The 241,505-nt window shown below is 43.5% G+C and overlaps 4 protein-coding genes across 6 annotated transcripts; 1 reads left to right on the top strand and 3 right to left on the bottom strand.

Annotated features, from left to right (window-relative positions):
• Positions 1-9,339: 9,339 nt before the first annotated feature.
• On the bottom strand, positions 9,340-35,020 carry Slx4 (SLX4 structure-specific endonuclease subunit; the record flags this gene model as incomplete). The annotated part of the gene is made up of 15 exons (XM_035448086.1): positions 9,340-10,417; positions 10,809-11,216; positions 11,810-11,912; positions 15,362-17,580; positions 18,361-18,527; positions 19,945-20,094; positions 20,912-20,997; positions 21,387-21,594; positions 22,139-22,503; positions 22,631-22,833; positions 25,282-25,494; positions 26,302-26,491; positions 29,979-30,206; positions 31,860-32,265; positions 34,937-35,020. Coding segments are annotated over 15 exons (5,382 nt in total), but the record flags the coding sequence as incomplete, so codon positions are not given.
• Positions 34,934-70,688, top strand: Dnase1 (deoxyribonuclease 1). Of its 3 annotated transcripts, XM_035448046.1 has the most exons (12): positions 34,959-35,211; positions 50,288-50,491; positions 58,278-58,661; positions 66,489-66,629; positions 68,070-68,217; positions 68,493-68,581; positions 68,745-68,828; positions 69,191-69,306; positions 69,583-69,695; positions 69,770-69,924; positions 70,223-70,319; positions 70,496-70,688. In XM_035448046.1, the coding sequence occupies exons 3-12, from the start codon at positions 58,600-58,602 to the stop codon at positions 70,547-70,549; spliced, it is 1,059 nt and encodes a 352-aa protein (XP_035303937.1). In that variant the 5' UTR covers positions 34,959-35,211; positions 50,288-50,491; positions 58,278-58,599; the 3' UTR covers positions 70,550-70,688. The 3 variants fall into 3 exon arrangements, with proteins under 3 accessions (XP_035303938.1, XP_035303937.1, XP_035303936.1); XM_035448045.1 differs by lacking the exon at positions 50,288-50,491; XM_035448047.1 differs by lacking the exons at positions 50,288-50,491; positions 70,223-70,319 and having other exon boundaries at positions 34,934-35,211.
• On the bottom strand, positions 70,636-102,081 carry Trap1 (TNF receptor associated protein 1). Its single transcript, XM_027424025.2, has 18 exons — positions 101,927-102,081; positions 94,825-94,989; positions 94,152-94,234; positions 91,568-91,708; positions 88,385-88,456; positions 86,847-87,007; positions 83,837-83,946; positions 83,280-83,353; positions 82,426-82,581; positions 81,352-81,472; positions 80,596-80,665; positions 76,822-76,969; positions 74,567-74,752; positions 74,120-74,258; positions 73,442-73,527; positions 72,719-72,864; positions 71,015-71,087; positions 70,636-70,883 (listed from the first exon to the last, which is right to left on the bottom strand). The coding sequence occupies exons 1-18, from the start codon at positions 102,012-102,014 to the stop codon at positions 70,782-70,784; spliced, it is 2,121 nt and encodes a 706-aa protein (XP_027279826.1). The 5' UTR covers positions 102,015-102,081; the 3' UTR covers positions 70,636-70,781.
• A 3,202-nt stretch (positions 102,082-105,283) lies between these two features.
• Positions 105,284-232,829, bottom strand: LOC100770451 (histone lysine acetyltransferase CREBBP). Its single transcript, XM_027424024.2, has 31 exons — positions 232,479-232,829; positions 201,925-202,637; positions 173,811-173,987; positions 157,092-157,332; positions 155,718-155,831; positions 147,392-147,634; positions 145,800-145,902; positions 145,180-145,326; positions 144,424-144,541; positions 143,594-143,765; positions 143,107-143,151; positions 141,128-141,252; positions 140,240-140,428; positions 139,290-139,703; positions 137,637-137,816; positions 136,705-136,894; positions 133,219-133,337; positions 132,165-132,404; positions 131,692-131,780; positions 126,617-126,697; positions 124,524-124,580; positions 120,334-120,411; positions 119,969-120,036; positions 117,091-117,241; positions 116,524-116,670; positions 115,823-115,936; positions 114,713-114,878; positions 114,284-114,451; positions 111,897-112,058; positions 111,316-111,597; positions 105,284-110,100 (listed from the first exon to the last, which is right to left on the bottom strand). Exons 1-31 carry the CDS (start codon positions 232,561-232,563, stop codon positions 107,956-107,958), a joined length of 7,323 nt encoding a protein of 2,440 aa, XP_027279825.1. The 5' UTR covers positions 232,564-232,829; the 3' UTR covers positions 105,284-107,955.
• Positions 232,830-241,505: the final 8,676 nt, after the last annotated feature.

Here is a 241,505-nt window from a genome sequence, read left to right as displayed (position 1 = left end):
ACCTGAGTTCAGATTTCCAGCACCCATGCAAAAGCCGGTATATAGTGATATGTGCCTGTAAGCCTGGTGCCGGCACAGAGACAAGCAGATCCCTGAGCTCACTGGCTAGCCATTGTAGCCAAACAGGCTCAATGTCTCAAAAGGAAAGTGATCAGGAGGACACATGATGTCCACTTCTGTTCTCCATAATACATATACAGGCATGTGCATCTGCACACATCACACAAACACACAACTAAACACAGAGACACAAATTGGGAATAAACAGTAATGAGAAGAGCATTATAGACAAAGGAAATGTTTAGATAGCAAAAGAAAAAAGGGGCTTGCTTCAGTGCTTAAGATGCTTGCTGCCGTTCCAGAGAAGTTCAGTTCTCAGTAGCCACATCAGGCAGCTCACAGCCCAATTCCAGTTGGGCTCTGAGGGCACCTCCACAAATCTGTCTATAACTCCGGCTGGGCTCTGAGGGCACCTGCACACAGCTGTCTGTAACTCTGGTGCTAGGATCTTCTGGAAGAGCAGCCAGTACTCTTAACCACTGAACCATGCCTCCAGCCCCCAAATAAATCTTAATAAATAAATAAATAAATAAATAAATAACTGGGCTATGGTGGTACACATCTTTAAGCCCAGCACTCAGGAGGCAGACTGCAGGTGGATCTCTGAGTTAGAGTCCAGTCTGGTCTACAGAGTGAGTTCCAGAACAGCCAGAGAAACCCTGTCTCAAAAAAAAAAAAAAAAACAAAAACAAAACAAAACAAAAAAAACCCTCAAAATCAATAAATAAATATAAAAATGATGGGTATATTTCATAGAAATATGTGACTAAGATGTTGAAAAGAACAGTCTATGAATCACAAAAGAAAAACACTGAACTATTAGTTTCATCTAATTGGCAAACATGAACCCATAACGTGTCCCTGACAAGAATGTGACAGTATTAGGAATCTTTTTCTTAGGACATATTTATTTTTATTTTATGTGTTATGAGTATTTTCCTGCATGTATGGTCACCATGTGTGTGCCGTACCTGTGGAGGCCAGAAGAGGCTGTCAGGTGCCCTGGAACTGGAGTTATGAAAGGATGTAAATCGTCCCTGTGTGGGTGCTGGGAGCAAATCTTGAGTCCTCTGCAAGAACAGCAAGTACTCCTAACTGATAAGCCATCTCTCCAGCCCCCAAAATCTTAACACATTGGTGATAGAAACGCAAACTCATATAAAAATGATGGAATTTTTTTGTAATGCTGGGGGTGGGTCCTCTCGTACATGATAGACAAGCTCTACCACAGTGACCACATCCCCAGCCCAAACTACAGCTTTTAATTTGTCTGTAGAAATTCTACTTATGGGAATTAAATTTCGTGTGTGTGTGTGTGTGTGTGTGTGTGTGTGTGTGTGTGTGTGTGTGTGTGTGTGTGGTGTATGCACAAACATGTGTGAGTGAGTACAGATGCCTGTGTATGTGTGGAGACCAAAGGAGGACATCAGATGCCCTCTCTATCTCCTCTTATTCCTTTGACACAGGGTTTCTCACTGAATCTGGAACTAGGCTGGTGACTGGCCAGCCCCAGACATCCCCCTTTTCCACCCAGCTCAGCACTGGGTTTTATACACACAGCCACACCTGGCTTCTTACCTGGGTGCTGAGAATTTGAACTCATGTTCTCAAATGCTCTTACTCTCACTGAGCCACCACCCTAGCCCCTGCTTGTGGGAATTTATCTTAAATAAATAATTAGACAGATACTCAAATATGCAACTATAAGAATGTTCATAAAACATTCACAACAGGAAGAAGTTGAAGGAGCAAAACACTAAATTTCTATTCAAGAAATTGATAAACATAAATTCAAAATACTGTAAGGTCATAGAGTAAAGTAAGGCCAACAATGTGTCAAACTAGAATAATGCACACAGTGTCCTCTTTATTTTGAGACAGGGTCTCATTGTTTGACCATGGATGTCCTAGAACTCACTATGTAGACCAGGTTGGCCTCCACCTCACAGAGATCTGCCTGCTTCTGCCTCCTGAGTGCTGGGATCAAAGGTGTGTGTCACCATGACAGGCTTCACAGTATACTTTTTATCTTTTAATGTCATAAAATTTTTTGGTTTTTGTTTGTTTTGTTTTTTGAGACAGGGTTTCTCTGTGGCTTTGGAGCCTATCCTGGCACTCGCTCTGTAGACTAAGCTGTCCTCGAACTCACAGAGATCTGCCTGCCTCTGCCTCCCCAGTGCTGGGATTAAAGGTGTACGCCACTACCGTCTGCCTAACATCAAAGTTTTAAAACACCTTATTTTAATGTATAATTTATATAAGTGCATAGTTTTGAGCGTAGTAAATGTCAATACTTTTTGTGTATGACTGGGAGTTAAGCTAGAGTCTTGATCATGGTAAGCAAGGGTTCTACCAATGAGCTATAGCTTCAGATCTACAATACATTTTTATATTGAAAAAGTTAAAGTACAGAATACAGGGGCTGGAGAGATGTTTGGAAGTTAAGAGTGCTTGCTGCTCTTGCAGAGGACCCAGTTCAGTTCCTAACTCACATCAAGTGGCTCATAGCCACTGTAACTACAGCTTCAAGGAATTCATTCCCCTTTCTGGGCATCTACAGGCACTTGCGAGTACATGTGCATACATATACACAGACACATACATGCACATAAATTTAAAAATCATGTTACTTTAAAAATTAAAAATTATAATACAATTATCACAGGATTTTGTCTCATTATAGGAAAAAGCTGTAGAAAAAGCTGGAAATATATTGTAGTGGTGCTAAGGAGTTACCCCTTATTTTATGAATTTTAATTACTCAAATTTCACTAACAAACACTGCTTCTTCCTCACACTTCAGTAGATTGCTTACACAATCATAAAAGTAATACACACTCATTAAAATATTTGAATAATACAAAGACTGAATATCTTACTTTTAAAAAAAGATTTTATTTATTAAAGTATACAGTCTTCTGTCTGCATGTGCCATGCATGCCAGCAGAGGGCACCAGATCTCATTCAAGGCGGTTGTGAGCCACCATGTGGTTGCCGGGAATTAAACTCAGGACCTCTGGAAGAGCAGTCAGTGCTCTTTAATCTCTGAGCCATCTCTCCAGCCCAAATAGCTTCTATTCACCAAGCATAATGTTTTGTTTGATGGTTTAGGTTTTTTGTTGTTGTTGTTTTTAATTAGGATGGGGCTGGCAAGCTGATGTAGGTTTTTCTTGTTGTTTTTAATTTATTTTAACTTTATTTTATGTGCATTGGTGTGTAGGTGTCAGCTCCCCTGGAACTGGAGTGATAGACAGTTGTGAGCTGCCATGTGAGGCTGGGAATTGAACCTGGGTCCTCTGGAAGAGCAGTCAGTGCTCTTAACTGCTGAGCCATCTCTCCAGGCCCCATTAGGAGTTTTTAAAAGTGCTTGCTGCAGCTGGGCAATGGTGGTACACACCTTTAATCCCAGCACTCAGAATGCAGAGGCAGGTGGATCTCTGTGAGTTCAAAGCCAACCTGGTCTACAGAGTGAGTTCCAGGACAGCCAAGAATACACAGAGGAAATCCTGTCTCGAAGAAAAAAAAAAAAAAAGAGGTTGCTGTACAAACATGACAACCAAAGTTGTATCCCTAGCTCAAAGAAGAGAACCTACTCCTGAAAACTGTTCTCTGATCTCCATATGCATGTGATGATACACACGTGTGAGTGCATATACACACCACATAGCATAGTAATAATACATAATATTAAATAATAAATAATATTTATTATGTACAATATTAAATAATATACTATTATTAAATTAAAATTAAAATAGTATATTATAAAATAATATACTATTATTAAATTAAAATTAAATTAAAATCTGTCATCTGAGATGACAGATTGGAATGCACATACAGAATTATCACAATGATGAAAGAATTTAAGTCTCACTATTCACAGCTATGATTGTATACACAGAAAATTCAAAACAGTCTATAAACAAACTATTAGAAATGATGTATGAACTTGACAAAGTCCCAGACACAGGGCCAGTGCTTACAAACAGTCCATTCTATTTCTATTTATTAGCAACAATCAAATCAAAACTGAAATGTTAGGATATCACAAAAATCAAATGGGAATGAACTTCACAAAAAGTCTGCACCTTCTACACTAACACTGTAGAACATCACTGGAGATGAGTAAGCACCTGCTAGAAAGACCTAGGATCCTAGGATGTTTTTGACAGCTTTATTCATAATTATCTAAAGTAGTAAAACCAACCAATATCCGTCAACAATAGCATGGGAAACTTGGGAACACGAAAAGGCACAAACTGCTGTCCCAGTCTACCTCACAGACGACCTCACGGCTTGCCACAAAAGAATATGCTCGGGATTTCCATTTCTAGAGAGCTTAAAATCAGGCCAAACCAATCTGAAAGGATAGATGTTAAAATAATCACTCTTGTGGTGATTGCTTCTGCCTGAGAGGGGGCATAAGAGACATCTCAGGTACCAGTTTCTACCCATTGATCTGAGTGGTGATATAAACATATGCACAGAGCCACTGAGCTCACTTTCCTTTGTGTAAGGTACATTTTGACTTTCAAAATCGAAGTTGGTAACTGTAAAAATATAAATGTAACACACACACACACACACACACACAGAGAGAGAGAGAGAGAGAGAGAGAGAGAGAGAGAGAGAGAGAGAGAAGGAGCAAATGAATTGATGCAATGTCATGTCATGCTTTCTGGTAGGTGCTGTCGGGCCATGGGCCAAGGCTAGACACTGCTTACTGTAACCAGATACCCACAGATGCTACCTTAATGCACTACTGACCAACAGGATGAGGATACCTTGCTTTGGGAAGGCCTAGGCTATTGCTTCTTGGCTCTGACAGAGCATTATGTCTGGTTCTGTTTCATGCTCCTCTCCCAGGTCTGCAGTCCTGGCCTGGGCCTGCTGACTCCCTTCCAAATGGCTGCATTGCCCTGCCTACCTTGGCTTAGAAACCGGGTAGGGCTTACTATGATGGCTGCCACCTGGGATGCTCAGATCTCTGGCCACAGTACTTTAGTCTCTCCATATTACCAATCCCTCACCCTCATCCAGCTCCCAAGGCCTGACCTGGCACCATGGCAACTATTTGGCTCCTGAGATCAGTGCCCTGAAGGAAGAAGTAGCCCCGGCCTCCTAAGGAGACACTTAACTTCCCTACCTTGGAAACCCAGCACAAGATTAGATACAGCCTTTGTGGGGTGGCTTCTCGAGTCAGGATTGAGGAGCCCGAGGGCCTGGGAGCCTGTCCATGGGGTGGATACCACAGCTAACACTCCCCATGTCCAACATGCAGCTGGCTCTGCAGCAGGGCCTCTTACAGAAGGTCTCCCATGGTTAACAGTCTCAGAACAAGTTTCAACTACCCCCAGGTTATGGCTAGGAGAGGTCCTAGGCGAGTGGGTACTTATGGAAACTAGACCTGGGAGCTGTATGTACCACCTCCTTGACCTTTGGGGCAGGTACTGGAGTTGTTACTCCACTTACAGACAGGAACTGAACACAGAGAAGAGGGTCACCTACTTGGAATCTGCAGCCTGGGAGGGGCAGGGTTCCAATAGCGTTGCTGCTCACTTGTGGCAACCTGCAATGCATCCTCTTCTCCCCATGCCATCAACCAAGGCAGGGGATCTGGGCTTTCTCCCCTAGAACCTGTCCTGGACCTTTATCCTAAGGCACATGTGAGTTTATTCTAGATGAAGCATCCAGGCCCAGCAGCTCCCGGCATCCAGGGGTTAGCACTCTGGAGTCTCCCCATGTGCAGAGTGGTTCAGGCCTTAAGAGACCTACCAGCTGTTCCTCCTCCCCAGCTCCTGCACTGATGTGCTCTGGGCTCTACTTACCTCCCAGCCTTTGTTGCTGCTCCAGGGTGCTAAAGTGGGTGCTCAGAGGGCTCCATCTGCATGCTCCTGGGCTCAGCTCTGCCCCAGGTGGAATACCTTGGATGATCAGTAGCAGGCTAACTGAGTCTGGAGCCTTGGCCTGTCCAGTGAAGAAACCTTCTCTGAAGGGATCAGGAGAGTTTACCACACTGTTCAGAGCAAGGAGTGACAGACCCACCACATCCTGCAGTCCCCAGGCGCTTACCGGCTGTCACTGCATCTCAGCTCCTCAGCCCTTCCTGTGCGGGGCTCCACCTCAACCTTCCTTCCTGTCTAGTTTTAAAAGCCAACAGCATTGCTGACAAATCAGTGAGCTGGTTGGCCCTAGGCTCACCTCGTTGGTTCTGTCACAGTCCCCAGAAGTCTAAAGTGTGGGGAAACGATGTTGGGTCTCCATTCTGGGCCTGAGTATCCATCCCTACAGCATGTGCTCAGGAGGTGGTGCAGTGCCAAGACTGCCGTGTCACCAGCCACCCACCGAAAGCACACCGACTCACCAACAGGTGGCGGCTTTGAGGTGGGTGGTGGGAAACCAAGTGAGCAGGGAGGAAGTCTGCACCTGGCTTTAGGTCACGCCACTGAGACAACTAGGGGGCTGCAATGCCTGTACATTTGCAAGCTTTGATACCCTGTGACTCTCCTTTTACTAAACCTCTTCCTTTTCTCCCAAGGTCCTTCTGGCCTGGCTCTAGTCTGTGTCTTCCTGTGAGTCACTGAGCCCCAAAGACAGTCACCTAGGTCCTGAAACAGCAGAATGCAACCATGGACAGCAGGAAGGTCACCCTTTAGCCCTGAAGGTGAGCCTCAGTAGGTATTCTGCTCTGGCAGGAAAGACAGGGTAAGGAGATGGCTCAGAGTGAACAAAGAAGAAAAGTTGCAATAACTGAACTGTTTAGAACATCTAGTAACAGGCAGCAAGCCATTTAATGCGACGCCACTGAGGTGAGTTAGGTGACAAGGTGGTAGCCAAGTGACAGGGGCCTTGGGGCTCTTCAGCAAGCACCTAGGAGCAATAGTCCTTGGAGTCTGTTGGGTTCAGGTGCTGGCAGCAGCCTGCACGCAGAGACACATAAGGCCCTGTGATTGCTACTTGTCCATCTCCCATTGAGGACTTTGGTGGTAGGTTAGAAATGCTGCTTCAGGACACCAGCTCTTTGTCTTCCTTTCTGAGCACACAGGAACATGCCAGGCACTGGAGGACACAGCAGTTAGGCTTCAGGCAGACAGAGCATAGAATTGGTGGCTGCAGTCCTGGCCAGGTGGGGGCAGCAAAGGTGCCTGAAACCAGGTACCTACAGGATGTTGGAAAACACAGGGGTCTTGTGAACCTCTGACACTTAAGAGGCCCAAGAGGATCAGCTGCTTCCTCTAGGGATTTAGCAGGAGAGGAAATAATCTCCTCTCTGAGGATTGTGGGGGAGCATCCCAGTGCTAGCTCCATCCTCACCTCCCAGTAATGGTCACAGCCCATACATGAGCTATTCTGCGTTCTCTCTCTCTTCCTCTCTCTCTCGCTCTCTCTCTTCCTCTCTCTCACTCTCTCTCTCTTCTCTCTCTCTCTCTCTCTCTCTCTCTCTCTCTCTCTCTCTCTCTCTCTCTCTCTTTCTGTGTGTGTGTGTGTGTGTGTGTGTGTGAGCACGTGTGCATGCATTCTTCTGGGGTCATCTTCATTCTGAGACTTTCTGTCCCCTGGGAGCAGGACAGCAGGACAGGAAATGGTCTCAGTTCTTCCTAATTTGGGGGGTGTGAAGCTTCCTTCCTGCAGGTCCTGGACCTTTCCCTGTGAGCTCCCTTACCTGGGCCAGTGGTTATCTATTCAAGCTGGGTTGTGGCTCAGCACAGGCTGCTTTAAGAGGACAAGCCTAGGCCATGGCAAAGGCTGGACCATACTGTGACTGTATGGTTCATTTGTGTTCAGTGAACATTGTTGTGGGGCTAAGTGCTTTCTTCTTGTGCTAACTCTATGAACGAAGGTGGTTTCTGGAAGGGAACTCCCCCTTTATTCAACAAGGGGTCCCTGTGCCCATGTGGCTTCAGTCTCACTGGAGGTGTGAGGCAGCCCTGTGTTTTGGTTTCCTCTTCAAGTGGCTGGCCCAGTGCTGTGATTCTGGAGCCAGTGTTTTCTTTGTGGGAAGGTTGAGGTTTTTTTTCCCCCAAATCCCTGTTTACCTACTAGTTCTGGATGGTGGTCACACCTTCACTGCAGTGGTTCATTTTAACCCTCCTCCAGAAGCAGCAACTATTCACTGTTGTTTTAGAACAAGTGAATGATGCTGAATACATAGGTTTAGGGGTTCAAGGCTGTCATTTGGCTACCCATGGCACACATGTGCAGCCTTAGCCAACTGCTCAGTACTGCTGGCTGCCAGGAGCCAGTGGACCCAGCCTGGCAACGCGGTGAGGAGGTTGACTCAACCCACTGGCTGTCTCTCTGCTTTTAGCCACCCACAGCTTTTTGACTTGACTTTTGAATTTTATGGACAACCTGGCCTCTTCACTTCTTGTGGGTCATGGACATCCTCTGAGGACAGCAGGGTCCCCTGCTTCTTCCCAGGAGGGACACACAGAGGAGCACATCCCAACCACAGCCTGTTGAGGTCATAAGACCCCATGTCTGTCTTGACAGCCCAAGCTCACTTCCCTCCAGGTTCCTTCTGCCCTGGGGCAATGACCCCATTACATCCTTTATAGGAGAAACCACACCTTCTAACATAGGCCAGAATCCCTCTTCAGCCTATTCAAGCTGCCTGCCCAGGATGTCAGAGGCCAGAACTGATTTCTTTCTGCCTGGTCAAGGCCAGGACACACATTTCACAGACACAAAGCTTCGTTTTCACCTCCCCAAACACTGCTGGCCCCTAAGGTCAGTTCACAGACCTTTCCTAGGAATCTGAACTTGATGTCATCCTAAGGGCCCAAAGGTACTTCTTTCTTGTTGCAGTGCTGGGAACTGAGCACAGAGCCTTAGGTATGCCAGGCAGGTGCTCAATCACCGAGCCACACTCCAGCTCTTGAAAGAATGGCTGGCCGATCTTCCCTGTGGTCACACACAGTTCTACATCAGTGCCAGACACCCACTGTGCTACAAGGCAAAGCTGACTCAGTAGGTCTGTCCGGACCAGCCTGGCACTTGTGACACTCCGGATGAGACTCAGGCTGTCCCCTGGTCTGCTTCCCTGAGCAGCTGCAGTTGAGTGCCAGTGAGGGCACCATTAGTGTGAACATAGGGACAGTGAGTGTGCAAACAAGTATCTAGGTCTGTTATCTAGGAACCACAGAAAAGTGGGCAATAAGCAGTCGTAGCACCCCAAGATAAGAAGAGGTGCACAGCCATTGGTGGGCAGCAGAGTGGTGGGGCTCAAGTCACCATGTTTCCCATAAATTTCCCAGAGAGGAACATCTACACTTATTTATTTTAAATAAAGCCTTGTTTTTATTGCACTCATATAAAACAACTTCACTGTATTTAAAACAGACAAGGACATTCGCAGGCTATGGAAACCCAAACTTCTTTTTTTCTGACCCTCCCCAGGGTCCACACTGCTTCTGAGTCAAGGAGGCTTAACACACATGAGAGGAGCCCAGAAACAGCATGCTTACTTTGGAGGTCTTCATAGCTGTGCTGGGCCTTATTCATAGTCCTGCTTAGAAAATGCTGGTGACAATGACAAGTATCTGGGCAGGCACTAGGTCAGAGGAGCACCTGTGATGGATTGGTGCAGGCTGCCCTGGGGGCTGGGGTGGCTTGAATGCTGAGAAGGCAGGCTGGGCCTCATGCTCATCTCAGAATATACTACTAGGACAGCTGTGCTTGGATGTAGTGGACACAGAGTGCCAAGTGAAGAAAGCCTGGCGCTTGCCCTGGTCAGCTGGTACGGCCCACTGACTCTCAGAACACGTAAGATGGGGAATCCTGCTTGGGCCAAAGGTGGGAAAACTGGCACTGACTGAGGGGGCAGAGGCGGGGAGGCTGTAATTTACCTGGCTGTAGATCCAGGAATAACACACAGAGCTGGTCAGGAGAGAGAGTATGCTGGGGACATTGTCCTTTACAGAGATGCAGGCTGATATACTGAGACATTACCCGCAGAGGCCTGACTGCACTGGGTGTCCAGGCCCTCTGGCAGATAGCCTATCATTTCTGATCCTTTTTCTTTCTGCCCAGGGGCTGCCGTCGCTTCTGTTTCAGCTTCTCCTTTCGGGCTGCGGCAGTTGTGAAGGTGATGCACTGGGCATCTAGGATGTCCAGGAGCTTGCCCATGGCCACAGGGATCCCCTCCTGCTTCAGCTCCGCCTGTAGCTCAGCCAGCTCGAGAGGCTGGTATGTTAGAACCTTCCGATACAGGGCAGGCTTGGAGCAGATATAGCGTCTCACTGCCTCCTCTGTGTCTGCGGCCCGGAGGGCAACCTGTGATGCACTGACCCCCTCCTCCTCGTCCTTCTCTTCACCTGCCGACTCTAAGGCAGCTCCAAACTCACAGGTGGAACTGAAAAGAACGATGATCATCTGTGACACCCTTTGTCTGCAGCCCTCAAGACCAGACACCCCTCTGAGGGAGTGGGTGCTCCCAGGGCTCTGTTGGGCCTCCCATGTGACGAGACTCCTGATGGTGTCCCACAGGTTTGTGGTTTCTAGTTCTCTGGCTGGGCCAGTCTAGATAGGATCCCCCTTAGCCAAAAAGCTCCCACATATAAGGAAGCTACAGAGTTTCAAAGGCCTGTAGGGACTCCAGGAGTGAACCTTTAAACCATGTGGGCTTCCTACAGAGCCCAGGAATTATGGGCTTTGGACACTAGCTATTAGGCTTTCTTGATGCCCTCTCAAACCCCACTACTCAGAGGACACATGATGTTAACTGACCCTGCTGCGTCTGTTACCTTTGAGAGCTAAAGGAGTTGTCACTGCCATCCGCAGAGGGTTCCTGGGAGGCTGGGAGTGCGGTGTTCCCATCAGGGCCTGAAGGCAGCTCCCCAGCTGGCAACCTGCTCAGGTGGGAAATACTTGCACCACGCTGTTTCTTTCGATATTGAGGGCTCTTGCTCTTAGTGGGACCCTTGGCTCTTTGAGTCCCAAGACCTGCAGTGGCCTTGAGCTGGCTATAGCTTCCTGACCTTGAAGACTTGTAGGTCTCAGTGGGAGGGGCTTGGCTGCAAGATACCTCTGGGGGCACCTGGGAGGACTGGATCTCATGCTCCGAGTCTGACTCCAAAGTTTGGTGAGTGTACTGGAAAATCTCCTTCAGTTTTAGAACCATCTGGCGTTTGGGCAGAGCACGGACTCCAAACCTGCATGTGGAAAGAGGTGGACTTCAGAGGTCAACAGTGCAGCTATTTCTGCAGAGGGGCACAGGGCTTTATTGGATTAAAATCTTAGAGCCTGACTTTCAGGCACAGTCAAAGCTGACCATCTGGCCACGTGCCAACTAAGCTTGCTCTAAAGGAGATCCATGCCAGAACCCAGAGTGCCCAGAGAAATGGCAGAAGCATTGGCTTCACCAAGCACTCAGGCTGAAGAGCAGTACTTGTTAGAATGTGACAGTTTTCACATTATTTTAAAAAATGAAGTCTCCTTACTTGGATGACACTGCTAGGGTCCCATGTCTACCACTATAGAATATAAAGACCTATTTCCTAGGAGTAACCCACAAGAGCCTCATGTGTTAGCTTCTTGAGCTCAGCTCTGGTAGAAGCGAAGAAAAGCCCAGCATCCACCCTACTTAAGCAGACACACCCTCTGCAGAGAAGCCTGCAGGACTTCCCACCCAGGCTCAGGCCAGCTCATCTCCCAGACTTGAAGGGAGGTGTTGGGTCAGGCTACTTCCTGGCCTAGTTATTCCCAGGAGATCACCTAAGAAGAAACCTGGAGGAACACTACCAACCTGTCCAGCTCTTTCTTCAGCACTGGGGTCTCCATGATTGAATACCTTGGCATTGGAGTTATAGGCACTTTGGGGGGCAAGTTCTTTTTCCGGTTAGCACCTTCTGGATAAAACATGAGAAGCATAGGTCTTACCATGAGAGGCATGGATTTGCTACCACTTCTTGTCTTGGAAGTGTCACATGGGAAATGCTAGACCCCAATCAACACCATGGTCAAGGTGAGCATTAATGGCCACCTTTGCCATTTGGAGTTGTATCTTCCCATTGGGAGGAGTACACAGCAACTGTGAAGAACCATGTACACAACGCTAATGTCTGGTGCACAGGCTCCAGGGCCTCTTAGAACAAACAGCCCAGCACATGATCTATCGTAATGGTAAAGAGTGACCTGGTGAGCAGTGTCAGCATCAGACGACTGGCAACATTAGCAGCACTGATACCTTTCAAGCTTAGACATCAGAACTTCCTAGTTCATCAAGGAGAAGACAATGTAGGCTGCTGACATGGTTCAGGGAGTGGGTAATGGTGCCTATCGCAAGCCCGATGACCTGAGTTCAATCCCTGGGAGCCATATAGTGAAAGGAGAGGACCAACGCCGGGAGTTGTCTCCTAACCTCTGCATTCACATGCACACACAATAAATAAGTGAAAGAAAAAATACAATGTAATTCTAATTGGGGCAAGCATCTCTCCAAAGAACATGCACAAATGGCCACTAAAAACATAAAAAGATGCTCAGCGTCATGAGCCATCAGGTAGCAAAATACAGTGCAATACCACTTCACAGCCACTAGAGGGGAGAATAGGAACCCTCACCTCACACATTTCTTGAAGGGTGTGTAAAAGGAAGCATTATGGTAGTGGGAGGGGGGGGAGCACGTGTGGCAGCTCCCTATGACCCAGAAATAAAAATTATGTCCACACAAAGCAGGATTATTCATAACAACTCAAATGTCCACCAATGGCAAGTGGAAATCAGATATAAGAAGGAAATAAAGAAGAACCTTGGAAAACTTGTGCTAGGAAGCCAGTTATGAAACGGTATGACTCCCCTTAGAAATGCTTTTGGGGGAGGGTAGAGTGGGGAGAGAGATGGCTCAGCAGTTAAGAGCACTGGCTGCTCTTCCAGGGGTTCAATTTCCAGCACCCACATGGCAGCTTACAACTGTTTATAACTCCAGTTCCAGGGAATCTGATACCCTCACATCAATGCACATAAAATAAAGTTATAAAATTTTTTTTTTCTCAGACAGGGTTTCTCTGTATTGCTTTGGAGGTTGTCCTGGAACTTGCTCTGTAGACCAGGCTGGCCTCGAACTCACAGAGATACAACTGCCTCTGCCTCCTGAGTGCTGGGATTAAAGGCGTGCACCAACACCGCCCAGCTATAGATTATTTCCTAAAAAAGTATAAAAATGCTTTGAGGTGGTGCTGGTGCACACCTTTGATCCCAGCACTCAGAAGGCAGAGGCAGGTAGATCTCTGAGTTCAAGGCCAGCCTGGTCTACAGAGTGAGTTCCACAGCAGCCTGGGCTACAAAAAGAGACCCTGTCTTGAAAGACCATAAGAAAAAAAAAAAATTAATAGAAATGCCAGGTGGTGCAAAACCCAGACATTTAGACAAAAGTATTGCTTCAACTCTCAGGACAGCCTGAGCCAAACAAACAACAAACAACAAAACACCTGCTTACAACAACAGGCTTCAGTTAGAAGCTCACACTTGTAATTCCAGCACTTTGGAAGCTGAGCCGGGGAGGGGGTAGGGGAGTGGGTGCCCCTGTAGCAGGGCAGTGGGGTGCTGGGGTCTCAGGTGATCTGAAACCACTGAAGGTCAAGTGTGTCAGCAGCTCAGGGAATATAGGAAGGAAGCAGCAGGGTTCCATGTGATTTCATTGTGGTACAGAGCTATTGTTCTCCCTCCCTGCCAAGAAGCACTGAATGACTGAGACACACTGGAAGTTAACACTCTCCCACATTCTCTTCACTCAGGCTTTTTTGTTTGTTTGTGGTACTAGGAGCCCACCATGCAAGCTAACTACTCACTGTATTGCACACTAGCCCTTAAAAAAAAAATGAGATTGATATTTAAAAAGTTTAGAGTGAACAACGCAGTACCACTTAGTATTTACAATATTGGGCAAACTGGTTCTAAACCCAAAAAAGACGTTGTACGAAATAAGCAGGCCGCCTCCCCTTGGCCCCAGGAACCTTTGGTCTGTGTTGTACTGCTCTGGATTCTATACATTCAATAGAAAAAAAAAATAGTGACAATTTGTGACTAGCTTCTGTCACTTTACCATCACATTTTAAATCTCACAAGTATAGCACACTCAATCATTACCTCACTCCCTTTTATGACTAGGCAACTTTCCACTGTGTGTACAGGTGGGATTCTGTGTAGCCATTCATCTGCTGGAATGCATTAGGGTCTCTCACCTTCTGGCTACTGTGAATGACTACCTGAATCCCAGTTTTCTATTATTTTGGACAGACAGATGAAAATAGAATTTCTGGGTTCTATGAAGTGACTCTTGTCTGTATGAGAGTCTGTAGGAGGTGAGGGTACATGTGGAGGACAGAGGTCAACCCTGCATGCTGTTCCTCAGGAGTTGTCCACCTTCCTTAGGAGACAAGGAACCTTGGGCTTGTCTAACAATTCTCCTGTGCTGGCTGACCAATGAGCCCCATGGATGTTCCTGCCTCCACGCCACCCCCCTCACCCCCAAGGCTGGGATTACAACTCCTTGGCCATGCCTGGTTTTCTAAATGGGGCCTAGAGATTGAATTCAAGCCCTCATGCTTGCACTTTAAGGACTGAACTATATCCCTAGCTGTATTTTGTTTTCTCTCTCTCTTTTCTTTTTTCTTCTCTTAAAAGACAGGGTTTCTCTGTGTATCCCTGGCTGTCCTGGAATGCACTCTGTAGACCAGGCTGGCCTCAAACTCAGAGATCTGCCTGCCTTTGCCTCCTGAATGCAGGGTCTCATGTAGTCCAGACATGAAGCTTGCTATATTGCTGATTATGACTTTGAACTTCTGATCCTCCTGCCTATATCTCCCAAGTGCTAGAATCACAGGCATGTGTCATCACACCCAGGTTTGTATATTTAAATTCTCTATACACCTGGTGCTGGGATTGAATTTAAGGGTCCCATGTATGCTACCACTGAGTTGTAGCCTTAGCCCATTATTGAACTTTTTAAGGAACCACACTTTGCCATCTTAGGGTACAACTGTGATGTTTGTTGACAGCTGTAACCTCTGGCTTCTGGATCAGTGTTCTGGAGGTGGGTTCTCAGAAAGGACCTTTTAATCAGTGCATTAGTTGAGACACGGGCAGGCTTAGGAAATGCTGACTTGCTGGTTATGAAGTATATCCTAGGGAGCCAGCCACTTCTACTTTACAGGAAAGTCTGGGAGGGAAAAGGAAAGGTTTTGTTCGGATGAGTAAGTCCTTCAACATTGCTAGCCCCACTTTTCACCCCAGACCTCCACATCCCATTAGTGTAAACAGAAAAGGACAAGACCTCTCAGGCCTCACAGCCACTCACTTGGTGTCTCTGGGCTGCCTGGCTTCCAAGATCTGGCACTCAGCATTTGGGCCTCAGGTGGGGCCTCTGGAGAGTGTTGCTCTTCCTCGTCCCAGTCATCCCACAGGGCCGGGCTCATGAAACTCAGCTTGCTGCTCCCTGGAGAGGCAGCCTGTGAAGACTGCTCAGGAGACTCTCTCAGGGCACCACAGCTTCCTCGGATGGGAGTGGTGCCCAGGAGCCCTGGGGAGTGGCAGTCAACGCTACGCAGGGCCTCCTGGGACTGACGGCTTGGACTACTTGTGGTCAGGGGGCCAGTTCGCTCCAGATTCAAGTGGTCAATGGGAATTGGTGAGAGGGGTTCATCATGCCAACAGCAGTCACCCATGGGGACCAGGGGGTCACCATCTGGCACAGGGCTGCTGTTTCCTAGATGGGAAGCCACCTCCTGCTCATCATCACTGTCCCCAACTTCTACCACTTCATCAGTTGCAGTCTGGTTTGGCAGGCATGGCCTAGGTGATGAGTGTTTCTGGGGCCACCTGGTAAAATCAGGGGTAGGACATGGCTGTAAAGAAGAGCGTTTGTGGCGTCTAGGGTAAGGGTGGGAAGGGCTTCTGTAGGCCTGTCTCCCACTGTCGGAAGGTCCTTGAGTAAGAGGCAGTTTACGTGACATGACCACTGAGAACTTCTGGGCTGCTTCCTGCACAGTCCTTTGATCTATGGAAGGCCTGGGTGTGAGCTCAACAGTCTCATCTGGTGGGCTCCTGGCCTTAAGGCTTAAGATTTGGGTCTGTGATGAGCAATCACGGCTCTTACAGGGCCCTGGAGTAGCAGGCACCAGCCAGGAGGTGTCTGTAGTGCTGTCCTCATCCAGGCTGTTCTTCTGGCTGCAGAACAGCCAGGGGATCTCTCTGCTTTGCAGGGTGGACTGATTTTCCAGCTGCCCCTCCTCTCCCCTCTGTAGCCCAGCTTCTCTCTTCGGTGGGCTTTGGAAATGCTCTTGCTCTTCATCAACATCGATGATTGAAAACAGTTCAGACGAGCTGGGGCTAACTTCTAGAACTTTCCTAATTTCTGGGGATTCTTTAGAAACCAACTTTGTCTTGGTGTGCTCTAGTTCCAGCTCCTCATCTGAATCCAGTAAAAGGATAACCTCACCCTCTTCCTTCACATGACACAGAGGATTCTGGGCCCTGGGACTCAAGTGTTCAGGTATGGACTGGGTCAGGTCAATGGGTGGAGACTTTGCCGGGGAAATCAGGGTGCCCCTATTTCTGCGTCCCAACATGGAACTACCTCGTTTGCCCTTCTGGTGGCCTGGTTCTTTCAGTAATGTGAGAATGCTGCTGTCCCTTCTCTGCTTAGCTGGTGTGACTGGAGACAGTGAGCTTGGGGATGCCATCTTGGAAATGCTACTGTGTGACTGGGACACTGATGGGGACAAATTGCTTGTGTGATAGAGATGAAGCTGTGACTGGCTGGGACTTCCATCTACAGGAGACTGAGACAGGAGGAAGCAGGGTGCCTGCTCCACAGCACGGGAACGGGCCACCTCTGCCTGCCTCTCACTAACAGTGTCACTCTGCTCTTCATGATCAATTGTTATTTTTGACAGTTGAGATGATTTTCTTTGAGCTGATGCAAAGAGCTGTTTGTAGTCATGGGCCTTGGTGGGGTGCAAAGTTGAGCACCCTTCACTCACCTGGTGGCTCTCAGGAGGGCTACAGGAGCTGGGCTGGCCAGCTGCCTCCCTTAGTGCCTCCTGGACATCTGCTTTTTCTCCCCAGGCAAAGCGCTGACCCTGGGGTGGAATGGAATCTCTTTCATTTTCCCAGCTGACCAGCCCAGATGACTCCATTTGTTCTGTCTGTCTGTTACTCTGGGCACCTGCTGGGGAAGGCTCAGAAATTGGACTGACCTCCCCGAGTTGGTTAGCATCCTCATCTGTGTCTGCCGCACTTGCCTCCTGGAGCAGCTTCCTCTGAGTGGCTGCGAATTCATAAATTTCTTCCATTTCTGCTTCATTCACTTTTTCTCTGTCTTCCTCACAGACCTCAGGTTTCAACAGTGTCTCTGCTTCCTCCTCCTCATCTACCCACACTGACCTCAAGAGTTCCTGGAAATTCTCCGCTCTGCTTTCGCAATTCTCATTTTCCTTCTCCTCCTGTTGCTCTCCCTCCAAGTCCGTCATGACAGGCACTTGTTCACACAGGTGAACAAGGTCATGCACACCAAATCTGCAATAGCAGGAGGCACTATATTATCGCTGCTCTGTGCGGGGCACCTGCTGGCACCTGGGACTGGTAGCCAGAGCAGACCTCATGTAGAGGAACAGGATGTGTCTCTGTGGTCTTTCCCCTTGTGTAGGAACACCCTCAAGTCATGGCTCTAGATAGCAGCCATGGTGCCTAAACTATACTGCTGACAAAGTGAAGGTGTGTCAGGTGAGCTGGCAATCACAGGAGCTGGGAGGGCTATAAAACCAGGCAGTACTGAGAGTCACTCAAGACCCTGTGCCTGAGAAAAACCACATGGACAGAATTATTGGCAGGCTAGCTAACCACCTATCAGAAGGCTCCAAAACCCAGTCAGTATATCTCAAACACCCATCGCTGAGCTGTCCCTTTTTCCAAAAGGCACCCAAGAATTTACACAGCCTGAGATGGGTGAGGCTTTACCCCAGAGGTGTTTAAGCTTCGTTAGGAGGAAGAATGCCTGCCTGATGCTAGGTAACTCTTATAGGAACAATTAAGGAGCTATATTCTATGTCTAAGGGTGCTAAGGCCACAGGCTACCATCTCACAATGCCAGTATAATTCTCCCCAATTAGCTTTCCATACCCCTGCAATCGCCCATTCTAACCAACTATATCATGCATTTCTCAGGGTTGTAAAAATATAATGAGATTCTGACAGGCTCAGCCTTGACCTTTGACAACCCTGCCTTGAGCTGTCAATCTCCCAATGCATGCCATCAACTCTAAAGGCTGTGGAGTATGTGTAAAGTAGAATCCCAACCTCAGGGCCAGGGAACGCAGATCAGGAGCCAGGCTGGGAGGCATGTCAGTGTCTGCCATGTAGAGATAGTTCAGAAATGCCTGGGCGGCCTCTGCGCTCACATCGCTCAGCAGGATGCGCTGGGTCAGATCCCCATCCTCCACAGCAGAGAAGCCTTCAGCATTTACCTGATGGCAGGGAAAACACAGAAAGCTTATAATCTGGAGTGAACAATGGTCCATCTTTAGCCTCTCAGGCAGTCTGAGATCCTGGGGTTTGGGAGAAGTCTTGTGTATTTTCTTAGCCAGATTCTATAGTCTGGACCTTTGTTTCCAAAACCATATGGTGATGTATGTTTAAATAATAGGTTAGTTTCCACTTGGCAGATGTATCGTGTATTCTAGGCACATCTGGTTTGTGTGGTGATATTTGTTTATGATCTAACAAATAAAGCTTGCCTGAAGATCAGAGTGCAGAGCTAGCCTCACTAGTTAGCAATAGAGACCAGGCAATTGTGGCACATACCTTTAATCCCAGCAACCAGGAGACAGAGGCAGACAGATCTCTGAGTTCAAGGTAACCCTGGGCTACAAGAAATTGATCCAGTCTAAAAGAGAAACAGAGCTACAAGAAATTGGTCCAGTCTAAAAGAGAAATAGAGCTCACACAAAGGTGATCCCAGCACTTGGGATCCCACGCCTTTAATCCCAAAATAGGGAGAAAGGAATGATATGGCTGGGCAGGAGAGAGGAATATAAAGTGGGAGAAGACAAGAGCTCAGTGCAGTCTGAGCAGCAGTCAGTCTGAGTAGATAGTCTGTGCAGTCTGAGGATTTGTAGAGACAGATGCAGTCTGAGGCATCAGTCTGAGGATACAGTCTGAGGACAGGATGGCCCCTTTTGTCTGAGCATTGATAAAGGTAAAAACTCTCTAGTGAGCCGGACATTGTTGGCGCACACCTTTAATCCCAGCACTTAGGAGGCAGAGGCAGGTGGATCTCTGTGAGTTCGAGACCAGCCTGGTCTACAAGAGCTAGACAGGACAGCCTCCAAAGCCACAGAGAAACCCTGTCTCGAAAACCAAAACAAAAAACAACAACAACAAAAAACTCTCTAGTGGCTGGCCACTCTGCTTCTCTGATCTTTCAGCTTTCATCCCCTTATAGCTGACTCTGAGTTTTTATTATTAAGACAAATTAGAATTCATGCTACATATTTGGGCCTGTGAGTTGCATGAGTTCTAGTATAGAAATGAATATGCCCCAGTACATTTGCAGATGATAATATCATATTGCAGTATTAAAGGTTGGACATGCTTGTGTCTAGAACTTTCTGACAAAGATTGAGCAGTCTGTGGATAGTATACTACATGGTAGCTCAAGCTTGTAATCTCAGCACTTAGGAGACTGAGGCAAAAGGGTCCCAAGTTTCAACAGAGAGAGAGAGAGAGAGAGAGAGAGAGAGAGAGAGAGAGAGAGAGAGTAAGAGAGAGAGAGTGAGTGATTGGGAGATTCCATGAAGATGCAATACTAGTGAAGGAAGAAGGAAAACTTACTTTTTGAAAAAAAAAGGGAGGAGGTAGGGCGCCAGCACCCTGTATGCTTACATGCTGAATAAGAAGTGGACATCGGGCATAGAGAACAAACTTGTGGGCATAAAACACCTCTCCGCTGTCAATCTGGAACTGGACATCACTCAGGTGTGGATTATTAACCATTGTCCCAAAGTCAGACACCAGCAACCCAAGAGAGGAGAGCTGTAATGGGAGGAGGAAAAGAGGGTTGTCAGGTCCCTCAATGCTTTGCTAACTGCCAAGGGAAGACCAAGGGCCAGGGCCATGCTTTCCTCTCCAGGCTGTGCACATATGAGGCCTGAGGGTCTATCTCTGGGTTACATTAAGGACCTCATTAAACCAGAATGACAAATGCTAATTGCTTTCTCAGGTTCCATATTACGGTGTGTTGCCTGACCTATGGTAGGAAGGCACAGTGGTGGATAAAGGCATCTTCACAGCTCCTAAGCACAGCAGGATACCTGGTTCTCAGAGTAACCTGATGCAAAGGACCACACCCTGAGCCCAAGCTGTTCAGAAACCCAATACTTGTCGATACACGCAGAGACATCACCAAGATGGTCCTCTGCATAGGTAGGTCCTTATGGAATGACACCCACTTTATGGAATTCCCATCTTCCAATGCCATTCATTACCAACAGAGTACATTGGGTTGTGAGTTGGAGCCCACCCCATAATCCATACAAAGAAGGGGCACAGTGAGTGCCTAATGGAGGAAGGAAATCACTAAAGAAGCAAACACACAGAACAGATGCCCAAATGAGGTGGTCACTACGGGGGCAGTAATCTCTGAACCCCTCAACAGAGCAGGCTGGAGGACTGGCTGCTGAGGAAACCTACAGTGTCCAAGCACAGCAATGACCCAAGAGGGGAGGCAGGAGGCCAGGGGTTCTCAGCTCCAGCAAGGGTTGTCAAGGTATGCCATTTGGGATATAGACCACAAAGCCAGGGCAGAGCTGACACATTAACTTGTACCATAGAAGTAAGTCTTCACACTTACTGAGGCGTGGTCACTCCTCTGAAGGGTCTTCTTAGATGGCAGGACAAACCCAGTCAGTGGAAGGCTGCTGGAACCCAAATCCAACCCTGAGAAGAGGATGTATAGATTAAAGAGATGTCACCTCCCAAGCAGGCAGTGTTGACCCTAGGCTTGGCTAGACACGTTATTTGAGGGCATCTTCACTTAAAGTAACCTTCTCCCAATTATTTCTACCCATTTCCATGACAGAAAGGTCAGAGGATTGTAAACAGACAAGATTAGCCCAGGAAGCTGTTTGGCTAAAGCTTAAGGAAGATTGTGAGATATACAAATGTGTGTGCATCACAGTCATCTCTGAGGAAAACACAGAACACACCCTACACCACCTTCTCCACTGAACTGAGATAAGCACAGAGCCTCACAACAGCCCATGCTCTACTCCCACAGACCCCCTCAGACTGCATGGGTAGGCCCAAGACATCACCCAGTGTCTCACCTATAGGAACTCCCAGACTGCTGGGCAATGGGCTGGCGCTCATCCCCTCCTCTGCCAAGTCCACAAGATCCTGAAGAGCTTGATGCTCCCTCTGGCTGGAGGACAGCAGCTGGGTCTTGGGGCTGTGGCTCATGGGAGGGCTGCTGTGGAAAGCAGGTGGCCTTTGTGTACTTGGCTCTTGCTGCTTGGGCAGTGGCAGCTCCTGTTCCTGAAAGAAGGTGAACAGTTAGTGACTATGTGTTATTGTTACTGACACACTGCCACAGCCACCCTACACATGCACAGCTACATCTAAGATTGCAGATAGGGCAGGGCCCTCAAGGGAGGTCAAGAGCAGCCAGGAACCTGCAGTGTTGGCAGCTTCTGTCATGGCTCAGGCCTACCTGATGCCTCCAAGTATGAAGAAGGGGCCCCAAAGTAGCTCACTTCATGTTATTTAAATGGCCAAGGCTGCTAAATACCAAGGCAGGACCACCTTTAGCAGAACTGTCTAAAGTATGTATTCAGGACCTAGGTTCCAAGGCTCTATCTCAGACAGATTTAATAGTTGGACAGGAGTGGGCCTGGACTTCACATTTTAAACAAGCTTTCCAAGAATATGCTAAATTTGGGGAAACAAAATCCTTTTTTTCTTAGCAGAAGTCCTACTGAGTTGCCACAGACATGAAGTACAGCCTCTGTTGCTTCAACCCTAATCTGTTTATTAGACTTCTCCTCATCCAACCCTGGTATCTTGTTGCTAGACTACCCACCTCTTTCCAAAGTCCATCCAAATGTGCGTTAGGAGGAGCAGAGCTCACCTTGGGAGGCCGTTGGGACACAATTAGAGGAACCAGGCTCGCTGTATAGAAGGACTCCTCAGCCAAGGCTCCTGTGAGGGCACTGCGCTGCCACAGAAAGTTCCGCTTTCCTTCAGGCAGCTGCAGACGCCAGCCTGCATGTTCCAATTCTTCCTGAAAAATCCTGCTGGCAGGAAGTGGCGGGGTGCAGGACAGTTCCACTTCCTCTGATAGGAGCTGGGCGACACGATCCTCAATCTGTCTACTTGTGGTCTCAGAGTCCTGGGTTAACAACTGTGGGGGACACACCGGGGGTTTCTTCCTGCGACCTTTCTTCTCTAGAGATAAACAGAAGTGGCCCAGTCAGAAGTGGCTCTGACCGCTCATCCCAGCAGCTGCTGTGATAACTCTCAGCCAGCAACCAGCACCAAGCTCTCCCCAGGCCTCTGCTCCAGCCACATGTACCTGCACCTAGCCTTATCTTCTCAGAAAAAGCATTTTCCAATCTCAGTGGGGGCACAGCTGGACACTGCTCCATCTCAGAGCGAGACAGAGCCATGGCCACCAGGAGATCTTCAGATGGAGCCTCGGGCTTGTTGATCTTCCACCTCTTCTCTGGCTCCTTCTTGATGCTGGCTCCTTTCCGTTTCAAACCTCCAACATGGTTGCTGAAATTAAAAGATAGCCACAGAGAAAGGTCAGCAAGTGCCTCTGATTCTGGACCTCTTCTGTCTTACAGAAAATAAGAGATGGATGTGTCTGCCCATTACAATGGCAGAACAATTGCTTGGGCTTTCACTGTGCTGATTCTATTTTTAGTGTGCTCATTCGACCCAAACTAGAAATTTAGCACAGTCCAACAGTGGAGGGCCTGGGCTCTTTCTTGGTCATCAGCGGTACCTGCATACCTAGATGTGGCTAAATCCTCATTGTCTATAGGTCCAAGAAGGCTCTCTGTAGCCAACAAGTTCTGCCCTGAAACTTCAGATGCCCCCAAGGCAGTCCTGTCCACAACGATCCTTCCCCTCCTGCAGGAGGACTACAGTGACATTCTATCCAAAGCCCAAAAGACAAGGCTTCCAGACTCTGCTGCCACAAAGCAGATGCCCTAGAGTTGACCTCTCTCTGCCTTACAGAAGGCTTGCTCTCTGGCTGGAAAGAAAAATCTACTGTCTGAGCGAGCCCCAGCAGCTGGGCAAGGAGGAGGTGTGGTAGGAAGCAACTCTGAGAGCCTGCCCTGCAGCTGCTGTCACAACTCAGATTTTTGCAAAAGCTCAAGCTCTCCCTACACAGGGAAAGTCGGAGTTCTTAGGTGTGGTCTTGGAAAGTAAAACGATCCCCAACTCAGCTAATCACAGGCAAGAGAGAGGGGCACCAGCCAGTAGCCAGGAGTTAGGTGTAAGAGCAGTGCTGATGCTGCACCCTGTGCCACAGGCAGGGCCCGGGCTTAGAGAAATCAAGTAAGGAATGCAGAAGGCAAGAACATACTCAGACCAGCATGGTGCTCTAACCATGAAATTCGGAATATTCCAAAGTCCAAATGCCTTAGCTTGGTCTCAGTAGAGGAATGTTCAGAGCCCCCTTAGAGAAAGTCCAATGTCCCTTCAGGGTGTTCAATCCCCAAAACTTTCTATTCACCAGCCTTCTAGAAGGGCCCGTATACATCTACTTTCACTATCTGGAAGCATTTTTATTTATTTATTTTTATTTATTTATTTTTTTCGAGACAGGGTTTCTCTTGTGTAGCTTTGGAGCCTATCTTGGCACTCGCTCTGGAGACCAAGCTGGCCTCGAACTCACAGAGATCTGCCTGCCTCTGCCTGCTGGGATTAAAGGCATGTGCCACCAACGCCCAGCTGGAAGCATTTTTAAAGTAAACATGTTTAATCTGTAAGATAAGCAATAGATTAGATGTCTAAGACCTCAAACTTCCTGCCCTACAGTACTAGTATGGATGCACTAAATGTAGGTAGACTCCCTGGCTTGGAGAACCCCCTCTGACCATGGTGATCTCAGCTGTGGCCCGGCCCAGCAGCTAAAACCCACATCCAAAGCGGTGACAAGGATAAACATTTTCCCACAGAAGCCTGGTACTCACGCTATCTCTGTTCCCTGTATGCCTGGCGTCTACATACTGAGGACTGCTTCCCAGTTGTTAAGGGAGCCTCCTATTTCAATACATAAGCATTAACTCATGCAATTAAAAAAATCATTCTTAGGGGAAAGAGTGGGGGGTAAATATGAACAAAAAAACATCGTATGGAATTCTCACAGAATAATATATAGTCTTACAGTTCTGCCTAGTCAACTCTTGGAACTGTGCTGAATAATTTGACATCATAGTATGAAAATGAAGCTACACTAACATAGAAACATGCTGCACAACCACAACAGGGGAGTAAAGCAAGTACGACATGCTTAGATGCTCTAGAGTGGTCTCTGCAGGGTTATGGGACTGGCAACATTGAAGGAAGGACCTCAGGAAGCAGTGGCAATTCTCTGCATGGGTAGCCCCATATGCATGCAAAATCCTTGTGCTCGTTGATCCTTCTTCAACCATGAACAATTTTCTTATATGTCCCATGCCAGAATACAAGAGAGCTAGTTCTCTCCAATACTATATAACAAGCTTTTCAGGCAAAGTCTAACTGGAGAGAAAACACCATTGTTTGGTGATGGGGAATGTCCTTCTGTATATGTTTGTCTTATTGGTTGATAAATAAAGTACTGTTGGCCAATAGAAAAGCAAGATAGGTGGGACTAGGAGTCGAGGAGGAGTCTGGGAAATGTAGTAAAGAAGTCTGTGATGCAGGCAGGAAGTGACATAGCAGGCAGACTCAATATAAGCAGGAAATCTCTCTCTTGCTCTTCCTCTTCCTCCTGCTCTCTTCTCTGCTCTGGAGCTGCCATGTGATCCCAGCAAGACAGGGCACGTTCTGCTGGCGTCCTCCATAAGATAAGTCTTATGATTATGCTTGATAATTAAGACTGAGCTAGCAAGTAAGAAATCCTAGTCATTGACCAGCAGCATTTATACCTAATATAAGTCTCTGTGTGTTACTTGGGACCTTAACATGGTGGGCAGAACTAGAGTTTGGTTCCTTCATCTGTCTTACCTGGGTACCAGAGTGCTGCTGGCTGCCTCAGGCTGAGCTGTCTGTAGCCTTACAGCCTGGAGCAGGAGCTGGGGACCCACTTCCATCTTTACTGCACACTGTTTCAAGTGACTGATTCGGCTCTTGGAGGTGAGGAATGGTTTACCACATATTGGGCAATCAGGGATCTGAGGTGGAGCAGGTCTCAGTGCCTTTTCTGCCTCATCAAGGCATCTGCAGAAGTCAGTAAATACAGAACCCTCTCAAGTAACATGGACTACAGCAAATGCTTAATCGGCATCAACATGTAAATGTTCCCCAAAAGCTGATCCCCTCACGCCATCTGCATGTCTCCTGGCAGTCAGCCTCAGACACTAAATTTAGGTATGTGTCAGCAAAGGTGCCTAAAGAATTTAAGGACAGACAACATAGACTTACCTTACAATCCAACAATTCCACTCCCAAGTATAAGCCCCAAGGAATGAAAGCAAGTGTTCAAACAAATCCATGAAACACATGTTCACAGCAGCAATACTATAAAAATCCACGAGGTGTAAACACTAATGTCTGGCAATGGATGAAGGTGCAAGTGTGCAGTCTAACCACACAATGGGCTACTATTTAGCCATTAGAGTGGTGTTGGGGATGACACACTGACAAACAACACAGAGATGAGCTGTTAAGTGGAGGATGGACAAATATTGTGTGATTCCACGTATGTGAGTACACAGGTGGTAGTTGTCAGGAGGAGGAAGGGGACAACACATGGTGACTTCCAAGGGGGAAGGATGTTCCTTTTGGAGGTAATGAAAGTAATCCAAAAGTGATGGTGGTGACAGGTGCACAAAAGTCAAGGACTTGTGTCCTTAAGTGGATGAAATACATCACGAGGGTTCAACCTCCATGGGTTCAGAAAAAGGGGTATGTTAGTGACACTGAGGTGCTATCCTAATGCAAGGTATCAATATTCCCACTGGTACTATCAGGTCACTGGAATTTGGTCACTGACACAGAAGAGGGGGTGGCCCTTGCTGCTCCTACCTGTTCACATGCTGCTCCCTCCGAGTCACATTCATTGCTGAGAGGTTTTTCTGACACATTTGGCAGAAGAACAACCCCTTCTCCTCCAAGCTGTCATGATGGGAAGATGCTTCCTCCCTTCTGAACTCTTGCTGTAAGGCCAGGGCCATAGCAGCATCACTGTCTGTGGCATGGAGCCTGGGTTTATACTCTGTGGAGTGGAGAAGCATCCAGATCCATGAGAACAGACAGGCTCCATGACCTTCTACCCCTCTGTCTTGTCTACAGCTCTAGCATCATGGGCACTAGGCAAAGAACAAAGAAACTAAAACCTAGCATCACTCTGCAAGTGTGTTTACCGGCATTGCCTAGGGAGAGTGGGCACTGGGCAGGGGGACTCTTGGATTAGCTTTTTCCATACTTTAGTGTGCATACAGATCACCTGAAGCTTGTTAAAATGCAGGCTTTGATGTGTGGAATCGTGCTGGGGACTCCACCTCTTCGAATGCTGACCTCTTCTTATCGATTATAAAAAAAGAATCAGGAAAAATGCCCTTGACAATCAAGAACTCTATTAGCAGCTGACACAGGATGGAGTGATTCTGGCCTTGAGATAGCTCAAAACGTGATCCTGGACTCACAGAGAATATGCCCACTCTCCAATTTCTTGACTATTACTTCCATCTACCACTCTTGTCACAAGCTAAAAAACCGTACAACTTCTTTTGGTGCCTTATTTCTTTTGTGGTATTAGAGATCAAACCCAGGACTTCACACATGATAAACTGCACCACCGAGCTACAGCCCCAACCCCAGCTCCTCTTTTTCCTAAACAGAGAGATGGTGTGTATTACTTCTTGCCACATGCTATAAGGGCTGATGACTCAACAAGATGTCCAATCATTGCAGCCTGAGAATCCTTAGAACTCTCAAAGACAGCAAATACAGTACCCAGAGATCCCATTATTAATTAGCTATTAATTAATAATTAGTAGGATTTCCCACTAGTGTTTCTTCCAATTCCTTTAGAGCAAGTGCACATGTATATCACACATATGTGTACATGAGTGTACATGTTGAGAGACAGAGTGTGTGTGTGTGTGTGTGTGTGTGTGTGTGTGTGTGTACATGTGTGTAGGCCACAGATTGATACTGAGTGTCTTCCTTGATCGCTCTTCACTTAATTTACTGGCGCAGGGTTTCTTCAGAACCTGGAGCTCATGAGTTCAGCTAGTCTAGCTAGCCAGTTAGCCCCAGGGATCTCCTTTATTGGTCTCCCAAGCCCTGGGATTACAGGTGGGCCCTCCATACATGCTCAGCTTTGATGTGGGTGCTAAGGATCCAACTCCTCATGCTTATGTGGCAAGTACTTTAACCAGTGAGCCTTTTCCCCAAACCCCCTTCTTCTCCTTCTGTACATAGTCATCAGAGATGAAGATCCACGATGCTTATAGGATCACCTGACATTATGAGCCTCTAGGAACACAAAGTTCACAGCCCCTTTTAAGAGAGGATGCCAAACTGTTTAACCTAGAGCTGGTGAGACCTCTAGTTTACTTACAGTGCACCATAAACAAATAACCAAGCAAATCTAAAATGTGGCAAATTATGAGCCAGTTAATTAGTCTGGACTTTTCAAAAGTTAATGTAAAAAAAAAAAAAAAAAAGAACTATTTTACAGTCTGAACTAAGGAGATTTTATTCAGAGCCGGGTATGACGCTCAAGCCTATACTACTATGTGGACAGGGGTAGAGGCAGAAGGATTAGCCCTGAGTTCAAGGGCAGCTTTGTTTACATAGTGAATTCTAGAACTACATAGCAAAGTCTTGTCTGAACCCCATCCCCAAAAGACTATTAGAGCTAAAACAATACACAGCATGTGAACTTTGTGCAGGAAAAAAAGCAAGCTACAAAAGATAGCTTGGGGCTGGGCGTTGGTGGTGCATGCCTTCAATCCCAGCACTCGGGAGGCAGAGGCAGGCGGAGCTCTGTGAGTTCGAGGCCACCCTAGAGCGAGTTCCAGAACAGTCTCCAAAGTCACAGAGAAACCCTGTCTCGAAAAAACCAAAAAAAAAAAAAAAAAAAAAAAAAAGATAGCTTGGGCTGGGCTGTACAGTGGTGGCACATGCCTTTAATCCAGTACTCGGTAGGTAGAGGCAGGTGGATCTCTGTGAGTCCGAGGCCAGCCTGGTCTACAGAGTGAGTTCCAGGACAGGCTAAAAAGATAGCTTAGACAACTGGGGAACTGTTACGAAATTGGGTTGTGCTTTTGTGAGAAAATCTAAGGGTAGCATGTCAATGATGTCAAAGCATCATTGATAGGTATAGAGACACAAAATACATAAGGCAGGAGCATTTGGAACCATTCTGGGTCTAGTCTGCTGCCCAATTCCATAATCATGAACAAAGCTAATTAAGATGTGAAAAATTAGCTAGGCCATAGTAGCACCAGGGCTACACAGAGAAATTCTGTCTTGAAAAACAAAACAAAACAAAAATAAGGATGTGAAAAACTATACACAAAAAAGTGTGTGTATGACTAAATGTTACAACTGTTAAATCTAGATAGGGCACATAAAGCTGCAGTTCTCAACCTGTGGGTCACGACCCCTTCGGGAGCTGCAGATCAGATATTTACATTATGATTCACAACTGTAGTAAAATTACAGTTATGAAACAGCAACAAAATATGGTTGGGGTCACCACAACATGAAGAACTTTATTAAAGGGTGTCAGCATTAGGAAGGTTGAGAACTGGCATAAAGCAGGACTTCCTGTGGGCTTTTTTGTTATTTTGTTTTGGTTTTTGGGGTGTATGTGTGTGATGTGATGTGTGAAGGCCATTGCCAATGTCAGGTGTCTTCCCCTATGGCTTCCCACCTTTCCAGGGACCATCCTGCCTAGCTTTCAGTGTGAAGATTATAGTGTGCAGCACCACGCCCAGTCAGAGATGCTGGGGATTTGAATTCAAGTTCTTGTGCTTGCTTACACAGAAAATACTTTATACACTGAGCCATTTCCTCAGCCCCTACTGTGGTTAAAACAAAAAAAAAAAAGCTTTCTGTAAAAGAATAATTTAATAATAAGAATTGGGAGGGGGAATGGAAAGAGAGGAAGGAAAAAACGGAGCAAGACCATGTAAGAAGTCCAATAAGAAATTAGGAGCTAAAACCCAGGCGGTGGTGGCGCATGCCTTTAATCCCAGCACTCAGGCAGGTGGATCTCTGTGAGTTTGAGGTCAGCCTGGTCTTCAAAGAGAGTTCCAGGACAGTCTCCAAACTTACAGAGAAACCCTGTCTCGGAAAAACAAACAAACAAACAGAAATGAGCTAAAGAGATAGCTCAGTGGTGATGAGTGTGTGGTGCTCTTGCAGAGGACCAGAGTTTGGCACCCAGTAGCCATGTCAGATAGCTCACTACTGCCTACAATTCTAGCTCCAAGGGATCCAACATACTCTTTTGGCCTCCACAGGCACCTGACTTCCATAGATATACCCCCACACAGATATACATATACATACATGTAATTAAAAATAATGAAACAAATAGTTCTTATAGGGATAGTCCATTCCTCCAATGCGGTGGTGAAATAAACATCAGACAGAGAACCTATATAAAGAAATGAGGCGAACAGGGTTCCTTCTATTTCCCTTTTTTATACCGTCTTGTCTTACAAAGCAGAACATGCTCACCATACCGTTCTCGACCACCATCTCCTCTTGAGGGCTCCTTGGGACATTTTCTTCCATCGTGGTCCTTAGGGAGGACTCTTCTGAAGTATGTCTCAAGCGCTCAGGGTCTGCTCTCTTGAACTGCTTCATCCGTTGGAGAACCAGCTCTGAGGCTCTGGGTTTGGAGGGACTTGGCACACCAGTCGTAGTGAGATAGGGTGGAAGGGGCCGGGAGTCGCCATTGGGAGCACTCTCTGGCAAAGAGGAAAATATTCACAGCATTTGTTCTACAAATGTCCTTCCAAAATGTCCTTTACCAGGCAGTTCACCTCTGACCCAACTTGTGTGAACAGGACCTGTTCATGCACTCACTGTAGCAAGGAGACATGTATCAATGCAGGGGGATACTGGGTTCAGCAAATGCTGATGAGCTTGTGGTTTGATTGAGGGGTGATGAAAATGCTCTCAAGTTAGGTAGTAGTGGTGGTGGTTACACAACTCTGAATGTACTAAAACACTAAACTGTACATTTTAAGAGTGAAATTATGGAATATGAGTAATATCTCAATAAAACTCATTAAAAAAATACTAATAGCAAGTGTTTCTTTCTAGACCAATTCTTTAACTTGAGACTCATCTATGGCCTTCTGTGGAGATTCAGGAACCCCTGAAGTTACGAGCCAATTTCACACATATGTATGTGCAAATACCATGGAGCTTTCACCAGCTGCTCAAAGGGAGCCTGAGTGCCCAGAGGGCAGCATTACGTAGTCCTTCAGCAGTCTCCAGGGCTCAGACTCTGCACCCATGTTAGAAAAAAAATGTCCTCTAGAATAAAGAAGAGAAGGTGAGGAAAATCAGAAACAGAAATCAGGACCCTGAAGAGTGAACACATCACACGTGCAAGGCTGGTTTTCAGTTCTGTGTGAAGAGGCTGAGGATGCCAAGGGTGACAGGGCAGGGACCTTGAACCTCTGGTGCACCCTCTGAAAGCCTCCTCAGCCTAACCAATTGGCTGGCCCATTCCAACTTACCTAACTTAGAATTAATTCATAAAAATACGAAAGTGTCATTATTTTTATGCTGACACCACTACTGTCAACTATATAAACATTCACGGAAAGCAGACCACATACTCATACAAACTCAGAGAAGGAACGCACACATAGAATTGAGCAAAGTATGGTCCTTGGGCAGCCGTGTTTTTGTAAATTAAGTTTCACTGGCACAAGGCTATTAACTATTCACCTATTCACTTCCACATCATCTATTGCTGCTTTCTCACTATAGCAGCCATTAAGCACAGTTGACCTCCCTACTAGGGAAGATCAGTCTAGAAGTACCTACGAAGTCCCTTTTACAAAGTACACTATCTACATTTAACCTGTGTACCCACAATGTGCTTCAATTCAGCTATAGATTAATATAGTACCCAATACACAGTAAATGCTATATAAATATTGCTTACACTATATTGTTAGGGAATAAAAACAAGAAAAAAGTCTGGACATATCAAGCACAGACTATTTCTTTTCTCAAATGCTGAGTATATGACAGAGGGTAAACCTACAGATTTGGAACCCACGACAAGGAGGGCCAATTATAGTTGCAGCACAAACTATATGATCTGTAAAAACAGGGTATTTACTCTCTAGCCTTTTGTTTTGTTTTGTTTTGTTTGAGACAGGATCTCTCTACATAGCCACAGCTGTCCCAGAACTCAGTATGTAGACCAGGCTAGCATTACAACTCATAGCCCCTGCCTACTGAGTGCTGGGATTAGAGATGTGTGTTATCTGGCCTTTTATAGCAAGTTTTCTGAGCCCCAGTTTACAGCAGCACACATCACTTGGTTCCCTCTCCAAAACCGTATCTGGCGGTAGGTCCCAGTGGGCCCTGCTGGTTACCTGTCTGAATGCTCTGTGCTCTTTCATACAACACAGGCTGTGGGATAGGAGCAAGGACACCTCCCTTTCCATTCACAGGGAGAGCTGGGTCCCCTTCTTGGGATTTAGGTGCCCCTTGCTTTTTAGTCCTAGAGGCCTGGCTGCCTGATGGAGGTTTCTTCTCTGAAGGGCCTTGAAGGGTTTTGCTCCTGGTGGCAGTTTGCTTGGTTTCTTTCAGCTTGCCTCTTTTCTGAGTGCTACCGGCAGCCTTCGGCTTCCTCCTTTCTCCTGACACTTCTTTGGTTCCATTTTTTTTCACCCTTTGGAAAAAGCTGGCACAGAGTTCTTTGAAATCATCATCTGACTCATCCATCATGTGACCCGTTTTAAGGTTTTCAGGCTTGTCTTTAGTGGAGTGAGGATGGATCTGGAAACATGTCCACAGAGAGGAAACTCGTGAAAAAGCCCACTTGGGCCTTACCACACTCCGTTCACTAGGGCTTCTCTTCTCTATGATTTACTCAGAGACTTTGCACAGCTATGAACAAAGTACTGTTTTCCTCTCCATAATGACTTACATATCTTTCTTCAATTGGGACCCGTAGTTAAACAAGCTTAAAAACTTCCCTCGTTAATATTCACAAGGGAAGGAATATGTTGCTGTCCAACTGCTGCCTCTGAGACAAAACACATGTGAACTGATTCTCCATGATCTCCATAGTGATAAAGAGTATGGGTTCATTTAATTTCGTATCTGTGGAAAACCAAAAGCATCTAAGTATAATCAGACAGCTATTGCTAGGTCATTTCTCCCAGGAAGGTACAAGAGCATGTAGGGTATGGGGAAAGTCTCCAAGGTATAGCCTGGATAGAAATATAATTGTCCCACAGTATGTCCCAGTACAAAGCACATGACACAGAACACACGCACACGCATGTACAATCTAGAAGCCTGCAAATGCATAGTCTCCAGGCAGGAAAAAAAAAAAATTGTGTATCTTGGGAATGTGCTTTTTACTGAAATTTGGAGAAAAACATGAAGGCCAGCTGCCACAAAATAAATGTTTCCCAACTACAGGGAGCTTGTGTCTGCACAGTGGCCTCAGATCCCCAGCTATCGCTTCATCAGCTGGTAAGGGTGTCAGCAAATGCTGTAAAATGACTGAAATAAAGAGATAAAGGAGATTTGGTGGACTTTGCAGAGCCCCCATTGAGGGCACTACCCTGCCTGGAGAGTGGTGGGTGGATGGGGTGGGGGGTAGGCTGGGGGTGGGGGAGGAGGAATGGAGGGAGAGGGAGAAGGGACTTACATGTGAAACAAGCTTGTTCCCTAACTAGAACTAATAAATAAATTAAAAAGAGAGAGAGAGAGATAAAGGGTATGTCCTTGCTTGTATACCCAGGAGAGAACAGAAACCACTCTTTTTTAAAAAAAAAAAAAAACTGTCTGCAGATAAAGGTAGGTTGGGCCTTATGGGCATGAATGTTTACTGGGATACAGAGTATTGGGGTTCAAAACTCAAAACACAATTATCTAGGTCTAGGGAGATGGCTCAGTGGGTAAGAGTGCTTACTATACAAGCATGGGGACCTGATTTCGGATATCCAGCACCATGTAAAAAAGCCAGGTGTGGTAGCACTCACTGGAAGGGGAGACAGAGACAGGAGAACTGCTGAAACTTGATGGTTAAGCCAGTCCACTTGAAAAACTGCAAGCTCCAGGTTCCAGTGAGAGACTGTCTTAAGAGGCTAGGCCAACAGTGATAGAGCAGTATACCCAATATTCTCATTGGGTCTGGGGGGAGGGCAGGCACCAGCTAGCACGTACACATACACACTCTCAAACAAACACACACACACACACACACACACACACACACACACACACACACACACACACACCTCCCTAAATAACCCAATGGCAGAAATCTATCCATTCCAAATTTTAGTCATGCAATAATCTTAGAGGAGTTTCCCCTACTCCTTCACATGGGCCTTGCCCCCCCTCCTCATTCTGTGTTATCACACATGACTGTCACAGTGACATCTGTCACAGCTTATAATCATTTGCAGGGCATAACACTTATTGAATGCTTGTGTACCAGACACTAGGCCAAACGCTTCTTAAATCTCTAATTCATTTAATCCTTATGGCGATACTGAAATACAATCTACCATCATCTTTTCTTTAGATCGAGGAATCTGGCACAGGCAGAGTGAGGAACAGTTTTGAAGTAGCAGGGCAGAGATTCTAGGCAGTGTGGTTCAGGTTTTAATCCTGTTTTTATTCACTGAATTATCTGTTAATGAAGTTCAGCACATCAGTTAGATACAGATTTATTTACTTTGTATTTTCTTTGGTTTGTCTGGTACCCAACTTGTAATAAATGCTAGGCAACTATCTGTTGAATTCACGAACTGCAGAGTTTGATACTGTGGGAATGAAGAGAAACGGTAGAAGGGAGAGGTCTGCAGGGAGAGAGAAGTTAGGCACAAGGGCCTGGAACACCAGGCAAAAGCAAACTGAATTTTATCATGCTAGAGCTGTGTAAATGTCACATTCATTAGTGTTGACAATCTCTGCTGACAATCGAGTGATAAGATGTCCCTCTCCGGTAGGTGCTCCACCAATATCTGGTAGACGACATAAGAGATCCCACCAGGCTTCAAGCTTCCAGAGGGCAGGTGACTCCTGCCTCCTCAGCACCCTACCAGCCGGCAGACGTCGAGGGAATGAATGGATCCGGGGGCGGGGCGGACCCTTCCCGCTTACCCCTGCTGAAGACCCACCAAAGGAGACTGGGGGCCTGCCTGGGAAACGCCCTGACGGTCCCAAAGCCAGACAGATCGCTGGACTGCCCGGTGGTCATGATACTACTGTCCCCACCTCCCTCGGGGCGGGCGCTGCCCCTGTCTACCGAGCACACTGCCACTCCGCCGTGGGCCGGTTGAGAGCCAGTGGCCGCTGGCGCCTACGGACCAGACAGACGCCGACCGGCAAGAGAGGGGTACCGCGGAAACTGACAGCCCACCCCCACCCGCGCCGGGTCACTAGCCCGATGCCCGGCTCCTCCTACCTCCCCGCGCAGCAGCCGCACCTTCTCAACGGAGAACCGCGGGACTGCGCCTGCGCAGAGAGGCTTGCGAGCAGCGAATGACGAGTGCGCAGGCGCAGAGCCCGCGCGTGCGCGAAATTATATGTGTGTGGTGTGAGGGGAGTTGAAGGGGGAGCGAGAGTCACTTTCCGGTGTTTCTCTGCGGCAGCGAGCGCTTCCGGACGGCGTGAGGCGGGGCCGGCCGGGGATGGTGTCTTGCTGGCTGCACGGCGGTATCGCGCGCCGAATGAATTCTGCTAAGTGCTGTGGAACCTCGGGTAAGGGTAGTGACTGTCACGGTGTTTAAAGAAGTGCGGTGGCCGAGCGGAAGGGATGCCTCGTCGGTTAAGAGCTGCTCTACAAGAGGTCCTGAGTTCAATTCCCAGCATCCACTTGGTGGCTCGCAACCATCTGTAACTAGTCCCATGGGATCCTGTGCCCTCTTCTGGTATGCAAATGCACATGCAGACAAAACACCCTTACACATAAAGTACGTAAATAGATCTTTAAAAATAAATAAATGAAGTGCGGTGGCATCCGCTCACGGGGAGCACGGGTGTCTGGCTAGTGCAGCCTGGTCGTGAGAGGCCCCTGTGAAGTCATGTGAAGAGTTCCAACTTCACCCGGAGGTGAAGGCCCTCATACATTCCAGGCACACTCTCTACAATGAACTACATCCTCAGCCCTAGTTCTGAATGTTGGAATTCATAAAGAGTCTCCTGCTTCTGCCTCCCGAGTGCTGGCATTAAAGGCGTGCCCCACCACACCCATCTAAAACTGTTCGATTAGGACTGACAGAGGAGACTTGCATCTCCAGGCATCTCCAAAAGCAGAATTGTTTGTTAATCAGAAGGACAAAAGGGCCACAATCTCTGAGGGAGCAGAGACTGGATGCATGTGCCACAGGGGACTTGGGGATTTATAGGACAGTAAAGGTTAGCTCCCCCACAGACTGAAAGTGGTAGATACCAGGAGGTTTTATATGTGGATTCCCGAATCAAAAGCTTCCACAGATGTCAGTCAAGTCAACTTTTCTGCCCAAGTCTACCTGAGGTGTTTAGGCCATTCTAGACCTTGTGGGCAGATAAAAAGAAGGCTGCACCCGAATCTACTGCTGTTTCAGCTACTGACTGTAGCTCCGAAATCATTGCCCCACAGGTCACCCGCTGCCCAGGCAGAGGTCCTGAGGGATAGCATCCAGCCAGAACCACCTTTTGCCACTGCAGTCAAATGTAGTTTTTAACTAAATCTCTCATTCTATTTGCCAATAAAGACTTAGGAGTCAGATGATGGGGTAAAAACCTGCTAGCTCTGCGAGGCTGAGAAGCAACTAGCTGACTTACCTCTTTAGCCAGAGACCCAGCAAGAGTGTCCTTCCACCACCCCAAACCAAAAAAAAAAAAGACGCTCAAAGTCCCTCCCTACTACTTCCTGTTTGTCTCTGTTTTCAGGACTCCCTCTCTCTATTACTACTTCCTGTCAACTAGTTGCTGACTCTGCCTCTTGACCCAGGGGTGATTTTATTTAATTAACACAGTCTTGGGGTTTTACAGTGTGATTGAATATCCTGAAGTATTTCCCCCTTTTTGTCTAAATAAAAATGAAAGGTTTTAACTCTTAACACAGTAAAATTATATACAATAAGAACAATTATCAGGTAAAATTAAATTTACAATGTCCAGTCCATTTGTATTTGGCAACTTCAGAGAAACTACTCTACTATCTAGACTATCTTGGTGAGTCCTAAGTTTTGTACCTGAATCACTTTCTATCATAACTTGTATTACCTACCTAGAAATATCTTTTTAGACTTTAAAACATTTTCTGAGATAAACAACTTAAACTTTTATGTCGCTCAACTTTTACAAAATTTCCATCTCTTTTGTGAATTTCTTTTTTGAATTTGGTAACAAAGAAAATGGTAAAACTATGACTATCTAGTCTTTAACCCCATCAGAGACCTGAGAAAGATAAAATACTACTTGAGTAAACAAGTGTAGAGAAGGCAAGTTCCAAAACTATAGAAATGACAGTCAGCTGGCTGCCTGGACAGCCACCCAAGGTTCTTCTGCAATGTTGGGATCCACCTTTGGCCTACAGGCCCAGAATATCCGACAGACTTCTGTGAAGCAGGAATTTTGAAGGACTAACCTACCTAGTCTTGGCAAAGTTCAGCAGTCAACTTCCTTTGTGTCCTGCTTGTCCAATTTGGACAATATACTGTCAGGAGTTGAGGCAAGAGCAATTTCTTACCCAGCAGCTAGCTTTGCCACATAGAAAGCAAACTCCATATGGAGGTTCTTCAGTGCCCATCACCTTCTCTAAAGTAGATTGGTGTTGCCAGGAGCAGACAGAATCTCAGTCATGAAAATCCTTATTAAAACATCTTAAATTCCATTTTCTGTAAATTTCTGAAGTATTTGTAGACCACCTATCTAAAATATATGTTTGACTTTGAAAACATACCTAGTATGATTACAAGTTTGATTGTTATAGGTGACTACTAACCTGAATTTCTTAATTATCTTAAACAGTTTGAAATAGCAGCTTTCAAGGACCAGAACTTTACATTACATTTTAAAATAGGCTCCATAGCTACAATACCTGGAACAAGAGTAGAAGCATATATATGGCATGTTGTAACAAAAATAACCTAAAATTTGTATCAATATACAAAAATCTATACCAGTGTAAAATATTTGAAACTAGTGGTTGCTTTTTAGTTTAGAAGTAGATTCAAGGGGCTGGAGAGACAGCTCAGTGGTTAAGAACACTAGCTGGTCTTTCAGAGGTCCTGAGTTCAATTCCCAGCAACCACATGATGGCTCACAACCATCTGTAATGAGATCTGGTGCCCTCTTCTGGTCTGTAGTGATACATGCAGACTGTATACGTTATAAATAATAAATCTTTTTTAAAAAGTAGATTCAATAATCTACCCTTTATCCTATCATTCCTATATCTCCCCTTTTTTCAACACTAGATAGAAGAGAAAGAAAGAGAGAGGAAAGAAAAAGAAAGAGATCCCTGAATCTAACCTCCTTTGCTTAGTCTTTTCTCTGACATGATCAATAACAACTTGTAACTGCCCCCCTCCCAAACAATGAAAAACATCGATAACCACCAAATGATTAAAAACCACCCATCCCACATCTCAGGAATGTGGTCATTGTATTCTTAAAATTTCTTCCTGTTGTCTGGAGGTGACAGCAACCTTAGCAGGCCCTGAGAAAATTGTGATAATGGTCAAGTCCTAGAAGAGCTAGCTGTATTGTTTGTTGTTCAGTCTTTGTGTGATGGGCAAGTACAGGGCTTATCTAAAGTCCTGGCTGGAGTAGTCTGTGAGGCTGGACCTGAGCAGTTTGTAGTCCAAAATTGGTCTTTGGGTAGTGTTTGTCAGCTTAGTGGCATGACCACAATCCAGGTGAATCCAGTGTTGCAAACTCCCACCATCATCTTCTTGGAGACCTCAAAGGTTATTCTTAGGAATGGTCATGGTTTTTGTAGAAAATTTAAAACTTTTTTTTTTTTTTTTTTTGGTTTTTCGAGACAGGGTTTCTCTGTATAGCTTTGGAGCCTATCCTGGCACTCGCTCTGGAGACTAGGCTGGCCTCAAACTCACAGAGATCTGCCTGTCTCTGCCTCTCGAGTGCTGGGATTAAAGGTGTGTGTCACCAACGCCCGGCAAACTTAAAACATTTTAAATGCCCTTTTCAGCAGATCTCTGAAAGGTTAGAGGACTACAATCTATATGTACATCCAGAGCACACAAACTTAGCGTCCAGTTACCTATTTCATACTTAAATCTGAAAACCACATACAGGAAGCTAGACGAAACTCATTTATAGAAATAGTTAGTACTCTGTATTACTACTAATATCCCCACAGAAAGTTTTTTTTTTGTTTTTGTTTTTGTTTTTGTTTTTTGAGACAGGGTTTCTCTGTGTAGCTTTGGAGCCTATCCTGGCACTCGCTTTGGAGACCAGGCTGGCCTTGAACTCACAGAGATCAGCCTGCCTCTGCCTCCTGAGTGCTGGGATTAAAGGCGTGCACCACCAACACTCGGCACCCGCCTGGCTCTTAAGAAAAGTTTTAAAGAGTCAATTATGAGATTAATGGCAATAGAATAGTCCCTTAATTAGTTTTATTTTCTTCTATCCTGTACCAGGTGGCTCTTCTGACATGAGACAGGAATTTGGGATTTTCATTTAACAAGCATACATGAGTTTAGAGAGGGAGAGAGCCATGTTCCAACTCCAAAGCCAGTTTTTGTTGTTGTTTGTTTGTTTGTTTGTTTGTTTTTGTTTCTTGAGACAAGGTTTCTCTGTGTAGCTTTGTAGACCAGGCTGGCCTAGAACTCACAGAGATTCGACTGCCTCTGCCTCCGGAGTGTTGGGATTAAAGGCATGTGCCATTACTGCCTGGGGTTCCAAGCCAGTTTTGACTTTTAATTGAATTGGGACCACAAAAAAAGACCATTTGCCTTTTATTGTAGAGAGCAGCAGAAACAAGCATTTGGGAAGATTATGAAAGTCTGCCCTGTTGGAGGTATGATATACCATTAGACCAATTTCCTCTTTTATTTTGGACATTTTCTCTTGATGATCCATCCTTCTTCAGATGTCTCATTTGTTCAGTAGTCTCTGGATACCTTAGCTGAATGCTTTTGTTCTCCTGGAAAGACAAAAACAAAACCCTGCCCCAACTTTTTTGACAGGTTTTGGCAACAGAAAACATATTGTCTTTTAATTTAAAATTTTATTTTTATTTATTTTTTTGAAATCTTGAAATTAACCATTGATATGATATGACCACTCCATGATATGGTTAGGGGAAAGGATTTTTAATTTAATTTTTTTTTACATGCCAATCCCAGTTCCCCCTTCCCTCCTCCCGCTCCCCCTACTTTTCCTCACCCCACCCCCCATTTGCTCTTCAGAGAGGGTAAGGCCTCCCATGGGGAGTCAACAAAGTCTGACCCATCACCACGTTGAGGTAGCCCCAAGGCCTTCTCCCCTGTGTCTAGGTTGAACAAGGTATCTCTCCGTAGGAAATGATCTCCAAAAAGCCAGTTCATGCACTAGGTATAGATCCTGGTCCCACTGCCAGTGGCCTCACAAACTGCCCAAACCACCCACTGTCACCTGCATTCAGGGGGCCTAGTTCGGTCCTGTGCAAGTTGCCCAGCTGTCAGTCCAGAGTTAGTGAGCTCCCACTTGTGGTGATATATTATTTATGATTTATTAAAGCTTGTCTAAAGATTCAGAAAGCAAAGTCAGCCTCAAACTGTAGAAATCAGATGGTGATATACACCTTTAATCCAAGGGCTCAGGATTAAGAGGTAGACGGATCTCTGTTAGTTCAAAGCCACACTGCACTACACAGAATATATCCAGTCCTAAAGAGAAACAGCTCACACAAAGATGAAATCAGAACTTGAGATCACACACCTTTAATCCCAGCATTAGGGAGGTATATAAGACAGGAGCAAGGTCTCAGAGCTGAAATTCATTCTCTAGCCACATTGAGGATAAGAAGACACTGAAGTCTCAGGATTCTCCAGCCATGTCGAGGAGAGGTTACAGTCTGAGGTTTGGTGGAGCCAGGATCCACCTTTCATTCTGAGGTAGAGTAAGAGCTAGTGACCAGCTGCTTTGCTTATCTGATCTTCAGCCTGTAGCTTGAACCCCATTATCTGTCTCTGGGTCTTTTATTTTTTGTGCTACACCCACTAGTTCAGGTCAGCTGTTTCTCTGGGTTTCACCATCCTGGTCTTGACCCCTTTGTTCTTTTATTGCTCCTCCCTGTTATTCTTTTGTTTAAAAAGAAGAAAAGAGAAATATTGAGACAGACATATTGACTATAAGTTTATTATAAGGCAGAATGGGTAGACTAAGAAGAGAAACAGGGGTAATGGCTGACCGCCATGGCCGGTCGCCATAGAGAGAGAGAGCACACACACAGAGAGAGAGACAGGGGGAGAGAGAAAAAGCGCGAGCGTAAAGGGGCAGAGAGAGAGAGAGGAGTAAAGGGGCAGGAGCCTATCTTTTAAAGGGGTCCTCTGCACCTGTGTGCAGACTTCTTTCCCATGGAACCTTGGGCTGACCAGGGTATTGCCTGAGTGGATTCCACCAGGTAACAGGGGCAGGCCAGCATAATGCCTGAACCTTTCATTCCCACCTCTACTTATTATTAAAAAAGGTGGGGTGTTTAGACATGGCAGGTTAAGGAATAAGGGCTCCAAAATGTTATTGTTTTGTTTAAAAAGAAGAAAAGAGAAATACTGCGAGACAGACATATTGACTATAAGTTTATTATAAGGCCCGGTAGAATGGGGAGACTAAGAAGAGGAACAGGGTAATGGCTGACCGCCATGGCCGGTCGCCATAGAGAGACAGAGCGGGAAACAGAGAGACAGGAGACAGAGAGAGAGAACAGGGAGAGAGAGAGAGAGAGAGAGAGAGAGAGAGAGAGAGAGAGAGAGAGAGAGAGAGAGAGAGACAGAGAGCGTAAAGGTGCAGGGGCCTATCTTTTAAAGGGGTCCTCTGCACCTGTGTGCAGACTTCTTTCCCATGGAACCTTGGGCTGACCAGGGTATTGCCTGAGTGGATTCCACCAGGTAACAGGGGCAGGCCAGCATAATGCCTGAACCTTTCAGTTACAGTCTGAGGTTTGGTGGAGCCAGGATCCACCTTTCATTCTGAGGTAGAGTAAGAGCTAGTGACCAGCTGCTTTGCTTATCTGATCTTCAGCCTGTAGCTTGAACCCCATTATCTGTCTCTGGGTCTTTTATTTTTTGTGCTACACCCACTAGTTCAGGTCAGCTGTTTCTCTGGGTTTCACCATCCTGGTCTTGACCCCTTTGTTCTTTTATTGCTCCTCCCTCTCTTCGACTGGACCCTGGGAGCTTTGGCCTGGTGGTTAGTTGTGGATCTCTGCATCTGCTTCCATCAGTTACTGGATGAAAGTTCATATTTGTCTTTTTGGGTCTGGGTTACCTCACTCAGGATGTTTTTTTCTAGTTCCATTCATTTGCCTGCAAATTTCAAGATGTCATTGCTTTTTTTTTTTTTTTTTTCCTCTGGGTAGTACTCCATTGTGTAAATAAATGTACCACATTTTCCTTATTCATTCTTTAGTTGAAGGGCTTCTAGGTTGTTTCTGGGTTCTGGCTATTACGAATAATGCTCCTATGAACATAGTTGAGCAAATGTCCTTGTGAGTGTGTATCCTTTGGGTATATGCCCAAAAGTGGTATTGCTGAGTCTTGAGGTAGATTTTTTCCCAATTTTCTGAGAAACCACCATACTGATTTCCAAAATGGCTGTACAAGTTTGCACTCCCACCATCGATGGAGGAGTGTTAAAGGAGGAGATTTTTATTGTAGCTATGAGGAAGAGGACAACCAGAGGCATCTGGAAGAGTCCAGAGCAGAGAGAGAAAATAGTAGACAACATGGCCAGCAGACTGGATCTGGCCAAGAGAGAAGCAGGAGCAGAGTAGGGGAGGGGCAAGAGATGAAGACAAAAGAGAGGGCCAAAGTAGAGCATAGCCAAAATAGCAGGGTAATAAGGAGAAACAAGTAGTTGCAGGGAGGGAAGCCTTTGAGCTAGGAAATTGGGGGCAGACAGGACAAGGTTGAGAAGAGCTTGGATGCTACCCTGGACTCTGAAATGTATAACAGGTACTTGAGATACTGAAAGAGTCTGAAGGCCAGCATGCACTTTGGTATGCTAATAGACACCACAGATGGCCATTTGTGCCTTCTGCCTAAAGTAAGGGAAATGACTTCTTTGGGTAGGGGAACTGGCTTCACAAGTTCCTGAAGGATGCTGGCTTTTGCCTAACCACCAGAATTTTGGGAAATGGAGTTTCCTCTGGACCTGACAGTGCCAGCCAGGGCCCGGCTTGTATCAGTCCCACGCTACAGAGGCTATCTATTCAGGACTGAAGTCTTTGGGGCTGAGATCGGAGCCAGCCGAATGGCCCTGGGTCCATCCCTGAGTTGGGGAGTGCTGGACCCGGAAACTCCTAGATACTCATTGGTGATAAAGACGAGACACAGACATCTTGTCATCTCAGGAGGGCTCTCAGTCCATGCTGGAAACTGAAGTCTCCGGTTTATTCAAGCATCCTCTTAAACAGCTTTCCAACAGTGGGGATGACCACAGAAGACATCTACTATCATGTATAAAGCTGATATCAAAACATTCTTTTAATTCAAGAGGCACCTAAGCAGTCTCTAGGCATGTAAGCAAGTTCTCCGAATAGGTGCTGGCACACTCAGGGCCTAGGTTTGTTATGTAAACTAGGAGACATTCTCCACTGAGGCCAAGCTATAGGGGGGAGGGGGGGAGGGGGGAGGTGTGATTAGCCAGACATCTGAAAGACAATGGGAGACTCAGGCTCCTGGAAATAGAGCAGAGGTTTGGACCCCAAACTTTATAATCGATATTTTTTGGACCCCCAACATGACAGTATACACTGGGGGTATTTATTGTGGCCTTATTCCTTGTTCAAAGACAAAACCTCAAAACTGAAAGCAATCTTAATGCTGTGAGTATGGGTACAATAGAGTAATAATAGATTCTGTTATGGTTAAGTAAATGTTACTTTTAGATTTTTAGGGTTTTTAGATTTAAAAGAGAAAGTACACGTGGTACATGTGGGGGCCAGACAAGGTTGTCTTCGTTAGCTTTCTGATGCAGTGATAAACACAATTACTAAAAACAACTTGAGGGAAAGGGTTTATTTCACCTTACAGCTAATTGTCTATCATGAAGAGAAGTCAGGGCAGGAACCTAGAGGCAGGAACTGAAGCAGAGGCGGTCAGAACTGCTGCATACTGGTTTACCTCCCATGGCTCACTCAGTTTGCTTTCTTACACAACCCGGGTTGTATAAGACCACTTATACTGCCCACATTGAGGTTGTCCCTCCCACATCAATCAGTAATCAAGACAGTGACCCACACGCTTGCCTATAGCCAACTGATAGAAGCATTTTCTCAACTGAGATTCGTCTTTTCAGATGATTCTAGCTTGTGTCAAGTTGACAAAAACCTAACCAGCAAAGGTAGCATCCTATCCTTTGGAGCTGAGGTCACAGGCCTTTGTGAGCTGCTCAGCATGGTTGCTGAGATCTGAACACTGGTCCTCATGATAGAGTAGCAAGTATTCTTAGTCAATGAACCATCTCTCCAGCCCCAAGGGCATTTTCATTGTTGAAGGAACTCTGGACATCTCCATCGTGGTGCGCATGGCTCTGGCATACCATGTCCTTCTCTCATTCCCTCTGCCTTGCTAAGAACCACTAGATTACATTCCTAAAGACAGTCCCCAAGGTCTATCCCTTTATTGGCCACCCACTTCCTCCTCCTGAGGCTGACTACCAAGGTCCAGCTATTGAGGTCCAACATTCAGAAGCCCCCTTTGGTTCACCAAATTAACATGCCCAATTAAAATTAAACACTTCATCCTAGCATGGGGTTTTCCCCCTTACCTTTATAAACTGCCATTTGCCTATGTGACACATCTGTCTCCACTCTGTCCAGAGGCAGTCCTTTAGTCCTTCTGAGACAGGGTTTCTCTGTGGCTTTGAAGGCTGTCGTGGAACTAGCTCTTGTAGACCAGGCTGGTCTCAAACTCAAAGAGATCCATCTGCCTCTGCCTCCCGAGTGCCTGGCGATTGCTGCTGTTTTTCTGCCTGAGTCAGAAAGCAGCCACATTAACTTTTCTTCCCCACTTAATAAAGGATCTCTGTGGAAACAGGTGTTTGGGTGTGGTTTGTTCCTAATCCAGGGTCTTGGAGGGAGCCCCCTCTGTGCAGGACTCCCCTTCAGTTTTTGCTAAATTTTTACCCCCTCAAGAGGCTGAATCAGGTGTTATTCTATTGACAATAATTGGTATGCCATTTTACTCATATTTTGTTTTGACACAGAATGCATTGTGAAACATTTCACTTTCTGACTATTTGAATAGTAAAGACTGGTCTTTCAGTTTTGTTTCACAGTTCTTTTATTGAGGAAGCGTCCCATCTATCATCTTGTAATAGCCTTCTATTACTGTTAATTTTCTTTATTAATGTAGTCTGATTTACTTGTTTGCTGTTAATAATGCCACCTCACACACACACACACACACACACACACACACACACACACACACACACACCCTAACTATACTGATGATACTCTAGAGAGCAGGGCTCTCGTAAGTATCCCCCCCCCCCACTTCTTCTACGGGTCTGGGATGGGAACTGCTCAGTGTGTTGGATTTTGAGTTGGGCCAGGAACTCCCCAGCAGTCGAGGGCCTTACTGTCATGTTCTTTCTGGGGTAGGAGTTTCAGGGATTTTTACTCCTAAGAGGCCATGTGGACTATGAGGTTCCACTCTACGACTGCCATAGCCAAATTTTATCATACCAGGGAATGAACTTGATGAAGTAGCTGTTGAGGCAATGCCAGTTCCAGCATCAAAGGTGGTAGGTAGAGTGGGTGTCATTGTTAAGTCCTCTGGTGCCTGTGTCACTATCTTCTTGATGTCACTGTGGTGGTTTGAATGAGCATGGCCCCTATAGGCTCATAGGGAGTGACGCTATTAGTAGGTGTGGTGTTGTGGGAGGAAGTGTGTCATTGTGGATGGGCTTTGAGGTTGCTCAAGTCAGGCCCAGTGTCACTTGATAGGGGATGTCCTTCTGTTGGCCAATAGAGGCGGGAAGATAGGTGGGATGGCAGAGAGGGGGTTTGAGAGACACCATGTTTCCGGCAAAGGAGTAACAGGGTGGGACCCTTCTCCAGTAAGCCAAGACCACATGGAAATACATAGATTTATAGAAATGGCTTAATAATTAAGGCAGAGCTAGCCAATAAGAAGCCCTAGCCATTGGCCAACAGTTTATAATAGTTAATAAGTCTTTGTGTGTTTATTTGAGGTAGAGAAGGGCGGTAGGACCTGGTGGAACAAGTAACTCCAGCAACAGTCACTCTCTCTTCTGCTGCCTGCTGATTCAGAAGGCTCCTTCTCCAGCACCATGCCTGCCTGCATGCTGCCATGCTTCCTGCCATGATGATAAGGAACTAAACTTCTGAACCTGTAAACCAGCACCAATGTAGTGTTTTCCTTTATAGGAGTTGCAGTGGCCATGGTGTCTCCCCATAGCAACAGAAACCCTAAGACAGTCATACTTGGCAGCTTTCTCCAGGTGGCAAGGCAGATCTGTGATGGACACATTGCAGGTGGAGACTGGCTCTGCCAGTGCATTGCCTCTTGTCTCTGGTCTGACTGTCTCTTAGTTTCGGCAGTGCCAATAGGTATAGGGATTGTGTTCTGGGCATTCAAACATCTACAGTCTAAGCGTGTCCTAGAATCATTTAGTATTTTTCTGTAACTGTCTTATTTAGCATAATGAACTCAAGATTTATCCATGTGAGGGCCAGTGAGATGGCTCAGTGGGTAAAAGTGCTTGCTGCCAAGCCTGACAGCCTGAGTCTGAGCCCCTGGAACCCATGATGGAAGGAGAAAACTAATTCTTGAAACTTGTCCCCTGACCCCCACATGCTTGCCAAGGCACACAAATGCCCACTTGTGCACTCCCCCCCCACATACACACATAATATACAGACATGTGTAGTTGCTTATTTTTTTTTTTTTAACTATTTGGAGAGCCTGCCACCCAGATCTCAAATAAATACACACGGAAGCTTATTCTTTCTTATGAATGCCCAGCCTTAGCTTGGCTAATTTCGAGCCAGCTTTTCTTGACTTATCCTGTCTACCTTTTGCCTCTGGGTTTTTACCTTTCTCTATTTCCAAATATCGTTTCTTTCCTTCTTGCTCCTTGCCTGGCTGTGTAGCTGGGTGGCTGGCCCCTTCTTTTCTCGTTCCCTGACCTTGCATCTCCCAGCTTTCTCCTATTTATTCTCTCTGCCTGCCAGCCCTACCTATCCTTTCTCCTGCCTAGCTATTGGCCGTTTAGCTCTTTATTAGACCAATCAGGTTTTAAATGAGCAAAGTAACACAGTTTCACAGAGTTAAACAAATGCAACATAAAAGAATGCAACACATCTTTGCTTCATTAAACAAATATTCCACAGAATAAGCAAATGTAACACATCTCAAACTAATGTTCTACAACAGACATGTGCATTCATATCATAGCATGTATCAGAAGATCCTTTGTAAGTCTGAACTTAATTTCATGATGTATATATCAAGCTCATATTTGGTTGTCCTTATATCTATAGATTGACTTTGGGTTATGTAACATTTTAGCTATTGTGAATAATGCTTTTTTTGAACATGGGTGTAGAAATACCTCTTTGAGACCAAAAAGCAGAATTGCTAGATTATCATTCTACTTTAGAACTCTATAGAAAAATCACCATGTTATCTATCCCCAGAAGGGCCTTACCATTTATAGTCCCACCAACAATATACAAGCATTGCAATTTTTCTCCCTCCCCTTTCTCTCAAACAAAGTTTACACGGCATCAGTTTGAATTTTTTAAATATTTTATTTATTTATTATGTATACAACATTCGGCTTCCATGTATATCTGTACACCAGAAGAGGGCACCAGATCTCATAACAGATGGTTGTGAGCCACCATGTGGTTGCTGGGAATTGAGCATCTCTGGAAGTGCTCTTGTTAGACCCTCAGAAAGCTGAGGCTTCCAGAATCTTAGCCCAGGACGGCGGCCACCCCAAACACAGAATGGAGGCGAAAGCTTGATGCAAATTGCATGAGGCTTTATTGTAGTTTAACGAACTAACCCCATGTTAGCTCGGGTCTTTCACCCACCCGCCATGGCAGATGGCGAGAAAAGACGGCTCCTTGGGTCTCCCAAAAGATCTTATAGGGCAGCGTAAGGGGAGTGTCTAGGGGTACGCACAGGCTTACGATTGGTGTGCCTCCAGGCTTGGAGGGCTTGCCCTGTGTTGATTGGTCAACTGGTTGTTATGGCTCATAGGCCCTCCCAGGGTGGTTGCTATGCTCTCTACGTCATTGTCGTGCGCTTGTCCGTAAAGCACACCCAGGGTCGTAAAGCATAGCGCCACCAGCTAACTTCCGATTGGCTCCTTGTCATGAGACAGGCATCTGACTTTCTAGTGACTAACTTCTGATGGGTTCCTTGTCACGAGACAGGCATCTGACCTCTACGTGACCAAGGCAGGTTTATGGCAAGCATGTGTTCGGCTGTAATGGCTGCCAAAAGGGAAGCCGGTTCCTTCACTCTTAACCTCTGAGCCATCGCTCCAGCCCCCGGTTTGAATTTTTATTTTAAGATCTGGATGTGGGTGCTGGAGAGATGGCTCAGAGGTTAAGAGCACTGGCTGCTCTTCCAGAGGTCCTGAGTTTAATTCCCAGAAAATACATGGTGGCTCACAACCATCTATAGTGGGATCTGATGAGCTCTTTTGGCATAAAGTTGTACACGCAGATAGAGCATTCATACATAAAACAAACAAACAAACAAATAAATCTTAAAAAGATCTGGATGTGATGACACTCGCCTTCAATCCCATGGTGACACTCACCTTCAATCCCAGCACTTGGGAAACAGATGCACTCAGGTCTCTGTGAGTTCAAGACCAGCTTGGTCCACACCAGTCAATGATGTACTTACCTAGACCCTGTCTCAAAAAAAAAAAAAAAAAAAAACACAAAAAAAAATAAGCAAACTTTTTATTTTAGTTATTACTACAGTGTGCGTGGGAAATGGTTGTATTCACAAGCCCGAGGTCAGAGGACAACTTCAGGTAGTCTGTTCTTGTCCACTACTATCTTGGTTCTGGGGATCAAACTCATGACATTAGGTTTGGTACCACAGTAATAGTTCCGGCTTCATAAAAAGAATTTGGAGAAAAAAAACCAACCAAGCAAACAAAGTATTTGGAAGTGTCTTCTCCTTGTCTGTTGTATAGAATAATCCGAGTAGTATTGGGGTTAGTTCTTTGGAGGTCTGGTAGAATTCTGTGCTGTATCCATTTGGCCCTGGGCCTTTCTCATTTGGGAAATTTAAAATTACTGCCTCTATTTTATTGGTTATTATGACTTCATTTTAATGATTCACTTCATTCTGATTTAATTTTGGTTGGTCATATATATCTAGAAATTAGTCCATTTCTTTTAGATTTTCTAGTTCAGTGGAATATAGGTTTTTAATTATCTCCACTTTTTCAGCCCTGGTTTTGATCAGGCTTCCAGGTGCCTTAAGTTACTAACATGAGATTCTCCCATCTTTAGAGGTAGCCAATGCTATCAACTGCCTCAGAGGACTGCCTTTTTGTTCCATAGATGTTTAGTGAAACTTGATGATGTACCGGAGGACTTGGGAAGCCAAGAACAAACAACACTCCAAAAGAGTAGATGAAAAGAAATAAAGTCAGGGATGAAATTAATAAAGTAGAAATGAAAAAGAAGAATACATGAGTTGGTTCTTTAAAAACATTAGCAAAGTTGACAAATCATTAGCCAAAATAATGAAAAGAGTGAGGCCCTGCACTAATACCTTCAGAGATGAAAGGGAAGCCTTGTGGTGTTACTGAAGAAATTCAGATACTAAGGGCTTACTTAGGGGTGGGTTCAAGATAGGCTTCCTCTGTGTGTCCTGACTGTCCTGGAACTCACTCTGTAGGCCAAGCTAGCCTCGAATTCAGAGATTTACCTACCTCTGCCTCCCAGTGCTGGGATTAAAGGCGTGTGCCATCACCACCACCTGGTGGCTAAGGCCATACTTCTAAAAATTACTCTTTTATGACTTTGTTGAAAACTGTTTCCCCTTCTTCTTCTTCTTCTTCTTCTTCTTCTTCTTCTTCTTCTTCTGCTTCTGCTTCTGCTTCTGCTTCTGCTTCTGCTTCTGCTTCTGCTTCTGCTTCTGCTTCTGCTTCTGCTTCTGCTTCTGCTTCTGCTTCTGCCTCTGCCTCTGCCTCTGCCTCTGCCTCTGCCTCTGCCTCTGCCTCTTCCTCTTCCTCTTCCTCTTCTTCTTCCTCTTCCTCTTCCTCTTCTTCTTCTTCTTCGTCTCTTTATAATACCCCAAAGTTCCCACATGTTCTCTTTGTGGGTTCTTAAAGATTGATCCTTTTCTTTTACTGTGTGATTCATTCTTGTACCTTGTCTTCCAGACCGGATAATCTTTCTTTCACTTAATCCAGTCTTTTGGTACATCTTTCTTTTGAGTTTTGTTTGACATCTAAGTTCTTCATCTAGAGTTTTATTTCAGTTTGACTTTCTTTCAGAAAGTATTATCTCTGTTAAATTCCATTATCATATCTTGAATTGTTTTTATTATTTATTTCATCCAACTATGTTTCTGTAGTCTTCAATCAGACATTTATTCGTGTTCTCTTTCAGTTCTGTGATGACCAGTTTTAAACTAAAGTCATCTGAAAAGAGTGACCCTCAGTTGAGAGAATGCCCCACCAGGTTGGCCTGTGGACAGCCCTACCTGGCATTGTCTTGACTGATGATTGATGTTGGAAGATCCAGCCCACTGTGGATGGTGCTGCCCCAGTTGGTGGTCCTGGGTACTGTAACAAAGTTACGAGGAGCAAGCAAGTAAGCAGCATGCCTCCATGGCCTCTGCATCAGTTCTTGTCCTTATTTCCCTGGATGACAGACTATGAGCTGTAAGATGAAATAAATGTTTTCCTCCCTAAGTTGACTTGGTCACGGTGTATTATCACAGCAACAGAAATCCTAAGACAAGTTCCTTGAACATTTGTATAATTGCTATTTTTAAATCATTGTCTTGTGCATTGGCTAAATAGTTTTTCTCAGGGGACGTTATGGTGTGGGAGGTGCTAATTTCTGGAGGAGAAATACTGTTTTAGTTATTCATGTTGTGTTTTTGTGACAGGGCCTAGCGATCTACAGTCAGGTCATTGGTGGTGTTTCTTGGCCTTCGTTGAGTGGGTGGTTAGATATTTGTTTGCTTTTACCCCAACCTGTCAGGTGTGGACCTACTGAATGGTGTTTGGGATTCAGTCTTGGGGCCACTCTGTGAATGTGCTTCTGTGGTTTCAGCTGAGCTGGACCCAGTGCAGCTTCTGAGTCAGGAGCAAGCCTGCCTCCTGTGATGATTCCTGCTGCTGACCTCCAGAAGTCCAGAGAACTCACTGGTTTCTACAGGCTGGGTGGCAGAGGCTGGGGTCCCATGAGAATAGGTGGTGCTCTGTGAAGGTAGGGCACAGGACACAGCTCTGTCCTAAGGTGGAGGTAGGTGGGGTCGGGGCCAGAATGGGGATCTGCTGGAGTTGTGGTCACAGGACTTCACACAGTCCTGAAGTGGCAGAGTGAGCAGGGTCCTCCGTGTACTTCTGAGGTCTTTCTGCTTAATTAATTTACTCATCTAGTGACTGATTTGGAGTGAGTGGGGTTTTATTATTTAATTTTTAGTTTTTTATATATTTTAGATATTAACCCCCTGCTAGGTGTATCATTGGAACCAATTTTCTCCCAGTCTTCTGTATGCTCTCTTCATTCTCCTAATTGTGTAGAGGTGTGTGTGTGTGTGTGTGGTGTGTGTGTGTGTGTGTGTGTGTGTGTGTGTGTGTGTGTGTGTGTGTGTGTGTGTGTGTGTGTGTGTGTGTGTGTGTGTGTGTGTGTGTGTGTGTGTGTGTGTGTGTGTGTGTGTGTGTGTGTGTGTGTGTGTGTGTGTGTGTGTGTGTGTGTGTGTGTGTGTGTGTGTGTGTGTGTGTGTGTGTGTGTGTGTGTGTGTGTGTGTGTGTGTGTGTGTGGTGTGTGTGTGTGGTGTGTGTGTGTGTGTGTGTGTGTGTGTGTGTGTGTGTGGTGTGTGTGTGTGTGTGTGTGTGCGCATGTGTGTACCTGTGTGCAAATGCAGGAATGTGTGTATGAAGTTGTGTGCAAATGCAGGAGTGTGAGGACCCACAAAGATAGCTCTGCTTCACCTTGGCTCAAGGTCAGAGAGTTCAAAACTGTCTTCCAAGGTTAAAGTCATAAAAGTCATAAAACCTAAAGGTCTAAGGCATGGCTACTGTAGGATGTTTGGATCTTGGTAGAGGATATCTTATCTAAATAACAACAGACTTGGTCTGAGATGTGGTTACTCTTGACCCTCAAGGCTGGATAATGGGAAATTGAATCTAAGGTGTGGTTACCAAATGTTTGGAGGATTAAGGGAAGAAAGACTGTTCCTTATACATGATAAAGAAGTCTTTTGCCATGTTCCCCTTTTGGTTAAAGTATTTAAGAATGGTGAAGAATAAACTTGGGGTGTTCAATATTCACTGGATTTCCCTCCCGACTCTGTCCTGTGTCTCTGTCTTTTTCTTAGCGTCTTTACCTGCTGTTTTTCAATCCACACTCCCCCTCTCAGGTACAAACAGGGCGAATCAGCTGGATCCAACCGAAGCCCCACAAAGATGAGCTACAACAGACTGGTGCCGAAACGTGGGGCTACTACACATGGGTTAAGACATGGGAATGTGTGTATACCCCTGTGAGCAAACGCAGGTTTGTGTGTTTATACCGCTGTGAGCAAACGCAGGTTTGTGTGTATACACCTGTGAGCAAACGCAGGTTTGTGTGTACACCTGTGAGCAAATGCAGGTTTGTGTGTGTACCCTGTGTGTGATTTCAGGCATGTGTGTACATACTGTGTGCAAGTGCAGGCCTATGTGTATACACCTGTGTGCAAGTGCAGGTATGTGTGTGTATACACCTGTGTGCAAGTGCAGGTATGTGAGTGTATACCCCTGTGAGCAAACACAGGTTTGTGTGTGTATACACCTGTGTGCAAGTGCAGGTATGTGTGTGTATACACCTGTGTGCAAGTGCAGGTATGTTTGTGCATACACCTGTGTGCAAGTGCAGGTATGTGTGTCTATATACCTGTGTGCAAATGCAGGTTTGTGTGTGTATACACCTATGTGCAAGTGCAGGTATGTGAGTGTATACACCTGTGTGCAAGTGCAGGTATGTGTGTTTACACCAGCGTGTGAACATAGGCATGTGTGTATACACCTGAGAGTGAAGGCAGGAGTGTGTGTATACATCTGAGTGTGAAGGCAGGCATGTGTGTGTACACCTGAGTGTGAAGGCAGGCATATGTGTGTATACACCTAGGTGTGAACACAGGCATGTGTGTGTGAAGCACCATGTGTGGAAATCAGATCACCTCAGGTGTTGGTCTTGCCTTCCACTTTGAGGCAGGGTTTCTTTATTGTTTTTCCACTGAATAGCTCCTGAGTTTCCCAGGGAGTTCTCTCTCTACTGCTTGACTCCATGCAGGATTCTGGGATTCAGGATGCTTACACTACTGGCTTTTATGTGGGTCCTGAAGATTCAAATAGAAATCCTCATGGTTGTGTGGCAAATACTTCTACCCACTAAGCCGTCCCCAGCCCATGCAGAGCTGCTTGGTTTGGTTTGGTTTGGTTTAGTTTTCAGGACACGGTTTCACAGTGTAGCCCTGACTGTCCTGGAACTCACTTTGTAGGCCAGGCTAGATTCAACTCAGAGATCAGCCTGCCTCCGCCTCTGCCTTCTGAGTGCTGGAATTAAAGGTGTGTGCCACCATGCCTGGCTTGAATTGATTTTTGTGGAAGATAAGAGATAGGAAACTTTATGTGTGTGTGTGTGTGTGTGTGTGTGTGTGTGTGTGTGTGTGTGTGTGTGTATGTGGCTCTAGAACATAGTCTGAAATCAGTCAGTGTGGTACTTCCTGTTCTTTCTGCTCAAGATTGCACTGTCTGCTCAGGATTTTCTGTGCTTCTGTATGAATTTTGGGATTGTTTTTCCTATTTCTGTGAAGAATATCATTAGAATCATGAAGGGGATTGCATTGAATCTATAGATTGCTTTCAGGAATACAGCCATTTTTATGACATTGATTCTGTGATCCATTAATATGGAAGGTCTTCAACTTCTTTAGTGTGAAAATTTTCGTTACAGAGGTTTTTCTACCTTCTTGGTTTATTTAGTCTCAGTTATTCCTAGGCATTTTGTTTTATTTTATTTATGAGGCTATTGCAAATGGAATTGTTTTTTTGATTTTGAGACAGGGTTTCTCTGGGTAACAGTCCTGGCTGTCCTAGAACTCACTCTGTAGACCAGGCTGGCCTCAAACTCAACAGGGATCTGCTTGCCTCGGCTTTCTGAGAGCTGAGATTAAAGGCGTGCGCCATCACATCTGGCTGTTTTCCTGAGTTCTTCCTCAGCATGTCTGCTATTGGTGTAAAGAAGAGTTACTGATTATTCTATGCTGTTGTTGTATCCTACTCTTCTGAAAAGGTTTACCAGATCTAAGTGTTTTCTAGTGGAGTTTTTAGGATCCATTACGATTGAATCATCTTGTGTAAGTAGAGGTAATTTTTTTCTTGTTTGTGTTCCTTTTGCTTTGTTGCTCTGGTTAAGAATTCAGCTACTATATTGAATAATAGTGAAGAGGTTGATAGCCTGTTTTGTTAATAATTTTAGAGGAGATACTTGTAATTTCCCCCATTTAGTATAATGTTGACTGTAGGTTTGAGTCTTCAGTGAAGACAGTAGAGGAGATGATTTATTGTGTACATAGCTAGTTCTAGTATGGGCAAGATGGGCCTCTCAGGAGGTCTCAGCAAATACATGGTGCCAGAAGATATAGACCCACAGACAGCAGGTGCAGCCCACAGCTGTATCTACACCCCTGCCTCCAGTGGTCTGTGCTACCCCCGTGGCCTCCTCAGACACACAGGGTTCTTATCTTACTCTGCCTCTGCCTCATCTTGCCCCTGTGCTTTGTGTGGCTCTCCCATTTGGCTCTTATGCAGAGGTTTCTAAGTGCTAAGGACTAGAATAGAGCAGTTTTTTTTTCTTTTTCTTTTTTCTTTTTTTTCTTTTTTTTCCGAGACAGGGTTTCTCTGTGGCTTTGGAAACTGTCCTGAAACTAGCTCTTGTAGACCAGGTTGGTCTCAAACTCACAGAGATCCGCCTACCTCTGCCTCCCGAGTGCTGGGATTAAAGGCGTGCGCCACCAACGCCCAGTGAATGCTTTTCCTTATGTATGTCTGTTCACTACTTGTGTACCTGGTCGCTGTGGAGGTCTGAAGAGAACATCAGATCCCCTGGGACAGGAGTTAGTTGCTGCTGACCACTGTGTGGGTGCTGGGAATCAAACCCAGGCCCTCTGCAAGAGCAACCAGTGCTCTTAATGGCTGAGTCACCTTTCCAGGCCCTGTGCCTTCTTTTTCTATTTCAGATATTACACTTTCTCTGAAGGAGTCCAGTTGGGCCTTTCATACTTTCACATACTCCTCTACCTTCTCCAATATATGAAACATAGTTACACTTAGTTTCCATGCTGGTCCTTTAACTCTCATTTCTAGATCAGCTTTCAGTGAGTTTTAAAAAGTGCTTTATGACTCTGAGTTGTGTTTCCTCTGAAAATTTATATAGCAATTCTTAGTTTGTGGCCTCTCAGCTCTGAACGTTCCCTGCATTGCTTGCTGACGCTAGTCTTTATCAGTGGAGGGCGCTAGGAGAAAGGGTTTCTTTTGGTTCTGTGTGTGTTGTTAATGCTGTCCTCTGATTCAGACTGGCATGTGGGGCCCGGGGTTGCCTTAGGCATGTTCCATATGACTCATTTGGCTTCTGGCTTCTGGTAAATTCTGAGTTTCGGAAACGCTGATCCTAGTGTGTAAGGACTAACCCGCATGAGGCTGGAGAGATTGCCCAGTGGTTAAGAGCACTGGCTCTTAGAGGACCTGGGTTCAATTCCCAGCACCCACATGGCAGCTCACAACTGTCTGTAACTCTACCTCCAGGGGATCTGACATCCTTGCACAGACATATATAGGGGCAAAATACTAATGCACACAAAGTAAAAAATATACAAATCATTAAAAAGAAAAAGAAAAGAAAAAAAAAAGAAGAAGAAGAACCAACCTGCCAAAGATGGAAGAGGTGGTTTCAGGACTGCACAAAGTCTTTTTTTCCCATTTAAAAAATTTTTGATTTCATTTTACATTCCAACCACAGTTCTCCTTCCCACACCTCCTCCCGCCACCCTTGCCTTCTCCTACCTCCCTCACCTTCCCCCTAGCCCACCCCCAGTCCACTCCTCCTCACAGGTAAGGGCTCCCATGAGGAGTCAATAAAGTCTGGTACAATAGTTTGGGGCAGGGCCAGGCTCCTTTCCTATGCATTGAGCTGAGCATATGGCTGAGCATAGCATCCCACCATAGGGAGTGGGCTCCAACAAGCTAGCTCATGTACCAGGTTTGTATCCTACTGCCAGGGGCCCCTCAGCTAGTCCAAGCTTCACAACTGTCTCCCACATACAGAGGGCCTAGCCTGGTGCCCTGAAGGACTGCAGAAAGTCTTATTTTATTTTATTGTTTTGAGCTCTAAATTTAGAGCTGTGGACAGCTTGATGCTCACTATGTGGACTGGACTGGCCTCAAACTTATGGAAATCCTCACCCTCTTAAGTGCTGGGATTATAGGTTTGTACCACCATATCCAGCTTACAAAGCCCAATTTATTGGAGACTTTAGTAAGCAGAAGTGTGCCCTGGATATTGGAAAGCTATTGGCAGGAAGAGGAGCTTATATGCCAAGCTAAACAAAGAAGCTGCAGCCAACTAAAACACTCTTGGTTTTCTCAAAGACTCTTGACATATTCAAAGGTCAGTTAAACAGTCCAGGGCCAGCTAGATGGTTCAGTGGGTAGACTTGTCACAGGTCTACCAACCTGATCCATTTCCTGGGAGGAGAAGAGAGAACCACTCCTGTGACTTGTACTGACACTCACATGTACAGTGAGGCATATCCATGCCTGTACCCATACATACCTTATACACACGATGATCATAACTAAACATTTAAAAATGTTTAAGGGGTTAAGAAATGATGCAGCAATGAAGAGAGCTTACTGCTTCCAGAGGGTCCAGATGTGGTTCCAGCCAAATATCCAGTGCTGACAACTGCTGTAATTCCAGTTCCAGGGGATCCGCTGCCTTCCTTTGGCCTCTGAAGGCATTTAAATGCACTGGTGTATGTGCCCATACAAACACATGCATATGCATCAAATAATAAAATAAATAAAGGTTAAGAAAAAAGAAGAAACAGTTTGGATGTTGGTGGATGGCCATCTTAACAACCTTGTTCATCCTGTAGAGGATAGACTGAGGGACAGGATCACACAGTAGGCATGATGAGAGTTACAGCCAAGATGTCTACAGCCATCTCATATTGGATTTCTATACGTAAACTTCTCCCCATACCAGGGTGTCTTTGTCTTTCCACCACTCCTATTAACAAACTTCTGACTAATTTTACTAGCATTTTTGTAGAGAGTTCATGGCCACCTGCCATCGCCTACAACCATCAAGGATCTTCATCATTCAGTGGGGAGCAATGTCATCCCCTTTGCCAAATCTGAATCCTTTCCTTGGCACCTGTCTCCATCCTGAGGTGTTCTGTGGAATTTTCTTTTGTTTTTGCCTAGTTTTCTGTTCACGTTTAATAGTCCTCTATATGAAGCCTCTGTTGTTTGAAAAACTTCGTGATTTCTGGGTTCCTGAGAGGACTCTTGCTAATGACCTGCTCCTCTTATTGGGTGTTAGAATTTTAAATTGTTGGTGACGAAGTTTGTTGTGTTCCCTTAAGCAGTGTTGGGTTTTGGCTTGGCAGGCAGTGTCCTTGATCTTCAGCAACTTGCTTCTAAGTTTACTCAGGTAGTGCAGAGCTGCCTTGAGTCTACAGTTAATTTACTGCATTTCTAAGGCGACACCCCTCTGGGTAGTCTTCTCACTATGTGTGAGTTGGTAAGGTGGCTTGTGGGTACCCAAACTGTATTTATCCTGCTTTGCTTTGACTCTGGAGACTGTTCATCTGTTGCTTTACAAAAACAAAACAAAACTCCCGTTTTTTGATGTTTGCCTCACTCTTGTGTGGTTTGACACAAGAGTGTTAACATGGTTAAGTGTTAACAAGGTTTAAGTCCCAGCTATAGGCTAAGGGAGCCTTATGTAGACCCTGACCCTGGAGCACTAAGCTCTGTGTACCAGCTTTCTCTCCAATACTTTGTTAATTGTAGCCACTCTAGTGCTCTGAACCCTGCCTCCTGAATTCAAGGGCCCCCCACTTCCCACACTGAAGTCTGGAACCTCCTTCCATCTGGAGCTGCTGACGTCAGGCTCACTCACAGAGCTCTCTGTCTACTCTGTTGAAAACTGCTGCATCATTTATGCCTCTGCTGTCCAGTGGTCCAGGATCTCATGGATGCAAACAGAACAAATGAGCCAGTGTGTCAGGATTGTGATAAAAATTAAAAAACAGGTAGTACCTATGGGCTAAGATAACTAATACTACTAACACTCCATTTTCTTCTTTCATAACCAGCCACCATGTAAATGGGAATTGTCAAGATGTCTAGAGAGTGGTGTGGCCTCCCTGCCAGCTCATCTTTCCAGCTTGCTGCTGCTGCCATTGATGAGCTGAGGAGCCTCTGGAGATTAACCCTTCCCCCGGGAGCCCAAGCAAGGGAAGGAGCTATTCTGATGAGTTCTTGAAGGCAGAGCTACTGCCTTGCCCCAGCAGCCCCACAGATCTACATGTCTGGCCAACTCTGGCTTTGGGTGGCCAGAAGACAAAAAGCTGGACCTACCCTAACTCCCAGGTACCCTTGCTGTTCCTGCCTAAGGTGGAGAAGTGCTAACCCCTGATGGGCAGCTATGCTTCCACACAAATCACAAAGTTGAGAGTACAGAATACCACGCTTGCAAGGTGAGTGGCCATGGATGCATGTCGAGATGATGGGAGAATAATGCTGCTCCTCGGAGCTGTGTGACTCCATCTGGAGGTTGACACGGGGCAGCTGCCTTTTCCATTTTCCTCTGGGGGTGCCTTCCCATTGCATAGCCGGAACTCTGTGCTTCAACTCCACTTGACCCCAAGAGTAGTACCCAGACCTGTGGCTGGAGCATAGAGCTATGTCTAGGCCAAGGGGCTCTATTTAGGCCACCTCAGTGATGGTTGGGAGTTGGGATAGCTTCCTGTTGCAAGCCCTGGGGGAGGCTATCATGTGGCCTTGTGAAATGCTGAATCTCCCACAAGCTTCCCCGGAAAACATGTCTTGTGTGCATGTCCCCAACCCAGAAAAAAGGTTAATTAAGAAAAGAGAACATGACAGCTCATGGACAAGGGGTATGAGAGAAGAACTCTGGGACCTGGGGAACCATGGTCTCCCCATACCTGAGGCTGGACTGCCTGTGCTGGGGCTACATTGCTTCTCTGTTTCAAAGAGCATAGAGTGGCTGGATGTGGTGGCAAATGCTTTTAATTCCAGCACTTAGGAGCCAGAGGCAGGTGGATTTTTGTGAGTTCAAGGCCAGCCTGCTCTACATAGCAAATTCCAGGCCATCCAGGTCTACATAGAGAAAACTTGTCTTTAAAAAACAACAAAACAAAGCTGGGTGGTGATGGTGGCTCATGCCTTTAATGCCAGCACTTGGGCAGTGAGTTCGAGGCCAGCCTGGTCTACAGAGCAAGTTCTAGGACAGGACCCTGTCTAGAAAAACAAAACAAAACACCCCAAAATGAAAACAACAAAACAAACAAAAAACAAGAGTGGAGACCAGAAGAGCTAAGGACAGGGCTAGTGTGGGTAAGTCTAAGATCAACTGCCTTTCCCAGGAAAGACTGAGTGCAGTTAGACAAAAAGTGGCATGCACTAGCCTGAGGGCAGTGGCTAGAACTGTGGTGGTTATTATTCAAAGAGGCACTGTCAGCACTGCCATCAGCCTCAGGGTTGCTGGCCAGTACCAGACTCAAGCTTAGGTGTAGGAAGCCTACCGCTCCACAGAGATGGGCACATGGCTCCTTGATGGGATCTGTTGCCCTACAGTTCTCTGCCATTTACCCAGGGGACCACATTAGGGTCTCCGCTTTCTCGAAGCATCTCCATCTGAGCATTGTCTAGGGGCCTCCTTCACCCTCTCTCATGTTATAACCATGCCTGGCTGTTCTGCAGTTACCCTGGGTTGCTTGTCCCCCACCTGGACTGCAGACACGGAAGCCTAAGAACAGAGGACTGAGCTGTCATGCCTCACGCCAGGTGCTTACACTGCCATCTGTGCCAGAGCATTGCCGTTTCACACAGGAAGGGTCTTCTGGCCCTCCCTCCACCCAGTGGGTTTTGGTGTTCTGTGGTGTTCCAGGTACATTACCCATGTCTCAGCTCTTGTGAGCTTAGATTACCCTGTCACAGTCACTGTCCCATAGCTGTGAAGAGACACCATGACTAAGACAATTATTATAAAATAAACCATTTAATTTAATTGGAGGTTTGGTTAGTTTTAGGGGTTGAGTCCCTCACTCATGGTGAGGAGCACAGCAGCACGCAGGCAGACATGGTCCTGAAGAAGCAGCCGAGAGCTACATCCTGACCTCAAAACACACCCCAGTGACACTTCCTCCAAGGCCACACTAACTCCAGCAAGGCCATACTTCCTAATCCTAATCCCTTCAAACAACTCTACTCCCTGATGGCTAGGCATTCAAATATATGACTCTATGGAGGCCATTCGTACTCTAACCACCACACTCCCTCTGAGGACAGGACTGGTCAGTCACAAGTGTGTGTGTCAGATGCCATTAGTGGAGAGAGAATAGAAGTGGGACAAGACATGCAATGTGACTTGGATGGTATAACATTAGCACCTAGACTACTATTGTACGCCTCAGAGGTACAGCTCTGTGTCATGTGCCCACTGGGAACACGAGCTCTCTTCTTGCCTGTGGACTTGGGCTGCAAGGGCACTGATTTCTGCAGCATTTTTCTCCATTTCCATGTTCCCTAAAAGCAGAGGGCAGAAAGATGGCAGTAGTAGTGGCAGAGCGGGTTGGGGGTGGGGGGAGGGCCTCAGCAGGGTCTGTCTGGGGTGCCATTGGTCTCACATGTCATACAGTTAGTTGAATTTGCTCACTGGTATGCTGGGCTCAGCATGACTGGCCAAGCGCAACCGTGCGGCAGCTGTGGGCTCAGCAAACCAGGTGCTGTTGTTCTGGGGAATTTTCCACTCTGGGTTAATGGCATCCCAGTGAGCAGGGCTGTTGAGTCCATACTGGGTCCTGGGCCAAGGGCAGCTTGCTGAACTGAGGAGTACCTGGGGCCTGCTCTGGGAACAAAGCAATGTCATGGCAAAGACATGGCTGCTGCCTTCGCCCCCCACCCCCCCTTTTTTTGTTGTTTTGTTTTTTTGGGACAGGATTTCTCTGTGGCTTTGGAGGCTGTTCTGAAACTAGCTCTTGTAGACCAGGCTAGTCTTGAACTCACAGAGATCCACCTGCCTCTGCCTCCCAAGTGCTGGGATAAAAGGCATGCGCCACCCCCCCCAGCTAATAATTTATTTAACTTTATTTTATATGCATTGGTGTAAATGTGTCAGATCTGGAGTTACATATAGTTGTGAGCTGCCATGTGGGTACTGGGAATTGAACTCAGGTCCTCTAGAAGAGCAGCTAGTGCTCTTAACCTCTGGGCCCTCTCTCCAGTCCCCCTGGATGCTATGTCTATGGGACCAGTGCACATTGACCCCGAGAAGTACTCAGTGGCTGAGAAGATGTGGCCCTGGGGCTATAGCAGCTACCAAACCCCTGGAAGCTTCTGGCCAGTGTCACCCAAGTGGCAGGTGCGATTTGGGTACCCCTATTGCTCTCTGCCGGGTTTCTCTTTGTCCCAAGACAAAAGACGCTTTTCAGGCAGCACTGGAAGGAGCAGAGTGGACGAGCTTGTTGCTCATCCATCTTGCAACTTTGTCTGTTGCAAGACTTCCACAGACAGGACAGGCATGGTCTCTGACTCAGGAAGCTGCTGTTCCCAAGAAGCTTGCTGGAAACAAGAGCAAACACTGCTGAGCAGCTTAAAATAAATAGTCGACACGGACGATGAGAAGATGGAAGTGGGGCTGTGTTGAGGATGGGGATGGGGACTGCAGGGAGAGTATAGTTTCTCTAGAAGAGGTCACATTTAAAGCAAAACTGGAATGACAAGAAAGGACCTAGCTCTCAAGGTTGACTGGAAGGCTTTGAGCTAGAATCCAGTAGGTTATGGTAAGCATTGGATTACATGGAAGGGACAATGAGAACCTGACAACAGATTTTAAGGCAGAGAATAATATGATCAAGCATCTGATTACAAATTTATGAGGTGTTCTGGGAGCCCTGTGGACTGTGGGCGGGTGCCTCTGGAGAAGCTGAGGGGGAGCAGGGACCTAGGATGGCCTCAGGGGTTGGGAAATCTTGATGGTGGAACCACCATGATTGATGGGCAGGGAGGGTGGGAGTACCACTTAGGGTCCATTATGATTGGAAGGGAAGGATGCCCATCAGAGGTTAGCGAGGCAACCCTATCCCAGGAAGGTCTGAGATGAGGTCCCTGCCTCAGGAAAGCCCAAGAGTAGTTCCCGAGCAGCCAACACTACCTCTAACCAATAGCTCTGAGTCTGGACTTGACAGCAGCTGATTAAGAAATTCCCTTCCAGGGCCGGAGAGATGGCTCAGAGGTTAAGAGCACTGACTGCTCTTCCAAAGGTCCTGAGTTCAATTCCCATCAACCTCATGGTGGCTCACAACCATCTGTAATGAGATCTGGTGCCCTCTTCTGGCCTGTAGGGACATATGCAGACAGAACACTGTATACAGAATAAATAAATCTTAAAAAGGAAAAGAAATTCCCTTCCCCTTGGTCCTCATCAGTTTGCACTACTCCCTGTCATCAAACTTACATTCCCTATGCCCAGACCCCACCTGCTTATCATTTGCCAGATTCTACCTCTCCATATCCAAGGAGCTCTCTATGATGAAAATCTCAAGGTTAAATAATTTTGAGTTTTCATTTTCAAGTCTATTTTTTGGAGGCCACAGTGTATCTGCTTGTATGACTCAATATTTTTCCCTTTTAAGGAAATAAAAAAATTATTTTGAATGAAATATGAGTGACCACATCCCAGGAACACAGATTCAGGTTCCTCAGGGTTTTTTGATTTATGAAATTTAAAAATTAGTTATGGAAAATTTCAATATATCCACACCATAGAAATGAAGGATAATTTGCATATCTATCACTCAGGGATACCCTGCCAACCTTATCCTGCCACACCGAAGCTCATGGAAAACTGTGTAACCCCAGTGCCATTAACCAAACCTGGAATTCATACACTTGTTCATCATTCACTAGGACCCATTCTTTTTTGTTTGTTTGGTTTTTTTTGTTTTTCGAGACAGAGTTTCTCTGTGGCTTTGGAGGCTGTCCTGGAACTAGCTCTTGTAGACCAGGCTGGTCTCGAACTCACAGAGATCCGCCTGCCTCTGCCTTCCAAGTGCTGGAATTAAAGGTGTGCGCCACCAATGCCTGGCTTTAGGACCCCATTCTTCGTCTTTATTTTTTCTTGTTTTCAAGACAGGGTTTGTCTGTTAATAGCCCTGGCTGTCCTGGCACTCACTCTGTAGACCAGGCTGGCCTCGAACTCACAGAGATCCATCTGCCTCTGCCTCCCACGTGCTGGGATTAAAGCATGCACTACCACTGCCTGGCCAGTCTCCATTCTTTTAAAATTTATAATTAATTTTGAATACAAGAGGGACTTAAATTTAGAACTACTTGTTGCCTCTTTTGTGTGTGTTGGGGATGCCTCCAATTTTGAACATGCTGGGCAAGTACTCTACCACTGAGCTAAGTTGTTTTGTTGTTGTTGTGTTTTTAAACATTTTAAGACAGAGTCTCACTAAGTCACTGAACTCAGTACGGCTCAAGCTGACCTGGAATTTGATACTCCCATGTCAACCTCCCGAGTAGCTGGGATTGTAAGCCTATACCTCCAGGTTTGTCACTTGTCTCAAGCAGTTTGTCAAATGTTTATAAGATCAACAGGATTTTTTTTTTACAGGATCTAAATGTCAACATCATAGTTATCAGTTTATTTCCAGTTTCTTTTTACTATGCTCTCTCATTTCTCTTTGATGAAATTTATTGGTGATACGTCCTTAGCGGGTGCTTTTCCCAATCTGGTTCAGCTGTGTGTCTTCACTCTGTTCCATCTCCTCTATTTGCTATAGACTGGCATTAGGTACAGGCACAGGTGTGTCCAGAATGCATCCTCTGGCCTGCATGCATCCCAGGGCATCTGTGGATGCAGCCCAACACATTTATAGACCTGTCATGTCAGTGTTACAAGGTTAGACACTCCTGATAGAGGTCAAGGTTGTCTGGACCCAAGTCATTCCTGCATGTCACTGTGTTCTTCAATAAGTAAGTGTGGATGGAATACTAGCTGCCTTCTGTGATGTAAGTGGCTCCTGACCCTTGGTCCTTAGTGGGTTCAAAGTCTTCTCCCTTCTTATCTCTTATCTGTGGGGAGACTTGCCCTATAGATAGCGGCACTCAGTGGCACCACTATGAAAATGGTAGGATCAGTTGCTGAGTCTTGGATCTTGGATCTTGCTTTGGAGAAATGTTCATTCTCTACCACCCCCCCCTTGAGTCAATTCTTTTCCAAACATTTATGTGTTTGGAAACAGATCTCTGGTTGGTATGGCAAGTGCTTTTCCCACTTCCCACTGCTGATCTTATGTCAGTGCAAACTCATGTATTAAATACAAGTAAAATGCTTATTATATGGCAACAGTTCTTAGGAACCGTTTATGATACAATTGAGAAATGAGTATCAAGGAAGGCAGGATATGTGACCCCAGTCCAGGCCATGCCTAGATCACTTAGGTCAAAGCTTCCCAGGATGCCTCAGCAGACAGCACATACTGTATATTCAGTAACAATACTTTAAGAGGCCCTTAGGTCAAAGGAAATCACTAACAGATGTATTTTTAAAGAGTCAGGCAACCCAAACAGTATTTATGGTACAATTTATAGTAAATATTTGGAAAAGTTAGCAAACATGAATTTTTATTATTATTGTTTTTGTTGTTGTTTTTTAAGACAGGATTTCTCCTGTAGCCCTGGTTGTCCTGGAACTCACTCTGTGGACCAGGCTGGCCTTGAACTCAGAGATGCACCTTCCCCTGAGTGCTGGGATTAAAGGAGAGTTCCACTACCATCTGGTGATAAACTCTATTTGTAATCATAATTATTCCTGGGATATATCTACTTGCCCGACACGTTGATACTACCATCCTTGTCTTGGTCTGCATCAATGTATTCAGTAACTGCCACAACTGAGACCTGCAGACTGACACAGAACACTAAAGGAAGGAGTAAAGCCCTTGAGCTCACTGGAGCTGCTTTGTGTTCCTTCTCTAGCAAGGGTCGTGCAGCACCGCTGTGGCTCAAAGCCTGACCTGGCCTGCCCCACTGGAGCTATTTGTTTTTGGTCACAGTGCTTAAGAGGATTTGTCCCATATCCTTTGACTTGGCTCATTCTTCAACAAACCATTGTTATTTGCTGTTTTCCCATTCAACATCAGTAACAAGAGTAACTTAAAAGAGAATATTGTAGATTAAGAGCTGACCTTCAAAAGCTCACCTGATCTGAAAGAGTTGCCAGCTTTCCTCATAGCCACTGGCTGTCAACACACTTCCTTGTTGATGGGACTGAATTTCCAGAAGCCCTAAGATGCTTCCACCTTCCATGGTGCCTATTCCTACATCTTCAAAGTGGGCTCTGGCATGGAGGAACGTACCCCATGTCTTCCTCCTGACACTGGGCATGGCAGACAGCATACAGATGTAAGAGCCTGTTTATCCGGGGGAGTTTCCACTTCCCTCATTTTGTCCTTCTAGTCCATCCCCAGGGACAAAGACAACCCACCTGGCCTACAGACCTATATACAAGAGAGAAAATAACTATTATGCATGCTGAGTTTTGAGGCCACTGACAGCTGTAGCTGACACAGAAGAACACAGGAGAGAAAGATAAGTGAGGATGTGTAACACCCCGGAGGCCTCTTTCCTTCTAAGAGGGGTAAACTCACATTTAACTAGCGTTATGTTCATTGACCCTCAAACCACAGAGCTGGCAGAGAAGCCCTTATCCCAAGTGAATGGTCCCTCTTCAAGCTCAGATGGACCCAAGCTGAGCTGCTAGGGAGCCCTGTAATGGGGGCCACCACATTCAGTTGGTGCCCAGGCCCACCTGTTGCTGCCTAAGTCCTAACCTTTCTGCTGCTGGAAAGATGGTAGGAGTACCTGGGAGCTCTCAGGAGCAGGGAGTGGGTGACAGGCTAGTCAGTACCCTAACCCTACCACATGCTGGGAACCAGAGGGGTGGGGCCCTATACTGAAAGCCACACCTGCCAGATTTTACTAGTCCAAGCTACCTTTCTGAACACATTGGCTACCCCCCAGGTCTGGTCCCATTCCTGCCATTGGTCTCTCAAATGTGTGAACAAAGTAGAAAAATATGAGTTGTGTTGAGTCACCAGGTGCCACAGCAGCCTTGCTGGGTGGGTGGGAACTGAGTGTTGGCACACTTAAGTCTGTTCAGCTTCAAGTTGAGAACTGAAGCACAGGCATGCATAGTTTTGAAGTTATGAATGGGGCTGGGTCATAGTTGGCTTCCCAGCTCTTCATAGCTAGCACATGCCTGCCTGTAATCTCAGCACAGGTCCCAGAATGTGCAAGGTGGAGGCAGGAGGATCAGAAGATGAAGACCATCTTGGGCTACATACACATCCTGAGCCACCCGAGACCCTGTTTCAACCAAAGATTGGTGATGGGGTTTCTGGCAGCTGCAGAGGCAGGTGGGTGACTCCATGTCTGAGACTGTCCACGTGAGAGACACAGGGGCAGACGTGCATCAGTGCCACTGGGACATTGGCCTCCTGGAGGCGTCTTTACCTTTGTACTCTTATTAATTCCTTCTAGGCCTGCATGCCAGGCACCCTGGCCAGCTGGCAGATCTGCTATGCTCTGCTGACCTTAACCTTTTCAACTCCTGCCCTCTAGACTACCCTGTTCCCTCTAGGCTCCCCAACCCTCCTGTAGCTACCCACTTCTCCCTGGGTACACAAGTTCTTCCTTCCAATGAAGGTTCTGTCCCTGTAACATGGTAGTGTCCTTGGAGAGCCAACCCCTCCTGCATGGAGCTTCTGATGGAGGGGTAACGATGGCATCCCAAAAGATGTCCACATCCTATTATTTGGCAAAAGAGAACTTTAGGGAGCTGGGAAGAAGGTTAAGTGGGCATGAGGACTGAGTCAGATCCATAGCACTCATGGAAGATTTGTGTGGCAGCATGTGCTAGCAATCACAGCACGAGGAGACAGATAGACAGCTAGGGGGATTCTGGTAGCTTGGGAGGTGAGGGGTTGGTCCTAAGCCACAGAGTGGAGCAGCTGCCTTGGGAATCCATGTACAACATGTCTGGAAGTCATTCTCTAGTTACAGACCAGACACAAATAGATAAGCCAGCACACCTACCGCCCATACCTGGTGGTGAAGACAGAATGGGCAAAGGGCACTATCAGGCACTTTATAACCATGCACAAACATTATCAGACACTGCTTTTACAGCTGCAAGGAGGCTGTCTGTCTGCTAAAGTCAGCACGTGCTGTTGGCTTGCCCAGGGCCCCAGTGGGATGGCCACATAGGCAACCCCATTGTTCTGTGCTCTCAGGTGAAGGGCACACACGTGCCCTGGAGAGGTCATAACTGCCTGAACCTTTAAAACTGGCAGGGCAGGGCAGGGCAGGCTGGCAATGCCTGAGCAGTGACCTGGAGTGCTAGCAGCTCCGCAACTGCACACTGCTTTTTGTTTTTTTCCTTCATACATTTTGTAAAAAGAATTTTCCTTTAAAAGTAAAAGGAGAAATTAGTATCAGAATATCCCAGGTCTTTGGCAGAAATCTCACCATCTTTGCCGGCATCTCCATATCAGGCTTGGTCATCTGTGGAGTAGGCTCTCTTGTTTATCAGCCAGTCCCAGAGTGGACTTGGGGACTCACCCCACCAACAGAGCAGATCTGTTCTGGTTAGTGCTATCTCCTGTGATTACACCCAGGACTGGCTTTCAGGTGAGTAAGAGAGGAAACCTAGGGTTTTTCCTGTGGTACAAGGTGCAGGGAAGGATTGATGTCTTCCAGTTGGTGTTTACACAGCATGAGAACAGGATGGCTTTGGAGGTTAAGATGAGGGTGGCAAGGTCACTGCTTCCTCCTCCTGACCACCCACAATCTCGCAGGATGCGATGCACAGGGCTAATGGGGGTGCTGTTCACCCTGGTCAGCCTGCTGCAGCTGGCTGTAGCTCTGAGAATCGCAGCCTTCAACATCCGGACTTTCGGGGAGACTAAGATGTCCAACGCCACCATCTCTAGATACATTGTGAAAGTAAGTGCAGGTGCCCATGCCTGAGAGCAGACAGACCCCAGGGAGAGGTGGACGCTTCCCCAAGGGCCACAGAAGCCAATGAAATTCAGGCCTTACCAGTACCTGGGTGATGTCAGGGTTGTCAGCCCAGGTCACTGTCACACTGCCCATGGCTGGCAGATATGTGACAGGCGTGTAAGCTACAGCTAGAACTGTGCCATGAACAGCAGCAGCAGCTCTGGCTGTCTGATGTCCACCCAGCCTGTCTTGCTAAGTTGTTGTGACCCTGCCCCCAGATCCTGAGTCGCTATGACATCGCTGTTGTCCAAGAAGTCAGAGACACCCACCTGGTGGCTGTTGGGAAGCTACTGGATGAACTCAATTGGTGGGTGATAGTGCTGGGGTCCTGGAGTGTGTATATTACTACCACTTACAGGGGAACAGCCTCATTCCCTCACTCCCTTTGTTCTCCATGGATGGGACCTTGCTACCAGCTGCCAGGAGGTTCCCTTTATGGTCTCAAAGGATCTTTGGATTCCTTTATCCAGGGACAAACCTGATACCTATCGCTATGTGGTCAGTAAGCCGCTGGGCCGCAACAGCTACAAGGAACAGTACCTTTTCTTGTACAGGTAAAGTCACGCGCTGTCAAAGTCTGAGAATACAAGCACAGGATGTAGACAGTACCCAAAATCTGTACTGCAGAGGCTGAGGGTGGTCTGGAAGCCCAGGGTATACCTCTTTCACTTGGGAGGCCCTTAAAGAGTACGGTAGCAATGTATACTACAGGGCAAGAGCAGAGGGCCACAGGATAAGGTAAAGGCCAGATGATGCCTCTCGCAGCTTGTAACAAGACAAGGACTTGGGTTAGCCTTGTTGTGTCATGGTGAGTAAGTATACACCTAGTCTCTCCTGCTCCCAGGACAGTAGCTTCTAGAAGGCTGGAGAGAGTGGCTCCCAGCCCTGAAGTAAATTCTGCCTGGTCTTTCCTTAGGCCTGACCAGGTGTCTGTTCAGGACAGCTATTACTATGATGATGGCTGTGAGCCCTGTGGGAATGACACCCTCAGCAGAGAGCCGGCCATTGTCAAGTTCTTTTCCCCATTCACGGGTGAGTGCTGCCACTTTCAGCCCTGCCCAGGCCAAGTCAGAGTCACAACTTGCAGCTCACACTCAGACCTCTAGAAGGCTGTGGCAGGGCTGCCTCAGCTCCCAGTGCTCTCAATTTGCATTCAATTACAAGGATGATGCCTATCCTCTGAGAGACTGTCACACACTCTATTGCTGCTCCACAGCTAAGCCAGGTCCTGCATGAGGGCCCCAGTATATCCTCAAGCCAGCTACAATCCAGGCTGGTCTCTAGATACCATGTCTGCTGTCTCCTCAGAGGTCAGAGAGTTTGCAATTGTGCCTCTGCACGCAGCCCCAACTGATGCTGTGACTGAGATTGATGCCCTCTATGACGTTTACCTGGATGTCCGACAAAAGTGGAACCTGGAGGTGAGACCATCCTAGGGACAGTGGGTTCTATTGGTCCTGTTTGTCACTGGACCAACAGGCATGTTTCCCCGTAGGATGTCATGTTGATGGGAGATTTCAATGCTGGCTGCAGCTATGTCAGTTCCTCCGAATGGTCTTCCATCCGCCTCCGGACAAGCCCTGTCTTCCAGTGGCTGATCCCTGACAGTGCGGACACTACTGTCACATCTACACACTGTGCCTATGACAGGTAAGCAGCCAGGATGTGCTTGGCCAACCTTAGAATCAATGGCCAACCAACCCTTCACTCCCTGTCTCCTATTCAAATGAGCAGAAACTTTGGCTCACAGGGTCCTAGTTTTCTTGTCAGAATGGCTGCTGGTGATAGGGTCCCATCTGGGTATCCCTCACATGCTAGTTCCCACCAGTGCAGGGCCCTCTCTTAATGCTCCTGGGTGGATCAAGTTTAGACCCCAGGGCCTGGAAACCGTTATCCAAGACTATGTGAAGCAGAGGGTGACGGAACCTTGTCCTTTGGCGTCCTGCAGGATCGTGGTTGCTGGAGCTCTGCTCCAGAGAGCTGTTGTTCCCAACTCTGTTGGTATCTTTGACTTTCAAGCAGCATACGGCCTTACCAAGCAGCTGGTATGTGTCCTTCCTTTATGTGGTTTAAGCAAACCGACACTGTGACTGTGACTGTCAGGACACATGAGATGCGGGTGGAGGTGGTTTAGGTCAGGAGCAGCAAGGATTCCCTGCCTGCTCACTCTTTCTGGGGTGGAGAAGTGTGCTCTGACCTCATGCCCTCCCCACCTCTGCAGGCTGAAGCCATCAGTGACCATTACCCAGTGGAGGTGACACTCAGGAAAACCTGATGTCATCAAGCAGCACAGCCATATGCACAGACATGTGTGGTGCTGCTGCGATCCATTGTCCCAGGACAGACAGAATGACTACCATATGGACTAAGAAATCCGGTTTAATTGAGGTAAATAAAGCTGAGCTCAAGCAGTGGCATTATCTGTATATCAAGTCCTTCCTCCCCAGGCAGCTCCATCTGTCACCTGAGAAGACCTGGGTTGCATACTAGGCGCAGTCTCTGGGCTGTCAATGTTTCTCTAGGGCCTTGACCAGAAGGTCGTTCAGGCGGCCAACCATGGGCCGGGGGTCATCAACGAGTCCTGCTGCTATCATGGCGTTCTCATAGATCTGAAACGTAGGAATGGGACAGTAAAATCAGGATGGGGGTTCAAGTCCAGCCTGACCTACATGTGACCCCTAGGAAGAGAGTAGCTTCCTACCCGCAAGGCAGACAAAGAAATGCAGTCAGTCCTCCTCACCTGATCCACCAGCAGCTGGGCCAGCTCCGGCTCCCGCTCTCTCAGCTGACTGAGCTTCTTTATTAGTGTGTGCCTGCATCACAGAAACAGAGAGGGAAATCAGCCCAAGTTGAGCATCACTAACTCAGGGATTCTGTTGTTATGATTATTGGAACGCTAAAAACTATAATGTGTCTAGACTGTCTAGCATAAAAAAATACCCAGATTCTAGAAGTTACCCAGACAACAATCACCATAAAAGTGCCAGCATCACCGGGTGGTGATGGTGGAACCTTTAATCCCAACACTTGGGAGGGAGAGGTGGGCAGATCAAGGCCAGCCTGGTCTACAGAGCTAGTTCCAGGACAGCCAGGACTACACAGTGAACCCTGTCTTGAAAAACAAAAACCCCAACTGACCACAAAGCCTAAACTATAGAGCTTTTTAGAAAGAATTGATTCCACAGAAACCCTAAAGTACTAAGATTTATAAATTTGATTGTAATAAAAATCAAGATCTTACTGTCATCAAAAGATACCTAAGACAACAGACATTTGAGTTGGAGAGCTGGCTCAGAGGTTAAGAGCACTGACTGTTCTTCCAGAGGTCCTGAGTTCAAGTCCCAGCAACCACATGGTGGCTCACAGCCATCTATAATGAGATCTGGTGCCCTCTTCTGGTGTCTAGGCATACATAGATGCAGAATTCTATACACCTAATTAATAAAAGACAACAGACATTTGAAATTAAAGCCAGGCACAGTGGTGTACACCTTAATGCTGGCACTTGTGACACAGAGGCTGGTAGAGCTCTGTGAGTTGGAGGCCAGCCTGGTCTACATAGCAAGCTCCAGGAAAGACATCACTACATGGTGAGACCCCCATCTCAAACAAACTAACTACAAATGAACACTAAAGAAGAGAACCCAGTAGGAGAGAAGTCTGAGAAGACAGGTTCTATGTCAGATCAATAAATGCAAGGTGTTCACCCCATCATGAACCTGGGAACTCTGTGGGAACAGGGTAAAGGCAGCTCACACTGCCTGGACCACCAAGGACCGTACAACCTAGAGAAGTGTGTGTTCATAACAACCCTGTTCCCAACAGCTCCAAACTGGAAGCCACACAAAATGTCTGTCAAACAAGTAAGCTGTTCTAAGGTGGTTTAACACAATGAATGTTACTGTTGAAAAAAGTACTCTGCCACGTATACCCATAACATTAAAAATGGCAACTGCTGCCAGGTAGTGGTGGTACACGCCTTTAATCCCAGCACTCGGGAGGCAGAGGCAGGCGGATCTCTGTGAGTTCAAGGCCACCTGGTCTACACAGTGAGTTCTAGGATAGCCAGGACTGTTACACAGAGAAATCCTGTCTTGGGGAAAAAAAAAATGGCAACTACCAAAAGTGGCTATAAGGGCACAGAGACGGCAAAAAATAAAACAAAAAACAGGCAAAGTGAGAAAATGTCAGTTTTGTAGTTTAACTCAAGGAAACAGAACTCTAGTAGGAAAATGGGAAACAAATTAGATCAGCAATGTTCTATTTAAACTTCCAGTGAGCACTTTTTAACTTCTGCTTAACTCCAAGGGCCTTCTCTTAGAGCCATCCTTATATGGCACACAAGCATAACATCCACGCTTTGTAAATGCTCTCCAGACAGAAGATCCTGGGCGCAAACAATCTGTAGGAGCCCTCGACAGCTGTGAGCTGGACCTGGGCATACCTGGGGTTGATCTCCAGAGTGGGTTGTAGCAGTTGAGCACGTTCCTCCTGGGTCTTGGCCAGCTGCTGCATTCGCAGGAAGTGGCGAGCAGCCCCCATCTCCAGCACCGTCACCATGGCAGGGTGGGTGTCCAGGCGGAAAGTCACCTGCAAGCAAGGCCCAGGATGAGGAAGAACCTAGTAGTGAGGGGCCCAGGGTTGACAGGGTCTGAAGTTAACCAGGCCATCAGGTACAAGGCAGACTGGCCCGATGGTGGTGGCACCTGCTTCTATATCAACTGCTCCAGTAATTTGTCCAGGTTGTGATAACAAAGATCACAGCTAGACATCTAAGGGGTATGGACTTGGACTGGCTCTGATCCTTCTCCCCAGTGGCTAGGAGACCAGAGCCTCAGCTGTCAAGTGAGGCCTCTTCATGACAGGAGGCACAAACACGAACCTTGTGTTCCAATGAGGCCCTCAGCAGGTAAGGTCAAGAGGAGACAGAGGCGGCTTTTTGGAAGCACCCGCCCTGAGACCTAAACCTCACTGGGGTCCAGAGACAGTAGACTGCCAGGCTTGAGAGTGACAGTGCCAGGTAAGACAAAGCTTTGACAGTGAGATGCTAGTGCCTAGTGGCGTTCCCACCCGGCTTCAGTGCCTTTCCATGGATCCCACTAGGCCAAGTATCTCAAGCTAGAACAGTCAGGCTCTGCAGTTCCCAGTATCTGCAGGGAGGCTTTACCTTCACGTTGGTGACACGAGAACCCAGTGCGTTTCTCATCCAAGCCATTAGCTCTTCTGTTTCCTTCTCAGGCAGGCATTCACCAGCTGTACAAGAGAAGTGAGTGAGCCCAGGGCCCACTAACCACTGTCTCACTCTGTGGGCTCCACTTAGCACATTCCTGAGCTATTGCTAGCTATATTACCTCACCAGAACCAGGGACAGAGGCTCTTGGAAATGCCTTTCACCTTGAACAAAACCTGTGGTCGTTTCTGTCCTCTGCAATTTTTTTAGGACTTTAAAAAGAAAAATCTGAATCCAACCATGGCAGTACGGACTGTAATCCCAGTACTCGGAGCAGTGAGATGGGAGGATAAGGAGTTCATGGCCAGCCTGGGCTATAACACCTATCTTTAAAAAAGGGGGTGGAGTGGGGTGGGAGCAATTCCACCTCTCTCCAAAAGTCTGGTCAATTGCAGGAACCTCCACAGGAGGAGCATCAGTAATGCATGGACCCTAGATGTTCCCACTGCTTGTTAGGATTTTCCCAAGCAGCTTCCTGCATGGGCTGGTGAACTAAAATTCAAGTGAGAAAGAGAATGCTGTGTTCATGGCAGGTCAAGATGGCCTTGGGGGATAAGTGACAGTTTCCTGCACAACATTCCCATGGGACCATTCCCCACAGAGATGGGAGTCAACCTGGAGATGTATCCTCAAACTTTTCCTCCTTATAGTGGTCAACGACGATGTCTGTCTCCACAGAGATCAGCTTCTTCTTGTCGAATTCCCTCAGGTGCAGCAAAGTAAGCTCATCAAATTGCTCGTAGCAGAAGAGTACCTGCGGGTGTCCAGGCCTATTAGCCCAAAGTGCACAGGGGATGCTACAGACACCGGGGTTCTGGGGCCTGAGACACAGCTCACCAGAGCTTCTAAGAGAGGCTCTTGCTGACTTGGTGACAGATACACACATTATTCATCTACCTAATGACAGGCACATCACAGACAGGGGACTGCCTTACACCACACAGCCCTCAAACACATTCAGTCATTTTCTCTTATGACGAGTTGGGAGTTAAGCCCTTCCCTTAGAGCTCAGACCCTCTAAGATACCATTCTTGGACTAGCTGCAGGCCGGAGTCCACCCACCTCTGTTTGTTTCTGCTTCATGGCCTCGTAGTACGGTGAATGCTCAGCCAGGTGACGGTTAGGGGCACACAGGTAATAGATGTTGCGGGTGCCAGCCTGCATTCGGCTGGCATAGTCTGATAGACTGGTCAGCTGCCCAGCAGGCAGGGCTGAGGACTCATACCGTAGCAGCTTCGCAATGTCCTCCTGCAGACATGGGTAGATCACTGCTTACCCCAGGGCCAAGATCTGAGCACCATCCCCAACTCTGATTTGTGGTAAAGCTTGCAGTTTTCTGGCTCCCTGGCCTGTCCCCCAGACATGATGATGTATTCAGAGTTTCAGACAGGCCCATGAGTCCCACTGAAGACACATATAAGACCATGGGAAAACTTTTTAACCTAGGTGGCCTAGGGCCTCCAGGAGAGCTGGGCAAACTATTTCAGGGTAGCCAGCCTTATTTATGGCAGACACTACACTGGGGCCTAGTAGCTTCTCTCTGTTCTCAGTGGCAACTGGACCCAGACAAAAATTTTACATTTCTCAGCCTCCTCAGAGCCAGGAGCTTTCATGGTACCAGTTCTGGAGTATATAGCAGAGAGAAAGGCCTTTAGGGAACAGGACACAGATAGGACCAATGCAGCCCACACAGGCTGTGCAGAACAGGAACAGCAATAAAGCAGGTCCCTGGAGCTGCCAGCTTGGATGCTACCATATCTAAGCCACTGACACCCCTGACCATCCCAGCACAAGAACTTGGGGAGATGGTGTGAAGAACAATTGAGAATAGATCCAAATGAACATGCTATGCCTTAGACACAAAGTAGACAGGGGCAGATAGAGATAGAGGTTTTCAGATCTGCCAAGGCAAGGTGTAGCCACACCCATATCATACAAACACAAAAGTGAACTCAGCATTTGGCAAAGGCCCTGGCCCAGCAGATGCTACTACATGCTGTTAGCTGGAGAAAGGCTCGGTGGTTACAGGCGCTTGTTGCACAATCTTCACAAGGGCTGGAATTTAGGTCTCAGCAGTCACACAATTAGGTGTCTCACACACCCATAGCCCCAGCTCCAAGTTGGGGCTTTCTGGCTTCCAACCAAGCTGAGAAAATACAAGTTCCCAGTTTAAGGAGATATAGTGCCTTAAAAAGCATAGATGGGGTGTCACAGAAGGCCACTGACACTCTGTGGCCTTTATGGGTGTACCTGCATACATGTATACACACACACAGGTGCGTACATAAATGAATAAATCTTGACAACTGGGATCAATGAGAGTGAAGGGTATCATACTGGGTCATAAATGCTCCCAAGGACTCATGAGCAATGATGCCCAAAGCAGCAGTATTCACAGCTGAGGCCTTGAGAGATGGCTGGATCACAAGGGCCCCAGCACACTCATGAGTTCATGACTAAATGGGGTCCAGCTGGAAGTCATTGGGAGTGTGCATTAAGGGTACATCTGCCCACAGCCCCTTCCTTTCTCGTCTGCTTCCTGTTTCCACATGCTCCTAAGGCTTCACAAAAGTCCTCAAACATCAAAGGCAAAGGGTCACTGGGTGAAAATAACTCTTCCCCTCTTCAAGCTGATCTCATTGGCTCTTTGTCACTGTGATGGACAGACAACAAACGGTATTGCTCAAACCTGCTGACAATCTGGTGGGAGACGGCCCAGAGAAGATCCATGGAGCCTGCCTTGGCACCTGCATACCAATGAGCTATGAATGGTCTTTAGGGTAGTGACATCCATGGATTTTTTGTTTGTTTGTTTGTTTTTTCAAGACAGGGTTTCTCCATAACTCTCCATCCCTGTTAGTTTCCCCTCACTGAGAAAAGACCTAAGAAAATCAACTTGAACAATTAACTGAGGGGAAGCACTCATTCTGAGTATGGGTGGCACAATCCCATAAATTGGGGGCCCAGGTAAAAATAAGAGAAAAATAAGATAGTCAGAAAACACAGGAATTCTCTATCTGGGCTCTGGACTCCAACCACCCCCTGCACCCACCCAACTGAAACCTCTGTAACCAAGAGCAGATTGAAGCTGCTTTCAGTTGCTTTTGTCAGGTATTCTGTCAGTCACTTGAATTTGACCAACACAGTTAAGAACATATACTATCTATCAGGAGACCCAGCCTAATGTTCCAAATGCTGACCCTTGGCAGCAGAGGGCAGGTGTCCATCTGCCTTAACACCACATTCAGTCCACAGCCCTGTGCAGTTTCCTCTGGAACAGGGATGAGGTTGACCGATAGGACCAGAAATCAGCCTACCTTGATGTTTTGCTCTGCAGTGGTCACAATGCCCTCCCTCATGAACAAGCCATAATCTTCAAAAAATTTGGCGTATTTTTCAGCATCTTTTTTACTCTGGTCAAGGAAGAACTTGATCAGTCTCTGCTGTAGAACATCCCGGAGTTTCCTACAGAACAGAAGTTACTGACTGTAAACAGGGCTTTCTGTGAAGTACCAGGGCCATGGGTGCATGAGAAATGCACACCACACCAGAAACTGAAGAACAGGCATAGCAGCACACCTGGAGTCAAATGGAAACTATAGAATAAAAGGGACCCTGCACTGCCCCCAAATGAGAAACACCCTACAAGAAGATGACAGTATAAACTTCGAGAGGACAACCAGTAGCGGACATCTTGAGAAGGTGTCTGTCTACCCTGAGCACCGGCAGGGATCACGCATCAGAAATAAGGAGAGTGACTTCCACTGTAGAACATAACAAAACCATTATGAACAGGCTCAGGGTTAAAATGAAGCATGCAGTGCTGAAGCCACCAGAAACTGCCGTCTAACCATCCTAGAGAGAGGAAGGAATGTCTGTGTTAGAAAACAAGCCAGGCAGTGACACACGCCTTTGATCCCAGGGCTCAGGAGGCAGAGGCAGGTGGATCTCTGTGAGTTTGAGGCCAGCCTGGTCTCCAGAGTGAGTCCTACCTAGGACAGCCAGGGCTATACAGAGAAACCCTGTCTCAAAAAACAAAACAAAAAAAAAAAAAAACAAAAAAAACAAAAACAAAAACAAAAAAACAAAACCAAAACAAACCCAGGAGAAGCCTAATAGGGATAAGTTACAGCACAGTATGTATGCACGCAAAGGCTGAACATACACTGCAGAGCTCCTTGTATTTAGGTCAGTACTGTATGTATTATACACCCATAACCTGGGACATACTGAGTAGATTACACATAACCTGTGTAATCTGGCAAAGTTACAACATTATTCTGCAACCAGGACATTTTTACTGCATTATCACATAAAGCCCTAAAGCAGTTTTATATACGGGGTCAGGGTCAAGTGCACAGGAGTGGGCTTTAGTAAGGGATGGTTACTGTCTTAGTTAGGTTTTCTATGGCTGTGATAAAACAGAGCCATGAACCCCAGTGCCTGGTGTGCCGGGCCAGCACAAGGGGCACAGTGAGGCTTGTTGAAGGGAGAGGAATTAGCAGAAAGGCAGTTCCAAACCAGAATAATATAAGAATGCAATACACCCGACAGGAACAGAGTGTTCCCTGAATAAATTGGGCAATCAGGCCACAGTCCATATAAGTGATAACATTTTTTTTTAAGATTTTATTTATCTATTATGTATACAACATTCTGCTTCCATGCATATCTGCACACCAGAAGAGGGCACCAGGTCTCATAATGGATGGTTGTGAGCCACCATGTGGTTGCTGGGAATTGAACTCAGGACCTCTGAAAGAGCAGTCAGTGCTCTTAACCTCTGAGCCATCTCTCCAGCCCCAAGTGATAACATTTTTAAATACTATGGAATACTATAGAAAGGGGTTGTCTAGCATGTATGAATCTCTCAGTTCAATCCTAATACCACTTTAGAAAAATTCATAAATAAGTGAAATACTGAAAATTTGTTGAAGATTTATACTGACAATCTTCTAAATAAGAAAGTACCCTGGATTTGGGAAAGTAGCTCAGTGAGAGAATACTTGCCTGGCAATAACCAGTCCTGTAAAAATGAGCAAACTAACAAACAAACAAAAACAAAAACCCCAGCTGGTAGTGGTGGCGCACACCTTTAGTTTCAGCATTCAGGAGGCAGAGGCAAGCGGATGTCTGTGAGTTTGAAGCCAGCCTGGTCTACAAAGCTACACAAAGAAACCCTGTCTCGAAAAAACAAAACAAAACAAACAAAAAAAGAAACCCCAAAACAAAAACCCAACAATAAAGTGTGCATATATGTACAAACTAACATACCTACCACTTCATATGATACTCACTGAGAGAGAGCAAGAGTCATCAAACATAGAGAAACTACAAAGATATCCCTTTACCCCAGAGAACATCACAAATCAAGGGACAAGTCAAAATCCTGCCCCACCCACAGGAGCAACCTCTTTCTTTCCTGAAAGTACCCCACATTTCCAAATGCAGGGCCACTCTACAGAATACTGGCCTGATACCACAAGAAACCCTCTGGGGAGAGCAAGTGACTGAGACTTATTTCCCTGGGCTTGACATGACCATTGCCACCAGGAGCAAAGCGGCAGTCAGCAGCTGTGGCAGTGCAAAGACTAATGTACAACAGACAGCTCCCCGCCGTGGTTACTGCTCCTTTTCCAGGAGAGAGGGTAACAAGACTTTCTCAGGACAGAAGCCAACCCTCCCTTGAGATTCCAACCATTGTCCTGCCACAGCCACATACAGGCTGAGGAAAGTTGACTGGAGTGCACTTGAGTCGCCATGCTCCTATGATAAGGTGACCCAATTTTCCCCACTAAGCAGAACCCAACAGTCTCTATTTTCCTTGTCGGCTCCCTGTCTAATCCACCATTTTTTATGTCTCCCAGGAGATTTAACATCACACAAACCTGCTTGCTCACAACCTGAGGGTTGAAAACTGTAGACCCAGCAGGGCTTGAGGACAGACAACAGCAAGGACAGAGCAATGCCAACAGCTGGTTCTAAGGTTCTACTGAGTAGAAAGAAGTCTTTGTAGATTGGAGACACCCCAGTACACAGAGGAAAATGGCATCAGGAAGACAACTCTGCCGGAGAGGGTCCAGAGCAGAAATGCTTTAGCCTACTCCCTGGCTCTGATTGGTTTTACATTCTGGCTAAGGCGACTGCTTCTGTATGAGATGAGTTCAGACCACCCAGCCTGACAAGACACGGTTCATGGTGGAGGATGAACATGACTGCTCAGTCAGACTAGGGACACTGAAGCACAGCCACTTCACTTCCATACAAGAATCAGGCCTGATGTCCTAGTTTCAGAAGAGCTTCCCAGATCCAAATCAGCTCTATGCTTGGTTCTAGGGTCACCCTTGTCTCATCCAACTCTGACACATTGTGACTAGAATCGCTCCAGCTATGGCCATACCTAGGCTGGATGCAGGGGTTGGGCCACAGTTGGTACCAGTAATTCATCAAAGATAGCCCACAACCCTCTTCATCAGTGGAGAGCAAGGCAGCACCCATCCTTAGGAGCTTCCGCATACTCAGAGCCTGTGCCTATACGAGCACCTTCACTGCCAGCAATGGAAAAGCACCATTGTGGGGTCTGGAGCTGCCCTGCACTGTGGGCACACATTCTGCAGTCTGGGGTTAGCAGCATCAGAGAGGGCTGAGAAAAAGGACCAAGTTCTTTCTTCATTCATTGTACAGTTGTATTTAATGGGAAAAGTAACTTGTGTTCCACCCTAAGAGCCTGGAATATATACTACTGTGCAGTTGTTACAAGTGCTCCCCAAAACATTACTGGGAGTGCCTGTGACCAAAGGGAACAAGCTGAGGCACCCGTCAGTACAGCTCAGCTTGGCCCAGGCATAGCTCCACTGTTTCTAGGCTCAACCTCAGTAGTGGCCCAGGCAATCTCAAATTCTTCCTGACAACAGTTGCTCAACAGTAAACCTCAGAGGTCAGGACACATAGAAGGGCAGAAGGGATCCTGCCCTCAGGCCTCTCTTTGCCCTTTGTTCTTGGCTCCTGGAAGCTACACCTAGGGCAGAAGGGTAGAACCAGTAAAGGACAGCCCTCATGAGAATGCCATGCCAGTCGCCAGCAAGGCTTACCGGATGAGTGCGCTCTCCTGCAGGAGTTCTCGGCTGAGGTTCAGGGGAATGTCCTCACTGTCCACCACACCTGAGGAGACAAGGAACATCAGAGCCCTGTACCAATGGGACCTCAACATTACCTGAGGTCTTCACATTCTGAACTGACTTCTCATTTCCTGGCCTCATGCGAGCCATGGGTGGTAAAAGAGGGGCAGGAAGAGCAGGGGAACACTGCTTCTCAGTCCTGCTCACGGGTGGTGGGCAGTTCAGCAGTCCCAGGGTAAAACTGTCTCAGGGCAGGACTGGGCCGTGCTGGGGGTGGTGCCTGTTGGGGCACACAGCAAACACATCCTGGCATTCAACTAGTGTGTAATCTCAGAACTCGGGAGACTGAGGCCTGGGCTACATGTAAGAAAAAGTTTCTAACTGTAATGTGGATAGTGTTGGTCTCTGTGATATGAAAGTGAATGCTGAATTCTGTACTGAACTATAATCTCAGGTCCACCATAACTCAGGCGTAAATCTGAAATTCAAGCCAAATTTCTAAGCATGAAAGAACTCAATGTCCCTCCGCCGACAGGATCAGACAGGACAACCAGGCTGTTTCCGGGGGAGCCTGCCCTCCCTGCCTACTCCATGCTGAGTCCTGCCGGGTGAGGATGGTTTGAGAGGCAGCAAATGCAAATGCAGGGGGTAGCATGAGGACATAGAACCATGATACTTAAGAACACTGGGTCACTGTCCACACCAGAATTTGGGTGGCAGCAACAGTACCTCGAACGAAGCGCAGCCACTTGGGCAGGATATCTGTAGCCTTGGTCTGGATAAGGACCTTGCGGCTATACAGTGCCACGCTGGAGCCCAGCTCCCTGCTCACGTCAAACATGGATGGTTTCTGGAAGAAAGGAAAGAATATGATCAGGTGGTAACACTAGAATCCTCCAGATAAAGGGAAGGTAGGACTGAGGACAGCGTGGTAGAGAGCCAACACCTCTCTAGGCCCAAGTGAGAGGAAGAGCGTGCCTATTCCTCACCTGTGTCAGCTCTGCTAGAATCTGTAGGGGCTCTGGAGGGATGGGGCACCCTCCCCAAGCTGCACCCAACAGAGGATACTGAACAAGTCTTTTATGTCCCCAAACAGTCACATGTTACTAGGAGTCAGAAACAGCAAACCAGCCAAAGTCAGCATGCATTTCCCCACCACCATTGCAAGATGGGGCCTGGCCATGGTTTTTACATTTTAAAAATGATTGTGGGAAAACATGAAAATCTCCTGACACATGAAGACATGGAGTTGAAACTTGGGCATTATAGGCCTGCAGCCTCACTGGTCCACTGAAGCACCAACTGTGAGTTGGCAACGCTCACACTGGGATCACAAAGCCAAAACCCTGCTGACCCTTAGAAAAAACCCACTCTGCCTCAGCACTGGCTGCAGTTGTGGTGTGAGCTGATCTAGGAAGTCCCACTGAGCATTCAGCATTCCTGACATCCATGGATGTCAAGGGTCTTGCCCGAAAACCTCACTCACAGTTAGGGAGGGCCAGGGCCAGCCCAGCCCTTTTCCAGAGAGCATTAGGATCTGAACGCTGCCCAGGGACCATCAAGGGAAGGCAGGGGAGTAGAACTTGACTAGGCTTCTGCACTGCAGACTTGGCAGAGCGGTTGTTGCAAACCAGGGAGGCAGAGGGGAAGTGGGAGCAGCAGTGGCCTGCAGAAGCCTCAACTGTGCAAAATGGCAAATATACACTAGCAAGTCTATGCAGCTCTTCTGCAGGAACGACCTGGGCACCGTGAGTTAGTCAGTCCTGGACCCAAGGCTATGCTGTGAACAGCCAAGCACCTCACCGTCTCTGGCACATAGAAGATGCTGCGGATGTTGAGTGGTGCGTCCGTCTTGTAGTGCAAAGTGAAGCGGGGTTTGTCATAAGCCTGAGCAACGTAACGGTAGAATTCCTTATGCTGCAACTCGCTTATGTCTTTTGGGTCCATCATCCAGATGGCCTGAAGATTGATATCAAAGGAAGGTGTCATGTTCAAAACATGTTTCTCAGTGAGTGCACAGGCCTGGGATAAGACGCACAGACAGTCCAGCAGGGATTAGGAAGCCCCCACACTGGTGCAGGCTGATGGTGACATAGGGAATGAGATACACAAGGCTCTGGAGCAAGAGCCCCTCCCTGTGACACCAGGCTGGGAAGGACTAACCAGGGGACCAGACATAAGTATACTCAGCAGAGACAACAAGCAAGCTGATAACAGGAGATCTATCCATGAGATGGAATACTACTCAGTCACAAAAAGGAACAAGGCTATGCCTGCCACAACATAACTCCACTGATATACAATGCCCAAATTAGGCAAATGCAGACAAAGTTGATTGTGGCTGTAAGGAAGGTCTGGGCATAAGAACTGCTAGTGGGGACAGGCCTGCTTTCCAGATGCTAGACGTGTTCTAAAACCAGCTGTGAAGGTATAACTAGCTGTACAAAACAAGTACCACTCACTAAATGCACAAAGTGTGTATGTGTGTGTTGGGGGCACTTTGTGATATTTGACATGCCTCAAGAAAAACTGCCTGTACCCCTAGCTCCTATCAATCCTGTGATTGTAAGAAATGTCCCCCTATTTCATCTCTCCCTCTACATTCTTGAGAGGGTTTCTGCTGCTGCCTGAGCCTCACAGGCAGCCCAGGGCCTCACCTGCAAAGTGTTAATCCGCCTTCCATTAAGGTACAAGGGGAAGCTGACAAAGTTACTGTACTTTGTCACCACATCTGGAGGAGAAAGAAACACAATGAAGACCATCAACTCTCCAGTGAGGTCTTGCCTGTTCTGTACAAGGCAGGTAGATACAAACCTTTAGACAGGCACAGACCCCTAAGGTCAACATTCACCATGGGAACAGGGAGCCACCTGGTGGCAAAGGATCTGCTCAGAGCTCTCAAGAGCTCTCAGAGTCAAACAGTGGCTGTAAGTACTCACTTCTCCCAAGCTCTCAGAAGGCCTAGCTTTAGAAGGCTCTGCCCAGAAAGCAGCAGAGTCCCAAGATCTCAGGGCATGACAGACAATCCCACCAGGAAATGACAGAGGGATACATAGCCCTGTCATCAAGATGGCTGAAACAGGGCGGGTAGGAGCTTGTTTTCCACAGCTGTGGCAGCTGAGTAGGAGGCTGAGTCCTCTCCTGACCCATTAGTGCTAAGTAAGCCATACCCCTCACCCAGGCATGTCTGCCTTGCAGGTCTGGCTGTCCTTACCTTGTACCCGGGACTCGTTAGCAAAATCCTTGCAGTCTGACTTGAGGTGGATGATTATTTTGGTCCCAGGTCTAACTCCTGAAGCTTCGGCGATTTCAAACACTCCAGAACTAAAACATGAAGGAGAGCAAAGTTATCTCCACAGCTTGCTGCAGACCAAGCCCTGTGTGGCAGATTCAATTACACCCTTGGGATTTTTCACAAGTGGAGCCCACATTTGAGTGTGGAAAAGGCTTTCCTTTTTTATACAGAATCTTGCTAAGTTGCCCAAGCTGGACTCAAACTCATGATCCTCCTGCATTAGCATCCTGCATGCTGGGGTTACAGGTCTGCACTACCACATCCAGCTCTCTAGCTTCTGACTCTGGCAAAATCCCTGTCACTGAACAGACATCAGGGTCAAGGACAGCTGCAAATTGTTACAGGGTATGAGTGCTGGTACTCCCCTGTCATCCAATCACCCTTTATGAGAACCTCCTGGGCATGTGACTGAAAAGTAGGCCTAACTCAGCAGAGGATTCTGGGAAAGGGATGATTCCATGTGGCAAGGGGACACCCCCAAGGTGAGCAGAAATCATTTCAGAAATGCAAGTGGAGGGAATGTCCCCTATTCTGCCCCAACCCTTCCCTGCTAACATTCACTATGAACTACTCTCAGGGAATTTGCTGAAATACAAACTAAAGAAGGGTGTGTACAGATGGAATTAAAAACATCTAATTCAGGGCAATCCATTTTAGAGTCCCCTGCAGGGAGCTCTTACTCTACTTCTCAATAAATCCTTGCTAGTTTGCCCTTAAACAAGCAAACAACAAAAACCCACGTGACCCAGAAAGACAAATGTCTTCTGTTTTGTCTCATTTGTGGATATTAGATTTGAATCTTCAGTGTGTGCTCATTCTGGAACACCCACAAGGTCAGGAAATTAGTAAGGAGCCATAGGCATGGTAGACAACAAAGGAGGGAAACAAAACATAGTGGCATAAAGGGTTAAATGGGAAGGGGAAGAAAGGAGGGTAGAGGAGGGGATACAGGGAGATATAACTAACTCTAAGGGCATTTCAAAAAGTCCTATGGACATCTACTACTTACAGATACTTCCTAAAATACACATACATACATGTAAAAAAAGCTTAAACACATTTACCCTATAATGAGGCAACAATGTCCCTACTTAATACACAGGGTAACAAAACGCCCAGTGCCAGGAATAGGTTACTTCTTCTGGAGCTAGTGAGGTTCCACAGACTCCCTCTTCACTCCACCAAATATTACGTTACTGCCAATGCTCTTGGTTACCCTTCAAAGTTTACAGTAGGATCTTACTGCTGAAGACACCACATGATGCTTGATTTCCCATGCTCTGTGACTCCTTATGTGGTGTCTTCAGCAGTAAGATCCTGCTTGTGGAACAAGATGTTATCTCTCAGCTATTCCTGCCACCATGCCTATGCTCCACTATCATGGACTTGAACTCTCTAAAACCATCAGCCTAAATACAGGCTTTCTTTTATACACTGCCTTGGTTGTGATGACTGTCACAGCAATACAAAACAGTAGATGGCGATTAACACAGAGACCCACAACTGTTCAAAGAGCAGAGAACAGGAGACTGCAGAACGCTTAGCCATAAACTGGACATCTACATCACATCTCTTCCTCCTAAGGCTCAAGGGTCACTGTTGAGAGGACGGAAAGACTGGAAGAACCACAGGCAGTTACATATGAATCCACAGAGGATGAGACAGCAGGCACAAGACCGACAGAAGCTGGAGCCAGACAAAATCCCAGCTTGGGGCAGGGTGGGAACTAGCTTAAGGAGCTATTTGAAATTGAGAGCTGCTCAGAAGGGGAAAAATCACTTTTAAGGTCATCTGGCAGGTTGACCACTATGATGGCATCCAAGAATATATGAGCAGCACAAACTGAACTTGATGTGTTAAAAAAAAATGAGAACACAAAGTTGGATGGGCTGGGATAGGTGTGGGTGAATATGACCAAAATACACTGTATGAAATTCTCAAAGAACTAATAAATATTGAGAAAATCAGAAATCAAGTTTTGAAAAACAAAAGCAAGCTTCAGTTTGGTTGAGGCACTATTCTCTTCAAACACAGTCTGAATTTATTTCACTGTATCACCTTGTCAGACATCACCCCCAAGTGTATATGGGAAAAGAAAACTATCTAAGCGGACACTGTTCTTGGGAACAGAAGAGGGCAATGAGGTCAGCTCTGTCTTGGGAAAGGCCCCCAATGAGCTGGGTAGGTGACTGTGTCAACATCAGAAAGCAGAAAGGTCAGGAGGGAAAGGGGGGCAGCACCAAGGCCAGGGAAGGCTGGGTGCAGGCAAGGGCACCATAGGAAGGCCTGTTTTTTCACTGAACTACCAAGAGCCTAACCCAAACAGGACAGCACCACAGGGCACAGTGACCCATGCCCGAGGCTACTTGGCTTCCCAAAGCAGGTTTCATATAAACAGCCCACAGACTGTACGATTTTATCTTAAGAAACTTCCAACTCTCTCTCTCTTTTTAAAAAATCTAATGATTCTTTTTTTTTTTTTTTTAAGATTTTTATTTACTTATTATGTATACAGTCTTCTGCCTGCATGCCAACAGAGGGCGCCAGATCTCATTCAAGGTGGTTGTGAGCCACCATGTGGTTGCTGGGAATTGAACTCAGGACCTTCTGGAAGAACAGTCAGTGCTCTTAACCGCTGAGCCATCTCTCCAGCCCAAACTTCTAACTGTTGCTGGATGCAGTGGCCTACATCTGTGATCCAAATACTCAGAGCTATGGCAAGAAGACTGTTGTGGGTTCAGGGTCAACCTAAGCTACACAAGGCATTCCATGATAACTTGTGCTAAATATAAAGATCCTGTCTCAACACCCGAGTCAACTCTGCAAACTTCCAGGAAATCTCTAGTTTGCCTGCCAGATGACATTAGACTCTTAAGTGCCATGAGGGAAAGAGACATTGCCCATGTGAACTAGACCCCTTCTTACTTACCCATCTGAAAGCCACTGGTAACCTGGGCTGTCTGGGGCTGCCGAGCGGGAATAGACTTCAACTTTGTCAGCCACCATGAAGGCTGAATAGAAACCCACTCCAAACTGGCCAATGATCTTGCTGCTGGTCTCTGCCTGGTTCTGCAGTGCTTCCAGGAAGGCCTGTGGTGGCAAAGACTGTTCAGACAGGCTGTGCTGTGCCCGGCACGCTCCTCTAGCATGTCAAGAACATAGTTAGCAAGCACACTGACACCTCTCTACCACACTATATTCTCATAAATGACTAAGTCAACAGAAGCTGGAACAAGTTGCCCAAAGCCATCCAGCTGGGCCCAGGCAGGTACAGGGCTGTACCCTATTTATATTGCTCATTGCCAACAACTTCAGAAAGGAGAAGAGGCAACTTGATCTTGTGGGTCAGAAGGCCCAGAGGAGTTGCTACAGTTGTCTTGTGTGTTATATCTCCTGGGCTTTAAACCTTGTGTACAAACCTGGAACCACTGTTCCTTGGTGCCCAGGACCAGGGTAGAAGATCCATGGATGCTAAGCATCTTCTCTAAAGTAGTTTCTATATAACCTACACTCTCCACCACATACTGAAGACCAGCCCTGCTCACAGTACCCAGAGTATAAATAGTCAGAGTGTACTGTTTAAAGAATAAGTGTGCTCAGGACAGGTACCACTTTTTAAAAACACTTTCACTTTGGGGTCCCATAGACTTAGAAGATGAATACATGCTTCTGCAAAACATCCCAGTGCCTGGTTGGCTATTCTCACATTGCCATTCCACTGCTCTGGCCTAAGCTGGCTGTCTAGCACATCTTGCAAAGATCTGTCTTCTATATACATGCAACACAGCAGCTTCTGGCACATCTTGCCAGTGCAACCAATGAGCTGACTTTACATCTCATTTTGTTTTAATTCACAGCTGGTCTCTGAGATACTGCAGACTACCTTACACAAAAACTCAATAGGGAACTTCATGGGCAGAAGTAATAATTCAGAAATTTTTAAAAGAAGAAATTCCTGTGAGACTTATTTGTCTTAGTCATGGTGCCACTTATACAAACAGAAAAACCACACAGGATGCAGAGAGCAGTGTAGACCATATGCCTCTGCTGGGGATCCCAGGACAAAGACATTTTGTCTTCCCAGCACAGCCTCCATCACACTGGGAATAAAATGATGACTAACAGCTGGCTGTCCTTGGAACCACTGCATGTGTAGGCAGAGTGGCCCAAGATCATTCTTCAAAGCAATGCTGCTTGGGAGAAGTGTCCATCTCTGCTGACTGTCTGGGTCAGGCCTTGTAGCTCAGAGGGTGGCTGAGGGCTAATTTGAAGACAAGTGTCAGGAAATGGAATGGCTCCTCCTGGACTTAGACAGGCAGGCTTCAAAGTGTTTGTTCACTATGCTGCAGCTCTGAGCAAAGTGTTCGTTCAACCTCTGCAATAAAATGAGACCACTAACAGAAAACTCTCAATGGTTCCACAGTGCCCACCCTGGAGGGGAGGGACAATGCTCTAGGCTATACCCACCTTTGACCCCGATCTGGCGATTGTTCCTAGGTTAGACACCAGCTCCTCCTGTGTCATCCCAATGCCAGTGTCCTGAAGAGAGAGATACTATTACACACAGCCCCTGTGTAGCTAGGCCAAAGCACATGGACAGTACCATATATACTGATAGATAGCCTCCATGACAATGGCTAGGCAGGGCTGAGGAAGTATACTATAAGCTTATCGGAGTCCAGTCCTGTCAGTTTACAGTATCAGAGAACACCTGAAGGGTCAGGACTCAACACTGAAAACATCCCAGGCCCAGGGTGCAGCTCAGTAGCTTAGCTCATTTGTGGAGGGCCTGGGTTTCATCCTCAGCCCTCAAACATAAAACCAATCCTGAGAAGAAGGAACAGAGTCAGCAAGTCAGTAGGTAAACATCCAGTTCTCATCACTGAGGAACACCCTGGCCACACCCATGCCAGGCTCTGATCCATCCTCTAGTGGCTCTTCTGGCCCAGAACAATAGTGAGGGTCCTCTGGGGGCAGTTTAATCCTGCAAGCAGGAAGGACTTCCTGCAGGTCCCTGGTCAGTGTATTCCTGGAGCAGCTGCAAGTCTCATGTGGGGCCACAGTTCTTATCCTCCTACAGCAAGCCTTTGCTAGATCCTGTGTCCTCCAAGGGATGGTGCCAGCAGCATTCGAAGGTGAGTAGGTCATGGGAACTCTTCCCTTAACCCCAGATCAGTGCCCACAATAAATAAATAAATAAACAAATAAATGTGAAAGTAAAAGTCAGGTGTGGTGATTGACACCTGTAATGTCAGTATTTGGAAGGAGGAGGCAGAGGATTGATGCATGTTTGAGGCCAGCTTGGGATTTTGATGGATAATCTGGATGTCAGCAGATAGAGACTGGGAACATGTTCTCAGTGGAAAGAACAACATTGGCAAAGTCCTAGAGAAGAGCACAGTTAAGCATCGTGGCATGCTCAAGGTCAGGTTCCACCCCTGGGAACACATAGACACACACCAAACTCACACTCAAAAAAAAAGAGGCCTAAGGAGCCTACGCACATGGTATCTTAGGCTGTGATGAAACACCACAACCAAAAGGAACTTGGAGAGCGAAGGGTTTATTTCACTCACAGTTCCATATAACAACAGTTCATCATCAAAAGCTGTGAGAGCAGGAACTCAAGCCAGGCAGGAACTTGGAGGTAGGAGCTAATGCAGAGGCCATAGAGGGGTTGCTCATCATGGCTTGCTCAGCCTCATTTTTTACAGAATCCAGGACAACCTGCCTGGGGTGGTCCCACTCACAATGGGCTGAGCCCTGCCTCATCAATCACTAATTAAGAAAATTAAATCCAAGAACACATCAGAAAAATCATCCACCAGGATCAAGCAGGCTTCATCCCAGGGATGCAGGGATGGTTCAACATACAAAAATCCATCAATGCAATCCACCATATAAACAAATTGAAAAAGAAAAACCACATGATCATGTCACTAGATGCTGAAAAAGCCTTTGACAAAATCCACCATCCCTTCATGATAAAGATCTTGAAGAGAACAGGAATAACAGGAACATACCTAAACATGATAAAAGCAATATACAGCAAACCAACAGCCAACATCAAACTAAATGGAAACTCAAAGCAATTCCTCTAAAATCAGGAATAAGACAAGGCTGACCACTCTCTCCATATCTCTTCAATATTGTACTTGAAGTTCTAGCTAGAGCAATAAGACAAGAAAAGCAGATCAAAGGGATACAAATTGGAAAGGAAGAAGTCAAACTTTCACTATTTGCAGATGATAGTTTACATAAGTGACCCGAAAAACTCTACCAGGGAACTCGTACAGCTGATAAACACCTTCAGGAAAGTGGCAGGATACAAAAGTAACTCAAAAAAATCAGTAGCCCTACTATATATGGATGATAAACAGAATAAGAAAGAAATCAGAGAAACATCACCCTTCACAATATCCACAAACAACATAAAATATCTTGGGGTAATGCTAACCAAAAAAGTGAAAGACCTGTACAGTAAGAACTCTGAGTCTTTAAAGAAAGAAATTAAACAAGATACCAGAAAATGGGAAGATCTCCCATGCGCTTGTATAGCTAGGATCAACATAGTAAAAATGGCAATCTTGCCAAAAGCAATCTACAGATTCAATGCGACCCCCATCAAAATCTCAACACAGTTCGTCACAGACCTTGAAAGAACAATACTCAACTTTATATAGAAAAACAAAAAACCTAGGATAGCCAAAACAACCCTGTACAATAAAGGAAATTCTGGAGGCATTACCATCCCTGACTTCAAGCTCTATTACAGAGCCATAGTCCTGAAACCAGCTTGGTATTGGCACAAAAGTAGACAGACCAATGGAATCAAATTAAAAACCCTGATGATATTAACCCACATACCTACAAACACCTGATTTTTGACAAAGAAGCTAAATTTATACAATGGAAAAAAAGAAAGCATCTTCAACAAATGGTGCTGGCATAACTGATTTGGACATGTAGAAGATTGCAGACAGAACCATATTTATCACCATGCACAAAACTTAAGACCAAATGGATCAAAGACCTCAACATCAATTAATCCACATTGAACCTCTCAGAAAAGTAAGTGGGAGGTACCCTTGAACGAATTTGTACAGGAGATCGCTTCCTGAACATAATACCAGTAGCAGACATTGAGACCGACAATTAATAAATGGGACCTCCTGAAACTGAGAAGTTTCTGTAAGGCAAAGGACACAGTCAATAAGACACAAAGGGCAGCCCACAGAATGGGAAAAGATCTTCACCAACCCCACATCCGACAGAGGGCTCATTTTCAAAATATACAATGAACTCAAGAAGCTAGCCACCAAACACAACAAGCAATGAAATTAAAAAGTGGGGTGCAGAATTAGATAGAGAATTTTCATCAGAGGAATCTAAAATGGCTGAAAGACACTTAAGAAAGTTCTCAACATCCTTAGCCATCAGAAAAATGCAACTCAAAATAATTTCCTTCTCTTCTGCCAGTGCCTCTAAGCTTCCTAAGGTGGGTGAGTGAATGAAAGCAAAAGTCCTCAGATTGGAAGAACGGTCAGTACATCACTTGGGTCCAGCCATAACTGCAATGCAGGCCTCCTTGAGTCTGTTCAGCCTGGTTGTTTCTTGAGGATGAGCTCAGTAATGCTAGAAAAGAAGTACCTGGATGGTGATGGTGCCCTTCTCAGCATCAGTCTGAAGATGAATCTCCATCTCTGGCAGTACCTGGCCTTCAGACACCAGCTTGTGCCGCAGTTTCTCCAAGGCATCACTGGCATTGGAGATGAGCTCTCGAATAAACACCTGGGAATGTGAGCAAGGGGCAGGAAGACGAATGGCAGTTACTGCTGAGACTACAGTGGCTGCAGTCAAGGACCTGCATACAATACCCAGTCTTCCACAGTGAAGCCTGAAATGGACTTACACAGGATGGTAAACATTCTCCAAATATCTGTCTCTCTTACTCTATGAGAGAGACACTGGTAAGCCAGGTCCAGGGGCAGAGGCTTGTAGTCTCAACTTCTTAGGAGGCCGAGACAGAAGACTGTGAGTTCCATACATGAATGCAAAGAAGCCTGGGTAATTTAGCAAGTCCCTCCCTCCCCCAAAGGAGGTGAGGCTGGGAATGCAAGCAGAATATTTGCCTAATGCACACAAGTGCCTGTCTTTAATCCTTGCCACCATGGAAACAAAAACTGCGGCTTCATTTCATCTCATGAGGACCAAACTCTAGAGCCTCGATCTTCCATAGAAAAGGAGGTCAGAGCCAAGAAATCCTCTCATGGTGTGAAAGCGCCTTGATTCCTCACAGAGCAAACAGGAGATGAGGAGGCGGATAACATGAGATCAACAAGAGCGCTTCCTGAAGATCCTTTAATTCTGTAAAATGGGTGCTATTCTACTTCAAAACCTTAGCATTAGTACCACCGAGCAAGGAACATTTTCCCCTTTTCAGGTTTTTCTTTTTTTTGCTAGAATTACAAGCATGTAAAAGCACTCTGCTGGTAGTAATTTCTTGACCTTTTCTAAGTCTTGTCATTCCTATATGGATTTCGTTTTGTTGTTGCCACTGTTTTCGAGACAAAGTCTCTGAGTAGCCCAGGCTGACCTCAAACTCATAATTCCTTTGTCTTACTCCCCGAAGCATTAGACTACAGGCCTGATTCTCAGCACCCAAAAATGAGCGTTAATCTCCTGAAAAAGAACCTCTAAACTTAAATGCAGGGACACATGTCTGTAATCCTAGCACTCAGAGCTGGACGTGGGGGAAGCAAAGTTCAAGGGTGGGAGAGAGGCCATCTTCCAGGAATTTTCCAAATGGCAAACACAAAGGAAAAGAGAAGCACCAGATACATGTACTCTAGGCCTTTTAGAAAACATGGGCTGTTCTTTGGCCACACACATGCAAGTGTACAAAAACGGTGCTACTGTTGACATCAGGAGATAGTCACTGTTCAAAAAGGAATGCCCCATAAATGTTTACTGTGGCAAAGCCAGAGTCTTACAATGTCACCTAGCATGCTGTTGGCATTGTTGTAAACAGGTACGGACAAGCTTGCGGTCAAGAGAGCCTATGTGCATACTGAACACGCTAAGCCTTCAGAGAGCTGAGGCGGCTTCCAGACATAGGCGATGGAAAATGATCAAAGAGAAAGGCACCTAGGTTGAACTGAAGTGCCCGCTTACTACACCCAGACAAGCAAAGACTAACAGGAGAAGCCTGAGCTGCCAGGGCCTGTAAAACTCCCTGAGCTCCCAACGCTGCCCCTCCTCCCCCCTTGCTCAAAAGCCAGGGGTCCTGAGTATCTGGAGCCCTAATGGACATTCCAGGTCAGGCTTAAAGTGCAAAACCAAATGAAATCCCTACTCTGTATTAAAAAAACAAAACAAAACAAAACAAACAAAAAACTTCCAGGTTAGGCTAGTAAGATAGCTAAGTAGGTAAAGGCACTTTCTGCCAAGCCTGATGACCTGAGTATGATCCCAGGACCCACACAGTAGAAGGAAAGAATCCACTGGCCACTTCATGAATACTACTGAGCATACATACACCAAATAAATAAATGCAAGAAAAAAACTAAGTGAAAGGCCATCGTCCCCTGTCTTGGAAAAAAGAAATAAAGTTCTAAGCTGGGTGTTGGTGGCACTTGGGAGGCAGAGAAAGGCAGATCTCTGTGAGTCTGAGGCCAGCCTGGTCTACAGAGTGAGTTCCAGGACAGGCTCCAAAGCTACAGAGAAATTCTGCCTCAAAACAAAACAAAACAAACAAACAAACAAAAAAATAAAAAGAAAAAAGAAACGGAAATGCAAATAACATGGAGCAGTTTGTAAAAAATAGAAAAACAAAGTTCTTTCATAGCCCTCTCTGGTCTATACCACCCAGGCACAGGCCTCCAAGTACAGTGGAAGTAGATAAACACAGGGCTTCACAACACAGCAACAGTCCCACAGAAACAGATCCAAGTAGATGTCTATGCCAATATTTGGGAGATTTAAAAATTATCAGCAAAATTTAATTAACTCCCAAAGCTGATCTGGCCCAAAGAACCATCTGGATACACTTATCTATGAACCAACATAGAACTCCTCTCCTTTAGTGGATCCAGAGTGGGGCCTGTCCTCAGCCCAGGTCTTGCACCTTCTGGCAGCAAGCATAGGACTTGGATTTGGCACTCTCCTAGGATGGCGTGGAAGCAGCTTTGCCAGACCCTTGACTAGCTTGAGGAGTGATTCACATACATCTTACCTCTTTTTCTGAGTACAAGGAACGGGCCACAATGTCCAAAAGTTTCTTTGTCTCTGCCTGAAACTCATGTTTGGAGACAGAACCTGGTAATGAATCATAGACACAACCAATAAAATTGCATTTCCATTTTTGTGGAAGAATATGCTACTATGTACCTTTTGAAAGAATGTTTAAGGTTCTGACTTTTAAACACAGAGGAATCTCTAAAGAGAAATTGACACTTAAACACTCTCTCAGAACAAAGAACCATGTGGAAAGTAAGTAAGGGTCCAGTAACTATTGAGGCTGAGTTCCCAGAGTGTGTGGCTGGGAGACTCAGGCTGGCCTTAACTACCGGGTTCTACAGTGTATTCTCCAAAAGAATGTACTCTAATAAATTACTCAAAAAGCAAAACTATAAGAAAGCCTCATTTGTCAACATCAACAGTTCTGTCCTTGTTTCCACCAAAATCCCTGGAGCTGGCACTTGGGCCTGAAAATAGCCTTCATGTCCTGTGTCACCTGGGGCAGAGTTCCCTTTCAGAGATTACTACCAGATGTGTCTTTAATCTCCTGTTGGCAGCTTCTTCAGATGACCACTGGAGGGAGCAAGCAACAGTTGCAGATGAAAGGCAGGAGTTGGAGGAACTGAGATGGTGGACACTTCCTAGAAGACCTAAGTCTCTAGGCTTACCCTGCACAGCCTCAGTGCTGTTGATGATGGAGTGCAGGGCCTCTTCCTTCTTGTCCTCTGCTGCCTGTGTGCTGTACAACTGTCCTGTAGAGATCCGTGAAGCCAGGCATTGTATGCGGCCCTTAACCTGGACTGTGGTCCTCTGAAGATGCAGAACGGGCTTTCCTGAAAAGAAAAATTGTGAAATGGATGGGAATTACTATTTGAAGCAGACGTCCTACCTCATGCACACTGTGCCTATGTATTGGAGACTAAAGTGGATCTAAGCCCAATCACTGCTTGTGAGGATGAAGGCACGGCTGCTGGAGCAGGAAGTCTCAGCGGCCTTCCCTCACATGCTATCAAAGGCATTTTACCAAAAGGCACCTGATTGCTCTATGGTTAGCCAGGAGGGGATTCAGAATTACTTTTGTAACTTCCTGGCAAGCCTGGTGGATCCTGAAACCTCTGGCATAGAACTAGGTATGAGGGGTATCCATCATCCGGAGCCTTCATGGCCACAAAAACCTAGCCAATGCTGTATTTCAGGCAGAGCCATGGACCTAGCCTACACCTCTCAGCAGCCGCAAGGGCCAGCAGGCAGGGTATTGGCATTGCGTAGTAGACAATTAACAAGTAAACGTTTCAGGGATACACAGTCAGTCCTCAAGACAGTCTGTGAACATCTAGACTGAAAGAAGGACCCTCCTGTTGGCTACTGCTCACCTTTAATTTCTAATACAGAGAAGGAATAAAGAATATACAGAAATGAGTAGAGCCAGTAAGATGGCTCAGTAGGTAAAGATGCTTGCAACCAAGCCTAATGACCTGAATTCAATCCCCAGAATCTACACAATGGAATAAGAGAACCAACTCCTGGAGTTGTCCTCTGACTACTCACATGTGTGCAAAACACACAGATGCCCACACATACACACAAATGTAATTTTTTTATTATTTTAAATAATGAGTGTGTGTGTGTGTGTGTGTGTGTGTGTGTGTGTTGGGGGGGGGTGTCTCTCTGAAACACCATGGCCGGCAAAGTAAGGATCTGTGAGGGGCAAGAAAGCAATCTAGTTCAATACAACTTAGTAGCTGATGCTGTTTCAAACTTCTGGAGTCTGACACTGGGCAGTCTACTGTAGGCGTGTTTTAAGTACAGTACAATTTGGGGAAAGGTTTCTGCTGAAACACAAGGAAGCATAATTAGATCAAAACTCTTCTCAAAGTACATGTTCCTTTTTCCATGGAGATGTGTTCTAGAGAGAGGCAACACGTTACCTTAAGGGCCTGGGGAGGATCTGATGTGGTCTGTCACACAGATAGTGTAGTGTGTCACTTGGGCTATTAGCCACCTTCGGTCCTGCTTGTGGGAGCTTGGCATGACCTGGCCCTACAGATAGTGCAGACCCCAGGGCTTTCAACCACCTCCATTCCCAGCCTTTTGGGTGGGAAAACAGGAAAGACAACACCACATGTTTAACATTTTGAGTTTCCCTAGTGCTATCTGTGAGCACAAGGACCTCTGCAGTCCCAACATCTGTGTGTGAGTTATGTACACATGAGTGTACGTGCCCAGAGGCCAAACAAAGGTGGAGTTACAGGTAGGTGTACTAGGAACTAAACTCAGGTCCTTTGCAAGAGCATTAAACATTCTTAACTGCTGAACCATCTCTAAATACACTTTTTTTTTGTATCCTAGAGCCACAGTAATGTGAACAAGTTATTGTGCCAATAAACACAGTAAAGCACAGCAGCCAAGGAGTCTCACACCTCACTGAAAGATGACTGCAGTGACTTGTGAGGCTGTGCATATAAACTTCACTCAGCGTGGTAGTTTCAATGAAAATAGCCCCTTAGGCCCCTAGAGGCTGGCACTGTTGGGGGTTGTGGCTTTGTGGGAAGAAGCATGTCACTGGGGGTGGGCTTTGAGGTTTCAGAAGCTCAAGCCAAGCCTAGTGTGTCTCACTGTCTTCCCACTGCCTGCTGATCCAGAGGTAGAACTCTCAGCTACCCTCCAGCACCATGTTTGCCTGCATGCCACCAGACCTAATTAAACGCTTTCCTTTATAAGAGTTGCTGTGGTCATGGTGTCTCTTCACAGCAAAAGAAACCTAAGACACTTGGGAAGAGTGGGCTTTGTTGAATCCTTCTCTGAAGAATCTCTACAGAGATGTGATGCTGGAAACCTCTAAGAACCTCACTGCTATAGGCTATAAATAGGAAGACCACAATATTGAAGAACATTGTCAAAGTCAATGTCAAAGACATGCAAGGTATATCATCTGTCACTCAGGATACAGACCATGTGAGTGAGCATAAGAGATATGAAAGAAAAGACAAGAAACAAAAAACTACCCCGTCTCCCACAATAGTTACAAGATATGTAGTAGTCTCTACTGTGGGTAGACTTGGTGAATGTGATACGAGTTTGCAAGTAATTAGTTTTCTAGTATGATTTTAAAAAGTTTTTGAAGATGGCCATAATGTGTAAAGGCCTGAACCAGAAAATGTCATTTTTACTGCAGGTGACAAAGCTGACCTCCACAAGGACTGCACACACACATGCTCAGCTTGGTAAATCTATTCACCAGCCCCAGTTGTCAAGTCTGAAACTGAGGTCAAGCACACTGTGAATGAGTCTGGGTTCTCAAAGCTGGCAGCAGAAGTGGGAAGGGCTAGGACCTGCAGCACTGCCCTGGAGTGAAGGCACCACTTGGCCATGAGACAGACCGGAAGCAAAAAGCCAACACAAAAGTGTGTGTGTGCACCTGTGCAAGTGCACCTCACATCCATATGCACTTTCTAAACCCGACTACTGACTGATAACACCCTGGGAGCAACAAGCACCATCAGGCTGGGGCCTTCTTAAACTGTTTTAACAGTCATTCTGGAAAGCCCCTTTCTTAGAAATACACTGGTCTTGGGCAAAGTGGAATTACTCTGCCATCTCCCAATAAAAGGAAAAAGTTTACCTGTGTGGTAAACACACAGGTGACCCTGGAACTCTGTGGTTTCAGACAGTAATGAAGAACTCAGCAATGAGGGGTGAGTCAGGACAACATGTCCAACTTGAGGGGACTTTCAGTGGTAGAACCTGAGATGGTCTGAGGTAACAGTAAAATCTCAGGTAAAATGATAACAATAACTACTATAGACTTCAGTCTAGCAAATAATAATCTATAATTTGATGACAGGGGAGAAAGGATAACCCCCTTTTTTATAGGAAAATTGTCGTGGAACAATGGAAAACAAATAGAAAAATCATAATACTCATCTGTGACAGATAGAAATTACTGACAGATGTCAACAAACAACAACTACACAATATTCATGTATTCTGAAAAAAAATTTGCTGATTTCAAAGAGAAATTCAGTAACTTTTAACTGACTCCCACATCAGGAGACCTGCCAACACCATGATGCAACATACTATCCTTTCAGTATTGTTTTGCTAAAATTGCATCTCCATCTAATCATAAGAAAACATTAGCTAATCCGTAAACAGAGAGACATCCTAGAAGACCCCTGGCTGGAATCCCTCTCAAGGGTTGCAATCCAGACAGACAGACTGACTTAGGGAAGCTCAGAGATGACAGAAGACAGAGGAGATACAACGAATATCAGAAATATAGGATCAAGAGTTCAAGGAACAGCCTGAGCTTCATGAGACCCTGTCTCAAAAAAGATTTGAGTGGGTCGGCAAGATGGCTTAATGTATACCACACAAGCCTGGTGACCTAAGTTTGACCCCTGCAACCCACATAAACATGGGAGAAAACTGTTCTCTCTAAAGTTCTTCTCTGACCTCTGCTCATACAATAATAATAAATAATTTGAATGGTGCATGGTTGTAATACTAACATTTGGAGAGCTAACACAGAAGGACCCTAAGTTTGAGGCCAGCCTGAACTACATTAGGGAAACAGTCCCAAAATAGAAAACAAAACAAAACAAAACAAAAAACCAAGCTCCATCTACAGCCTGTAGATCAGATGTGCACTCAGCTGCTGCTTCAGTGCCTGCCTACCTGGAACCATGCCCCCACCATGATGGTTATAGACTAACCCTCTGTAACTGAGCCAAAAATTTGTCCATCATCTCTGTGAAGGGAACTAATGGACAACTGAACATACTTCCTACTGCTAGTGTGGGTGACATGGCAATGCCAAGTTAAAACAACCCAGAACTAAGAAAAAGGTCCATCCAGCTGTGGCAATTTGACAGCAAAAGTCGTATAGTAGAAGAGATGGGGTATGCCTTTATTTTTAAGATAAAAGCAGAGGATACCGTAAACAATATAGACAAGTTGAAAAATTCTGTCATCATAGGTCCAGCTGCAAAGGAGTGTGCAGACTTCTGGCCCAGAATTACATCCAATACAGGCAGCATTGCGTGATTTTACAGTGTATTTTGTAAAATATATCCATTAAGAAATCTTTTCTCAAAAAAAAAAAAGAAAAAAGAAAAAAGAAAAAAAAAGAAGGGAGGAGGGCAACCCAGATTTGATTTCAAGTTAGCTGAACTTTCTGTGACTTGAAGAATAAACTAACAATTCAATAGAGTATCTGAACAAGACACTAAACACATTATCTGCACAATATTGGTCTTCATGTTTCCCCCACACCTTAAAGGAAAAGCCACAAACCCTAAAGGCAGGCCACAATCTCCTGTTAAAGTACTGGGTAGCTTGGAGCTCAGAGTAGCTCTGATAACATGACTCTGACATTGCAGACGTGTACATACACAATCACACACTTGTAGCTAGTGTCCACGATGTTTGCCCTAGCTACAACCACATCTCTCTTTCCACATGAATTGCTTCAAGACCTGGCTCAAGGCCTCTTATGTTGTCCTGCCAGGGCTCCTTTTGCCCACTGTTGACAGTAATCTCTCCCTATTATGAATTCACCACTCATTTTCTATGGTGCTCATTTAAAATTATTGTGGTGTGCTGGTTTGGGCATTCCTTCTATTAATTTGTTATCTCACTAAATTAAAACAGGGACTCGGTTTTATTTCCTGTATCAAATTCGCACAAGCCAAAACATCTATTACAAAAGCAGATCTTTCTCCAGCCTGAGACTATAAATCCCTGCAGTCACTGAGTTCCAGCCGAAGCAGTTTTTCGTCCAGGGATATAGGACACCCTGCAGAGGCTGTTCAGCCCAGCTTTCAAGGGAAAAAAAGTCACTTGACTACAGGAGCCACTCAAGTGAGCTAGAAGAGAAAACACATGAGCTATGTATGGGCTTCTCCTTCCAAAGGTCACCCACCTTTCCTATAGACCTGTAACTGTTTTTACAAGAGCTCTGCTTCATAATGGCACCTCAGAGGTGAACAGTGTTCTAAGTTGTGAGATATGCTGGCTGTTTTTCTGGAACTACAAATCTCAATTAGATCATCTCTATGACACAGGTGAGAACTAGTTTACATGGAGTGCTACTTGCTGTCTGGCTGAGTTGTATCTTACCATGACAAATTTATTATAGATAACAACAGTGAACTTAGAATCACCATCAAAGACAGAATTTAGGAACACTGGAGAGACAACCAACCTACCAACTAACAGCAGTGGGTTCTGGAGGGCTGATACATCAGAGAAGGAGCCAACACAACATGGAAGCAGACTGAAATCAGAACTTTAATGAAGTCACTAAATTGCCCATAGAAAATGTATAATTAATACATATATACATACATACATATATATATTTATTTATTTTCCTCCACTGGAGACCCAAAGAGAATTAGTGCCACCACAGGAAGCCAGAAAGTGAAAGGGAATCTGAGTCAGTGAAAAGGAGCATCACGTTTCTCAGATAAGCTTCCGAGAGACTCTAGAATCAGCTTTTGTTAACAGACTGGGTGGACTAGCCAAAGCTGAGAAGGTGTTTGCAGAACATGATGCAAGATACAAAGAGGAAATCATAGAGAAGATACCAACCAACTGTTAAACAAGTAAAAACAGTCTTTCACAGGTATCCATGTAGATACAAATCACAGAAGGTATCCTCTACAGTGTCCTCTTTTTAGTATTCTTGGTAGTGCTGGGGACCAATTCGGGGCCTGTGCAAGCCAAGCACAAACTCTATGTCAGTGTTACACCATAGTCCTTAGAGCACTGGTTTTTCTGTTTGTTTTTAAGACACATTCAAATGCTGGAGAAGATACTATGGAACAGACAGTTTTGCTATTAGAGGACATATACATAGACAAAAAGTATTTGAGCTCTAGGCACTGTGGCACATGCTTATAATGCCACCACTCTGGGAGGCGGAGGCGGAGGCATCTCTGTGAGTTTGGGGCCAGCCTGGTCTATGTAGCAAGTTCCAGGCCAGCCAGACAACATCGTGGAAACCCATCTCAAAAACAAATGAATAAATAAATCGAGATGCAGTTTGGCAAAATCAGCTAACAAACAGGCACCCTGAAACATCAATCCTGAAACTGAATATATGTTCCTAAAGATTTAAGCACTCACTTAACTTTTACCACACTGTTGTGTTCAACAGAGCATTTAGTAGAGGATGAACACTAGAGAACTCCGAACGCCACTGTACAGGTATATGCTAGTATGAAAAGTTGTGTAAAGAATGCTGGGAACTTTGAAGAATATTCTTCAGCAGAGTTTATACTTGACTTGGGCCCTTTTATGTAAAAATAGCTGTAAATACATATAGCTTGTGTGTATATAACGCTAATGCCTTCACCGTTACTTGAGTGCGGGGCCGGAAAGGACAGATTAGGGTCCTTCTCTCTCTCTCTTTCCATTTCTTGTTATCTTTTAATCCAGGCCCTAGGGATGCAGGGACCAACCACCCGGAGTTCACTGACTTTCTGTAGTCCGGGGTGCGACTGGTTTTGTTCGCCGTTTCTACCTCAGGACTTGAGCTCTGCGGGAATTGAGCGTGTGCACAGCTGCGCGCAGCGAACGAGTGAACCCAGGCGCGGGGGACCGCAATCAGGAAAGCCAGGGACTGACCAGACCACGCTGGGGGTGCCCGCGATTCGTCTCCCTAGAAGCGACCGCACTTCCCTGCCCCCGGCCCAACGTGGAAGCCCCGGTGCTGTGCGGCCTCCCACCTCAGACGCCGCCTCTGCGCTCCTGCACGGCGCTCACCTCGTCGGACGCCCGCTAGCGCGGGAGCACGCAGTGTAGTCTGCAGCCCGCGACCCCACAGCAGCACAGCCCGCAGCTCGCGCGCCATGCCTCGGTCCCAAGAGCCGCAAACAGCCAAGAGGTGCGAGGGGGGCCTTCCACGTGGCGGCGCAATGACGTAATAGCAAGCGACAGGCTAGGGCTGCCCAAGGCTCTGCCTGCGCGGGAACAGGAACGGAGCAAACCGCAGTGCAGGGGCCCAAGGACCAGACTTTTTGACCTCGGATGTCACTGACAAGGTCGTGGAGTGTGTCGGGGTTGTGCCCCTGGGGCTGCGGCTGCGGCTGCGCCTAGGCGGGAGCACCTCATTCTAGAGATACCCAGGCTGCAGTGTGGACGCGCAGACCTACCCCCACCTCACACCCACCCCCCGCCGCCCCATGTGTTTCTATGCGTTTGGGCCACTGGCAGAGTCTCCTACAGCAATGGCAAAAGCTACAGTGACAGAGATTTTAGGTCTGACTGTTAGTCACAAAAAAACGTGAACTCAGTAACCAACACCTCCAGAAACTGTACTTACCCGTTTATTGTGACTTTCTCCCTACTGGAAGTTTGTTTGGGGATCCAGGCCATAAATCTGGTCTCTAATGCCTGATTCAAATTCTCTAGCCACTTTGTAAAACAGATTGCTTGTTTTGGTCCTACCCTCAGAGTAAGTTCCAGATGGTTCCTTTGTGACAGGTTCTCACTTGCTAAATATATTTTGCTATGATCAAATTTTACAGAAACGTTAACGTGTTTGCTTAGCTTGCTACCAGACACTAGTCCCAACTGCTGGAACAAAACCAGTTACTTAAGATTTGTAAATGGCCGGGGGTTGGTGGTGCACACCTTTAATCCCAGCATTAGGGAGGCAGAGGCAGGCGGATCTCTGTGAGTTTGAGGCCAGCCTGGTCTACAGAGCGAGTTCCAGACAGACTCCAAAACAAAACAGAGAAACCCTGTCTCGAAAAACCAAAAAAAGAAAACAACAAAAAACAACAAAAATAACCAACAAAAAAACCAAAACAAAACCCAGCGCAATTACCTCTTGGATAGACTTGAAATTTTGGCAGAGGGCATGTTTAGTAATGCTTCTAGGTTGACTGTGTTAAGGATAGTTCCCACATTCTTGACTTCATAGACAGAAAACAGAAAAAAAAAATGGGCAGATCTAGGACGCCAGAGATGACTAAGTCTGTAAGTACTTGATGCCCTGGTGTCCACAGGAAAATGACAGGGTAATGTGTGCCTGTAATCTCCTCAGTGCTAGAGAAAGAGAAGAGAATCCTCGGGTCTTGCTCAGCAACTAATCTACCTAAATCTGTTAGCCCCAGTTCCAGTAAAAAGACCGTTTCAAAATGTAAGGATGAGAGTAGCAGAGGAAGACAAATTTCATTGAGCACCTGGATGCCTAACAACTATCCCCTCTCTCCAGCCAGCTCCGTTTCTGGGGGGCCCATATCCTTCACAACCAACCCCACTTCCTCATTAGAGTCCTTTCCTAGATCCTTCCAATTGGTTTCTAGCCTCTGCCTCTAGCCCCCCCAGGCATCATCACCTCCTCTACCCAGCCTGGGTCCCAGTCATGTCACCACACAGAATAGCTTCCCTGGATATGACTCCTAGAGGAATTAAGAAGCCTCATGTTTCATTCCTTTAACTCTTCATTTTGAAATCCTCTCTTCTGTCAGAGCTGACAGAACATATAAGGAACAGCAGATCTGGCTGAATGTTTAGAAAGGTGAAGTGACATCTGGCAAAAAAAAGGGGAACCTGGGCTTTAGTTAAGGATGTAGATATAGGCTCTGTCCATTGTAAACCACCTACATTCCAGGTAAAGCAACCCTAGGCCCTCCTGTCCGTTCCAAGGAAACCAAAGTTTGGATCTATGTATCTATGTATTTACCAAGGGCAAGGAACAACAGGAAATGACTCCCCACAAACTTTGAGGGCCTTCTGTACACCCTAGCCCAAACTACAGTGGTTGCCTAACAGCGGTCCATTTCAGACCTCGTGACATTTGCCCCTTGTCCAGCCTGGTTCCACTTTCCAGCTTTGGGACTTTTAGTAACTTCTTTTAATGTTCACTCCAGGAACGAACACGCAAAATTTTCTTGTCTTAGTGGCCCCTATCTGTACCAACATGAGGTGTCCTGGGCAGTATCAGAGATAGTAAGAGTCCTGGCTTTTTGACCTCGGAGAAAATACCCACGAGATGTCAGTCCTCCTTTGCACACAGCAGACTTTTCAAGGACCTTGTGTTCAGATTCTCACTCGAGCTTAGAACTCTCCATATCATTCTCCCCATAGAATCCTTTTATCTGAATTTCACGTTAACCTACATGTATTGAAAATGTCAGCCTGCAGGTTTCCTTGTGACAAGAGCCATGGAATACAAGATGAAAGGCCTTAATGGCCATCTCAGTTTCAAGCCTCTAGTAGGAATTTTGTAGAATGGACAGTGTGGTCCACCAAGGGGCTCAATTCTGTGGATACTAGGCTCATCTGACTCCCTCTGAATTTTTTAGTTGAAAAGTGAATTATCAAAGATTTCTAACAAGTCCTCTATAAACTGATGTGAGCATGAAGAAAACATGGTTTTAGGCAATTTAGATCAGCTGCAGACCCAACCACCAAAACTCCTTGGGAGTTTGAGTTCTGCACCATTTCTTCAGTATGTTATCATTGACAGTTCCCCACCCTGCACCTACATGAACAATGCAGGTAAAACACCCAATACCCATCAAGCTCTTGTGTATCATCAGTCCCAGATGGGCAGACTTATTCCTACATTCCCCAGGCTTGCTACAGTGTCTGAGCACTGAACTGCTTCCCAATATACTATCCTGTATTGTTATTTCCTGGCATCATGGTGGCTACCAACACACAATCACCTTAATGAGAAATATTGTCCTTTTGTTTTAAAACAGCAGCTTATTTTGTCATGCAGCACTAAAAATGTTGATTCAAATGCAACCTTTGCTCCTCCCCTCTTTGAGACAGGACATAACACTGGCTGTTCATTAATTCCCTATGAGGATCTCTGGGTTTGATGTCTTCCAGATTCTTCTTGTTCTAGCTCTTCTGGGATTAAAGGCATGGGCTACCATGCCCAGCTGGCCCCATTTAATGGAAATCAAAAGGAAGTTACATGTCTTCACCCCAATTGTGCAGAACAGTATGTTATCTGTGGACATGACATCCAGTTCTTAAATGCTAGAGTTTCTAAGAGAATCAAATGCATGCAGGGTTGACACCAGACATCTTCAGTAGTTCAGTGATCCACAGGTGAACTAATGCTAAGGGGATCATTAGCCAATCGGAACCACCTTTGAATCCAAGCAGTTTTACCAGCTTTTATTATAAACACCAGCACATTTCAAGTTCCCTCTTTTTGATCACAAATATAGGACTTTTTTCTTCTCCTCTTAAGTATACAGCATGAGACACAGTGTCTGGGCACTCCAGCTCTTACAGAAATTTCCTTAGGACAAACTTAGGGATATTATCCACAGCCCACACCCTCAGCCACATCCGACATCCAGATGGACAACTGCACAGGATGCAGACTCCAAGGAGGTTGGTACATAGCTTTGAACTTCAGGATAACTGAAAAGGATGTCCCCATTGCCCACATGAAAAGGCTGCACAATGCCAAGTGCCACCTTCTGAGTGGGGCTGAGCAGCTCTTCTGAGGCTCCAGTTCCTCTTGTTTGAACACATGGCTTGGGGCTTCCCAACTGGCAGCAAAGGGCATTCTGAAGAGAGCCGAGAATGTGCAAGGACCCATCAAATTGAGCAAGGACGGAGCATCACCTCTGGAGGACTTGGGACAGGGCTTAGTTGGGGATGTTAGATGATGGTCTATTCCTTACCTGGTCTTATCCACAGTATTAAAATCCAAGATTCAAAATTCTACATTCAAAACTCTAATCTTGAAAGGCTTCCTCAAATTTAGATTTCCAAGTATCAAGAATTTTGAAAATACTTCTGTGAACTTAAAAGGCCAAAAGGAAGGCTATTTGGGTCATGATTTCTAAATTTAGCTGCCCCCCACCCCCATCTAGACCACCTTTTTGTTGGAAGACAGGTATTTAAAAAAAAAAAAAAGTTCCCTGGGAGCAGTAGGCTAGGGGTTTAGTTCCCCTGTCAGTGGTCCTCCTATTGGATGTGACATTTACAGTATTCAGGAGCTACCATCCCCTGCTCAGGAAGGGCACCTGTAACTGGACTTCATGAGTGGGTAAGACCATGAAGCAGCAGCCCCCAGGGTGGCACCAGGCCTGCAAAACCCAAATGAGGCCACGTGGGGCAGGCTGATGGAGGTAAGCTCCCTGTTGAACTTTAGGGGAGGGGAGGTCAGGAACCACCTCAAGTCCCTGGAGCACCCTTTGCATTGATTGTGGGATCTGGGTAGAGAAAGGGGGGCTGTCTGAAAAAAAGAGGGGGGGGGCAGGAGCCCTCCCCACAGGGGCAGCTGGCCAACAAGGAGGACAAAGAGTGGGCTGGAGGCAAAGTGCTGTTTCTGACCCAGTGGTGATTGTCCCTCTTGGCATGGGTGACATTCACCTGTGAGTACTGAATATGCAAGGCAATGCTGAGCTGCCTCCTCTCTGCACAGACTCCCCCCACCCATTGGTGGCCACAAGCCTGGGATATTCCCAGCTGCCACCCACACTGCAACCATGACTGCAGCCCCGACCTCTCCACTCTGAGCGAACAATCAGAACCATGTCTTACAAAGAACAGACTCCAAAAATATATATAAATAAATAAAAACCTTAAACATTCTTACAGGGATCTTAAAGAACAGAATACATGTTAAAAACTTCAGTAATTTATATCAATTTTAAGCGATACTTTATATACAATGGGGAAAAAAACACATGCATAGTCCAAATACAATGTTGAAAACAGCATTTTCATAACAAAAAAACCCCCGAACACTAAGTGTTAATACCATGTACATGAATTCAAGAAGGACCACCCTTTTTGTCTGTTGCACACAGTTTATTTAACAATATGATATAAGAAATGAGTTGGTATGTTACCATTCTATACAGTGATTGAATCTTCTTGAATTTTCTTATTTATAGTAATTATAGCGCTTGCATGATTTACACTAGAATTGCTTTTCCTCATTTCAAGTTTCACAAGAAGAAAGAAAAGAATGCTTCTTCTCTAATAACATTAGCATGGTCTAAGAGAGTGATCATCCCTATTTTTGTCTAAAACCAGTTTTATCAGAGAAACAAAGCAACAATTTCTACATCTGCAAGACAAGAGGTTGGCTTAAGCCAGCATGTATAGATAAATGTGTGTGGGTGTGTACATGTGTGCACGCCGGAGTCAATTCCTATTGTCCAGGGGTAATACTTGGAGATGCCCACAGAGTTCACTATAGAAAAAAATCTTCCCGCAACATCAGCTCGTTATCGGGACACATTATAAGATGCATTATTTCTGGAACCAGTTTCTGAGTATTATTTTTCTTTTCACTTTTAAACATAAATGTTTAAGTCTTGAAAATACAAATAAAAAATATGAATATAATGAACTTGTTTTTCCCATTAAAAAAAGGCATGAGTCACCAGCAATGACGACAAAAAGAATCCAAACAACCCCCCACCCCCCAAAACAAAACAGAAAAAAAAGAGAAAAAAGCTGAGAGAGAAAGAGAGACCGACCAGATATTTAAATCAACTGGTTTTTAACAAAAAATATATTCTTTGTATTGTTTTAGACATCAATCCACCCTTCCATGCTTGGGAGTCACAGTCCATCTAGGCGTAATAAAAAGAGCCCAGACGCCTGGATTTTCAGTACAAAAAGTCCAAGAACATGAAAGGGGAGGGGGGAAAAACAAAACAAAACAAAACAAAAAAAAAAAAAAAAAGAAAAAAAAAAGAAAAGAAAAAAAGAAAAAAGAAAACAAAAAACCCCCAAAAAATAATAAAATAAAATAAAATCCCAAAACAAAAAACCAAACACCCAATGCTCTCATAATGCTACAAACCCTCCACAAATTTTTCTAGTGTGTCTCCCGTGGTATCACCAACCAGGGACAGTTCACTGGACAGCGCGCTCCTGTTGGGGGTATTCAGCTGGGGGAGCATTGCACTCTGTTCGGGGTTCCCCAGGTGTCCCTGATCCATGGAGCTGGCCATGGTGACTGCGAGTCCGGGGTGGGGGGAGCCAGTCTGGGGTGAAACATGGTGTGGTGAAGGCTGGGGCTGTATCCGTGGTGATGGGCTGGAATGTGGAGGCTGGGATTGGGGCCGTGGAGACTGGACAGGGGCTGGAGACCGCACCTGGTTACTAAGGGATGTGGCGATCTGCTGGCCGGGGAGATGCGAGGCCTGTGGCTGTCCTGAGAGCATGTGCTGCTGGGGGCTCATGGGGTTCGGCTGGCCTGGGGACCCAATCTGCTGCTTCATCTGCTGCTGCTGCAGAATCCGCTGCTGTAGGGCCTGCTGAATGCTGGGGGTGCTGTCTGCCCCCAGCCCAGGCTGCCCCATTTGGCCAAGTTGTCCCATTGGAGCAGCCATCTGGCCCATGGAGCTACCCTGGATGGGGAGGTGCTGTTGCATACGTTGCTGCTGCATGGCTGGGGCGTAGCCTCCAGGTCCTTGTGGCTGCTGGAACTGGCCATGTCCTGCCATGCCCCCGGCCATGCTGGCACTGCTTTGTTGCTGCTGTTGCTGCTGTTGCTGCTGCTGCTGTTGGTGCTGTAGCAGCTGTCTCCTAACCATTTCTCGGTACTGTGGATTCATGTTTGCCATGTTGGGGTTGTGTCCAGGGTTCATGATGTTCAGAGCCTGTCCCTGGGGATTCAGGCCTCCCATCGCCTGTTGCTGTGGAGGCACACCAGGCCGTGGCACACCAGCTTGCATTGCATTCAGGTTCTGCAGGCTGGGCTGCTGGTGCATGCCGGGCTGGGGCTGCATACCAGGCTGGGACTGAAGTCCAGGCTGGGGCTGCATGCCAGGCTGATTGGCCACATACTTGGCTGTGCGCTGTTTAATGAAAGCTGCCATTAGCTGTGGGTTTGATTTGAGGATGTTCAGCACCTGCTGCTGCTGCTGAGGGGAGCTGGGCGACTTCAGGGTCCGAAGCAGGTCTTGCAGGGCACTTGGCGAGATGCTCCTTGGTGGCTGCACATTGGGCATCCGTGGCCCAGCCACTGCTGCCTGGGCCTGCATAGACATCACAGGCCTGGGCATGCCTGGCATTGGCTGCTGCTGGGGGATGGGTGCCTGCTGCCATTGCCCAGGTGGCATGCTAGACATGACAGGCCCACTGACTTGGTTGGGACGGGGCACATTCAGGCCCACAGGGGCCATCTGGCTCCCTGGGGTTCCCATACCTGCACGCCCTGGGGGCATGCCATTGTTGATGTTTGCTCGGTACAGATGCTGCTGCTGCTGGGCCTCACGTTCAATTTGCCTTGCTGCTTCTACTGCCGCAGGTGGGGGCTGGGCAGGAGGTGGGGGAGCTGGCACCTGGTTGGTAGGCTTCCCAGCAGACACTATCGTTGGGGGCTGAGTCCGGGCTACATTAGGGAAGCCAGCTGGTGACATGTTTACAGGTGAAGGCTGAGGCTGGGCAGGGGGCTGTGGTGTTTGGGGTGTGCTGGGCTGCTGTGTGGGGGTCCCAGGTGGTGCTGAGGTAGGAGAAGGCAAACTCTGCTGAGGCACATTGCGGGTGTTCATGGTGGCCATTCGACGGCGCATGAGCTGGGCCTGCTGCAGGCGATGCTGGATCTGCTGCTGGCGGAGCTTGTGTTTGATGTTGAGGCAGAAGGGCACAGGGCATTTATTTTCTTGGCAGTGTTTGGCGTGGTAGCAGCAAAGAGCAATGAGCTGCTTGCATACGGGGCATCCTCCATTAGTCTTGCGTTTACAACCCTTGGTGTGCTGCACTACTCGTTTCATCTTCTGGCAAGATGGCAGAGAGCAGTTGGCATTGCGACACTGGCAGGCATGGACCAGGGACTGGATGCAGCGTTGGATGCTGAGACGCCGGGACTCCTGGGGGCTCTTGGACTGTGGCTCACCTTGACTGCTGCCCTCATCGTCTAGGCCCAGTCCCCACTTCACCATTTTATGGGTGTGGCTCTTTGTGTTGTAGCAATTGATACAAAGGTCATAGTCCTGTAGAGAAGCAAAAGGGACAGACCAACATCAGCATAGGCCTAGAATGAGCAGACACCCTTGGGCAGGGGAAATAGTTAGGCCTGAGGCTTGAGCAGTTATTAATGATACCCTTCCTTCTTTACTTCATGTGCTTTGGGAAAAGCATCAAGACCTCCCCTTGAGACTTAACAGCAAGAACTAAGAATACCATGGCCATTTATTCCAAGTACTACCAGAGGATATGAGACACTATCCCTGGGAGAAATGAATCAAATGATCCTTCCCCAAAACAGATAGCCCAAGTGGCTGAGAGATACTTGAACTTAGAAACTAAAAAGGAAGCATTAAATCTGAAGAAGGATGGGGGCTTGGGAGATAGTTCAGCGGGTAAGAGGATTGGATGGTCAAACATGAGGACCCGAATTTGGATCCTCAGCATTCACACAAAAATCCAGTGCTTGTATCGCAGCACCAGGCAGGAAAGAGGTAAGAGGACTGCTGGGGCTTGTGGGTCACCAGTCTAGCTAAGGTTCAGTGACAGATGTTTTCTAAGGTTATGAAGTAAAGAGTTACAGAACAACTCTCCTCTGGCCTCTGTATGTACACACAAAAATAGTTTCCCTACACACATACCACCCACATCCACACATAAATCTAGAAAGAAAACACAAAATCCTACACTTTGTGAAATAGAAAGAAGACAGAGAAGCCTGGAGAAAGCTAGAGGAAAATAAGAATTTAAAGGTAAGAAAGAAGGAAGGGCTAGGCAGCCTTTGTTTTGCCCAGGACAAGCTCTGCATGGCTGAAGACAAGCTACCCATGGGGCAGGAGACAGTGAGCCTGCCAGTGGCATACTCGACCATCAAGTCTTCTGATCACATGCTGATCATGCCACTGGACCTCATCAAAGGTGCCAACCTGCAAACAGGGCAAAATGTGTCCCTAATCCCTTAGCAAGGCTAGGAAGAGATAAATACACCAGGATCCCTGTAGAACCAAAGTGTCTCGGAGTGTCTTTCTACAGTCAGGATGCCTCAGTACATGGACTGTAGCTGTAGCAGACAAGAGCACAGGTAAGAGGACAACAAGGGTGTCACTCATGCCTGGTTCCCCATGGTGAGAGACACAGTACAATGTTGTGCACAGATGTTAACACCTGCACCCAATGCTGCAGAGGACAATGCTAGAATACTACCTATGGGGGAAGGCCAGGAGGGAGGTGATGGGACTTACCTCACACACAGTGCAGTGCCAGCGTGTCTCTACATGGTGTTTGCACTCATTGCAGGTATAGACAAAGCGGTCCTGGCCCTGTGTGTGCAGTTCCACCAGCATGCACAGAGTGGACCATTTGGAGCGGCGTAAGGAAGAGAACTCCCAGTGCTTGTCTCTAGCCAGGGTGAGGAAGGCATCACGCCCATCCATGAGGTCACAGCTGAGCAGGGGGTCAGGGTCCACGATGGGGGGCTGAGTGCTGATAACAGGCCCAGCATGCAGATGAATCACAAAGAAGACCTGAAAGGAGGAGCCGCATTAACCCCACAGAGAGGCAGACTGTGCCAAGGGCTGGGCCACATATTCCTATGTAATAGGAGGCTAACCACACGCAGGGCCTGCTTGAGGCCCCGGTTTCCTGGGATGGAACATAACTGATGACAAGCCACACAATATATTAACAAACTACTGTTCCACCTTCTATAAAAGATTTCTACCAAAGATTTGCTTCTACCAAAGATTTGCACAGGAGGCCTGGTGCCTGCTGTTCCTCTCGGTTCTGAGTATTCCCAGAACCTCCCATAAGACTATGCCACTACCTCCTTATGTTTCTCCATGGTGGCATACAGCTTCTGGGACAGGTCGTTGGACACATTGGGCATGCTGGGCTTCTTCTTGTTGGCTCGGCTAATGCTGCTTTTGTTTTTGTTGGTTTTTTTATTGTTCTTTTTCTTGGCATTCTTGCTGTCACCTTGACTGCCCTGTAATGACATGCAAAACTGTCACAACAACATCCATTTCCTGGCTGTAGAGACCCCATATGTACCTGGGCTGCATGCTGCCACTAGACTGGCACCTTGTATGTCCTGTTATTCAGAATCTAAGCTTAGATTCTAAGAGGAAGTTTTCTTACCACTCCTCATAATTCCCTAGACAGGAGTGCCATGTTGTTCCATCCTGTATGCTCAGCACCTGCTTCTTTGTCTTGGGTAGGCCTGCTCATCTGTATGAATTTTCAAAAGACTGGGGGAAGTTTCAAATGGTGGGCAGCACCAAGAGAAGCATGCACACTCAGCTGACTTTTCAGGTCCCACTCAACACTTGCACTAGGTAGAACATATCTAAGCTTTCCTTGCAACCCGTTGTTACTACTTTGCTGAGGTCTAACAGGGATACACTCCCCAATTCAAGTGCTCCAATGAGCCTAATATATGAAAATAACTTAGAGTATTAACCACTTAGAAAACAACATAAAAAAAGGTAATTAGAGCCGGGTGTTGGTGGCGCATGCCTTTAATCTCAGCACTCGGGAAGCAGGTGGATCTCTGTGAGTTTGAGACCAGTCTGGTCTACAAGAGCTAGTTCCAGGACGGGCTCCAAAGCCACAGAGAAACCCTATCTCCAAAGACCAAAAAAAACAAACAAACAAACAAAAAAAACAAACAAACAAACAAACAAACAAACAAACAAACAAAAACAAAAATACAAAAGAAACAAACAAAAAAAACCCACTCATTTGATCTGACCAAGAGAACTTCTTTATCCTGTAGTACTGCTGTGCTGTGCACCAGTGACTCCCACAGATGGACCCACAATCCACTTCCTCAAATGATGCCATCACTGCTGTCCTTTACAAGCTCAGACAAATGGTTCTGAGTCAGGCTACCTTTACTCTGGGGCCTGGCATGGCCAGTGGCCTCCTGGTCACTTGGTCTCCACTGCAATGTACTCTGAGTCAGCCATTTTGAATATGGCCTCTCTTCTCCAGTTTCCTTGGGAACTGTTTTGCAGTAGGGTAAGAAATCAAACCATAGTAAAAACTAGCCAGGTTACTGAGAGGGTCAAAGGACAGACCAATTTGTAGAGGCTCCAGTGAGAGAAAGTCAGACAATAGGGACAATTTGGGAGTTTTTGGGAACCGCCAGGACACAAACTCTTGTTTGACCCTGGTATGTGCTTTCTCTGTTAAAGCTGTCCTTTTGAAGACATAGCTCAACATGCACAGTGCTTGGCACATTGTAACCATTCAACGAATCATATGTGCCCTGAGCATGCATGCTGATGCGAGGCTTCAGGTGTTGCTACATGCTGCCAGCACCTCCAAACCCAATGGGGCCCAATCTCGGCCACTTCCTTTGGAGCAACACAAGCCACTCTTTGCTTCTCTCTCATCAAAGTGAGTTCCAGCTATACACATGCCACAAACACTCTCCACAGAAGTCACTGCACACATCTAGAGAACCTATAACTATAACCAATATAAGCCACTGTCAGCTCTACCTGGCAATAACACAATGCCTTGTGACCTTCAATATAAAATATTTCTTCCTCGTCGTGGAAGACTCCATCCCCTGTAACTCAAGTGGGATTCCAGCTCCTATGTCAGTTTCCAAAGCTACCCTCAGTCCTCCTGCTGTCTTCTATACCTTAAAATCCTTTCTTCTCAGAGTTGCCCCATCACCTGAAAACACACGATGCAGCTCTCCAGGCACTTCCTGTTTCTCCTAGTATAAAATACCTCTTAGGGAAGGGACATGGTCTTGTTTAGTTTACTCTGCACTCCTGGTACACAGGGGTAATAAACAGTGAACAGGTTGAGAGCCAAAAAAAAACCCCCCAAAAAACAAAAAACCAAACCAAACCAAACCAAAACAACAATAACAAAAAACAAACAAAAAAACAAACCGCAAAATGAGTAGTTGCCACAATATGCAGTCCAAGGCTTGGAACTTCAGTTTATCTGGGAAGTAACTTTCATCCATCTCCATGTAGTGTCCTGGCTCCAACAGAGCACCACCTTCCCTCCACTCTCTATGTCTAACCATGGTACCCCATAGGAGTATCTCTTGTATAGAGACCCCATACCCACTTACTGCTGTTGATGGTGATGCCCTACATGCATATGAGAACATCCACAGAAAGAACCCAACAGAAATGTAGTTTCCAGCCTGCCATTCTGGTGGCACAGCTCTAGTGGGGGCAGTACCTCAGGGGTTTCACTAGCTGCAGTACTCTCTTCTTTTTTCCTCTCTTCTTCTTCTTGTTCTAGCTCCTTAATGCTTTCTTCCAACACATTAGGCCAGAAATCTCCCTCAAAATAGGGCAACTCCTTGGCACTCGTGAGCCTGTCTTCATTTGCTTGTTTGAAGATGTCCTAGGAGAAAGCAGAACAGAGGTGAGGTGAAGTCCTGTACACTACTGGGGATCTCACACACAAACCAGACATCAACTGACTGAAAGGCCAAATGCTCTGACCAACTGAAAAGTTGTTTCTGTAGTTTCATCAGATGCTTGAGGCTCTGGTTTCTATGTCTTGTAATTGATCATAGTCATAAAGCACATGAGTGCCAGAGGAAATACACAAAACATGTTAGCCAGCTGCAACAAAGCAAACGCCTTCCTTCAACAGTAGTACCTTATAGTCATTAATGATCCTCTCTGCAAATGCCTTGTCCAGCATCTTCTTGTACCACTCCTGTAGTCTTTTGGGTTTGGGGATTTTCTGATCAGGTGGGTGGCAATGAAAGATGTAGTCATCTCCTTCACTTGGGGGACAGGCCCAGATGTGTCCTGTCACATACCTATAAGACATATATGAAACAAGCCAGACAGAAGTGTCAATTACTCTGATCTACTTGTGAGGCAACTGCAGCTTAAGAATAGGAACTAAAGCAAGGACACAAATTAAAATGAGGGAAGATGAAAATGAAAGAAATGAATATAATCCTGCTTGTGTAGGTCTTAGAAAACATGTGGGCTCCAACACACGTGTGTATAAACATTACCTTCATCATTTACAAATTTAACCCAAGATTCGGCATTGAGCACTTTATTCTAGTACACGCATGGAGCTGAGCCTTCCAGGGAACATTATAGAGATGTGAAGCACTAGCTTCTTGCCTGCTTCCTCCTGTTCACTGGAAAGGCAGCTCAGGCAAGTAATTCTCTATAGAGGATTCATGTCAAGTAATCTTATTCTCTCTGTTCAAGACACTTCAGCAAATTTTTTTTTTTTTTAGGTTTCAGAAAGCAATGTGACAGGTATGGTATATAAACACATAGTATAAGAGAAAAAAGACGCAAAGTGTATGTTCAGTGAATCCCAATGAAAGACCAGAAAAGACAAATGTATACAGAAAGTAGATTAGTGGCTGTCTGAGGGCTGAAGCAGGACAGGGAGTAGTAGCGGGGGCACAGGGCTCTGGTGAAGGAGTGAGAGTGTGCAGAGACTGACTTATGGGAATGGTTACACCAGTCAATAATGTTAAAAATAACTGACTCCAAAACCTGAAATAGGCAAAAACATGTTATGTAGATTTTGCCTCAATGAAGTGAAAGAGAATGAAAAGCAAGCTAACACAAAGGTAGATACTGCTCTTTGGGGTCAGACATGTGGGAGGCTCAGCAGACTTCTGAACCCATCTCAATATATTAGAGTAAAAACACATAAAACTAAGAGAGAAAAACTTACTATTTCACAAAATAGACAAAACGTTTTTATTGATTCTGAATAATTGAGACTCACCCCAATTTCTTCACATACTCTAGATATCCAATGAGGATCTCATGGTAAACAGCTGTCCGGAGGCAGCGGGGCCGGAAGAAATGAATACTGTCCAGATAAGATATGTACACACGCCTGCAGGGGTGGGTGGGTGGGGTGTCATTTGTCTTTTTAATTCAGGGTATGCCTCAAGCTTGAAAGCAAACACTAACATCCAAAAGCCCCCAGAAATAGGTTTTGACAGCAGTCACACAGGCCATCTAATAAGATGTGAAAAACCCTTATCACAGTTCCAGCTGAAAACTAACTAAAGTAACAGAAATAATTTTCTACTGTCCAACAAAAGAAATGGAAACTTTACCCAGGGGAGCAATTTGGGAGAAGCCACTTCTTTTCCCCTCTCACTCAAAATCCAGACTAAACAAATTAACTGGAGATGCTTGGTTTGAACAAGGGCATCCAGCTGTTGCTACCTTGGCTTCCCAGTGACCATCTTGATGAGCCAAAACAAAACTAGGGCCATACACAAGCATGTCACACTACTACCAAGACCCTTTGTTTCCTGACAGTTTATAGGAAAACAAAACTAATTGGTTTAGTCAGGAAACTGTGACTATTTTCATCTAGTACTGAAGCACACAGCTCTAATACACCTGAGCCTCAATCTGTTACTATCCAACATGGGACTAAAAGACACATTTGGAAGTAAGAAGGAAGACTACCTTGTATTTGGCGGGGGGCAATCAGAGCCATACTCTTGCACATGCATCCCAAAAAAGCAAACATCGACTCCATCAATCTCCTCGAAAGCAAAGAGTGCTTTGGTTCGATACGGGAAAGATTCTGACATTTCTCCAGAATCCACAAACCTGAAACAAAAACCAAAGCCTGTTCTGTGTAGAAGATGCAGGGCAACAATAGCCAGAACATTTGCAGGGCTATGATGTAGTAGTTCTTGTTTTTTTTTTTAGACAGAGTTTCTTTGTAGGTTTGGAGACTATCCTGGAACTTTGTAGACCAGGCTGGTCTCGAACTCACAGAGATCCGCCTGCCTCTGCCTCCTGAGTACTGGGATTAAAGGTGTGCGCCATCCACCGCGCAGCTGCTGTAGCTCTTCCTGATCCTGTTTCTTAGGCAAGAAAGCCATCTCTGATAATAAATTGGAATTCAGAAAAGAAGGTCTCGTGCTAGTTACCACAAGCCTCAGCATTAAGGACATTACACTTGAAGCCCTACAGAGACAGGAGTGGGACTACTCCACAGTTTAGGGCAGAAGAAAAAACACAAACCTTGACTTCATCCCTGGCTTGACCTCCACCGTCTTGTCTGAGCTGGCCACCACTCTGACAAAAACCTCCCCAGCCTCAGGGTGATTCTGGCGCCGCAAAAACTTATTCACACGGTCTTCCAAGTGGTTTCCCAATCGTGTGGTCTGAAGCCCTAAAAAGTTCAGAATGAACGGAGTTAGGCTACTGCTTCACTCTGCTATTTTTCTTCTTTTTTAAAAAAATTTATTTTTATTTTATGTGCTTTGGTAAAACGCCTGCATGTATGTCTGTGTGAGGGTGTCAGATCTTGGGAGTTAGACGGCTGTGAGCTGCAATGTGGGTGCTGGAAATTGAACCCTAGTCCTTGGGAAGAGCAGCCAGTGCTCTTAACCATGGAGTCATTTCTCCAGTGCCCTCACTTTGCTATTTTCAAGGACTAATGAATGCTCTCTTAAGTACAGAAGAGCTCCATCCTGTGACATGAGTGTCTTATGAAGGAAAGCAGATATGGGGCCTTAGGCACTTTGCTTCTTGTCGGCTATTTATCTGTTCACATGTTTTTGCCCATTTCTAACAGTAAGGGACAGGAGAGACAAAAAGATGGCCTGAATCTGACAGGACCAAGGACAAGAATCTTGTCCTTTACCTCAGTCTTGGCTAGCTGAGTGGCAGCCTGTGGGACGACCCTTGCGCCCTGGAGCTATGCTGAGCAGAAGTCTCCTGTGTGGAGGGCTATGGCTATCTCAATGGTGCCAACAGGCAGACTACTTACTGCTCCTGTACTACACTTCCTCAAGTGTACCTAATACTTGAGGTAATAGCAACAAGGAACATGGTACACCCTTGGCCCAATCAATGACTAAGTTTCCTTCCACTTAGCTCAGTTGCTGGTGGACTGAAACTGTTAACGGAGCTTAGAACACCCAAGGACCAAGTCATCAAGCATCAGTCAAGGAATGCTTGCTGCCTTCTGAGTACAGTGCTCACCTAGGAGGCAGAGCAGGCAAGACATTAGCCTCAGGCAACCTCATCTTGGTGATGAGGCCATGTGACCACTGTGACCAAAGCTACCAGGAATAAACATCAGTATAGAGAATTGCTTTCCAGGGAAAGAGGACTAGCACATGAAAGTTATAAAAGATTCATTGATTATAATAATGAATGGGTTTTGGAAGTATGGTGCTGGGGAACTGAACCCAGGATTCAACATATACTAAGTAGAGACACTCTACCTCCGTCCCCTGTATCAGATGATGGACTCTCCTGCTTCCTTTTGTAAAAAGGCAGGGTATCTCTCACTATGTAGCCGAGGCTGGCATTATAGGCATGAGCCACCATAACCAGCTTAAGATGATAAAATTTTAGATAAGTTTTCTTCTTCATTGACTTTTTTTTGTTTTTGTTTTCTTTCTTTCTTTTTTTTTGTTTTTTGTTTTTTTTGTTTTTGTTTTTTTTTTTTGTTTTGTTTTTTGTTTTTTGTTTTTCAAGACAGGGTTTCTCTGTACTGCTTTGGAGCCTGTGCTGGAACTCATGCTGTAGACCAGGCTGGCTTAGAACTCACAGAACACCACCAACACCCGGCCTTCATTGACTTTTAAATATTTTCTACATTCATGAAAATTGCTTATAAAAATAAATCTAGGGGACCAGAAAGATGGTCCAGTGGTTAAGAGCACCTATTCTAGCAAAGAACCTGTGTTCAATCCCAGCATCATTATCAGGTACCCCACAGCCACCTCAAACTCTAGGTCTAGGAAATCTCTAGCTTTGGTTTTTTGCTTTGCTTATGTCTAGGAAATCTAACAACCTCTCCTGGCTTTCATGGACACTATACACACTTGATGTACATACAAACAAGCAGGAACAAACATATACACACAAATTTAAATATAAATTAATATTTTAGAAGTAAATCTACTTAAAGTCCTAGAAGATTCCTTACTAATGTCTCCAGAGGTATCTAGAGAATTTATAATTCATGTAAATTTCATTTTCTGTAATAAATACACCAAGAGTGGTGCTTTGAAAGTATATTAAGATCTGTCTAAAAGGGTGGTTTAAAAAGAAAACAAAATCCAATAGCAAAAGAAAAAATATCCACAGATTTGTAAAATTAAAAGTAAGGTGTGGATTTGAGATCTGTTTTACACTTCAGTGGCATCACACTTCATAAGCTTGGTCGGGCTGAGCTCTGTGCCCAGCAATCTTCAGGGCTAAGTAACTGTTCTAAAAAGCACAGCTATAGGCACAAAGGGTTTCATAAGACCACCAATCTCCCATGCACTGTGGGACTTGCCAGCCTTGCCCCCAGGAGACAGCCCCGAAAGCCTGTGACGGCACCTTTTCTGCACAGGGCTCGTGGTTCTGAGCTACTAGAGAGGTATCTGCTAAAAAATGGTCTCAGTTCTGAAATTTACTTTTCCTTTTTTCTTTTTTTTCCCTATTTTTCTTTTTGGGTTTTTTGAGACAGGGTTTCTCTGTGTAGCCCTTAGCTGTCTTGAAACTCCCTCTGTAGACTTAGGTTGGCCTTGAACTCACAAGAGATCCACCTACCTCTGCCTCTATAATTGCCCACCTAAAGCTTTTTCTTCTCAAATTTACTTTCTAAGCTTTCTAAACTGTTACAGAAAACATGATCAGATCATAAAAGGATCAAACTGAGTTACTCCAAAGAAAAAAGCATAAAAAAAGGACTTACGCATGAAAACCACTGAGCTCTAAAACATTACAGTGACAGGTAACAACAACAACAACAAAAAAATAAGAGAGAGAGAGAGAGAGAGAGAGAGAGAGAGAGAGAGAGAGAGAGAGAGAGAGAGAGAGAGAGAGAGAGAGAGAAGAGAAACTACAGCAGTTGCAAGTACACAATCCAGGACACAGAAATCTTCAACAAACTTACTCTTAGCACTGAATTTGTTTTCTTTCCGAGGTCTGCCAGTTTTCTTCAAGCAGTTGTCACACACAAAACTGTACAACAAATAATGGGTGTGATCAGATTATAATCAACACTGAATGTTGCCAAACCAGTGAATTGGAGCACTGGAATACTATGTTGGAAGTTTAAATCACATCATTGTGAGGAGACAGACGGCTTTGATTCTACAATTTGTAAAGCACACAAACAGAAGATTTAAATTTAGAACCAACTGCCACCTCCCTTAATTGCTGAATTTTGCTGACAAGGAACAAGACTCAGCACCACAGCCACCCCCCCATGACTTGTGCACAGCTCCCCCTTCCCAGAGATCACAGCTTATCACTCACCCTGAAGGCCAAATGATGTCATAGTGTAGAACGCAAATCTGATGCATCTTCCGGCCACACTCTTTGCAGTCAACAAAACTGGGAGATAAGAAAGCACAATTATACACCCAAAGTCACACATCAACAGTTTTTGGCGGGAGCTTGAGTATATGGGCACACACTGTTGTCTGAGCTGTTTTTTAAGAGCTCTGATATCCAAGCATGTGCTGACTAATTCAGAAGTGTTTTACATGCTTACCTATGTTAATTTTCTTATCCAAGACACAGGACTCTACTCCTGCTTTTGTCCCCCCTTTTGAGTAAATGAGGTCTGGCCATGCAGTCCAGCCTGGCCTTGAACACATGATCCATGATCCTTCTTTGGTCTGCTGAGTGCTAAAATTAGAAGCCTGCACTGCCATTTCTGGATTTTCTCTCCTTTTTTGTACACTGTGCCATTTTCTTTTCTCCCCATTTCCTTTTGCAAACACAATGTCTCTCTCTCTCTCTCTCTCTCTCTCTCTCTCTCTCTCTCTCTCTCTCTCTCTCTCTCTCTCTGTGTGTGTGTGTGTGTGTGTGTAGGGCATATATGCACAAATGCAGGTGTATGTACAGAGGTAAGAAGACAGCTTTGTGGAGTCACTTCTCTCCTTCTACCTTTATTTGGATTCTTGGGAATAAAATCATATTGGCTTGTTTCCTCAGCAAGTGCCTTTACCACTGAGCAATCTTACTAGCCTATGAAACTTTAAAAAAAATTACTATGATAAGCTGAGTGGTGGTGGTGCATGCCTTTAATCCTAGCACTGGGGAGGCAGAGCCAGGCAGATCTCTGAGTTTGAGGCCAGCCTGGTCTACAAAGTGAATTCCAAGGCAGCCATTCTTGCATTCTGGGTTTTACACAGAGAAACCTTTTCTCAAAAAAAAAAAAAAAAAAAAAAGAGAGAGAGAGAGAGAGAGAAAGAAAAGAAAAACACCAAAACAACAACAAAAAAGTAAAAAGAAAAAAATTACCATGATAAAGGTAAATTCCATAGTCCAGTAATTCTAATGTTACTGTGCACTTTCAGGACCCATTCTTTATGTAATTTTCGTGTACTTAAATGGGCTCAGGAAACAGAATAGTAGTTTCAGTTTTATAAATACTCGCTCCTAATTTTCTGATTTTCCTCACCCTACCCTCCCAAGGCTACAAAAAGCAAAGTAGCTAGATGAAAGCAGCCTTACAGTCCCAAGGAACAGGAAACACCTGCTCCAAGTTAGTGACAGTTAGTCCAAGGCATCAATGGTAACAGAAAGTGGACAGGCTTCCCTGAATATACACTCAGTCTCCTAGAACTACTTCCACACTGCTCAGTTCAGCTATAGCCACTTACAAATGCATTTTATTACCAAGAGACTACTGGAATAGGAATTCTCAATACCAAGATATCCAGTGGTCAAACCTTTAGCTTTTTAGTTTACTGTGTCACTGCTACCAAAATCCACATTCCAGGAAAATTGAAGGCACCAAAAAGCATCCCAGTTTCCTGGGAGAGCCAAGCCCTTGATAATGACTGGCTGCTTCTTGTCCCATCATCCTGCTGCCACACCTGCTATATAAACATTCAGCCAGGGTATGTCCTAATCAGCCTACCTGCTGCTGTTCTCTTTAGAGAGGACACACGTGTAACATTGTGAAATGGGGAGTATGACTTGGTTTGGGCTACTAATTAATAGCCATGGTGGAGGTTCCCTCCCCACACTCTACCTGGTCATTTATGGCCTGCACTGCATTCTTCCAATGTTCATCCCATAATATCTGTACCTACAATCTCTGAAGTGTGCTTGGTTGGCCTCTGCTGAAATGAAAGGTCAAAACAGTGTAATTCCCACAATCTCTCTAAAGAGAACTTGTTCAGTTTTTCCCTCCATTGCCAGGAAAGGAAATATCAAGTATGTGCCTGTGATCCATTCCCCTTACTATGAAGCTTTCCACCTCACAGTATGGCCCCTCTTTTACCTCCAACAGTCCTACTTTAGTTGAGCCCTGACTTCCTGCCTAGGTTCTACCTAAATCTCGCAGGAGTTCCTAGAGATACTAAAGACTGAAATCATATGACTCATGTTCTCCACTCAAGGGTCTCGGTCTCTCTGTTTTCTTTATGAATATGATCTCACTAAATAGCCCAGCTGGCCTTGAGTTAGTTATCGTGCCCCAGCTTCTCAACTATTGGGAATTTAGGGGAGTACCATCACACCCTGCTGCAGAGGTTCACTTTCTACACTAGACTCAAAGTTGCTCTTCAAAACTTACCCAGCCGGGTAGTGGTGGTACCCACCTTCATTCCCAGCATTTTGGAGGCAGAGGCATCAGATCTCTGTGAGTTTGAGGCCAGACTGGTCTATAGAGTGAGTTCCAGGACAGCCAGAGCTGTTACACAGAGAAACCCTCCAAAAACAAAACAAAACAAAACAAAAAACCCCCAAAAAACAAACAAACTTACCCAGTATAGATTGAATGGTATAAATGTCAAACAGGTTAAATTTATTAAATGTCCCTGCTACTACATCACATGGGAGTGGACCTTTACTCTCTGGCCTGACTGGCCAATCATTCCCATGATGTGTTTTGAGTATCTTGTGTTCTTTCCTTCCTTTATGCTCAAAATGTTATGTCCCTCTCTCCAACACATGCTTTTTGATAAGATTCACCAACTCTAAGAAGCCCACCCCAATGGTAATGCTGTTGTGCTCATGCTAAAAGCTCTCACCTATGGAACCATGCACACCGTGCCTCCTACTGCCTGCACTCATCTGCTGCTGCAAAAAAAAATCCCTTAAAACCCACAGAAGGGAGCTGGAGAGATGGCTCAGTAATGAAGAACACTGGACCTGAGTACACCTCCCAACAAACATGGCAATTCAGTCATTTATAACTCTAGTTTAGGAAGATCTAACCTATTCTGGCCTCTGGGTTATCAGGCACACATGTCCTGTATATAGATACATTTAGGCAAACTCTGATACATATAAATAAAACAGAGGAGGGGGGACAGACGGATGGATGGACAGACGGACATATGTACCAGCATTCATTATTTAATGTAATCCTGTCCCTAGGTATCAGATAGGACAGAAGAAGTAACTTTCCCAAAGAAAAGCTGGATCTCCAAATGTTACCTGGGAGGGAAGTCAGTATCTTCCATTATAGCAGTTTACCTCTCTGAAACTAGGATATTTGGGGCCAAGAGATCAAAGCAAAACTGAGAGACCCGTCCTAAGCTTTAAAAGCCAACTTTGAAATTGAAGCATTCTCAAGAACAAGGGCAGTGTTAAGAACCACACTATATTTGACAGAACAGATTTTTTTAAAAAGTGGTTTTTAAGATGTTTTCATTTTAGACTCTCTCTGGGAAAATATCAGCACTTCAAGCAACTGCCTGTATTCTTCGTAGAATCATACTTAACAGTCCTTAAAGATGCCATGACCAAACTTTAGAGAAGTTCCAATGGCACCGAAATACCACAGTCATGTGTCTTCCCTCCCTCCTTCCTTCCTTCCTTCCTTCCTTCCTTCCTTCCTTCCTTCCTTCCTTCCTTCCTTCCTTCCTTCCTTCCTTCCTTCCCTTGGCTTTTCAAGGCAGGGTTTCTCAGTGTGGCCCTGGCTGTTTTAGAACTCCCTCTGTGGGGCACCACCACTGCCAGGCTCATCCACATGTTTATGGACATGAGTATTCTATCTACAAGTGTGCTTTTATGCTAAAGAGGGCATCAGACCCACTATACATGCTATGAGCAACCTCATGGTTGCTGAGAACTGAACTTGGGACCTCTGGAAAAGCAGTGCTCTTAACTACTGAGCCGCCTTTCCAGCCCTTTACCCATATAATTTTATCACTATTAACATCCAGTAACTGGAGAATGTGTTACAAAGACCTTTATTTTGAGTTTAGATAACTTCCCATAAGAAACACTTTTATTATTCTCCTATAATCTAATCACAAGAAATAAATTCCCCCATCTAAAAATCTAAGAAAAAAGAGCCATGTATAGTGACATACACCTTTAACACCAGCACTTGGGAGGCAGAGGTAGGCAGGTGTCTGTGAGTTTAGGACAGCCAGGTCTACACAGAGAGAACCTGTTTCAAAAACAAACGAACAAAGAAAAGAAAGGAAGGAAGGGAGGAAAAGAAAGTTACACATATATATGTATGTATATATACTCACGGTTCAGGATCTAAGGTATCATTTTTCTTCTTTTCAAACTGATCCTTGGAAATCGTCCTTATTTAAAAGAAAAAAAAAATAATCGACTCACATATACTTCTCTACCAATTTTTTTCTTAAAATATTGTCCCAAACTACTATAAATAAATATGTTTGCCTTTATAAGACTTAATTCAGATTATGATGGCAAAATTGTGTTGAGATTTAAATATGTTTATTTTCAGTCAAGTTCATATGGTGAATAGCTACTGAACTGGACATTGTTTAAGATCAGAGCTGAATGCCAACACATCCTCAATGAAAGGTGAGAATCCACCAAGGATTCCCACTGTGGAAGGCTGGAGTATTTGGGTTTCAATCCATGCATATGTGAATTACTTCTAACACATAGAATTATATAACTTTTTGTTACGGTTTCTTTAAAGAAAAGAAAAAAAAGCACTTACATATTGTGTGTGTGAGAGAGCATGTGTGGAAACATATGTCACAGTGCTCCTGTGGAGACCAGAGCACAACTCTATCAAGTTGTTTCTCTCCTTCCACCTTCATGTGGGTTGCCAGGTTTGCAATGAAAGTGCCTGTACCTATCGATCCATTTCACTGGTCCCTTTCTGTATCTTTTGTTTTTAATCTAAGTGACATACAAAAACTTTAAAAAGCTGCACATATTAATGGTATACCACATATCTGATCCTTGCGCACACTGCATAATGCTTAAACTAGGCTAACCATACTAACCACCTCCAACACTTACCTTTTGGAGGGGGGTACAAAAAAAACTTTCAAAATCCTTCCTTCTAGCTTTTTGTAAAGTACAGTATATAATTGTTATTGACAGTCACCATACTGTGAAAGAGCAACCCACATTTGCTGATATCTAACTGAACCTTAGCATTTATTGATTAGCTTCTTCTATCCCTGTGCCCTACAAGTCAATGATTAACTTCAATTAGATCAAAGAGTTAAGATGACAAGGGTAATAAAATCATTTCTGGAGCACGACTTTCCTGCCTGTGAGACGTAGTAACTCTGGGGCCAGAAGCATGGAAGACTGAGGGACTCGGTGTGCAGAAAGGGAAACAGGCTAGGGAAGATGTGCAGGTCAGCACGCCTTTGGGCATTTTACAAATATAAATGAACTAAGTACCTATTGTGATTTTCATTTCTCCTGCTGTGGTCTGGTTATGCTGCCACTCAAAAGGAACTTCATCAGAAGACAAGCAGGGATATGCAGGAATAAATTAACAGGCATGCTGGACCCAGCTGGGGAGCAAGAGTCAGACCACCAGCAAGAAATGATTGATATTTTTATGTTATATTGGAATGTGGATAGAGGATTGGAATCTAACCTTTAGAAGCTCAGTCACTTAAAAGATAAAGGTTGAAAAGGTAAAGATTTTTGTTGTTAAATTTATAGAAAAATTATTTTATTTATTTTTATGTGCACTAGTATATTGTCTGCATGTATGTCTGTGTGAGGGTGTTGATGCCCTGGAACTGGAGTTACAGATAGTTGTAAACTTCCACGTAGGTGCTGGGAATTGAACCCAGGCATTCTGGAAGAGCAGACAGTGTTCTTAAACTCTGAGCCACCTTTCCAGGCTCCCCAAACTCATCTCTGTAAGTCATAACCTTAAGCTTTCACTCCTTCCCAAAGTCTCATGGATAGTTCATAATGTAAAATCCAGCTTGTTTTTTTTTAAAGGGCGGTTCTGTTGGTGTTGATATGTACACAAAGCTCATTTTCTGTGGATAAGGCTATCTGGCTTCTTAGGTGTAAATGAAGTTAGAATTTTCAATTGAAAATTTACCCACCACCACCACGAAGAAAGCTATTTGTTAGTGAAATGTACAAGGTCAAGAATTGAATGATTCCTGTCTGGAATGGAATAACATGGAGAACTAGTGTTGCTATTTGGGTGACACCTATATCTTTAAGTATAAATATCTATGTCCGTGCAACCATGTTTCCATTAAATGTGGGTATAGTTAATATGTGAAGAAAAAACACAAATTGCACAAAACTCAAAATGGCACATTCTGGATTCTTCTTTAGTGATGAACTCAAGGAAGTATGGCAAGATTGTACTTACGTCTGAGGTTGGGAAGGGTCGTCACCCAGGGTCACATTCTCGCCCTGGATCTCTGTGAAACACTTCTCACAGAAATGATACCTGTCAGCAAGAAGGCCATACTTGGGTGAACTGGTCCATCACAACATACAGCCACCCAAGCAACGAAGCCACCAATCAGAGCAGGGCAGAGCACCACGACGAAGGGGGGGCGTTGTTGGTTGATTGATGGGTCAGTGAGGACAATGAAAGGAACAGGGGGGTAGGTGGGGAAGGGCAGAATTAGAGAACAGGGAAGGGAACAAATAGCACAGACACAGAGGTAAGACGCAAACACCAGACAACACAAAGCAGAAAGCCAAGGCAAAGCATTGATTAGCATTCGGTCTCATTGCACGCATCATAGGCCATCATCACTAACAACGACAGGTTTGGTCCGGCTCCAAGATGCAAATGCTTTCAAGGAGTTAATACTAGGATTGCATGGAGCCTAAATTTAGAAATCTGAATTTTGTTATAAAATCAAATATTGAGCCAGGATTTAAAATAGAAAATTTTACTTTGAACAACAGTATAAGAAAAAAGCCTTTAAAAAGCAAGTTAAACTGGAATAGCTTCATTTTCAAAATGGAAATTTTATGCTTGATAGCATCAGAGGTTTTTATTTCCAGTGTTAAGCCAGATCTTCCAATGTGTGACAATGCTGAGCACCCAGAAACATTTTTTGTTGTTGCTGTTTATTCGTTATTTTCTCAAGTTAATCACTGTTAATAATAATTGTGTTATAATACAAATGAAACCAAATCCATATTCTAGACAAACACTTAACGGAAATGCAGTCAGGGTCAAAGACTTTCCAGCCATTTATTAATAAGAATATTCAGAGAAAAGTTGTGATATATTGTATAAACAATACAATATATGCAAACCCACAAACAATTTTTGAAGCTTTGGTTCACTTCTAAGCTGTGATTTGAATTTTGGTACTGGGACCAATCATTCATGAGATACAAGGTGAATGACTGTTCTGACTTGGTATCAACCCAAGTTAAGCAAATTTAGAGAGTTAATCTTTAAGTAGCACAATCTGCATTTGAAAAATTATTCATCATCCCAATTTCTTGTGTGATAATAATAGAGAGCCTGGGCTCATGCTGTTAAGTGACAACAATTAAAATAAAGACTATTAAATGTTTGGAAAGGACACGAATGAGAAGTTAACAAAAAGGCGGATTCTGCATAAAACAAGATGAGCACACAAAAATACTATAAAATAAACAAGCTGAATGGAGATAAATTACACAGGCAAATAGATGAGCATAAGCTAGCAGCAGCAGTACAATAAAATGCGGTTTAGTGCTCAAAACTACATCTACAAGATACCAAGAAGGATTAGTATTAGGGACACTGATGAGACTTGGGACACGGGCTGAACCCCAGTGCAGAGGAAGAGGTAGTAACTATGCTCTCACTCACTTGCTCACTCATCACTCACTCCCATGCTCATTCATTCACTCACACAGCTACAGAATGAGACATGAGGCATAAGGAAAGGCCCCCACAAGTCCCAGTTTTCATCTTCATTAGAACATTGAGCATTTTGTCCACAGATTTCACTAAATGACACATACAACCAATTTAAAGCATCAAACTTCATTCAAAGCATTCGTAACATTTCCAGTTTATCCAATTTTTCACATTCTGTTGATAAACAGGGCAAATTCACTGTAGATGATGACTAGACTAATAATAGTTTCTTGCCAGGACAAGAATAAAAATTGACTACAAACAGTTTTGAATGAACCATAGTAATGCCCTTGCCTTTCACTATTTTGTCAATAATTCTTATAGAGACTTAAAAAAACAATCTTCCACATACAGCAGGGCATGGCACAAGCAGACATACCCTCAAGACAAGAACATACACAACTGGGGGCCAGCAAGAACTGCTATACAATTTTAAATAAAACCACCACAATCACAAGTGAGTCTCAGTGACTTTAAGAACTTCGAAAAACTCAGCATTTTCAGTCAGTATTAAAGCCTCACAACATGCAGGACATATGTTTCTAGTGGCGGGGACTAATGCACTGGCAGTGAAAATTACAGACAATCAAGCTGTTCATTAAAAAGGTGAGAGGACAGGGCCCATAACCTCACTTCATCAACCTTCACTGAGATGAAGACACTGATGAAACAAGTCAAGTCCTCGATAACAGACGTGATGTAGACGATCTTACTATGACAAACTCTACATTTATTCTCCCTAAAAATAAAGGTTCAGAAGTTCACTTCTTCACCCTTAACAGCCTGGATAACATTTTGTCTTGTGTGAAGGAAGTAGTGTGATGAATATGGAACTGTGAAGGAGAAATACTTCATGTAATCTGATGATAGTGCAAATCTGGGTTGCTAAGTTAGTACATGTAACTATATGATTTAGCTGTTTAATGCATGATCTTTTCAAATGCAGATTGTTTTAAGTACTCTATCAGCATTTACAAACTGAGATATCAATAGATAAATTCTACATTATCTTCAGATAATTATTGGAAAAGCTGTAACACTTTCCTAAAAGTGAGTTACATTCAAATTTTAAACGTGTAGAAACAAGTGAAAATGTAAGCACACACTAACATAAACATTAAAAATTTCACTTGTTTAAATGGCCTGTAGAATGTTTTACTGATTTAAGGGAGAACAACTATATATTGAAACACAATAGTGTTCATAGTCAATTTAAAAACAAAAGATAAACAATCAAATGTTTATTGTTGAATTTGGCGACTGCTTTCTTAGGATTACAGGGTATTAATAATCAATTCATATGCTTTTCTAAGAACAGAGGGTACAAAGCTTCTGAATTTATCAGACATAGGATACAACTCCTATACTTTGATTTTAATTCAAGAAAAATCACTTTTGTTTAGTGGAGTTTTACACAAAAATAAAATTGGGCATTTCAGGACTTCCAGAGTAGACCTGGTGTTTGTCCTCTATCACTAAACTTTCCTGACCTACCAGTTTAAGTTATCTTTAATTACTCTCAGTGGATGGGCCCAGATCTGTGTGAGTGATCACAAGCAGAGTCCCTAAGCACCCAGGAACAATGCAAAGGTCCAAACACTTAAGAGACAGTGGGCAGTATCATGTTTTCCTACCTGACCAAAATTGTGTATCAGGCACAGTATTTTTTTTAAGGCATAATTAATATTAATCCATACAATCTTGTAACTCTAGAAGTCAGGTGCTGTGGCAAGCAGATCAAGTTTGAGGCCAGTTGCGCTACAGTGAGACCCTGTCTCAACAACAACAACAACAACAAACAACAACAACAACGCAAAAAAAACCAACCAACCAAAAACCAAACCAAACCAAACCAAAACCAACCAGCCAAATAAACAAACTTACAACTTTATATAGATCACAATGGTATTCAAAGTACATTTCTATGCATTATTCCATTTAAGTCAGGACAAGAGCCTGTTAGGGAAGATACTATTGGGTCTGTACCTAAGGCAAGGTTAAGTTTCATACAAAATGAGATGTGCTAAGAGTGAAAGGGCTAAAAGAATAAATGGAGGGGACAACTCCTGCATAATACATGGTCACTCTGAGAGGATCCCACTATGAGGGTCTATCCTTTCAATTTTGTCTTACAATATTTCTACTGAAAGGTTGAGGGTAACAGACAGAGCATAATCATTGTCCTGGATTCTATCGATAGCACTAACAGCAGCAAACAGTATCACAGATCACAAAACCAAACACCTTGACAACCCCCGCCATCACAAATCCCTTCTATTTAAGAGAATGGGAGTGTTTAGATAGAAATTAAACTATGATGTTGTTTTTAGCAAGACAGGTTGTTCAGGCTGCACTTCTACTAAGAGATGACCCTAAGCCAGGGTAAAGAACAGTAGACTGATCGCACAAGGCTCAGGAGGCTTCCTTTTTGATTTTTTTTAAAAATGTATTTATTTGTGTGCACATACATGCGTGTGGAGATCAGATGGCAACTTGAGGGAGCCAGTAGTCTTCTTTTATCATGTAGACCCAGAGATCAAACTCTGGTCATCAAGCTGACAACAAATGCCATCTTGTCAGCCATCAAGTTCTTCTTATGGAAAAAAAATAGCATTTGTATAGGAGCTCTTATGAAGATAGTTATATTTTCTTTTAAAATTATAAGTATAACTAAAAAAAAAATACTTAAGAAAAAAATTTCAAAATTCCAAATTTGTCAGGCCTATGTAAATGTACCCCTGAACAAGTCAACAGCCCTGCTTTGACTTTATTATGGCCCAAATAAGAAAATGTCTAACTATTTCAAGCACCAAACCCTGATGAAAACCCTCAGGCCTAAGACAGAGAACAAGTGCAAAGCTTGTTGGTCACACAGAGGCTCTTGCTGCTGGCTCACTTACACTGACTTTAGTGTAAGTCATAGTTTCAAGGTCTCATAACACAACTGACAAAAGGGAATTTAATTTTTACTTCATCTTAGCAAAAAAGCAAGTAAGCATTTAGGAATTTAATTTTCAAAACAAGTCTCAAACTATAAAAGTTATTTGTGTATTATGCATTTGCTGTAGAATAAAATGCAAGTTTCTATTTTCTGAATAGAATCTTAAAAGTCATTCAGGCTTTTCAAAGGTTAGTCTCAACTTTGGTCTCTTGGCTACAGTGTCATATTTCAGGTAATTACTATTGAGCTACAACTCAACTCAGGGTAATATGATTTTTTATTATAAAAACATGCTGCTACTTTTTTTTTTTTGAGACAGGGTCTCTCTACATAACTCTGGCTGTCCTGGAACTCACCTTGTAGACCAGGTTGGCCTCAAACTGAGAGACCTGCCCACCTCTGCCTTCAAGTGATAGGATTAAAAGTCTGTGCTACCACGGTCAGCATATGTTATGTTTTAAAATCAGGAGACCAAGGAGCTACCTGACCAACCAAGAGGTACAGAAATTTTGGTACCTTTAATAGGAATTCGGGACATAAATAACATGTCCAGGCTATGATCAAATGCACAATCCTTGTCTTAACACCTTCCTTTGCTCTGGAATACAGGGACCTGCATGGTGCTTACCTATTCTGATAGCTGTAGTAGGCTGCATCGCGAGGAATTGTGCACAGCTGCTTCCCATAACAGCACAAAGTCTGTGGGGAAAACTCATACTGCAAAAACAAGGAGAAAATACTAAACATATATTCTATTACCACCCTCAAGTATTCTAGCATGCTATGAAGTCACACGGAGTTGTTAAGTTACTAACTAGAACACAAGGTAAAATTCTAACAATGTTCATAGCTACTTCAAGACACTTTTGAACTTAATATGACAAAATTGGAATATCTTTGGTTTCACATATTTCACACAGATACAATGGGCACAGGGCAGTGAGAAAGGCCTGCCAGTGAGTACCTCTCACTTTGACCATGGCATCATGTCAAACTACACTATACCCTAGAGCTTCTGAGCACATGTGTATAGTCAGAATCTTAGCGTAACACCACTTTGGCCAGATTAACCAGAAAAGTTTGTTTCCCAGAAATATATACCTTTCGTCCACAGCAATATCCGAGAGACTGCATAACAGGGTCAATTTCTTGCTCAAAGACTTCTGCAAGTTTACTGCAAAATTTATACACCCGGGATGTCTTTCGATTATATAGCCAAGCATTGTTGAACATAAGCCAGACATCATCCACATACTGCCAGGGTTCTTGGTACTGCCCTGTATCCAGCTTCCGTTTGATGGTAGAAAGGTCCATAGGATTCTTCACAATATCAAAATAATCCTAAAAATAAGTCAAATCTGTGAGTGAATCCCCTAAGTTGTACAATAAAAGGATCAGACATTCTGTTCCCAAGAATGAGAAATGGAAGTAAAAAGAAAATAATCCCAAATATTTCTCTGATTTGACTCACTCAATATGGTAACTGGTATGTGCAAGTGTGATTAAATTACTGCAAAGGCAAAGTTAAAAAAACAAAATTCAAGGGATTATTAGAACATAACTTTAATGAAAAAGAGGATTTTAATTTACTGAATAAAACTGGTGAATAAATTCATCAGAAAATGTATACTTCTACAGATTCCCTTTGGTTTATATAAACAACATGCAATTTAATGATTAACACAAACACCAACCTCAAAAGATATGGCCTTTCCAAGTCTCTCAGGGATATCAAATGGGCATTTAAATTTTTAAATTTTTTTTTTTTTTTTTGCTTTTTCGAGACAGGGTTTCTCTGTGGCTTTGGAGGCTGTCCTGGAACTAGCTCTTGTAGACAAGGCTGGTCTCGAACTCAGAGAGATCCACCTGCCTCTGCCTCACGAGTGCTGGGATTAAAGGTGTGCGCCACCAACGCCTGGCTGGCATTTTAATTTTTTAAGCCAATTTTACATACACTTGTACACAAAGCCTCAAATATAAAGGGGCTCTGTGCTAAAGCAAGTGGGCTGAGCACCAAATGCTTCTGTTCCACCAATAACTGCTGACAGACACAATTTTTATATTAGCGGAAATCCTCAAAGCAAGGTAATAACCGATTTTAAGAGATGAAACAACAGATACCCAAAGTTATAACCCATCTTTCATATTAACTTACTGGGATTCCTAGGAGCTGGGGATCTACAGGTTGCCGAAAAGGTAAAGACTCTGGGTCCTGTCTGTAGAGTGCTTCTAGAGTTGGCATAAGTGCCTGGCGTAGCTCCTCGGGTTTAAAGACTAGAGGGAGAAAACATCAGGAAGAGAAATTACATAATGGGTGCTCAGACACATCTAATATCACATCCAAGCTACAAGTCCAGTAGCTTCTACTTCCCAGCCACAATTCTTTCCAACATTCACCATAGTAAGAACCCTTGAACTAGAGGTCCAAGTTGGGGTTTCTGAACATAGTAAAGTGGCCTTTAAATATGACACTCAGACCATGAGACAAAATACAGCATGTAGGAGTTTGTTTTAATAAAAATTCCCAATCTTCAAATATTGCTGTTAATTTTCAATTCTGCTACCCTGATGAAACTGGGCAGTAAATAAAGCCATTTCATTGCAGGGGCCTTTTATGAATTCTCTGGTGATGCTTTTCTATCCTTGGCTTAGTTAAATTCAACTCACTTGAAATAAACTATCTGTTGCACCCTCATATACAAATGTAAAAAATAACTACAAAAACAGTAAATTTCTAAAAGTTCCATAGTGTTTCTCCAACATTTGTCAGTGCCCACTGCCCTCACCTCTTAGCCATCACAATTCCTACTACCTATTCTGTTTATTGCCATTGTGCCTTTAATTCCAGGGCAAGAGGACTGACTGCTTTGAGTTCCAGGCCAGCTTGGGCTATGGAGCCAGACCCTGTCTCAAAGGAAGTAGCCAGCCCCCCAAAAAACCAAACAAACAAACAACAAAAAACTAAAAGTAAATAAATAAAATGGCTGTCAAATACTTTCAAGACAGGCCAGTCTTAAGAAGAAAATAAGAAATCCTACTCTAATCCTTAGGGTGGAGGTCAGTGTGTCATAACCCTTGGCTTTTCTTCCACAAAGAAACCTGAACAGACAAAAGTGTATCAAAACAGATCTGATGACTGGTGTTACAAATGATCCAAACTTTGTGGGTCTTTTTTTGTATTTTACTGTCTGTGGTGTCAAATGCCTTTAATACTAGCATTTGTTTTCGGGTGTGTGTGGGAGGGAGGGGGGATGGGAGAGCAAATGGATCTCTGTGAATTTTAAGGTTGGTTCCAAGCCAGGCTATACCAACCAAGCATAGTGAGATAAAGTAACAGTTGTGCCATGGCATATATCTGCTGTCACTTCTGTTAGGGGGTCTAACTTGGATTTTACCTGTTTATTTTTTCACATGAAAGTTTAAAGGTTAAGAAAGAAATTCAACTTAACATCCTTACTTTAAGCATGTCAACAGATGCACCAAGGTTCACCATAATTTATCCCCGCTAGAGCAGGGAAACATCAGGTCTCCTGAGCACCTTGTGACAGACACTGCCTTTTCTGCAGGACACCTGACTACTCTGGCCCTTGTAGTACTGGCTCAGGGTCTAGATGAGCAGAGAAGACTCCCTATTATAACATCTCCAGGACTCAGCAACACAAAGATCCACTCAAGCATACAGACATATTCCTAGTAGCCTTGTAAATAAATGAACATTCTTGCTTTATTTCTGCTAACTTCATTCTTCTGCTTATAAAACAGTTACAAAGGAGCATCTGGTTGGTTTTTTTTTTTTTTTTTTGGGTATGTGTTTTTATCTTCTGAGACAGGGACTCAGTATGCATAGGTTAGAATTGACTACATAGCCCAGGTTGGCTTTGAACTCATTATTCTACTGCCAGTCTCTGCAAATGCCAGGATTATGGGCTTGTGCCACAATGCCTAACTATATCCGGTATCCTAGAGAAATATGGTGTTTCATGTGTTTGTTTCAGGTGTTGTGTGTGTATGTGTGTGCATGTGGAGGACCAAAGCTGATTTCTTGATTGTTCTTCACCTTATTCATCACATTAGGATCTCTTTACGCAGAGCTTGTAGGAAAGGCTAGTCTAGCCAGCTAGCATGTTCCAGGAAACCCCTTGTCTCTTCTATTTCCTGAGCACTAGAATCATAAGTAAGCTAGCACAGCTTCTGTGGAGTCTGGGAGTACTGAACTCTTGTCCCAATGCCTGTTGCATGTGCAATCTCCAAAGCCCCTTAAATAATTCTTTATAAGAAAACATTTCATTAAAAGCTTTTTCATTCCAAAAGATAAGGGAATGATAAATTATGATCAAAATTTCTACTTTCTATTAGTCAAGGTCTCAAAATGATCTTTACCTTTTTTAATGACCAGACATATGAAAAGCAAATAAAATTCAAGTTTTAGTCTCAAAAAAGGAAGCTTTTATTGCCACACAGCCATGTTCATTTATTTGTATAAAATCTGCTGCTGCCTTTGAAGAGATTATTTTTAACAGAGACCTTAGGATATATGAAGATTGAAATACTAAAAGGCATGCTTGACAGGATATGCTCTACTTCCTAATTTGGGAGATCTAGTCCAAATAATCAAAAACCCTCTGGAACCCTAAATTATAAAAGAAGGTTTTTCCTACTTTGGATCTTTACTGCCTCAGCCACCAACATTCTCTACACTCTTTCTCAAATGTGCCTGTCACCTGATGCTGTTAACTTCCAATGTCCAGGTCACCAGGTTAACCAAGGGTCACTTGACAATCTTCCAACACCCTATTGCTTCTTACTGTGGACACATCTTAAATGGAGCACACCTAATTTTTACTTGTCCTGAGCTAACCTGGAACATCTGAAACTTCATATTCCCACTCCACGCCATGTCACAGCAGCTATACTCCCTACATCAGCAGAAATCTCTAGTTCACACACACATGTAGTGATAGCACAAACATGCTGACAGTGATCACTGTTCATCAGGTTTTTGTTTGTTGGTTGGTTTTTGGTTTGTTTTTTTGTTTTTTCAGGACAGGGTTTCTCTGAGGCTTTGGAGGCTGTCCTGGAACTAGTTCTTGTAGACAAGGCTGGTCTCAAACCAGATCTGCCTGCCACTGCCTCCCTAGTGCTGGGACTAAAAGCGTGGGCCACCACTGCCTGGCTTATCAGTTCTTTATACCTGAGACAACTCATGGCTGATCACTCAGCAACAGTCTGTTGTTCTCATTTCCATATATATATATGTCCTTGAGTGTGTGCAGTGTGCACACTTCTGAATGCATTCATGTAGGCCAGGAGGACAACTGGTATCCTGCCTCATTCCTTTAATAAGTCTTATACTGAACCTGTAGTTAGCTGGTGGCAGGCAAGCCCTTCCTGTCTCTGCCACCTACAGTGCTTGGGTTACAGATGCACAGGTACAGCCACACCCAGCCTTTTACTCAAGCCCAGAAAACTCCCTTACAACTGAACCTCAGCAGCCCCTGCTGTCTCCATTCTCAAAAGTAAAACTTAGAAAATGGCAAACAAGGAACACAAAGTGGAATTTGTAATCATTTTCCTGTCTCAGCTTTCAGTCTTTGGTGTGGAAGCACAACACATTCCCTCCGTTACAGAAAATGTGACCTACTTTTTTTGCGTGGCTGGGAAGGGGATGTTGACTGTGAGGCTGTGCCATTAGCACTGCTTTCCTCTTCCTCTTTAGTTTCCACTTTTACTTCGGGTTTCTTTTCTTCTACTTCCATTGGTTCTGACTTCTGCTCTGCTGTGTCTGTTTCTTCTTTTACTTGGGAAGACCCTTGTAAATCCTCTTCCATCATCTTGAGAAAAACAGAGTCACAAAAGACAGATAAATGTCAGACTTACAACCTAGTTGAGCTTTACTCTTAAAGTCTCTTTGCACACACAGGCTTGCTAAGTGTTCCCTTAGTTAAAGGTACATGTACTATTCCCCCCCTCAGTCCCCCAATAGGGAAAGGAACAAAATACAGCACGGGTTGCAATCACAGTTCTAATTAAAAACTTTTCCAAAATAAAAGTATGTTTACATGGCTCAGTAAAACATTGATACATCTAGTTCGGAAGTAAAAGAATCTTAGAAAATTGAAACAAAGATGAAAATCCTACACTCTGAAATAGTAGGATATGATACTTGGACTAACTGGAAAGAAAACGTCCTACCCGAGGGACACAACATTGCACATTAGGTAAGACACTGGCAAGACATAAAGGAGTGTAAGTGTACTGATGACAGAGTTGCTCATCTTTTGAGAGGTATCAGGTATCTAAGGTTTTATTTGCAACTTTCTGATTTTTGAAATAACAAGCAGAGCAGGCCAAACAAAACCACAAATTCAAAGGCTGGATGCAGCTCTTGGCCCCTGATTTCAACTTCTGCCATCAGTTAGTAAATGAATATATCACCCTTTCTGTGAAGAACTAGAAATGAATGAAGAATATCAACAAAAAGATTTCTAGAAAATTCAAAGATGAACATCCAGGATATGTAGGTGAAGCTAGCACATACAAGCCATGTACTGCCACCTAGGGAACAACATCTACCTCAGACCGAGGTTCCCCCTTGGATTCACCAGGATCAGGCTCAGCATCATCTGTCTGAACTTCTGTCTTCATTTCCAGCATGGGTACCTCAGGTCCTGGCTGCTGGGAACCGGTTTCAGCACTGGTCACAGAGGAGGGAGTGGGGACCCTATTATCAATGCTGGCTGCTGCCTGAGAGAGCTGCAAAGAGATCATAATCATTGTTCGCTGTAAAGCAGGTAACATCGATGGCCTTCAGCTCCTGCCCTTCTGTATTTCTCTGTACAACCTCAGCACCTAGTAGAAACACTAAATGACAGAAGCTCCCAGAAGGAGCTCTGAGGAAGTCACTTCCAGAAACACAGTTTACTCCTAACCAAAAAAACCAGAGCTAAAAGAACAGTTTTCTAAATTCTAACATGAAATTATTCTCTCTTGGCTTTCTATTGGATTATTTTACCATTACTTCCCTTCACTAGCATTCAGGCTTATGGAGAAAGGCAAACTATAAACACCTAAACAGTTATTAAGAGACTGGGAAGTAATGGCCTATGTGAAGCAGAATATCCAACAAGCCTGTGTTAATGCAGAACAGTGATGGTGGTGGGGTATTCAAACACTCCATGGCCATGGAACAGACTTTACCCAATGAAGTACTACATAAACTAATAAAGGAGATAAAAAGATTAACAAATCTTTTACAAGAAATGTTTTTTGAGGATATAGGGTGCAGTCAGTGGCAGAGTGCTTGCCTAGTGTTTGCAAGGCCCTGATTCGAAAACAGGAAACATAACTTATTTAGAGATAAAATGCACAGTCAGAATAAGCATGAGAAGGCAAAATAATAATGCCATCTTTGGAACTGTCATTGATTTTGTCATTCTACAAATATCATGAGTAAGAATGAAATTAATGCAAATCTGGGAGGAGGGGATCTATAAGTTAGACTTAAGAAAACAATACTAAGATTTCTGTATTTCTAGAAAGGCACTTGGCTAGGCACTGGCCAGTAGGCCTGGGATGACACAGGACACATCTCCCATCCTTCCAATGCCACCTACATAGAGGAATGGGCTGTTTAGTGCCACAGAAGGTACAAGACTCGCTCTGCTGTTTCATTATGAATAAGAAAAGTTTCCTATCTGAAAGAAGGCTGATTAACCAGGTTGGCGGACCTATAGTTTGGAGCGTAGCATTTTACCAAAACTACAACACTAAGAACAAAAACTATTAAAACCTGGACAATATTAATCTAGGACAGAAAATAGGGAAAATAATTGTTGCACATACAGTATAAGAGTTCTATCTATGTTGTGATATATCAATGACTATTAATTTCTGTAAACTACTTTAACCAAGGGTAATTGTAAGGCATGCCTTTAGGGACAATAGGAGAAACAAAATAGCTCCTTGCAGTTCCATTAGGGGACACACACATACATTTTAGCATTAAGGCAAAATGTTACAGCATCCTGAGAGAGTTCTGGTTTCTCTGTCTCTGTCTCTGTCCTTCCCTCCTTTTTCTTTAAAGAAAAGGTCTTACTTTGTAGCTCTGGCTAACCTCATGCTTACAAAGATTGCCTGCCTCTCTGTTCCAAGTGCCTGACAGAACATTCTTATGAGAAGGTAGCTTTAAGAGTTTGGCTTGATAATGACAGACTGAAAGAGGCTCACCGGTGTGCCAGGAGGCTGAGTGTGCACAGGTGTTGGTTGCTGCTGTGATGACTGGGGGGTAGCCACAGATGGTGGCTGCACTGGGGTTTGAGGCTGTGGAGTCACCTGGGCCTGTGCTGCTGCTTGGACCGTAGGGGTACTCTGTGTTTGGGCAGCACTGGGCACTGAGCCAGGAGTTGGGGTAGGGGTCTGCCCGGATGACACAGGAGTAGATGGCTGAGTGGGAGCTGCTGGCTGGGGAGGTGTCATCCCAGGTGGTGTTGGATGTTGGAGAGAGGGCATGCCAGCAGCTGTGGAAGCAGGAGGAGGAGTTGGGTGCAACGGTGATTGTGTCACTGGTGGGCAGGGCAGCTGGCTGGCCTGGGGTGCCAGCATGTTCAAAGGATTAGGAAGAGCACCACCAGGCACCTGGCCCTAAAAGAAACAAAGTATGTTAGAACTACTTTACCCAATTAAAAACATAAGAGACTTGAAGAAATTTTAATCAGTTTCTTAATTACTTCTGCTAGTTTCATAGGGATGCTACATTTGTACAAATTCACAAAGTAAACATTTATACTATACACCATACCATGTAAAAGTTCACTCACACTAAACTGCTTCTCATACTTGGAGTTGTACAACTATAATATCTGGCTACAATATTCACGTTTACTTAGCTTACTGACTTCATGTTTTGTCACAACTACTTGTAACTTAAGACCACTGAAAAGGGTGGGGGGCTAGTGGGGTGTTGCGGGGGAGGGGAGAAGAGATTGACATGTGAAGCTATATGAATAATTAAAAAAAAAAGGTTTTCCTAGAAGGAACAGAAGAATTAAAAATTACAGGACAAAGTGGAGAACAATGAAGAGATATATATTCTAAAACTCTAACTTCTATAAAATAAGACAGAATCTTGTCAGAGAGGATGGAGCTACACAAATACTAGTTGTCTAGGCCAAATGTACCTGTGAAACGCCTGTCTGGGCTGCTGGCTGCCCCATACTGACACTGTTCACACTCATTGCCCCACTGGTTGATGGGAACTGGTTCTGTGGCAGAAACTGGTTCTGAGTGGGTGCCTGAGCCATCATGTTGTTGGCATGGGTGCTCATCATGTTTGGAGGCTGAGGCATCCGGGAAGGAGAAATGGCCATCTATAAGACAAGAATCAGAGGTGCTACAGTACAGAAGCAATAGGCTAGAGTCTTCAAGATAGATATACAATGCAATGGAAACCCAAAGCCTGACACACATAGTACACTTTGGTCTTAATGGTCAGCACTTGGTAAGGACTCCTCCATTTCTAGGCACTTTTCTTTCTTCCTCCCCCCACCCCACCCCCCCCACAGGGTTTCTCTGTGTAGCTTTGAAGCCTATCCTGGCACTTACTCTGGAGACCAGGCTGGCCTCAAACTCACAGAGATCCGCCTGCCTCTGCCTCCCGAGTGCTGGGATTAAAGGCGTGTGCCACCAACGCCTGGCATCTAGGCACTTTTCTACACTTTCTTAAGCACTCTCTTGAGTAAGTCATTGAATTGTCCTCTGAATGGCAATCAATAGCATGATATTCATTTAGATATTCATTTAGAATTCAATCATGCCTTTAGTCAGTTGAAGGCTATTTCAGGAGGGCAAACTCAAGTCAACAGACACTGACAATATGAGCTGTTGGTTTCCTGTTCCACCCTTGACATCAATCCTCATTATAGCAACAGTTTTGTTTGCTTGTTTAAGAGAAACAAAGGAAATAAAACATAGCTCAAATTGAAAGCAATAAGCACCCTAGAATTCTCAGATGACCGTGGAAGATCCCTGCTCAGAGAACACTGTATTGAGCAAGGAGAAGCACTTACACCTGGAACTGAGGCCATGCTGTTCATCTGGACAGAGTGGTTCATGGGGGAGGCTGCACGAGGTCCCATTGGAGCTTGTGGCAACTGGACATTTCCAAGGGACATTGGGTTAAATGAATTCATCCCTGCAAACAGTTATGACAGTTCATTAATGAAAGCATAGACAAGAAAAAAAATACACTCAAATAAATTCTAAGACAGAACACATGGGTAACAGACAATAGAAAGGAACCTATAAGCAAATCAGAGCAGATGGTAATAGCCTTCCCATATCTGATGGGAGCAGTGGGTGGGAAGGTCGGGAGAGCTAGGGAATAGATGATGACATGAGGACAGGTTGGAACAAACCAAACTAATGTGTGTAAAGCATGGAAGCAGACAAGGAGGCCTTGTGAAGGAATGAGGTTGCCCCATCTACACAGGAGATATTTCCTAAGACTACCTGAGTGCACCCCCACTTAACAACCCTAGCAGCAATTAGCTCACATTATTCCAGGCTTCCAAGCGTCTTGGCTACGTAGATACTATTGTTAGAATCTGTGCTAAGACTCAAATGAGCATCTCAATTTTGCAAGTAGCTTCAGTAGTAAGTGCCCAAAGGCTACCCTCAGCCTCCACTTGTTTGCTGAAACACACCAATAACAAAGGCTCTGTTGGGAAGTATCTTTCAGATTACAGGGACTAGTTCATAGTAACTTTCTATAAACTAAGCAAATTGTGGGCTCTAAAAAAATCAAGTTGTTCTTCTATCCAACACTGTAATATAAAAGAATTCTTTAAAGTTTTTGAGAGACCTTGCCTCACCATTGCTATATTCACAAGAGGATCTTCTTATACTTTCAGTGACTGTCCAAAACTGCCACCTTCAAATGGCCAAATTCCAATAAGGCCCAAGTGGACTTTCCAGGGAGCTTATAACATAAAAGTCTCCTCTCCATGACAATTTTGTGCAGATACTGAGAAACAGCATTGAAAGAAACCCACATTCTTAGGTACTGATATTGCCAGCAAGAAAGTCTGGCAAGTACTGACCCAGAGAATGTCTCTTACCATCTGTAGCTAACTAGTTATCTTGTCAGATCCCAGCTCAACTGTGGCTCCCTATCTAGATCAATGTCCATGTACCCATAAGCATTTAGCTACACTGCTATGGCTCAATTTTCTTAACCACTTGACTTCCTCTACCCCTCAAATCTAATACATCCAAACAAGTTCTTGGCAAGTTTATTCAGTGTCTGTTTCAGTGTTCAATAACACTGTTACAACTTCAAATCACTTACCTGTCCCTCTCAAACTGCAATGCCTTACTTTACCATCTGGATAATGTCCCCACTTTATTTCACAACTTGGAGCAATACCCTGATATTCAAGTCTCAGTATGTCAAGATCTAAAGAGCGTACAAATACCCCCTAGCCCTGAAGCCTTATCTACTCCAAATGACCACAGAATCTTGAATTGAGCGATTAATGGTTTAGACAGCTATCACTACTCCAGCCAGGCATGGAGCTATGCACACAGCCTCCTGTGGTTGATAATTACTCAGCAACTTCAATCCTGATGGCCTGAAGCAGCACTGTACCTTCTGAGTCCCCAAGTACTTGAAACCAACTGGGTTACAGACTCTCAGGCTGAATATTCAGAAAGGCCTTTTCCTTCCTAAAATATGGCTCTTTTTATAATCTCCTAATAATGTCTCCCCTGTTTGTTTTTGTTTTCTGGGGGGGGGGGTGTTGCTAGTCCAAAATCCTATTTCTGACCTCTTTGGAAAAAGCTCCTCTAATTTCCAAATTTTAAAAAACAGGCTAACATTATTTAGTGGAATTATTTAGTGGACTATGTTCTTATCAGAAAAGAATGGAAAGTGCAAAAAAAAAAAAAAAAAAAAAAAAAAAAAAAAAAAAAAAAAAAACAAAAGGGAAAATGGGGGATAATTTGCTAACATTGAAAGTTAAAGTAAAACACGGCTGACAATAAATACCTTGAGAAACCTGCATTCGATTCACTGGCAGAGGCAGTGGCCCATCTACAAGGGAGAAAAAATTAATTAATTGAAAGGGGGGTGGGAGTTATAAACAAGTTAAAAAAACCCAATAACTTAGCAGCAAAGCCTTTAAGAGGCCTTCCTATACCAAGCAGTGGTAGCACACACCTTTTAATACCAGCACTTGAGAGGCAGAGGTAGGTAGATCTCTAAATTCAAAGCCAGCCTGGTCTACAGAGTGAGTTCTAGGACAGTCAGTGCTCTATAGAGCAAACCTGTCTCAAACAACCAAAAATGAAGAAAACAAAAAGAAATCTTCCTATGAGGGAGGCTCAATGTCCTCACAGGACACTGCCATACAGAAAGCTTCCAAAGCACAGACTTTTGGAGAACACAATTGTACATTCTTAGACATATACCCCAAAGACAGAAGGAAAACTAAGCAGGCAGGCTAAGAGCTGGTAAAAAGAAATACAGTCCTTACTTGGAGGTCTCACAGACTGAGTTGGTGGAATCACAGGGGGCTGAGCCCCAGGAGCTGGCAAAGCTGGCTGGTTACCCAAGATGCCTTGCTTATGTAAACGTGACCTCCGTTTTTCTTCTAGTTCTTTTTGTATTTTATAGATTTTCTCTGCTAATAAATGGTAGTACTCATCCTAAAAAAGCAATAATATTCAATATTAAGGAACTGAAAAATCTAAGAACCAGTCATTTATTTTTATGTTCTAACTAGCAATGAATGAACTCTTTTTATTCATTCATTTATTCACACATTCACATTTTGCTGCTGGGGATCAAACTCAGGGCCTAAGAAGGCACTATACCGCTAAGCACATTTTAAGTACATTAACAAAGGTTCGACACATTTAATAAACCAAAGAATCACCACCCCAAATTCCTAGTGATGTCAGCATACCCTTTAATTTCCACTTTACTGAACTAGTGACTTTACTAGATACGACCAGTCGAAGGTGCTAAATACAGTTGTTTATTTTTTCTGCACAAATGAGCTTTTTCTTGGGTATTCACTGATACTGGCAATAATATAATAGAAGAATCCTAAAGAATACCCACGGTGAAAAGAGATGACCCAAGGGTACATACACTTTATCTAATGCATCCTCTGTCCTCCTATGATATTTGTGCTTCATTCACAAAAGGGCTGTACAGGAATCTCATCCTTACTGGGACATGTCTGTTCAAAGTCTCAAGGTAAGGAGTCTCCTATATCACACAGATTCTCCTAATTATGGGTAAAGAACTAGACAAATATCATTTCCCACCTATAGGCTCAACAATTGCTTGACAACCTACCCTGCTGTTAGCAGACTCATACATGTCCCCCTCTACTTTCTTAGCATAGGCGACCAGGTTCTCCATTCGGCGATCCTTCAGAGCTGCAGGATCAGGAGTTGGGAAGATGGCTTGGACACTGAAAGGACAATATACTAGATCAACCTACTTTCAAAGTGGTCACAGCAGAACTCTCTTTGCCTTGTGCATGAACAATGGAAACAATACCAACCTTTAACCTACATAATAATCACAAATGTGTTATATCATTTTATGAAAAGTATGATTCCAAATCTCTATTTTGAAACTGTTCATTGTAAACAGATCAAAATAAGGAAGAATCTATAGTTGATTCACTTCAACTTAGGAGAGGTAGTTTGAAACATTACTTTCTGTATGTAAAATAACTATGTGGTCATACCATACATATTCACCAGAGCCAAATTTCCCCCAAGTTTTAGGGAACTCTATAACTAGTCCTAAGTAACTGAACACACGTGAACTCAAAAGCAAAGAGGATAGGTAGGCTTCCGGTCACGTCTCTAACTGTCTGATGCCAACATACAATAGGGCCCAGAGTCTGGGAAACTCAGCCTTCCTAGGACTCTCTACAGTGGGGATTGGTTTCTGAAACAAGCATGGACCCTTTGCAGCTAAGAGCTATAAACTGGGATTCAACATGCAAAGGAAAAAACAAAACCAAACATCTATGCACCCATAAAGATTCAACAATGCCTCAGCCACAAAATGTGAATCTGACTGATGAGGGTAACGTACAGTTTATGCACTAGATGGCTCCTCAGGTCCTGAGTCACATGTTCATGCCAGCTTTTTCGAACACCGGTGCTGGAAGGAGGTGCTGCAGTAGGTATCGTGCTGAGGCTTCCAATGTTACCAGAGTTCGAGCCATCATTCATTAGTGGACTAGAGAGGGAAATAAGAACACTTCATCCAGCTACTCAAGTGAATCAATCAAATACACTCAACCTTCTTCAACAATATGTGACTTAAAATGTTTAAGAGAAACAAGTAATGTATATCAACCAGAATTCAATCTGTTTAGTTGGTTCTGTTTTACATTTATCATTTAAAAAGAAAGAGAGGCTAGACAGACAGCTCTGCTGTTAAGAGTACTTGTTTCTCCTTCAGAGGATCAGATATCCACATCAATGGCTCGCAACAGCTGGTCACTCTAGTTCCATGGAATCCAACACCCCCTTGTGGGACTCTTTCTCCCCTCCCTCCCGCTCTTTCCTGTCTCTTTAAAAATATGAGAAAAGAAAAAATAGCATGCATTCCCATTCATTCTCTGCCACATGTGGAGTTTTGTATAATTCCCACCCATTCTTATACCCACTTGTTCTTCAGAAACGATCTATTTGAATCTTTAGTCTTACTTGGTGGCCCCCAAGGATGTTGGAAGAGCTGATTCTGAAATCAAGTTTGGTGGCTGCTGATCTGTTGTTATTCCACCTGCTGGAATACTCATGGGGTTGTTTCCTTTAAAGACAAAGAAAAATGAAATCAATCCCTACACTATACACACTTCCAAGTTCCTATAATGGCTAACCAAGTGACTACATAAAGAACTCAGATGAAGGATACCAAGATTTAGTAGGACTCTGGAAGCTACAATTTTCAATTGTTGACTAACTTCAACAAATTCCACTGTCAATTTTTCCCATTTTTACTCTACAGCCTAAATAAAATGTGTCTGGAGGTTGGCTAGTGTCCTAACTGCATATGCTACAGAGAAAATGATCACTGATCATGTGCAGTCTCCAACTTTTCTGTTTCATTAATATCAAACTCTCAACAACTACACTGACCTTTCTGGAACATACCTATGTATTGGGGTTGTTCTTACATGTCAGAAAGTAAACTAAGTTTATGGGAAAATTAGATTGCCTATAATCTTCATATTAAAGAAAAAGATGCAACTGAGAAAGATTAATAGGATTTCTCAAATTTTACCATAAAACAGAAGGAGAGTAGATAGAATTTGGGTATTAGGGTTTCAACCCATTCTCCCAGCCATTATTAATCGATAACCATTTAGGTGTTTTCCAAAAGTAACACAGAGGTGATTTTAATTGGTCTGTCTCTGCCCCGCCCCCTTTCTCTCTCTCAGCAGTGCTGGATATCAAACTTAGGGCTTCATGCACACTAAAAAACAAGTGCTCTACCACTGAGCTACATCCCTGTCCCTTAAATGACTCACTAGTGCCACCAATCACAATTTCATTGATAGCACTACCCACACTGTGAACACGTGTGGTTAAAAGAACAGAGGGAAAAAATGTTCAAAAAACTAAACCAGCCTGGCAGTGGTGGTGCACGCCTTTAGTCCAAGCAGAGGCAAGTGGATCTCTCTGAATTCTAGACCAGCCTGGTCTATAAGAGCTAGTTCCAGGACAGCCTCCAAGCCACAGAGAAACCCTGTTTCGAAAAAACAAACAAACAAACAAAACAAAACAAAAAACCAGGGAGTAACAAAAATTATGGTGATTATAAACAAATGTGTAAAGCTGGCAGACGATGGGCTAGGGTGACCAGAGGAAATACTGTTCTACCCAGCAACAGATGACTGCTTCTAGCCTGATTCTACAATGTATCTTTCAATGATGGGAGCCCCACAAACAAAAAGACATGGTGGAACCCTCCACAGTCCCTCCACAAATAAATGGTGTAGTCTTCCCAGGTTAGAGTCTCCATTCTGAGCCACAAGGATGACCTTTAATAAACTGTCAAGACAAAGTGATACACACAGAGCAAATCATTGCATTGGTTGAAAATGAAGTAAAAACAATCTTGTAGCATCTTCCCTGCAAACATACACCTCAGGTTTTCTCTGGAAGGTCATTAATCCAAAGCAATGAATCTGAAGTCAAAACATAAACCGAAGCCAGCCTTGGATTCCAGCAAGCATTGTCATCTTTACACTGGATCTGGGAGAAAGTTAGTTCTTGAGCACTCCTCCTTGACTTACCTAGGGCATTGAGAGTCCTCATCTGCTGGTGGGCTGGAGGCTGCGCTGGTTGCTGGCCAGGAACCTGAGGCTGCAGCTGTGTCTGGGGCTGGTTCATGTAGGGGAGTCCTAGAGCAGCATAGGCCCGCTGCATGGAACTGGGGTCTATAGGATTTGGGTTACTTAAAGAAGTGGCATTCTGTTGCCCTGCACCAACAGAACCAATTGTGTTTTGAATTCCACTAGCTGGAGATCCCAGGATGGCTAGAACAACAAACAGACAGACACACAAGCAAAGACAGTAAGTAAAAGGGAGATGGCCCACAAATGAACTGTAAATAACGTGAGGCAAATATGTCTTTCAAAGACTAGGAATGTAGGCAAAGCTTTAAAGCTGAGTTCATCTATTTTGTCTATCAAGAGTTAAGGAACAAAAATCTAAAGTAAATCCACCGTCTATGTTTAAAAGAAACAGAACATAAAATTGAAGAGACCACTTAGGAAAAATTAGTATATATTAAAATCTAGAGACACCTAAAGATTCATTTATTTACAAGGAGTGCCAAATGTATGACAAGGCAAAGTACATCATTCTGCATGGCTCAACAGCTACCTCTCAAGTGATGGAAGGGGCCTTCCTACAAGCTGGTGTCCCCACCTATCTCTTGGTGCTCACCTCTGTAAACTGAGAGCAATAGCAAAGATGAAACCTGGTTGGCCAATTTTTATTCAATAAATCTATGATGTGATCTTCTAAATTACAAAATGACCTATCTCTAAACTCACTTGTGTAATGACTGCATTAGCAGCAAGCCTTTCAAAAAAGACCTTCACATAGAACACTTGTCTAGCAGAGCACCATGCTAGGTTGTACTACACTTGATTTACTGATAGATCTGGCTAAAATTAACAGATGGAATGGGGCTTTAAGATTCCACATGAGCTTTAATTTATCTAGGTGCCACCTCAGTATCCCTGATATTCAGGACCTAGATGTGACTCATGTAGCTATCAGCTACCATGACCCAAGCCCAGAAGAAGTATGCAGAACAGCTGTCCCACCCTGGGAAATTAGAAGGAAAAACCACTACCTACGTAAGGAACTCATCCTAAAGGACTTCAGATGAAATGACCTAACTTGTAATGCTCATTTCTTGGGTCATTTCAAGTCTAACCCAGATACCCATTCACACAATCCATACATTTGGTGAATTTTCTATTGCATAGGTTTTCTGTCACACTATTTATTATAATATTTAAGAAGTACTTTCTTTTAAACTTGTACAAAGATTAGATCATGTAAGAAGTATAAAATCATAAAGACATGCATTATATATTAAGCTTATAAAGTTGATGTTTTATGACATATGAAACATTCACAAAGCATTTCTTTCAACTAGTAATATTACAACTCACATCTATGTGAGTATAATATACAACTGAAATGCTTATCAGAGCAATTTAATTAAACTGAAATGTGTAAAAAAAAAATTGGTAATTACCCATTCCATACTATTAACTTTTCCAATAAGGACAGTCAGATCTCAAATTCATTAACACTCATTAGATACAATTAAACACAGCAAACATCTCATCATTATAAAATACATTTCCCAAGGTACACCTTGACAAGACTGTATTTGAAATTGTCAAGTATAATACCTTTAAAAGTATATTAAATATTTAATAGTCCCTGAAACTATAAGTCATGTACCCATCATATTTCTTCAATTAGCATGGTAATTTTTCAGTTATTACAGAGAAAAAGAAAATAATCACCCAGTGTTTCTGTGTATGATCAAATTTACAGGCTTCTCTAGTATTTTTATTCTCCTTCTCTTTTTCCTTTCTTCACCCTCCCCACCTCTCTCTCCTCTCGTATCTTCTCACATACATTACTCAAGTGTTCATCCCCAACCCAGAACAGATTACTTTCCTCTCACCTTAGACATAAGAAAGAACAAACAGTGAGTGAAGTATCCAGGATCTGAAGAAACAGTGTGTGTACATTGCCTTTCTTTCTAGGTGAAGATGCAATGGCTGTGCTTTAATGACTTTGTCCTACTATATACTTTCATCTGCATAACCCAAAATGTCATCATCTATTTAGACAAAATGCCCACCCTAGAATAAACACCATTCCTAAACCTAGAACCACATATGGGGTAAATAGTCTCATTCACCGGAGCCTCTCATGGGTGCTATTGATATGGCTACTCTATTTTCTGTTTATGTTGAAAACATGTTTCCTAAATATAAATATTATAATTTTGAAACAGAATATGCCTAGCAGAAAACACGGACACATTTGGAACCTGACACTTTCAACAATCCAGAACCAAGAAAAAAGAAACTACAAACAACAAACTTGACACTGAAAAACAACTCAACAGGGGATCCAAACAGTGCTACTGTATGAACAGCACTAACATCTAGGGGGTATGAACTGACAGCAGAGTCATATCAAAGTGGCAACCAGTGTTCCATATCCTTCTCTAAATTCCCATGGGGCCCACTGGGTCTGTATATCTTATATCATAGTTCCAGCATTCGTACTACACCCTAGAAGGCTTCCTGATACAGTGGTTAGCGCATAGTCTATGTACTCCATGAGCTTAGACTTGATGGGAAAAACAAGAGAGCTCTAATAATCCCCCAACACACACCAAACCACAGCTTGAGACTTGAATCAGAGAAAATCTTGTTCACCTCATCCTTCCTAATCATTGCTGAAAGTTGGGACTGACTCTGTAAGGCTCGGTCTACTCTTCACCTACTCCAGCCCTCAGGCTCGGTGTACTAAAAGGGCTGAGTGGTAGAGTTTACTCTTCTACTGCCACGTGAGGCCATGTGAACTGTTACAGTATGCAGGGCAGGGGATTTGCAGCCATCTGCTCCTTGCTCCGCACTCTGAGCATTTTGAGGATGAACAAGAATGAAGAACATTACAGGGAGCAATGCTCACCTACTTGCATCCCTGACAAAGAGCCTTCTATATACAACAACTGAACATGTTATTGACGACGAACTACTTGGTCTTTTTCCTTCTAAAATTTAATGCTGTGATACACACGTCACCATCCCTTAGATGTCATATTACACCCTGAGGAGTTCCAATATGTTGGCTTTAACTATCCTAGTTTATCAGGTGGTGTACCTGAACCCAGACACATCTTTGTGGGTTTTTTTTTTTTTTTTTTTTTTTGGTTATTGGTGTTTAGGTTTGTTTGTTTGGTTTGGGGATGATGATGACTGAGTTTCACTAAGGAGCTCTGGCTGGTCTATAACTCACTATGTAGCCAGGGTGGCCTGGAGTTCATGGCAATCCTCCTGCTTCAGTTGCCTGAGTGCTGAGATTACAGGCAAGAGACATGGTATTTGGCATGTCTTTGCCTATTCTAATGCATGCTCAATTTGTTCTCTGCCTTACTACTCCTTTTTACTGTAGCTAAAGCAGGAAGTCATAGATTAACAAAAGGACAAAAAAAAAAAAAAAAAAGAAGGAAAAAAACAAAAGGACAAGTTTATTGTGGGTTCTGTGTAAACCTCAACCATCGATATTTGATAGGGATAAGGCAGTCTTTCCCCTGTGAAGTATGTGTTGCTAACTTAAAACATTCAATTAACTAACAAACTTCATGCTCTAATAATAAATATGGGCTCAATTTGGAAATTCAATAAAAACTGACACAAATTAAATGTCAAACCCTATCAGAGTAGTGCAAGACAGATGACAATGCAAGATACTCTACTCATTCTTACATTACTACAGAAAAAGCCAGTGCCAGGTTCTTTCAGTTCTGTACATATCTCTGCCCAGTGGAAGGAACCAACCACCTCATCAGTCTCTCCCTGTTCACAATACAGGACACAATAATAAATAGGAAGACTAGAATGCCTAAGTTCTCAAAGGTGGCTTTCCTCAGAAGCCAAGAGACACAAGAGGGCAAGGCTAGGATAGTGAGCTCACAGCTCTCTCCCTCTGTAAAGCCATCCAGGCTCTATCTTTCCAACCCAATCCATCCCAGTGTGTTAGAGGCATCTGGAGACTACAGTGGAACTGACAGCCTGGTCAGGCAGAACCAGGAGGTGCTATATGAAAGGGCTGCCTTCAAGTCAGTGTAACAACAACAACAAAGTGTTTCAAGCAGTTCAATATGTGCCTAGAAAAGGGACAAAGAGCCACTATCCCAGGAAGTAATGCCCAAGGTAATGAGGGCACTGGAACAACAAGCTAGAGGACTGCTGTCATAGTCACTTCGATTGTTGTTCAGTGGTTCAGTCCAAGTCTGGGGCTGTCCTGAAGCACAGGTCTAAATCCCTGTAGGTTCAGGTAGAGAAGCCAGGGTCTTTCTTGGAGAACATCTCTATCCTTCCCTATAGCTCTGACACAGACCTGGCCCTTGCAGGCATCCCAAGCAGCCAGATTCAAGATTTTAATGCATACACCAAGTACTGGAAAATTTGTTAAAAATACAGACTCTAATACAAGAAGCCTAGATGGGTCAAATGTGAGTAACAAGAGACTTGTTGGTTCCAACATAGGGACTTGAGAGCACATGTCACACAGAATCTACTAGAGTCAAAGCCAGGACTGATGATTGAAAAACTCTAATAACTGAACAACTATTTCTGATAGGCAGCTAACTCATCATTATAGTTTATATAAACAGGAAAATCAAACAGGCCCCAAAACAACAAACAATATGGGTTTCATTTCAAGCAACATCATGTTAGTGACTTAGGGTAATTCTTCAAGATTCTGTCAGTAGAGACATAAATCACAGCAGTTTGAGAGTATGGAAAAGTGTGTCAACCAAGGATAGGGCACTGGTCAGTATCTGTCAGACATGTGTTCAGAAGGTAGAGCTTTGGCATACCTTATGGTAACTCCACAGAGTGAGCCTCGGAACAGCCCTATGGTCTTTAGAAACTTGCACAGCCCACCTGAGCTGCTGGCACAGGTATCTCTAAGCCCAGTGTTTAAGTCACTGTTCTATTGTGAAGAGACACCATGACCATAGTAACTCCCAAAAAGGAAACCGTTTAATTGGAGGTTTGCTTACAGTTTCAAATGTTGAGTCCATTATCCTCATGGCAGGGAGGTAGCACACATGCACAACTAGCTAAGAGTTCCACATACAGATCAGACAGGCAGCAGGAAAAGATACTGAGTCTGGCTCCAAACCTCAAAGCCTACTCCAGGGACATATACTTCCTCCAATAAGGCCATACCTACCCCAACAAAGCCACATCGCCTAATCCTTTCAAATACTGCTAATCTCTGCTGACTAAGCATTCAAATACGTGAGCCTATGAGAGCCATTGTTATTCAAGCCACCACACCCAGTCAGCTTTATTCCCAGACTGGCTATCTACTTAGATGGCTGGCTGCCATCTAAGATGTAATTACATTTTTTTTTTTTAATTTTATGTGTATTGGTGTTTTTGCCTGCATGTATGTCTGTATGAGGGAGTCAGATACCCTGGAACTGGAATTACAGACAGTTGTAAACTGCCATGTGGGGGGTGCTGGGGATTAAACCTGGATCTTCTGGAAGAGCAGCCAGTGCTCTTAACCACTGAGCCATATCCCTGGGTTGATCCTGGGTTTCATGAGCACCACTTTTCTCTATGAAGTAGTCTAAACATAATCTGATTCTCCCCATAAGGACTGCACAGAGTACTTCTTGCCTACACTTGGTCCTTTATGAGAGACCATTACCAGTTTTTAAAAATATGACAGAGCAGTAAACAGAAAAATCCCAGAAAAGTTACCACCCTAAACTAAAAGTTAAGAATGAAACTGAATTAAACTCAACAATGGTGGTTTGTTTTTGTTGTTGTTGTGTTTATTTTTCTGAGGGGACGTAGTCCATATAGTCTAAGATGGCCCAGAATTCATAATCCTCCTGCCTCAGCTTCCAGAGTACTAATGTATATATTTCAGTGAACTAGAACTCAACGTGAAGCTACTAAAGGGTTGGGTATAGAGCCAAGAGACCACACTCAAATTTGAAATGTAATTTAAGAAGCACTTTGGCTAGAGAAATGGCTCAGTAAAAGTGCTTACTGCTCAATCAACACTGACATTAAAAAAAGCCAGCTGTGATGGAGCCATGTGCCCTGGTGCTGAAGAGGCAAAGAAAGACAGATTCCAGGGGCTCACTGGATAATCAATTTAGCCAAAACCATGAGATCCAGGTTCATGAAAGACTATCTCAAAACAAACAAACAAACAAACAAAGGTAGAGTGATTACAGGAAGACACCAGATGACCTCTGGTCTCTGAAGGCTCACATATAAGCAAAAGCACCTGCAGACACATGGGCACACAAACATACAATAATTAAAAATTTAAACAACATTTAATTTTTTACAAAGTACTTTTATCCCACCATACATTAAAAAATACCAAAACTTTGTGCAGAGAAAATCTCAAGTCTCCCTGTGACTTTTTATCATCAATCCCGGGCAACACCTCATGTTATGACTAGCAAAAACACTGTGGTTTACCACTTGAGAAAGCATGCACTGAATCAATTTTCACACTTAGACAGTTATAAGATGTTAAGAAAACCAAACCACACTTTACTTTTCTCTCCCTCTTGAATAAAAACCACTAAGTATTTCTTAAGAGAGAAAAATCAAAGGTTTCATACTAGTATGTACATATTAAGCTTAAGAGATCCCATACAAGTCACACCCCTAAATTAAAAGTTAAGAATGAAATCCTAGTTCATTATTCATGGAATTAATATCATAGAAGTATAAACTCAACAATACATTTGTTGATACACCAAGAGTCTTACCCCCCCCCAGCACCCTAAAGTATAAGAAATTTCACCTCTACCATTGGGGGGAGGGGCTTACAATAAGCTGAAGGAAAACCAGACTTTATTTCACTACATGTTATCCCAAATATTTAGGTTAAGACCCAGTGTCCTAGAACTTCATTGTATATAAGAGATGTTCAAGAAAATTGTGTATTAAAAATTCAGGGGTTAAGAAGATGGCTCAGTGTGAGGACCTGCATCCAAATCCCGAGAGCCCATGTAAAGACTTGTATGGTAGCACCAATGGAATCCCAATACTCCTAAGGCAAATGGGAAGTGGAATAAGAAGAATTCCCTAGAAGGTCACAGGCCACCTAGCCTGTATAGCACAAACAAACCACAGAGACCTTGTTTCAAAACAAACTGAAAGGTGAGGATCAACATTCAAGGCTGTTCTATGACCTGCATCACAAGCTGTGGCAAGTGCCCACACTCAAACACACATGCACCCCATCCCCAAGAACAATTTAACTGATTCAAAGAAACTTAATAGTGGTGCCTCAGTAGGAGAAGATAATGCCCCAACCCTCCCCTGCTTTTTTCAATGAAGCATCCTGTGCAGTGTGAGTCAGCTTATAGGAAGTAAAGTTGGATTCATAAGAGGAGATCAAACAGCCAGCAATGGCACCCCACTCCATGGCACTCTTAATAGCCAGCCCAAAAGAAAGCAGCGCATGTTCACCAGGCAGAAGGGGACCTGTGAAGATATTCAAGAAGATATTCTAAGTGAAGAACACTTAGAACATCAGGGAGGAGTAGAGATGGTCAAAGATGAGAAAGACTGTACCATCCTGAAAGATCACTAGAGGAGGGCATGCCTCCAACTAGAGGATGACATGGACCCAAGTGCACTTCCTAGATGTCCAAATGGGGAACATATCCAAAGACTACAATTTAGCTTCTGAAATGAAAGCAAAAAGTCTTAAAACTTCCTAATGCTCTGATGTCTAAAAAGAGCAGGGATCCAGGGGCCACATGCAGTAAAGAACTGGTCACACCGAGGACTACACAGATGATTCGGAAGACAACCAAATGATGGGGATGAGCAGGATGTGTCAAACATGAGGCTGAGATTCCCAGTCTAAAAGCTCAATAAATTGTTATACCAGCTGATATGGGAACTACATAAGCAAACCTTTACCAGGCTCTTAACACTGATATAACCTAAAAGGATCTTCACCAAAAAGGTGCCCCTCTATTGCCCCTATGTCACTGTCACTGTAGGTGACCTGACATTCAAATCTTCATGCTAAGTATTTGTCAGAAAATACCAAATCTTCCTGACAGTATCTGATGGAAGTGACTTTATTGTTTTGCACTCCTTCAAGGGCGTGGCCATGGCTATCCACAAAGTTCACTGGAAGCCCATCTACCCTCTGAGCTCAGCTGCACCTATCTCACCCAGCAGGATGTGCTGGTGACCCTTGCCCACTACCTACCTACTCTCAGCATTCTCTTAAGAACAGTTTCTATTCTTATCTCCAAGCTTCTCTGCCCCCGTGCTCACTTACTTTGTTGGTTTCGCTTGTCACTGGCATTTTTCAAAGGGAGGCAAACAGGACAGTCATGTCGTGTGCAGTTCTTCCAATGAGAGATGATTTGTCGTGAAGATGCACAATGGGCAACTATGACCAGAAAAACAACGAGATGTTATTTTTCTATCCAAATCGTCACACTTCAATTACACCTAAATTATAATGCCAGATTCCATTAAAAAAAATGGTAACAAGTGTAACCATAATACAGTACAGGCAGTCCTTAACTTACAAACAGGCTGTCCAAAAGTTTGTAAGCTGACTGTCAGTAATTCCAGCCAAAAACTTCCCATAGAAGCAATGTTATGAATGATGGGTGATTAAGGTTCTGCCCACAAAACAGAACAAAAGCTACCATCCTCTGAGATACTGAGCACCTACAATGAAAGGCAGAATAGAGTTCTACATCACTACTAAAAATAAAAACATTAAATTATATTTAAGGATGAAAACAGCTAAGAACTACCACTGAAGAAACACAGAGAAGCCAATGAGAAGTCTGTAGAAATTCTGAAAGGAATCCAGGGGACTTTGTAAAGTGCTCAGAGATAGTAATTGACCCTAAAAATTTCCAGTCTTCATGTTCTGAAGTCTAACCTTCCACTGTTCTGTGTTTCCATCATGATCAGGATTATTCCATTGATTCACAATGGCACCACGGGATAGAGGGAGATCAGGGAGCTATTTCCCCGAAGGTTTATGAAGCAAGAGAAGAAAGAGTACAAGAAAGCACGGCTGTTAACAGGAAACAAGTCCTTCAGTGAAACTGGGGTGCATGGTAATATATAATAGAAACTTAAGAGAAAAAAAAAAGGAGAGCACAAGATGCATGTGGCTGACTTCCCCCCTCCTTACAGATGATGACTTGGATATCATCAGAGCAGCCTCATCAAGACAGAGGGCAGAGGAGCAAGGCAGTGGGCAACTGATAGCCTGAATCCATGAAACAACCACAAGACGGATGCTGTGGGTGCAGGGAAAGTTGTATGCCTGCCTGTGTGTATTTACTGCAACAGACAACCATAACATAGACATTAACAAGGAGTACTCAAGAAGTGACAGAGAAGTCTTTTGTGAAAGGAAGAAGAAAAAACAAACTCAGGGCACAGTCTCATGCAGGATCAGCTCAAAGCATCAGAACACTGAATCAACCTGCCTCCTCAGCAGGTGAACTTTTCAGGGACAGCTGACTGTCAGATGTGGAAGCTGTGGGAACAACATATTCTGGGTCACACCAAAAGGAGGCCAGCATCTTTGCCATGCGGGCTTCCAAACCACCAAAGCTGCTGAAAATAACAAAGGGAAATTACACCCTAACAACAGCCACTAGGTTTAGAAAAGGGCACTTACCTTGGCAGGCTTTCCCGGCCTGACAATGCGTCATGTGGTTCAAAACATTTTTCATGGTTCGACAGTGAGGGAGAGAGCAGGCCCGCACCTCTCCATTCGCTTGCTCTCGTCTCTGGCATTTGTGGGCGTGAAGCAGTAGAACCAGCTGCTGCTGTATCAGTTTGCGCTTTTCAGGATCTGCTGTGGGGCCTGTTGCAATTGCTTGTGTGGGAACAATTCCCACTGATGATTGCAACTGGGACTAAAATAAAACAAAGTAACAAAATATCTTAATAAGTTTTTAGAGTTTTGATTCACTCCAATTATTAGGAAAGCTCCTGGACAACATGACCAAAAGAACTGGGAGAGTTTTCTTTAAATCCACCAAAAACTTTGAGAAGATCCCAAATGCAAAAATCAGCTTAAGTCAGATGTAAAGCTGATTCAAGTTCACCTGAATACAATTAACATCCATTGACAACAATAACAAAAGGGCACCTGCTGTGGTCTGCAGCAACACAAACTCAACCCATCCCATCATGAGCACCATCAGTGAAAAGTCATGTGTCAGTTGACCCACAGGAGCAAAATGCTGACAGTTTTATTTGGTTCAACCCAATGAAAAAGATTGCCTTGGTGAACTGCACATAGCTAAGGATAAGAGCTGCCTTTTGTTTGATAGGTGTGTCTTTGTGGCACCTTGCATTGTTTATATTTCATCTTAGCACACTTAGAGGAGAACACAGTTTGATTTCACTGTGGTCAGTACCTTTAAAAAGGCATGATAAACTTACTGGAAACATAACATCTAGTACGTTTTAATGCTTTCTTAAGAAAGAAATATTTTGTCTCTCATTAAAATTTCCTCTCATGACATTTTCTTTTCTTTTTTTGATTTTTGGAGACAGGTTTCTTTCTCTGTGTAGCCCTGGCTATCCTGGAACTCACACTGTAAACCAGGCTGGCCTTGAACCCAGATAACCACCTGCCTCTGACTCTTGAGTGCTGTGATTAAAGGCATCTGCACCACTCATAATACTTTTTTCAAAAACAAAAACAAAAAATACTTGGCAACCTGCTACAAACTATAGAAACTGAGTTGATTTGTTTTCATCTGTCTTAAGTCTGCCCGGTAGAAATAACTCTTATATAGGTTAAATGGAAAAAGAGCCCTGTGGGGGGCTTTTTTTTTTTTTTTTTTTAAACACAAATTACCAACACTCTTCACACACATACACAGATTTACCAAAAAAGAGAAATATAATGTCTATAATACATACTGTACCACCACAGATCAAAGATTTCTGGTCCTTTCTGAGTACTCTGATATTCCCAATATGAATCACTAGTTTATAGTCTCTATTTTATTTTAGATTTTTTGGTTTTTCAAGACAGGGTTTCTCTGTGTAGCTTTGGAGCCTATCCTGGCACTCGCTCTATAGTGCAGACCAGACTGCCTCGGACTCTCAGAGATTGGAATGCCTCTGCCTTCCTAGTGCTGGGATTAAAGGTGTGCCACCACCAACTGGACATACATTGGAACTGGTGAGATGGCTCACTGGTAAAAGCACTAGCTGACAAGCCTAATGGTCTGTGTTAGAACCCCAGTAACAACATGGTGGGAGGAGAGAACCAACATACAAGTTGCCCTGACCTCCATACATACAAACATAATTAAACATAAACAAAAGTTTAGTTGGGTTATTCATTTATATATGAATGCTTTGCCTTCATGTATGTCTGCACCATGTGTATGCACACTTGGTGTCTACAAAAGTCAGAAGAGTACATCGGAGTTGTGATGGTGCTAGGAATCAAATCTGCATCCTCTGCAAGAGCAACAAGTGCTCCTAACTACCTAGTCATCTCTCCAACCCCAATTTAGAATTTTTTTGTTTTAAAAAGAACCATAACCATGTATTCACAATTAGGAGGGTATGTGTTCACATGTGTGTAACGAAGCCAGGTGTTTTCCACCTTATCTAATAAACCCAAGCTGTAGTTTCAGGTAGAATGCCTGGTCAGTGAATTCCAGGGATGGTCCTGTCCACCTGGTAGCACCAGCACCAGGCTAAACATGGGTTTTTAAAATGTGGGTCCTTGGGATCTAAACTCAAGCACACATCTAGGAACTTTACTAACTGAGCCACCTCCCCAGCACTGGGCCAATTTTTACAAAGTTCCCAGGAACCGGAGGGCTGATTTAATTGCTTCTCCCAGGTTGGCGTTTATTTAATGAGCAACAGAGGGCTTCAGGTGGGCCTAGAATCTGTCAGAAGCATTTTTCAGAGTCTCTTTCAGCTTACATGTCTAGTCTCTATTGCCCAGACAGGTACCAAGAATAAAGTGAAGGTGCTGAGACAGAACTATCCCTTTAAGCACAGAGCAGGCTTTTTGTGGGGGAAGAGATCTGTCTTAGGTACAAGTACCCAAGTTCAAATGCTAAGAATCCAGGGTAGAAGAAGAGAATCGGACTTCCAGAAGTTGCCTTCTGACCTCCACACATGCATCATGAGATAGCATGAACACAACTGCATGTAACTGCACCCACACAAATAATAAAATTTTAAAAAGAATATGGCAGATTTTATGCAATTTTTCACAACAGCTTAGAAAACTTTGAAAAACAGTTGGGAGAGGACACAATAGCACTGACTGTTCTTCTAAAGGATGGAAAGGGGGTTTGAATCTTGGCACCCACATACCTGTCGTCTAACTTCAATCCCAGAGCATCAAGGCACATGCATTCATGTGCAGGTGGACGAGCGTTCATTTTTTCAAAAAATATAGGGGAGCTGGGTGTGGTGACACACACCTTTAATCCCAGCACATAAGAGGCAGAAACTGGCAGATCTCTTGTGAGTTTGAGTCCAGCCTGGTCTACATAACAAATTCCAGGACAGCCATCGAGACCCTGTCCCAAAAGGGAAGGAGGGGGAACTATATTGTCACATACTGAGAAATATTCTAGCTATAGATTTTTAACTTTTTCTTTTTACTTATGTGGGGAAAGGGCATGTGCGGAGTGCAATGCCTGTGGAGTCCAGAGGAGGGTGTTAGATCCTTGGAGATGGAGTTACAAGAGGTTGTGAGCTGCCATGTGGGTGCTAGGAACTACACGTGGTAGTTAAAGTAGAGGGTCCCAGCTGAGGGTGGGAGGACAACTTTTGATCCCAATGTTCACCACAACTCAAGCACAGTGGCTTACATCTGTAATTCCAGTGCTCAGGAGGCTGAGGCAAAAGGATTAAAGTAAGGTCAAGGCCTGCCTGAGTTACAAAGAGAGTTCCAGGGTAGCCTGAGCAGCAGAGGAAGACACTGGAAACATTACACTATATTTAAAGTACTTGAGAGGACTGGCAGATGTGGCAGCTCATTGTAATTCCTTCCTCAGAAGGCGGAGACAGGGGACCCCCAGTGCAAACTGGCTAAAAATACCGACTGCCTCAAAAAGAATTAAGTAGAGAGAGCTCAAGGAAAATTCCCTTACTGATATCAGCCTTAGTCTTCCATGGACAAGAGCACAGAATTGAGTGCACACTGGTATACCCTACACAAACATATGCATATAAACATGCACACATACTACACATGCATACATAAAGTAAAACAAAATAAAAATGTTACAAAAATGCCAATCAAACTGGGAAGTGGTGGTGCACATCTTTAATCCCAGCACTTGAGAAGCAGGGGTAGGTGGGATCTCGGTGAGTTTGAGGCCAGTCTGATCTACATAATGAATTCCAGAGACCTTTGGTCCAGTAGAGGAGGACATGGAGGAACTGGACACACATCACTGGAAAAAAACCTAAGATGCTGGGAAACTGTCTGGCTGTTCCTCAAATAACAGTATATTACTCAATAACTGCACTCCTGAGAACATATCCAAGATAATTAAAGGACATGTTCATACAAAAACATGTAAAAAGGTTCACAGGAGTATTATTTATAATAGCTAGAAAGACAAACAACCCAAGTGTTCATCAAGGGAAGAATAAAATATCGTCTATTCAAGCTGAAATATTTTTCTCACCATTAAAAAATGATACATGGTACAATATAAACTCTGAAAATCTTAACTCAATGAAAGAGGTCAGGCACAAAAAAACAAAAACAAACAAAAACAAAACAAAAAATCCCATACATACACTGTATGATTCCATTTGCTTTATGTTCATGAATGAATAGGAAAAAGAACATAGATGTAGAATTGGCTAGAACTGAGGAGGATTCCAGAGAATTGGAGAGTAGATGCTAATGGTATAGGGTTTCCTTTTGGGATGATGAGAATGTCTCAAATTGACTGAGGCCATGGTTACACAAAACCACTGATCTGAGTACTTAAAAAGAAAATAATTACATAATACATGAATTGCATCTTAACAAAGCTAGATTTTCGTTTGATTAATTTTGCTGTTTTCAGACAGGGTCTCACGTAGTATAAGGTGAGCTAATCCTGCCTTCCACATCCCAAGTGCAGGAATCATAGCTGTATCTCTCCATGCCCAACTCAATAAATCTGTTTCTAAAACTTTACTTCACTGATCAAAGTCATCAAATAAAACAGATACTTTCTACCTATCAATACGGACAATACAGAAAACAACCACCGTAGTTACTGAGGATATGTAAGAAAACTACTTTGTGTTCTGGTAAAAACACAGCTTAGAGTAATGTTTGAAAGACAAACTTCCAGACTTGGGTAAGAACATCTATCAGAGGAAAACGTGTGCATTCCTCCTGGTTGTAGTGTAAGGGTTGAGACGATGTCTGCTGTAATCCTGGCTGTTCTCTTGAATCTGCCTCTAGAATGCTGAAATTATATGAAGGTACCACCATCACCAACTGCATTTCATCTTCCCCTCCCTGTTTTCCTTTTCTTCTTAATGGTACTGGGTACTAAACCCGGGGCCTCATGAATGTTAAGTATGTGCTTCATGACTGAGTTACACCAAAAACCCAAAATATGCATTCCTTTGGCTCTGTAGGCCCACTTCTTTTAACCCACTGCTAAGAAAGTAACTTTACAAAAATGTGTTACAATTTATACATAAGATTAATTACTACCTTGATAAGTGAAAAATGTAAATGCCTGTAATAGATGGCCAAAAAACTACTGTCACAGGAGTATACTGAAAGAGTATGTAGCCATCAAAAATATGACAGACCTCAAATAACCTAGTTAAAACCAGGTGGAGTAGAATAGCTCAGTCAGCTTTGTCTAAATTTCTGATAGAGAAAAATTAGAATACAAAATTACTATTACTATTACTTAAGGCAACAAATAATAACATCAAAGTAGACTTGTCAGTTTTAACAAAAAGCTACTTAAAGTATATTTAGAATTTAGAACAATACTAAAGTCTTTCACACTTTACTTGTTAGAGCTGTGTTTGTATCTTTTTTGAGAAAAACCTTGACAAAAATGATAGTTCTATAGTTCCATCACAGTAGGAGGATCTTTTAGGTAATTTCCCAAAAACTAATGTACTTCACACACACCCCTGTTCAAAGTACAGAGAGTGTTAGTAGAGTGGCCAGTCACAAATAGGGCTTCTATATCAGGGATTGTCGTGGAAGACAGGTGGAAATACGTTAAGAGCCAGAATCTGAGGATGACTACAGTCTAAGGTAAAACTGCGTCTTCTGGACATGAAAGGACTACCACACCCATAAACTCAGAGAACATGGTTGCTAGCACACAATCAAGCCAGTCAACATTCCAGCATGATGTGTGAAGGGGTTCATGAGTCCATACTGAAGAGCTATGGACAGTTGATGACTTCAGGGAGTTCAGGCTAGTTTTCTAAAGGATGTGGTACGTCAACCATACTTCAGTGGGAGCATATGAGATCACTAAAAAATAAATAAGACACTAAGTTGAGGAGTTAGGGAGGGGGTGAATGGAAAGTTATGGGGAAAGTGTAAGAGTGAGTGTGTGTGTGTGTGTGTGTGTGTGTGTGTGTGTGTGTGTGTGTGTGTGTGTGTGTGTTATCAATATATACTGTTAACAAATTCACAAAGAATTAATAAAAATGCTTAAAAAGTCTATAAAGAAAAGTACTAGAAGATGAGTATTTAGTAATGCACAGGTGTAAAAGCCGCATTAGTCAGGAAACCTAAGGCAGTAAGCTCTACCCATCATCATTACTCTTCAGACAGGTGCCACCTGGTTCTGCTCAGACACTTGCTAAAGAGCACAGGCATTTCTATGGGTTAAAGTTCCAAAGGACCACTTTACTGGTTTACACTGATGCTTACCTAATATTCTGAAATTAATCTTCAAAATAAAGGTAAGACATTTAAGAAGAATAAACCTCCTGGCTAACTATCATGCCAGAGAGCACAGTGCCACAAAGACAAAGTGTGAGACCACACTTCATAGAAATTAACACTCATAGCCAGGAGGATATCTGAATTCCAGTCCAGTCTGGACTACCCCAAGAAGGAAAAGAGAAGAGAGAGAGGAAACAGAGAGAGGAGAGAGACAGAAAGAAGGAGAGGGGGAGGAGGGAGAGAGAGACTAGTTTTCACTAAAGAAACTGCAAACAAGGGGAAAGACTGGAAGGGTATATCATAATTTGCAAGTAACAACGAAGGGTATTACTTTTCTTCCTCTTCATCTTACAAGTTCCCAGTGACAGGATGAGTTCAAGGTGCAATAACCACTGGCTCATGTATTTATCCATTCTCAAAGCAGGAACTTACTCAGGGATCCCAGATGACAAGAAAAGCTGAGGTCAAGAGGCAAGCACTTTGGCTAGACTGTTAAGAGGCTATGTCACCGGTGGACCCCATCCTGAACCTCTTTGCTGTCTTCTTTCACAAGGTCAAATCTTGTATGCTAAGAAACTCCTAACAGGACAGCCAGAAAAATCAACTCAGGTAAAAAGTGACCATGTCCCTAAATATTAATTTTATTATTAATCAAAGAAATACAAATGAAAATAAAGATGACGTTGGGTATTGGTGGCGCATGCCTTTAATCCCAGCACTCGGGAGACAGAGGCAAGAGGATCTCTGAGTTCCAGTAAAGCATGGTCTACAAGAGCTAGTTCCAGGGCAGCGTCCAAAGCCACAGAGAAACCCTGTCTCAAAAAACCAAAAAGGAAGGAAGGAAGGAAGGAAGGAAGGAAGGAAGGAAGGAAGGAAGGAAGGAAGGAAGGAAGGAAGGAAGGAAGGAAAACATGGTGCTGGGGATCAGGTACACAGCCATTTCTGGAAGGCAATTTAATGGGCATTCATAAAAAGTCTTAAAATTAATGCAAAATAAGTATCAATTTTCATTTTATTTGTAGGTATGGGCACCACATACATGACAGTGTCTATATACATGACTTGCAGAGGCAGAGGCAAGAAGAGGACATCAGAGCCTCTTCTGAGAAGTGGTTGAAAAGCACTTCATGAAGGTACAGGGAACTGAACTCAGGTTCTCTGTAAGAGGAGCAACTGCTCTTAACTACTGAGATGTCTCTCCAGCCCCTAAATATACACCTTTTTAAAACAAGAATTAACTCATATGAAATTGGTAAATATGCAAGAAGATAGTTAAGAGCACTGGTTTGCAGATTCTAAGCTACTGAGAAACATCAACAAAACTCACTGACGCAGATGCATCATGACATGGCCCATTCACGCACCATGGATGTCATTAAATGTGACCATATGCTCTCACATGTTTTGGCAGGTAGTACTCAGTTTTGACAGTTTTTGCTTACTTGTCTTTTCTGCAACCTGGAGGAATGAGCCAACATTGTGGCAACATTACAAGAAACTATTTACCTGAGTATGGATGCTGATAACAATTGACAGCAGGAAGCTATTTCGGAACATTCAATGACCAAAAAATTAATTCAAAATCAAATGGTAACAACCCTGTAGTCTGTCTGGCAGTGCTCACTTTGTCACATCACATGACTCCACTGTAGTAACTTCAGCTCTGAACACAAAAGCACTTTGCACTGCAAAGGCCATCATACCAACTCAACACCAAAAGTACCTGAACACCTGAGGCTCAAGACTGCATGATTTTACTGTACATACTAACTTTTGTTCTTTAATTACAGAACGGTTGATTATTTTCCTTCTGTCATTCCTCAGTAGTAATGTTCTAGAATGTATTTTATTTAAGTGTATGGGTGTTGTGCTTGGATGTCTGTCTGTGTACCACTTGTGAAGAGTAGCAAGCAGTGTTTTTTACTTCTGAGATGTCTCTCTAGTTTCAATGCATCAGAATGTTTAAAAATTGAGTTTCTGGGCAGGGCGTTGGTGGTGCACGCCTTTAATCCCAGCACTCAGGAGGCAGAGGCAGGTAGATCCCTGTGAGTTCGAGGCCAGCCTAGTCTCCAGAGCGAGTGCCAGGATAGGCTCCCAAGCTACACAGAGAAACCCTGTCTCAAAAAACCAAAAAGAGAGAGAGAGAGTTTCTGACTTCCGTTCCAATTTAAAAAATTCTCAAATTAAATATTGGTGGCTCACACCTTTAATCTCAGCACTTGGGAGGAAGAGGCAGGTAGATCTCTATGAGTTCAAGACCAGCCTGGTCTATAAAGTAAGTTCCAGGACAGTCTCTAGTGCCACAGACAAACCCTGTTTTGAGAGAAAAAAAAGTTTTAATTTTAAGTAAAAATAAACAAGCATTTCTATTTCATTTATATGTAAATTAACCTCCATTTTCATAAATGGTAAGACTATGTATGTATACCACAAAATGGTCGAAAGGTAAGTTTATAATCTTATGTCATCAGAAAATGCTTTGTACACCTATTTTATACACCTAAATTTCCAGGGTCACATGAACATTTCTTGAATGAAATAGGGGTTTTGAATGGAGAGGTGGCTCAAAGGATAAGAGCACTGGCTGCTCTTCCAGAGGTTCTGAGTTCAATTCCCAGCAACTACATGGTGGCTCACAACCATCTGTAATGAGACCTAATGCCTTCTTCTGATGTGCAGGCACACATATAGACAGAACACTGTATACATAATAAGCAAATAAATCTTAAAACAAAACAAGCTAGTTTTCTCCCTCTACATACCCACAGACCCAAGCAGATACATGCAGTTAGCTCTGATTCTCAGGTGGCTCTTGAGATCTAGCCACCCCCAAACTCCACATGCCCTTGCTTCTTGAACATTCCACCAACCACCTGGTAACACAATACTCTGTAACTTCACTTAGAATCAGAAAATTACTTTAAAGTAATTTAAACTTTACTGGGGGAACAAGGGGAAAACACTACAACACTGCTTTCTCCTACTCCCTCCAGGATCCTGTAACCACTGATAATGCAAAGGTGAGGATTGAAACAAAGTGCTCATCAAATATACACAACAATCAAGGCCCAGCGTTGTGGAACATGCCTTCTTCAGTAGTAAGAAGACTAAGGCAGGAGTTCCAGGCCAGCCTGTCAAAACAAAACCACCACAGCTATTACCTAGAAGAAGGGAAAAATCCCTTACAGACAATAAATGACACGTGGTAAGAAGGGAACATGTCTATGCACATCTCCTATAGTCTCTACAGAAAGATATCCAATCTTTGACACTGTAACATGATCTTGCCATCTACAAACTTGTTGGACTACATTCAAGCCTATCCTGGGATACACGTGGCCCACAGACTGCAGGGTGGACCTGATTATGCAAATCACCGCCATATTACTTAAACCAGAAACAATGAAAATGCTAAGTAAATAATCCTAGTTATATCATATTGTTTCCAGAAAAAAATTACGAGAAATTTTGTACGTGGTACATACAGGCACAATTATAAGGTCTTTATTTTCCATGCAAGAGGCGCTGGATCCACACAGATGCAGGTCAACTGTACTCACAAAGTAAATGCTGGCCTCAATTCAGTCCTTGTCTGCTAAGCCAGTTCCTTCCAATGCCCAATCATCAGAACCATACTCAAGAGAAAGAAAACAAACATGGCAAACAAAAGCTGGGGGAAGTAAGGCAAGTCCATTCCACAGAGCACATCTGGCCACCAGGCTAACATTTTAGTGGACAATGGTGCTTTATTTTAGGTCAGCTCTATTAAAGGGGCACATATATAACTGCAGACTCTTATATAAAAGAAAGAACTACATGGTCATCTATTTGAGAAGTATCTGAATTACATTAGAGGGGCTTAGGTATCATAATCAGGGAAATAAAGCAAGAAACACGCTGAAGCTTCACAGTGACCACAAAAACAGATATCTTGTCTTTTTTCCTGGAGGATTCAGAATCTGGTAAATCAGGCAAGGCTCAAGATGGCCCATCACTGACATGCACACTGAGTACTACTTACTGAAGCCCAAGACATAGTCCAAGAAAGTCTAGCATACATGTTTAAGCACTCCGATGCTACCAGCAAAATCTTTGTAACCACTAGGATAAGCTAGGAAGCAGAGCTACAATTCTCTTCTGTCTGAAAAATCCTCTGGCCAGCCACATTTCCCTCTCACTTAAAGACAGATGTCCATCAGAAACTGTCCTGGCCATGACTAAACTACCTCGAAATTCTAACACATAATCAAATTTTAACACTACACTCGTGAGTAATTTTAAATGAGCTAAGCAGCATACCTGATGAATCTGCTACTTTACATCCTTAAGAATGCTGAAATCTCTATAGTGTTGTTTTAAATTTTTCTTACTTAAAAAAATTACATATAGGAACTTCCTATCAGAAACTAACCTTGCAAGGACCTTCTGGGCCATTAGATGCAGCTCCTCTATTTCTTAAACATGTTCTGCCTAAGACAAGTCCCACCTCAAAGACTGTTATATGAAAATGGCTGCAAGCCCAATCTAAAGCTTGGGGAAAATGTCACTAGGAATCACATGCTTTTCTTGAAAATGGAGAGCAACACCCTGCTCCTTTGCGCATCTCAATCCTCAAGAGAAGGCCCCCAAATACCTCAAAACCAAAATACAGATTGGCAACATATAGTCTTTACTCCTGAAAAGAAAATTTCCCTTCTTTTATCAATAAATTATAAATAATTTAAAAATCTTTAGACCCATATAAAATGTCCTAGATTATACAGTAAATGTTTAATAATTACTTCAGTCTTATTAGTTTATGAAAATGTACAACAGTATTCATACAATCTGTAATTAAATTTAATGTAATTAAATCTAATACACATGCTGATTTCAAACATATCTTTCTGCAGAGAAATGCACAAAAAAATTCCTTCTGAAAATGAAAAGTCGTTAAGACCTGTCAAAAATCTACATAAAGAGATTATACATTATAAATAAAAAAGACTGGAGAGATGGCTCATAAGGTAAGAGTACTGGCTGCTGAAAGTTCAGGCATTATGCTGGCCTGCCCCTGTTACCTGGTGGAATCCACTCAGGCAATACCCTGGTCAACCCAAGGTTCCATGGGAAAGAAGTCTGCACGCAGGTGCAGAGGACCCCTTTAAAAGATAAGTCCCTGCCCCTTTACGATCTCTGTTTCTCTGTTCCTCTGTCTCTCTGTTCCTCTGTGCTCTCCTGTTTCTCTGTGCTCTCTGTTTCTCTGTGCTCTCTGTTTCTCTGTGCTCTCTGTTTCTCTGTGCTCTCTGTTTCTCTGTGCTCTCTGTTTCTCTGTGCTCTCTGTTCCCGTTCTCTGTCCCGCTCTCTATGCTACTCTGTCCCCCACCTATGCTCTCGCTCTGTCTCTCTATGGCGACCGGCTGTGGCTGTCAGCCATTTACCCTGTTCCTCCTCTTAGTCTCCCCATTCTGCTGGGCCTTATAATAAACTTATATAGTCTTAAGTCTCATGTCTCAGCAATTTCTCTTTTCTTCTTTTTAAACAAAACAATAACAGCTGCTCTTCCAGAACACCCAGGGTCAATTCCCAGCACCCACATGGCAGCTCACACTATCTGTAACTACAGTTCCAAGGACCCAAAACCCTTCTACAGGCAAAACAAACACCAATGCACATAAAAGCAAAACAACAGCAACAAAAAAAGTAAGTGTTGGTGGATCATGCCTTTAATCCCAGCACTCAGGAAGCCGGTGGATCCCTGTGAGTTAGAGGCCAGTCTGGTCTACAGGGCAAGTTCCAGGACAACTTCCAAAGCAATATAAAGAAACCCTGTCTTGGGGGGGTGGGGGGGGGGTGGGAGAGAAGACCAGAGGCAGAGCTACAATGAGATATACCTGAAAATTTAAGAACATGCTTATTTACTCTTAGCTATATCCTCAAGAATGAACTCTACTTACATTTTTACTAGGGTCTCTAGTCTCTAACACTTTGGAGCTCCTAGCACCAAAGCACTGGGGAGTCATGGAGAGGTGATTCCAAGGTCTCCAAACATATTTCCATTAGTAGAGGATGAACCTTCTCAGGTTGGCTTTCATGTTCTGATGTTCTTTGGCCCTTCTCTTAAAAGTTTGCTGATAAGGGCTGGAGAGATGGCTCAAGTGGTTAAGAGCACTGGCTGTTCTTCTAGAGGTCCTGAGTTCAATTCCCAACACCCACATGGCAGCTCACAGCCACCTTGAGTGAGTCTGGTGCCCTCTGCTGGCCTATAGAGCACATGCAGAATAAGACTGTATACATAATAAAATCTTAAAAAAAAAAGTTTGCTGACACAAAATCCATGGTCCACATATCCCTTCTTAAGAGATGAATTACTCCCCTACCTTTTCCTTTGCCATCTCTCTTCTCTTCTTGTCCCTAGCTTGGGATCTATCTTCCTGGGTGGCATCATAAAGCTGCCACTACACAGTATCATGTGTGAGCTGGTGACTCCAAGATGGTCAGCAGCTGCCCTATTTATTCACAAAACCCGCCACTTTCCTACCATCCAGTCATTTATACCTTTCCTTTTACAGCTCCGTAAAGGATTTTCTACCAGGACAACTTCTTAGGAGATAATCTACCCAAATGACAACCCTGTCTTGTTTCCTAATCCACTGTGACTAAACACATCCAGGACACTAGCTCCTTTAGCCTCCACCAAGTAGGCTTGAATGACTTAAAAACTGTAGCTCATTTCCCTGCAAAGTGACAGCCCTTCTATTCTGTACCCTCACCCCATCTTTTTAAAAATATATTTTTAAGTATCTGGGTGTTTTGCCTGAATATATGTGTACCACTTCCATGCCATGTGTTTGTCCATGGAGAACAGAAGAGGGCATCAAATCTCATGGAACTGGAGTTACTGATGGTTCTGAAGTACTATAATGGTGCTGGGAATTAAAACCCAGTACTGAGGAAGAGGAGCTAATGCTCTTAACTGCTGAGCCACTGTTCAAAAGCACTGGCTTTCCACCATTCCTACAAATTTCCACCTTTTTATCATGGGGAGGGGGGGACCTAGAGGTGGAATAACCCTTCACAGAGGTTGCCTTAGACCACTAGAAAAAAATGGATATTTAAATTATGATTCATAACTATCAAATTTACAGTTATGAAGTGCCAACAAAAATAGTTTTATGGTTGGGGGAGTCACTACAACATGAGGAACTACAGTTCAAGAGTTACAGTATTAGGAAGGTTGAGAGCCACTGAACTAGGGTCTCCTTGCCTTTGGGTCTTCTCTGATGCTTCCACCTAAGAAGGTCTTTTCGTCAATCTTAAATACTGCAAGGAGCACAAGCCGTTGGGGTTTTCTAATTGTTTTCCACTGAAGAGCAAGCTCGACTTTCCTCACAAGTCTCCTCTAGGTATCCTCTCATACCTGGCCCATAGCAGAGCCCAGCAAACATAAGAGTCAAACAAAAGACTGCATATCTTTCCATTCTCAACACCAGACAGAAATGCTGAAGCCATGTAGGAAGAAGAGAAAAGAGCCCCTTGGCCTATAGCTATGAAGCTTCAGTTGTCCCATGAAGAACTTAACCTGTGTAATTTGCCTTCAGTTTCCCTAACCCCAACTGTTTGGAACCAAAGATTATTGACTCCTAAAAATTATTTCATGTGCTGGTTAGTTTTTTTGTCAGCTTGACACAGCTCAGGTCATTTTGACAAAAGGGAACCTCAATTAAGAAAATGCCTCTGTAAGAGTGGCCTGTGGGCAAGTCTATGGTCATTTTCTTAATTAGTGACTGATGTGGGAGGGCCCAGCCCAATGTGGGTGATGCCACCCTTAGGCAAGTGGACCGTAGACCTGAGTTGTATTTTTAAAAGGCACACTGAGCAATCCATGGGGAACAAGACGCATTATTCTTTCATGGATTTGCTTCTGTTCCCGACTCCAGGTTCCTGCCTTAAGTTCTTGCCTAGGCTTCTCTCAATAATGGCTTTTGGTCCTTTACCACAGAAATATGAAAACCAAACTAAAACAACTCTCAAAGTATAATTCACCCCATCCCCAGTTCCCCCAAAAAAGAAGGTACATATTTTTCTTTTCTAATGAAACAGATCTAGTTTTTTTATATCGATGTTTCCTTGCCATGTGAAAATTCATGCATTTTAAGACACCAGATATAATGAAGAAAATTCAAGAAAGATCACAAAACACAGTCAAGGAACTGCAAACAAACTATGTAAGCACAGGCTAGTGAGGCCATTCCCAGGGAACTCAGGGCTGTTAAACATCTCAATATAATTAAAAACTCAAAAAAAAAAAAAAAAAAAAAAAAAAAAGGAAACTACATGGCCATGAACAAGTCAGGTTCCCTCAGAACCTCTATTTCCTTTCCATCAAATGGGAACTGTTAATGATACCTCTCAAGAAACCACTGCAGGAATGAGTTCATTTTCACACTGAAAAAGATGCCATGTAGCCTGTGCCTTGACCTCTTTACTAGTCCCACCTCCAATGTTCCACTGAAGGCTGTTCCCAGATGCTCAATGACACATGGCCTGACATGGCCTGGTCCACCATGTGCCTCCAAAAAAACAGTACAGGCCAAGGACCCAATTTACTTTCCAAAGGACATCTATGAATCTTTCTCAAAAGTTCACATGTGCCTTTATAGGAAAGGTGCCCTGACTACAGCTTTTATAAACAAAAATGCTTCCTTAGTTTACTGTGATTTTTGAGGGGGGTCAAGGGAACAGTGTTGACCGAATTCCTCTAAGATTCTAGAAAATAAATGAATGAGACAAGACATACAGCTACGACTCCTCTTGACCATTCTTCAAAGCAGGAGTTTCCAACATGGACAGAGGTACCCTAAGGAACACATTTTGTCAGTGCTTGGAGATATTGGATTGTAACATCCAGGACAAAGGAAGGGCCATGGGTAGTGGCCAGGGTTACTGCCAAACATGACCATATTACCAAGGTTCTAGGTGGTCCTGTAGTAGAACACTGGTCACTGCAGAGGCTGAAAGGAGCCCTGCTGCAGTCCTGCAGGGGAAGGTAAGGTCGTTTGCCCAGCCCTTCTGTGAAACCCTTGACCACTATAGCAAGTTTAGGTCTCCAAAGTAGCAGCCAAAGCTGGCAGAGGAACCTGTAGCACCAGGTTCTGTCACTCTGTAGTAGTGAAGCCAGAGAAAAATTGAAAGAGGAAAGATAGGAAGCCATTGGGTAAAGGATTCCCTGTGTATAAAACAGAACACCATGGAAAAAGCAAATGTTCTCACGGAGGAAGCCTAAATGTGTGCCTGGTTACCAAACAGGCACAGGCAATGACAGCTGGGCCTGGACTTTATGCCACTGTCTTCTCAGGGAGGACTAAGAACAAACCACCAGAGAGGCCAGGCAGTATGGGTGTGGGTCCCAGAACCCAGAGGCTAATAACATTGCTCCCATAACCCTGGACATAACACTGGCGACCAAAAGCTACTGAAAGGAAAGTAGGAGAGCTAAGGGGATTGTCATAGAACAAAGAACAGAAAGTGATCAGTGGTTTTGAAAACAGGCAGGTCTACTGAAAAAAAAAAAAAAAAGTGTTAGCACAATGTTAACAGTGATCACCTCTTAACACTTTCTGAATCTACACTAAATGAAGAAAAGGCCTCAACACTTGGTTCCCAAGAGCCTCAGAACATGGCACACTGTAAATACTGTAATTCTCTTAGTTCTGAGAAATACTAAGGTTAGAGAAGATCTGACACGGAGAGAAAGATAAACACTCAGGAATTCCTTGTACTTATATTTCAAAATTAGTTTTTCAAGGCCAAAAGCCAACTTTCTAAAAAAAAAAAAAAAAAAAAGACATGGTTAGTTTTTTTTTTTTTTTTGCTGAGATTTGTCAAATCATTACTGTAGAAGTATATGGAAATATGGAAGGTTCGCTGTCACCAACAAACACAAGGAAGAAGAGAAGTGATTGCTGAAGGGTGACCAGTCACCACCTGCACACTATGCCTTCAGCAGCTGAGATGTACCACTGGGGACCAGAGGCACTAGCCACAGACAATTCCTGTTGTAACTAGGAACTCTTAGTGAGAAGCAAGAGGCAAATTCATCTATCAAGTCAGACCTAACACCTGCTTCATAATTCTTGTAATACAAATGTCTTTTGTTTGACTGTAACACAAATCAAGCTTCTAAGGCAGCTTCGACCCATTAATAAACAGCAAGGTAAGCCAGTCTTAATGATACTCAGAATTTTGTAAAGGTAAAATAGTTCACATACATGATTCCATCAACAAAGGAAATCTGGGAAGAGCTGCTCAATCAACCTTCCCTATCCCTCTTGTTGCTAGCTCATCAAAGAAAATGTAAAACTCATTGTGCTTTTTGGCTATGTGGGTTACATTCCTATCACCAATGGCACACTCTCAGCACCATAAAAGTCATATACAATCATCCACCAAGACCCGAAGCAAAGAAAACCAAGGGCAACTTACCATATTTGGCACACTGGTGACTGATGTATTCTTGATATCTGTAGGAAAAGCAGGCAAACTATTGACCATGCTCTGTTTGCTGGATAACTGGGGATTCACTCCAGTGGCTCCCATCTGCTGCCCTCCAGTTTGACTAAAGGGTTGTCCAAATGGACTTGTGTTACCAGTCATTCCCATCTGAAACAAAAAACAGGAACAATCAGCTGTCATGACACAATCATACCAAAAAACAAAACAAAACAAAACAAAGCAATCAGACTTCAGAAATGCTTGCCTGACCCATTGATGCCAAGGTATTATCTCCTATGACCCCTTCCTCCAGTTATAAATAAAAGCCTCATTATCAGAGTTCATTGGTAGAATTGTAAAAAGTTTCATTTAAAAAGTTAATGTGCCAGGCAGGAGTGGTGCATGCCTTTAATCCTAGCACTTGGGAGGCAGAGGCAGGTGGATCAATGAGTTCTAGACCAGCCTGGTCTACAAGAGCTAGTTCCAGGACAGCCTCCAAAGCCACAGAGAAACCGTCTTGGGGGAGGGGAAAAAAAAGTTAACAATACAGACAGAAAGCTAACAAAGTGACTTAAATAATTCTGGGGTGTCCTAATTACCAGCCCAGAAGAGACCATCACCACTGGGCAAGACCCTGTCCAGCACAAGCCAGTCTTAGACAGCAAAGGCCCTGACTTGATGACTCTGGGGGCTTCTTCAGCTAATCTTTAAATTGGTCACTAAGTGCTTTGTTTCTCTCAGGATCTTCATCAGATTTTAACCAAGTTTCAACTAGCTCAAAATGCCGAGTAAGAACACAATGGAAAAAATATGTGGGCTCTGCATACATAAAAATGATCAGGAAAGGAAGGTGAAGGTTGAGGGAGGGAGTGACTGAATGCAAATTCACAACAGCAGAGACTGTATCAACTATTATTACACACGCTGTATATTTTCCCCAATAGAGTTGGCTTTTTTTTTCTCCTTTTAGAACTAAGGTGAAATAATACCAACAATCAGGTAGATTAAGACAAAGTCAGGAAGTGGGAACTCCCACCTCTGCCTCCATGGGCCAGCCACACACAGTGCTGGGCCAGTTTCCTCATGTCCAATTAGCTCAAACCTCCTTGAGTATACGTGGGAGTCCCCAAAATAGTGCCCAAATAAGTACCCAGTCCCCTTGAGGATGAATAAAGAAACAGGGTGCTCAAGTTACCCATCTCTTTTTCACAGAGCTAGAATATTGCTTGCTCTATATGTCTGGCATCACATTCTGCTTGATATTTAGACTGGGAAGAACAGGGAGACAAAGTTCCATTCAAGAAATCACAACTAAGCTAGCTGGGGATATAGCTCAGTGGAAATTAGTTTCACTAAATGTTCTAGGCCATAGGTTTCATCCCTAGGAACACACACTGGTTAAGTTCTATCTAAGAAATCACTACCAGCCTCAGCTGGTAACTACCATGCCACTAAGCTCACTCTATATATTCTTCCATGGACTTCAATCTTTTTGCTTCCAGGGTCACTAGATCACTTAATTTCTTTTAGCTCTAAAAGTCTAGATTGCAAACAAATCCACATGCAACACAATTAACTCCAACTGATGTCAATAATGCCTATCTACCAAAGGGGCAGGGAAGGGGAGCTTGCTATGTGCACCTGAGCTTTCTTATCTTTCTGAAAGTGAACCCATTCTAGCTGCAACCTTTGTACCAGGTATTTAGTGTGAGAGTAACCTGAACCACAAATCCTCTACTAAACCCAGGAATGAGGCTCAACCCTGAGTTCAGGAGAAGTTAAGGCAGTAGCTACAGGAGTATAAAGGGCATTCCTGATCCTAACAAGACTCCTTCTATGTCATCTGAACTCAGAAAAACAAACAGAATTATATTCTCAGAAAGCAACACACTAAGTGAATTCAAGTAGCAACTACTATTCTGATTTTTTTTTTTTTTTCCGTAACTCAGGACATTATAAGCTTGGTGGAAAAGTGCTTTAGCAGCTGGACCATCTCACTGGCCCTGAAACAATGGTCTTAAAGGCCTTGAATTTGAAAAGCAGTACAAAAACTCACAGAAGTAAAACCAAACATTTCTGGGCACATGCTTTCTTTCACTCACCCACAATAAATCCACCCTTACTGTTCACCAGTATCTGCTATGAGCCAAGCCCAGTTGAGAATGTGTAGAGAGATTTTTCCTACTCTCCAAGGGACTTGGATCCTTATATACTTGAACTTGACAATCATAAAAAAAAATTAACACTGGCTGGACGCTTCCAACTTAATTAGAATACAGCACCAAGAACCAAAGTAGATAGCATGTATGGGAAAGGGCCATCATATGCCCCTGTACTGAAGAAAGAGACCACAAGTATACAATAATAAACCTCCCCAAGGGCTCTATATGATTCTGAAAATATGTGACCTATTCCTCAAAAAAAAAAAAAAATTCTGTTTCTGAAACTGTAAACATTCCTGATACCATTCTAAAAATCACCTTGCTAAGGCAAAAATCAGGTGTGTATATCTGGTCAGATAGGTTAGTGTTTGCCTGATTAGATTCTGGCACTTTCTAACTGGCTGATTTTAATGGGTAATACTGTGTTTTGAAACATGCTCATGAGTGTCTTTAGTGTCTTCAATCTCTACTCCAATTACTTCCACCCCTTTCTTCAATTTTAAATTACTAAGATATAATCTTGCTGTGTTTATTGCCTAGGCTGGCTTCAAACTCATGATCTTCCCATCGCAGCCTTGTGTATACCAACACACTCGGTTTTTCTCAGGAAATTTCTTTATATCTTTTCTCCTTGGCAAGCTGACCATTTCAGCATGGCTTTAATTCCCAAAGGGTAAGAATCATAGGCAAAGTCTAAGGTCACAGACAGCATATTGCAGGCATCCAGTTCAAAGGAACCCACTACACATTTTGAAAGTTAAGGGCAAAAGTCCCATCCTAAGCCTGTAACAAAAAGAAATGCAGACTCCAGAAGTCCAAACTTGAGTATCAGGCACCATGCCCATTTGTGGCACCAACCCATTCTTACAGCTAAAGAAGCAGACAGAAGTCTCCAAGGGGCCACCACAAATCATCCCATCTTAAAAGGAGTGACAGATTAGGAGAAAATCAAAGGCCTCAGCTGAAGATTTAGGAAAAAGCCATTTTACTTTTAGAGTGACTAGATTTCTGGATTCCCAATTCTGTTATCTACTCTTCATTGATCAAATCAAATTATCTATAGCCCCCAAGTCTCCAGTGCTTACAATCAAGCAACAAAATTGAGATGTTTAAATCCAATAGGTAATCAAATCTACTTAGTACTTTAAATTCCTGATAAAAAGGCTTATGCCACTAACCAACCCTAACTCTTGAGGCACAACCCAAAGCAAAAAAAAAAAAAAAAAAAAAAAAGTGTCAGTGATGATGACATTTATCTGGAACAAAATATTAACAGAAGAATGTTGGTACTCTCATTTACCAGTACCCATATGGTAATATGCTTTTACTCTATCTCTCCAAGTAATGCCCTTGAAGTACTTAATTCATTTCAATCTCAAACCAGAAAAGTTAAGTACAGTAGGAATCAAAATCAGTAACAAAAACTCTCCTAAAGTGAAATCTATTAATGCTTCACATCTCTATCCACTTGCCATGAAAAAGCACTGTGGTCATGTATGCCAGTTGGCCATTCAAGAATCTGCTTATCTGGTAATGTCTTTCTTTACTAGGAGAATAAAACTATGTAAACTGCAGCACCTGTGAGTGAAAAATGAGCACAACAGATAAGGCAAGAAATTCAAGTGCTAGACCTAAGCCTGCATAGCCAACGTAGGATACCCAATGAGAGAAGGGACTGTAGGCCAAGGAGAATAACCTTGCAAGTTTTGCTCACTGACACAAGAGCAGTTCTGGCAAACTGCCAATAATCCAGCCACCAGCCAGAAACTGCTCAGGTCCTGGGCTGCACAATGACAGCCTCCAAAACAATGGAAGAAAGGGTGGGCTATCTTCCTTCTACACTGACAGACACCATCATAGACAGATAGTTATCTGCCACAATAATATTTATGCCAATCCATGCTGAGTCTGTCTTGGGTACAAAACCAGGAGATCTTCCCTCCCTCAAACATTTGTCTGACATTGAGTGTACTTAGTGTTTAGGAGGGAACTAAATAAATGACCACTCCAAGACATCACCACTTTAAGAAGCCCTCCAGAACAAGAGCATAGATCAGCCCTAGAGAAAGCAAATCACTAAAGCCGGGGCACAACAGCACAGCATGATCTGGGGAGCACCAGGAAAGCAGCTGTCCTCGTTTTATCTTCTAAACTTTGGAAGTGAAACTGTCAGTTAAGTACTGACTACACAAGCATTGAGGATCCACAGCACCGATGTAAAAGCTGTACACAGTGGCATGCACCTGTAAGATACACCCACACCAACACATACATATACCATGTACACAAACAAATAATATATATACTATATAACATTTTATAATATACGAAAATAATATACTTTCAAGGTTCTGAGTTCACCTGGTCATGCTAAAAAAAAAGCTGAAGACACTGTAGAGTTGACTTTTACAGGATGGCAGTTTTCTGTTTGATCACAACACAGACGGGAGAACAGTCTGGTCATAAATATTTTCTGCCTTACTTTCTAAGCCAACAAACCTTGGTGCAAGACCCCATTATATCCTAAACTAGAGACACCTCTCCCCCCCAAACCCAAACAATCCTGGGCACCAGAATACTAACCTATTGGTTGAAACAAAACAAAACAAAAACTCAATTTGCTTCAATGGAGAACAAATACTATACCAGCTATAGAAATATTAATAAAACAAGCTCTGGGCTCCAAAAGAACACAAAGCTTCTCTTCACTGCATTAACCAAGAGAGCATCTTAATTGTTCACCATCCTCTCCTAACTCATCCTAAGATCTGTATCAAAAAGACAATAAACACCTCTTACCCATAAAAAAGGTTAAGACACAGGAATTCAAAAACTAGAGGGTTTAAGGCACAACGGCACTGCTATTGAAAAGGCAGTGAGCCAAAGGCACAAGTGGGTCACTGCAAAGGAGGCCCCCTCCCAGGGCAGGCTCTACAGCAGTGGTATGCCACAAATGACCTTCTTGCTTCTCTGTAGGATGGGAATGCAAAGAGGCATTTTCTCCACATTGAGGCCACACCAGTGGCAGCTTCCCTCCCAAAAGAGCAGTCCACACTACTACACTGGGCTGAAACAAATGTGCAGAGACAACTTGAATTGCCAGTAGGGACAGGACACATGGTGGTGTGTGCGTGCATGTGTGAAAAGATACACTATTAGATTTTCAAAGGAGGTCCACTAGAATTCCTAAGAGCACCTATAAATGAATATTGCTTGCCTATGAGAAAATGAACTCAGAGAACAAGCAACTTCTCCTGACTTCAAAGAACTCCATGCCTCAAGTAAGAGCTTTACTACTGCTCAAGAAGCCAATCATTCTGTAACAAATGAACTCTGATTTTCATCTCCAGATGACCACTCAAATACTCAAAGGAAGGTCCAACTCCAACAAAATGCCAAATTGGTATGACCAAAGCTACACACTTAATGGAACAGGCTATGTGACCAGCAGGAGGAAGGGGATAACAAGCAGACACATGCTATCATGCAGGAGCTCACAAGGTCAGCAGGGCCATGGGGAATGCTCTGTGACAAGTGCTAAGTTTGATATGATTTCAGTAAGACCACAAATTATTTTTTGCAAAAGTCATAATTTTATATAATTTTATATATACGTAATACCATACATAGCACATGGAAGAAGTGAGACCAAAAAACATACAGAAAAATCAAATATGACTTTCAGCAATAAGCTACCTGTCACTTCATAGACAAGGGAAAGGTTGCCTAGGAATATCAGGAACATCAGATATCAGCTCAAGTCCTCACTCTAAGTACCATATACCCAATCCTACACCATGAGGATTGTCACCTCCCCATTGCACAGAACTATGTCCTCTAAGCACAGAAGACTGAAATGAGTACCATTGGACAGAGACACTGGCTCTGTCAACAAGGAGCTGGCAAACCACAGCCAGTGGGACAACAGCAGTATAATGCCTGATGCAAAGGGGCACAACAAATGTTAGCATACTCCCCCACAAGTAAGATGTCAATTACAGAGACAGTAATTTCTCGTAGCCAAGCCTGTGAGCTTTGGGGTATTAGCTTGATCTGAATGGTACTCACACTTGCTATCTGTGTGACCTTTCTTGGGCAATTTACTTAAGTCTCTCAATGCTTTGGTATACAATGGAGATGAAAATACCTCCTTCTAAAGGCTATGTGAGGACTTTAAAAAAAAATAACATTCATGAATTCCAACTCAAAGCTGCCACACACCAAGTATGCTAATGTTGGCTATTCGTACTCTTCATGATTATTCTGAGGGTTTGGGGTCAAATTACACTAAATATGAATGGTTTCTTTCCAAAGTTTGCCTACAATAATAATAAAGGAACAGTTTTGAGAATATCAAATGATTGGGAGCAGTTTACATACAAATACATACTGCGTTTGATTGTGAGACAAGTTCTGAGAACCATGAAAAACACTAGGATGAGAGCACTCTTAGGGCTTACTACCTATAGAAATACTATGAAGAAAAACTTATTTTTTAAACTGTCCCAGTAAATTACAAATATTTTCAACTTAAACTTTGTTCATTTCAACTTAAAATGTATTAAGAAGCAATTGGATATCGTGGCCCACACCTCTGGTCCCGGTAACTGGGAGGCAGGAGTATCAGATTATGCTATATAGGAAGACTGTCTCAAGAAAAATTAAGGATCAGAATATACTGGCATAATGCACATTAGCTGAAATTTGAACCAAAACTTAAACAGGGTGACTCCTGCTTTCATGTGGGCACAAAGCAACTCCACTTAGTGTGTTTTCAGTCTGAGCCAACAGGTTAGTTAAGCGGACACTTTCAACCTTTCTCTATGCAGTGGAATACAAATAAAAACCACAGATTTATATAAGTTTTATAAAAAAACTATGATTCAGCTGGGTGGTAGCAGCACAAGCCTTTAATCCCAGCACTAGGAAGCCAGAGACAGGTGGATCTCTGTGAGTTCGTGGCTAGCCTGGTCTAAAGAGCAAGTTCCAGGACAGCTAGGGCTATACAGAGAAACCCTGCCTGGAAAAACAAAACCAAACCAAAACGAACAGTAACACCAAAAATATGATTCATATATATGAAACAAAAAACTGTAAATAATTTAAGAAGCAGATATCCATTCTAATAGAAAGAACTATAATTAACCAAGACTATGGCTAGATCGTTTGTAAAGTCAAAGCATTTCTCTCTTGGCAACCCACCACTGCTGGAAAAAAGCCAAGAAGAGTAGTTTTCATGGAACAGCATGACTGTATTCAGTCGGCAGCTATCACCCACTTGCTCTTGGAATCCTTCCAGCACCTCAACTTAATGAATGGGAAGTTAAGAGACATAAACCAGTAAGCATAATGTCATAGGCAGCACATTCACCAACCAGAGCACAACTGGGAAGTAGAACTAGCTAAGCTGACACAGGCATTTAACAGTCCCATCCTGGTAGCACTGAGGAAGACACAGCCCCAGATCTCAACACTTGATGTCAACAGTAAACCCTACTTGCAAAAGTTTCCTTTGGATATGACTTCTATTAAGGAACCATGACAGGGCAATAAGAACTACAGGCCTAGGGCACCAGAATTTTTTGGTGATGAAGCCAGCACTCCACAACCAGTGTTATGCCTCAGCAGGCCATCCCTTCAGGATGCAATCTATGTTAATTCATAAGCAAAACACTGGGCTGGGGGCAGCTGGAAATTTGTAATCCTGCTCCTAACTAGCCACATGGCAGGACCAACCTCTAGCCTCCAACCTTAACTTTTCATGCGTAAAACAGGAACACTCAAGTGACCACACTGGAACTTCCACAATTCTTTCAAATTATAAGTCTTATGCCTTTTTAAGTTTCAATCATTGTTTAAATTACATGACAGCTTTATACTCCTGGGAAATGCAGGTATTCACAGTGAGGAAAATCTGGCAGGTTTGGAAGGGCCTTATATCAGCGATACTCTTGATGTGGCCAATAGCCACTATGAAATATAACATAGGGTACATCCTATTATTTACATGGCACAGGAACCAGGATTCCACAGCTTCACATTCTCTGTACTCTTGCCCAGAGTACTTTACAGAAAGCATGGAGTATAAGACAAAATAATCCAAAAGAGGGCAAATAATCCAAATGTCAGTGAGTTGTTTTGCCTAATTCCATCAAATCCTTATACCTTTTTAAGGCTCCATCAAATCCTAATAATTTTTTAAGGCAAAAGAACAGCCTCTTCAGGATTTAGCAGTCCTTTCCATCCTGGCCCACAGAAGCAATTAAGAGGAAGGAGAAGAGATAAATGGGAGACATGAGGAAAAATATCATTCCCTTTACCAACACAAATTTAATTCACATTGTAGATCAGCTACATGACATAGCAGAATAGATCATCATTGGGTAAACTACACATGTGCCCTACAGATATGCCATCCTTCACAATTCACAGTCTACTCAGTGATGAAAATGACAAATGGACACTAGGAGGGCTCAAAGAAGCAAGGTAATGTAAGTATCAATAAGACCCAGAGCAATGGGAAGAAGGATGGGTAGAATCCAGAAGAAAGCAAGCACAAGATGATGTACCTCTGCTACACCAGGGCACAAAAGAAGAACAAGTTCACTTTTAGAAAGGTATGTATTTTCATATATATGTTCTACACATTTGTACCGACACATGTTCTGGATACCCAGAGAGGCTAGAAGACTGTCAGATCCCCTGAAGCTAGAGTTACAGGCAGTTGTGAGCTGCCCAAAGTGGGTGCTGGGAACCAAACTCAGGACCCGTGAAGAGCAGCAAGTGTTTTAACCTATCTCTTGGGTCCCAAGAACAAGCCCTTAAAAAGAGGCTGGTTAGCTTTATCATGACAGTGAGCGGACAGTATGTGAGACAAGCTCTGAGAGAAAGCCATAGGGATACAAACAGGTTCTGTGCTGTTCTCACCTGGCAAGCTTTATACACAACAGGAGGGATGGAATGAGTAAAGGTAGACACAGAACTCTAAATAAATGCAATCACCTGAAGTGTAAAGCACACTTCTAAAATTCTGTAACATCAAATACTGAACTGTGACAAGCCCTATCAAAAAGACCATGGACAAATGACAATCTTAAATGGGCTCCTGACAAGTGATGCCTGCTTGTCATAGGCCTCAGAGGAAGCTAAGAGGCTTTAGCACCTGACACATAAAGAGACACAGAGAAGTACAAAAAGAGTGGGGAAGAATTAAGGGACTGGTGAGGTAGAGAGATGACTCTCATAGTATAATCAGTATCTGAGGGCTGGCAGAGAGAAACCACCCTGTAAGATTAAAAAGAAAAAACCAGAACACAACGTATATAATCTCCAAGAAACATATACAGAGCAAGGGTTGGGGGTGGAGTGCAACTACAAAACATTCAGTGATTATCTGGAGGGTTTTTCTCCTTTCTGAAACGGTATTTTATGCATTGTTAGTGCTGTGTAAGGTATGTGTATGAACAGAGTGCTTTGTGGAGGTCAGAGACAACGTTGTAGAGTCAGTTCTCTCTCCTACCTTCATGTGTGTTCCAGGGATCAAACTCATGTATTCAGGTTTGCATGGCAAATCCCTATTGAGCTGTTTCAAAGTCCCAGTTCTTTTCTTTTAAAATTTCAGTATTATTTAAAACATCTTTACCAAGTATTTTATCATAAGAAGTTGTTTTTTAAAGTCATTTTCTACTCAAACACTCTAACTGCCCAAAATGACAAAATGATCCACTGTTTGTCTGCACAGCCATATTTAAAATATTAACTGAAGCTGTCATCCAGCACTAAATACAACTAGGTAAACCAAACTGATTATGGCTCAGAGATTACACATTGCTTTAATGTATTATAGTGTGACTAGAAAAACATCTGAATGAGTGAGGCTTGCTCACCATTATCAGATCTTTACCACCAGCCTTTGCAGAAAAGGTAGGAAGGAGGGAAGACAGAAACAAGTATAATCAGGACACCAACAGTTGTGCATTGCTCAAACAGCTTATGTTCACTGCTTCAGCAATCGTGTTGGCGCTTGGTACAACAAAGGTGCAATTATCACCACAATCTGAACTCTGGCTCAATTCTGGCAGCCAGAGATGCTGCTTCATTAGGAGTTATTTGGTACCTGAGCTTTGGACGGCTTATGAAAGAGAATGGAGTTGAGGATTTGCCTGAATATACTTAGCTCCCAAGGTACCATTACATTCACTAAACAATAAACAAATGCAAAAAGGAGCCACCTTATATAAGAAGCACTCTTCCAGCAATGAGAATTATTACATTCCCCACCTGCTACTGCCTGCCTATTTACTTATATCTATCCATCCATCCAACCATCCATCCATCCATCCATCCATCCATCCATCCATCCATCCATCCATCCATCCATCCATCCATCCATCCATCCAAGACAGGGCTTCTCTGTGTAGCCCTGGCTGTCCTTGAACTCAGATCCACACGAAATCACAGAGATCCACCTGTCTCTGCCTCCCAAGTGCTGGGATTAAAGGTGTGCTCCACCACTGACAAGCTTCCTTCCACCTGCTTCTAAATTTAGCTCTGTGGCCATACACACATTTAGCAACCAAGAACAAAGTATCTATTAGTTATCTTTCAGAAGGTACTATGGAGTGGTAAAGGCACTATGCAGGAGGGACAAGTATTCTCAAGACCACATTAACAGACATAACCCAAAGAAATCACATGGGTGCTTTCATCTGATCAACTGGATCTCTAGATAGAGAGGATTCCCATACAAGAAGTCAGGCTCAACAGACCAAACCAGAACTGGGCCTTGAACACCTGCTATAAAACACCAGTAACGTTCCACATCATCAGCATCAAAGAGAACATGGTAAGACACACACACTCACATGTGCACATACATATATACACACTACAACCTCCTCATCCATATCCTTATCTCTGTTTCCCATTCCTGCTCAATAAGAACACCTACTCATGGCTAAGAATATATATTTCCACTTGCCATCTGAAAAAGACATGCTAACTTCTGGTTTCTGACTTCAATGGGACAGCATATAGGAAAATGCTCAGAAAAACCACAAGACCCTGTACAATCTTGAGGTGGCTTTATGATTTTCTTTCCAAAAATAGAATGTAATATATTTCTCTAAGCAACCAGGACTCTCTGAAATGAACACTTTAAAAAGACAAATAAAAACTTAAGTCAGAAATGTAGTACTGCAAAATTATTACCCCAAATGCCAAATAACTTATTTAAATAAAAACCATGATTCTTTTCAAAAAAAAGAAAAACCAACTTAAGTCAGGCGGGGCGTTGGTGGTCATGCCTTTAATCCCAGCACTTGGGAGGCAGAGTCAGGTGGATCTCTATGAGTTCGTGGCCAGTGTGGTCTACGGAGAAGTTCCAGGATAGGCTCCAAAGCAACACAGAGAAACCCTGTGTGTGGGGGTGGGGTGGGGGGTGAGGGGGGTAACAGCAAGACAATGTTTGAAGTCTGCATATCCAGGATTGCCTTTCTATCTGTGGCAAGGATTTAGGCTGGCCTGTGTTCCAGCTCATTCTTTATTTCTTGGCAGAGAAATACCAAATAAGTATAGCTCAGTTTCGAGCACATGAAGTTTCCACTTGGAAAATACAGAAATTACTGCAATCCTGACTGCAGAGATTGTGTCATCTTTCAAAAGACAAAGGCAAAGAGCCATAATCTTATCCTTAATACATAATTTGCAGATATATAGTCCCAGAAGTTTGACATTACCCTCCACTGATTATTAAATATTGGCAATTGCTAATAAGAAAATGTCACTAACATTAATTCCCTGTTATTTTCTTTAGGCTGGTCTTGAGCTCACAGAGATTCACCTGCCTCTGCTTCCTGAGTGCTGGGATTAAAGGCATGCACCACCATTGCCCAGTAAATGCCTAGTTCTTAACATGGAATGCCAGAAACTTTTAGAAGCTTATCAAAAAGAGCTCAAAACTCTCTGTCCATAGCCAAAATAAGACAATTTCTACACAGACAGAATACACCATAAATCTAAGATAAAGATAAATAATCTAAGATAAATCTAGTTTTTAAGTATGTATGTTTTTGTGTGAGAGACATGGGACTTTAACATGTAAGTCCAGGTTGGCCTTGAACTTTCAGTCCTGTTACATCTGTGCTGGTGTATACCTAAAATTTCAAAGAATGACTAGGACAAAATATCTCTTGTTGAAATTCACCCACACCACCTATTTGAACCAATTAAAAGCAGCAAAATTTTCACTTGAAAATGTGATTGTAAACCTTCAGAAGCAGAAAGAACACAGAAAACATTAATAGGGAAAAACCCTAATAATTCAAAAAGTTATGAACAAAGTTAAAATAAATCAAGTCAGTGTGTGTAATCCCCCCACCCCCCAGATAGGGTTTCTCTATATTGCTTTGGAGGCTGTCCTGGAACTCACAGAGACCCACCTGCCTCTGCCTTGCCAGTATTAAATTGCTGCACCACCAATGCCGGCCCAATTTGTATAACATTTAATGGTTTCAAAGGTTTCTGTTGTTGTTGTTAGTTTTTGGTTGTTGTTGTTTTGAGACAGGATCTCACTATGTAACTCTGGTTGCTCTGAAACTTGCTATGTAGACCAGGCTAATCTTGATCTCAGAGATCTACCTGCCTCTGCCTCCTGAGTAGAGATTAAAGATGTGTGCCAGCAAACTCAGCCAATACCAAGTTTTTAAATAAGATGAAACATGTATATTTTAATCTAAATTTAATGAAAAAACTATGAAGAGACAAATCTGTGGGAAAAAAAATCATATAGACATTCACCTTAAAGGAGAGGGAACATAATCCACCCTAAGGTGTGTGGCAGAAGAAAGGAAAAGAATGTTATAGCAGCGGAATCTAAAGATCAAAACTCTGCCAAGCATCAAGAGCAACATCATATGTGATGAGTAATGTTGACGGATGAGTGCACCCTTGATGAGATGAGAGGAAAATAGCAATGGAATGAAATGACTTTCCTACAAAGTCTTATGACTCTATTCTTTAAAAAAAAAATTAGATTTTATGTATATCAAATGTTTTGCCTGCATGTATGTATATGCACCATGTGTGCCTAGGGCCTGTAGAATTCGGCAGATCCCATGGAACTGGAGTTACAGGTGGTTGGGGCCATGTGGAAGCTGAAAACCAAACTCTTGTCCTTTGCAAGAGCAACAAGTGCTTTCCACTGAGTCATCTCTCCAGTCTTTATTTTATCCTTATGAGAAAAACATCAGAGAAATACATTCAGCAATATCCCTAATCAGTTTTCAAAATGTCAAGGTCATCAAAAACACAAGAAACAATTAAGAAAAATGCCGCTTCTGAGAAAAATCTAAAGAACTGTGATTATTACATGTGGTATAATATCTCCAAGATGGACTCCAAGAATAGGATATAAAGAAGAAGAAGAAGAAAAAAAATCAAGGAAGTCAGATTCAAGTATTGCTGTCAACTGGTTCAATAACTGTGAATGGTTAAGAGGGAAGGTTTGGTGGAATAAAAGTGAAGAGAAAACATGGGACTTCCATGCTACCTTGAAAATCTATGAATCTAAAAGAGCTCTCTCTCTCTCTCTCTCTCTCTCTCTCAATACAGACTACTTTAAAATGAAAAGCAAACTGACAAAAAAAGAGATAAATATCAACAGGCAATAATTTTGAGGAATAAAAACACAGACATTGGTTATATTATTCTGTGTTGTACTTTTGAAAAGGTTAAAAACCCTTGAAACAGGTGAGGCTGGAGAGATGGTGCAGTGGTTTAGAATGTATACTGCTCTTGCAGAGGACCTGGCTTTGCTCCTTACCACCTTCATGGTGACTCCTAAAATCTTGTAACTCCAGTTCCAGGAGATGAATACCCTCTTCTGGCCTCTGAAGGCACCAGGCTTGGCATATCCATACATACAAGCAAAACACTCATGCAAGTAAATCTTAAAATGAGAACAAACAAACAAAAAAAACCACCCAAAATGTTACAAATTAAATCTCTCTTTGTCATCACAATATAAGAAAGATAGATGACTCAGCAGTTAAGAGGACTTGCTACTCCTGCCAAGGACCTCGGTCAGGTTCCTCTCTAACTGCAGTAATGGCAGGGATCTGATGCCCTCTCTTGGCCTCCATAAAAACCACATGCACATGATACACAAAAGTAGGACATACATACATACATACATACATACATACATACATACATACACACACACACACACACACAAATATTTTTTAAAAGACAGATATTTAGTCAGGCATGTTAGGGCACACACCTTTAACTTTAGCACTCAGGAGGCAGAGGCAGGTGGATCTCTATGAGTTTGAGAACAGCCTAGTCTACAGAGTGAGTTCCAGGATAGTCAGGGCTATGTAGACAGACCTTGTCTCAAAAGAAAACAAAACAAAAACCAAAGAATAAAAATACATATTTCAGAGGCAGATTGTTCTATTGACTCAAAATGTGTAGACATTAATTATGGTGGTCTCCTGCATTCAATACAACATATGTACTTCTTGAGAAAAGTCTACCTTCATATATATGGGCCTTGCAAACCCTTATTGGCTGAATACATACTTCAACTAGAGAACCATGACCTGCTCAGATGCCAGGCAAATCTCCATGCACAGGGACTCATTTCTTTAGACTGTAAGCAGTATATCCTTTCACTATAATGAAAAGTATTCCTGAAAAATTACTATCTCTCAGCTATATTTTCTCCAAATTTTGCAGAGGGGGAAACCTGTTCTCTCTCTCTATATATATATATAGACATTACAAGTTTAAAAAAAGACATTAATAATTTTATAGAGAAGTGGTAAACAAATAATTTTTTTAGACTCCATCACAGGTGGGATATAGGTATACATCTGCTACTTTCTAACGTACAAGCAGGACTGTGGCTCAGAAGATGTTACTCCTTGTGTAAAGTAGATGTATCACCCACCTCAGAAGGTTATTAAACACAGGACAAAAACAAACAAATAAACAAAAAAACCATTGTTTGCAGAACTATCAGCACAGTACTGGCATAGCACCTTCTTCCTGCTGACACCTACCATAATTCAGGAAGGGTAAGTAGAGTAATTTAGGAATATGCTAAAAATTTATGCATATATATATATGCAAAAAATATTACACCAAAATAAGCATAAAAACCTCCAAGTGTTTTTAACTTAGTGGCAGATGGATAACAAATTACTGTCTACAGTAGATTTAACTCTTTCTAAAATATAGAAGAAACATTTTGGAAAAGTTGGTTATCATGTTTTGGCTAAAAATACATTGAGAAAAGCACAGCACTTTACAGGTTTATACATTAATATTATTCTGTGGACAACTCAGAAAATAGAAATCTGTAAAGTGTGAAGAGTGCATCACTGTAGGCCACTAACTGCAATCCATGTTGTATGTTCATGTCATCAAACAGAGTGTCCTTGTAGATACTACATCATCAGCCCTACCTGGTGTCTGTTCAAGCTGGTTGCAGGAATAGAGCACTCAGGATGTGTGAAATGAACAGAAGTAGTACAACACTGGAGACAGACCATCTAATTGGCCTAATTTTCAAAGCTTTGTTGACTATCCCAGGAATTGAATGAGACCCCAAAAGACTATGTTCAAGGCTTCTTTCAAGACTTGCCATAAGGAAGGGCAACACTAGCCTTCAAAGGATCAAAATTAACTAACAGAATAAAAACTCATATTCCCCAATAGAAAACAACAAACCACATTCAGTAATATGTCATCCACTGTCTACGCAGTCAAAACTTACTGGGCATGCAAAAAGGTTCTGGAACTAGCTCTTGTAGACCAGGCTGGTCTCGAACTCACAGAGATCTGTCTGCCTCTGCCTCCTGAATGCTGGGATTAAAGGAGGGTGCTACCACCACCCAGAGCAGACAGAATATTAATATAGCTGAGATGAATATCTTATAATGGTTTCAATTTATCAGAGAAATACAACCCAAAATGCATATTCACCTAATGAAAGTTTGGGTATGGTGCCATGTGCCTTTAATCTCAGACCTTGGAAGGTCTATGCTTCCTGCTTGTGGTTTGAGAAGTGAACTCTTAGCTGTTCCTGCTGTCATACCTGCTGGCTGTTGCTACACTTTGCTGCTATTATGTCCTAGGATCATAAGCCCTTTCTTCTATAAATCTTGGTCATGATTAATTTTATCACAGCAATAGAAAAATAACTAAACAGAAGTTGATACCTGGGAGTGAGCTACTGCTGTCAAAGGCCTAACAGTGCTACTTTTCAGAAGAATGTAGGTGACCTTGAACTCTGTACTAGAACTTAATGGGACTCCTAGTAAGAGCTTGGAAGACAGTTACGTGTACTGTGGAGGCCCCTATTCAAGAGGTCTCAGAGAAGAACTATATTAGCAACTAGGCTAGAGAATGTTTCTGTGATATTTAGGGGGGAAGAGAAACAGAAAACTTAATGGTACAGCTAAGGCTCGTGCTAAAAGGAGAGATTAAAGAGAGGCCTGATTTGCAATGGAATAAAGAGAAAGGTGACCTTATGGCCAGATCCAACACAGATAAGCTTCCAATTTGTGAAAGGAAAAGGCCTAAGGAATCTTCTGCTCCTAGAAAGAAACAACAAACAAAAGAATACATGATTCAATAGGGCCAGGCTCCATCCCAAACTGGTAGGCAATCTTATAGTTATCCTTTGTTGATTGCTTCAGAATCAAGAAAGTCAAGGGGTCATGGAATCTTCCTCCACGGTTTCAGAAAGCTGCTAAGCTAGCTACATGTCAAGTCTCTGCATGGAGGACTTGAGAGGCCAATGTGTGAAGATATGGAAGTGATGCCTGAGTTGCAATGGAGACCCCAAGATGTTGGTGGTGCCAGAGCCACGGGACATCTGCCAAGGAGAGCTGTGGGGGTAGGGGCAAATTGCAGACAGCAAGCTGAAAAGGCAAAACCATTTAAGTCCTTTGACAGGGGACATGGAGCTAAAGATTTGACATTTGCTTCTGTTTCAATCTTGCTTCCGTCCATCCAGTATTTCCTAACTATGATGCCTTTATTCCTCCTTTAGAAATCTAATGTATACTTCTGTAATGTTTTATTTTGGAAGTATGTAATTTGCTTTTTGATTTGACAGGGATTTGGAATAAAATATTGTGGAGTCTCAAAAGAGATTTTGGACTTTTAAATAGTGCTGTGACTGTGAAAGATGATGGGGGCTTTTGAACTGGAACTAAATTCTTTTACATTATGTTATGGCAACCAGACTATGGGATCCAGGAGTGGACTATGGTGGTTTGAATGAGAATGGCTCCCATAGTATCAGGCATTTGAATACTTGGTCTCCAGTTGGTGGTACTGTTTACGGAGGTTTAAGATATATGGCCTTCCTGGACAAAGTATGTCACTGGGAGTTGCTTTGTGAGTTTAACGAGTTGTGCCATTCTCAGTTTCCTCTCAGTTTCCTCTCTGCTTCTTGCTTGCGGTTTGAGATGTGAGGTCTCAGCTGTTCCTGCTACCTGCTGCCACAATTCCCTGACATGATGGACCCTTATCTCTCTGGAATTGTGAATGCAAATAAACCCATTCTTTTATACAATGTCTTGCTCAGGGTGTTTTGTCACTGTAATAGGAAAGTAACTAATACAGGGTGTGTTGTGAACAATATTGTAAGTTTGACAGCACCCAGAATCACTGAAGAGACAAGCTTCAGAGCAGATCTGTACTGGATTTTCTAAATTAGCTCCATTAAGATGCAAAGACCCACCTTAAAGCAGGAAGCACAATTCCATGGGTGAGGTCCCAGAATGCATAAATAAGGAGAAAGCCAATTTAGCATTTGCAGTTATCACTCTTCTCTTCCTGACTGCAGATGCAAGGTGAGCAGGTGCCTCAAGGTCCTGACAGTATGATCCTGGAACCATGAGCCAAAATAAACTCTTCCTTGTTTGAATTGTTTTGTTGGGTGTTTGATGCAGCAAAGAGAAAAGTAACATGGGTTGAAGGGAAGTACAAAGGAATTTTCTGGGTAAGAGACCTGTCCTACATCCTGAAGGACTTGTTCATTCTAAGTGCTTATATTTCCAAAAATATAAAACATTAAAACCTTTTAAAAATTAGCAATAGTATGTCTTTAATTCCAGATCATAAGAGTTGGCTTTTAGTTGACAAAGAGGATTACTTAACTAGTCGTCACTCATTCCTCTTACAAGTATGGGTCTCTGAGAGTTATCAAAGAAATCTCCATTGTTGCTAATATGCCAAACATTCATTCGGGTTTAATTACAGAGAACAATCAGTTAACTAGAAAAAAGAAACACTGACTTGAATTTTGACTTTAAAAAGACACATAACTATACATATTAAGTGAGCCCTGTAAAGGCACTTTGCTGGCTAGCTTGATAACCCAAGTTCCATCCTGGAACCTACACTGTCAAAATAGGGAACCAACTCCCGTACTATTGACTTCCACACTCAAGCTCACACACACTACAAATAAATATAAACAAAAGACGAGTAGGGATAGAATTATGAGGTGTTTTTTTTGTTTGCTTGTTTTGTTTTTTTTTTTTTTTCCTGCAGAAAGACCCATGCTTTCAACTTTTAAAAATAAAAGTGGTGGCACACGCCTTTAATCCCAGCACTTGGGAGGAGAGGCAGGCAGATATTTGTGAGTTCAAGGCCAGCCTAGTCTACAAATCAAGTTCCAGGACAGGTGCCAAAATTCACAGAGCCAACAAACAATTTATGAATTAAACAACATTCTCTGAAAATGTTACAAAAGTCTCATTTAGGGCTATCTCATGTCCTACAGCAAAGTAGCACTCCTCAATTTCTACAAAAACAAACACCTAGGCAGTGTGCTAAGAGCTGCTCACAGACATCTCACGCATAAGTATTTCCTCTCATAATTGACACAAAAGTTCTTGGGGGTAGGTACTATTTTATATCATGTAAAAGATAAGAGGGAGATGGAAAAGGAGAGAGACAAGCAAAGTGATTTTCACACAGATAACAATTTGGAGCCTTCGTACATATGAATCCAGGCAGCTCACTTCAGAGTCCAAGCTCCACTCTTGGGAGTCATCTTCTGCAGTTATGGGAGGGTACCTGAAACTGCTTTGCCCTTCTGCCCAAAAGCTGCTCCTCCATTGGCTATACACATGCCACACTGCTCTGTAATTCACCATGAGAGGGAGTTTCATTTTACAATCTACTTATTTCTGTTGTGGTTTTCTAAGAGACCAAATTATTATTTTTTTTCTAAATAGAAAATGCCATTTTATTTGCACTATTTTTAAATTGAATTATTTTTATGGGGGGATGAGTGTGTATGAGTGAATGTCTGTGTATATATATACGCGCCATCATGTTGACATGGAGTTAGAGGAAAACCTCCCTTCTTCTACCATGTGAGTCCTTAGCAGGAAGCACCTTTACCCAGTGAGTAATCTAGCTAGCTTCCTTTCTTTACATTCTCTAGAGGAAAAGATGAGATATTACATCAAAGTGAAAAGCACCAGATAAATATACAGTACTGTTTTACTTATTACTGATCAGAGATTCCCAATTGATTCCAAATAAAGAAGATGGATTACCTGTTCCTTCAAAACAGCCAACTTGATTCTTCTAATTCTTTAATAACTACATTCAGTTAATCTATTCATTTAGGACATAATTCTCAGAGTGCAATTTCTGACTGGAATAATTAGGTTCACCTTGGGAGAAATTGTTAAAAATGAAAATTCTCAGGCTACACCTCTAAACTGCTGAATCAAAACTCTGTCTGGCTCTTGGGCTATGTAAGGCCCAGCTTTGATTTTAAACTACTGGTTCCAGATGACTGTGGCTGGAACGCAGATCCATGTGAAAACGTTTACTCTAGGAATAGGAAGAAGACTCCCAGATAATGTCAAGCACCATCTTTTCTGGATGCAGTCTTTAAAAAAAGGAAAAAAAAAATGCAGTAGCTGAACAGTCTCACACACCAAAAAGAGCCTCTTACTTAACACTGTATGAATTTTTTTTTTTTTTTACTGTATCTCTCTTATTTTAGTATCTTTTCAGAGTGTGAGGGGAAAAAATTGATTTCTAGAGTGACACACAAAAGTAAATTTTTACTAGCCTTAAATCAGACTCACCCAGGCGGTGGTGGTGCACACCTTTAATCCCAGCACTTTGGGAGGCAGAGGCAGGCAGATCTCTGTGAGTTCCATTCCAGACCAGCCTGGTCTACAAGAGCTAGTTCCAGGACAGCCTCCAAAGCTAGAGAAACCCTGCCTCAAACCTCCCCCCATCCCCCCCAAAAAGAAAAAAATCAGAAAGACTCTGGACCACTTGACCAGGTTTGCTGGTCAGCTTTTATTGTCAACCTGACACAACCTAGAGTCACCTGAAGAGGAATCCTCAATTAAAAATCAGATTGGCCTATGATCTATGTCTATGAGAGAGTGTTGATTGATAACTGATATGGGAGGGCAATGCCATCTCTGGACAGGGACGGTCATGGCTACATAAGAAACCTAGCTAAACATAAGCCAGAGGAAGCCAATCAACAGTGTTCCTTCATGGTTTCTGCTTCATTTTTGCTTGAATTCCTGACTTGATTTCCCCAAGGAAGGACTGTGACCTGAAAGTACAATCTGAAATTCTCCTCCCCACTAAACCTCTTTTGGTCAGCAAAAGCAAAGCAACAGAAAGCAAACTAGAACACCAAGTAATACAAAACATTTTCCACTCTCTTGCGCAACCTTCTGCACAAAGCAACATCTCTCAGCACCTAATCACACAAGTGTCTGTGTTGTTTCTAATCCCACTGAAGTTCATCTTTTTTGGTTTCCTTCTACATGCAGGCCAAATATTTGGATTATTTTCAGTAGCAAAAGTGACACAAAATAAGCTGGGCAGTAGTGGTTTCATGCCTTTATTGCAGAGACAGGAGGATCTGAGTTCAAGGTCAACCCTGTATACAAAACAAATTTCAGGATAGCCAAGGCTATGCAGAGAAACCTTGTTTCGAAAAAACAAACAAACAAACAACAAAAAAAATGGGGTGGGGGAGGGTGCTGGGGGCTGGAGAGAAGGCTCAAAAGTTAATAGCACTGACTGTTCTTTCAGAGGACCCAGGTTCAATTCCCAGCATCCACACGGTGGCTAACAACTATCCATGTAACACCAGCTCCAAGGGATCAAATACCCTTCAACAGATACACAAGCAGGAAAAATACTAAATGTACACAAAAATGAAAGTAAAGCTCCCCAAATAACAGTAACACAACAGGCTTTGCTATAGTCAAATGGAGAAGTGATTTTAGTTTGCTCCAGATTTTAACTGTGCCACACCTTGTTATCACTGCCAGTTTCTACTCACGGTTTTCCTATCATAACTATTTCTTGCTGGTAGTGCTTACCTATAATGACAGACCTCAGCAAGCTGAGGCAGGAAGACCCTGAGTCACAGGTTTAGCCAGCTTAGGCTACAGACTGATACCACAAAACAAACAAACAAACAAACAAAAAACCCACAGGATTTTCTTAGAGTCACACACAATTATATAAGTAGAGGGGAAATAACCCACAATCAAGAATGCTTAAGAATTATAAGAAATTCTTAAAGGTTATTTTTTATTTAAGTCTATATCTGTGTGTTTATGGGTGTCAGCAGAGGCCAGAAAAGGACAGATCCCCTGGAGCTGGAGCTACAGGTGGTTGTGAGCTGTTTAAATGAGTGCTAAGATCTGAACTTGGAAGAGCATCAGTGCTCTTAATTGCTGAGCCTTCTCTCCAGCAAAGAATTAAATTAACTTTAAGATAATAATTTCTGTTAAAATATAAATTGTACAACTGACCCATGGTTCAGACTGCATAGCTCATGATTAAGATGGCTTAAAGTCAGGCTGAGTAGAATACAAGAGGGTTCTTCAACTTACTAAGATTATGTGAAGTTATTCACTGTCTGAACCGGTTCTATGGAATTTAAATGCCCTTACTGTATACACACACACTTTAGATTTATTTTATGTGTATAAATGATGGCCTGCTAATGTACCTATATGCACCATGCACATGCAGGGTGCCCTCAGAGGTCAGGTCAGAAGAGGGGATTTGATCCCTGGAAGTGGAGTCATACATAGATGGTTGTAAGTCGCCACATAGGTATTGGGCATTGGGAATTGAGCCTGCTGGGTCCTCTGCAAAAACAGAGTTTCTGTGTTGCCACTGCTGCAGCCCAATACATATATTTTAATGGGAAATAAAAGAATGGTTGGGTTTTTCTTAAAATCAGAGTAAATTTATACTTTCCTGGAAAACACAGAGTCAGCTACATCAATTCACAAGTCCAAAAAACAGCAAACAGCCAGAAAGTTGACAGATTTCAAGTCAGCCTTGAGAGGATAAGCCCTATGATTTCACAGAAAGAAAGACAAAGAAAGAAAGAAGAGCTTCAGGTCCCCATGCTTGTATAGATGATACCGTTCTAGGAACTAATAAATGTCAATACTACTTAAACTGTCCAGGAGGAGACAGAAGAAATGTCTAATCTCTCTTTGATTTTGCTAACACAACACTAAAAAAGAAAACCTGAAAAATACAAAAAGAATCACAAGTCAATCTTACTGATAAATAAGAAACAAAAATCCTAGCCGGGTGTTGGTGATGCATGCCTTTAGTCCCAGCACTCACCCTGAATCCCAGCACTCGAGAGGCAGAGGCAGGCAGATCTCTGTGAGTTTGAGGCCAGCCTGGTCCAAAGTTGAGTTCTAGGACAGCCTCCAAAACAATACAGAGAAACCCTGTCTCGAAAACAAGCAAACAAACAAACAAACAAACAAAGAAACAAAAATCCTAAAGGAAGGAACTGGAGAGATGGCGTTAGTGGCTAACAACACTGGCTGATCTTCTAGAGGACTTCAATTCCCAGAATCCACATCAAGCAGCTCACAGGAAACCTGGCATTTTCTTCTAGTCTCCCAGATCCCTGTACTAACATGCACATATGCATGTGATTACCACTCAGAAGACAGAGGCAAGCAAGACCAGCCTGGTCTACAAAGTGAATTCCAGGACAGCCAGGGCTACAGAGAAATTCTGTCCTGAAAAACCAAAATAAATAAATAAGCTAATATAATCTTCATTTTTAAAAATCCTAAAGAAACACAGATAATATTCAGCAATTACCTTAAGTTATAATTTTTAAAACTATGATTCAATTTAATATGAAGAAACTTGATAAAGTAAAAAGATCCTATAGTAGTTACCACAGAAAGAAATAAGTATAATAAAACCTAACATTTAACACAGGAGACTGTGCCCTAATTTTAAAATACATGGCTGCCTCTCACTGTAAATTAAGGCTTGCATTCCACTTAAAACACCAGATAAAAATTTCCATTCAAGTTAGAAACAAAACACAGATGCCCAAGAGCATAAACATCAATAAAAATATCGACAAGAAGACAAAAATATCAATAATGCAAAAGATGTCTTCTTGAAACCCCAAGAGAAGCAGCTGGAGAAGTACTTAGATGAAGAGAAGTTCATAAAATGGCCAGACTAATGATATCTGCACATTAACACCTAAATTAAAACAGCCAATTAAATAATGAAATGAAACTTGCCCCCAATAAGCAAGAAAACCCAAAATAAAACAAACAGCAACAAAAGTATACAACACACAAAAAAATCACTTGTTAAGAATCTGTTTTCTAGGCCGGGCGGTGGTGGCGCACGCCTTTAATCCCAACACTCGGGAGGCAGAGGCAGGCGGATCTCTGGGAGTTCGAGGCCAGCCTGGTCTCCAGAGCGAGTGCCAGGATAGGCTCCAAAGCTACACAGAGAAACCTTGTCTCAAAAAACCAAAAAAAAAAAAAAAAAAAAGAAAAAAAGAAAAAAAGAAAAGAATCTGTTTTCTGTTTTCTGGGTTTGTCCCCATTGCCCCACCCCACCCCCACCCCAGGCAACTTGTAGAGTACACATCATGTGTAGAAGCCAGGGGGCAACATCGGTTATCACTCCTCAGAATCGGGTCTACCTCACTTTTCTGAGAGGGTATGGCACTGGACTCATGCTCTGCAATCAGACTAGGATGGCTGGCACCAAGCTCCAGGGATCTGGTTATCTCTACCTCCCTAGCCCAGCCTGGGTGCCAGGGATCAACCTCACATCCTCATGCTTGTGCAGAAAGCACATTAACTGACCAACCTATCTATCAAGATGGAAAAAGTTCTCATGTTTACCTAAAATAGTGGCCCTTATCCCCATTTGCCATGAAAATCATATGAGGAATAGAAAGTATAACCATGTTCTGGTCATAACCTAAAGATTCTAACCTAGTTGGTCAGCAAGAGGTTCAGACATTAGTGTCGTTAAAATTCCCCAGGTAATTCTCTAATCTGTGGCCAGGGCTGAGAACCACCCTCAGAAACAAAAGTTGAGTGAACAGTTGGGATGACTTTCTGGAACAGATACAGGCAGAGATCAGTAACTAACGCAAAACACATAACAGAGGGAAGATGGATGACTAATATCTAAATAGATTGAACCTTGACTACTATCACTTGGGGGAAAAAAAACAACACTGGATTACTCTTTGGTGAGTCTTTGTTTATTGGGAGGCAGGAATTCTTAAGAGCATGGTGCTAGGGTTGGGGGTGCCCAGAGCCTCATGCTTACTAAACAAGTGCTATGCCACAACCAAAAGTGAGGTCAAGAAAGATTCAAGAAATAAGAAGGAAACATAAGAGAAAACTTTTCTCTTACCTTTTTTAGAAGAAGGGGGCAACAACACATCTTGCTTATATTGTCTATGTTGGTCTCCAACTCCGGAACTCAAGCCATCCCCTTACCTCTGCCTCCCAAGTTGTTAAGACTACAGGTGTCACCACAACCAACACAAAACTGTATTTATAATTTGGAATAGGGAAAGTACTTTTGAAAATGATATACAATCTAAAAGCAATACAAGGAAAAAATGGATGTTTCCATACAAACTGAAAACACACACCTGACAAAATATGTGACAGTCACACTGTAAACCTGTTGAACTAACTTGATAAATTAAAGAGAGGGAAAATATCTACTAAAAGTCTTAAACTTTTAATACATAAAGAATAAGGTCTAGCTCAGTGGTAGGACACTTGCCTAACATGTGAATACCTGGGATGGATCCCTAGCACTAAGCAAGCAAGCAGACACACACTCGTGCACACACACATGTAAAATAATCTGAGAAAAACAATTATTTGCAAATCTATGAAAACATCCTAAAAAAAAACAATTTGACTAGAATTACAAGAGTAACAATAGTTTTCAATAATATCTATCTTCTTTTTGAAGTTTTCTTTTGTTCTAAAGAAGGTCTAACCATGTAGTCTGGCTAGCCTAGAAATTGCTGTTTATCTCAGACTGATCTAAATTTTGGCAATAATCCTCCTTGCTTTGTGAAAGCTAGAATTACTAGAGTACAACATAACACTCAGGCTATATCTGTTTATTTAAAATGTTAGTATTCTTTCATTAAAAATTCCCCCATCAGGACTGGAGAGACAGCCGAACAATCTAAGCGCATTGGCTGCTCTTCCAGAGAACTTAAGCTCAGTTTCCATCACCCACAACAGACACCACATATCAGACTATAACTCAAGCTCCAGGGGATCTGACACCCTCTTCTTGCCTCTGCAGACACTCAGCTTGCATATATACCCTGAGATAAACATATACATAAACTTAAAAAAATTAACTACACTTTAAAAATTTACCCATCACTTACCCACTTACAAAGATATAAATGTACAAAATATGTATAAAACAAAACTACTGCAACAGTGAACACTGAAATAATCTAAGTCCACAGAGCACATATCCTATACCAAACCAGATACTACTAGAGTCCTGTGAAGAATGACAAACAAGGAACCATATCCAACTTAGATTGTTAACTTATAGAGTGGTTGTCTAGACCTTATGGAATGTGTAATAACACCAAACCTCATGTTTAATGAAATGTGGGCTTGCATTTTGTAAATAGGAGCTAGAGGGGTGCCTGAAACTAAAAGCACTTGTTGTTCTTGTGGAGGACCTGGGATCGATTCCCAGTAACCACATGGCAGCTTGCTGTAACTCCCGTTTCGGGAGATCTACCACTCTCTTGTAGCTTCCACGGGCACTGTACACGCGGTACACAGACATACACACAGGCAAACATCCATATATAAACAAATTTCTTAAAACACTTTTTTGTAAATACCAGTTTTAAAGGAACCTCATAGGCAGGCATAATGGCAATCACTGTAATCACAGCACTTAAGCAGCACATGCAAAGGGCAGTCACAAATCTGAGGCCAGCCAACTTTGCACATCAGTTCTAGGTCAGTGAGAGTTACAAAATGAGATCCTCTCTCAAAAAGCCAATTGGGGTCCTCCATAATTTAAGATTTTTCAATAATCCTGGGACCAAAAAGTTTGAAAACCATTGCATTATGTTAGTTGTATGTTTTGAACATAATCCCAATTCTCAAAAAAAAATTTCTTTTTAAACTGAGCAGTTTGGAATATGAATAGAAGGGTCCAACAATGGATCTACCCACAATCAATAAGCTCATTAAAACTCTCCTTCCAATCTAACTGTTAAAAGGGTGTAGATGCACACTGTACCCTCTGCCAAGTATAACTACATTCTCCCTCTACTATTTAAAAAGGTAAGTGCAATTTTAATGTTGGGAATCACTTCACTTTTATTTCTAAAGTTAAAAAACAAAACAAAATATCTTATCTATGGTAGCTTCAAGACTTTATGCCAGTCTGCCCATGTTCTCCTCAACTCTCCAGGAAATTGTATTCTCATTTCTCCTCTTCCCTTCTTTAGGACTAATGAAATTCACAGAACAGCCCTACCTGCAATTTGTTGCACCCAGCAGCTGCCATTCAAAGTCTTAGATCACAGAGCCTAAGTTAAGGTTTGGTACTTCAATGGCAATCAGCCTGTTTCTCTTTCTGTACCCTTCTCTAATCAGAATCCACCTTTTTTTTTTTTTTTTAAGCTGTATCACATCTATCTTGTTATTATCCTTCCCTCTAAGTAAAGATCCTGTTATACAGGCTAGCCACAAGGCTGGTGTCTGTAAACTCCAGCCCAGGCCTTTCTCTAGAACAGAGATCAAGACCATGCAGAACTATCTGGAACTATCCAGAGAGTTATGAAAGTCCAGAGTGTTGGGCAGCATATGTTCAGTATGCTAGTCAGTGAGCCAAACTCTCCAACAAGCTTCCAGGTGATGCTGGTACTGCTGGTTTGAGAATGCCCACTTTTGAGAACCATTGCACTGATGTTTTCAATGGGGCACAAGGGTCTACAATCCCCCTGACTCTACTCAGTCCCTCTCCATTGTGCCAACAGTTGACCATTTCAAACATACCGTCTTTATGAATAAAATGGAGACTGTGACAGTAAACATATTCCCAAGTGATATAAAGAAAAGAGCAGACAGGAGAATGTACTTCATCATAAGTAAATAAACATCCTTTACCAGACCCTCCCTAGCATTAAAAAGTTGATTCTTAGCAGAAACTGCCCTTTAACCATGTGGTTCCATTTCTACTTATTTTCCTCAGAGGCTAAAAACTGGCAACCAGTAGCATACATTTATAATTTCAGTGCTTAGCTGGCTGCAGCAGGAGGTCCCTGAGTTGAAGACAACCTAGGCTGCACAGGAGTTCAAAGCTAGTTGGTCTACACAACAAAATATGAATTTTTTTTTCATTTTAAATATAGGAGGTGGAGATTTTTTATCTGAAAGGGACTCCAAAAAAAACAAAACTGTCTCTTTCATGTGACATGTGCAACTCTCAACAGAAGATAAAAAAAGGAGCCATATAGTCCCATATTGCCATGTTACTTGAGAGGAAATGCCCACCATCAGTCAAGAAGCACTCAAGCACTTCAGCTCACTTACCTTGGTCATGCCTCCTGCCTGTGCCGTGTTCAGTCCAGCATGGCTAGCCATTTGTGGGGAAACCTGTGTCAAGGTCTCAGCCAGAACACTGCTTGTGGCTCCCTGCATAGCTGGAGCAGGGTAGGGCATTCCAGCTCCCCTTCCTCTTCCAGCAGCCCCAAGTGATCCATTCATGACTTGAGCCTGCCCTTGTTGAGCCTGATTCATTAAGCTATGGCCAGAGTTACTATTGAGAAGGCCTGGGTGGGTCTGGTTGAAGTTAGCATTCATGCAGATTCCAGGTCCAGTCTGTGATGTGGCAGGGCTACTGGTCACCAGCCCCACTTGCTTTTGTGCTTGTGCATTCAGTGCTTGGGAGGCTGGGGGGGTGGGCCCAGAGGTGCTGGCTGCCTGTTTGGGCAGGCTAGGGGTTGATGAGTCTCCCTGGTTCAGAGGGCTCTTGCCCATGGCACCCAGGCTGGCCATGTTTGTACTGTTCGGCTGCCCCTGAGCCTGCTGGCCACCAAGGCCCTGTTGCACAGGGCTGCTGGCACTCACATTTCCTATCCCTGGGTTGATGCTAGAGCCGCTGCCTCCTCTAAGAAGTTCCGATAGTTGTTTATGTTTGGATGCAGCATCTGGAACAAGGCTCCCACTGTTTAAAATGTTTAATTCTCCATTAGGAATCAGCTCATCAGGAAGATCATTTTCCAAGTCAAACAATGATCCAAAATCTAGAAATTAAGCAGAAATGGCAATGAAAATCTAAGAAAACATAACAGCTCTCCAACTGTCATGTTACTATGATCTTAATATAATGAAGCACTTCAGATAGACTACTGGTACATCTTAAAAGTAGTATTGCCTGGCGTTGGTGGTGCATGCCTTTTATCCCAACACTCAGGAGGCAGAGACAGGTGGGTTTGAGGCCAGCCTGGTCTACAGAGAGAGTTCCAGGACAACCTGCAAAGCAATACAGAGAAACCCTTTCTTGAACCCCCCCCCCCCAAAAGATTAATATCAAGACAATCTGAAACATCATTTGGGGTGATTTAAAAAAGAGAATTTTTTTTAATTAAGGAAAAAGGGAACATTAAACAATAATTTAAAAGGGCCAAATTTTTAAAAATTATATCCTAAAACAGTATGGTATTAAGAAAAACTCAAATATACAAAGAATAATGAATCTTTAAATATTCACTAAATTTAAATGTTAAGATGCAAGCAAAGATGGGTGTGATGGTATATACATGTAATCCTAGCACTTGGCAAAGGGAGATGGGAGAATCAGAAGTTCAAAGCCAATCTTGGTAATTATAAATATATAATGTTCAAGGCCATCTTAAGCTACGTGAAGTATCATATAAAAAATAATAAGGGGTGGGTAGTGCACACCTTTAATCCCAGCACTCGGGATAGGGACACCTATGGGATTAGAACAATAGCTGGAATGTAACTGGTCAAAAATAAAATTAGGCATACTAGTGAAACAGTGAGGTTGTGAAGGCAATGTTGAGTTTGGGAGGTTTTTGTTCTTTAAAAACTGCCACCTGTTAAGAAATTTAAGAGCTTTTCTTCCAGGGTAGCAGATCATACTCTCCTACCACCACCACCTTTCACTGTAGACAAACCCATGTAGCTCTGAGGTGGCTGCTTGGGAGTGTCCTTTGAGGAAGGGTAGCATCTTCCCTGGCCACAGGAGGGAGACTGGTCAGATAAGTCAAGCACCACCGCCACATTCTGGTGCAGGAGACATAACCCCACTCAAGGAAAGCTGAATATCTTGTTAGCCAAGATAATATGTCAAAGGTTTTTCTTCCTATTAGCAAGAGTTGCTGAAAAAGAAGTCTCCCTTTTCATCACCAGATTTCTCCATGAGCCTCTAGAAATCATCTTGCAACCAGGAAAAGTCATCACCATCCATCTACACTGGATGGGCACAAAAAAAAGGGGGGGGGACAGGACTTTTTTTTGGGGGGGGTTCAAGACAGGGTTTCTATGTGTGGCTTTGGAGCCTGTCCTGGCTCTCACTATGTAGACCAGGATGGCCTCGAACTCACAGAGATCAGGCTGCCTTTGGGATCAAAGGAGTGTGCCACCAATGCCTGGCAAGGAACAACATTCAAACTGGTAGATGGATCTGGAGAGATGGCACAGTAGTTGAGACCATACACTGGTCTTCAGACAGAATCTTTGTCAGACGCTCCTAAGAGCCAGTAACTCCAGCTCCAAGGCAATCTAATGCCCTTGGCCTCCACAGGAATATCCTCACACACATGCACACACCCACCCATATTCACACATAATTAAGAAATAAGTATTTTTAACAACTGAATTGGTAAAGTCTGAAATGCTAAATTATCCAGCCCTGAAACCTTCCTACCTTCAAGTGTCTTGTTTTATGAGAAAATACACTTTGTAAAGTTAAAACCATTTACCTTGAATCTTAATTCAGCTGTTTTAGCCAACGCCTCTGGGTACATGCTATTTTCTAGCTATTAATACAAGACAGAGCTTCCAAGTGTGGTGATACATTATTTTATCAGTAATCCTTCTGTATTCTCTCTTGGCTGGAAACCATACTCTAGCTCCACTCAGATACTCAACAGTACCTCACAAGTTTGTCCCTGCAGAACTAACAAGTCCCTCTTTGACCCCTAACATTCTCTGAACTTACTAGCCTAGCAAGCCAATTCTACCACATAACTATACTAAATGAGATACTACATGCAGAATAAACACACACATGCATGTGCATTTTGCAGTACTCAAGATTAAGCTGTTAACAGAAAAATTCCCTTCCCCTAAGGACTTCAGTATGTATCGCTGAAGAGTATCCTTTTATACAGGATTACAGCACACTTGTCAAATTCAGGAAGAATAACACTAAGTTACATTAATATACTGACCCTATTCAACTTCATGGTTGTCCCAATGACTTTTATCATGTTCCTTTCCCTTATTAAAAAAAACCCATTTAGAATCCTAGTATATTTACTCGTGTCCATGTCATTTTGGTTAATCTACAAAGAGTCCTTAGTCACTGGTTTCCGTAAGTGACTTTTGTTTTGTTTTTCAAGACACGGTTTCTCTGTGAAACAGTCCTGGCTGTCCTGGATCTCACACTCTGTAAGATTCACCTGCCTCTGCCTCCCCATTACTGAGATTAAAGGTGTGAAACTCAGTAGCCGCCGCTGCAGCAGCCACCACCAGCGCGAGTGACATTTCTAAAGAATTAAGGCTGGTTTTTTTTGTTTGTTTGTTTGTTTTGTTTGTTTGTTTTTAGGCAGTCCTTCAGATGGGGTACCTAAGAGGGTCCTAACTGGATTGTCAATTTGAAGAAAGAAATATGATCCTTGAAAAGCAGACAACCCAGAGGATTCTCTTGTTTCCCATTGAGTGCATCCATAGCTCTTAGCTACAAAATTATCTGAAACTAGGAGATTCACTAAGGTTTCCATATACAAGTCATACAAAACACAATTTAAGTGTTGGGAAAGTAGTCTGGTAATAGAATGCTTTACATACCATGTATGAGATCCTGAGTTTGCTCTCCCACCACAGCAAAGGGGAAAAAATTCACAATAAATCCTCTCTACCACAGGCAATATTTTATGTGCTGCCTTCCTGCTTCCCCACCGCAACCTGGCTCACACATGTGAGCTAGTGCTCACTTGCTCTCTCTCTCTCTCTCTCTCTCTCTCTCTCTCTCTCTCTCTCTCTCACACACACACACACACACACACACACACACACACACACACACACACTCTCTCTCTCTATTTAGTACTTTAAAAAATGGGGGTTCATTTTTAATTATGTGTATGTGGCAGAAAGTGAGGAGTACACATTGGTGCAGTGCTCAATGGGACCAGAGGAGAGCTGGAGTAACAGGCAGTTAGTTCTAAGTGTGGAGCCAAACTACTCTGTACAGGCAATACCCATTCTTTTATTTTATTTTGTTGGTTTTTCGAGACAGGGTTTTTCTGTGGCTTTGGAGACTGTCCTGGAACTAGCTCTCGTAGACCAGGCTGGTCTGGAACTCAGAGATTCACCTGCCTCTGCCTCCCCAGTGCTGGGATTAAAGACTTGTGCCACCACTGCCCAGCCCAATACCCATTCTTAACTGAGCTCTCTCCAGCCAATTGTTTTGCTAAGGAGGATCCCTCATGAGATGCCTCTTTAGGGTCACTGGATTGTCAATTTCAAGAAGGGAATCTGATCCTGGAAGGGCAGACAACCCAGAAGTTTCTCTTGACTAGTCAGCACTTCTTAAATCTCCTGTTTTCAGTGTAGCTCTCCTCAATCCTTGAGGGAGGACAGGGAACTTCATCCAAACCAGTAAGTCAAGTATGACCAAATCTGGTGTCCTTATCCGCCTGGGGTGGGATGAAGAGACCATGTCAGACACTGGATCAGCAAACACAACCTCAGAATTTCCCTATGAACTCTTTTAAGTATCTCAAGCACTCTTCCCTGAAGGGGGGAGCAGAGTGAAGAAATGTGGGAAGTAGATGTTTAGGTAAATTCATAGGGCCATGTTTGAGAGAAAACAATGGAAAAGCTGAACCCAGCAATTCAGATCCCCACTTAACACCTGGCCACATGTCCTTGGGGCAAACTGCTTTTCTTCATCCTAAACTCCTCACCTGCAAAGCAGAGTTAACCACATGCTAGAGTTATATGATGATAAAAGTTGGAGGACATCCTGTACCACAGATAGGAGTTAATTTATAATATCCTGAAGACAACCAGGTGTGGTGACACACACCTTTAATGCAGCACACTCAGGAGGTAGACAGAGGCAGATGGACTTCTGTGAGTTCCAGGACAGCCAGTGATACATAGTAAAGCCCTGTCTTAAGTAAACAAATACTTAAGCAGAAATTCACTCTAACCATTTCTTACCTTTAATATGTACCCATCACTCTACCAATCAACAATCAGACCAGTTTCATTGACATAGTATTCTACTTCTTATCAAACACACACACACTTTAATAATTTTGAACAGGGTCTTTTCCCTGATAATTATTTTGGTTTCAGTTTTTATTAGCTTGTTACCTTTTGTCTTTCTTAACCACTTTTATTATCCATTTAACACATTTAACAGCTGTTTGGGTGCAGCTAGAGTTGAACAATTGTTACATCCTCATCTACAAATCCAAATACAAGAACCAGTACAACCAAATATCCTAGGTGTGGCTGTTTTTGTTTTGTGTTTGGTTTTTGTTGTTTTGACACAGCATCTCACTGTGTACTCCTGGCTCACCTGGGACTCAAAGTAGATATGTAGACCAACCTAATCTTATCTCACAGAGATCTGCCTGTCTCAGCCTCCCATATGCTGGGACTAAAGGCAGGAGACACCATACCAGGCTCGGGGTGTGGCTCTTTTAAAAGACAGATGGTCTGCAGACATGTTCTCACCACTTTTCCCTATTCTCTAATTTAAAAAATCAAAAGCAAGTGAAGACAACGAGCCAGGATACCATGACACAGCACACCTAGCTTTCTGCACATCATAGTATCCCAACAGTGTGTTGAGTAACAATAATCTAACCCATCTGAAGTCCCAAAGGGTCATCTCAGGGCTGCCACTTCCAATCCCAGACACAGTCTCACCAGAGCCCTGAAACAATGCAAAGCTGAAGCTGGACAGACAGGGACACCCTCCTTCGAGGGCCTTTGCCTTAGCAAAAGTCGAGGTCACACATCAAATACCAACAACTCCTCGTATTTGAGACAAGAATATTCCCAATGCTGAGGCTTCCTGACCACCAACCTAAAATCCATCTCTTTATTTAAGCTGATATGCTAGAAAATGGGTTCCCCATCTCCACTGAACCACTGTGAAGCCAAGCAGGTACAATGTGGAAGTAAGAAAGTGTAAGGACTTAAGAGAATGCTATGCTACTCGGGTGTTGGTGGTGCACGCCTTTAATCCCAGCACTCAGGAGGCAGAGGAAGGTGGATCTCTGTGAGTTCAAGAGGCCAGCCTGGTCTACAGAACAAGTGCCAGGATAGGCTCCAAAGCCACAGTGAAAACAGAGAGAAAGAGAGAATGCTATGCTATGGTCAAGTAGAACAACAAAGGATGCTTCTCTGCTAGCTGAGAAACCCAAATCAAGAGTCCGAAAACCTTGCTCAGGTACCAACAAACCACTTCTGAATGACCAAAGATAAATTACCAGACATGAGCTGTGAGCCAGAAGAGGTGGGTACACATTGTAATTCTAGCACTTAGAAGGCTGATACAGGATTGCAAGTTCTCAAACAGCCTGGGCTAGAGCAAGATTATGTATAGAAGAGCCAGAAAACAAAACCCAGAGCTGGCTGGCTGGAAAGGAAGAGGAGGAGAAATGTTGGGGGGGGGGGAGTAGAGAGGAGAGAGGAGTGAAGAAGAGGAGGAAGATGAAGAGATCATCTTCACCAGAAACATCAGTATCTCAAATTTAACAATGAACTAACTACTGCCAGATACTAAGGGGAGAAAAAAATGGATCAATTCACACAATCAACCACCAGGGTTAGCCAAGCACAAAGACCTGTAATCTTAGCCACTTGGAAGGCAAAGTCCAGAGGATTACCAACACAGACTGTTCTTTAAAAGACCCAGGTGTAGAAATATACAACTGTAATCCAAGTTATTCAAGAGGCTGAGACAGAATCAAAAACAAGGCCAGGCACACCTATTTATCAAAATTTAAAATATATTCAAGGTCCTGTGTTAAATTCTCAGAACCCCAACAAACAACAAAAAACAGGTAAGTGGCTGAATCAATGTGTGTAGCCAACAATACCTGACAGGGGTTTCAAATGCACCAGCCAAAAAAAAAAAAAAAAAATCATATACAAAACACACCTTCTTTGGGTTTTCTAAAATACCTGCTTTTCTTTCTTTCTTTTTTCTTTTTTTTATTTTTCGAGACAGGGTTTCTCTGTGGCTTTGGAGGCTGTCCTGCCTCTGCCTCCCGAGTGCTGGGATTACAGGTGTTGTGCCATGACTGCCTGGCAAAATGCTCTCTTTTCTTGACAAACACAGCATACATAATCCTAGCACTTGGGAGGTGAAGACAGGAAGATCAATAGTTCAAATCTAGCCAATGCTACATAAGACACTGTTGTGAAACTCAAAAAACTCAAATAATAAAAAACAGGGAAACAGTTCAGTCAGCAAAGTGCTTGCCAAACAAGCATAAAAGACCTGAGTTCAAATCCCTAGCACTCAAGTTTTTTTTTTTTTTTTTAAAGGTATAGTGTTATGCACAGGCAGATCTCTGGGGTTCACTGGCCAACCAGATTAGTCTAATCAGTGAGCCTCAAGAAAGCATCTTAGAAAACAAGGAGGACAAACCACCTAAAGGCAACGTCTGGCCTTCACATACATACAAACAAATACAATACAATACAAACTTTAAAAATCAAAAATAAAGTACTATTTTAAAACATCCCCCCCTTTCGAAACTGGGTTTCTCTGTATTTCTTTGGAGCCTGTCCTAGAACTCGATCTGGAGACCAGGATGGCCTCAAACTCACAGAGATCCACCTGCCTCCCAAGTGGTGGGATCACAGGCATGTGGTACCACCACCTGGCTTTTTTTTTCTCTTTTATATTACAATTGGAGGCCCAAATTTCCTCTATACTGACAGAATTGGCATTTGTATCAAATCATGTTGACAAACCATTTTATCGTACCTTCTACTGGCCAGAAGAATGACTTCTTGTGCTCTACAGACATACCAAATGAATTGTATAAATTATACTACCAACTTCACTTTGTTACTGAGGACACTACAAGCTCTGTGAAAGCACTGAGAAGCTGTATGTTTGGCTCACCACTGTCAACTTAGTGTCTTGGCATAAATGCTAGTATCAGGCACTCACTCAATAAACATGAGTGCATCAATAATACAAAGCCAATTTTAGCAAGTTTTTATCTAGTCAAATATATAAAACATTAATCTTAACATTTATTATTACATTTTAAAAACAGAAACAGAACAAAAACTAATAAATTCTCTTGGAATGTTACAATGTTTGACTCATCTTTCTCTTCCCACTTCTTACGTTCCAGGGGGGATTCTGGTTTCTTAGAATCAATCCCTTTAACTCTATGGTTACACCTCAGCATCCATAAACCTGGATCCCGAGGCAGACACAAAGGCTAGCCACAGATAAAGAAATGGTATTGGGAGAAACAGATGCTGGACTTTAATTTTCAATTATGTGTGTGTGAGGGAGATATGCAAACAAGTGCATGTGCCTTCAGATGTCAGAAGAGGGCAGTAGATTCCCTAGGGCTGACTTACATGTGGTTATAAGTCAACCAGTATTGAGTGTTGGGAATCAAACTATGGTCCTCTACAAAAGCAGTAAAGGTTCCTAACTGTTGAGCCATTTCTCCAACACAAGATGCTGTTTTGTTACAATCATATTTCCTCCACTTCCAAGAGTGAAGCACTTACTGTCTGTGAAAAATATCTTTCTTTAGTTTTTCATAATCCTCTAGGTTTTCTTTTGGTATCCACTTGTACTATAACTGACTACAAGTGTTCCTCTCAAATCTTTTAAAAGCTAAACACGACAGGCGTTGGTAGCACACACCTTTAATCCCAGCACTCAGGAGGCAGAGGCAGGTGGATCTCTGGGAGTTTGAGACCAGCCTGGTCTCCAGAGTGCCAGGATAGGCTCCAAAGCTAAACAGAGAAACCCTGTCTGGGGGGGGGGGAGCTAAACACTTCTATTCATCTACCCTGGAAAAACTAAGAAAAAGAAATTTTTAATTCCCAAGTCACTCCTGGATACAATGTGAGGTAATGTAGCTGTCTCTTAGCTCAATCAAGCCAATCCACTACACACAAATACAATAAGTACATATAAATATACATATATCAAAACATGTTATAGATGATAAAACATGTGATTTTGTCAATTTTAAAATGAGGGACTTGTTTGTTGGATTTTTGTTTGTTTGAGATCAAGATGACCAAATTTAGAGAGATATGCCTACCTCTGCCTCTGCCTCTTGCCTTCCAAGTGCTAGGATTAAAGGCATATGCAACCACTCTTAGCTGAATCAAAAAACTTGAGGCAAGACATGCTGAAAAGTACACATTTAAAGATAGCTGGGACACTTTCAAAGGCTACCTACTATTCTTAAATGAACTGGAGACCATCCTGTACTTTCTCAATCTATTTGTCAAAATATTACTAATTACACACAAACATGAAGGGCTATAGTGAGAAGCGCACCAGTGGCTCTGAATTCAAATCACAACTGTCATTACCACTGCTGTGTATACATCATGCTTGGCATATCGTCAGAGCTCAATGAATGTTAATTTAAGCAATTTAAGACAATGACTGCCACAGTCCCATCACCCACACCCACATAGTAGGGCTTAGGCACTACTATGTTCTCTATGGCTCAGCCTTGATAACCTTAGCCTGAATAACTTATTCCCATTCTGCAAGAAATGAAACTTACTTAGCCTTGGAAATCTGTAGCAATTATACAAATATATAACAGAATAGTTCTCCAGTGGGGGTGGAGGGAGAAAGAGCAGTTTTATTAGCAACTATGCCAGTGTACGTTTATCCATGCAATTATACAAGTTCCCAAAAGACACTGGACTTTTTCTCCCCAGTGACTGTTAGGAAATAATTAAAGCAAATCTCTCTAAAATCTTCTGTAATTCTGGCTTCGATTATGCAGACATGCTACCATATAATTACTGCAGAATATTAATATTTTAATTCATTCTGGATTGGTTGCTTGGTTTTTGGGGTTTTTTGGTTTTTTCCTTTTTTTTCTTTTTCTTTTTCTTTTTTTTTTTTGTTTTGTTTAAAGACAGGGTCTCACAATAGAACTCTGGATCTGTCCTGGAACTCACTATATAGACCAGGCTGGCCTCAAACTCAGATATCCATGTCTCTGCCTCCCAAGAACTGGCATTAAAGGCATGCACCACCATATCCAGCTTTTCATTCTGAATAGTGACCTGTGCAAAAAATGTCATCTCTCCTCAGAATCTATTAGAGACTGTCTTCACTAGAGTGGACAGTGGCCTCCTTCCCCAGCCCTCCCTAAGGTGGAGAACAAGTCACCTGCCCTGGACTGTCCCTCTTTACAGAAGACTAGCCAGGTTTATTTCAGTCTTAGATAAGTCATGTTATAGGAGGATCCAACTAGAGGCACTCTGTGGTGGAAACCTGCTTAGTAAGTACTTAAAATATTTACATTACACACACTACACTATTTGAACTGAACAAAATGAAACCAAGCAAGGTATTTATTGAAATCCACTGAATAAAAACTACAGAACCTTAGAAAGTATCATGTAAATCAAAGAGAAATATCTACCTTTAAAAATACACTTTCAGGGCCTGGGAAAATGACTCATTGGGTAAAATAGTGTTTGTTGCCAAGCCTGACAAACTAAATTTGCTCCCCAGAACCCACATACACAATAAATACATAAATAATGTAAAAACTTATTTTTAATGTACTGTAAGGTCAGGTACAGTGATTAATACCTAAAATCCCAGCTGGGAGGCTGAGGCTTACCAATAAGGGTTACACAGAAAGTCCCAGGATAGCCTGGGTTAAAGAGTTCGACCCCACTTCAAAATAACAAATAAGGAAATGTACTTGATAGAATTTTCAAGAACTGACTTAGAAAAGACAAACTATTTCATATGATGACTACTAAAATGCAAGCCTTTTATTGTTTTCTCACCTGCACCTCATGGTCACTCTGTGCTAGGTGTCAGGAAAACATGTTTGACTCAACACTTTTTAACCTTCCATTTAAAGAATTCAAGACAAGCAAGGTAAGACAGTAACACACACACCCACAACGCAGCACTCTAAGAAGATGGAGGCAAGACAATCTTCAGCTCTAGGCCAGCATGGGCCACTTAACAAGAACTTGTTACAAAACAAATCAAAACTTAATCCATGACAGACTTATCTGAATATTCTTTGTCATGCCCTAAACCATCAGGCCCTAGAAGCAGTCATCCTCCTATGTTAATTCTGTACACTTAATAGTCATAGGGAAATGCCATCCCCAGACTACTAAAACAACTTAAGTTTGTTTCAACAAAGTATGCTCACTATCTCCCTCAGCCTTTCAGAATAAAGAAAAACCTTCATAAATACAAGGATGGTACAGGAGGCAGCTGTTACATGAGCAGGCCACCAGATCTACAGTACATAATCTTAAAGTCCCTATTGGCTACCATGACTGTCTGGGGCAGGGATAGGAAATAGGAAGAAGGGGTTCATTGTTTTCTGCCAGCATAGCTGAAAGGGACTCAGACCTCAGGGAAATACTATGACCAGCTGTCTGCCCATGCTACAACTCAACCAGTTGCTGGGGGAGAGGATTATCCTGTCAATAATAGTCCTGGAAGAAGAGGAATGTGGGTGCTCACCCAGAACTGGACCAATTAGCAAGTACTGAGACCCAGATGCCTGGCCATCTCAGACTCTGCAGCCACAAGCAGACACCACTGGGCCAACAGAACAAGCAGGTAGCCAACATCAAGTCAGTTGAAAAAGACAAAGAGCACATTCTGAAAATCAAACAAATTTAGATGTCACTATATGTGTGGATGGGCTATTGATTGTCCAAAATAGGAAATCAAATGCACTAAATACAAAAATACTCCATTAAACTGTGTGGTATAGAGCCTTTGCCTAGTATACAAAAGACCTTGGGTTCAATTCCCAATACTATAATATTAACAACAGCAATAATAAATGAGCAAATAAATACATAAGAAACTATTATTGGGTGTGGTATCTTAAATTGTAATCCCAGAACCTGGAAGGTTGAGGCAGGAGGACTGCTGCAAGTTCCAGGCCAGCTTGTGTCTCAGAAAGGCTGAGAAATGAGGTGAGGAATGGAGGAAGACTCTCTGCAGCATTTTTATCTATGTCTGAGCCGTGTTAACTACTATTGTAAGTAATTATGGAAACTGGATTTTTTGAGGTAGGCTGTTCAGGCCCAGGTGATCAGCTTCAGCACCCATGATAACAAATGGGATGGCTCTAGGTGCTCCATGTTCCATCTGGACTTTGCTATTAAGATGATAAGACCTGTCAGGCAGTGCTGGTGCATGCCTTTAATCCCAGCACTTGAAAGGCAGAGGCAGGTAGGTCTCTCTGAGTTCCAGGCCAGCCTGATCTACAGAGCAAATTACAGTACATCCACACTACAGACAAACCTTGTCTCAAAACAAACAAAAAAGGAGGATAAAACCTGAAATCAATTCATTAGCTTAAAATAGTTTTGTTTTCACATGGGTTTAAAATGATGGAAAAGGGGAAAACTATTTTAAAGATAGACTTCTTTCCTAAAGAAATGTAACATTTTGTATCTAAAGCATAGAACTATTATTGCTCATGTCCAGAAATATGACATTATTCAAAAGAAAGAATTCAGACATTGATTCTTTTCAGTAATGCATCAATGAGAAACCACTAATACAAAGAGTGAACAACAAGATGGAGATTGTACCAAAGGAAGTGACAACAAAATCTACTGGCAAAACACTTAAAAGATTCTTCTAACTACAAATACAAAAATATGCATATATGAATTTATTTTTTTGTTTTTATAAGTTATTTTTGTTCATGCACATATGTGTGTATGTATACATGTAGGTGCATGTGTGGAAGTCTGAGGACAACTTATAGCAGTTGGTTCTCTCCTTCTTTCCTATATATTCTACTGAGCTATCTCACTGGCCCATGTGGAGACTTCTGTTATTGTTAAAAGAAGTGAGGATTTTCAAATACAGATGTAGTTCAGTGGTAGAGTACCCGGTATACACAGGCCCTGGGCTCAATGCACTGAAAAAGAAACCAATGAACCAATCAACCAACTAACAGGACGTTTTGATTTGAACTTATGTTTTAAACTAGCTTTTCATTTAAAAACAAAAACAAACTTCTGTTATGTTTGCAGTGCTGAGGACCAATCCCAGGACCTTCAACATACATGCTTGGCCAGTGCTCGACCACTAATGTACATTGCAAACCCTGGTTTTGTCTTATTTTTAAAAGTACATAGAAAAATAAAAAAAAAATAAAAAAAAGAAAGAAAAAACAACTCAGAAATCTCTGGTTCAATGTCCTGAAAACATTATCTAGAGACTGCTTAAGCTGTACACACATGTTCATTTATCTTTTATCCCTAAAAAGTCTTAATTCTCATCTTTGTTCTCCATCCTGACTCTTTAATGACTTTCAAGCATCCCTGCTTTCTCCATTATCCACCCTTCTTTGCAGTAACTGGTCCTCTCCAGATCATCTACAAGGACAGAGGGCTCAACTGTACTCCAGAGAGGCCCCAATGATTTAACCCTTTTCCTACCAGACTTCTGGGTCATTTTCAGTGTTTCATGATCTCAAAATTAACTTAATTAAAAGATCCATGGTTAACATACATAGTCTCAGGATAACCAAGTAAAAAATTGATTTTTACTGTTTAGTGTAGGTGACTATGAAGCTACCATTAATCCATCACTTAATAAAGTGGGTAACAAAAGCTAAAGCTTTTAAAAACTAGGAACCAAAAACCATAAACAGAATGTGAGTGTGTCCTGGCTACATGGCATGTATTTTAATGACAGTAACATGCCTAATATCTGAGATATGAAATTTCTTACAACTTCAGTTCTACTTAACAGTTCAAACACTAAAATTATCAGTATTTATCTAAGCATAGCAGCAAAATTTCACTATTAAACTAAGAAGACAGAATTGAGAGGGCTGAAGATGGCTCAGCAGTACTTATAGCTCTTGCAGAGGACCAAGTTCACCAATGTCAGTCAGGCAGCTCACAACCACCTTAACTCCAGCTCCAAGAAATCCAACACACTCTTCTGATCTCCTCAGGCACCCATACACATAAGGCATTCATTCACACACACATAAATAAAACAAAATAAACCTTAAAAAGGGAAAAAGAGCTGAAGAGATGGCTCAAGCAGTTAAGAGCATGTACTGCTCTTGCAGATGACCCATGTGAGGTTCCCAGCACTCAAGTTAGACAGCTAACAGCAACCTCTAGCTACAATGGGACCCATAGCCTCTGGCCTCTGGGCAGTGGCATTCTCATGCACATACACACTCATATTATTTTAAAAATAAATCTTAAAAAAAAAGAAGATAGAATGAACCATATGCATATAATATTAATACTTCCTATTATTCTAAGCTATCCATCACTCCAAACTGCATTTACAATATGTACAAGGGAGCCACTCAGGGTAGTGGATAAAGAATCCACATTTGCTTAGGGATGCACAGTACAGTTTAAAATGAGAGAGAAGAAACAGCCAAGGTTAGCTGACTGTGGGAAACATTACTGATTCCAGCAACAGAGGAAGGGCTTTCATTCTTTTCAAACATAGAATATATTTCCCATTGAATTTTTAAAATTAATTTTATTTAGCATTAGTGCAGGAACATGCGCCGTGTGTGTGTGTGTGTGTGTGTGTGTGTGTGTGTGTGTGTGTGTGTGTGTGTATACTGAAGACCTAGCATGTGAATTTTTTTAAAGACCCCTAGTTCCAATTCTTACACTGCTTTCAAGGGGTAATTCCCCCCCCCCTCCAAAGTGAGGCTAAGATAAGAGAAGCCAACTCCACAGATACAAGCTTTGATGGAAAAAATATAGACTTACAGGAAACAAACTACAATACTTCTTCCTTCAATTACTCTGGAGGTAGTCACTTTATCAAAACTGTATTATTCTTTAAACCCTAAAAAGGTCAGAAGTTCCTGCTTGGATATTAAAGGCTCTTCAGTGACCTTATCTGGTATCTAGAAGCCTAACCAGCCTCCCTGACTCACCTTGCAAGGGACCTTCTATGTCTTTCTTCTATAAGTTCCCTCCTCTAAGTCCCCCTCACCACCCTGCCTGAAGTTTCCAGCTTAAGCTTCTTCAGTCAAAAGCCGATCTAGAGTGTTCTTTATACTCATGGCTTATGTTACTTTTCCAGGGTTATATTCACTGAGGAAACAGTTGTCAGACTGTGGTGTGGGCCCCAGTGATCCAGAGGAACAAGATAGGCATACATACATATAAATAAAAAATAAACCTGGTGGGGAGTGCTGGAGAGATGACAAAAGACATTGATGGGAATTGGTAAACTGTCTAACCATTAACAATCCAGTTCCACCTGGCAAGGGCAGCTTTTATACCAAGGTTATCACCATGACCCAACCAAGTATACCAATTAACCCTCACAAATAAAACTGAGAAAGTTGTTGTGGTAAAGCTGAGACTAAAGGCCAGGTGTGCCCAATTCCCCAAGAACAAACCCACACTTATCTGTGTCCACCCACCATCTCAGAAACCAAAGGAGGTTCCTAAATTAGGGTGGTCCAGCAAAAAATCCAAAAACAAAACTATTAGGTGATTAAGGATTTATATATCCAGACCTTCACACTTGACATTGTGCTGTCCCCCATACCCATAAAGAAATAAATAAAATAAATAAATAAATAAAATTGCCATCTCTTCTTCCTCAGATCTCAGCACATATCACCTCCCAAACCCTTCAGAGCAAGTTCTGCCCCATCTGGTATTCCACAAGCTCAGTGCCTCCCTCCGAGTGTTTTAACAGCAGACTGTCCAAGACCTGTCTTCTCACTCTCAATTACCAGGGCCTACACTGTTTCCCAGTGACTAACCCTGGAAAAATAACCTAAGCCATGAGTATTTCTCCAAGTATCTTCCATCTTTAAAAGGACTTTGTCATAAATATCTTAAAATTCTAGACAATGTGAGGAGCCAATGAGCTTAGAGCTGAACTGTTCAAAGCAATGACAACTAATTATCAAAGGCCATCTACCTAATTTTTGCAAAAACTTAAAATTTAGCCAGACATGGTGGCCTATGCCTGTTATCCCAGCACTGGAGAGATGGAGGCAGAAGAATTAGAAGTTCAAGTTAAACTTCAGCTGCACAGTGAGTTTGTGACAAGCCTGGGCTATTAAAAACCCTGTCTCAAAAAATAGTAACAATAAAACTGAATAGTTCTTGTGTCATATCTCAAGTGCTTGATGGTACAGGTAGACTGTTAGTTAACTCTTACTGGGCAGCACTGACCTCCATATCACCAAAAAGGGCACTGTCCAAACCCCACCGGCTGTTGAGAAGGAACTACATACAACATTGATGAGGCTTCTGAATGACATCTGAATGAGGCCTGAAGAGGCTTCATGAAAGTGTCAATGGTGGGCAGGTCATGCACTATAAACAGTATCGAATCCCCAGAGTACAAGACCCTATCCATAGTTTACACCTTTGGTTTATTCAGTATTAGCTGCTTACTATGTTATAAGCACTCAATTTGTAATGACACCCACAAATTAAGAGAAAAATACTTTATCCGCCATGGGACAATTTTTAGTAGTAAAAAAACATAAATAACTATAGCTAAAATATCAAAGAGAATGGAAAAGTCATAACTTCCCATCAATGAAAGAACTTCCCATCACAGAGTTTGCAGGAAGAGGAAACCCCACTCTATAGGGCTGGATCTGCTTCCTCAAGATCCATGGGTAAGAGGAATGGATGATGATGCTTCACTGGCATTCTCTGACAAGACTCTCAGGAAGACCAAGGCCACTCTCTGCAGATACTGCTTTCTATAAAAGTAAGACAACTTTTCTGCATTCACTTTTCCTTTTACTCTATAAATCCTATCAAGCCTTTGCTCTGAAATTGTAACTAGAAACCAGCTCCACTTAATTAGAGTTCAATTTCCCAACTGCTTCCAAAGAACAGTTGAACTACAAACACAGATTGAGTAAAGTGAATCACAGATTGTCTATTTAGTAGGATTTCTGAATCTTAGCTCCCAATTCATTCTGTGACTGGAGCTGAAAGTGCACTAGACCATGGTACTGGGAGTGAAACAGGAATAGATAGCAACTTCCCACATTGTCCTAATGAGAAACTTCTATGGGTTTAGGTCTGGGTCAAGGCCCTCATCCATGTATTAGTCACCCCAATCCTCACTGGCCCCAGGGATAAGTAATGTCTGCTAGTTTCTCAATTAATTAAACAATAATAGTTGCCTCAACTGGCTATTTGCCAAGCTCCATAAACAGCCTAATATATACACAAAGCTAATCAAACTGAGCTAAAATAGATTTTTTTTTTAAAGGGGAAGCTCCCTTTTAGAGATCTCTGACCCCCTCCCTCTGTCCCCAAAATGCCAATGTGTGAAGCCTCTGGCCCCAGTCACAGTGCTGCTGAGCTGGAAGCTGAACTTCCATGTCCACCCTGAGACAAAGCCAGGGCTCCCTTCTGAGCACACACGGCTGACTCCCAGTATAAAAAGCTCTGACATTTCCTTCAACTCTGAGTCATGCTTAGAAGGTTCTACTTTTAATCAGGTGACAAATACTCAAAATATTTTAATCCAAAAGAATTGGGTCAAGCTTTCATAGTCCATAGCTATCAATGTAAACCCTACTTATTGATAATTTCTATAGCACCTGAGTGTCATAACCAAATACCAAAATCTACTATATTTGAATGTTACCTCTGCCTTTTTCATAGGTTATCATAAAGAACAATTTAATTTTCTGCTATTTCAGCCAGGCTGGTGGCGAACACCTTTAATCCCAACAACGGGGAGTTAGAGGCAGGTGGATTTCTGTGAGTTCGAGGCCACCCTGGTCTCCAGAGCCAGTTCCAGGACAGCCTCCAAAGCTACAGAGAAATCCTGTCTCAAAAAGCAAAGCAAAGCAAAGCAAAGCAAAGCAAAGCAAAGCAAAGCAAAACAAAACAAAAAAAAAATCTGCTATTTCATTGGCTGTGGTATCTATAAAGTTAAAACATGCAAGGGGAGGCTGGCAAATGACTCAGCAAGTGAAAGCACCTGCAGCCAAACCTGGTAACCCAAGTTCAATCCACGGGACCATGTAGCAGAGGAAGAAAATACTCCCATGATATTCTCTAACCTCCACAAGTGCCATGGCACACATGCACCCCCCACACACACACAAAGTAACCAAGTAAGTAAACATGTAATATTCTCATAGGAAAAACACAACACTATTTGGGAAGAGGAGAAGCTTTTCTATTATAAAAATAACTTACATTATGAGAGAATTGTATAACCCTATTAAGTAGCTCATTCTCTGTACTACAGAATGACTTCAAGTGCAGCTCCAAGAAATACCTGTTATACACAAGGTACAGGTAAAGATTGGCAAATTAAGATATGGAAGAAAAAAGGTTTTCACTGATAGGTTTTACTATTCTTAGCAATGCTTCAACTAAATAGTCTTTTTGATTAACAGAAACAAAACACGGGGGAAATGTCACTAGAGATAATCCAGTATTTCTTAACAGTAACTTTTAATAGGAATTCAAAATAGACACAGAGCTCAAACAGTCTTGCTACCAAAGGGAACCTGAAAACATCTCAAGAGTTTTTCAAAGACAACAACAGTCCTTCCTTATATTGTCTAGAAATTTTTAATAAAAGGGAGTGGGTACTTTGCTTACTTCCAAGCCTTCCATACCCCTTTGTTCATGCATGTGTGTGTAAGTTCGAAGTACCCTAGGTCAAGACCATCCAAGAAGGTCCAAGCTCAAGGCTTAGGAGCACCCATGCAGGACTCTCAGAGGACTACCTAGGAGAAACAGAATATGCAAAAGCCCCACAGGTATCATTCAGTGATTCACATTTTAGCATCAAAGTGAGCTTGAGACCAATAGGAAAGTTAGATCCCTTTCCCAGTTAAAACAAGAGCTGTGACAGGACACAGGAGATCTGATGGACATGTTCCAAGAAGCAAGCTTAAGATGGGTAAGGACCATCCCCAACCTCAAATTGTACTATAGTTCTAGTACAGAGCTATAATAATAAAAAAAAAAAAAAAAAAAAAAAAAAAAAAAAAAAAACCAGCATGGCTGGGTAGTAGTGGTGGTGACTCCTTTAATCCCAGCATTTGGGACCCAGAGGCAGGCAGATTTCTTTGAGTTCAAGGCCAGCCTGGCCTACTAAGAGTTCCAGGACAGTTAGGGTTATTACACAGAAAAACCCTGTCTCAAAAGAACCAAAACAAACAAAAAATCCCCCAAAACAACCCCCTCAACACACACAAACCAACCAACAACCAAACAACAACAAAAAAAATGTCGATCACTGGAATCGAACTGAAAACCCAGATATAAGTCCACATTTTATTAAAACAAAACCAAAAATGAACAAAAAAGCCAGAAATAAACACTGGGGAAAAGACAGTATCTTTATCAAATTGTGCTGGTCAAACTGGATGGTTTCATGTAGAAGAAATCCAAATAGATCCAAACTCAACTCCAAAAAGCTCAAGGACTCAACATAAAACCAGATACACTGAACTTGATAGAAGAGAAAGTGGGGAATAGCCTTGAACTCGTTGGCAAAAGAAAAGACTTTCTGAACTGAACACTGTTAGCACCAAGATCAAGAATTAATAAATGGAACCTCATGAAACTGAAAAGCTTCTTCATGGCAAAGGATACTGCTATCCAGACTAAGTGGCAGCCTACAAAATGGAAGAGTTCTACCAACTACACATCCACAAGAGGGCTAATATCCAAAATATATGAAGAACTCAAAAAAAAAAATGTATCAAGAGAACAAATAACCCAATTAAAAATGGGGTACAGATCTTAACAGAGAATTCTCAAAAGAGGAAACTCAAATGGCTGAGAAGCACTTAAAGAGATGTTCAACATGATTAGTCATCAGGAAAATATAAATCAAAACTATTCAGATTTCATCTTATACCCTTCAGAATGGCTAAGATCAATAAAATGACAGCTCATATTGGCAAGGATGTGAAATAAGGGGAACGCTCATCCATTGCTGGAGGGACTACAAACTTTACAGCCACAATGGAAATCAGTGTGGCAGTTCCTCGGGAAGATAGAAATTGATCTACTTCAAGATCCAACCATACTACTCTTGGGCACATACCCAAAGGTACCTTTGAGCACAACCCAAAGGACATTTCATCCTATCACAAGACATTTGCTCAACCATGTTCAATACTGCTCTATTCATAATAGCCAGAAACTGGAAACAACCTAGATGGCCTTCAACATATAAATGGATAATTTTTTTTTAAAAAAAGTGCCACATTTACACAATAGAATATTACTCAGCCACTTAAAAATAAAATCATGAAATTTCAAGTGTATGGATGGAACTAGGAAAAATTCATCCAGAGTGAAGTAAACCAGATCCAGAAAGACAAATATGGTATGTATTCACTTATATGTGGATATTAACCATTAAATCAATGATAACCATGATATAAGCTGTAGCACCTCAGAGGTTAGGTATAGAGTAAGAGACTATAGAGGAGACAAATAGATCTTCCTAGGAAAGGGAAATAGAATAGATGGTTAAGAATGGATGGGGGAGGGAGCTGGAAAGGGAAGACCAAGTGACAAGAGGTTGGGAAGAAGGGGATGAGAAAGAGAAAACTAAAATTAAGGACCATTTGAGGGGTAGTACGGAAATCTAATACAATAGATGCTTCCATATATATTTAGATCTAAATGAAATAATGGGGGAGGCAGAGCCCCAACTGGACATCATCTGTTACCAAAAATGAAGCTTCCAGTACCAGGAATAGATTATATCTAATCAAGTTATTGGCCAAAGGAGACCCATGGGGACTCCCAAACCCAGGCTATTGCCAAGACTCTCTGCAGACTGACAGCAAGGCCCTATTGCTGAATAAGACAACACTTACACAACTCAATGAACATGGAGAAGTTGAGCTGGTGCCTTTATAGAGCCTTCACCCATACATGTTGGGTGTCTTTGGTACATGCCACCAAAAGAGAAACATAAAAAACACCAACTCAGTCACAAACCCTGTGATCTACAATGGTGCCCTCACTGCAAGATACCTTAGTGAAATGGTGGCACAAAGTTTATGAGGGTGACCACCCAATATCTGATTTGACTTAAGGACCACTCCACAAGAAAAAACCCAAAACTGACACTATTTGGGTGACCAAGAACCTGAGACTAGATAGTCCAGAGACCTATCCATACTACTATTCTACTAAAAAGAGTGTAGCTATAAAATGAGTCCTAAAGACATTCTACCATATTCATAGATCACTACCTTGCTTAGCCATCATCAGAGAAGCTTCCTCCTGCAGGAGATGGGAACAATACAGAGACCCACAGCCAGACAATATGCAGAGTGAGAGACCCTGGAACACTCAGCCCTAAAGGGAGTGTAAGAGCCAGAGGGAACTGAGAGCACAAGGAACAAAGCCTTCTAAATCAACAGTATCAATGCACACATGAACTCATAAAGATTGGGGCAACATACACATGACCTGTGCCAGTCCTTGGGATTATTATAGCTTCCAGTTTAGTGCATTCATGGGATTCCTGAGTGTGCAAACGAGAAGGTCTGTGTGTCTCTATTTGTTGTACCTTTTCTTGGGCTCTTTTCCTTCTGTTTGTTTGGTCCTGCTCTGATGTTAGATTTTGTTTTATGTTATTATATTCCATTTTATATTATCCCTTAGAAGTCTGTTTTCTAATGAGAAAGGGGATGGATCTAGATGACAGGGGAGGTGGACGGAACTGGGAGGAGTAGAGGGAAAGGAAATGTAATCAGGATATATTATGTCAGAAAGAAAACAATCTTCAATAAAAGGTGGGGAAGAATGAATGAAGGGAGCTGGGCGTTGGTGCTGCACTCCTTTAATCCCAGCACTTGGGAGGCAGAGGCAGGTGGATCTCTGTGAGTTCAAGGCCAGCCTGGTTTCCAGAGTGAGTGCCAGGATAGGCTCCAAAGCTACACAGAGAAACCTGTCTCAAAAAACCAACAACAAAAAAGAATGAAACACCCCCACACACACTCCTCGGTAGCACACACCTTTAATCCCAGCACTTGGGAGGCAGAGGCTGCCCTGGTCTACATAGTCAATTATAGGACAGACAGGGCTAAGCAGAGACTCTGTCTCAGAACAAAAACAAAAATGGATGCACAGTGTGATTATGTGTACTAACATCAGGTCACATCACAGAGGACAGAGGGATGAAGGCTTCTGAGAGACATCTTGGAACAACCAGAAGAGGAGTTATGTAAGAGCTATAAGTACTGTGACACCCAGGAAGAAAAGACTGTCATGGCTAGGGTCCTATTTCCGGTCCCGAAGACTGGGAAAACAGCTGGGCTTCCCCAACTGACTGATAGCACTATAGTACTGCAAGAAATGCCAGGGATGCAATAGAGTTGGGAAGACCACCAAACCACTGGCCCTACCTCATCTCCTGGAATTCTACAAACTGAAATGTTGAGAACAGTAGAGGATAAATACATCCTCTTTGGGTTGCTCCTTGGGTCATTTTCACACTTCATTGTATTTTGTATTCTTTTCTTAGTTTTGTTTCAGAGTTGTGTGAACAGTTCTAAGTCACTGAAAGGTATCAACCAAAATCAGTGTCAATGTCTAAAAGACATTGCAGGCCGGGCGTTGGTGGCACACACCTTTAATCCCAGCACTCGGGAGGCAGAGGTAGGCTGATCTCAGAGCCAGTGCCAGGATATGCTCCAAAACTACAGAGAAACCCTGTCTCTGGAAAAAAAAAAAGACATTTGCAGACTGAATTTTAAGACAGATAGCAGTAAGGAACAGAATCACACATTTGAGACTTAAGAAGTCCATGAAATATGTTTCAAAATAATCAAGAGTTTACAGAAAACATAAATTTTTAATTTAAAAATTTCATAGTTATGTTTCTAGTTTTAAAAATTAAGTGAAGGGGCCGGAGAAATGGCTTAGTAGTTAAGAGAACTGGCTGTTCTTTCAAAAGACCTGGGATGGATTCCCAGCATCTACAGGGCAGCTCACAACCATCTGTAACTCCAGTTCCAGGAGATAGGATATCCTCTTCTGGCCTCTGATGGCACTGCACAAACATGGTGCACAGATACACACACAGGCAAAACACACAAAATAAAAATAAACAAAACTTACAGAATTCCTTATTTTATATCCAGTGAGAGTATTATCATGGACCCACCTACACATGGGTTTCTGTAGTAACATGTGCACAGCTACTGCTGTTTTCCAGCAATTAACAGAATCTGATCAGATTAGCATTCCCAGGAAGTCCTCAGAAGACAAACCATAACCACATGCCCTGGAAGCTACACTGTCAGCTCTTATTCATGAGCATTTCCTCCAGGCCAGGTACTTTTCAGAAAACACCTCAAATAATGCTGCAATAATATAATAATCATCCCATTTTACAGATGAGAAAACTGAGGTTAGAGAGCTAAAACCTGGCCAGATCTCAACAACTAGGTTATCAACGGTGAAAACATCTGAATTATGAAAGAGGAAAAAAGCCAAGCAGTGGTGGCACATGCCTTTGATCCAAGCACTTGTGAGGCAGAAGCAGTAGATCTGTGAGTTCATGGCAAGCCTAGTCTAAAGAGCTTCCAGGACAGAGATCCAGGTCAACAGAGTTTAAGACAATCAAGGTTACACAGAAACCCTGCCTTGGGGGGGGGGGCACACAACACACACACACACACACACACACACACACACACACACACGACCCAAAAAGTGGTGACAAGCAGTATAAAAGCAAAGGCTTGAGAAAACTAAGAATATTTACAAGGACAGAAATTGTATATTCTCTCCCTTTCTGCCTCAAACATCTCCTCAGGGCCTACTGTGGAAATAAGCCTCCTCCTGCTATGCTCAGTGCCAATGGGGCAATTGTGGGAATCTATACCAGCTCCAACAGAGCTGCTCACCTTCTAGTTTCACAGAAAAGAAAGGGTGCTGAAGACCTGAGGTGACAAAGTAGCAGGGAAAAGAATGTTGTGTGGACTACTAGGGTCAGCAAGAAGCAAAATGGCCAGGAAAAGAACAAAGGCACCTTATGAAGTTATCAGGCTTTTTGTTAAATTTATCTGATTTTAAATATGGTATATGAAACTATTATAGGGGAAAAAAACCTTAAGCGAGCACCTCCTACTGGTCACTGTCCAGGCAAGGTACAATAGTCTCAAAAACTTGGGCTACTGCTGTGCCCAGCTGGTGACAAATGGGTGCTTAGACCATGAGTCCCATGCCACTCAAATCAGCTGTGGCTCAAGGGAAATTCTTTGGAGAACAATTATTACTCTAAGGGTTAAGAGGAGACAGCCATGTTCACGCACTGTCTATGCTATGCTGTGTTTTTGTCAGAATGACCAAGTTGAATGGTTAGAACAAGAGACCAGATGCCCCACAGAGCCAGGAATATGTCCTCTCGAGCCCTTTACAGAAGTTGTTTATTGATCCATACATCACATAAGGGGTGGGGAGGGTGTTCATGGTGCTAATGAGCTGTGGGAATCATGCAAAGTTCAGCCCTAATCTCTGAAGATCCATAGTGCCCACCGGCACAAGATCTGACACCAAAATTCCTTGGCTAGAAGTAACCTCATGGGAGCTCAAAAGCTTTAAAATTTTTTTTGTTTTCCCAGACAGGGTTTCTCTGCGTAGCTTTGGAACCTGTTCTGGAACTTGCTCTGTAGACCAGGCAGGCTGACCTTGAACTCACAGAGATCGGCCTGCTTCTACCACCTGAGCACCTGGGATTAAAGGTGTGCTCCACAGCCTGGCCTTAGAAAATTATTTTATGTATTATGAGCATTTGTCTGCATGCTTATATGCATACCACATGTGTACCTAATGCCCACAAAGGCCAGAAGAGTAACAGATCTCCTCGAACTATAGTCACAGATGACTGAGACACCGTGTAATCTCTTGAAATACACACCAAGTGCTGATCTGAGTAAAATAAAGAGGTGACACCCTCACTAATGGAACCCCAAAAACTAAACTAGCAAGCTTTACAAACCCACAATAAGATATACTTCATCTTAACAAAGGACGGCATGTTAGCCACCCCACTTTAATCTATTTTGTTTTCAAACATGAAACACACACACACACACACACACACACACACACACACACACACACCTACCTCAGTTTTTATTTGTTTTTGTTTTTTTGCAGAGCCCCAAGTTATGGGGTACTCTGAGAACCAATGGCAATGGCAGAAGTAAAACTACTGGCTTACAACCTAGCATCAATTTCCAACAGCAGAAATAAGTCTTGGTTCCTTTATAAGCCATTTTCAGTTACGCTTAAGAGTTACCACATCAAGTGGGGTACAGTAGAGCATATCCATAATCCCAGCAACTAAAGAGGTGGCAGCAGAAGCATCAGGAATTCATGGCCAGTCTGAACTACATAAAATCCTGTCTCAAGAAAACAAAAAATAACTAATTACAAAACACCAAACTTTTACCACTATGGCACACCAAATGTGTGCTTCATATTTAATGTACACCATCTTTTTTGAAGAGCTACCAGTGCAGCCCCTTCCCACCCTCAAAAAGTCCCTACTTTCATGGCAAGATACAGTTGAGAAACTCTTAACTCTACGAAAACTTTTACTTCCTATTTAGTTGAGACAGCAGTAAGGTAAAATAAGAACCCTTTCTCAATTATGCCCTCCTGAAAACAAGAACACGAGCCCATCCAGTTTAGATGGAGTATAACAGAATCAGAGGAAAATGAGGCCCTGAACATCGATGGTATACATCTCACCACCAAACTGGTTACACATTTTATAAAAAGAACTGCGCGTGCGCGTGCGTGTGGTGTGGTGTGGTGTGGTGTGGTGTGGTGTGGTGTGGTGTGGTGTGGTGTGGTGTGGTGTGGTGTGCGTGTGGTGTGGTGTGGTGTGCGTGTGGTGTGCGTGTGGTGTGCGTGTGTGCGTGTGGTGTGCGTGTGGTGTGGTGTGGTGTGCGTGTGCGTGTGTGCGTGTGGTGTGCGTGCGTGGTGTGCGTGTGGTGTGCGTGGTGTGCGTGTGGTGTGCGTGTGGTGTGCGTGTGCGTGTGCGTGTGCGTGTGCGTGTGCGTGTGCGTGTGCGTGTGCGTGTGCGTGTGTGTGTACATGAGCATGTGTATGTCACAACCCATGTATGAAGGTCAGAGGACAACTTGCAGGAGTCAGTTCTCTCCTTCCACTATATACAGAAGTGGGATCAAACCCTCAGGTTGATAGTGTTTTTTACATGCTGCCTTATCTCACCCAAATCTAGACCCCCCTTAAGTTCTCATCTAGAAAACAGCAGTAAATGTATCTTCTCATCATATGCTGCCAAGACAGTTTTGAGAAAAGAGAAAAGCACTGTCTGATACATTAAGGACTGTCCATGGTGAGGATTACTATTTAGCAGTAAAAGATATTGGTGACAAATCATATTCACCACAAGCTTTAAGTACACTTCTCTACTGCACTTAAAGAGATGCATAGCTATTTAGAAGGCTGAGACAGGAGGGTCACTGGAGTCTAAGAGTTGAGGGCTGGCCTAGACAACACAGTGAAACTATGCCTCTTGAAAAATTAACTCTTTCATACTGATCACACAGCATGCCTATAATCCCAGCAACATTCAGCAGACAGGCAGAATTACAGGTTTGAGGCCAGCCTACAATATATAGGCAATTTGCTGTTAGACACATCACCTTGTTTCAAAGTAGGTAGGTAGGTGAAGTTAATTTTGTTTTTTTGTTTTTGTTTTTCCTTTGGCACAGGCATTATAAAATGCTTTAGGGCCATAGCACTTCTATTCAATTTTCAAAAGAAAATTTAAAACTTTTTATAAATTTGTGTGTGTGTGGACAGAGAGAGGGAGAAGGGGGTAAGAGGTATATGCCATAGCACATTTAAAGGTCAGAGGACAACTTCACGGAGTAAGTTCTCTCCTTCCACCTACCTTTATATGGGTTTGGGAATGGAACTCAGATTACCAGGCTTGTATGGCCAGTACCTTTCTTTACCCACTGAGATGACTTGTTGGCCCTAACACCTCTTAAATGGTCTATTTGTTAGACACAAATTTTGTCATAAAGTTGCCCAAATCACATCAACACATGTGATGATGTATGCTTATAATAATACTAGTACTTGAAAGGCTGAGGCAGGAGGATCCGAAGTCCACAGCCAATTTGGGGTCTAGCAAATTCCAATTGAGAATGAACCAATCAGCAATACTCTGTCTTAAAAAGAAAGAAACTTTCATAAATGAAGGAACTGGCAATTATATGGGGTGGGGGGGCTAGAGAGATGGCTCAGCAGTTAAGAGCACTGACTGTTCTTCCAGAGGACCTAGGTTCAATTCCCAGCACTCACATGGCAGCTCACAACTGTCTGTAATTTCTGTTCCAGGTGATCCAACACACTCACAGACATATATGCAGGCAAAACGCCAATGTACATAAAATACAAACAATTTAAAAAAAAAAAGTCTACTACCTGCCTGAACATATATTTCTTCTACACTGTCCCAACATGAATCCCTAGTGTTAAAAGACACCAGAGTGAGTAATTTGGACATATTAAGAGAAACACACAACCAAATAACTATATATTGATAACACAAAGTCCTTCCCCCTTCTGACAAAGTGCTTCACAATTCAACATAGAACAAGAAAACAGTACCATGCCAACATCTGATACCATCTGAATCTATGCCACTCCAGATCTGACTAGATGGTGGGGTGAAAAGCAATTTATTCTCCCTCTTACTACCCTCCTCTAGGCACCTTCCTTCTTCCTCTACATGCTCTCCCCATCTTAAATGACAAAGGTGTTCATCACTCAGATGCTGCCTGGCCCCTAGTGGTTTAAGCATACATGGTCGCTCCCCTACTCTACAGGCTTGGTAGGCTGTAAGGTACTTACTCTCTTCTCCACCCACTACCATCCCTAGAAACACACCTAAAATGCACTTGATGGCCTCATAAGACAGTCCCCAAAGATGTGGCCTGTATCACAATAGTTCAAGTAACTGCTGTTTCTCAGGGTCTAGGTCTCTGTCCCCTCTCCTCCTTTCATCACCTCCCTCAAATTTAATCTTATGCTCAGAACACACACCTTACCCACCCTGATTTTCTCTTGCAAGTCCGAGACATAATCCCTCACTAAAACAATATTGAATTTCTCAATGTTATCCTTCCATCTCTATTCCAGCAGTCATTCCTTTAAATATGTTTAACTAAGTAATTCAGCCATTTGTTTAATCTTTTTTTTTTTTTTTTGGTTTTTCAAGACAGGGTTTCTCTGTGGCTTTGGAGGCTGTCCTGGAATTAGCTCTTGTAGACCAGGCTGGTTTCGAACTCAGAGAGATCCACCTGCCTCTGCCTCCCAAGTGCTGGGATTAAAGGCGTGCACCACCAATGCATCTTTAAGATCTCTCTATCTTTTTACTGGATCCTGAACTAATAGTTATTCTTTACAAGGTTTCACCTTTTTAATTAATGTGTTCAGTAATGGCCCATTCCTCAGCAGCTCACCCTAATACAGCCTTTTCAAGATGGTCATTTCATGTCACCAAAGACTCGACCCATCTTATTCTTTTCATCATTTAAGACAGAATCATTAGAAACTACTACTTTTTGTTTCATACATTTGGAAATGTCAAAGTGCTCTTGTGCTTTTCCTAAGTAAAAATTGGAAAGAAAAGGGGACTAAGTGGTTAATTTCAGAAAATCCTTTCTGGTAAGCTCTACTCTGATTAGCAGCACATTTAGTAAATATCTGACCATCCAGAAGCTACACCAAAAAAAAAAAAAAAAAAAAAAAAAAAAAAAAAAGCCATCTTTTGGGTTCTATCTTGTAAATAGCTGGATGTGTACAATACTACAGGTCTTTTTGTAGTTCTAGTATTAATTTGCCCCTACTTTTAAGAAAAAAAAAATCTACAATAACCTAACTCAATAACAGCAAAGATGAAAAGTCGTCAAGTTACCAATGTCAGAGGACAAGCTTCAGAACTTAAACCTACCTGGTTATCTACATTTCCCATGACTACAGTCCTCTGGCTCAAATATGACAAGATTACTAAAGCAAGGGAACTCTAGTCTGCAAAAAGGCATTTAAACCATTGCTTTCACATTTCTCACATCAATAAGTAGATTTTTTTTTATGAAAATAAATGTCAAACTCGGCCAGGCGTTGGTGGCCCTTGCCTTTAATCCCACCACTCAGGAGGCAGAGGCAGGAGGATCTTTGTGAGTTCAAAGCTAGCCTGGTCTAGAGAGCAAGTTCCAGGACAGGCTCCAAAACAATACAGAGAAACTCTGTCCAGAAAAGAAAGAAAGAAGAAAAGAATGAAAGAAAAGAAAGAAAGAAAGAAAGAAAGAAGGAAAGAAAGAAGGAAAGAAAGAAGGAAAGAAAGTCAAACTCGTCATTTAAAAAGAAAAGTACCATTATTGACTTTTCTGTATCTGATAATCATTTATTCCTTCCCACTGCTGAACAAATTTTAAGTCAACAAAGATCTCCTGCAAAATGATCGGGGACAGAGAACACTCACCTCTCATTTCTACATTAACTAATATCACCCATCTCCTTTCATGCCTGGATTCCAGGAGCCATATTCAAACTGAAGCCACATAAATCTAAGTTTTTGAACAGTAGAAAATATTTTTTCAATACAATTGGGTAAAGTCACAGAAAGACTTACACAACTTGAACAGCTGTGTCTAGCGCCAATCTGCAGGCAGCAATGTAATTTGATTTGGACCCATTCATCAGAAACTCATTTTCAGATGCCGTTACTACAAGAACGTACTGGAGAAACGCTAGCTGCGGTGAGACGGCATTGTTCGCAGCAAGCGCACAAGTTTTTATTGCGAAGGACAGCTTAAAAGAGGAAATACAAATAATTGGTAATGTTACCACAGAGCTGTCCAGAAGAAGTTTGAATTACTGAATGAGCAGAAAACTAGGCATGACATGATCATGATCACCTAAGAAAGTTTGCAGGGAGGCTATTTACTGAGTCGGGGGCCAGATTTGGGGGAGGAGGGAGATTTAGCAGTTTCTTGCTTTTTTTTCCTGAAAAATTGAAAACCCTAGTCTTTAATTTTTAAATTTCACATCTCCACTGTAAACCCAGTCCAAACTCAAAGGGAGACTGGTGTCCAAGCGGACTTTAAAAGCCTGCTAGCTTCTTTTTAAGGTTACGTATGTAAATGAAAGACACCACAGCAACTTTGATGACATCGTGCAATCGAAGTTTGGGGTTTTGAAAAAAAATTACGAGGTGATCAAAAAGAATGAAAGAATCAAGAGTTTCAAAATAACCACTAAGCGTTTTCCAAAGCAACACATTCCAAGAAACTTCTCAGTCTCAACTCATAAGCCGGTGGCAGCTGTGCCGCGACTGCAGCGGCTAGAGTGGGGGTCTGATCCCGAAAGCCCTCATTACCTCTCGGTCGCATTCTCTCCCTCCAAACCTCCAAGGTCCCCTACGCTGTCATCCCGGCCGGCCACGCGTGCGGACACTCGGCCGCGCCCCCGCTTCACTTTTCCTCCCGGGCCGGGAAGCGCAGCCCAGGGCCCGGGACAGAGCCTCCCGCCACCGCGACCCCCAGCTCCCTCCCTGCCACGGACGCTGACAGCGCGCCTAGCCCAAGCCTCACCTGTGCTGTCATTCGCGGAGAAGCCCGGGGAGCTGAGTTTGGCTCGTTTGGGGTTGGGCGGTCCGTCCAGCAAGTTCTCGGCCATCTTCACCTGCTCGCGGAAACAGCCCTGAGCGCGGGCGGCGCGACGCGGCCCGGACGGGGGTCGAGCCGGCGGCAGCGAGCAGAGGAGCCAGCGAGGAGCGAGCGCAGGAGCGCGGGCCGGGCCGCGGAGGGAGCAGGCCGGGTGGGGGAGGCGGCGGCCAAATCTCAGCCTCAGCAACAGCGCCCCGCAGCGCTCACCGCCCGCCCCCGGCGCCGCCGCCGCCGGCCGCGGCCCCTCATCCCCTGCCGCCTCCCGAGCGCGACACTCCGCGGCCCGGCACCCCAGCGCGCCCGGCGCCTCGCGCGGCCCCGCTGCAGCGACGGCGCCCGGCCCCCGCGGCTCAGGCGGCGCCCGGAACATGGTGGTGTCGCCGCCGCCTCGCCGCCCCCCCCTCGCCGCGCCCCACTTAATGAATTCGCCCGCGCGGACGACCGGGGACTTCGGGCTCCGCCGCCCGCCCGCGGCCCGCCGCCGCCGTGAGAAAAACAATGCGCCGAGCGGAGCCGCCGCCGCGCCGCGCCCCCCACCCCGTGCCGCCGCCGCCGCGGCCGCCGCGGGCCGCCGCCGCCGGGCTCTGGAGGCCGAGCCGAGAGGCAGAGCGGGGCCGCCGGGGGGGAGCCGAGCGGCCGGGCGGAGCGGCGCCCAGGCGGAGCGGGTGGTGTTGTGGGCCGGGACCGCGCGGGGGTAGATCGCGCTCGAAGCCCCGGTCGGGTCCGCGACAAGATGGCGGCTGTTGATTCCTCAATTAAAAAAAAAAGAAAGTTTTTTTTCTTCTCTTTCCAGAGCCTGAACGGGGAGGGGGAGGGGGGCGGGGCACGCCTGTACGTCACCCCCCCGCGGCGTCACCACGCACGGCCCCGCCCCGCCCCCTCCACCTGCGCCGACCGCGACGGAAAGAGCCGAGCGCGCTCGGGTGAAGGGTCGAAGGCGCGGCGGTAGTGCGTGAGGCGGAGGGCTGCGGCGCTGGGCCGGGCCTGCGGGACGTGGGGGGCGCAGAGCAAGCGGCCACTTTTGTTCTGACGGCGTCAGAGGCGCGGCACGCGAGAGGAGGGAGCCCTGGGCTGGAGTCTGGGCCCCCAGGCGGGGAGTCGGCGCTGGTCGGAGCCCAGCCCGTCCGGTCCCGCCCCGGCAGCCCTACCTCTTCGCAGCTGGCTTGCGAGCCTCCCTGCCTTGCGAGCCTCCCGAGTGACATCGGACTAGGAAGACGCCAGAGCAGTCCGCGCCTCTTCCCCTCGCCCTATGCTAGTGATGGCGAAGTGGCGTCTGGAGGTTACAGACTGTCCTCGGGTCTGTTCCGGAGTGTGTGTAGATAGGGAAACTGAGGCAGGAAGGGGCAAAGCAACTTTTCCCAAGATCACCGAGGGAAAAAAATGTCAGATCGAGATTCGAGCCCTTGTCTCCCCAAGTTTAGCAAGGGCGTCGAGAGGCTCCTGGGCTCCCATTCCCAAGCCCAACGTGATGGGGCCAGGTCCAAAGGTGTCACCTGAAGGAAGAGACTGTGACCACTGTCTCCTGGAGCTGAGCAGGGCCCTAGAACCAAGACCAAGGACTTAGGTGTCCTGGGGGTGTGCCCCACCTCAGACAACCACCCCTGACTCTGGCAGGTGCCCAGAAGAACGTAGGATCTCTCCGAAACCTAACCTGAGCCACTGTCTCAACACCTCAAAAGCTACAGTCTTCGCATCTCTGCTAACTCTCTCTCAAAAGGAAGTCCTTATCTTCAAGGTATCACCAGCACCCGTATCCTAATCCAGAAACCTGTGAGTCAAGCTGACTCCTCCCTCTCCACCCGCCCACATTGCAGCCAGTCTCCCCATGTCTTTACCTGAAGAATGGGCTCCTCCTTCCCACACCTCTGCAATCCGGTGTGTTGTCCACCATGGGCCCGTCCTGTGACCCAGGCAACTTTCCACATAAGCTTTTCTTGTGTTTCACGTTTTTCCCCACGTAGCACCAAAATTTCCTTTCTGCAAAAAAGAGAGGAAATCTATTTGAAACAAATTAGCTCCTCCTATACAAAGAAAAGGACAAACACTAAGAATATTTATAAAATAAACACCATGTATGTATATACACACATATATATATAACAATGATTGGGCCAGGATTGAGTGGTGCACATTTTTTCTTAAAGTGTTCAAAACTTGTGCTGCCCACTCCTGTTTCATCTGTTCCATCCTTCCATCACTCTGTCCCCATCAGCATCCCACACCCACTCATCCACTAGGTAGTTCTCATCATGAGATATTCTATAGTTTTTTCAACGCTATTCACAGTGCTGACAAGACCTGTCACTAGCACACTAATCTCCAAAACCCAGTCCAACCTCACTTGCTCCAGGAAGTTCTTCTACCCCTTAGAGCCTTGGAGATCACTTCTGGGCAAAATCAGAGGTCATAATATTTATATACCATTTGGTGTTTTTTGTCCAGTGCATTCATGTTTTTGTTTTGTTTTGTTTTGTTTTGTTTTGTTTTTGTTTTTCAAAAAAACAGCCCTGTCTGTCCAAGAATTGACTATGTAGACCAGGCCAGCCTCTGCCTCCCAAGTGCTGGGATTAAAGGTGTATGCTACCACCACCAGCACCACCCCCTCCCTTAATCTTTTTTGTTGTTGGTTTTAAGAGACAGGTTTTCTCTGTGTAGCTTTTGGAGCCTGTTTTGGAACTCACTCTGTAGACCAAGCTGGCCTTGAACTCACAGAGATCCATCTGCCTCTGCCTTCCAAGTGCTGGGATTAAAGGTGTATGCTACCACCACCAGCACCACCCCCTCCCTTACTCTTTTTTGTTGTTGGTTTTAAGAGACAGGTTTTCTCTGTGTAGCTTTTGGAGCCTGTTTTGGAACTCACTCTGTAGACCAAGCTGACCTTGAACTCACAGAGATCCATCTGCCTCTGCCTTCCAAGTGCTGGGATTAAAGGCATGTGCCACCACTGCCCGGTTTCATCAAGTATTTCTTGAGACAGAGTATTGCCACTATACTAATTCCCTGGGCAAAAGCATATAGAAGTCCTTGTGTGAAGAAGAAGAAGAAGAAGAAGAAGAAGAAGAAGAAGAAGAAGAAGAAGAAGAAGAAGAAGAAGAGTCCCTGTGTGCTCTATTTGAGGAGTTAAAATAACAAGCTTGAGAAATCATGACTATAATATTCAAAAGTCCACAGGAGTGGAGGGAGTGTGTGGAATCACAGGAGATCAGGGGGCCAGAATCACTCTTCATCTGAAGTGCCCTGGGTGTTGGTTGGTTTTACCGTGAGGTGTTATATTCACTGAGGGCAGGGACTATGTCTCCATCATGGTTATGGTTTCAACTAAGAAGGTTTGTAGCTGGGCAGCTGGTGTCGCATATCTAAAGTCCCAGCACTTGGGAGGCAAATGGATCTCTGTGAGTTCAAAGTCAGCCTGGTGTACAAAGCAAATTCCAGGACAGCCAGGACTGCATAGAGAAACCCTGTCTCCAAAAAACAACCCCTCTCCCAAAATAAGTAGGTTTGTGAATTTTATGACTGAATGAGTGGGCATATCTAGCCATCTAGAAAATCCAAGGCCTTCCCCCAAATACTTTGTCTACTAGTGTGCCCTTGACCTTGAGTCATTCCCCTGCATGTGGGCAGCTTTGGTATTGGGTCATACTCCAGTTTATAGAGAGAATGAAAAACCCACAATTTGGAGTATAAGCATGGCAGGGCAGAACCTGCATCACCGTTCTTCGACACAAGCTCCTCACTCCTCTTTCTCCCTTGTGCCCAACCCCAAAACACCTGCTCTTCAAAACCATTATCTACTCGTTCTCACTTTCATCACTTTGACCAGTTCCTCTGGTTTTCCTTTCTATTTCTCCCTCAGTCTGAGTCTCCTCAGAGAACACTAGGTGGGAGATATGGTTAAGAGAACAAGTAACAGGGCTTGTCTACTTTTAGCTGGATATCACTGTCAACTTCAGAATGCCTTGAGTGTAACAGGCCAGTGCCACACCTCCAGTTACCACAGTCCTGACAATAAGGACACAAGACCAGAAAGGGACAAGCCACCAAGGGGCTGCCTCCTCTTCTCACAAACCTCATCCTCTGTAGGGACAGAAACTACATTCAATGATGGAGGAATCCCTGCTTACACAAGGCTCAGATTGGGGGCACAGAAGAGTAAAAAGATGTGGAATAAATCAAGGACAATTTACTGAGAAAAGTTCATCAGCTTTTATCGGCCGATGAACAACGAATGTGTAAACTAGTTTGTCCAGCTAGTGGAATAGTATTTGGTCATAGAAAGGAATGGTATACTGACACTGATACAATATGAAGGAACCTGAAATCACGCTCAGAGAAAGAAGCCAGACACAAAAAGCCACATGTTGTATGAGTCTGTGTGTGTGTGTGTGTGTGTGTGTGTGTGTGTGTGTGTGTGTGTGTATGTGTGTGTCCAGGATGAACAAAACAATAAATAGGTTAGTTGTATCCAGGGGTGTGTGTGTGTGTGTGTGTGTCCAGGATGAACAAAACAATAAATAGGTTAGTTGTATCCAGGGGCTGTATGGGGTGGCACATAACTATAGGAGATGGGGCTCCTCTTGGTGATCAAAATGGAAGTTGTGATTCAACCCTGTAAAAATACTAAAAACCATTGACATCTATACATTTTGTTTTGTTTTGAGGTTCTCTTGTATGTAGGTAGCCCAGGTTGATCCCAAGTTCACTGTAATCCTCCTGATGAAGCCTCTAGAGTTCTAGGATTATAGGCATGCACCACCACACCTGGATGATATCCACACTTTTGTTGTTATTGTTGTTTTGTTTTGTTTTTGAGACAGGATCTCACTAAATAGCCATCACTGGCCTAGAACTCACTATGTAGACCAAACTAGGCTTGAACTCATAGAGATCTGCCTGCCTCAGCCTCCCAAGTGCTGGGATCAAAAGCATGTACCACCATGTCCAGTTGATAATTATACTTAAAAATAAAATGAAATTGTATTTTATTATGTGTGGGGGAGATATACATGTGCAATGGTGTTGTGTCAAGATCAAAGGACAACATTCTGGAGTTGGATCTCTCTTCCCGCCAGGTGGGTCCCAGGGATCAAGTTGAGGTCATCGGGCTTGGCGGTGTGCACTTTTACCCACAGAGCCATTTCACATCTACACGTTTAATGGGTATATATTTTAATAAAGCTTCTTTTTAAAAAAAATCTACTTGGAAAGAATGAAATGAGAGCTGAGGCATGGAGAATGGCCAGCCAGATCCAAGTGGGGAAACGGCAGGGTATAATTGGTGGGACTAGGAGTGGTGGTGGGAGGGAACTGGAGGAGGTGGCATTGGAAGGTCCAACTCTGGACTAGGCTAGGCGTCTACTGCTTTAAGCACCAGCAGGAAGGATGGGGTTAGGGTTGAAGTGTAGATCTTTCAAAGGACATAAGAACCTTAGAAACCGTTTAAGACATGATATTTTGTATAGTTTATTCTTTATTATAACTCTCTAGGCCTAGGTTAAAAGAGAGCATCAGATTTGGACTTCGCCTTTAAGTGATATGGAGGGAGCAGTAGGAAGATAATGGTGCACATTGAAGTGATACAAAAAGAAATAACATAAAATTCCGTAAGTGGCTGTCCCGTGAAAACCATGGGTAATAGAGAGGGGGAGACCAAAGGATGATAACAAAATTCCAGTAGGTCAATTGGGTGAATTGATACATGTCCATAATTCTAACACTTCAAGGGAGGTAGGAGAATCAGAAATCCCAAGCTATATCTAGGCTATATAGCAAATCAGAGGCTAACCTGGGCTACTTATGAGCTCCAGGATGGATAGAGCTACAGAGGGAAACCCTGTCTCAAAAACACAGATACAAACAACTAATGTTAGCAATAACTGGGCCTTAGGAATCTGTTAATCTATAAATATTACACTCTGATAATGTACAAAGTATATAATGTAGTATAGTAATGTGATGGGGGTATAAATGAAATAAGATTGGCTAGGAACTAGGCTCAGTGATGAAGACTTCTGTTTATATCTTCAGAACCCATGTAAAAGCCAGATGGACGTGGCACTGCCTCAGGAGGCTGAGACAGGGGATCTCTGGATCAAACTGACTAGCTAGACTAGCCAAATGAGTGAGCCCCAGGTTTAGCAAGAGCCACAACCTCACTAAACAAAGTGAAGAGGACTTGAGAAAGAGACCTGATGTCAGTCTCTGACCTATGCACACATCCCCACTCATGTGCACGCACACCAGCACACATGATTGAACGTGCATGTGCACATTGCATGCACACCACACACACACAAAATAATTGGAACTGGCTAGTCACTGAAGCCCAAATGCATGCATAGGTGGATCCCTCATACAGTTCTGTGTACATCATTTGTGTACTTTGAAAATTTCCATAACTAAAGGTTTTTTATTTTTATTACATTTGTGTGTGTGTGCATGTGTTTATGTGTGTAGGTCTGCATTGGTTCTCTCCTTCCACTATACTGGCTCTAGGGATTGAACTCAGGTGGTCAGGCTTGGTGATAAGTGTTTTAACCAGCTAAGCCAACTCATTAGTTGAATAAAAGATTTTTAAATATTAAAATTAAAATCTAAGTCTTTTTATTCTCAAAAATATCACTAATCATTTTTTAAATTTTCTTTTGTCTTGCAATAAAGCTTCATGGTTTTTTTTCCCATGGGGATCTGTACATCTTTGGCTGATCCAACAAATTTATTTATTAGTTCTAATCTTATTAATCATTTTCTATAGAATCTCTTGAACTTCTATTGAAATGCTTTGTCTTGAGCATTCTCTCTGTCTCTCTTACATGCGCGCACGCGCGCGCGCGCGCGCACACACACACACACACACACACACACACACACACACGGTCCCACTATGTAACCTAGTCTGTCTTCCAACTCATAAACCTCCTGCTTCTGCCTCCTGATTGCTAGGATTACAAGTGTGTGCCACCACACCTGGCTCTTGTTTTTAAATAGTCTATCATTCAAGGTCATGGAGTGAGCAACAAAGATATATATAGATATAGATATGATATATATATATGTGTGTGTGTGTGTGTTATATATATTATGCATATTATATAATACAGTAGGAAGATAGGCTCCTGGATTGAGAGCAAGAACCCCAGAGTGAAGGTATAGAGCCCATCTTTGACTTCCTGCTTTTGTTGGTAAGCTAATTTTCCATAGCATCCTGACCTCAACAATATTTTGACTGTCTAAGAATCTTCAGTTCCCTCATCTGACTCCTTTGTCTAATCTTTTCTGTTCATGGTAAGTTTAAATTTCATTGTCTGCTATTACAAGCACTGATCTGCACATACCCTAACTCCCTTTTCCTCAGTCATGTGATGTGATTATACTTGCTTGGCAGAACCACACTGAAGCTAAATCTGGCTACTTTTCACCCCTGCATGGAAAAAAATAGCATTAGCAATTATCAAGTATGGTGGTACACTCCTGTAATCCCAACACTTGGCTAGATGATGCAAGAGGATGCCTATGAGCCTTGGCTACATAATGATTTCCAGTTTGTCTTCAACTACATAGCAAGGCCCTGTCTGAATGGGTGTGGGAGATCTGATTGGTGTCAGTATCACCAATGGTCACCCATCTGTAGTGGGCTACTAGACTGCTAGCAAACCTATAACTGCATGATCAGCTCTGCTGAAGCCTCCAGTGTCTCTTTCCCCATTCTCACTCTCAGCCCATGGCTTGCTTACTACCTTAATGGGTAAACTGAGAATACCCAAACACAATTTTTACAGGTTTCCCAAAATGCATCTGTTTATGAATCCACACCTGTACCCATATTTCTACCTGTCTTCTTGCTTGTGCCATCTGAAAACCCAAACCCTCAGGCTAGCGATATAGCTCAGTTCCTAGAGTAGTTGAAGATGACCCTGATCCTTCTGCCTCCACCTCCCTCCCAATCCTGCAAGAGCCGGGATCGCACGAGTGGATGACCGCATGAACTGGCAAAGAAATTTCAAGACAGCATAAAATCTAGGCTGTGGCATGGTTACTGCTCACTGCTCTTAGACACTTTTACAGTGAGAAGGAACAGAAAGGCATGGCATGTGCAATTTGGAGAGAAAAGACTTTTGAGCAAGTTTAAATGCAGACAAGTGAATACAGGAAAAAATGGATGCAATTATTAAAGAGGTCAGCACAACTTGGGGAAAAAGCTCGAACTTTACTCTGGGACAATCAGAAAGGTTCCTTGAGGTTCAGAGTCCACCCATTAAGGAGAGAGACTACACTGAGAATGTCACTGAGCAGGTTCCAGCTTGTAAACAAGCGTAGGTAAGTATTTCCCAGGGTCAGTCACTGAGGAATACAAGTCACTTAAAGCTGTGGCAGAATAGGGCCAGACTTCATCTCAAGCTAGCAGCAGAATCTGTCAGCATTATCCATGTGACATTGCAGACATGGTAAATGCAAGAGTTATGGGAAGAAGAAATCTCTCAACAAGTTTCCAGAAAGCTAGGCCCTGAGAAGCTACAGTGAAAGTAGAGCCTAATTTGCAGTGGAGATCCCAGGGTGTTGGAGACACCAGGACCACAGTTTGTCCACTGATAAAAGTTGCAGACAGGGGCTGGAGAGATGGCTCAGCAGTTAAAAGCACTGCTTGTTCTTCTAAAGGTCCCGAGTTCAATTCCCAGCAACCACATGGTGGCTCACAACCATCTGTAATGAGATTTGGTGCCGAACACTGTACACATAATAAATAAATCTTAAAAAAAAAAAGTTGTAGACAAAAAGTGGAGCCAGAAACAGGCAACATGTACTGCTGACAGTAAGGGGTAGACTGTCTAAGCCATTGGAACCAGATGATACTCACAAGAGTTCCAAATCCCAGACATGGTGTACAGGATTTGAAGTTTGTCCTGATGAGTTTTGTTTTGCTTTGGCCTGATCTTTCCTTGTTATGCCCTATTCCTC

Source organism: Cricetulus griseus, chromosome 7, assembly GCF_003668045.3.
Source record: "Cricetulus griseus strain 17A/GY chromosome 7, alternate assembly CriGri-PICRH-1.0, whole genome shotgun sequence".
In the NCBI taxonomy this organism is placed as follows: Eukaryota; Metazoa; Chordata; class Mammalia; order Rodentia; family Cricetidae; genus Cricetulus; species Cricetulus griseus.
This window is presented reverse-complemented; position numbering and strand designations above follow the sequence as displayed.

Bases quoted from the DNA above. Each gene is read 5' to 3' on its own strand.
- Dnase1 (XM_035448045.1), top strand. From the start codon at position 58,600: ATGGGCAGCTATGCTTCCACACAAATCACAAAGTTGAGAGTACAGAAT. The intron at 66,630-68,069 runs GTGGGTGACTCC...ACAATCTCGCAG, and splicing joins TCTGGCAGCTGCAGAGGCAG to GATGCGATGCACAGGGCTAA. The intron at 70,320-70,495 runs GTATGTGTCCTT...CCACCTCTGCAG, and splicing joins ACGGCCTTACCAAGCAGCTG to GCTGAAGCCATCAGTGACCA.
- Trap1 (XM_027424025.2), bottom strand. From the start codon at position 102,014: ATGGCGCGCGAGCTGCGGGCTGTGCTGCTGTGGGGTCGCGGGCTGCAG. The intron at 94,990-101,926 runs GTGAGCGCCGTG...TTTTCTTTTCAG, and splicing joins GCTAGCGGGCGTCCGACGAG to GAAAGCCCGTTCTGCATCTT. The intron at 83,947-86,846 runs GTAAGTAAGAAG...TTCATGTTTTAG, and splicing joins TACCAGTGGCTTTCAGATGG to TTCTGGAGTGTTTGAAATCG.
- LOC100770451 (XM_027424024.2), bottom strand. From the start codon at position 232,563: ATGGCCGAGAACTTGCTGGACGGACCGCCCAACCCCAAACGAGCCAAA. The intron at 155,832-157,091 runs GTAAGTGCCCTT...TTCTGGTCATAG, and splicing joins GGCCGGGAAAGCCTGCCAAG to TTGCCCATTGTGCATCTTCA. The intron at 111,598-111,896 runs GTAGTGGCATAG...TCCTCCTTTCAG, and splicing joins CCATGGAGAAACATAAGGAG to GTCTTCTTTGTGATTCATCT.